This window comes from Atractosteus spatula, chromosome 5 (assembly GCF_055471065.1).
Source record: "Atractosteus spatula isolate fAtrSpa1 chromosome 5, fAtrSpa1.hap1, whole genome shotgun sequence".
Classification (NCBI taxonomy): Eukaryota; Metazoa; Chordata; class Actinopteri; order Semionotiformes; family Lepisosteidae; genus Atractosteus; species Atractosteus spatula.
In genome coordinates this window covers 62,058,363-62,272,825 of record NC_142710.1, presented here as the reverse complement: position 1 = coordinate 62,272,825, position 214,463 = coordinate 62,058,363, and the positions used below count along the sequence as shown (strand labels likewise).

General features: G+C 37.1%; 8 protein-coding genes across 16 annotated transcripts; 3 read left to right on the top strand and 5 right to left on the bottom strand.

Moving 5' to 3' along the window:
* Window positions 1–4,179: 4,179 nt before the first annotated feature.
* cnbpb (CCHC-type zinc finger, nucleic acid binding protein b) lies at window positions 4,180–10,460 on the bottom strand. Of its 2 annotated transcripts, none has more exons than XM_088916566.1 (5): window positions 10,157–10,460; window positions 7,271–7,414; window positions 6,741–6,803; window positions 6,154–6,394; window positions 4,180–5,187 (listed from the first exon to the last, which is right to left on the bottom strand). In XM_088916566.1, the coding sequence occupies exons 2-5, from the start codon at window positions 7,392–7,394 to the stop codon at window positions 5,070–5,072; spliced, it is 546 nt and encodes a 181-aa protein (XP_088772692.1). In that variant the 5' UTR covers window positions 7,395–7,414; window positions 10,157–10,460; the 3' UTR covers window positions 4,180–5,069. The 2 variants fall into 2 exon arrangements, with proteins under 2 accessions (XP_088772692.1, XP_088772693.1); XM_088916567.1 differs by having other exon boundaries at window positions 6,154–6,352; window positions 10,157–10,320.
* Window positions 10,461–22,147: 11,687 nt separating this feature from the next.
* raf1b (Raf-1 proto-oncogene, serine/threonine kinase b) lies at window positions 22,148–50,369 on the top strand. Of its 6 annotated transcripts, none has more exons than XM_088917618.1 (18): window positions 22,148–22,676; window positions 36,461–36,690; window positions 37,136–37,248; window positions 37,400–37,502; window positions 37,957–38,114; window positions 39,222–39,314; window positions 40,123–40,276; window positions 40,972–41,031; window positions 41,941–41,965; window positions 42,072–42,178; window positions 42,483–42,600; window positions 43,006–43,090; window positions 43,612–43,788; window positions 44,504–44,550; window positions 45,291–45,409; window positions 47,280–47,411; window positions 48,774–48,908; window positions 49,317–50,369. In XM_088917618.1, exons 2-18 carry the CDS (start codon window positions 36,487–36,489, stop codon window positions 49,455–49,457), a joined length of 1,971 nt encoding a protein of 656 aa, XP_088773744.1. In that variant the 5' UTR covers window positions 22,148–22,676; window positions 36,461–36,486; the 3' UTR covers window positions 49,458–50,369. The 6 variants fall into 6 exon arrangements, with proteins under 6 accessions (XP_088773744.1, XP_088773746.1, XP_088773747.1 ...); XM_088917619.1 differs by having other exon boundaries at window positions 22,152–22,676; window positions 37,403–37,502; XM_088917620.1 differs by lacking the exon at window positions 40,972–41,031.
* Window positions 50,370–52,231: 1,862 nt separating this feature from the next.
* Window positions 52,232–64,260, bottom strand: mkrn2 (makorin, ring finger protein, 2). The gene is made up of 8 exons (XM_088917670.1): window positions 63,840–64,260; window positions 62,546–62,674; window positions 60,886–61,040; window positions 59,449–59,768; window positions 57,969–58,183; window positions 56,667–56,777; window positions 53,787–53,931; window positions 52,232–52,874 (listed from the first exon to the last, which is right to left on the bottom strand). Exons 1-8 carry the CDS (start codon window positions 63,863–63,865, stop codon window positions 52,722–52,724), a joined length of 1,254 nt encoding a protein of 417 aa, XP_088773796.1. The 5' UTR covers window positions 63,866–64,260; the 3' UTR covers window positions 52,232–52,721.
* Window positions 64,261–64,374: 114 nt separating this feature from the next.
* Window positions 64,375–69,475, top strand: LOC148835414 (MKRN2 opposite strand protein-like). The gene is made up of 4 exons (XM_088917669.1): window positions 64,375–64,640; window positions 65,600–65,649; window positions 66,417–66,579; window positions 67,059–69,475. Exons 1-4 carry the CDS (start codon window positions 64,438–64,440, stop codon window positions 67,288–67,290), a joined length of 648 nt encoding a protein of 215 aa, XP_088773795.1. The 5' UTR covers window positions 64,375–64,437; the 3' UTR covers window positions 67,291–69,475.
* A 678-nt stretch (window positions 69,476–70,153) lies between these two features.
* Window positions 70,154–77,171, bottom strand: tsen2 (TSEN2 tRNA splicing endonuclease subunit). The gene is made up of 12 exons (XM_088916585.1): window positions 77,096–77,171; window positions 76,357–76,595; window positions 76,212–76,278; window positions 75,816–75,855; window positions 74,297–74,855; window positions 73,870–73,947; window positions 73,453–73,503; window positions 72,955–73,093; window positions 72,028–72,064; window positions 71,599–71,710; window positions 70,589–70,678; window positions 70,154–70,369 (listed from the first exon to the last, which is right to left on the bottom strand). The coding sequence occupies exons 2-12, from the start codon at window positions 76,543–76,545 to the stop codon at window positions 70,310–70,312; spliced, it is 1,422 nt and encodes a 473-aa protein (XP_088772711.1). The 5' UTR covers window positions 76,546–76,595; window positions 77,096–77,171; the 3' UTR covers window positions 70,154–70,309.
* A 7,753-nt stretch (window positions 77,172–84,924) lies between these two features.
* On the bottom strand, window positions 84,925–111,292 carry pparg (peroxisome proliferator-activated receptor gamma). 3 transcript variants are annotated; one of them, XM_088916302.1, is made up of 7 exons: window positions 111,045–111,292; window positions 95,514–95,735; window positions 94,912–95,081; window positions 93,300–93,438; window positions 91,192–91,391; window positions 88,377–88,854; window positions 84,925–86,535 (listed from the first exon to the last, which is right to left on the bottom strand). In XM_088916302.1, the coding sequence occupies exons 2-7, from the start codon at window positions 95,731–95,733 to the stop codon at window positions 86,288–86,290; spliced, it is 1,455 nt and encodes a 484-aa protein (XP_088772428.1). In that variant the 5' UTR covers window positions 95,734–95,735; window positions 111,045–111,292; the 3' UTR covers window positions 84,925–86,287. The 3 variants fall into 3 exon arrangements, with proteins under 3 accessions (XP_088772428.1, XP_088772426.1, XP_088772427.1); XM_088916300.1 differs by lacking the exon at window positions 111,045–111,292 and adding an exon at window positions 110,814–110,878; XM_088916301.1 differs by lacking the exon at window positions 111,045–111,292 and adding an exon at window positions 100,606–100,688.
* A 7,761-nt stretch (window positions 111,293–119,053) lies between these two features.
* On the bottom strand, window positions 119,054–208,425 carry syn2b (synapsin IIb). Its single transcript, XM_088917617.1, has 13 exons — window positions 207,580–208,425; window positions 167,760–167,817; window positions 161,446–161,537; window positions 158,260–158,416; window positions 155,989–156,078; window positions 140,997–141,059; window positions 140,593–140,735; window positions 137,581–137,655; window positions 135,776–135,878; window positions 128,874–129,023; window positions 127,338–127,404; window positions 121,193–121,505; window positions 119,054–119,986 (listed from the first exon to the last, which is right to left on the bottom strand). Exons 1-13 carry the CDS (start codon window positions 207,879–207,881, stop codon window positions 119,854–119,856), a joined length of 1,746 nt encoding a protein of 581 aa, XP_088773743.1. The 5' UTR covers window positions 207,882–208,425; the 3' UTR covers window positions 119,054–119,853.
* Window positions 144,335–155,305, top strand: LOC148835411 (metalloproteinase inhibitor 2-like). Its single transcript, XM_088916282.1, has 5 exons — window positions 144,335–144,682; window positions 150,209–150,300; window positions 151,058–151,172; window positions 152,523–152,647; window positions 153,107–155,305. Exons 1-5 carry the CDS (start codon window positions 144,553–144,555, stop codon window positions 153,302–153,304), a joined length of 660 nt encoding a protein of 219 aa, XP_088772408.1. The 5' UTR covers window positions 144,335–144,552; the 3' UTR covers window positions 153,305–155,305.
* Window positions 208,426–214,463: the final 6,038 nt, after the last annotated feature.

Genomic DNA, 214,463 nt, shown 5'->3' with positions numbered 1-214,463 from the left:
CTTTGAATTACACCCTAGTTTGAGTTGAAGTCTCAAGTAATTGCCTTTTCAGGAGGGACATTGAATTTTACTAAATAGGGTTGAAAGCTTCTGTATGTAGTCTGTCAACATTGTAAACAGGTGGGGAGAGACATTTGAAATGGAAGATCTAAGGTAATTTAGAAGTAGTGCAACAGCTTTTGTATAAATCTTACTTTGGTAATTCAAAGTCTTTAGAAGTCTAAGGGACTTGAAAACATAAACAGGCATGATTTGTTTTTAATTTACAACTGTTCAGGATTTATTGCTGATGGTTGTTTCTGCAAATTGTTTAACTTTTGGTCTAGCTGTTAGGCCGCATACATTTTTATGAAAGGCAAAGAAAATGAACTAAATGAGAATGTGGGTGCCCAGATTTTAGCCATCTTTAGGGCATTATCTGTTTTCTATGATCCTAATAAAAAGTGATTAATAAGGCATTGGAACTAATTCTAGCAATGTTTTTAATAGTCATGCAAAATAGTGCATGATGTCATTCATGCTATAGAAAAGCATCCTCAAGCACATTTAACTTACCTGGATCATCAGTTCACGTGATGAATATCTGAGCTCCTCCAATTGCTCCACTTTGGTCTTGCATTCGGTCAGAACCCCAATTAGGGAGCTGTTGGACATTTCCATTTCCAGTTCTCTGATCCTGTGTGCATGGCACTCAGATTTCCTCTTCTCTGTGCACAGCTCGTTCTCCAGTTCTCTTATTCTCATTTTGGAATCCTTCACGTTATTGCACAGTCTGTTAATTTCACTCTGGTAAGATTCATGCTTTAATTCAAGGTCCTGCAGCTCCTGAATAGAAGGCTCTGAAGGACTAAGTCGATCTCCTTTACATTCCATGACACCCTCTCTGTCATCTTTGCCACATTGCTCTGTTGACTGGTGGTGCTCTTTCAGTTCCTGTTGAATTTCTCTTTCGTCAGATGCACGTGAAGACACTCGCTCCCACCTGTCGTCTGCCAGCACAAGAGCCTTGTGTGATTCCTTCTGGTGATGCTCGCCATTAGGAGTGACCTGCAACAAATCTTTACCTGCCGGGTCCAGAGGCTCATTTTCGTCACGCATGATTGTAGACTCCAAGGTCTCCTCAAAGACTGATTGCCCTATGAGGACAGCTCCAGGATTTGATCCAGCTTGTACCTCACACCTTTCCTTCTCAGACTGTAGTGGGAAGCCATCATCAGTGTCCTGCTGTTTGATTTTAACAGCCCCGTCTCCAGGACTCCTCTCTAGTTCAGACACTTGTTCTTCCCTTCCATCCATCTCATCCAATTCTTTTATAGACTCCAGTGGAGACGCATGGTAAATCAGGTTATTAAGGCTGTCCTGTGGATGAGATGCTGCCAGCAGACTTGCATGAGATTGGTCTTCATTTTCAAAAGGGACCTCTTGTCCCACTTTGTCTGTTCTCACCCAAGGCTTCTCTATGTCCCTGGTTAGAGATGTATCTACAGAGCCAGTGCTGTGGCTCTCCCCAGTCTCATCTTTACCATTCTCATTTTTACTTTCTTCGTTCCTGACCTGCGTGCAGTGCTCCTCTTGATGCAACTCATCGTGGACTGTTAGTGCCTTGATTGTTATCATCTTGGCAGTCTAGAACCGTTTAAGAAAAAAATATTGAGGATGCAGTCTTCTTCTGAGATTATTTTTTATAGATTCATATGCTAAACTTAATATTCTAATATAGTTTGAGCATTTTATCATAGCAATGCATTGTGTGCATACTTGAAAATTCAAACATGAAGGTCTTAGACCTAAACATAAGTTGTTTTTTTCATTCTACAATAAAATGTGACCCTTGCATATTGCAGTAGTGTGAAGACTACTGTGTAGCATGCACATGCATACAGCAATACCAGCTAATTTCTACAAAAGCTTGAGTCCAAAACTAAAACAGTAATGGTCAAGATTTGGCGTAGACAATTGTTTTGTCTTGTTGTTCATCCACATGCATCAGCAGATTTAGTCAATTTTATTGTGAAATGAAGATAAGGTCACAGAACGTTCTTACCTCCAGTTAGCAGGGCACTCCCAGGTTCTGACAGCTCTCACAAGTCCCTCAGACCCTGTAAGTCTCTTTCCTGCGACTCCTTTATCAGCTGCTCAGGTCTCTTGTATCTTCAGTGACGAAAGCATTGCCTTTGTTGATGGAGACCAGGTGATCAGGGATCCAGTTACATTGTCTGAGCTCAGCAGCAGTGAGCGTTTCACTGCAAGCACCAAACCCATTTCATACTTCAGCTTTTCTCCAACCGTGACAAAAATCACCATGACTGGCAGCTACATCTTCTAAAAACATCATATTTATCTGCATAAAAAGATTCAGGTTTCTGATGTAGCCTACATATATTCTAGCTACTAATAAGAAAACACCGTTTTAAAAACCCAGTTCACTTATGAACTCGCAATGTAATCAAGTATTTCTACAATCTATATAAATCTATAACAACAGTAAACAGTGTACTCAGATTTCTGATGACTGAAGACTTAGTAATTAACTATCAAAACTACTAGTCTTTAAAGAGGACAAAGCATGAAGAGGTGAGAGAAACCAGAGCCACGAATTGACTAATACTTTGTGAATCCTGTTTCTCAACTTCTTTATCTGTGGAATTTATGTAGAATACTGATCGGAATCTTTTACCGTTATCAAAAGATACAAACTTTAAAACTGGCAAACACCAAACTGTAGCAAGATTATGAAATGGAACCTAACAAAAGATATTATAATGCTTTCTCAATGTAAAGAATACTGCATAAGTACCAATACCTTTACTCAGATCATCAAGATGTATTCATTCGAATTGATGTATTTCCAGGTTATGGTATGTTAATAGTGTTAAAAAAGTTAATGAATTGCTACATATAGGTTAGTGCCAATTTTATTTAACAATGAAAAGAACAGTACAATCGCTGAGCACCAGTGAGACCTCTATATTGGTTATACTTCAAGGACCTGTAGAGTATTCATTTCATGACATTAAAGCGATAGCAGTTACACAGCTTTGCCTCCCAGATCTAAATTGTCACTGAAGAAAGAATTAGCTATTTTTTATGGAAAAACTGTGTCTCGGTCCAAAAAAAGGGACCAAGTGGCGGATCAAAATACTCAGGAAAACATATGAATTCTCAGGAAACATTTCAGATGCCTTAAATATTGGCTATAGCAGAGCACATTCTTTTTTTAGGTTAGCTATATTTACACTATGGGTCACCAGAAAGAACTGCAGCACTGAAACTGATCTGAACAACTGAACGAGATGGAAACCTTGGGCTCCTGCAAATTTAGCACAACCACTAACTCTCTAGTGAAAGCGGATTTACCGATTTGTTTCCACCATTCATTTTAAACATCTTTTTCTGTGCACCTGGGGAATTCCTTTTAATCAAAAATTAATCAACCGCTCTAGTCAGCAATACCAGTTAGTTTTCAAGCAACTTTCATGTAATTAAAATACAGAAAATGCCCTTACTGCACAATAAATGAAAAATAGCAGTTTAGGTAGAATTACAAATATGTTGCATATTAGTATTCCAGGAAGCATGTATAGTAATTTAATGTATTCAGGCAATAAAAAGCACCCAAGAAGCCTAAAAGGTGAATCAATATTAAGCTTTAGAGGAAAAAAAACAACTCAGATGTTTATATCCTTATTTAGCACTAAGGTTTACCAATTTCAGGGTTTAAGGACAAGGGCCTTAAAACAGTTCTTTCAGCTGGTTTCTCCTCGGCTTGTTGTTCAGAACCTCAGCATACAAACTCCAGATGTAAATTTGGAGCTAATCCATGTCTTTCAGCCTACTCAGTGAAACTGTTCTAAAACGCAGATGATGTGAATCTGTTAGATCAATATTGTTAAGAAGTGGCAATCTGAAAAACAAACACGTAGGTGTATTCATTGAAGATTTGTGGTTGCATGTTACCCAAATGTCAGGTTTCAAAACATGTTCGTTTTTTAAAAGCAGCCTTTCTTCTTTTGAAAAAAATCATAAGAATACAATAAAAAGGTAAGCTTACAGTTCAGATCATATTCATTTAGAAGAATGTCATAAATAACTTGGTGCTTGTGTGGTCTTACCAGCTTAGGAGAAATATCAACAGCAGAAGAAAAGTTAATAAAGTCATCAAGAAATAAAACTTCAGTCTTTCTCCCCTTCCTCCTCCAGCTTTATTGATAGTTTAAAATTACATTTCTATGTTCTAGGACTTCAGTTGCATTTACCTTCCGACTTAAAAACCGAGTACAAGCAAATGATTTTTACAGTAGTCTAAGTGATATATTGTACAAAAATAACATTTTGATTTCTGTGAAAACATTCTTCTTACTCGAGTTACTTCAAATTCTGCTTTCAACTGTTCTTGAAGTTTTTTTTTTCTCCACTGTGGGTTAAATGACTACTTTGAAAATCTGAGACTAACTTTGACCTAATGTGTCTCCGACGCCGATGCTGTAGCTGCACGCGGCTTGTTCGTACAAAACAATTAGAACTGATTTTTTTTTAATAATTTGCAGAAATTAAACAGGTTTCTTAACATATTTCTTTTCAGTTATCTCCCACTTAGCTGTACTGCTGGTAGGGCCCCGAGACAGATGTATCATGTTGTGAACTGCTTCCGAGGTCAAACACCTTTAGGCCAACATTTTTCCACCAAAAAAATTAAATCATACATGGAAGTACTCAGGCTTCCACGATTTCATTTTCCCCCCTCACTCAGGATCGCTTCGAAGAACCCGGAGAGGGCTTTCCTGACTCGTCTCTTCCCACTCATTAATCCCTATTCACCAGTGGCATGGAAAGGGGGTTCTTTAACAAAGCATTATACATAACACCTCTACCAAACTAAACATAAACATTTTTTTTGTATTAAATGCAGAAAGTCGATTTTGTTCCACCCCTTTCCTCCTTTTACATGTCAAGTAAAGCTCACTGGCCTGGGACTAGCCTCTATCTGCCAACCTTGGGCCAGTGAAGAGGATTCAGAGAAAATAATACAACCATCAATCAGAAAAAGGAGGGGCGACAAAGGAAAAGGATTAAGCTGTGGCCTCGATGGTGCATTCTCTTGCCAGGTGCCCAGACTCGCCGCAGCGGTAGCAGTTGACTTCGCTCGTCTTGCTGCAGTTAATGGCAACATGACCGGTTTCACCACACCTTCAAGAAGAAGAAATCACAATTAATTCCAATGCCTCCCTTTCAAGAGCAAACACATTCAGCCAATCCTGGGGTCATTTAAGCAAAAATCAACATCTTAATTTTGTACCTAGGACTGCAAGAGTACCAAGAATGTCAGTAAAGCTTGAGATGACAGCACTGACAAATGACCAGCTAATTTATATACAGCTAGTGATATGTATTTTATGTAAGATGTATCCTGTGTACGATATACCAGGTACTACCACAAGAATAATGAAAAGATCTAATGAGATTTAAGTTGATATCAGGTACCCATGTGAATAGATGTACAGAAATACAAAACAGAGAAGAAAAGATAATGCTGTACGCTAGATTTGAATGCAAAACTTTGTTTTAGGAAGTTTCAGAACCAAAGCCCCTATTCACTCGATTACAAAAGAAATCTCTTCCTTTTTCATTTTCAGTTCTTTGTGTGCTGCAGGTCAACCTCCTCTTAAAAATGACACACACAGCAGTTTTGTACATGTTTTCACAGATTTACTTTTATTGCAAGCTCCTCCTGTGGCATGGGTGGTCTAATGAAAATGCCAAAAGTGCTAATATTTTAACACTTTTTTTTTTACACTGTAACCCATATTTCAGCCCACTCCCTAGAAATTACAAAAACAAATTGTCAACAATCCTTACAAACCATTTAAAAGAGATTACTTTGACTCCTCGACCTTCTGTACTTTTTAAATTCAATACCCACAGTTAAGGTTTGCTACTATGCACAAAATCATAAAGCTCAAAAGAAGAGACTGGGAAATAATGTTGGGAATATCTATTTTATTACACAAACACTCAAGAAGGCTAAAAACATTTTGTCTGAATATCGATTGTACTTTTCACCACTTCAAAGCCCCTCCTCACATTCCACGATTACAATGTCAACATGCAGGCAGCACTGGCACAGAAGTCCTTGCAAATGGTGGCCCCATTTACCTGTAGCACTTCACTTTGGTGCAGTCTTTCTGAATGTGACCAAACTCCCCACAAGAGTAGCACTTCTGCTCATCTGCGTGATCACAGTCACGGGCCAGATGGCCTGGTTTTCCACAGTTGTAGCAGTGCTGCTCTCTCTCCTTTTTCGGCTCCTTGCAGTCCTTTGCAATATGACCGCCTTTGCCACAGTTGTAGCATGCTGGAAAAGAAGTATGCTCTGATGTGTAATGCCAAAAACCGTCTGAAAACAAAAACATGCTAGATTGATTAAAGATTAAATTGGTGAAAAATGCTTTATTCAATGCATTTTTTATTCACACATCAGATCAGTTACCAAACATTAATTCTCAAAGATGAAAAACTGTAATAAATGCAAATTCCCCAAAGATTTAGCCATTAAACCCCCCCCCCCCTTCAAAATGACTACCCCTTAATTCCCTTGATACTTAAAAAGACTAAACATCATCCAGTTCATCTAATATACAATTACACATGTGCATACAATATACCAATTCAAAATGTCTGAATGCCGTTTTACTCATGTAAAAAGTACGCTGCAAAAGGATTCTACAGAAAAACATTCTTACCATCCTCCTGACGTTCACAGTCCTTGGCAACATGGCCTGGCTCTCCACAGCGATAACAGATGTCTGAAAGAGAAACAAGTTTTGCATCTAAACCATTCTGCACATTTCTGACATGATTAGTTCTCCCCCAACTTATCAAAAAGCGACAAGATGAACTCTAGAAAAAGCACAAAAAACATCACCCATTACTTTTCTTGGTGTGATAAAGAATGATTTAATTCAAAACATTATTTATCCACGGGGGGGGGGGGGGGGGGGGGATTTATTATTCTCATGAAGAATTAATCCTTACTCTTAATTACATCTTAAGAATTATACATAGGAATTAGATTTTTTTATTGAATTATATTCCTAATTCATTAAATACCGTTTTACAGCAGGCTGAGAAATCCAATACAGCAACAGGACATTTCATCTAAGCTCGATGGAGAAGAGCAGAGATTTCCCATTTTCCGACTTCTTAACCACTGCTCCTTGACCAGAGCCCACCCCGAGACGCCGCCGGCTCCGCCCACGCGGCGCGGCCTCACCTCTCGCCGACGTGAACCCTCCTCGGCCACGGCTCCTGCCAACACGCCCGCGTCCGCCACCGGAGGGGCAGTCACGGGCCCAGTGGCCATTGCGGCCACACTTGAAGCACTCGCTGCTGCTCATTTCCACTGTCTGTGAGCACACTGCCGAGAAACGACATGGACCGAGAGAGGCCCTCTCAGAAGTGCCTGCTGAATCGTTCAGACCACCCCCCAAGAAACTGGGTTCACATCACCCAGGTGCCGAGCACGGCAGGTGACGTGAACCAGGCCTGTAACCCAGCAGGAAGCGGGCTCACGAAAAGACCTTTGGACCACAACTTGTTCACTTGGTCACTTTCCAAAAACGAGCCACCAGCCACTTCACACATCAGGCAAATGCCACCCAACCAGGCTGAACTGTCACAAACCGAAAGGGACTGGGTTTCCTAATTTGGCAGGCGATAATGAACTGAGCGCTTCATAAGTGAATGAGGCCAGACCTCTGAAGAAATTTACTACATGTAGACAGTGCCAATGATAGCAAAGTGTTTGTGCATGAAGGAACTGTAGGTATCTTTTCCACACTGAATTCTTTAATTGAATGAGAAACATCAAGGGGGTTGCTCCCAAGATGTTAACGTTTTTAATTCTACTTGGGATCGAACCCGACAGTTACCCGTGTTCGCAAAAAGATAACAAAATACCTAAACTCATGCAAACTGGTACCCCATCACACTAAATGCTTTACACAAATTTTCACGAGACCGAGCTTCTATACTAATTCAACTAGGTTCTTTAAATGGAGGTTTTGGAATTCTGCGATTAGTCATTTTTCCACTAAAAGTTATATTAACTACCCCCGCTAATACCTTTTTTTAAAGTTTCATTCCTGTCAGTTGAGTGTGATCAGTTCCAAGTCGAAACCTGTGGTAGAAGTGGCACTTTCACAAAATTACAGCACTGTGGAATTTGTGACAATACAGAACGACCCAAATGCCAAGTTACAGAAAAAAAAGTGTGATATGAATAGGTAGTAATCTTTTCTTGAAACCAGAAGCCATTTCTAACTACAATAACGAATTCAAATGCCATGATTTACCATTTAGAGCCACGAAGATGATAAATTCTATGGCCATTATAATACTTCGTTTAAGTCCGTTTACTTTAGGAAATTTCTACTTTTTTCCGAACAAATATAACGTCGAGGAAGGGATACTAGCATGCTTTAAGATTCTCGGATACTAGAACGGTATGTCGGATAAGGTTACGAAATCCTTTAAAGATAGAAAATTTCAATATTTTCCGTTAACCCCTGCTAACTTTACCTCCTTTACCAATGGTCGACGAGTGATTAAAGGGAAGTTAAATAAAAGCAATAGCCGTGTCAGTTAACACCGAAGCACGCTGAACGTCCCTAAGAAAACGAGGCTCGGAGGCCAAATTCTGACTCACGGTTCAGAAATCCAATCGATTGGCCGACCTCGTTACAAAAAAATACCGGCGATATAAGAAGCCCCTTTCAGCTAGTCGTTTTATCTTAATCCTTTCGCGGTGGGCCTTTTTTAAACGCTTCTGAAACAAATCCAAAAGCAACTTTAATCTATTTTACGTGACCTGCAACATTCCAAGGATTAAGGAAAAGCGGTCACTCGTCCTCGTTTTCCAGGTTAGAAATAATAATCGGGTATACGCATTTAATACATAAAACCATCCCGTCCGTATCTTACATGAAAAAGCAGGAATCCTAAAAAAAAAAAACAACAACAAATGAAAATCTCTTCACTCCTTATATGTAACAAGTTAAAACTAAAACGAAAGAACAGGCCGAAGCGCTGGGCCTACAATTAACAGGAGTGTATGTGAACCGGGAGGGTAAAAAAAAAAAAAAGCGCTAACGATTTCTTGGACGTTTGAGATGCGATTTACACCGCCGACTACAAAACATTATACTGGGAGCACGTTTGCACTTTTGGAGAGGTTAAAACTCAGAAAAATCAACCGGGCCGTCGAGGCAGCACGCTTCCCGGGAGCGCTGACCAGATCGTTTTCTGTCCCACGTTACCCAACTTTTTTACGTGCTCAGCTCAACCGCATGATCGAGGGGTATTTCCCCCCCCCCCCAAACCCCAGCTCCTGCTCCACCACAGATGGGGTGGGCAAATACTATGTTTTAAGGGGGCGCACGCTTCCCAATACCGTTAATAGAGCAACCCCGGAGTGCCCGCAACAAGAAAACGAGACACATGGTGCCCCCCGTTTCGAGATGATGCACCTCGGCCCCGTCTTATTCACTCACCGCTACCGTCTCGGCACTTACCGAAAAAACAACTCCGGAGGGGAGGAGGGGTGTGTGTGTGTGGTGGGGGGGGTCGTCTAAACCGGGGTTTTTATTTTTAAATCCTCCCTGGCGAGAATCGGCTCGCCGGCTCAAGCAGCACCACACCGGCGGGGACTGCGGCTCCAACTCTGCGCGCCGCCCACCCACGCCTGCGGCCCTCTCAGCATCAGCGCGGCTCAACCTTACGAAGAGGCCCGGGAGGACGCGAAATAACCCCCCCACCCCGGAAAACCACGCTTGCACGCCGCCAGTTTCTCTACCCCGAGCCGCCTGCTGACAGATCGGCCTTTTACTTGCGAAAACACCGTAATCGGTTAAAATCCAGGCAGTTTCCCGCGCCGAGCCTGACGCAGTAGGCCAAAGTGCGCCGTCAGAAATACTTGTTTACCTTTTCCCCCCCCAAAAAAAGAAAAATCGCTCCTCGAAACGCTCGGGTATCGGGGCGCCTGCGACCGCTGCTCCCTTCGGATTCCCGGTCGGGGGACCTCGGAGGACCGCGGGATGGTGGCACGGACGCCAATAATTCTGTTATTTCGGAATTATTTCGTCCTTTTTAGTGCACTCACCTTCGCTACGTGACTCGCCGCTGTTTATTTTCGGTTCCTCCTCTTCTCCGCTGCGCCACACGCGGTTTGCACACGGCTCTCCGGTCCGGGGCCTCCTCTGCACACGGCGCCCGTCTCCCCGCCCCTCGTCAGCCAATGATGTGAGGGCGCCCAGGGACCCCACCTTCGGAAAGCGCCGAATCACCGACAGGCCTCTTTCCTTTGAAATGCCCTCCTCTTTCCGCTGTCAGGGGAAAAAAAAAAAAACGAACAGAAAGAATGAATGACCCTTCCCCCCTTCGCACACACACCCTGTCCCTGGCCTGGGGAATGGTGGCTTGCTTTCTCTTCAGTGTAATAATATAAAGAAAGGAAAAAAAAAATAAAAATAATAATGTGATGGCAGATGGTTAAAGAAATATCTAGCACGTTGGGCACATGTTGAACGGTCCACAAATGATCATTGAAGGGTGTGTTAAGAGATGCAGTAGTAAAAGTTAACACACCCTTTCTCCTGAACCATCCCAAAGGGTTTTTTAACGACCGTGCTGTTGGGACCCCAGTTTAGTCCCTCATCCACTTCCGGTACCTTACTGCATACAGCAGGGTGTCCCCTACTGTCACCATAATGGGGAAGGGGTTAGCATCTTATCCTGGCAAAACACCGCCACCTACTGGTCCACCACCATCACTAACCACAGTACGGTTTCCCTAAGGTTCCCCATCCCAGAACTGACCAGGTCTAGAATTGTGTAGCTTTTGACACAAAGTGGTAACACCTTACTTATAATGATTTATAACCAGTGTCTTATAATTCAGGCAGTTTCAAAACCACCAGAGACCACATTGTTAGGACACAGGTTTATAAGATATGCAATTATTAAAAATAGGATTAAAATGCAGGGAGGCAAGGTGGTGCAGTGGTTAGCATTAACACAGCCTCCCACCACTGGGGTCCTGGGTTCAGTTCCTGGGGTGCTATCTGCATGGAGTTTGTATGTTCTCCCTGTGTTCACAGGGGTTTCCTCCTGGTGCTCCAGTTTCCTGCCACAGTCCAAAGACATACTGGAAAACATACTTTAAAATTGGCCCCGTTGTGCGTGTTTGTGCTTGTCTGTGACCTGTGATGCACTGGCGTCGTTGTCCAGCCCGTATCCTGACTTGCTTCCATTGTTTGCCAGGACAGGCTCCAGCCCCCTGTGACCCTTATTGGATAAGAAGGATAGAAAGTGGATGGATTGATGTAGATGCCAGTTCCAGCTAATCGATAGAAAGCCATTAACTTATTATTGCAACAGCTCTTATCCTGGGGATAGAAAGGTACAAAGGAGAGTTAATCAAGAAGAGTACTTAAGACAATTAGAGGGACAAGCAGTTGGCTTGTTTAGAATGATATTTCTGCAATTACACTTTTATTTACTCATGCATGGAATGCTTAACACTGTGTAGGTGATTGCGTGTGCTTTGTAGTTAGCAAGGGGTTTTAAGCAGCCCCCATCTGGCTATGTACAGTAAATCATCGGACCGAGTTACATAAACTAAATATCAAAGAGGAAATAAAAAATTAACAAAATATGGCCAAACTTGACATATCTAAGTGTGAAATTTTAAGGGCCATCCTTCCATCCGTTCTTTTGCAGTCTGTTTTCCCGCGTGATTGTCTCATATCAACCATTCTCCTACACACGCAAGATCACAGACCAGCTACCAATTGTAACAAACTACATTTCCCACTATCCCTAGCAGCAGCGGGTCAAACGTAATTTCCGCGATGGAAGCGAGAAACGAAAAAAATGTGTTATTGTGAAAAAATGGTCCCAGCGCCATTTCATCTCTAAAACTAGAAATACAGAAACAGTATCAGAAAGCATTGCAATCTGAGTGTTGAACTTAATGTACATAGCTTATTCAGGCGATTATTATTATTATTCAGGTCCCGGCATAGGAGTCTAATCGCCTAAGATTTGTATTTAAAAACAAATAGAAAAAAATACTGTTTATTTAGTTTCCGGCTGCATTTCAGCGAAGTTCATTTGTTACCGTTATTTATAATATGTCGCTCTGTATATTTCGCCTTTTTCAGTGCTCGGTATCCTTCCAGCCAGAAGAGACAAAAACAGGATATGTGCACACTGATTGGTTATAGTGTTGTTGCCGGGGTAACCCTGAATAATAAAGGCGTAATGACTCCCCGATAACCATAAAATTACCTTGGAGCTTTCCTATTTAATGAGCTCTCGCTTTCTATTTTGCGCCCCACTCATGGGGAAGCTCCTCATTAGACTACAGCTAGCCTAATGTTAAAGAAACAATAGATAACAAATTTAGATAAAAGCAAAACCAAAGAAAGATCAATTCCTTTAACCGTACATTGGCTTAAAATATTTTTATTTATAAAAGCAAAAATAATTCATTTTTAATAACAATAGTATCAAAAATCTTCCAAAGGAAATCGAGTTATGTTGAAATTGTCAAATGCGTTTGTAAGACCTCACGGAGAACACGGTAACAGCATTGGTCACCACAAAAATATATTGTATGTCTGTCTGAAATTAGGTCAAAGAATAACAATCTGGTATGCTATATTTCCAAGTTGAATTAAATGTCTTACACTCACAGATAAAAAGTAATCTCTTGATTGCTGAACAGGGAGGAAGTCAGGTGGACTTGATTCAAGTTTTCAAAATCCTCAAAGGTGCTTTCAGATCCCATCCAATAGATGTCTGTGCAATTAACAGTGGAACAGGAAGACACAAGTGGAAACCAACTGCATTTTAAAACCCCAAACTGGAGGCCCTTCTTCATACAAAGACTCACAAATACCTTGAACAAATCATGTTGCTGAAACTGAATGACTGGATCCTCCAATAGGCTGCTAAATCTACTGTCTTCTAGCAACTGAATTAACTAGATCAGTTTATTCCGAAATGAGGACTTCCTTTATTTATAACCAATTGTGTGTTCTAACGATATTTTCATATCCCGTACATGTAAAAAACAATCACTGAGCCTTTGGCTTGACATCTATGGCATGAGACATACAGGACAATATTAAGGTCTGGAGTTAACAAAATAATTCTGACAGGGCTATATAACATCATTTCAACATATTTTTCTTTCCTCTTTTTTACTGCTCATTGGTGACTAATGGCTTGGCAGGAAAACAACAATCTAGCCTTCACAGAATTTGCCGCAATGACAAGTATATTATAATCTAAGAAAATCAAAAGAAAAGCATTTAAAAAATATATTATCATCCCTTTTTCAGATGTGATTGGCCAGAATGTAGAAAAAGCAGTGCGTTTGAAAAGCACTTTGTCAGATTCTACAAGTTTCCATAAACCATGAAAACACAGAAGAGACTCTGTTCACAGATAGTTTGTGGAGAGTTGCTGGGGTTTCTCTAGTCTGCTTGTCTCTATACACATGATCTGTGAGATATTTAAGAGTATATTCAGGGATATTGGTGCAGTAAATTGTCATAAATCATAGTCCTGGTTCTAAAGTAGTCCAGAGGTCAGAAGGGATCCTAACTTTCCAGATGCATGCAATTGACCCTCCTGGCAGCTGCTAAACTTTCAGGCATCTGCTGTTATCAATCTGAGATCCTGCAACTAGCAGACACTAACTCTGATTCAATCTGTGAACTTTAGTTCAGTTCTTTGCACATCTATTTCCCTGCATTCTATTAGCGGTCTAATAACTAGATAAAGCAGAGGTACAGGTATAAAAGTACCAGGTTTTCATGAATAGAAAATGCTGCTTTGGTGGAAATAACGGATGAGAAGAAAGTCTTGTAATATACTGGCAACACTGTAGCCACAGTGAGTTTCTCTTTTGTGAGGATCTCTAACACAGGACCTGGAGAGCTCCAATCTAGAATGGTTTATAGGTTCCATTAATTTTTTTCTTCATATTTGATAAATTGAATTGCCATTTACTCAAGCCATTCATTTAACAATCATGTAGGAGCTGATCCCTAGTACCCTTCAGTCCCTAAGTACAAGAGTTCTTTTAATTGAGCAAATTCTTTTGACATTATGATTAATAACTTCCAAGTGTTTCCAAATTTTAGAGACAGGTGGCCTGTAAGATCAACTGGACTGGGGCTCTCCAGGATGAGGTTTGGAGATTCTCACTTAGCTCATTAGCTCATTATGATAGATATATATATATATATGTTATTTTAGTGGCAATTAAAAGAAGTAATCTTGAGAAAATTCACTGGAATATATTAAGATATTTAGATACAGTGATTTAAACAAATATTCCATAAAATTTGCAATGATCTTACTTCAAAAATCTTGAGTTGATCCAATTGTCAGCGTCAGAATTCAAATCCATCCCTAGTTTATGCATATAAGTCTTCATGATTAGAAATGGATAAGGGTTTACTCTAAGGGTAGATGCCTTTCCTAGAAAGTGTCCTTTCGCTCTCATCTTTTGACCATTTTTTATGTTATTTCCCCTCATGGCCACCTGAGGGAGACAAATAGTAAACACGGTATAACTTTCATTTTAATTTCTTTTTCAATATAAAATAAATGGTCACAACCAGGCGGGATTAACATACATTGATAGTATTAATTTGAAAAAAAAAAACTTTTTCATAAGGAAAAACACTTGGAAGTCAAGTTGATATAGTAGTATGTGTGTGTGTTTAGTCGTTTTAGTCGAGTCCGACTCTTCGTGACCTCATGGACTTTAGCATGCCAGACCCGTCTGTCAGCAGCTGCTTCTCTGAGCTCTTGCAAATTCATATTCATTACTTTAGTAATACTATCTATCCATCTTAACCTCTGCCACCCCCTTCTTCTTATCCCTTTAATCTTTCCCAACATCAGAGTCTTCTCCAGTGAATCCTGTCTTCGCATTATATGGCCAAAGTATTTGAGTAGTATGTAGTATCATTTAAAACAACAATAAGTACACATTTGTGAGTGAAAAACACAGGGTTTATATAAAGTTATTAATCATGTCCAAAGTAAGAAACACAAACACTGTTTTTCAGATCTGGGAAAATGGTTCATATACAGTAATACCTATTGTATGAAGCAGAGGTTCATTTCAAATGTAGGACTAAAGTATATGCAGGACTCTGTCTTGAACACTTGTAGCTTGTTAGTTTCCAGGTTTATGAGGAATAAAAAGATACTCAGAAGTTACTTCAGTTTTCACGAACATAGTCACAGAAAGAGGAAACCCAAAGGATGTCAATACCTTTACATATTTACACTAAAGACATTCAAATACAGCTTGTTGGAGTACTTATGGAGCTTGTTTTATTGAGTGAGCTCAGAATTATTTTTAACAAATGTTGAAACAAACATGTTAACCGTCTCTTGATCTGGTAACACAGAAATTGTTTGTTGTTGAATTTAACTGAGTCACCTCTTCCTTAGGAAGCTAAAATGAATCTGACGTTTATATGGACGGGTTATCGGCCATGCAAGAGTTAACGGTCTCAGAGCCAGGCTGTGCCTCTTGAGAGCTCTGTTAGCGAGGATGCCTTGTTTATGTATGAGTCATTGCACTTACAGTGCTTCAGTCACCCCCCCCCCACCACAGCCCTTTCTGCATTCAAGCTTACCTTCCTAAGTGTCTGCTTTGAGACCAGATCAATATGTTTGAAACATGCAACTGTTCGTAGTTATTAAGGTGGTTTGCATTCTCGTATGAAATGAAACTCAACATTCAAGCCTGGAGGAAAATCTTCCAAGCAACCTGAAAAAAAAATCACAAAACTCTTGGAAATGAGATGTATTATCAGATGGCAGGAGAAGCAATAAACTATTTATTTTTCTTGCCATTATGCACGACTGTGTGCCCCCTGATTTTCCTGTTTAGCTTTGTTTTGTTTTAGGAGGCTTATTCACTTTTATGTTGGATTATGCTTAATTCTTCTATTCATTGATAATACATTTTATAATTAACATCAAGTGTGAGTACCGGGAGCAATCGTGCACACACTAAAGGTAATAACAAATTAAATTGACAAAGATGGCAATGTGGCCGGAATAGCACACATTGGAAGACTAATAAAAGATTCTGCATTGGAAATTCAACTGTTTTACGGATCCCAAACAATAAGACCAAGGGTTCTTTCATCTCTTTATAATTTAACAATAACGTCCAAATCATGAATTTCTCATTCTCATTCCTCATGAACAATTTAATCAGTTTATAAATCAATTATTAGATTAGGTGATGATACACTGTTGAATTAGACATCGTGTTTTTAATCCATTTTCTGAGGGTGAGAGAATTGCTACTACTTCCTTAAGCAGTTGTGGTTATAAAATGATGCAAGCTTAGGGGAATACCTTAAATATGATCTCCTAGGCTCTTTAACAGACATCCTCTCCTCATCTTCCAGCGAGGACCATGTGAGCTGTTCTCATTGTTTGCCTCCTAAGAATTCAGAGGATGACGTGCAATTTGCTGCCCTTCCTAAAGCCTATGTTTGGTTTAAAAACATCATTCTAAAAATCCAAAAAGGACGACAACAGAACGAAACTGAGCAGTAGGAATCTCACACCTTCATGCCACTGCGCAGTCTTGAGCAAGGTAACCTTTTGAGAAGCGGGCTGCTTGCCCCTCAGACTGTGCTTTGTAATGGAAGCAGTGCAAGTAGTTTGGGGGTGGGAATCAGTGCGCCTTCCGCAGGTTAACAATGTTAGGTTCTCCTGCACTCGGTAGCCTGCGATGGGAAAAGCGCTTGTTCAACAATGACATCTGTCCCAGCAACTCCAGGTAAGTTCTTCCTCCAGTACTGGAGCAGCTTTAGTTATTAAGATGCATGCTTTAACATCAGAGGATTTTAATAGTGGCGTACAAACAGACCACAATTATGCAATTAAGATGACGATTTATTACCTTAGAATGAAACTGCAATGAAGTTGCATGTCTCTGCAGAAGATACTTTTATGTTGTACTTCTGCAAGGTTTTTGATGACATGCATTTCCAATTCATTTTGTCTCTTTTCTAAAAATAGCTAGTTTTGTTAAAGTCAAGAAAAAGCTTTAATTGTAGTCTCAATGTTCAGAAAGCAGCACCTGTGTCAACTGAATTATTACCATATGTACACTGATTTGAAAACAAAACAGAAAAAAATAGCAAAAGATGGTATATTGATTATATTTAGAAAGGAATGTTGCTGTATGATTATATAACAAGATCACACTAACTTCTTAAGAAAAAGTCATTTCTAAGTAATTTGAACAAGTTATAATTAGCACTTTGTGCAACAATAATTATTTTGTTTAAATTTTGAAAGATAATTTTCAAAATTTAAAAATTTTCCAGGAATGTGTAATTTGATAATAAATATGAATATATAGAAATTGTGTTTTGGGTAAAATAGAAAGGTCACTTCTGTTTTTAATGAGAAAATACTGTATTTCACAATGGATATACTGTTTTAATATACTGCACAACAAATGACTACAAAACCATTTGGAGACTAAGAATAATTAGATTAAGAGAGAGAAAGAGTGGGAGAGAATCAGCACTCTTTTATATATGAATTATCTTTCAAAATATAGACCTGCAGTACATCCCATTTGGAGTCAGAGATACAGTATGAAAGTGTAGAATTTGCATCTAATATCATTATATATTAATTAGATTAGATTATGCTATTTAGTCTGCTTAAAAATAGTCTTTTCCAAACTCCCTAATAACATTTAACTATGACGCCAAATCACAGCTCGTGTTGGCAAAATTCTACCTTTGATTAAATTGTTGTATTAAGAATAAAGACCGAAGACTGAAGAATAATATAATAAATGTTAACTTATATTCTATATTCATATTCCTGTGGATATAATCACCAGTGAAATAACAGAGAGTTTGGAAAGGAATAAAGTAAGTGACACATTTTTTAGCTTTAATTTAAAACCTTTTGTTACGTGTAATCTTAATTTGTTTTACTGCACATACCTTAATGAGTCAACTAATCAACAATATCTTATGTACTACGTACAGGTAAGATTACACACCAGAGAAAAAAGGCAAGATGTGTAAATACAAGAATTAAAAAATAAACACTTGTACAATAGTCTTTTTCACAGCTCACATTTGTAACTTGGACAATATTTATAGTTTGCCTTTTTACTCATATTTCTTACAATATTGCTTTACCTTAACATATTTCATATACATTTTTGTTCATTTAAAGGTAATTTTTAAACCACGTACAGTGATGTAAGGAACATACTCTAGGTCACCATATTCAAAACACTTACCCAACCCCCATAGCTTTATAAACCCTTAAGTGTCCTTTAGTTCTTAGTTATATAAGGCATGAAATGTCTTGGTGTACAGGTGAGATGAACCTAGAATGCATTTCTAGGCCTATCAGCAGGCATCAGCACTAAATGTAGTTACCATCTGCAGGGAAGTCTTTTTAAATTTTGAACTTGCACTTTATTATTCCAGCCAGAGAGTGGCACTCTTTACTTTCTATGGGTTTATTCCTCTACTCTTTTAAAATATTGAGTTTTCAATACAGCTGTTCTGGTCTTGTTTTATTTCCTCATATTAGACCAAAGACAAATGTTAGATTCTTTAGTCCATTGATCAATAGCTGACAGGTCACACAAAACTGCAGGGCTGAGTTAATTCGTTTTACTAAAAACAATCCATAATTTATTGCTTTTTACAAATAAAGAAGGTTTGTTTCATGTAATTGCACTACATGCCTTAAAAATAGACTACATTTACAAAGCACCTAAATTCAAAATGTATGACCTCCATTCAAAATCGATGCCATGCAATTGCTTTCTGTTCATCTCATTGTGGTGCTTAGAGTTGAGTCATTTAAAAAATGACCAAGAAACAATCCATTCACATTGTACAAGTTCACTGAGAATCATATGGGATAGACAGTTCAGAAATAAGTTACAGCCTACTTGGATTACCGGGATCAAAATGGCTTAATGTTGCTTTTGACAGGTGCTTTTGGTTCAGATCAGATAAATCTGAAATGTAGTGAAACTTGCAAAGCTTTGCAATGGCTAAAAAACACAAGAAGGAAATTCAGAGGGTTAGCCTAAGGTGCGGTTCATAGCTCTGAAATAAGAGAGGAAACAGCCTCCTAACGTCTGCACGTGCCCTCGTCAGCAAAAACTAAATATAGATGATTAGAGGGAACACAGAATTTTTAATATACATTTGTTAAGGGTTTGGTCAATGAATTTAAAAATAAAGGTTAACCAAAGCAAACGTTTTCTGTCAGCAAACATCCTTGAAACCTCTAAGGCATGCGTCGCACATACAGTAACAGCCTATTGCATATCTGATAACGTTGCTACTGCATTTTACCCTTTAACGAATGGGAAGGCAGCCATGAGGAGATAAAGTCTGGAATTCTCTCATGAATTTTCCCAACTGCAAAAACCAATTTTTATCAAACCCATTAAACTCAAAAGTAACTTGAAAACAAAGCCAGAGAAACTTACTGATTTTCTTATGATGGAAAATAAATACAGCTCAGTGTCCCCACAAACTACAAAGCAGAGGAATACTTTTTATCCCACTTTTGAGTCCAGTTTTGCTATTGGAGTATGAATTGTGACGCAAAGGCATTTAGGCTTCAAGTTGTGAGGTTTCTTCTATTCTCTTTACTGTGTTGTGGTTGCAGGCCTGTTTATAGCAGAAACTTCAGTTTTCATCTCTTTATTGTGGTTTGCTGATGACATTATATGACCCAGTTTCTGTCTTCTAGCAAAACAAGACGGGGTAGGGTTAATCCCCCTTTCGCAAAGCATGTCAGGAAATATGATTGGCAATTACCGTCTGTAAAAGAAAGGGTTTTCTTATAGCCTTTTTAATTAGATGGAATGTAAAAATATTGAAAATAGTCTTAGAAATGGATCAGAGTTGAATTGTAAGGAAATTATTTGTGTGCTGTGTCGAGGTTGATCTTTCTAAGCATTTACAGATTTGGGGATTTGTACGAAAGTAGCTCAACTGTTAGTTGCAAAGACATAACATATGAGCAGCATGCCAGCTTTAGCATTTTGGTCAAACTTCAGTGATTTTTTTTTTCGGCTCATGTCACAATTGTCGCTCTGGACAATGTACAGTACATACAGCACTTCAGGGAAGATTCAGCTACGATTACTCAATCTTACACACCTTATAAAGAGGTATAGAATTTTGAAGATGAAGTTTACGTGCAGTTTACCAGTTCCACTTAGTTCATACACAAGCTAAGATAACCTGTGCATGTTACGTTAATAAGATTACTGGATTTTACCTAGCTGCATTCTTTTATTTTTAAGGTCAGTTATTACCACATATCAGAATCTGCACTAGGCAAAGCAGAAATGTGCACTTTGTTACGTAGGCTGAGATTACAAAGAGAATAATTGTTTGGCCAAGACAGAAAGCTGACAAGAACTTTTCCAATTAAAAACTTCCAGTATATGCTATTTGTCCAGCATATCACATCAGAATTACAGACGCACTTTTACAGACACACATTTGGTTGAATTTTAGTTCTGTGGAATGACAAAGAAGCTAAGATGACATGCCCATATCATGTAAATAAGTGCTGGGTAAAAGCAGGTAAACTACACAAGTGTTGTTTTCCAAACTCCAGTTCCAAAACTCCGTTAGATCTCCACCTTGTCAAGAGTGAGTCTCGTATCAAACATACAGTATCTGCAGCCAACAGGAACTGGAATGGTTGGCCTTTCAGAATTTCTTGAGATTTTATTTTTTCCAAAACATTCTCTCACAAACGCTCTTGGAGGTACAAATGTATCTGCACTCTTTATTCAATATTTCCTAGTGAATCCGCTCACATACAGCAGTAACATTAGCTAGTTGAAAAATATCCAAAAACCTCATTGTTAATAATAACGTCACTGGTGCTGTTGGGAAAATGAATACTTGAAAAATGCAATTTCAAAATTCTGTTTTCATTGTTCAAACATCCGTGGATTGACAGTTGCTTTAAAAACAAAGCTGTAATTACATCACCTTATCACAGAGTTTCACTGTATGTAAAGCCAAGAAGCTAGTAGATAAAAGACAACCATTGTTTATTTCTGGGCAAATCAATGATAAATGTTCACGTGATGTGAGCTGGTAAGAAAGAAAACCTGAAATAAAAAATAAAGTTTTGTTTGGATACTTTTCCCATCTCTTTTGATTTAATGAGCAACTTCAACAGAGAAAGTATTCTTTGTTAATTTACAGCATAGGGGAGGTGCCCAATACTTTAAACCTGCTGTAGCTTACTGTTTCATTGATTTGTACATGAAAACTGTTAACTGTGATTTCAGTTAATAGAAAAATGTAAACCTGCTTTTTAGCTTTAATAGAGTAAGTGCCATACCAAATCAAAATATTTTCCATTCTACTTATATAATCATACTGCTTGCAAAAAATCCCATAATAACTGGTTATGTGGAAGAGATGATAGTTTCATGCACAACAGATAGTTCTGAAAGAAGTGAAGACTGATGGCATACACAAAAACTAGTTTTCTTGCTTTCATTGCAAATAAAAAAAATAGCAATAATAACTCATTAAGAACTGTAGCAGAATACTTGTGCAGGTATTTAAATTTGAAATTTTGAATACTATTGGAAAGAACTTTCTAAACAAAAACAAGGGTACTCTGATGTATGATCAGCACATCAGAATCCATAATTAGACATGAAAATGAAGTCAAATAATATACCCGGCGATGTTTTTGCTTCTTCAGACAAAAGGTTAGCAGTTAGAGAACTCACTCAATGTGTAACTGTAGTTATTCTGGGGAATCTGCTGCAGCTCTATGTGAGTATTTTCAGTATTGCAAAACCTTTTCAGCTAGCTGTATTTTACCCCAGCGGTTAGTACCGCAAACTGAGCTCTAATGTAAGATTAATAGGACGCTCAAAGCGTACAGTGCCAAACCTTGTAACGTGAGGTACATGGCTGTAATTCTTGCTAGTCAAGACCCAGGGATCCGATTTCAGTTACTGGCGTCAAGCAGGCGCACTGGACTAACACAAAAACCTTAACCTTCTCAAAAGCGTCACGAAATGTGCAAATAGCGGCGTCTCTACTCAAAAATACAGATCGATGCACACAGCCTCCTGAAATGTATCTGGGAAAGGCACTTGGGTAGTGCCCATTGTGATTATCTGGTGATCAGAAAGTCCCATAGCAGTTAAATTGTTTTGGCTTTTTTTAGCTCACGTTCCCATGTGACACCCAGAAGGTGTGTATGTGGTTGCATTTATTTAAATCTATAAAGAAAGCAGTGTAATGGATCAAAGGCGAGGTTACGAAGAAAGCCGAGCGAAACGTATTATAATCGTAAAATTCAACTAAAAGACGAAGAAAAAAAGGGGGAAAAAAAACACCGTGGCACTTTTTTTTTCCAGTGACCTCCCACACGATCAGTTTAATCTGGAGGACTGATCAAAACAGTTGGCTACACTAGCTCTTTTCTGCTGTGAATGTGCAGCTATGATGATGATGTCACCGAGTCTCCACTTTTTCTTCTAGTTATGGCGGAGCCGAAGTTTTCAAACTTGGGTAAGTTTTACAGTGGCTGTATTACAACGTCTAGTTTCGTTTGACTTGGTGCTTTGCCTTTGTGAAGGCTGCGATCTAAATAGTTCGCACTGTTAGCCTGCGAAATGTAAGCCGAATAGGTTTCAGTATTAATGCAAAACGTCGGTGTTTTGTTACGCACTGCGAGTCTGGTTTTGCTGCGAGTTTGGATCGGTCAGAGATGGGCCGTTGGTTCGGTGGGGGGTAAAGAAATTAGTTACGTTGTTTTCATGTTTATAATACCCTACGGCAGAACAAAGCCCACAAAAGCTGAGGCGTCGTGAAACACAGGCAGATACATTGTAGTCCAGAATCTTAATGTGTTCACTAAAATGAAAAAATCTTCAGTTCCCAATTTAATGAAGGGAGTTCTGAAAGAAACGCTTGTTTTTATCCCATTGTTTTGTTAAAGTATTTTACTTTTGTGTTGCCTGGTAGTTCGGAAAATGAATTATCGAAGCCCTGAACGTGACCGTCAGACTTGTAATGTGCTATCAGTGGGAAACTGAAAAATTCGCATTGCTTTGCTATTGGAGAGTTTGTGAAAAAAACATTTTAACAGGTTATTTTCGTTGTTGTGCATTATATAGGCTAAAATATTTTAGAAACATAATTATGTGGAACGCCAACAGCAGTCACTTCAACAAATGTAACTTTCATGAAGTTTACGGAAAACACAAACTAGAATAAATTCCCTTTTTCGAAATGTGCTTTTTTGTGATTTTGTATTAACTTCTTGTTTTGAGAACAAATCGTATTTTTTTAGGCTACATTAGAGTGCCACACACGATCTTTATATTTTTTTCTGTTAAAGTAAAGTGCAAATGAATATTATATTTGTGCTTGGATTCACAGTCATGATGCTGTTAACCTTGCGAAGTTGAAGATACAGTGAAATCTAGTAATTAGTGGAGAATTTAAAGAGACAGTGTCGCTTGATTCATGCGAGAGATTCATAAACACATCATTTACGATTATGTTTAATAATAAGGTGATGTCTGGGTAACTGACCACTTCAAAGAATAAGTATGTTGTTTTGAGTTTTTAGGCAAGTACAAAACGTTGATGATACATTTGGTATTTCATCGGAGAACATCAGTGATTTAGGAGGTTGTTCACAGTAAACGTTGATCGCAATGTGTAAAAAAAATTAAAAATAGAATAATACAATTTTGAAAGGTCATTTCCCTGCTTTTCCAGACGTTCTTAGCAGAGTGCAAGAGAAGATAATATTATTTTCATACTTTATCTGGAATAGTTGTCTCTGTAATTTTAGACTACAATACCACAGAAAATTGAATTTGTCTGAAGTGGCTTATTGCTGTTCAGAAACTATTTGGTCACATTGTGGGTTATGTGCTGGCTGGTGATTTGATCTGGTTTCTCAAACGTAGGGGGTTGTTATAAACGTATTGAGGTTTTATCTTCGATGTTATGATCGTTTGAAATGCTTTTTTAGGTTTGGTCTGTTGTGTATTGTTGTACAGATATTGTTGTATTGACTTGTTTCACGTAGAATGTAAAAGTGCAAATAGCTTTGCCTTCCCTTTGCAAAATACTCTGCTACTGCAACAAATCATGCCGTGTGAACTCTATTTCAGTGGCTGGATGCCTCTGTTCTTTAGCTTCAAGTTCATGGCTGGGCTTTGTCTTCTTTAGTTGTGAAAGGCTGTGCAGTGTTATCAACACTACCCATAACTGTAGATGCACAGGTGGCTCCATGCTTTGTCTCTTTCTGTGCTACTCATCTCAACATTGTTAGCCTCAGTGAACAATTTCGCCAAGAAGTTGTACTCTTGTGTGTGTCTGTTCTGCCTCAGAGGTCAGGTGTAGGTGAAAAGAAACCACAGTCAATCCATATAAGATGATTGTGATCTGAAGGGGTGTTATATAGCCCAAATGTGAGTACTGTGTTTGAATTCTCCGAGTACGTTAATCTCACCTAAGAATATGTGAATGTTACATATGTTGTCAAAAAGTTGTGGCCTACTGTTTGGTGGTTTTAAATGTTTCAATGGCCTGTAAAAGCTCTTAAAAAGCTATCAGTTAATAAAAGGTGCTTGCAATTGGAAATTCGTTTGTTATCATTGAAAATGCACCAGCCTCAGAGAGTTTAAATGCTTGGTTTTAAGACATTCACACACAGCTGAATTTGTGTGAGCCCGTGTTTAAGTATCTGGAGGGGATGGAGAGTTAATGCATTTTCTCTAATAATTTTATTTGAAAAGGTGTGTGAAAAGTCAACTGTGAAATGCTGAGCAGTAGGCCTAATAATCTCTTGTCACTATGCTGGCATCCGTTGTAGTGGAAAAAGACCCTTTAGGCTTCATAAAGCATTGATAACCGTATTATTTTAGGTTCTGTCTTACTTTCACTGGCTTCATTTTTTCTTTGGTTCAAGTCGTGGAAACAGTGGACAACAATCAGAAAAAAATCCTGGTCAATTTTCAGAAGCATAGCATGACACAAGAATAAAATGAGCTCCTATTCAGACACATGTAGCCAAATGTTTTCTTAGATGTTTCTGTTGTGAAGAGCAGAGGAAAATAAATGTGATTATCGTTACCTGTACTGAATTTCGTTTTAGGAAATGCAATTCTTTTAAAAATAATTGCTCTGCAGCTGCAGCACAAGGTGTTAAGGACAAGTCCATGCATGTCATGCATGTGTGGTAAAATGTGGCGTTAAAATGGCTCTATTGATAAGGACGGCTCTAGATAACCTAATTGTTTCGTAGCCTAGTAAGTTTCAGAAACATCAATGTATATACTTGAGGTACTGAGCAAACTTACCAACCCTTCCCCACTCCCAATCCCAGCCCTGAAATGATTAAGGCTAGTTGCATAGAGCACCTTAAGTTAAATGCTTGCTTAACTTTCTCCTCAAGTGCTCTGTGAATTTAAAGGTGTTGTACAAAGCAGCTGAACACACTGATGTCACTTCCCTAGTTAACAAGAAACAATCCATGTTTAAGACTTAAGATATTGGGTTTTTTATTGTGTTTTACACAACCTGGTTCTGGTTCTGTTATGGTACCTTGTATCTGCTTTTGAATTAGCTTTTTTAAATGTAGAATAATTTATGGTATCTTCTACAGAAGTGAAATTTAATCCTAAAATAACTTCTCTCTTCTTGAAATTAGCTGTTTAACTCTGGAGTTATGTCTTAACTGTTTGGTAATAAGTAGGTGTCTCATTCCAAGGTTCTCTGGGGCTGGTCTCCGTTTTCCCATTTGTATCTACTGTACATATGTGTAGTGCGTGGTCAGGGAGGTTTATTAAATAGTTGCATCTATTATCTTTCTGGATCTCATCAAAAGCCGGATTCTGATGATGGAGAATTTGTAATTTAGTATAAGAGCTGATCTGAATGAAAGACAGTGCTGCCCAAGGTGTCACTGGTGTTAAGTATTGTACGTATGTACTGTACCTACTTCCCCATGTCTTGAAGGATATAAGTAGTTCCAATTAGGCTGAAAATGTTGTGATGTTGAGGTTTGCCCTCAGATCTGTGAACACTGGCTTGATCACCGCAGGTTCCATTAATTCCTTTCTTGAAAAAATCACTGCCATGCTTTAGGATGTTTATACACAGCCCGCTTAATCACAACACAAAAGCATGAATTAGATACACGTGAGCAGTAGGCTGTCAGTTACTTTGAGACACTTCTATTTTTTTGTTTGGTTGGTGTTGTCAATAATATACCAACTGTTTACTTCCAGAATTATAAAATGTAGCCCTAATAGCTCGGTTTACTATATGCTAATAGTTTTAGATCTACAATCTTACATCATGTCCACACAGGAGACAGTTAGATTTAAAATGCATATGCATACCGTTTGTGCCTTGCTGATAAGGCTCAACACGAGCCAGTGTGCTTGAGAGTTTTGTCTGCCTGTCTGGCTATGGGGTTTGGCACATACTGTACTGTTAAAGGACATGTTTGTGTGTGTGGTTTATGCTTTCAGACTGTTCGTGCTGTCTTTCTATTTGAAAATAAAGACATAGAGGCCGTGCATGATTTTCATTCTACACGGCGCATGACTACTGAAAGGTCATTTTTTTTGTGTGTTGCCTTGCTGTTGGAGTGTATAAGCATACACTGTGCATATGATATTTGCTGTACATTACTTGATTCTTCTTGCATACAGTTGGGATGGTTTTATTTCTGCAGCAAGTTCTTCTTTTCACTTCTTCTTTGAAATAAACATTTGAGTCTGTTAAAAATGTCAATTGTTCAAAAGACAAAGCGCTTTGGGGGTTTCCATTGCACCTACAGACTGTGTGAAATAAACTGTTCCAGCTGAGCCTTAGAACCTAAGCAAATGCCAACTGGGTTCACATTTGTCCTACTTTTCATAGACAACGAAAGCTAAGATTCATAAACGGTGTCCTACAATGAATTGTGTAATGTGTGACACCACTTTGCATTCCCTAAGAGAAGTTGTATTGGAAGCTGAAAATGTGTGAAGTTTCTGGGCAATGTGTACCAGAAACCTGTCAAAGCCACCATTAGATACTGTAAGTTGTGAAATTTCTTCGGGACTTCTGCTGCTCTCTACTTTTCCTGTTTGTTCAAGCAGACCGTTAGGGTACCTTTTTTGAAAAGAGGGACCATTTTGCCCATGCATGCTCAAACAAGGGAGGCCTTCACTTCCAAAGGGGGGGAGATTTGCTGTCTGGGGAACAAAAAACTCTTCAGTAAGTTTGCCTTCACTTGGCGTTTTCTAGCTGAAGTTATAACTGTTACCAGATGTTTTGCCGATTCAAAGCTAACACAAAAATAACAAATTTTTGACATTTTTAAAAGCTAGAAATGTATTTTTAATGGACTTCACCCTGATTAAAAAAAGCGAGTACATATCCTGCTTAATACTTTCATTAAAGTGTTTAATGATCAAAGTTTTCATGCATTTGGGTACCTTGTGTTTCTAATTCTAGTCTGATTAATGTGTGACAGATAGTTACAGGACTTGATTCCTCCCCTGATAGAAATATACATGAGGGGCTTTGTGTTACTTAACGGATAGGAAATTATTCATGTACAACAATGAAATGTGACAAAATAGAGTTGGCATATAAACAAATAGGTAATATTGCAGAGGGATTTTAAACCTGCCAAAATGAGCACTAATAACTGGTGGAGTGAAGTCGTCTTGTTTTCCTTTGGTAATCCAAACCTTCGAAGATTCACATTAATGGTCATAGATTATGAAATGGCGGTTGTTAACATTGCATATATACACAGAGTGCAATATTTAGAGAGCTACACAACACTCTAGGACAACGAGAGGGATTTTTTCCCTTGCAAATGAAACTAACCGTACATAAAGTTTTATGACATCAAGGTCCACATTGCTTGTAATTCAAAAGATGCCTCATTTTAGTTGACCAAAGCCAGTCCTGTAAACAGCAGGGTTTTTAGATGCCATTTTAGCCAGCAGTCCTCATAAATATTTACTTTGCAAGTTAAACGGAGAAGAAAAAAAAAAGAACACTGCGATGTCTGTTTAGACTGCTGGAGCCGTTAACCAAGTACATGATGAATGTCTTTCACCCTGTCCTCAAGTTGTGCTCATGGCTCTTTTTCATTTTGTACCCAAGTAGCTGCCATGACAGCTGGATGATTTAGTCTATTTTAAAGACTAGTGTGTAATGATTTTGTTTCCTGCAGTGTTTCAGTCTATTTTATGTCCAGGTGGTATTTGCAGTGTGCAGTAAATATTAGATCTGAATATTGTGTTTCAAGTCCTCCAGCTGGGTTCAGATCCCTTTGAAAGAATCAGGACGTGCACAAACTCAGTTTCGTGCTTATTGAGGGAAGAAATATGGATGTCAAGACTCCAACCAGCTCCTGGGGAAATAGCTCAGCACTCATTTAACTAAGGTCAAAAATGAAAATTAAAGTTCACATCCAGAAAAGTGAAGTAAATTTAATTCTCGCATATGCTGCCAATGTAGCCACTAAAATGAGTAATTATGCGGGATTTTTATGAAGACGATAAGGCACAAAGAAACTTAAACTGAAGTGTCATCGTGACGGTTATTCCTGTGCATAAACATTGTCGCAGGACTCAAAAATAAACTGCTGAGCATCTTTAAAGGTACGGCCAGATGACATCATGTTGTGTAAGATTAACAGGTAATGTTCTATTTTTAGGAGAAAAATGCATTTGACCCTTTTAGAGGTCAAGCACAGTGTGAATTTAATACCAGATTTGCCTAAAGTGACCCCTCGGAGAACATTCCTCATTTACGTGCTGTGAATTGCAGTCACAATCCTAAGGAATGTTGTGGCGGGTAGCTTGGACTCTTTTAGCCCTGTGTGCTGCGAGTTTGATCTCTGCCCACAGCTGACCCAGTCTTGAGGCAAGTCTGAAAGTCTAAAATGAGCTCTGTGCATTGGCTTGAGGTCATTGTCTGAGAAGTGAGCACATCTCCTGTGGTTTCAGAAATGACTGTGTGACACCCTCCCTCCAGAGTGGTAGCCAGGCTCAGCTTTTGATGACAGTGCAGTACTGGTCTACCCACTAATCTCATCGTGTGATTGGCTGTGCTTTTTGATATTTAATATAATGGAAAAGCACAGTTCTACAGCATCACGGTGCCAGGAGGCTGCAGCCAGCGGCCGAGATGAAACACTTTTGCAGAGACAAGAAAACTGCTCAAGTAAAGCTTTTGTTTGATTCTCCACTGCTACAAATAAAGAAAGTTACACTAGTGGAGTTGAAACCTTCTGAAGTAGAGTTCAGGAAAAAGCAGAGTGTGAATGAATCCCTGGGCCTAAAGAAGAGTCTGAATAAATGTGAGTGTTTAAATGTGAACCGAATGGTTCAGTGAAGACATTTACACAGACTGAGTTCTAGGTATTGCTTACTCAAGCCTGGGCCACGTCATTGAATGACTGTATCCAGGCAGTGGCTTCTGACTTCCACAGCCTGTCCCGAAGTAGGGGCTGGGATTAATCAGCAACAGTCGTCTCGGCTCCTGGTAAAAGTTATCCCCCAGTAATGTCCTGTGCACCTGCAGAATTGCCGCGGTGTCTGGGGCTGTGGAGCTTGACAGGTGGGTGGGTCTGCTCCTTTGTATTCTGCCCATCTGGGTCCAGGTGTCATTGGTGCGGGTCAAAATCTTAAAACATTACTGGGGATTCCAAATCGGGTGTGCATATAATAATAATAATAGTGATTCAATCATTAAAAAAATCTGGAAATGTGTCAGATACTTTTCCAGTCTTGGGTACTCGGAATGTTGACAGTTGCTTGGAGGGTGACAATTTTGTTTCAAGGAGATCTTCCATTGTAAAAGTAGTGTGCTTCAGAATCATCGTTCACCTAATTGAACTGATTTAACACTCATCACGGATGTAAAGCAGATAATGATTTAAACAGATCTATAAACCATGCTGGAATATGGCCCACAAGGACTCAATATCTGAAGAACATTGATTGAAATTCCAGAATTTTTTAAAGTCAGGTTTGTGGTTTATGAGAGATTGACATGTTGGCCATTAACATGGGTTTCGGATTTGTGTCACTTGCATTTGACACACTGACAGGCTACAGTACCTAGGTTCAATTCAGCAGAAGCTTTTGTTACTTCATATATACCATGCATTTACACTATAGCCTCTCACTTAATGCATCAGTCCCATGCACTTAATGCATTTTGGGATGATACTTCATTATAGCTTCTAAAATATTTTGTACTTTGTAATCTCAGTGTTTTTATGTGGTTGGTAAACTTGACTGCCAAGGTGAAATACATTTCATAAGAAAACAGACCAGCTGGGCTGGTTCTTTCCCATTATACAAAGTAGGGAATTTCTCATACCCTCTAGTGCTCTGCAATGTTTAATGTGGGCTGGCAGGGAAATCAAATCATTTATAAGAAAAAAAGTATTTGTATGTATACTGAGCATACAAAAAGAAGCTTATTACTTATAAATATAACAAATTTACAAAGCTATCCTTGAGTAAATTCCAATGTTTTTGACTATTTTATTGAACAGATGCCATACGGGTACATTCATTATGCTGGTGAAAATTTATCATTAACAGCTTTCGTTAATGTGGGTGTACTGTGAGACTTGCAGGCCAGGTGTGTGTGATGCTAGTGTGGGAAGCAGCAGAAGCTGTGCCTCTGTGATGCATGCTTTGTAACGGGTGGGAAATGCTGACCTTTAGGATTGTAATCCATTCCCGTCTTGGAAGTGAATTGTCTCGTCGTAATATTGTCATGCCAGGATGGTTCTGCAGGAAGGACAGCAAGTGAGGTCCCAAAACTTGATCCATGAAGCAGTACGAAGTCAGGCTGCCATCGGTTACCACAAGCGTTCGGGGGAGAATAGACACTGCTGTCCAGACCTTGACTCTTGGATCTTCCCATTGATCAGTCTGTTGCACACAACAGTTAGCATGCCATTCTGGTCACCTACATCAAGCTGGTGTGCACAAGACTTTGTTTCATTACAAAAGAGGCCTTGGCGATGTTCTCTTCTTAAGCAGGGTGTATCGTGAAACCTTTCTATATTTTTATTTCCTGACTTTCATCCACTTTGACATTTAAAAGACTAAACTGTCTCATGCTGTTTGATTTAACGCTTATCTAACATAGTAAATCGACTGTATCACAGTCACTGAATGATCAATGGCAAAAAATTGGGATCATGCCAAAAGCATGTATTTAATTTTTTGCATCCATATAAGCTCATATAATTTTTCTGGAAACATCCATAAAGTGGTTTCTTTTTATACTTAGTTAATCATTTTTTCATTTGTTAAATCTCCACAACATTTGTTTTTGTCAAGGACTATTTAATTTTATGATAAGTATTCTACTAAATGTGATTTTGCTTTGTCAGATCTTTAGCCAGCAACAAAAGCTTGCATGCAGTAGCTTTTGGTTTCATATACTGTAGCTAACATTGCCTAATCTATAGCACTAAGAGACACTGATCAAAAGCTTATACTTATTCTTTAAGATGCATAGTGACATTCTGTTTCTTCATACTTTTCATCATCTTATGTAAATAAAATATAGATTCAAAACACTCACTGTAGTGGGTTTTTTGGGAACAAAATCTAATGTTTATGGCATTTCTCTCATATTTGTCTCTTTTTGAAAATTAGGAGACAGTTTTATTTAAAAATGGCCTTATAACAGCATGCAAATAGCAGTTATACATCCTGGCAACTACAATTGTGATTTTTATACCAATGTCATACTGCTGTGGTTGGTATGAAGCTCAAGATATGATAAATCAGATATTATCTGCAGCCTCAAAGTCATATTGTGGAGACGGAAGGAAAACCAGTTTTAGAAGAATATGAATCAGTCAAGTAAAAAAATTGAAGTCCTGTAAAGATGAGAATTTAAGTCCTGTCATGCACTTTCAAGGCAGTGAATATCATTTAGAATTGCAAGGCCAGGGTGGCAGAGCCACTATTCTTTTGGTTATATCTGTTAGTGTTAAAAACAATTTAATTCAAGATTTTAATTTGAATGCGCTTTCTCAAAACGAATTTGTCCAGAGTTTTATGAGTTGGTGTTCACGACAAATTAAGAAAATCCGCTATCAGGAGCCATCTGGTTGGTGAAATATGCTCCTTGGCATTATCCTGAAACTTGGCCTGTTTCATGGCATGTTTCAAACCTGCTTCAGACTTGCATGTCACAGGTTGCAGTGATACGTTTTACATGTACCTCAGCTCACCAACTCTGCTTGGCATAATGCATCCTATAGCTCTAACTGCTCTTCAGACATCGCTTGGCCAGTTAACTCCAAAGTGGGTACATACCATTCTAGTGACGGTGCCGTTGCCGGACAGTGAAACAGGGTTCCTGCATGAAGCAGAAGGGCTATCTTATTTTTTTGTTGATACACATCCTGTGCCACAAACTGCTCCTGAGGAAAAGCTACATGGCCAGTGGATTCCAGACTTGGTAGGAGTTATTCAAGGCACAATCCAATTAACATATGTCAAAATGTGGCTCCTTCTTTGAGCACAAGGACTGCCTGACAGCCGTTGTGTGCGCAAAAGTCCAATTACTGCTGTCTTAGGAGCCACTGCACTGATTTAATTGAACTTGTAGGTGTATCACATAACAGAACCTCCTCCAGTCTTTCACCTCACGTGTGGATCTGACACCTTTTAGAACCACATTAGGTCATCACTCGCTATGTGAAACACGACCCATACCACAGACTGCTCCTCTTCAGTATCTGTGCTGCCACTAAATGCCAAACCATGCAACTTACAAAATGCTTGTAGGTAGCATTTTTATAACACAATTGAAAAATTGCAATATATGGGTTCCTGCATGACCCAAAATTGCTACTTGACCCCTGTTTTTTTAATTCACACTGCCTCAGTCTTGGAAAAAGCAGTTGCAGCGATGTCATTATGGAACTTAGAAGGCTTAGACTTGGAAGCTTTCAAAACCACTTGTAGTTTACTAGTTAAATATGAGTAGTTCAGTACCTAATAAAGTCACTAATAAAGGCTGTTGTTTGTATACTAGTATGCAGTGTCTCCTGACTGTTAGACATTTTTGTGGAATTCCAATCATCCACACATTGACAAAGTAGTTGCTGATTCATAAAGGAAACGACTTGGCTTAAGGAGAGCCTATCAGTTAGACCCTGACTGATCGTTTTAAAGTATTTTGGTTTTTATTACAGGGAATTTGGCAATGATGCTGTATTGGCATTTAATGTTAGCACAGAAATTTGAAGTATGCAAAGGTTAATAACAGGCGATGTGTTTTTTTGCTTTCTTCCCAGAACCAACTATTATGATTCATTTCAAGTAATACTCATAGGAGCATCTATATTTAATGTTGCTGAGTGCTTTCTTCTTTGTGAATATTTAAACTGGTATAATAACCTTCCAAGAATGCTGAGGACATTTTCATTGAGATATAACTGTGCAGACCTTTTTCAGCCCTTAACTCTTTAAATCTTTGAGTACTGTTTTTATTTCAGTCTTTTATCTCCCAGCTTCCACAGTCCTGCTGTCAGTCACAGCTCTGTTAATGCTGAAAGTGACTGCTTTCATGGCATAATTATTCTTCAGGGCTTCCCTGATGGTCTTATTTTGCCTGATGTGTTTTAGGATTCTCCCAAAGCAAATGATAGTTGTGAAAGGAAGGCAGCAAATGTCCCATGTTTGTGTTTGCTGGAAGGGTTTGTCTGTATCCTCATGAAAGCAGTGGCAGGCAGTTAATGGGGGTCTCTAGCCAGCAGTTTGTAGATATATGTGCCTTGGAGAAGAGTTGCCTTACCTTGGGGTTCACAGAAGGTTCAACTCCCAGTTAATAAACCACAGGATTTTTCAAGGAGGGGCTGGGGATTTTGGCTTCTTGCCAGAGACCACACTCCATGGTGCTGGGCTCTACATACAAAGCATCAACTGTTGTATTATCCACTCCGCCAGTCTGGGTCACTGAAAATAGGGGTTTCTATAGGCTATAACATTGGGCAGAAAACATTTCTGGCTTTTGGGAGATGAAGATGTCCTTTATGTGATGTGTTTTTTTTTCTTTGCCTGTGCTGGGAAAGAATTTCCCGAAATTGAAATGTTGGAGAAATGAAGACTTAACATAGCAGGACTCCTCCGTCGACCTACTGCTGGGGTCCAGTGTCATTGGTTATAGCAGGTCTGGACACCTTGAAACGTCTTCTTTTTTCATTCTCATATCACTAAGAACCAAAGAAAGTGATCTGCCTTTGGAACAGAAAATGGGGAGAAAGTCTGCAACTTTGAAGTGTGTGAGATGACCAAATCAAGTATTGTTGCAGTGTCGTGAGATGTTATCCTTTGTTCCGTTGTGAAGCCCGGCTCTAATGGACCTTTGTAAAACCATCATCCTGGATGTGTTGGAGCCTATATGATGTTCTTCTTGTTGCTGGCCTGGTGAAACTGGTCATCCCTGAAAGGAGTAGCAGTGCATGTTTTTTTAATTGATCAATGCTTGAGGATAGTGCTTCTTCATAAAATAGAGAACTGGCAGCCTTCACATTTACTGAAAAGTCCTTTTGGCATTTAACCAAAGTAAGTGTGATGGTAGGACTATGGCTACCAACCAGGGCAAGATTAAAACCATGAAACACTGTGTGCACTACAGGTCACCCCTGGTGTGTTTACTCTGTTTTTAAGCATATACATACAGTAGATCATGTCAAAAAATTATTTTCACAATTATTTACACAAGACGGCATACATGATGCTCTCCTGATGTGGCCCTTAGCTGGCTTGGTGCCAGTTGTGCTGTTATGCTAAAATGAAGAACTAATGCGAATGTTTGCCTGACATTTGCTGAAGCTGCTTATGAGTGCATCAGGATTCAGGCTTTACTTCAGTTTCACTGTTGTAGTTTAATTGGCTCAGAATGCTTCTGTGCTCATCTACTTGCACTTAGTATGTTACAAGGCAGAAAAAGAAACTGCCCAGATATGTATACAGCATTTGAAATGTATTTTTAGAAAACAGTCTGGAACCTAATCCTAAAAGACATGATTCTGTTGGAATAACACGATGAATGTTATTTTAAGTCTGCTCTTCTGCCAAGAAGAGGTACGTCTGGCACCATGGAAGATTATGAAGTAGTTTAACGTCCCAACAACTAACTAACTTGAATGGTATGATCAGTGGCTGAGACATCTTTTTGGTGCTTTTTCAGTATTGGCTCTGCTGAGTAAGCAGCCTTCCTGCTAAGTCTTTTCTCATACTGAAAGTGCGTCATTAAGAGGTTTAAGTCTGGTCACATGCTGTTATGTTTTGAGCAATGTCAGCTCATAAAGAAAATACTACGGTGATAGTTTCTTTTTAAATTAGCTGCTTTCCTTTTCCTTTCTTTCCAAAATAAAGCCTCCCTAAAAACACATGACCTTAATGCTGACAATTAAAATTGCCCCACAGTTCATTTTCAAAAGGAAGAAACTGGTTTCAAAGGTTAAAAAGATATCAGAAATTCTGTTTCTTGAAGCTAGCATGGTTATGCTTGTGCAAGAGTAAATGGATGTTTCTAAAATTAGTTTTTGTACATAAGAACTGATGTAGTGATGATATAGTGCAATATTGAGCAATCATAAAGCACACTTCAAAGAGAAAATATGCACCAATCATTCTGTTCAAGTGATATGCAAACACTACTGTATTTGTATTTTCTTGCTTTTTGTTATAGCTCTAAATTTAAAGTCGTCTTTATTTTTAAAGTTATTTTATATTATTCATACTAAGTGGAAACCTATTGATTTTCCAACAAAATCTAATCTCTTAGTATACCATGAAAAAGTAAAGTAGTAAAGATATTAGGATTTGACGGATGACCAATGAATTAAACAAGAACTCTTGTAGTTGTGATTATTTACTCTGCCTTGCAATAACAATAAAGTCCTTACAGTCAACACACAACAGCTCTCCAGAGCTGTTGAGAAAGTGCATATTTAAAAAAAAAACTTTGTATGATATTTATAAATAACTTGTAGTGAATAGTTAGATTCTTTGTAAACAGCAACACAAAAATGGTGACATACATTCAGAGTGTCAAACTTTTCTAGAGTACTTACTGTAAAAATACAATATGTATATAATCCTTCTGTTAATTATGTGGTGTGTCATTGCTTACATTCTGATCTGAGCTAATACAGCACGTGGCAGCTGTGAAGTTCAAATGTAGTTCTGCCTACTGAGCATTAATTTCTTCTGCTGGAACCTTCTCGACCAGTAAGCCTTATCCCTCCCTCCCTTTTATCAATTTAGATTTTTAAAGGTAGCGTCTTTTGCCAATGGAGCACATTCAAGGAGCCTGGAAGACCATTAGCAATGGGTTTGGCCTGAAGGAGTCGGTGTTCGACGGTCAGTGCATGTCGCCCACCATTGTCCAGGGCTTTCCTTACCAGCGGCGCTCATCGGATGATGGCAAAATCCCCGACCCCAGCAAGGCCAGCAGCACTATCCGGGTCTACCTGCCCAACAAACAGCGCACTGTGGTGGGTATTGGGTTGACATCCTCGGGGTCTTTGCCTTGCAAGGTGACGTGCTGCCAATTCAGCCAAAAGGAACGGAAATAGAATAGTTTGACAAAAAAAGTTACAACTTCCCCTTATAATTGCTTTTTGATATTTGGATTGTTTTGGGCTGTGTAGGTATGATTTTTGAGGTATGGCATGTCCGTGCGAATGTGTATGGCATCTTTTAAATATTTCAGTCAAATTAATAAATGATCAACGCACATCGCCGTTCTTGTATCCAAAAACTCTTACTCCGTTCACGGAGCACTTGATACAAGGATGATTTAATCCGAAACACGCGGGAGTGACGTGTCCTTACAATTTCAGAAAGAAAAGATTTGAGCTTTCGGTGAAACCAAACAGTGAGGCACACCTAAGAGCTTCACTTTTTTTGCACAGCTTCATGTAGATTGTTCTACTCTAGGTGAACGTGCGTCCTGGTGTGACCCTACACAACTGCCTCATTAAGGCCCTGAAAGTGAGGGGTCTCCAGCCAGAATGTTGTGCTGTCTTCAGGCTGCACCCAGGACAGAGAAGGTAATCATGAAGTGAGCGTGCATTATGCACGGATTTGTTTTCAAGCTGCCGGGTTGCTTTGACTGGGCAGTTCTGTGACCCTTTCAGACCTGGAAAGAGCTTCCCATTGGATCTGTGTTTACTGTGTGGCTTGCTTGCTCTCTCGATACAGCAGAAAATCCCGCATGGATTGGAATACGGATTCTACCTCATTGATTGGGGAGGAATTGCTAGTGGAGGTTTTAGACCATGTACCATTAACAACGCACAATTTTGTGAGTATCTTCAATCTGTAACTGGAAACCGTGAATTTGGGTTTTTTTTACATGTGGCTTAGTGGGCATACTAAAATGATGAGCAGTTCTACCATTCATAAGATGGTGAGCAGAGCTGTTATTTTTCTCTGAATGCAAAAACTGTTTTTGGCACCACAGTATTTTTATTTTGGAGTGATTGGAGTTTTTGAAAACATTTTTTATGAGAAAAATTGCATTTGAATTTTCTGATGATTTAATTTTGCATTTTACCTGGTGTTAGACCAGCACAGCGGAGGACATACAGTAAAACAGTTTAAACGAACAAGACATTATCTGTTGATCTCTGATAGGGAGAAGGATGTGGATGTACAGACTTGTTCTCTTATCATTTGCCTAAGTAGAAGTCTCTTTTTCAAGTGGTGGGTTTTAACCTTCTTATGTGTAAAAAGAAATTTGTTTCTATTCTCTGCAGGTCCGGAAAACTTTTTTGAAGCTGGCTTTTTGTGACATATGTCAGAAGTTTCTTTTAAACGGTTTTCGTTGCCAGACTTGTGGCTATAAATTCCATGAGCACTGCAGCACCAAGGTCCCTACCATGTGTGTGGACTGGAGCAACATCAGACAGCTTCTGTAAGTATCGCCTTATAATTAACATGGAAAACTAGCAAAACGTTAGAGGAACTGTTGCAAATTTTGTGGTTGTTGTAAACCCTTTTCCTTCTTCTGGTTTCCCTTTTAGCTTATTATAATGTTATATATGTGACTATTCAAAGAAAGCAGACTTCAGATATGAATGGTGAAGTTAAAGATATATTTTTACTAGTCTTGTAGTGCTATAGGCATCTTCTGGGTGTCAAGAGGGTGATTGTCATTAAAAACGTCACAGGCTACTCTTGGCTTTACTTACACCACAGTTACTCTGCAGTATTCATCAGTGGCTGTTTGCTGCATAGTTACAGGAAACTGAGAAGGAAAACACAAAATATGCTGCATGATTTTTTTTCTTAAAAACATGTTGACTAAAGCCAAGATTAAATCATAACTTCAAACCAGCAGCCAATAACAAATTGCAGACCTATGTGTGATGGTAGGTTTCCATTACGTTGGAGTAAGAAGACTAGTTTTAAAAAAAATGTGCTATCTGGCACTAGGCTTTTGAATTGCGATACCAGAGATGTTTAGCTTCAAATTTTTGTTTCATCCTAGCCAGATTAAAAAAAAAAATGTTTTCTCTTCCCACGGTCCCACTAATAGAGGCAATATATCTTGCTTCTGAGTTGTGTGCATGCCTGTATTGTATTGTAAATCAAAATGGATTTTGCATATCTCTATAAACATCTATTTTTAGTTCACTGTGCTTTATAGATTGATATCAATGTAAATGAGGAGGCTTTAGCATAAAGGTAATTCTCTGTGGGTGCTTTATTTACGAACAGTGCATCTTTGTATAATATGGGGAAGTCAGCAAATTGTGATTTCCTTAAAATGTTAACATTATTGTCTTGGGCTTGTCTTTATGCAGAGCAGGCTTGCTATTTGTCTAAAGGTATTTTTGCTATAATAGACATACAGTAGACTAATGAATGCAGATGGTAGATTTTGCTTCACTTGCAGGCTAGCGTTAAGGTTAGAGGCTGATGTTGGAATACATTAATAAATAAGAGTGCAGTGTTTCTCTGTGGAGAAGTTCATACAGAGTGGGATTCTCTTTCACTAAACTGACATGCTCTGTCTCAGATTGTTTCCAACTCCAGGAGAGAGTGGGGCCCCCTCTCTGCCTCCTTTAACTTCACGGCGAATGCGGGACTCCCTCTCACGATTCCCCCCCAGGTCAGCAGTGTTTTTTGCGATTTCAGCTTTTGCCATAGAAGCAATGTGGAAGAGCAGGGTTCGAGCTTTACAGTGTCAGGCTTAAGAAACTGATTTGCTGGGAATAATCACCGTCTTTTGACAAAACAAAAGATCACATACTTCACAATGGCGTGGAGAGTGCCTGGAAGCCATGTCCAGAACGTAATAATTTCCACAGTGTAATTCTAGAATACTCAGCACTTCCTCCTTTTTTTATTTACACTAATGAAAGCGGGCCAGCAGACGCAGATTGTGCCCTGTCATTGCTGCAGTGTGTTCCATTGCTGCTTCCACGGTGATAAAACACAAAGCGCTTGCTAGTCAAGGGTGTGTCCAGCTAGCGCAGCAGAAAAAGACAGCCCTGAAATGTAGAGGGTTTTTGTCCGAGAGGTCCTGGTCAGAGCTTCTGTAAAATACACTTGTCTTAGCAGAGGCTCTATTAAGGACATCGGTTTTGATTTCCTTTTCTGTGCTAGTTGCAAATGCAAGATGTTTCTCTGCCCTTGCCCAAACTGCCCATTTAGATGACCTAATCTAATTTATATTTGAAGATAGACAGCTTTTTTAAGGAGCACAATGAACTGGTTGATATGGTTTCTATTACTCTTGTTTACCACTAAAATCATAAACTAAAATCTTTTAGAATCTCGGGGAAAATTAAAGAAAAGGTGCAATTGTTTTCTAAGCTTTTTCTGACTTTAACAAATGCGATGACTGGTAGGAGGGCTGTAGAGGAAAAAACCTAATAGTTTGAATTCTGAACATCCTTTCTCTGTTTTTCTTACAGCTCCCAGCACAGACATTCTACACCCCATGCCTTTAATTACATAACACCCTACCCACCCACAGGGGGAGCTCTTTCTCAGAGACAGAGGTCTACGTCCACCCCTAATGTCCACATGGTCAGCACTACCATGCCAGTTGACAGTAGCATCATAGAGGTAAAAGACCAGATGAGAGATGATTTACTTAGTTTCGCTTGTGGTAGGTTTTTGGAACATTAATAAGGACTCATAAAATAATGAATATAACCACCAATATTACTATTTTAAAAGTGATGGAATCTTTAGGATTTATGTAGCCCTGTATAGAAATCCCATGTAATTCAGAGCATGATGTTGGCCCTGCAGTATTTTTGCGAGACATCCATGCACAAAATGACCAAAATGTTTTTAAAAATGTACCAAGGGAATAGTAGATGTTGCTTCACTTCACAGTGGCAGGAGCAGGAATGTGTTGAGAAGTAAATTCTATTTATTTCAGTGGATCTACTATTTCATGGCCATGACTTCCTGAAATTGCTTTACCCTACTGCCAGCTCTTGTGATTGGTTTGGGTTTTATTTTTAAGTTATCCTCCCCCCCCCCCCCGTTCTGAAACACATTTTGCTTTTGCACTTCTCCTGCCTCTTTCTTTCCCACCTGTTTTAGATGGTTTAGTGTTGGAGGGGGCTGGAATGCCTGCTGGGTGCCCTGTTTTCCACAAAAAGAAGAAACAAAAACCGAGGCTTCGAAACAGGGCCCCACGGGTGCCACCCTGTTCAGCAGTCCTTTTCCTTCTTTTTATCGCTTTCGTTTTCTTTCATTCTCTCCTCTGTTCTTCGCTCTCCTTCCCCTTGTGCCGTGGCGTGGAGTAGCTAGATTGCCTGAATGCTTCTCCTAGTTCCTGGTGTCGGCGATTTTGCCTGAGAGGAAGAGTAGGTATTATTTGCTTCTCCACTGCTTTTGCTGCAGCTATAGTACCTGAAAATAAGGGTAGTAAAGATTACAAATAAGCACTTTTTGCTCCTAGGCCGCAGTTATGAGACAGAGACATGGTTCAGTCTTTCAGCATTTCCACACAGGGAAGCTGTCCATAATGTGGAAACATTTTCAGTACTCATAATTAACAGCTAATTAGAGTTAAGGAGTGTTCTTCTATGTAGTGTTTTAGCCTCCAAGGCATCGCTTTAGAAACTGAAGGGGAAAACTAAATTTAGCAAGGGTGTGCCACTTGAGAACGTTAAGTTCATTTTATTTTGAATATTTAGGTTATATAGTATTTCTTTAAAAACAGCCTTCAGAGAAACACAGAATGGTAAAAGCTTCTGATATTGAATAGATGTGGTTAATGTGTAAGTGAACCCTTTACTTTTTCTTGACTTTGGAGGTAGATTGTAGTTGAATATTCCACGTCACAAACAGGAACCCCTTTGCCTTGTTACTGTAATTTGTCTATCGTGAACAGTTACATCTCGGTGTTCTTGTTAAAAAGGCCAGTGTTTTGGAGTGTCTCCAGTAAGTCTTAGGTGTGGCCCCCACAATGTTCTGCACATTTCGGAATGAGGAAGCTTTTAGCACCACATTAGTTCTTTCACTGCCTGAGCAGAATATTGCCCACATATCTCAATCGACTTGTACAAAATGTTCCCTGTAGATAAAACGCAGCTGAAGGTGATGCCCTGATCGGTGTTTTAACTGAGGTGCGTCTCAGTGCAACAGATTTTATTTGAGCTTTCATTTCAATCTAAAAGAAATGTCATCGTCCACTTAATTACATTTTAAAAATCACTGGATTTTTAGGGAATGCTGTTTGTTTTCTGATATTTTTTCTCCTCTTTTTCTAGGATGCAATCAGAAGTCACGAATCAGGTAATAGTATAATAGTTCATATTTCTCTGGTTATCTGATTTGACCGTTTGCTTCTACTTTAATACCTGGATGCGTTTCTCCTAGTCACATTGCACATCTCTTACAGGGAGCCCCACCAGTCAGAGTCCGACTGGCTGGTCTCAGTCAAAAACCCCTGTGCCTGCTCACAGAGAGAGAGCCCCTGCTTCCAACACGCAAGAAAAAAACAAAATTGTAGGTCCTGTTGAAATTTGCATGATTCAGCTTGGTAGAAACAGACCATCTATCTATCATTTCTTCTTTTAATCTGATACTTTACTTGATATTATGAATGTGTGTCATTTACAAGATGTTCTTTAGAGGTTAAACTTGAAGATCCCTGTTTGCATGTGTACAGCATTTGACCCTAAAGTGGGGCATAACATTGTCCTAAAAAGCTTCATTACACTTAAATATTGTTGGATTTTGCCATCACTGCTTGAAAGTGTGGTGAAGCAAATGTGGAGAATAATAGCTAATTCTGTTTGCCCTCTTTCAGCGACCAAGGGACAAAAGAGATTCCAGCTACTACTGGGAAATTGAAGCCAATGAGGTCATGCTGCTATCTAGGATAGGCTCTGGCTCCTTTGGGACAGTGTACAAGGGGAAATGGCATGGTAAATGTTTTACATAAAAATGAAAACCATGTTGCATCGCATGCCCTGCCACTGTGCAGTGCCATTGTTCAGAATGAGCTTCACTACGACAGCAGATCATCTAAATATGGATTATTCTTTAAACAGAACACCCAAGCAGTTCTGGTAACAGAAAATGTGATTATAGTAAACCTATTTAGGAGGGCAGATGTCAAATCCTGTGGAAATAAGCTACAGTATCATTTGGAGGAATTAGAAATGAGACTTTTACAGATCCTACAGCTGTCATATTTAGGAAGAATGTTATGTTACATTCAGTTCAAAAACCTATAGAATAATCTTAAATTTTGTTCTTGATGGGGGCGAGACACAGCATTTCTCTGTGGTGTGTGTAACTCTAGTAAACAGAGGAACTTTTTCGCGTAGGTGATGTCGCTGTGAAAATTCTCAAGGTCACTGATCCAACGCCAGAACAGTTTCAGGCCTTCAGAAATGAAGTGGCAGTCCTGAGGTAAGAAATGAGGGGAACAGACCTAATATTATACTAGGGCATTTAAAATCATACAGGAGTTAGTTCTGGAATGAAGGAATGAAACATCTTTGTTTAAAAGGTGACAAAGGAGGCATTTTTAGAACAGAATCAAGGAGTGAAGAAGGATTTTTGTGGGAAGAACTGTGTGGCTGTTGGCACCAGTAATCCAGGACTTAAGAATGGGATCCCATCTTACTTTAAAGAAATGCCTGTATTTCCCTAATATTTTTCATCTTTAATTAAAGGAAAGTGCATTGAGCCAAATGATGAGTAAGGTCAGGTAAATCCCCACCTCAAGGGTACAATAAACTAAACTGTGCTAAAGAGAGTGATTGAAACTTGTGTACACCATATAGACAATAGACAAATGAGGCAAAGAGCTTTTACATCTTTATCTTACCATGATAAGAAGGAAGGTCTTCAGAGGTAATAAAGGAGGAATTTATTCATCTGTCATCCGTCGATAACAGGTTCCTGTTCCTTTCACCTTTTCCATACAGAAAAACAAGACATGTCAACATTTTATTGTTTATGGGCTACATGACGAAGGACAACTTGGCCATAGTGACACAGTGGTGTGAGGGCAGTAGTCTTTACAAACACCTGCATGTCCAGGAAACAAATTTCCAGATGTTCCGGCTCATAGACATCGCCAGGCAGACTGCGCAGGGCATGGAGTAAGTGCAGTGCGTGTGCGTCCATGGCATTCACTTACATCACAGAGCGCTTGTTAAAAGGTGTGACGTCTGAATTATGTTTAGCAAATATGCCTTCTACACACACAGTTTGTAGTGGATTGGCCAGGGTCGATCTCTTTAAGCTCTCATTAGATTTTACAATTGAATTTGTTTATGGTCTGTTTCTGAGACCTCTCACACAAAGCCACACTCAGATACACTGTTTAAAAAACGAATGCAATTTTATGATGCTATTATTAGATCCTTCATACTGATGAGAATCGGCTTGTTTTTTACAGCTTTTTTTTTTGTTAATATATCACCCTTGCTGTGCCAACAGCATTTGTGGTTCAGAGTGTTCTCTCTGTGTGGCACACAGCTCTTCCTGTTGTGGTTTATCAACATCGCTGTAGAACAACACGATAGTGGTGTTGTATGTTTTTTTTTTTCATTTTTATTTTCTAACCCAAACAAATTTCCCATCAGTAATTGCAGACCACATATAAGCAAAGAGAAGCAATGGCGTGCAACTTTAAGTCTGCTTCTTTAGTAATTTTTCTGTGCTGTTATGTAGTAAAATGTGTGCGTATAAAATGAAGCGATCATAAGTGAATGAAAGAAAATTGCGTTAAGTAGATTCCTCTACTGTGCTTTTTGTACAAAACATTTTGCGATACTTTGTGTTTTTATTTTAACAGTTTTTTCCCCCCTCTAGCTATTTGCACGCTAAGCATATTATCCATCGGGACATGAAATCAAACAGTATCCTTTTCTTGATCATTGCATGACACTGTCATGTCTTTCTGGAGGGAGGAGGTGGTTAGGAGGAGTGGACTACTAGTCATAAATGTGAAAACTGCTACACACTCATAACTGCTTAGGTGCAGAAAAGCATGTATCTTCACTAAAAACTGACACAATTGACATGGTTCTGGGCTAGTCAGATGCTGCTGTCATTATTAACCTTGTCTTACGCCAAACTTGTATCATAAAGCCTTTACATTGGCAAGCAAAAGGGTGCTGATCTTCATTTTTTATTTATCGTGTCAGATTGATAATCATCTTCGGTTTGAGGTCTAATGAGGATCGCGAGTAAGGGTTTGACGCATTAAAAGTTCAATCCAGGAGCTGGAGTCGCTGCTCAAAATGCAGCGTGTAAAGTTAGAGCACACAATCCCAGAACTGGGAGGCCAAAAGGAATCCTGGAGCCCTGGAGCTCAGAAGCAACAGCAGTACCTGTCATTTAAAGTTAAGATTTGCAGATCCTCCTAGGAATTGTACTTACCTGTACAGAACACAGAAGAGAATTTCTGACAGAACCCATCCTTATTCTATTCTAGGAAACCATACAAAATGCCCAACGTGACATTTGAAAACTCAAACATAAAGTATGGATTTGTAATTGAATGATGCATAATGATCTTGGTTCCCTCAGTCAGGAAAGGCTGTGATTATTGCAAGACTATTAGGTGTACAGTATATTGTCCTGAGCATGTGTGTAGATATCTTCCTGCATGAAGGGTTGACAGTGAAGATTGGGGACTTTGGACTAGCAACGGTAAAAGCGAGGTGGAGTGGTTCTCATCAAGTTGAACAGCCTTCAGGGTCTATACTGTGGATGGTGAGTAAATGAGCATGCTTGCAGTGTGTTCTGTCTTTACTGAATCTACACACTGTATATTTAAGTACACAGGCATAAACCTTCGAAAATGTCATCTAACGGGGTTATTAGTTTTGAAAGCTAAGTTTAAAACAGCAAATCTCTGAAATGACCATAAATCAAAGATTTTTCTTCTAAGAATCTGATCTCTTCTGAATTTCTTTAGTTTGGTCCATCAGTTTGGAGGTAGTGTTTTAGTTTGTGTTCAGCTGTGATGTTAGAAACAAGTGTAAGGTAAACAAGATGGTTCTCAATTTGAAATTTATAGATTAAGAAGAAGGTTAAGGAAGAACTTAAAAGATATTGACATGCAAATACAACCACAGAAGCGCAACAATTCCACGTGTATAAGCACAAAAATGATACAAATGATGAATTAAATAGAAAAAGAAATCTAATTTTGACTTTCTCAGTAAACAATTCAGGTTAAGGATTATGTCATTTCTGAATTGTCTTAACAAGTAATATAAATGTAGAATAGGTTTAAAGCTAATAACACTAGTTTGTATGGATTTGGCAGAGGAGAGTCATAAACTAGATGATATCCTTTGCATTATCACCACTATAATATTAGCAGTACATAAGAAATACTGCATTGTATTTTTCCATTTGTAGTACCAACCATTTAAAAGGACAGCTTTAGCTACAAAGAGAGGGGGTTATATAAATGAACCCAGTGTTACGTTTGTTCACATTCCAGCTCTATTTTCCATGTAATTTTCTAAAATAAACATGACAGAGAAGTGGCTTTTATTTTGGAAAAGACGTAGCAGGAAAGAGATGTTGTGATCTTATCGTTTATAGGTTTCTCAAGCCATGCAGAAAAGGGAAGAATGAGTTCAGCAGTACTTCAAATCAGATTTGCTTCATTCCTTAGCACTATTTTAAGCAACAGAGGTGAAACTCCCACAGAAAACATTTGTACTGTATGGGAGTTTTTCCCCATACAGTATTTTATTTTTTCTCACCTTTTTATTTTATAATTCCATTCTCTAGCTTGAGATTGAAACATACTGGCTGATATCAGTTGAGATTTCATAGAAGGCAGGTTTTTGTACTTCATCACAACCAATGTCAACTAAGCCTCCTAGAGAAAGACTTAATGGCTAAAGAACTTAATTCTGAGGAAGATAACAAAGATGGTTACCTGATGTGCAGATAAAGGGGGATAAGTTTTTTTTGTACCAAAAATAATGGTACGAAACACCTCCATGTTAGAAAAACCGGAGAAAAAAATCTTTGTTCTTACAAAAGGGTTTTCTCAGCTCACCTAGTCAACACTAGTGTCTTCTGTTTGTTGCAGGTGAGTCTCTTGATTCAGTTTTTCAGATTGAGTGAGAGAGCCCTATTCAAAAATGTTTGAAATTATTTGATCATAAAAGCTGAATAGCTCCCCAAATAAAGGTTAATTTAACCTTTAACCTTTAACCTCCCCAAATAAAGGTAGATTTAAATAGTGATTTAGTATAGGTATTATTCACAAGGCTAAGTGGATTTTAGTGACGTAATAGCAAAAGCATTATTTTTCCATCCTTAAAATATATTACCCCATATTTAAAAAGCTTGAGAAATGATAAAAAATTATCTTTTCTGAGAACAGACTATATACAAATCTAAAAATGGAATGCCAGTTTAACCATACCTTAATCTCAGATGAGTAAAAGATTTCTTAATATAATTAAATGTTTTAAACTTAAATTAAATAGGAGTGTCAAATGAACAACCAGTGTTAACTTTACTGTATGCTACAGCTGTTTTGTACAACAGCTCATTGCCCTACAAACTGTGGTTTATGCTTTCTTAAGCATTCTGTTTGCCGTTTTATTACCAGGCTCCTGAAGTCATTCGGATGCAGGACAACAACCCTTACAGTTTCCAATCTGATGTGTACTCCTATGGGATTGTTCTCTTCGAGTTAATGACAGGAGAACTGCCTTACTCGCATATAGCAAGTCGAGATCAGGTAAATCATCTACTGAGAAATGTAAAACAAGTTGCTCATGGGTTGCATCCAAAGTTTTGTTTGTAACGTTTAACAAGGGCACTTTTAATCTTGCTGGGGTAATGTCTTGTTTATAGCTTTTTATGGAAATGCGATCCTTAGGAAATACAAAGGGATTTGCATTCAAATTCAAATATTAAGCCTTCTCAGTAGAATGGAAGGTGAAACTGCTACGAGGCTGTAGAGCTACAAAAGGAGTATGTGGATATAAGAATCTCCTAGATTAACTGATGGATATATTTTAAGGGCTAAATTGGTAATGTTTCCATGAACCAGGACAGCGAACGTGAACAGGTGGATTAGTCTGTGTGTACTCTGTGTGCCCCTGAACACACCATATAGTTCACCAGCACGAATGTAACTCTCACATGCCAAAGCCTTGTGGAATGTAACACCTATCTGTGTTCGCACTGGATCATTTTGGTACGTTTTCTCTTTCAAGCTCGAGGTTACTTAAGCTGTAAAGCAAATATCACAAGTCTGAAAAACTTAAGCATCACAGCTTTTTTAATTAAAACAAATACTTCTCAGTTGGATATCCATTTAACTTTTTAAACTAAGAACAGCAGCATCTTGGGTTATTAAGATTTAAACCAATGGCATGTTATATGTAAAAACAGTTTTTGTCCTGAAGAGTAAAAAAGAAATGTATGAAATTATCCGAACCCAACACGCTCCTCATACTGGGGGACATGTTTTTGGCTCCTTGCCGAGTAACCTGCTTGGCTTCCAGAAAGAACCAGACTTTTTAAATGTCAAATATTTTTTGGAGAGAGAGATTGCAAAATTTTTAAGTTGCCTTGTCGTTTGACGCGTATGAACACCCACAATCATCAAAGTGCAGCTGTTGGGCTGTCTGCAACATTGTTTACAAGAGCATCTCCAGTAAGAAGAAGAATCCTCTCGCTGGCTGTTGGCCCACAACATGACTAAAGTGGTCACCCTGGAGCCACAGAACTAAATTTAGGCTAGGGAAATAAAAACACTGTCTCTTGTGACCACAGGATGAAGCTCATTGGGGCCTCAATCTTTTGTTTGTTGTGCTGGCATTCCTATGGTCTCTTTACACATTATTTTTATAAATATCTGGCTCAAGGCCCATTCCTTTCTGCTGTCGTCATCTTGAATGATGGAATGGTGCCAGGGCATTGCTGTCTTCAAATTCAGGTTCATGTTTCTTCTGATCTCAAGAGGTCCTTTTTTTCCTAAAAAGGCTACTGCCATATATTTACTTTATTGACACGTACACAGTAAGCCAAGTAGACTTTTTCTACTTGCTTTTCAAAACTCTTGACTCTTCTATCCTTTTTTGTTTGCTCCTAGATCATTTACATGGTTGGGAGAGGGTATTTATCTCCAGATCTCAGCAAGCTGTACAAAAGCTGTCCTAAAGCCATGAAGAGGCTTGTAGCAGACTGCATCAAAAAGTCAAAAGATGAAAGGCCTCTCTTCCCTCAGGTAGGGTGATTTAAGGGAGAGACAAAAAAAACCTACCGTCAGTGCAGGATTGTAGTTTAAAACGTTATCGAGAAATATCACCTGCTAAAGTTCCGTTAGTAATTTTAACATAGCAGAGCAACATTTTGTACAGCTGTACTTCATTTTAAACAAATATTACATGTCTTTAACAGGCAATGGATCCAATATAGTTCTTTAAGCAAAAATTCTAAATGTTTAGCATTTACCTGCTGTTCAAGCTAGTATGTGGACATAACATTTGTGACAAATCTGTTACTGTCTAGCCCAATGAACTTTTTTTAATTTTAGATATTTTAGCTGAGGAAGGTGCTGACCTTATTCGCTATGATCCCATGTCGACTGAAACCAAGAGACCTAAGACAGGGCATCCCGTGTTCTGTATTTCAGATTTTGTCATCTATAGAGCTGCTGCAGCACTCGCTCCCCAAAATCAACCGCAGTGCCTCCGAACCATCCCTTCATCGAGCTTCGCACACAGAGGACATTAACTCATGCACTTTGACCTCCATGAAGCTGCCGGTTTTCTAGCACAACCTTCTTCTCCAGCCCAAGCCAAATACATTAAGCTGAAAAAAAAACCCAGTGCAATTTATAGTGTGTGTTTACAAACACATACGTATATATTCATCGTACCCATGGACAGCAATTCAGAGCCAATGATGAGAACTGTAGGAAAGAAGGGGCTGTGGAGTACTATGAAGGAAATACAGCTTTTTGTTCTCCCCAAGTTTACATCACTTACATATGGATAGCCAGACTACAAGGTGAAGATGGCTAGCGAAGAGTTTCAAGCAGTGGAAAGAAGAAAAACTCAAAACTCTCTGTTTCATAATTGTGCTGAAGGATTTAGAATTGACCCTCCCACCCCCTTCAGTTGGATTTTAATAAGCTTTTTTGTTGACATAGATGTTCCAGGGATCATTAACTTATTTTAGTGCTTTTTCCCACTTGAATTAGATTGTGCATAGACTTGATGAAACAGTACATAAAATCCCTTCAATGGATGAGTTATATTTTTAGCACTCTCTTATATGAAAACTAGCATAACATGCTGCATTTCCCAATTTACTAAAATACTTTCTGACCTGTTTTATGGTATGATCTTTACTACATAGGTAAAATTAGGGAAACGGTTACTGTATTTTCCTGGCCCCTCGTTATAAACAAAATGAATATTTTATGGCGTTGGCTCAAAATGGTATTTTTAATGATTTTGCTTCTAGAGCTGTTTAAAGTCATAATCAGTGCTGTCTGTCTAGGGGTACACTGTCATGGGAAAAGTGTGAGAGGATATGATATGACTGTTTTTAGTGTATTCAAATGATTTGGGATTTTAATTTGTTTTCGGTCTTCTATTGCTTCTTAAAGAGGATAAACTTTTTATTGTAAACAAGAATATTGTTTATCCACTGTATTTTAATAAAATTAAGTTAAATAGTTTTTGGGTGTGTTACTGTGATGACAAAATGTCTTATACCTCAACCAGTATACAGTAGGTGCTCACCTAAGAGCAAGTTGAGTTCAGTGATTGCAGGTTCGCATTGGGATGATGTCACTAGCCAACTGTGAGTGGGACTGTGAAACCCTAAGGAGTGCAGCCAAGGGCAGTGGGTGATTAATCAGCCAGAGCTCGGTCTCTGTGCTCACCGCTGGAGTCTTCTGAACACACAGCTCTCCCCGATTCCACAGAAATGACATCTTTTCATAGGTGGTTACTCATACATTCTTTACCTGTCCCTTGCACTCAGACATCATTGTCATTTATAAAACTGAGGTGACCAATAAGGCAATTATGGGGTCTTCAGTTTCAATACAGTTGAACATTTGCTGTCCTGGGAGGACAATGGGTCTCGTAGTGCCTAACCTGGTCACGGTGAGCCATCTTCAACGCCCCCTTTTGCTACATTGTTCTAACACTGGTGGAAAAGGGGCAGGCTCCTTTCCAGACGTTCTTCTTTCATCTGGTTGGGGAAAAAGCCATAATTTCCAATTCGCTGAGATCGTAGTTGCATTTCTTCATCTTTTACTATGGCTTCGAAATGCTTCTTTTGGTAGCTGAGAACAGGTAACTGTCTTTGAGAGCCAGGAATCTGACACCAGGATGAAATGTATAACCCGATGAAACTCAGGGAGGACAATTATAGCTTCTATGCTCATCAGAAATCTGAAGCAATGGCATGGATTTTTAGCTTGCTGTTGGAGAATTTTGTTATCCTCAATATTAAAACCAAGTACCATTTGCTGGGATGCCTCATTAAATATGTTCATTCTCTTTCCATTTTCTGTCAAGGCACTACTGCAGCTTCAATGCACATTATTCCATGATTGAAGTCAGGATGGTTTTTATTTAGGAATATTGACTATACAGTTGTTAGCAGTGGATTCATCATTGAATAGAAAAAGCCCCTTCCAATCAAGCTGACAGCCTCCTTCTTTCAGTCTTTCTTTTTCCTTATGTTTCTAGGGGACCAGTCCCAGGGTACTTAAGCCAAGAAATATTTCTGCAAGATGTTAAATTCCCACCACCTTTTGTAATGTCACTAGTTCTCCTTTGAACCTCCGTCTTGTTAGTTGGCGGGCCAGCATCTTCTGCTTGGAGGTTGGGTTGTTCTGCTGGGGATGAAAGATGACTGTGCAACTTCTTTGATAATGCAGAAACCATTTCACATGCGCAATAACCCACATCCTGATATAACGAGACCCTGCTCCAATGACAGACAACTGGAATTTTCATTCTGCTGAGATATTACAGGTGGTATTCATCTGTTCTGCTATTGAGGACATGGTTTCCAGACTGCAGGCCCAGAAGCATGCAGGAATCCTAATAACTAAAACAGATCCAGGACTGAAGGTGTGTTTCAGTACTTCTTCACCCCGTCAAGCTGAAACTACCTTATTTAATAATTGCCTGTGTTTGATGGTGAAGTCAAATGAGTAAACTTTGCAACACTGGCATTTCTATAGTAGGCTCTAAATAAACTTTAAAAGCCAAATGATAGTATGCCTAACATACAAATTCACATACTATATTTGCTCTAACCAAAGAGAGACTCATGTTGCTATAATACAAAGATTTTTTTTAAAAATTGTTCCCCTGTGCTTATATAACAACCTAGACTGATTGATGTGGGAGAAAAATTCTTACTCCTACAGGACTGTTTCTACATTAAAGACAATTCTTACCTGTTTTATACTGAACTCAGTCAATTTACAGTTCACATGGAGGACAATCTGGAAGCAGTAATCAACACTTAATTATTGTGATCAATGCATACAAGTTGGCCGCTACTTAAAAAAAGTGATTTCTGTGCAGTAAATTTTATTTCTACAAGCCATCCATTTACATTTTTAAATTGCTACTGTACATACGAAACAGACAAAAATTACCCCATTGTGCTGCTTCCACTGCTCCAACACAGAACACAGAGGTTTTGTTAGGTTTGTTATAAATTATTTAAATCTGGCAAATAGTATTAAGCATATCAAGAAAATATAGCAGATTTTTACTTGCAAAGTTTCTGAAAATGTTACCGGTTTCCTTTCACCATGAAGCACCAGACTTAAAAAAATACCATTCACGATAACTCCCAGCCACCTGCTGGCTCCCAGGAGAATACATTTTATTGCCCACAAGTTGAGGCTGAATTTTGATATGTTGTTGTGGCCTGAAGTAAACCACCACAGCTAGGGAAAAAAACATGAAGACAGGTCTGACAGCTGTTAGCCGGGAGCTCCCTCCTCCAGTCCACTGCGCAGAGCACCGGGGCTGTTGGAGTGGAGCTGGCCCGGCCCTCACTGCGAGGCCGGGGCGCTGCTCTCCCCGTCGGCCCCAGACAGCTGGAGGAAGAGCTCCCCCAGCTCCGCCACCGCGTCGTCGTCGGGCTGCCTCGCGCCCCGCTGCTCCCGCTCCTCGATGAAATCCCACAGCCGCACGGCGTTGAGAAACTGCGAGGCAGCAGAGGAAAAGGGGTCTGACACAACCGGACACGAACGGGTCTTGAGCATTTCGTAAAGACTGTGAAACTGAAATGAGTGCACACACCCGCCCTAACAAACTGCTTTCAAGCTAACTTCACATGCCCAGATGTGACCTACACAGTGGCATCCTTCTATCCATATTAAAGGATTCATTAGCTAATATGAAAGTATAAAGAATTGTTTTTAGATTCTGTGTTTGTGTTGGAGATGGAAGTGAGACCTTAGTTATCCCTAATTTTGCAAATTAACTTCAGATAAAAAAACACAGGATCACCTATATGTAAATCATACACTTGAAAAAATAGCCAGCATGGATTTAGATAAGGTAGATCTTGACTAAGCAACTTGTTAAGAGTGCTTTGAAGAAGCAGCATTAAATGGATACACACAGACAATATGATACAGTGTACTTAGATTTTGGTGATGTTCCTTATACAGGCAGTAAGCATTCAAAGGTGTTTGGATAAGGGGGGAATTCTCAACCTGGTGTGATGTAATTAGTGGAGTACCACAAGGGTCTGTACTAGGACCAGTGCTGCTCTTAGAACAATTACTTATGGAAAAAGACTTGGGAGTTTATGCTGACATGAAGTACACCTTCTAGATAATGTAGGGAATCAATTAAAATTAAAAGCAGAATTAAAATCAATGTTAAAATTGTACAACACAATAGTAAGGCCTCTTTTAGAATATTGTACACAATTGTGGTCATCTCATTATAGAAAAGATATTGCTGCTCTCGACCCTTCTCTGGTTTCAGAGACAAGCACTCCAGGGTTTAAGGGAATGTCCTACTGTACATCGACAAGCTCAAGAAACTGATCTGCGAAACGAGGAACGTGGCGCGTACAGAAGTGGGGGAGACAAGGGCGATCTTACCCGAACGTTGCCCTCGGAGCTCAGCTGCTTGCGTGGCTTGTCAGGCTCAGCACGTGTGCCATCCGGGTATGCGTGCATGTAAAGGCACTTCCCACCAAATGGACAAGTCCCTCTTCCCTGCTCAAAGTATTTACAAGGCTTTTTGCTGAAAGAGATGGAGGGCAAAGTGATGTTAAAATGGAAGACATTGGCGACGAAGCATTGCCTGCTAACTGATAGGACTTCCAACTTTCGGAAGCACGGCTCCTCATTATTTTGGTTTCCGTCTGCATCTAAGACAAGTTCGAGGTGATGTCTGGAAAGGCTCATGCATTCATTGCACTCATTTCCAAGAGTAAAGAAAAAAGTGCATGAGAAAATAAAGGAAGCTGAGATGCAGGTCCTCATATACAACATTGTACACATTTTACACCTGACAAAACATGTTCAGAATCAAGGAGTTAATATCACTAAAATGAAAAATGACCAATCTTTCTCGTTGAGTGTTCTGTTCACTTTATTCCCTGTCCCAAAACTATACATTCAGTTCTGGCTTCCATTAGATTGATGTGATTGAGGAACTAGAGTCAGTAATACGCAGACAAATGTTTAAGCTAAACAGCTTTAATACACCACAAATTGAACGTAACATGCCATGACTCATTTTTATAATTCTTTACTACTTCCTTAGACATTTTGATTTCCAACACAATTCACGCTAAATCTCAAGTTATGCGAGAGAGAAGTCTCCAAAAACAAACAAATGGGCCTTTAACACACTCATTGGAAGCTTCTAAACCGTTTTGAAAATGATTTAATGCTGCAATTAATACTACTCTTGTTTGACCCGTAACACAGGGACAATACCTTTGTTTTCTCAGACAAAGATCCTGATATGCAGGAGTGCACAATGAAAATAAAAAAAACTTTGGCTATGAAACAAAAACAAATGAGGTCAGTGTGACAGATGAAGGAGACAGCGCTGCAGGGTTTAACAAGCTGAAAAGTTTTGTTGCAAACAATTCATCTTAACCCTTACAACACCTCACAGGCTTGTAGAACTGTCATACCATTCCTGTAAAATAACTTTTCAAATTACAATTAACGTAACAAAGCACACATTCTTATAAAATTTGGCTATATTACAATTACTGTAGATTCGTAAAATCAAAAGCTTCCCTTTGTGAATCAGCTGTACTTAAACTGAAACAAAGTTACATTTGATCAACTTTTCTCAGTCGGAATCATTCATATGGAAATGCTTTAAACCCGTCAAAGCTCTCAAAGATTTAGCTTTTAGAAATGAACAAACTGAATTAATGCATTTGTTAAATCTATTCTACAGTATAACTTCCATTTTGAATTTCAAATGTTTCTTTAGTAACGGTAAATTCAAGGATGTTATGGGCAGTCAGATTACTGAATTACTGAATACAATATGAACAAATCACAGAGCCATATTGTCTACATTCAAATCTGTTTTAGCAGCTATATTGATAAGATGTTAAATGGGGACTACAGCTTATAATACTGCTAGGTTTTCAAGAGCACCTTGACTACATGCAGTACAGATCTGACTGTGAATGGTTATAACTCTAGAAATAAAACTGGCTTCACTTCATCTTTGATACAAGCCATAAACTAGATTTGCTTCAGCACTATAAATAGAACTTGCTTGCTATTAAAAACCTATCTATTTTTCATATAATACCAGCAGGATACTTATGTCATTAAACAAAAAGCTTTACGTGTATGTGAGGGACAAAACAAGGTATTTCCAGTTAAACACAAGCTTTTAGCAACAACTTTTATGAAAGGTTTGCTCCCTTGCTACACCTCACACAGCTGAAAACACACATCAGACAGAATGGAAAACAAACAACCATGGAAATCTATTCTTATATCACACTCTGGCACATGCAAAAATTCATTCCATAGATGCAAATTCCTTTCAGATGTCATTCCTTGTACTAAGGAAACAATCTTAAATATCAAAACATTTTTTTTTAGTGTACAGCTCAGATTGAGCCGGCACACTTCATTTTAAGATAAAAAAGGGATTTTCCCCTCTGTGTCAACAAAACCAAGTATCTTCCAAGTAGGAGCTACAAAAAAAAAAAGTGTGGCTGACATCTAAACTGGAGAAGCCCTGCCAAGATCTCCACACTGACCTTTGTATTTCTATTTCTGTTCAGGCAAGGTTAATGGAAAAGTTAACCTTCAGCACACCTTAGAATACCGCGCAATATTTCCATGAGCAATACATGCCTTTAAACACGCCATCCTCAAAACCTGAATTTCCACGGTTTTTCACGGATTATAATAATGGAGGAGAATTACACATTGCACACAGAAAAAAAAGAGTGCTGAAACAACAAATAACTCTCCTTCCAACACAATTTTCCAACACACAGAAGTTATTTGTTCTTAATTGACAGACATCTAAAACTTTCTTTGCAGTCATGGCTTTTGAAACTAACTAAACCATCTGGTGGAGAGCACGCATGCTGAATGTAACACTATTATCTGCAAGAGAGATCAAAATGTTTAAATTGTTGGAAATCCAAAACTTTGTAAGTAGGTCAGTGCCGATGTGGCCATTCTCCCACTAGATGGTGCTCTTTTCTTTAGCCAGCACCTCGCTGAAAATTCAAGTGGCACCTGTGATGGATTATGGAGTGCTCAAAACAAAAGCATATAATGGGATAGTGGAAGGCTAAAATCAATTATAACTGCAACAGATCTGTTTGCAAAGCCCACACGGTGTTCACTGGACACTACAGAAAGAATACAAATGACTTCGACGCACAGGACAGTCAAATGTTTCATAATGCAACATGATGAAGTTATGTAACCAAACTGAAATTTTGTCTTTCAAGTAATGTAAGATACTTCTCTGACCTCACTCCAGCTTTGAACTCTTCAATAAGCCTGTTCTTCTCATCCTGGTCTTCCACCCAGTACGAGCTAGGAATAACAAACTCCGACACCACACGGCATTCTGGGCATGACCTGCCACAAAACCAGGAAGAAAAATGCCTTTCACTGAACAGGATACAAAAAACTGTATCCTTCAGAGTCAAATCCACTGTCCTTGACAGAACCGTTTCCATGAGATATGAACTGATGAAGAGAAGGCTCACGAAACTAGCTCTCGAAGCCTCTCTGTTCTAGTTGCATTTCCCAACTATTATATAATCTTTTCTTCTCTTTTCAGCATGGATTAAGCCTTGACTTGTTCTTTGGCAGCCTACGCATGCTGACGCAGCTACCTACTTGAACTACTTCATTATATATACACTGTATATATATTATTTCCTTCTCCATCTTATGATCTTACGGGAAATCTCTGTCCTCTCCAATTGTATTTTTTCAGGGTTAATTCAAAATGGCAAGGGCGTGCATGAATTGCAAGGGGGAAGCAATGTCTGTTTCACAAAACCTGTGATGCGACATCCGCTTTTTAATCATTTCCGAGACTGATGTAAAACTGACGTATATCACTTTGTTTGAGCAATCCTGTGTTCACCAAAAAGGTTTTCTACTCATCACGTTGTTGTATCAGTTGTGTCCATTTCTGAACAAACCTATATAGCAAACATGCAAAATGCCATTTGTACTATGCTTTTTTGTTATCTATGTTTAAAACTGGGGTGGCACAGTGGTGCAGTAGTTAGCATTGCTGCCTCACAGTGTTAAGGGGGATGGGTACAATTTCAGACCTGGGGTGCCATCTGAGTGGTGTTTGTACGTACTGCACCTTCTCGTGTACATCTCCTCTGTGTGCTTCGGTTTCCTCCCACACTCCAAAGATAACTAAAAAATAAAGTTAACTAGCTTCTGGAAAAACTGGCCCTGGTGTGTGTCTGTTTGTGCCCCGTGATGGACTGGCGTCCCACCCAGGGTGTACCCTGCCTTGCACCTGTTATTTGCTGGGATAGGCTCCGGTTCCCCAGCTACCCTGTGTTGGGAATTAGAAAATGGAGGATTGGCTGGATGTTTAATTCGGAGTCTACAATTCAATTTTTAGAGTTTGTCTTAGAGGGAGAGACTATCGAGCAATGTTATTTAACTCGACTAACTAATCCACCCCCCATCTTCTATCAATCTGTGCTCACATTGAAGAGCACTGCAGAGTGCAGGATTCTCAGGCCTGACCCGCGTTACACGATAGGTTGCTCTCGGCGGTGGCACTGGGCTCACTTGATGATCTTGTTCTCGAACTGCTTGGCACAGCGCCACTGCCTGATGCAGCTCAGACAGTAGGTGTGATTGCAGCTGGAAAGGATCCCGAAGCGTCTCTCAGAGGGCACCGCCTTCTCGTACACCACCTCCATACAGATACTGCACACCTTGTCCTGGCTGAACTGAGCCGCAAAAGCCCGCTCCATATCCACCTCAAACGCCATCATGCACAGCTGGGGGAAAAAAACAACAGTGAAAAACCTCTTAACGTAGGCGTTTTTACCTAGTGTGCTTTTTTCAAGTCATAGCAAGAAGTAGGCGTTTTTTAAGTCCCGATTAGGTCCAATGTGCACTTTGTCTAGGCCCTAATCGTGTGCATCTGCACATCACTCTCCTTCAGGTTTCTCTCCCATTAGTCTGGAACAGCAGCAGGCAAACTGGACATAGTTAAACTGGACAACGGGTAAAGGTTTATTCCTGGTTAATTAATATATGACCTAAATATACAAATAAGAAGAACTCCATTTTTAACTTTGAAGTAATTTTTAATTTGTTTTCAGTAGAGTTCAATGGTTTGAATTACTTGCGTTCGAAACGTTGCGTCTCTTTCTTCAGCATGGAATAAACCTTTACAAACTGTACATATACAGACAGCCCTCAGAGACACAAACAGCAGCCCAAGGGGCCACTAACACAACCTGCTTATTTTTGCCAATGTTAGGGAGAGGTTTTAACAGCAGACAATCAATAAATGTTAATGTTTCATTTGAATAGCAGCTTCTATGGTTTTGCAATTTTCTGTTTAAATTCTATTTCTGTGGGCTTCTGCTGGGGTCCTTTCGTTTCGTGAGTGGCCACAAACATGGTACTTCCACAGCTTGTGGAGAGAGAACACACATCTCGAGGAGCAGAGACTGGTGCCTTTTATGTTCCAGGCTTTTAGTAAAGCAAACTCACCCTCAAGAGGAACTGACCAAGAAACCAAAGTAAATTAATTTGCAATACTGCTCAGATATGAATAAAAAATGTAGCAACAATAAATTTCTTGTTTTGAATTGCATTTGACAGTTGTTTCCTTTAGAACTGACAGCAACAACTGATATATTATACACAGAGTATGTATTGGGGAAGAATATATTGTATAATTAAAGGGGCATCAATTATTAATACATGTAAATATTAATCTAAAATTACTTCACAAAAAGGGGTGGTTTTCAGATTAATAACCATTTTCTTTTTTGTTACAATGGAATCAAAATATTTATGAAATGATCACATGCATTTAACAGACAGACACTAGGCAGCATTAAAGTAATGCTATTCACAAATTGCCAGATTTAATCTGTGGTTGTGCATTTGGAAATGGCAAACCTAAACAATACCCAATTAAGACAATCACTGAAGGCTGGCTGTTTTAATACTGGATGAAAACTACAAAAGTGGAGCCATCTGAGATTGCCAGGGACTCTCTTGGTTGTGTGTCTCTGGGTATCCTTACCTTCTCATGTGCTTTCCTCTGTTCAGAGTCCATGGGATGCAGCACCTGAAGCCCGCATATGTCACAAACATCACCATGGAGATACGTGCAACTGTTGCCATAGTGACACTGACCAGCAGCTGCATAAGGGCACAGCTGTTGTGAATCAGTAACCGAGCTCCCAGATGCTGAACTCTCCAGCCCACTTTGGATAGCCTCTAGATATGAATGAGGTTTGGGGTTGACGGCTTCATCGCTGTGACCCCAGCAGTCAGACTTGGAGCTGCCTGAGGCGTCAGATCTGTGCTGTGGCATCCTTATCTCTGAAGTGCTGCAAAGAGCTGAAGGAAACAAGACCTCATAAAAACCCGCTATTTGGGTGTGTGAGTGAACATAGACTGGGATAAACTTGAGTGTCAAGTAATATCAAAGCTTACACAAAATTCCATATACTCAGAAGTCATTTAGTTTACCTTGACATTTACACACGTGTGACATAAATATCACTGCTAAACACCTAACAATGAGAAAAACACTAACATAAGAAATGAATTTAAGAAATACATTCTTCTAATGAAACCCGAGGTCATAAAACGACGTGGGGATCGTCGCACATGTTGTATATCAACCCATACTGTAGCAATAAAAGAAACAATACCTAAAAATATTTCTTAATTCATACAGGAACCCTTATCTTCAAACAGAACACTTAAAACAGCTGAAAACTACTCAGACACAGTGCTTCAGATTCAAATGACGTTATGATGCCTAGTGTCAGATATTAAACCATTACAGGAATTAGAAAAAAACTCAAACACTTACAACTGATAAAATTGCAGATTTCAACAAATGCAGAAAATGCCTTAAACTTGATAAAATATACATTTACCATATATAAGACAGGGTAGCTTATGCTCCTAAGTGTACAAAAAGCAGTATTGAGTAGTAATAATAATTCAGTCTTGGTCAGGGGTGAACTAGGATTATTTTTTGATTTGTCAGTTTGCAGTGCATAACAGAGAATACCACTGCTTACCAGAAAAGGGTCAATTACAACAAACTACTGAGGAGGTTAAGGGACCAAAATAGCTTAACGATTTTTTCTCCTTTATAGCCACCTTAAATTCCAGAGTGAAACCACTTTGAGAATAGAAACATAAACACACCAGCTGCAATACATTACTCACATATACCAAAACCAGAACAATTAGTTACAACTAGCTGACGGGCTCACCGTTTAGGGAAGAAGTGTGACACTAGACTTGTGTGATAAAATTGCTGGCCCTCTGTATATTTAACACCTCTTCCAAAATTCAAAGATTACTCTGTAAAACAAGACGGGCTGGCCGTCGGATTACGAAAAAAAGGACAACTTCAAACAAATGTGCATGCACGCACGCACACTCAGATCAGTAAAGGCTGCTCTGAAGCCAAAAGTTCCTGAAAGAGATGTGTTACCTCTGTCTCTCAAGACTAAGGATCTTTTCCCATGTCTCCTAGAGCCTGCTGGGGGGCCACCTCCTGCAACTGCAGCCAGACCACTGCAGCTCTTCTCGGTGAGATCTCCGGAGGCACCTGCCCCTCTTCCAGCAGCTGTTTTAATATGATCATACCTACAAAACACACAACATGCAATAAGAAGGATGTGTTGCTTTGGAAAGATTTTAAAGTACTGTTAAAGTATCTTAGGGAGCATTCGAGATGAACATCAGGAGTCATCCTGACACAGAATACTGCAATAACTTGGAACCCGATCCTTAGCTACATTACTGTATTAAGGTAGACACCACAGGATCATTAAAGAGACGGATCGATGAAATTCTCAATTACTAGCAACCAAGCAAACAGGGTGAGTTAAAGGTAGCCTATTCTATTTCTTTGTTCATATTTTCTTGGATTTTGTGACAATATACTGAACACAGTAAACAATAATAAAACGAAGATTGTCACGATTTCTTTTCTGTTTGTCAGACGATGTTCTAAAACAGACATAAATAAGGATGGAATGAGTGTTCAAAACGGAAAATGTGAATAATATCACATCGGTGTAAGCTAGCATTACAGGAAAGGCACACACTATTAATCTTACTGATGGTTGGTAATAGCAGTATCACTGCCTTTTAAGGATTCTTAATCTAGATCAAAGAAATATATATTTTAGTTGTGGGGCTAAAAACAACTCATCTTCTAATTTTATGGCTCATTAAATGAGAAGGGATCATTTGAAAAAAAGATGAAAATCATACTGGCATTAAAATAAACTCTGAAGCCTTGCTTAGGAAAATTCTTTAGCTATTTTTTGGAAATCCATAAAGGGGTCAATATGATGAGAGGCAAATATTTATTAAATTGAATTGTCTTTCAAAAGAAATTGATTGGCATCACCATTTAAAACTCTGCTGAAAAAATCAGGATGAACTACCAACAGCTTTTTTTTTAAATTAAAAGTCATAAATTAAAAAAAAAACAAATTATCCTTTGAAAGACAACATTTTAATAGCAAATACAATATTTATCTGCAGATTGCAAATAAAAAACACATGACTCAAGGTTGTGATAGAAACGCAGAAAAATAATCGTCATCAACTTAAATCTACATTTACATTAGCGGATGATTAAAAGGTTAATCGATTCAAACAAGCAGAATGGAGCTGCTTACCACTTGTTATAGGAAGCTTTTCTCTCTAGAAAAACAAGTTTTCCCCTTGACAAGACAAGTATGATATCTTGAATACTGCACTACATGCACCGCAAAGCTAAGACATTTGGCACACGATGGTGGGACCTCACAGAATAATCCTGTGAGCACCAATAGTAAAACATCACCATTGTCGACCTACAGTAAGCGTACGCGATAAATTCATGGCCTGTAAGTTACAGTGTAACGCCTGGAGGATTTCAGTGATGCTAGCGCCCTCTGGTGTGAAGAGTCATTTTAGCACACGTTCTCTTTCGTCAGATTTGTCATCTCGCTGAATATTATTGCTCATAGGGGCATAGTTATAATGACAGTTATTTGAAGTCAATGGAGTCTGTAGGCCTCTTGTGTTTCAAAATTACTTCAAAAGGGATCGAATGTTAAAAAAAAACAGCAGGGTTACTGACAAGAACTTTCTACCTGCAGCGATCTCCGTATGCACACTGCCCTTTTTGGTAAAACTTGCAGATCGTAGACGGTTTGCTTGTAGTCAAATCATGCGAAAACATACATCTGCTCCCCTCGCGGCAAACGCCATGCAAGAAATACCTACAACGGAGACAAACAGCAGTCATTAGGAGCTGTACGAGGAGCGGAAAGTTAGATTTTTGAACGCTTTAATAAAAACATATGCATTCCACATAATGCATCCCACAGGAACACAAATTGCACATTTCTGGGGAACAAATGCCATTTAAAATATCTCCCTCCGCACGACCATTAATTATTTACATCCATTTTTTTTGAGAAAGCATCGATTTACAGATCACGGGAAGTGTTATATTCTCAATCAGGATTACTTTCTTAGTGGGATTATATCCTAATCCAAAATGCACCACCGTTAATGGGGTGATCTCTGATGACCAGGAAGAACCCTCAATGTATTGTTGTCGTTATCGGGTTACTTCTACTGCTATTGTACGTCTTGGCAGAGTACCGGAAGAAAAGATCATTAAAAAAACATTTTGCCCACAATAAGAAAAACCCACTTTTTACAAAAAACGAACAGTTGATTAAACTGGTCAGAGAAAGTATGAACTTTGATGTTAATGCTTTACAGAATTAGAACTTCGATTATGACTGATTTCCTAGGTTAAACGATTTGAAGAGGTGTATTTCTATTTCAATTCTTCATTTAACCAGATAAAACAGCTGAGAATAAATTCTCGTTTGCAAACGACGTCACGGAGAGCACTGACATACACAGCAGTGTCTGAAAACAATTTCAATGAACCTTTAGTGTACAACAACAGCAGCTCCTCGCTTCTGATCCTCGAGCTTAAAGCTTAAGGATTTCACAGATCTAAAAGTAAATTTTGACAATGTTAAGATAACATTTCTGGAACAACACTTAACAGGTAATAAACAAAACAGCCCAAAAAGCCATTGCAACTCTCCCATAGTGTCTACTCATTGTACTTGTTTCAGAAGGTCTCCTTACTCATTTTAGATTGCCTGATCAAATTGGATAAAAAAATCATAATGAAGACACTGTCAACCACTGTCAACGATAGTGATTTGATTCTCCTTTTCCATTAGAAAATGTATAACGTTACAGTGCTTAAATTATTTATTGTCAAGTAAACTACACGCCATAACGTCACTTTGAACTTTGCTCTCAAACATGTCATTTTCAGAACATGAGAGCTAAACTCTTTTTAAATATGGACTTGTAAAATGTAAATCTAAAACAAAGAAAAACTGCAATTTTTACCTGCAGGTGACTTGCTTAGTAGTCATGTTCTGTCTTCCATAGGGGTTACAGAATTGCACCTCCTCCAGATACTTTGGGTGCAAGCTTTAATTACATCCCCCAGAACAAGGAACTGCAACGAAGGGTTCCGATCTTAAAAAAAAACAGCCTGTTTGACTTTTTAGTGGGTAATAATAGTCATGGAAAAATAAATGTTTAATCTACAGCAACTGTCGTTTATGAAAGTGGCCTAACAGTGGAATTATGTACCCGTCACAGGACTTTGCCAACGCGATTTAACGCACACTGCAGCATTACATTACAGTCACCCCAACTGCACTCGTATCTACAGACGCTTCGTTAGAATAAGCCATAATTAAAACGGTCCGGTAAAACACTGTTTTGTGTCGAACACACTCCATGCAATTTCACCGTCTCTTATAACCACAGGAGAAGAAAAAAAAACACCCTTTATGTAATTAAAGGTTTGCGTGCAGCCAGTTCTCGCGTCAATCAGGTGACATCACAAAGCCGTAGGAAGGACCTGCTCTCTGATCTCGAAGGTGCGATCTGTTACTTTGTCACTGCGTGACACTCGGTTGTGCTTCAGTGTGTCCAAATGGAGAAGGCAGTAATCAAATTCCACCACTGTGACAAGGACATTTACTGTTTTTTCGTCCCAGAGAACTGCCCTGTGTGCAGCGAAAGTCTGAGCTGCAGGCGGTTTGAAGAGGCACCGGTTAGCATCCCTAGTCCCTTCGCGGGCGGACAGAGAGTTAAGTGCTCGTTCCTCGTCAGGCCCACGAAAGGGGAATTTCTCAGGTGAGATCGTTATAGCTCCAGCTTTTTTTGCTTTCTGTCGACCGTAATTCACTCACAGGCGTGTGTCAGTGAAGAGGGAAAATGAGCACAAACACATGTTTCAGGAATTGAATGTTCTGTTCAAAGGCACTGTATGCCGCAATTAACTCCTTAGTAAACAACAACAAAAAAAGCTCTTTAAACTACTGCCTCACGCTAAAACACATCAGGTCTTCGTTCAAGAAATATATATGACGAACTCACATTATTTATAGCAGTTTATATTAAATGAACAATACTGTGTTAACTGCTTCGTTGGACATACTGTAGGCAAGAACAGTCCTATCGCCTTCGAGTTGAAGACATCAGTTGTGATTTCTCAGAGAGAGCCAGTACGTTTCAGATTTTTCTATTTAAGATTTTTTTTCCCAACATTTTGTAGAACCCTGTTCGAAAGGTGTTCTGCAGCAGATTCAGACGTCTACTGTGCCGTATGCCAGGGTCACGTCGTCTGAAATGAATCAAAATAACCTGTAGTTTTTGTAAAATGGGACGGTAATGTGTTGTAAAAGTCCACCAGTTTAATTCTGGTACATCTGCATTTTCTATTTACAATAAAATATCCTAAATGGATGAACGTGTAGAGGGAAGAAAAAAAAACACTAGTCAAGGGACAATAGAGTAATTTGGATTTGACTGGCAACTTTGATGGATTTGCTATTAGTACTGTAACAGTTCATATTGTGTGGTCACGTATAGTACACTTTGAGCTGTTCTGATCACGTTTTTGAAGATTCCAATCAATTAAAAAAAACCAACGTGAAAAAAATCAGTTGTTCCTCTCAAACTGAGATGTACGAGGAACGGTGAAAAGTTGTAGCAGAAAGCCACACAGCTGCCTTTGAGTAAGTTGTCAATTTTCACAACGTGTACTGTAGTTATTTCTACGATGTTTTGTTCAAAGTTTCTTACTTCCACAGAGAGTATGATGGAAGATCAGATCTTCACGTTGGAATCACCAACACTAAAGGTACTGTACAGTGTATTTTGAATACACCACAATTATTGAACCCTGAATTTATTCCACAGTGATGGAATATCACAGGAAACAATTTCAGACTTACAGAACTTTAGTAGGTTAGTAAGTTCTGTAGTTTACGCAGCGCAGTACAAATGCAGTAGTGGGAAAGGAGTATTATGAAAGGGACACTGGCAGTGTGAAAATAATTTACGTGCAAGCAACAGCAGATAAAAAGATGTGCAAGTGCTTTCCAAAGGGGATGAGGTCACATTTGGTTATGAAATTATTAGGGGGATAATTATGCCTAGGTTCCCATTTTTTGATAAAAAATGGAAAACAAAATGTTGCTAGTCAGTTTGTATGACTACCTAAATAATGCTTACATAATCTCACAGAAACCTAACTTTTGATTTGCATCCAAAACATAAGGACCTCTTCATCTATTATATAATATGTACAAAAAATGCAAATCATCCGTGGGTCATTATATCTAATGGAGTCCTTAACAGTTTGCGAAGTTATGAAAAGTAGATGGTGTCCTTATCACTAGAAATGTTTTAATTCTTATTTTATTTCATGCAGATATTGCAATTGGAATACATTTATCAATTAGAGGATTTATCTTTTAAAATTCAGTACATTAACATTTTTATATTTATACTTTCAGCAACCTGTACTGTTCTCAGTTTATGAACACATGCGTATTACTAACATTTAAAACATGTTTAACACTCAACAGCTCGGAGTCTGCATGAAGATCTGTGTGTTCCTTGCAGGGGTAGTTTATAACTACAATGAGACTGGCATCTGCAGAGATGAGCTGGGGTGGGATCAGTCTGTCAGTGTTCCCCTGGTCCAGCCTGACATGTACAGTTTGATAAATCAGTGGGATTGCTACCTGGAGCAGTTCTCTTCCGCAGAGATGTGGCATTCACAAAGGTATTTCTTTTAAAAAAAAACAGTTTTTTAAAAAAAAAAAGGACAAAAAAACAGATTTTTTTAATGAAAGATCCACACTACTTCAAAATACTGACATGAAAAAAAGTGGATTAGAATATGGGAGTTTATGCAGAAAGACTGATTCACTGCAGTTTAATTTAGACATAGAAACATTTAGCACAACACATGGAATATCAGAATGTTTGCCATTTCAACAAAGACTAACTTTTACATGTTTTCATAAGTTTCAATGTTTGTTTTCCTCTTCACTTCTGTTAATGTGTTTTTTGGCAAAATATTTTTCATAGGGTTTGCAAAATTTAGAAACTGAGATTATAGTGAGGAGTTAAGTTTAAGCTTTACGTTTTGTATGAGACACTTCAAAAATATTTTTATAGAATGTACATAAAAAGATACAAAATAACAAAATAAAGTAACACGTTTCTTTTACTTTGATAACTTTTCCTTATCTTTTACAGATACAATGAAACAGAGCACAACTGCTATACATATGCTCTCACTTTTATCAACTGTGTGCTGGCCACACAGGGAAAGAGCAGCCTGACCAAGACTGAATTCACAGAAAAGTTTGTTCTTCCAAGAACCAAGAGAGCATCCAGGTACATCACCCTCTACCAGGAAATTTCTGAAAACTATTTTTATATCGTGGATGGTTCTCAGAAAGAAGGAGATGACACCAGCTACGTCTGAACCTGCTTGCTTCAGAGTGGTTCACTGAAAACATAAATGGCCTGATTTGAAAAAACATTTGGCTAATTGAAAGGTGAGGGAAATTTTGGAAACTTTCCTTCAGTTTTGACACCAGGCCACCAGCTGCTCCATCACATGTGCTTAAAGTGTTTTTTTTCCCCAAATCAGGAATTTTAAGTTACTGTTTTTACGGTTTGTAAAATGGTACATGTATATGGAATTAATTAGTTTTTGATGCCTTTTCTCTCTCTGAAGGCCATTGCAATATTAGGAATTTTACTGTATATAAATTACAGGGCAAGAGGTGTGTGACTTGGTTGAGGTTTGAGTGAATGTGATGGAAATTCTTCACAATACTGTTAGAAGTATGCAGAATTCAGTTTATTTTTGAATGGTTCTGTGACACCATTTGTTAACTGTGGTTTTCTGCTGAGCTGCAGAAACATGTAGAAGTAAAAAGCTGGCTACTGCAGCTTCCATTGTCAAGCAGAAAGAGCAGCTTAAATGAAGACACAATGCCGTTGTGCTAGAATGCACAGAGAGCTCTAAGCCAGGTCACTTTTTAATTTGCCATTTGAAAAATGTTCAAACTGTTCATAATAAAATCATACATGTACCTGGATGGGAGATCTCCTGGGAAGCTAAGGTTGCTGCTGGAAGTGGTGTTAGTGGGACCAGCGGGGGTGCCCACCCTGCAGTCTGTGTGGGTCCTATTGCCCCGGTATAGTGGCGGGGACACTATACTGTAGTGGGTGCCGTCTTTCGGATGAGACGTTAAACAGAGGTCCTGACTCTTGGTGGTCATTGAAGATCCCTGGGCTTTTCAGGATGGAGTAGGGAGTTATCCTGGTGTCCAGGCCAAATTTACCGTGGCCTCCAAATTGCCCCCATGTCTGACTGGCTTGCACTTGCCCAGTGATGGATTGGTGTACCCTGTCTTGCACTCATTGCTTGCCGGGTAGGCAAATGACATGACGTGTATCTGGAATTATTTTAGGATTGTTTTTGAAACAGGATGCAATTAATTTTCTGTAGCAATGCCTTTGTCCTGTGCTAGTAAAAAAGGTGGCAAACATACACAAGAAAAGAAAAATACAACTGAGCGTCACCACAAGGAAGCGCTGAGCCGCTGAACTGTCATGCATCAAAGAGCGTTGCTGGAAGGAGAGTGAGGTATGGTGAAAGAAGCAATTAGCAATCATACAAACACCACAGTCTGGTCATCTGAGCAAGCCGTTTCATCAAAAAGACAAACAGTTATATCTGCTCACTTCTATAGTATTCTGAGGTGCTCCATTATATTGAAATATAATTTAATGTATTATATTCTAAGCACAGTGTTATATCGGGGATAGCTAATTTTCTCTGTACAGCATGCTATCTGCTATGAGGGGGAGGAAAATAGGAAAATAAAATGTCCACAATTTTATTGATTTGCAAATAGCAAAGATCTAATTCTTCTTTTTCCAAAGACCACAGACTGAAGAAGCAGGCTTATTGGAAATAAGCCACTTTCTAGTTAAAAATAAGTTAAATAACTGAACTGAAAAAAAAAAGATTTCAGTTAAAAATAACATTTGAGAAGGGAAAATGTTTTTTACCATTTTAAATAAAAGCTGGTCCATTTCTAAAAAAAGCTGCACATGATGGAGCTAGTTTCGATTATGATCAGTAATTCACCTCTATCTTCGGATCACTTCACACATGAAGGACACAAAGCTCTAAAATTACAGTAAGGGTTCCTTTGTTGTCTACAATGACACCTGAGTTCTATATACTGGGCATGTGTGTTTTGACAATGAATAACCTTATGGCACAAGCAGCTCTCCTAATCTTCCAAATGCATATCAGTTTTCGCAAGTTTCCGTTGAGTAAGTTCAAACCAATTAAGTGTGATTTCACTCAAATGGTCAATTAGGCTTAACAGATTACTATTAAATATAGATGGAGAGATAAAGTGTCCAGGATATGCTGAAACCGAGATACCTTCCTGTTAGCAGAAGTGTAGGTAAACTATATTTTGTTCATAACCTTGTTTTGTCTTTTCCTCACAAATGTTCACCTGTTTTACTGAATTGCACAAAAAAATGCATTTTAATTTAATTGTAAGTTTGATTTTCTAATTGTTTTTTCTATACTTAATGTGTTCAAATGTATAAGAATAAAATTAACAATTTACAAGGAATATCTTTCTTTTTTAAGGGCAAGCAGTTACTATTAATTATGTAAAGCACTATGAAAGAAATTCAATTGTACACTCATTGCATTGATTTCCATTGGTCTTCCCTAAACTGAGCCCTAATAAGGATTACACAGCAGCCCATGGCTGCTACCTTTGATTTTATATATACAAAAGAAGAATTTGACCTCTGTTAGGATGATTCTGCTTTCTGGCATTCTTAATGTTATTTGAATCAAGTGTTCACTTCCTCAATCTAGTTTACCCTTGTTTCCAGGTCTTTACTAATTGGTGATTATAAGTTACTAAGAAAACCTGAGACTAATACATAGAAAGAAGCATTACAAAATGCAACAAATGCTATTGGTTCCAGTATCTGTTGCATTTTTAAGTATTTTTCTAACATTAACACAGGTAACAAGACAGTTTGTTTTACTTAAGTTTACTTCAAGCACAAAAATAATACTGTAGGTTCTCCTAAGATCCTGAACAGTTATTTTTCAAGCTTGAAAATGGAAAACAAACACAGAAATCTCAACTTGACTTTAGAAAAAAAGACCATTTTGTCACAAATTTAATGGATTTGGCCTGCAAAGAAGTGAAGCAAGTTGACATATAAACAATCCTCATACAATGTCACAATTTTTAACAGACTCAGACTAAGAACCGATCATCAGGGTTTATGCTGGTAGGGAATCACATTTATTTATGTAGTAGGCTTTCATTGCAGGATTTAGTTTTAAATAAACATTAAGGAATGTGAAAAACAACAGACAAAAGATGCTTTTGTGTGTGCTCGCCGTCAGGAAAAGTTGTATCTCACATGAGCTTCAGAGTTGACTATATCTCCTCTTGTTCTGTATGGTCTCGAGAAGATATCCACCTGCTCACAATAATCTCCTGAAATATCAAAATACATTAATAAGAAAAAAATCTCTTCATAAGAAACACTGCAAGATTTACACAGAGATACCCTTTTCCCTGTTCTCTGTAACTCTCATTATTCTGCATTTCCTTTAATCAGAGAGATACTCTTCAACCAGTAATTCTGTTTTTAGACTAAAAGGACCTATTTTGATCCTGAAATGATTATTTAAATTGGAATAGAAATCTTCCCACCTGAACCTTGATCCTTTTCATGCAATCAGGGGTGGACATGTCTTCTTCTGTCATATCCAAAGGCCTGATGACATAGCATAGCAGCAGTTCCTGAGAATGATCGAAGCAAGTTGTATCAGAAAATGCCTTATCTGCTGGCAAGTTTAAATGAATACATAAAGTCAAATGATAATTTAATATGTAACAAAAAAGCTTATCAATGTTACTAAAAGCAAAGTTAAACTTTATTTGTTCCCATTTCCTAAATTAAATAGATGACATCTAAATTACTATTGCACATTAAGCAGATACATTTGTTTGCATACTTTTCATTTACATACCTGGATACATTCATAATATTGCTCTTACATAGGACAAAACAGTTACTTACTGTTGTTTAAAACCAAAGCCATGTCTTTAGGCAACTGCTTAAAGATAAAAATATTTTTAAAAAATGTTTTGTAATTTTCCAATATATTTGTAATCTAAATATTGGTGTTTAATTGAGACATGCAAAAATATTTACTTCTTTCGTTTTCCAGCCTTTTGATTTATTTGTATAGTTTATTATACAGTAGGTAACCTAAGACAACTAATAGATTGCACATCTTTGCTCACTCATTCTATAAAAGTGAAGTTTTCAGTCATGACCAGATGGTCTGCAACTTAAGGTACCTTATATCCAAAAGGAAAAAGTATGGATACCTTAGGGCAGTCATATTCACTCCTGGTCCAGGAGGCCTGAATCACATGGTATTACAGACAACTGAAAATCCTCAATGAGTAAAGACCTGGACACTATGGTAATATAGAACATACTTGATTATTCAATAAGTCGCCAAGTGTCCAGAGTGGAACAGAAACCTGAAGACACAGTAGCCCTCTGGGACTAGGAGCGAACATCTGTGTATCATCTCGGCTAGATACTTCCAGGAACTAATGAAGTCTTCACGAAAGGCCCTAAATACGTCTTGCAAACGAACTTGCACATTTTATTTAAATGAGCATTTTTGCCACGCTTCCAAAGTCACCTTCGAAACATTGCCTGTGATTCTGTTAAGAGCAGCCAGGGATCGCCAGGTGAAAGGCCGCAGAGCCGACCCTTGAAATGTCTCATCCACTTTCTCCACCACAACAGAGTAGCTGGAAAGACACACCGCATATTTTGTAAGCACCCTCATTACTGCAATTTGCATTTTTTAAGAACCAGAAAGCATACTGTTTAATTAATTTGCATTTCTTTTATATTTATAACAATCTCTGCTTATGGGTATAATACTCTAATACACTGACATATTAGATGTAAAAACATGTTTACTGTTACATTGCTACATATAAATGTATGATTTACATCCATGCATTTTCTGTTTTCAGTATTAAATCTGCCTTCTCTGGTGAGGGCTGTGTCATGGACTACATGCACCATCTAAATATACAGAGAATTCTGAAGTGAAACTAACCTTGCATGGTAAAATGGAGGTCCTTTCCGATATAGCACTTTGAAGGAGGAATCAATATGTTCCAGGAAAGAATAAAAAAAAAGTCCAGAATGAGGTATAGTTATTCTCTCAAAGAACATGGAATGTGAATTTGCTTGAGATTAAATTTATAATTGTCTTAGGTGCACAAAACTAACACTGCATATGTACACCACATATATATATATAATATAAGCTTAGCTCATAGGATATTAAATGAGGATAAAAAAGCCAGGAAAAACTGAAAAAGAAACACTTTAGGAGACTGGTCACTATGACATTGCACTTCAGCAGAGGTGACTACCCTGAGACCTGCTCTACTTGGCTGTACGAGGAAACTAATGACCCTCTTTGTAGGTCACTGGGAATCAGTTACATTTCTGAAAGGCGGGAGACAAATTATAAGGAACAATGAGGAAAGCATTGCTTAGGAGGGATAAATTATTCAACACGCAACTCAAGGTGTTACTTAAACCTCTTGGAAAATATCTGAGAATGATTAAGTCTCAACAAAATTCAGTGGGAAGTAATGTAGTACACAAAATGATTCCCTGGACAGCCTGTAATAGAGACTCTCTCTGGAGCTTTACAATATAGAGAATTATCATTAAATATTTTCCATATATTTCTAAGTGCTATGGAGAGTTTGTATAGCTACGTAACTGATATGCTGTAAATCTCCTTACACCTGCCCACTGTGAGAATGTCTCACTATTGTGAGAACCCAGCTACTGAGCAGATATGGAGACTCTGTTAGAGAAAAACAATGGGTACTTTGGTCAGTTATTAAAACTGTCAGTACACCCCAAACACAACACTCCTCCAGTTCTATAAAGAATTAAAAATGAAAGAAAAAACATAATTAATGTCTACTGTGAAGGAACATTAGTGAAGGTATAACATACTTACAGAAATCTGTTCCATACTTCATTCCAACCTTTGGCACCCATCCTTTGCTTCTAAAGTAGTGGTAGGCCACGTAACTCGTTTGAAAGCTAGGCTGGATTGAACTAAATATTTCCCAGAGATTGAGAATTGTTAAGGGATCCTAAACAAGAAACCAAAGAGCACTAAATGGAAAAAAGTCCTCTCATCAGTTACAAATACATAACTAAAAACATGTGATTCAATACAGTCCCTTTTAAATGTCAAATATTATTATGGTCTTATTTGTTTAATATTTTTATCCAAGGCAAACAATTTACAAACAATTAATGTAAAGTATTAAGTGCAATAGATTCAAAGTTCTATCACACACTTTAATATGATGGCAAAAACAAGAAACAAACAGTTTTAAAATACTAGACAAAAAAAAATCTTTCCTTATATAACTTCTCTCACATTATAAGATGCACAGGAAGTAATACTGAAACAGGGCAGAGGAAGTGCTTCACTTAAGTATCTTACCCCATTGTGATAAATGGATAAACACCCCAAAGCATACACCAAGAAGAAGGCCTACACAGAAACAGAAATGTTAAACAGACCATAGAAATTCCAAGGCTGATAAACTCTAAAAATCCTTAAAGCAGTGTTTCAGGCATCACCAGGATTTGTGTGGAGAGCACAGTTGTGAATAATTGTAGTGACTATCCCCAGACAAACACTGCTAGAAATATACGCAATTCATTATACTGTATATTACATACTGGGTGTACTATACTGAAAACTGTATTAGAGAAAAAAAGCAATCTGTATACAAGAGGGTTATATGTGTTTTTCTAAACGTTTTCTCCTTCTTAATATTAATGATCCTCCCAGCTATGACAAACAATCTCTTACTTTAAATGAAAGTTTTAAAATAGAAGATAAATTTAAGCTTACCTCTTCTAAACTCAGCTGCAGATACTCAATAATCCTAAAAGGGTTGATTCGCCAAACAAACCGTTCAGTTGTTTGAGACTGTAAAAAAAAAAATAATCAGATGAATGCCAGAGTATGACTTAACATTTAGGATTTTAACCACGACCTTCAAGGTTGAAGGCCTGTGCTCCTTTTAAGAAGCCAGATAGCAGCACACACTTATTTGACATGGACATCATATCCTTTTGCTCAGAATGAATTAAAATTAGAGCGACAACCCAAAAAGTGTAAAGAATGTTTTTATAAAACTTGCATACCCAAATTGATCAACAAGATTTACACAAATGTCTATTTAAACTGTAGGGCTTTCAGCTCAACATCAGACAATATTTACATTTTTCTTGAAGCCCAGAAAAATATCCGAAATAAGTGAAATGTTGATATTTACACTGGAAAGGGAGTTCTCGTTTTCCCCCGCGCACTGAATTTCCTCTTCCTCCTCCTCCCTCACCAGTACATATTCGTACCCAGGGGAGAAGGAGGGGCTACGCGTGTCTGGCCTGGTCTCCATCGCCCTGTCCTTCAGCCTGCACCCACAGTGCACAAGCCAGTCATCGTGCTTATCACATTTCACAGGGCGCAGGCCCTCCCTGTCTCCCTCTACAGGCTCATCCGAGTAGTTGTCCGCCAGCGGGTCATAGAGAGGATCCCCTTGTCTCCTGGGTTTCTTTTTCTCCGGACTCCAAGACGCCGCCTCACGCTCGGGCCGATCCGGCTGCCTGCTGTCTGAACTGTGGCCAGCTGGCGAGGCTGGGGCTCCCAGCGCTCCGTTATTTCCCCGAGAGGTGCTGCCCGTTGTCTGTTCGAGGCCATTCCCCAGTGCAGCCCTGTTAGCCTCAGCCAGGTCCACTGGGTGTGTGTACTTTCCAAGGGCTTGATGAATGGATTCTTCATCCAGGCCCTGCTCCCGCAAAATATCCTGGGCCCAATTTAAATGAAGCTGGTACCTGGAAAAACAATACAAACAGGAAAAAAAAAATGTCTTCCTCACATTTAAAAAAAGCAGTGAAACTCCTATACTTTATTTTAATTTCCATATGAATTGCAATAACAATATTAAAACAGAGCAGTTCTGAATAATAATACCTTATTTTTTTTTACAAACTCAAAATATACAGAATTAGAATCTTCTCTACCAGGTTACATTTAAGGCATCTAACAGTTTAAACTCCCACTCAAGAGAAAATAGTGCACAGAAAGGCCTTGTGGAAGTCCACCCACTTTCTAACCTCTTGTTCCAATTCAGGCAATGGGCAGAAGGCAGGGGACACCCTGTAGGGGGCGCCAGTCCATCACGAGGCAGACACAGACATGCACACAGTCATAGTTAGGGCACATTTCCCAGAATCCAGTATGACTGGAGGATACCGGAGCACCCAGGGGAACTCTACGCAGATAACACCCCTAGTCAAGAAGCAAACCCAGTGCTCCAGCTCTGCGAGACAGCAAAGCTAACTACTGTGCCACCATGCCTCCCAATTCTGAAAGTCTAAAGTCTAAATTATGTTTTATCTTTTGTTACTTCACACATACTGTATATAATACATATACAGTACTGTATTATATTTTATTTACAGTATGGACTGTCAGCTACAGTCCTTCAGGGCAGGAATTCTATTGGCTATACATTTACATTTCAATTACAGACCAATGTCTACAAAAAAAGAGTATTTGAATTTATATGAAAAAGGTTTAATTAAGATTAGAGGTGAAATGAGAACTATATACTAGATACTCAGGCCCCGGTGCCCAGGACTTGTCTCCAGGGCTTGTATACAGGTGGGTGGGATATACTAGAAATGGAGGAAAGGGGGAATTCATCATAATTTTATTATCATCATTTTTAGAATTCTTCTCAGCTTTACAAGATTGTTGACACAAATGAAAGGAAAGCAATTTAAACTTACTTGGAGGAAGAAATTACAGGTAGACTTCTAGAGCCAAGATCTGTGAAGAACATACAACATAAAAACAATTAACAGTAAGTTGGATTGCCTTCATTAGTTTAGACAGGGAAAATATCCTGTCAAAGTGCATTTAGGTGCCTGAAGAAGACCAAACATTGCATAAAAAACAATAACCAGATTTAATGCATGGTAAAAAGGTAACGAACTGTATTTTCAAAAGCACTGGGAACACCTCCAACTGTAGCGATGAACAATTTTATTTTTCCGCAAAGGCATATAAAGGGTTCTACCCTCACTTCATCTTGAGAAAATCTGAATGCCTGTATGTAACTCTGAAATCTTTCACTAAAGTCACACAGGAAAGAATCAACCTCCCATCCCCAAAACAAAACTTACTCTGCCACTTGTCTGAAATGTTGTACTCAGGTCTGCTCCTTGATAAGATACCTTTCCCAAAATAACCCTACAAAACAAGCAGGAAACCATTTTTAGAAACCAATCTGATGAAAAAGTAATCAGAGAATATAAACATCGTACACACCTTTCCATATAAGGCTTGTATATCCTCGGGATCTCTCACAAGGACATGCTGGTTTACAATCTCAGCTCTGTAGATCTTGTATTCCTTATTTTGTCCTTTGTCTGCAGAAACTGGCACAGGGAATGGACCCGCATAGGACTCGTAAACCCTGGCTCGTCGTTTAGGCGCCTGAAAGACGGCTTCTGTCATCTCACAGTTAGTGCTTCTTGACTAGAGACCTAGTTCAATTCCCTCGCAGACTGATGTGGGATAACAGGATATTAAAACAGCAAACATTAAAGTGTTGCACAGGTTATTATTTACTTGGTGCTTTCCTGATATGGAGAGCTCTAGAACACGTTTTCTTACGATACACATCAAAGGTACTTCCTTCTTATTTGAAAAGAGTTGTGAGCTATTGTGTATACCTCATCAGTACGCAAGAATATCATTTATTAATGAACAGTTTTCACCAAGTTGAAATGATCTCATCAGAAGCAAAGCACAGACATTTCAATGGTTTTAAATGCATTTCTGCGAGTATTCTACTTAAAATATTTTTCAATTTTAAATTTACGATCAAGCTGTTCCGCTTACAGCCAGTCATTGTATCCTTGTATCAGATGCAATGAATGAATCTGACAGACATCCATAATTAATGAGCAAAAAATAACAGACTTTGTTTCTTGTACTAACACAAAAACACAGAAAACCCAATGCAGCACATTCTTACAGCTTCGTAAAGCTACAGTTTACTTACACGTTTTGTAAGCGGGTCCTCAGAAAAAAATACATACACAGTACCAAACGTAACTTACTCTGCAACACACGTGAGAAATATGTGCTACACAACACTATATCCGATCGGAAACGTGTATTTCAGTAACTTGGTTCCTTTTTATAAAGCAATTTTCTAACAAAAGTTTAAACAAGGCCAACAATTTTAGCCTTTGGTAAGACAAACAACAATAAATTGGAGATGGGGGCCGTTTTTGGTGGTACCTCTAGTCTAGAACATGTATGATATTCTGATTTCCATTGTTTAAGGGATGCCTAAGTAATTGAAATACGCTACATACGAAGACACTTAAAATTTAGTTGTTAAAATTCACTCAGTATATATACGCCATATACGTATAAACGAGTAAACTTATTTTATCACAGCTAATGTAAAAAGTAGTTTAAAGCACTTTGATTATTCCGTCAAAATACAGTTGTTACGTGATATATTCCGAAACACTGCGCCGCCTTGTGTTCGAATAAAGATTTATTCCAGAATTGCACAGAAGTATTTTTTAAAATCAGACTGTTAAAAAAACATCAAATGCGCACGATAAAATAGAGGTTCTGTACAATAATGTACGGCTGTACTATGGTCTGCCTGACGTTTTAAAAAAAAGTCTGCAGTTTTAAACAAATCGAAAAAACGACGTTTATGTAGATCATATCTTCACATTACATTTCTTAAGGAGTCTCATCTCAGTTTACTTAAGACATGAAGACATAAATTAGACTTAAATAATAAAAAAACATAATCACTAACACTAGGTTAGGGCGCCTTTATGGTTACATTTATTTTTAAATTATATTTCGAATTTAGCTAATGAGTGACCTGTGTAGTTTAACTGTTGTTGCAGGCTTTCGTGAGTCACCAAGGTGGGTACTGCAGTAGCTCAGTATGGATGAAGTGAGTCCCCCTCCTTTATTTAAAATACCTTGTGATCATTGGGGAAGAAAAGCGCTGTGCAAAATAGGAGGAAATATTTTGTATATGGTTTTAGCACTTGAGCGAGGACCATATGGGTAATACACGTTTCCTTTACATGACTTAATTCATAGCGCCTATTGCCTCAGCTTTCAAGAGACCTCCTGTTGATCTTGTGACCTTGGAAGTCGGAAATTGTACCAGACACTTCGCTGAACGCGTGGTTAACTTTTCTGTCGGCAGCCTGTCTCACCTAGTCCTCTGCAGTGAAGTGTTGGCGGTTTGTCAGCAGTGGGCAGATGTGATGGTGACTGGCATCTCTGCTGGTTTGAAAAAAAAAAATGCGTTAATGAGCAAGTACAAAGTGTCACTTTCTTTGATAAATACAGCAAAAGAGAAGGGAAGTTTTGTTTTCCAATAATAGCACCAATGTCTCTCACGTAATAAAAACCAGACAGTCAAGATGTATATATATATTTAAAAGCAAAGGATGTAGATATTCAAATGTAAATGCACTTTAGAAAATCTATTGTTCTTGTTACCTCCCGCTCTATTATCGACAATACGCTGTTTTATTTAGTTAGCTGAGGACTCCATTTCCATTTCCATTCTTTTAGAAAGTCCCAATATTTTTTAAAATGTTTAAAACCTACCTTAAACTTGACCTCAACCAACTTCAACATTCTCAATTTAAACTCATTGCTAAAGCAATCATTTAGGAGGAACAAGGTCTAAACTATTTACGAATGTTCACCCACCGGCTCATAGCGAATTTCTTGTCTGGTCCTGCCCCGCTTGAAACTCCCCGTCAAGTACTAGGTCTGCAGTTTGGATTGATCAATTAACTGTCGATGGGTCTCCAATTTCAGGCAACATCAGACCCTGCAGTCTTGCACAGCTGAGTGGTTATAGCTCCGCTTCAAAAGCCGGGCAAGACTCGGCCAAGCAGCTAAATCGCCTGCACCGCTCTCGCCTCGCTCTTCGCCTATCCAGGGTCTGCTCTCGGTGTATTTGTCTCACATTTTCCAGCGGTACCATCTATAGCTGCTACATGGTCTCATCTAAAGCACATGTACTATAGACAGGAACTCAATACTGTTTGCTGGAACACAACGTGTAGTCAAACTACGAGGCAGTAATTCACATTGTGGCGGTAAAAAGTATGTATCATTGCATGCTCATCAGGTCCCGCTCGTACCTTTGAACATGTTCGATGTCAGGTCAATTAACAGAAATGCTAATGTGCAAAAAACACATTTATATTTATTTTTTCAGTACACATTTTTAGGTAGATGTATGCATAGTATTGTGTATATATCCACAGTTTGTATGTCCTATACCACTTCTTCCTCTTACTTGTGTCATTCTATGTCTGTATGAATATCTTTAAGTGAAAAGACAAGAATTGAATTGTGCAGTGACCGCAAGTTGTGTTGATCGGTTTGTTTGTCATCACTAAGTCCTGTCTCTGCCCAGCTAGTGTACGAAAGAGCCAAAGAATTTGATTACTCAGCCTCGAAATAAATTGTTGTCTGACCTCCCATTTCACAAGAACAAGTTTATGATTTAAGAAATAGGAACCCCAACTAGAATCCTGCTGGGATATCAGGCCTTCATAACAGCCGCAGGAAAAAACAAACAAATCATGGAGCTACCACCAGGCAGTAAACTGTACTAAAAAACAGGTTCCAACATTTCATCTCAGCTCCTCATACGCTCTCGAAGATGAGGAATGCTTTCAAAGAAGGAGTTATCATTTTGTAATGACACCCTGCAGTGAATTGTGTACATCTTTTAATAGCAGTGATGTAAATCCAATGATTATATGAACATATTTTGTCGTTGTTTCTAATAGTTACAATAGGATTTTTGGCAATGAAGATTTCGCTCTCGAAAATGCGATTTGAATTTCTTATATTAGGATTGTTAGACTACCAAAATGATTATACCTGTTTCTGTTTGTTTTTAATCAATCTAATGCTTTGTAATCCCCTGCTCTTGAATTGTTTTTTTTGTATATTCATGTGGTGTCTGTGGACACAGTTTTACATCTGTCTGATATGCGTGTAATGTTTCACGTTATAAACATGGGAATTTTATGCAAACCCATTTGGGTGCTTGAGATGAAAGGAAGCCCGTTTCTTAGTCATGTTTCTCTAAAAGCAGAAACTATGTGTACCTCAGCTTTCCTTTCCTCTGTTTTTCCAGACAGTGTGGGAGGCTGGGAGGCTGAACTGGGTTATTGTATTGAAGAGAGGTTCCTATGGTGCTTTTGTGGCCATGGTGATACTTTCTTCAACTCTTTCACAAAGAAGCACCTAAAGCATACCTCAGGGGCTGTTCTACTGCCACAGACGGTAGCCACTTCAGAACAAATATTTAATGGATGTTGTGGAGGGTTTATACCACATGACAAACCAATACTAAACGTTTTAGCCCTGTTTGCTCTTTAAGAACAAGTCATAGGTTTATTCCATGCTGAAAAGAGAAGAAAGAAAACAAAACGTTTCGGCCGTGGAGCCTTCTTCAGGCTCCACGGCCAAAACATTGTGTTTTCTGTCTTCTCTTTTCAGCATGGAATAAACCTATGACTTGTTCCTTTGCAGCCTACGCATGCTGACGCAGCTCCCCACCTGAAGTGTTCTTAGTTATTTTATTAACCACTTCCCCATCTACTGTAAACTATTCTTTTAACTGATTGGAAAGAATTTCATGTACCTCATGTACAAAAATACAGAAAATACAGAAAAAAGAGAAATAAGCATCTGTCATGTAGATGTGTAACAACCTTTTATTAAGGTGATGTAAGGAGGCTAGTTTTTCATGCACAGCTTGGAATGCAGGAGATATGAGTAAGCACCGGAGAGAAGAATATAACTTAGTACTGCAGTTCATTAAACTGTAATTTATTACAATTATAAGGAGAAAGAAAAGGCATCTCAATTCCATGGTGACATGAAACTGAATCTTCTCAGCAGGCCTTAGTTTAATATCCCAAGTTATTTATTGTTTTGTTTATTTTGAACATTTTTGGTTTGGATTTTTCATTTTACTCATACCCAAACTGGAGTGTGCATTTCTTTCCCTCCCTCCAGGCTTACAGCAATGGCTTCTATAATGTAAAGGCACAATAAGGCTCCTCCAAGCTGTGCACTCAGCAGAAAAATTCACCGTTCACAAGCTATTCACAAGCTCCCCTGTGCCCAATGGGAGAGCTGGCAGTGATGGCACTGTAAGCTTGTTGATACCCCAAAAATTGCAGATGTGGCTGTTTCACCATGAGATCCCCAGACAAATAGAGGTGTTAGTGGGGCCAGCAGGGGGCGCTCACCCTGCGGTCCATGTGGGTCCTAATGCCCCAGTATAGTGACGGGGACACTATACTGTAAACAGGCGCCGTCCTCCGGATGAGACGTAAAACCGAGGTCCTGACTCTCTGTGGTCATTAAAAATCCCAGGGCGTTTCTCGAAAAAGAGTAGGGGTGTAACCCCGGCGTCCTGGCCAAATTTCCCATTGGTCCTTACCAATCATGGCCTCCTAATAATCCCCATCTATGAATTGGCTTCATTGCTCTCCTCCCCACTGATAGCTGATGTGTGGGGAGCGTTCTGGTGCACTATGGCTGCTGTTGCATGCTGCTGCACATTGGTGGTGGTGGAGGGGAGCCCCCATTACCTGTAAAGCGCTTTGAGTGGAGTGTCCAGAAAAGCGCTATATAAGTGTAAGCAATTATTATAATTATTATAATAATTATTATTATAAATAATCTCAACTATGACCCCGGCAGTGCTATGTCAATAGTGTGTTGCCACTTGACTCGGGGAAACTCTCCTACAGACGTTTCTCAGACAAAAAAAGTTTTTTTGCTTTGGTTATAAACCCATCAGAAGTGCAGGAGGTTTGGGGGATCATTCTTGAATGGATAAAATGGATGGCTATATCAATATTGTAGAACTGTTTAATTAAAAAAAAGTGAGCAGAAATGTCCTTTTATCTTAAGACTTTATTGAAATGTAGAAATTCTTGTATGAAACTATGTCACATGTTGTACTTTTACCTACATTCCTACAGTACAGCTCAGTGGTACATTTTTAGCTTCAGGCTGGGAGATATGCATTGTTCATGAACTGTTGCCTCACACACTGCAGACACACCTCTATTTCTGATTTCATCATCAGTCATTTTAAAACATACAAAAGTAAAAAGCACAAGAAGATGACAGTACAATGCTTAAAAAGGCAGACAAATGTTTTTATAAGCAATGTCAGTATGCTTTATAGCTAAATTTTACAAATCATCAGTTGCAATAAACCATTTTTAAATAATCTTTAACAACTGCTGCTTTCAAGCTTTTGTCCAAATAATTTTGTACTCCAGATGTTTAAAAGTAAATGTAAATGAATCCTAATATAACTCTGCTAAGTTTTAACCACTTGAAGCAACATGTTTTCATATCAAGTTCATACTATCCCCTCAGAAGACCATATTCACATTTTATATAGCATCATTTAAACAACATTTTGTTTAACATTACTGAATATTCTACAAGGAATGGATTACTCTATATAACTAATTCTTTCTTCCTTTGAAGTTACATCAATGCTCCTGAAACAAAATAACAATGTAAGGCAAAGATCTAGGAAAATGTTGTATCTATTATTTAGGCCCTAAAAAGAGAAAAGCACATTTCAATAGTAGATAAAACATTAAATTAATATTAACAGTTCATGTAATGTTAAGCATTATTCTACATTTTGAGCAGGCACATTATATCAGCTAAAATATGGATAGAATCCCCCTGAGAAATCGCTAGAGATCAGTTGCAAAGTTATAGAATTGTAGAAAATGAAGCTGTTTTATATTGCAAACGCACACAGCAAATCTTTTTTTTTTTGTTTTTCAACGATTTCCAATGTGAAGTGTTGTTTAAGGTTACTCCTTTAAGTTTCTTTCATATACACAAAAAACTTCTGTGTTTTTTTTTATTGTTTGGCAGACTCTTCTTAAAATCCTGGCAGGATAAGGTCATCTGAGAATTTGCGCTAACAAAGTAAGGATATGCTGACACAACATAAATAACCCATTTAATCATCATCAACACATAAGTAACAGGCTCCGGTCCAGATTGCCCACCTGCCAACTTGCAACATTCTTTGTAAGAACCAATTAGCTCTTGCCTTTCTCTTTCCCACCCCTGCCATTGGAGAATAGCCTGGGCTCGTTTTCAGTGCTTGAAGTTTTCAAGATCCTGAAAGCCCTGAACCGATTCTAAATTAAAAGGCCGGTCTCATCCAAAATAAATCCAAAATCTTATATCAGTTCTGATGCAACTAACCTTGGAATCCCATTGGTTTTCCATGACTGATTGGGTGTAACACAGTTCAGTGTCACATTCAGCAAATTAGACTCCAAGATAGAAAAATAAGATTTTTTTTGTGGTTTTCAACTTCTGAAAAACCAAACAGAATATACAACATATCCATATTAGACTTTCCATGAAAGTATAAGACAAATGGCTGAGAAAAAATCTAATTCCATCCTTCAGTTCCTGATTTTTAAGTTATTTGCTTTGTTTGGCACTTAACTTTGTACACATGATCTTCCATTCTTTTCAGAATATTTCAATTACAATTTGTAATTATGTTAAACACCTCATAGACTTTTACTAAGGCCCTTTAGAAGCTTGTTGCATTAATCAGTACAAGCAACGCAGACTTGTCTGTTTTCTTTCCCACCTTTCAGAGAGTCAGATGATTCTCTTAAAAATGCTCATTTAAATCTGACAAAGCACCATATTTGTTCCATTCCAAGATGGAATCTGTTTAAAACCCCAAAAAATGTTATGTTGGTTTTTTATTGATCGATTTTGAGTGGAAGTCTGCAAAAGGATCTGATGACAATACAATAGAGACCAGAGCTGTGTGGAAACTTAACACAGTCCAGTAATACTCGCACTGTAGAATACAGCAGAACGCAAAAGACCCCACAACAGGACAAGGTTGAATTAAATAAAGTTATCTTCCCGTAAGCCTCTCAAAATTCTTCCATTTTGGACATTAGCCTACTATAAATATGATGAGAGAGAAAAGAGAAAGACTGATTTAGCATCAGATGGATCAGATGTGTCATACTGGTGATGCGATGTGCTAACCAGTTCAACAGAGTTCAACTTTTTCAAGTCTAAAGGGATGTTTGGTATAATGTACAACTAGAGGATGGTGCAACCATGATAAAGCCTTTCAGCAGTGCTATGTCTGCTGGAGTGTGAAGAAAGCCTCACTTTGATGTAGTTCAATCTGCAGTGACATGGCAAAGACAATGACATGTGCTCAAGCTCTGCTACTGAATTCGCTAAAGCAATTATCTGAATTGTTAATGTTGACAAAGTCCCTTTTAATATTAAGTAATAAGTTTAGATTTTCAGATGGTGACCCAGTTCGAATCTGCACTCTGGGTGAAATTTAACTTTCTAGGGCTGCAACTGCCTTGTGAAAGATAAGGAATGAAAGATTTAACCAAATTTAAGAAAAACACTGCCTTCTTACTCTTGTAGTTACTGATTAATAAGATGAGTAAATGTCATAGCTAGCGGACCTATCTGTTCCTTCAGAGGACACTGCGAGGGCACAGTAATCTGATTTCAGCTGAGCATATCAATATACAGTACTCGGTATTTTATATTCCTTGGTATTATTTTTTAAATCACTCCAAATTCAATTTTCTAAATAGTACTCTTTCTTCTGTGCCCAAAACAATTGTTCACTTGACACACTAAACTGGGGACTAGAAGAAATGTCAATACTGCTGTACCTCAACTGGGGCATTTTATCTTAGTGCTCTGAAGTAATGGAAGCATATCAGAATTATTAAGAACTCCTCACAACATTTAAAGGCAATTTATTCACATAAGTCCTCTTTCAAATTGAAAAGAAAGTAGCCACAAATTAGGCTGAAGCTGCATTAAGGTTTCCCACTTGGCTTCAAATGACACAACATCTTTGTAAATTGAAAAGACAAACTGTACCTTGAGACTAAAAAGTGTACTAAATTCATACATCATTTCCTTGTAATGATACCTTACATGCTTTGATCCATTTAATAAATTGTGAACAATAAAAAGAGCTCATCGTAAGACAGAAAATTAGAAAGAGACCATTTGCAAGAAATTCTATGAAAACAGCTATACAGGTTATCGTCTATGAAAGCATGAAATTGAAGGATTTTCTACACCATGAGAGATTTGTAACGTACAAATATAAAAAAAGAAGAACATTGTCAAAAAGAGTAACGTACAAAACCGTTGGTAACATATTTTGCCATGCAGCCAAAGTTCTTTTTAATTTTCATTAAGCAATGAAATATTTCCTTTCAACGATTAAAGATAAAAATAATATTCAGCATAAAATGTTTTTGTTCCTAGTTAATTAACTTTCTTTGGTCATTTTTCTGCTTTTATTTTACTTTTTGTTGTATAATCACATTTTCCATATTTATTTTATTCCAGTGATATGTTAAACATCACAGTATGTTTCCATGGGCTAAAGCTCTTTATATAAACATTTACATTTGTAATTGTTACTTCATATATGTTTAACCGTTCGCATTTTAAATTTTCTTTCACAAAGACCTTTTAAAAAAGCATGTATAAAGGTTTATGACTATAGAATTGTAAAAATGCTAAATTATACATGTAGTATATTTATCCAAGGTATAATCCAAAAAAGACATTCTCATATATTCACAGTAAATTTTAAGATGTTTTTAAGTTTCCCTCACAGTGACATAGTGCAGCTTCTTTTTTTATAAAAGGAAGCATTTAAAAAGAAACACTTCTTCATTGAGAGTTTCCAATTACTTTCAACATAATCTGTACTCAGAAATAACGTTTCTGATTCAGACAGTATCCCTAATTCATTTGCAATCCACACAGAATCCGAGAGAACAGAATGCTTCCGGTTGTTCTGATTACTGTCTCTATTTGTCCAGAAAACATACAAAAAGGTGGATAAAACATTAGCTCAGTTTATAGTGGTGAGATGAAAAAAAATCAATCAAAAAAAATTTACCATTTGTGCCTAAGGGAACATCAAGGCCAATGCTGTGAACCCTTTAGATAGTAACCTGAGAGAAACCTGCACCACTCTGCCTGGAAAAAGTGACCTTATTGTATCATTCACTCTATATACCCTGCAGAGTCTTGCTCTACCTAGGTGTGCCACTGAAGATAAAGCTGTGAATTCTGCTTTCTAATACAAGTCCTTTATTATTTCTTGCATAAGCGGGTGCAGGCACATGTCCACTTCGGTTTTCTTGAGGAGCTGCATCAAACGCACGTGATCTGTCACAATCTGACGGAGATCCGTCATTTTCTGCAGCAGCTTGGCGAACAGCTGGAGGGATTCGGGATGGTTGAGTTTGAGCTGCAGTTCCAGTGCTTGCAGGACAGTGTCCTGTAGGTCTTCAATGGGCTTCACATTCACCAAACCCGGACGATCTGCAAGACAATAACACATGGCTTTTAAAACATTATCACTAATAATTGTATTTGATGATAAGATTTGATAAGTGACTTAATTGTTGTATAGCATACAAGTATAGGACTTTGCTGTAGGGTATAACAGCAGTGTCCCATTTTTAATGTGAAACTACAACCTTCCAGTTACACGTCCTCACCCCTACCCCTCACTGGTGCCTCATTAAAAATATGTCCTTTATTTTTTCTCGACAAAGAAAACACTACTGCTTCACCTAGAAACCTAGAAGAGCACACCAGCACTTTGAGAGTCACTGTAAGAGTAAACCTTTTCTGAGAGCAAGACAATCATTCAATTAGTTCAACAAACAGAGGTTATTTCCGTGCTGAAAATTAGAAACAAAACAGAAAAAACCCCAATGGCTGTGGAGTTTCTTTAGGTGTGAGGAGAAGGGTCAACAGCTGAAATGCGTTTTTTATATATTTCTACTTTCCCATGTTGAATTAACCTCTCCTTGTTCATTGCAGATGCAGCTTGTAGTTTAATTTAATTTAATTTTTGATTAATCACTAGACCTGAATTCGATAACCCCTTCAGATAAAAATATACACTCTTCTGTCGTATTTTCTTTAAGTAAAGCCTTGATTTCAAGTTAATATTTTACAGACCTTTGTGTAGCTGGTATTTTAAATAATCTAGTGAACTAAGTTCAAGGACACAATTATATTTCCCAACACAAAAAACATTTAAGTTATCAATACATCCTCGGTGATAAAGCCTCTGTGGATATATTCAAAGATTATTTTTTTCTCGGAGCGTTGTCAAAGCCAAAACATTAGTTCCAAGAAACAGGAGAAGAGCATACGATGTAGTCCCCATAAAATAATGTTAAATAAAAACTGATACATTTTTAAAATGTTTGCATTATAATATAGACTACAAATTCAATCAAGTTTGTAGCCTTGTAAATGTCTTCACTTGGTCTAAGACATTTTGAGCAATATGTTAGAGCAATATGACCACATGTCAAACTACAGTCAAGGCAGATATTGAGTCACATGCTGGCAGTGAAGCCAATAACAGCTAAAAGTTGAACACAAGCTGCAGTTGGATATTATCAGAAAGAGAATGCCCTGGGGCAGTTACTGGTTGGGCAATACACAGCGATCTGATTAGAATGTATGCAAGCAGCAGATGACTTGTTTCATTTCTGCAATGAAAAGAATAACTCAACAAATAGCAGTACTTCAAATCTGACTCCAAGGAGATCCCTGGGTCCCAACAAGGCTGCAGATACAAAGGGTGATCAGGACTGTATCTAGATTAGAAATCTTGACCGACTACTACTATTTCTGCTGCTACAGTGAAATTTAAAACTAGCATTAACATAACGCAAGATTATTCACAGACCTTAAATACAAATGACACCTCTAAAGTTAGCGGGCTGAGGCTGTGAAAACTGATTTGATTTTCCACTCTTCCAGCACAATTTCATGCTCTTCATTTCCATTAGGCAAAGTCAGTCTGTACAGGCAGATTTGCCTAGGGTATATTATGAAATAAGTAAATCCTTCAAAAGTTCTGCATTTTTTGCTAAAGCAATGTCATTTGAAATCCTGATTCACTGGTTTTAAAGCAGATGTAATCTTTAACTATGGCTGAGCTTTTCTCACTGAGCATAAGAACCCAGAGTTACCATTTTGATTCCAGTTTTGCAATAACAGTGAATCTATATTCTCTGGCAAGAAAATTAACTTCTGTCACATGTTGTCTGATCTTTGTATGACAAAGCTGTGATCTTTAATGGAAATATAACCTTCAAAATTAGCACCCGCCTTCTGCTGTACACAAAATAACTCACCTCCACTCAGGATGATCACAGCAAGAAAGAGTGCCATATCACTGTCATCCAGCTCAAGGGCATTGAACTTCACGGAGAAGTCAAACTTGGGCTCCATCATTTCGCAGAAGGGTTTCCGGAGGCTCTTGAGAAACTCCCGGGTCATGAAGATCTGTCCATAGGAGATCAGGGTTCCATCCTTGTTCATGAGAGAGGCCCACATGCTAATTAGAACTTCATGGACACCATACTTTAGGAGAGTCACCTGGTCATTCAGGTCGAGGTTGACAAAACCCGGGATGCTCTTTGCAAACTCTGTGACTTCCCGGACAGCTTCCACCGAGCGGACCTGACAACGCTGGAAGAACCTCAGCTCTGCCTCGTCATTGGGCTCGTGGCTGAACCCCTGTTCCTGTCTATGCTCTAGGAGTGGGACCTGCTTGCAGTGTATCAGCTGTTCTCCAGCGGTGAGAGATTTCATATCGTGGATTACAAAAGGCTGTTGGAAAGACAAAGACAAACAGTTGCCGTTAGTTCTATCTTCCATCTATTCTAATTCGTTCAAGGCGTCGGAAGCTCACTTGTTGAAAATGTTACTTAACAGATTGTAAATGACATGTTAAGGTAGTTGAAGAGGTATATTTGAACAAACATATTTGAACAGGACATTAAAAAGTAACCAGAGATGCAATTTGCATTTCAGACCTACAGTATATATAGCCATCGTTTGGTAATGAGATGGTTATTCTGGTAAGAGTTGTGACAAGTGAGAGCCTGTCTCTGAGGCACAGGACTGACAGCTCCCAACTGCTCTTCCCCTACATGACAATTTAAAATATACAGCCAATCAAATCTAGCCAGCATGTCTTTTGAAGGTCAGAATAAACTAGCACCTGGAAGCATGGCAGTTAGTGTAACACCTGAAGCACTAACTGTCTTGTCACCCTGTCAGTTCTAGTCACTTGTTATGAAAACAGGAAAAGAAAACAATTCTGTTCTGTCCTGAAGTACAGGTTCCCGTTCTTTTGTAAAGCTATTCCTTTTAGGCCCCTAAAAAATTCCTCCACGTAGTCAAGTTTAACTCTTACATCCCTCTGTGTAATATTAATAAACATACTAGGGAGGTACTTAATCCACCCTTACATGAAGTGTGATTTTTTGTCTGTCTGTTTCTGTCTGAATATAAATTAAATTCTGTTGTATCCATTTCAAATCCAAAAATACCATCCTAGAAAAAATATGTCTAAACTTAGTTTAATGTGCCAAATCACATAAAATATTTAGAAATATATTGGCAAAAACTAGTTATTATATAAAATATCATGAAATATAATTTTTATGAAAATAATTCTGACAGGTTGTTAACACAATCCTGCTGCCCATTTTGTCTTTGTCTTTAAAACAAACAGCTGTATGGTCTCATCTGCCCTATAACTTCAGGCTAGCTAGTCAAAACAAGCTTAAATAAAGGATATTTAACAGCCTTGGAGATATCACTTCCCAGAAATACACTTTATGATTATCATTGAATGCCTCGGTGTTTTAAAAACACAAAGCATCCTTTAAATAGTGAATACCCGTCTGCAACAACAAATACGTGTCTTCTCGTTGAGGGAGCAGTGCAGGACAAGGCTATGCTCGAACTGTCTTATGCTCAATAAAGTAACCAAGTGATGATCAAGTGATAATGTGGAATATCTTTACATCCACCGAAAGTCACTATAGGAATGCACTACATGGTCATGCAGTTACAAAACTGGAGAGCTCAGAAGCAATTAAAGCCACATTACAAGTTACTTATTAACCCCTAAGAAGAACTGTATCTCTAAATAGCATGATCAACCAGCACATGAGACAACTTCAACTGGAACTGCTCCCCATCTGAATTCCAAACCGTCCCCATAACAGGAAAGGAAAAGTCCAGTTCTCAAGCTCTATTTCCTTTAGATTTCACAGGTGTATTTCAATTAGTAGTACTAAATAAAACCAGGAAATAAAAATAGGTTATTTGACCTTTTCTAAGTTCATTTCAGCTGAGTAAGAAGAGGCTGAAAACCAGAATTCCCCCAGGGCTTTGAGGACTGCCTTTTCCAGTCTCTGACTGTAAATACTGTATATTTAGGGAGTGTCAATATCATTAATCAAAGGCTCAATTCTAACATTCCGGAATATTTTCAGATCTATGGTTTACAAGCATAGCAGGTGGCACTGTATGTTTTTTTCTGAATTACTTAGATCTTTAGTTACAGTGGAGTTACTCGACTGCTGAGAAAGTAATGATAAACAGCAATTATTTTGAATGTATTAATTCACTGCAATTCTTGTGTCTGAATACATAGTTTTGCAGGAGGGAGGAGAATGAAAATAACTGCATAAAAATTGATTTTCATTTTCCAAATTAATTATTCAACTATCTTCCTTGGAAAAATGCTCTTCTCCAAAATATATATATATATTTAAGGCTTTAAAAAACATTAAAGATAAAATATACACATAAAATTGCGTTAGGCAAAGAGGGAAATTTTTTAATTATAAACCAAACTAACTCAGTGGTTTAAAAGAAATACAAATGGTATTATTTATGAACTTTTGAACAGATATAATAATGAGCTTTCCTGTATTCACATGCTATATGGATCCACAGTAGTTCAAGTAGGTAGCTGCGTCAGCATGCGTAGGCTGTCACACTCCCAAAGAAGGCTCCACAGCCAAAACAGTTTTTTTCTTCTCTATTTAAAGAATAAACCTTTACTTGTTCCTGTATGGATCCATGTTCACTTTCTAACCAAACAAGTGTAGAAGTGCATTTCTGAAGCAGAAGTGATGAGCCACTCACCGCGATGTCGCCTGTCTTCCCAGACAAGATGGCCCTTGCCTTGGCTTTGGTCAAAGGGAAGGACTTCAGATATGAGTCATACAAGTGTTTGGCAAGAGCTCTCAGGTCAGCAGACTCTGGGTTCATGTGGTCAGTATCCGAAGAGAATTCAGCCAAAAGCTTCTCTTTCTCTGCTTGGGGCATGCGACCAAAACGAATGGCTGAGGAACAAGAAAAAAAAAACATTGCAAAATTCCAAATGTCATTCATGACATCTCTTTATAACAAATTCAACTGCCCTGCTCTCTTAGCTAGAATAAAAGCTTGTTGCACAAAATTAAAACAGTGTTTTCTCAGCTTGGTTACTAAGTATCTAAAAGTAGAGTAATGTTTATAGGATGTTAAAAAATAATAATAATATTTTACTATTCAGTTGAAAGACAGCAACAGAGATGTTTCTTAGAAAGAGGGAGACACAATGGATTAAACCTCAGTAAAGAGTTTTATTTCTCCTCAATTGGAACAATATAAAGTTAAATAAAACATCCTCCAACTGTCACCCGCATAAGAGCTAGTCCTTGTTTTGTTTTGAAACAGACCTCTTCTCTTGAAATACATTTCAAGTCTGAGTCCTACACTAGAAAGGAAATGAGATTCTTGAAATAGACTATACCAGAGTTACGTTTTTAGCTTTTCAGAAGATAATACATGCCCTGAGACTGAAGCATGTACTACAAGACTAGATGCCTGCATCTATTTAAATGTGCTTAATGTTTTATGAACTCCACACATAAAACCTTTTGCAAAACGTGTATTGCAAAAAATGTTTGCATTTCTTGACATGGGTGGTGATAGCTGAAACATTCTGTTATCAGAATGTAAATTGCATGTCTAATCCAGTGAACTATAGGTTAAAAAAAGATCTATATCTATATCAATCTTTTTTTCAGAGCGTAGTTAGCCATGTTATTCATTTAAATTACTGACTGATTACTGTTCAGGTGCAGAATGCCATGACCACCACCATTCTCAGATTCGTCACCACTTAACTGCCTCACACCTTTAATAAACTCTTTCTGTTTGTTACACTTCCTACTTCTGGGCCCCTGGCCAACAGCCCTGACACAGCATTTCAGTGTCAATGAAATCTCAGCAGCCCAGGGGCTGAGCACCTTATCAATGATTCATGAAAACACATCTAAAGTAAACCATCAGAAAACCCCAAACCACCACAGAATCTGTGAATTGTGAACTACTTTAGTTATCATAAAATTTGAGAAATAACGCTCACTAGCCTGATAAGATTCAGTTTTTCATGTCAAGAAATAATTCAGATAATTGTTATGGCTAGTTAAACCATATAACTCCTACTAATAAAGTAATACCTTTATCATCTTCAGATAGGGAATATTAGGTGACATTACAGCATGCGAAATAGGTCTTACTATGTTTTGGACTTTCAAATGATTGGGTAATGTTGTAAAATAGGTGTCTGCAAATCCAAAGCAAGATTTCAATGAACATTAGAAACATGAAAAGGCCCATCTAGCTTGTTTTCGCACTTGATAGATTCAAGGATCTCATCCAGTGATTTCTTGAAAGAAGCCAGGGTATAGGCTTCAACACAATGGCTGGATAGTAAGTTCCACGCACCCACAACCCTGCTCGTAAAGAAATGCCTCCTGAAAAATCAATCTATGTAATTTTCAATTATCCATATAATTCTGTGAAATGCCAACAATGTGTTGTGGTCTTTCGTCTTGTCTGTGCATATATATGTTTTCATTGCGTCACAATCATGTATTGAAAGGAAGCCATTCGAAACGAGTGACCCAAGACCCCTTTTTGAGAGCAGGAACTATACAGTTATGCATTAAACCACACATAGGAAGCTTTGTTTTGTTAAAAAAAAAACACACCCAGGATGGGTTCTTTTTTTTTCTTTTACATGTAAAGTCACTACATTATATTTCCGAGTCTCGAAAGGTGTGAACGGAAACCGGGCAGCTGGCACACCAATTCAAAACAATGGCAGAGCTGCATTTCTGCAGAGCGCCACCTCGCCTACACGAGCTCTTATCTCTCTGCGAGACAACAGGCATGAAGCGGACAATGGAGGCACTGCTTACCATTATGGGACATGCCGACCATAAGGCACTTCTGAAACCGACAATACTGACATTTGTTTCGGCTCTTTTTGTGAATACGGCAGTTTAGATCGCATCGGTCGTAAACCAGCTTCAACCGTATCGTTCTACGGAAGAAGCCCTAGAAAAAGTTTAAAAAAACATATATATTAAAACAAGACAATGGGACGTGCATCTATATCCTGTGATCTTCAGACCTGTGTCTTCATATTGAAAGGGAACGTTTTCATTTCTTTTTCTCTATTACATCTCACTAGGTTGCAGCCAAGACCTCTAGACGACAAGTGACTGAGCAAACTGAGATTAGTCTGAAATATACCAATAGCATGAAGACACAATATTGTTTTATATACTAGTTCCATTCTGTATATTTCTTTGATTTCCACCAGGCTTGATCATCACCTGAGCCCAATTAATTCTCTCACTAATGAGGAGATTTAGTGCTCATGCAATGATTCAAATTTACATGTGTCACAGTAAGTCAAGGGTGATTAATTATTCAGAGACACACAACAAAACATATAATCAATAGCTAAAATGGACATATTTTATTTTTCTTAAAACACACATACATAAATAAATAAAGTGTTACATTTCTTTTTATACATTGTATACTTTTGGAATGGGGAAAGTAAAAGACATGGCTCTCCATCAAAAGCCTGCATGATTTCTGACATTTCTGGAAAAGATGGCTAAATATAAGCCCACTTAAAAGAAGTTACTTCAACATTGTGACAAAAATTTTACACTTTAAAGGACTTGCTTTTCACAGTATTCAGCTTATACGTGAAAGCTTACTGGACACATTTTAGGTTCTCTAACAGCATAAGAAATATTTAGCCAGAACCTTTTGTGATAAAAATATATTTCAAAACTGCTACGAGTAATGGAAATGTGGGCTGGGTCAGGGTGAGGAGACTGAATGCCCTCCCTTTTTCCTTTCATATAATGTTGTCATCTCAGTTTTGAAATTCAACTAATAATACAAATTTTCTGTGAGGTAATTTGGAAACTCAGTATCTACTTGTGGTTAATGTGACAGACAGTACACAGATAGGAAGACACTTCAAGCTTGGCGAGTCTTCATTTCAAATAAAGACTTTCATGTACTCTTACAGCACATCATTGAAGCAAAGAACAGCACACTGTTAATTTCCTAACTGTGAGCAGACTTCATGAGATTCTAAATGAGTATAAAGAATTTTCCTATGTCATGTATTATTTTTAAATTTTGATATTATCCAGATTGGAAAAAAACCCTCAAACCTAATACATCAAATAAAGTGATATATTGTAGACATATATAAACAGCAAGAAAAGTGAGTACTAAAAACTGCTTATCCATACCGCATAAGCAACAGAGAATACCATAACGGTAAAGAAACACTAATATCGTGCCATCATGGTACCAAATGTTTTTGATTTATTACTGTTAAGTAAAAGATAAAGGACATACAATTCCAGAAACCTAGTTAATAATTAAGCTACACTGGGAACTTCAAAGAAATAAAACGCTGAACTGGATGACACTGCAAAGAGAAGAGAAGGTCCCACATTTTAATAGCTGTAGCTTGTTGGGAGGACTAATCCATACCTTGCATCCTTCACAAGCATGAACTCCATAGTGGAACCCAGATGCTTTGTCGCCACAGACTCTGCACTCAATGTTGAGCATCGAGTTGGCGTTGTCTTCAAGAAGCTTCGAGTATGGCTGGCCTTTCTCAGAGTACTGAGGAGGAGAATGTGGTTCCATCTTTATTGTATCTGAAAAAAGAAAACACAATATAAGGAATTATCATTTGTAAAAAGGGTTTGAACTTGACACTAACCTGTCTTTTAAAGGAATCAGAACACTATTTTCCCATGGCGCTCACTGCTTCAGATCCACAAGTAATGTTGAAGCGGCTGAGTGTATAACAAACCCAGCTTTTGGGATTCATCTAAATAATATGTCATGGTAGCCCTATGGTCCACTGTAGTAAAGCACAGTAAAGAAGTCAAAACCACTGTAAATCATAGCGAAAATAAGGTAAAACCGCAGTAAAACTGTGAAAATAATATTATAAATTACACAAGGTACAACTTTATAAAAGTATTCTTGGGTAACAACAATCTTGTGGACTTTACAACCTAAATCAAAATCAACCTAATCAAAATGGCTGAAGTTAAAGTGATAATAATAAAATCCGTGCATACTTGGGTTTTCATTCATTTTGAAATCATACATGTAGTCGAATTGCGCCAGGTCTTCACTTGGGAGAGGGCTGGTTTCATAAGCAAGGCTGGAGATGCTGGAATAGTCCACTGTTGTGAAGGGTTTCATGTCAAAAGACTGAGAGCTGTCATCCAGGTCTGCCAGATCCACTGCATTCAGTCCAAAATTCATGGGCCAAACTGGCATCTGTGTGTCAACCATAGCTGGAAATCAGAAACAAAACAATAAAACATCACTATGCGCCTGAGGACACAGTGCAGTTCGTTTGTCTCCACAGCTGGCTGTATTGATCAAGTAAGATGTACCAAGACGTCCTAAACTGTGGTACAGTTTGAACACAGAACAATTTTGTATTTTCAAGGGGATCATTTTAAGGAATGTTAATGACATGGACCATATCTGATTCCTATGGTATATGATTCAGAATGTTTTGTAGTATTATTACTAATCTGAAAAGGTTGTGTTGAAATCTGTTTTTATGGACTCCATTAGGAGTACTTAAAGTTTTTTTTTTTACTTATTAAAATTGATTTATATAAATATATCAGTGGGTTACAGTGTCCATTGACAAGGCACGCATTAAAGCAATTGGTAAATTAACCTTAAAAATAAATTTAAACTGACAAACTAAACTTAAAAAAGTCTAAAACATGGAAACAAGGTGTTAATTGTAAAACAATGTTTATGGAAATTCCCCTTCATTTCAGAGCATGAGGCGATTTATATGATGAAATACGGGTATAGACCTTTTCCACAAATTTGATATAGGCAAAGTTGTCATGAAGACTGCTCGTTATTTGCATGATACAGTATGTGAATAAAAGATTTTTTAATTAGGAGCAACACTGCCCATTGGTTTAATTTGGTAGCTGACACTTGATGCCGAATTGTGCTAAACTGTTAACTTTATAACTCCACTGAAAACACCATGCAGAGTAAAAATGATGCAAAAGCAAATTAATCTGAACAATAGGAAATAACTGTCATGCTGCAGAAATACTGTGACCAGCTCACTGGGGGGTTACTGAGCAATGTCTTAAGGCCTTATCACTGGGGAAAGGAAGAATTTATAGAAGAATCTTGTGACGAACAGAAGAAAAATAAAGTTTCTAATCTTAATGAGAAGATACAATCTCTAAAAGTGGAAGCCCAATAACCACTATTAGAATAACTGCCAGGTATTTAATAGACGTGAAGTTTCAAAAAATGTATTTTAATAACACACAATTAAGAAAGTTTTCACCTCAAAAGCAAAGAAGTAAGAATTTTAGAAAGCTGTTAATAAGAATCAGAAACATAATCCTTACGTTCAAAGAATGCACTCTGAAATCCAGCACAGAGTGTGCTCTGAACTAAAACAAAGATATTAGATAACAAAGTGAACTCTAACTTGGTTGAACTTTTATATGAACTAACAATCAGAATGTGCAATAACCCAGTTTAAAGGAACTCAGATGACCTTCAGGTAAATTTATATAATCAAGGCCATCAGTTATTTTAGTTATGTCCACATAATGATCTTAATAAGAGATTTACCTGGTATCTCTCCACATTACACATGTTTAAAAGCACATTCGTAGATTCTCAAAGTGGAGAACACTTGGTCACTGGAACATTAAAGCTTTGTAAATGATATAAGCTGAAAGATGGCCTAGGCTATTCATATTTCTCAAAGTTCCATGTACCTTTATAGTGAAAATGAAAAAAGGTATTTAATTTATAGTCATGTATTTAACAGTGGTTAAGCAATAGAACTGTTTTGTTATACATATGTGAAAAAGAAAAAGTAAATATATTTCACCTTTCATACATATATTTTATACTTTTGTTGTGTGATCTTATTAATGCAAAAGTACCTTTTTATGATACAGTATATAAAGCATTTTTTAAGAGACTTCATAACTAATAATAACAACGTATTAAAAGCTGCTTGGAGCCATTAGCCCACAGTATCTAATTTCCTCGTTGTGACAGAAAAATGAATTGTGCTTCTTATAACGTTAATTTGGATATAATCTATTTTCATTTACAAAAAAATATTTTCTGGAAGTGCTTATTTAAATCACTTATATTTCCTTTGCCGGTATTTTATACAAACTCCTCAATCAGCGAGTTTCCTCTGAAATTGACTTGCTATAATACAGCCCCCGCCTCTGGCCATAAGAAAAGACACATTTTCCAAAGAACATTCTATGAGGAAAGTAGTGGGCAGTGGACTAAAAATAGCAGAGGTTAAGACTTTGTTTCCATACAATCGATGTCCATTTTGAAATTAGGAAAACAAGCTCCTTGCAGGGGGACCTTTGCTCTGGTTGGCGAGGTCCAGAAATATTGGAGCCAAACTCCCCCCCAGTCACACCAGTGGCTGAATCACACATTAATGACTTGTTTTTCAGATATGGACTCACTGATCTGATGATGAAACATTTAAGCAACACTTATTCTTAGCAGCTTTTATATTTCAGCCAAAATTCTCAAATCCATGTCACATCTGCCCACAGTGCGAATGAAGAGAATTTCTGTTTTTGGTTTCAATTACAGTGAACAAATTAAAACCTGAAATGAATCATAGAGGATACAGTGTGTTGGAATGATGTAATATTATTACGTGATAAATGTATAAGTTGACAGAAAGCATATTAACAAAAGGCTCTGAAAGCAAAGTGGATTTATCTTATAAATAAGATAAAATAAATTCTCTGTCCTTCAATCAAGTCTAATCTTGCATGAAACACCATTAAGTGATTGATATACCAATTTTGCTATACCAGCTTTCATACAAGTACAGAACTAATATTCTCATTTTTCCTTTAGTAAGAGCTATAGCATATAAGGTATATTTTTAAGGTGATGACTAACCTACTTTTTTATTGGCTAAATCCTCTTTCTGGATTCTGTTTTACAAAAGCCAGCTGTAGTTTTATGAAGAGCAATTTATGGCGAGTGAAATACTGTATGCAATTATCTCCGTTGGGAGGTTTCTTGCAAAACACAATGCAATGTTATTCATTCATATTTCTTAACAACACTTCACATCCTGTCAGAAAACCTTGGAGACTTATTTGTGAACAGCAAAAGGCAGCTTTCCTAAATGTTCACCGGATTATCTTTATGTCTTTACATTATACAACACATACTTGAAAACCCAAAGGAGCAGACAGATGATGTCTTAAGAAAATGTATACATTCTGTTAAGCCCTGGCGTCACAAACACATGTTGAAATACATATGTTTAAAAGGGAATTAGTCCAAAAATGTAGTGAATTGACCCAGATTAAATAACTCAGCATAAACTTGTCATGTGGAATACTAAATAAATGCATTAACTTGTTTTAGACACAATCAAATACTTTTTCTTTTCATAGTCCAAAATAAAGAAGACCTTATTTTTGTCAACTAAATACAAACACCCAATATTGTCCTCTCTCCAGTAACAAAATAACTTTATGACTATGACACAATCAACCAGATTAACATTCATTAAATATATCTTAAATGTTGAACTCACTTATACAAGAAAATAAGCTTACACATTAAACATTGTACAAGTTACCAATCATTTAAAACACACAAAAAACAAATTTCTGACACACTGTATATATCCATTCATCCATCCATTTTCTAACTGCTTTATCCAATACTGGGTCACAGGGGAACCACAGCCTATCCCAGCAAGCAGTGGACACAAGCAGGCTATTTCTTACATGTACTGTATATATGTAGTTAAAAACACAAGAGAAAATGACAAAATTGTAAAAAAATAACCCAAACGTTTTAAGCCTTTTATTAGGAAATAGAATGTAAGCCAAAATTGAGGACATACTTTGCATTCTGCATTTCTTTCTAGAGGAGTGAAATACCAAAACAAGCATACCACAAGTTTGCTTCCTAATTCTATGACAAAAATCAGATGCCATTTCATTCATTATGTTCTCTATCTCACCTGTGAATTGAACATTGTTTTAACAATACTGTTTGTAAGATTTACTAAGTAAGTGTAAGTACAATCACATACTAAATATAATAATGTAAAGACTAGTAATGTTGAATGGTGAACCCTTTCTAAAGCACTTTAGAAACACTTTCTAAAGTAAAAGTAATAGAGGAATGTATTTCTTAGCATCTAATCACCAGAAAGGATACACCCACAATAAGATGACGGAACTAAACCCATGCAGGGTTTCTAAGCACACTGGATAAAAAATGTATAATTCTGCAACTCTGGAGAAATGTTGGAGAACAGGTAACACTAAAATGAAATTTGGTATGTTTTGCCAGGGTAAGTGCACTTACAGCAAATTCAGAAAAAGCTTGAGTTTTATAACTACGTCATTGGAAAGGAACAATAAATCTGTCAACGCCTACATAGCTATGGAGAAAAAAACTTACTAAACTTCTTTGTTAAAAGGAACCAGACAATTAAGCCACCACTGTAGAATTAATGGATCCAATATCATGTACTATTCACAAAAAAAAACAAACTAAGTGTTACGACCATAATTCACACAAACTCCCATACTGTAAAATGACTTTGAAATGTGTAGAAATTTGAAATAACTTTGAAATAAGAAATATGAAATGTGCAGAAATCAGTGTCTAGCCCCATGCTCCTAAAACTTTCCATTTACAATAGAAAGCTCCACACATAATGGCTGTCCATAGTCACTGAGAAATACTGGATAATTAAATCATGATTTAGTTGTCAATAGGCAGTTTTAGTTTTCTTCTAGTTCACAACAAAATACATCTTTCACTTTATAAAACACACCATACTAAATTGCAGGTGTGAATAAGTTCACTAATAAATCATTTTGATGTAACACTGTATTTAGATACAGTATATCACCTGCTACTGTATTTAGCAGATCATGCTCAGATCAAATCTCTCCTTTATTCAAAAGCAGACTGGCCACACTTGAGAGGGGTAGGTCAATCACAGAATCACAGTTCAGATGAATTGCTCAATACTCCTGTTATTCCACTGTAAAAATACTTGTATAGTATTTGTACAGGTGCTTGGAAACGCACTTACTGTACATGGCACGTTAGGAAAAATGATCGAAGAAAACTTACCCTGCTTCAGTGTCTTCTTACATTATGCCTTCAGTAAAAAAGCAAGAGCTACCATCTTTGTACAGAACAGGGCTAACACTGGTACAACCTGTTTGACCACATTCAGCAATATCTTGAAAAAGATAAGTCATCCTAGAAATATGACTAAACAAGCAGCTAGCCCAATCTTCACAACAACCTTTATTTATGGTTGCTTGGATCTCTTAACTCTATAACTCTCTTCTTGGAACAAGAAAACTTTACATTTTTGCTTAATTCCCTAAATCCCAAAGTATTATATGTTCTTGTCAGTTGTATTGTAATCATTATAGCTTCTATAACAAAAAGAAGCTACATCAGAAAATACCTGAATAATTTCTGAGTTTCACTGACTTGTCTGCTTTGATTTAATCAATTTAATCCTTGACTAATGCATAGATATTTAAGATTTGAGTGAAAACTACATTATCTTCAGAGATAGTATTATATTTACATTTCTGATGCTATGTCACAGAAATCCTGGTCTGAAAATCGCTAACCCTCTTTGAGGAATTTCAAATTTCTCAAGCTCCTTTACCATTTACCGACGTTAATATGGTTCAAGAATTTTTAGAATAAATTATTGGTAAATTACAGTAAATGTATGAAATAGGAAAAGTACAGTAGATGAATACAGGGCCATAAAAGGCACCTAGGAAATATATTATGGCTCTACAGAATGGCCTGTCCAAATTATGTTGTATAAGGGATTACTTTAATATACTTTTCATTTAGATTTGATTAAGTATCTTCATTTCGTTATTGACTGACTTCATAACTCAGAAGGTAAAACACATCATAATTTGGCTCTGGCTTGAGTACAAGACTCATTAATGCCATTTTAACTGAATTGCTAAGGTAATAGTTTTTGACACTTTGCACATGACTGGTGTTCATTTGCTTTGCTCCAGTATATATTAATGAAATGAAAGAATTAACGTCATGGCCAGGAGACAAGGCTGACAGAAATGTTTGGGAATGGATACTGTAAGAAGCATATTTTACATTTGTGCATACTTTATGACTGTTAGAACTTTAAATGTTGATGTTCCATACAGAGATAGGCCTATTTTCCCCAAAGAAATGTCTTATGTAAAGCTGTGTGACACTCCTGAATGCCTGTCTAATGGAAATCCTGGAACAGTTAGTTCAAAAACAGATTGTTTGCAGGGAAACTAGGACAAGTGCCACTGAAAAGGCTATTACGTATCCGTCCTGGAGAGGCCTTTATTGTGTGACAATGTTTTTTCACTCAAACATGCCTGGAGAACATGAATGTAATCATCAAAGTGTACAACGCAATGGACTCATTTACACTTTACAAAGGGAAGATAAGATTTTTAAAGAAGAATGTAGGAAGGGTTACAAACGAGAGGTCACCATTTACTCCAGATACTTCTGCTAATAGCAGATCCAAACCTCCAAATCCCCAAATGGGTTGTGGGAGTCTGGAACCAGATCCCGAGCCATGCTCTTGATGCCAAGACCCAGACTTCTTTCCAAAAATTACCGATTGAGATCCTCAGTTTAATTAGCTACTAGCAACTAAACGGGCAGAAAGGACCAACTACAACCTTTCTTATATCCTTATCACATCCACCTGTTTCTAAGACATGAAGAACCGGAATTATGTTTGAAATGCCATGGAAAGAGGAATATCAAGATAAAAGGGTAGGGATCTTTTTTAGTTTCTGGTTGATTTATCACATTTACATTTTCAACACTGGCACCATGGTAGCATGACGGTTAGCACAACTGTTAAATTTTAGTGGCAATTGTAAATGATCCCTTTCTGGGGGGAATGTTTAGGGCGATTTCATACTTGGGGGTTTGTTCCCAGTATTAGTAGTGAGACTGTAAAGAAAACTGAACCGAATGATCGTCATCACCGGAATGGCCTCTTATCATTGGTGACTGTCCTGAAAAAAAAACAATGTATAGCTTTTCCACATGGATACGTGAAAGTCAGATGTATACAATAAAATAACTGGCTACAAATGGCATACATATTATCACCTCTTTTAATCCAAGAAGAAACAATGAATATTTAAAGGTAACTAGATAACAATGTCAGTAATAAAATAATATTTAAGAAACACCTACAAAATTCTCAAGATTCTTCCAAAATATGAGCAGGGCTTACTATGAAGAACACCCTGTATTGCACTGTACGCTATTGTGCAATCAGAACTAGAATACTTCTTGCAAGCTGTCTAGACACATAACATTGTCAAATGCGTAAAGAAAAAAAAGATATGATAAACGGAGTCAACTTTGAGAATATCTTTACAGTTTGACATCTTTACAAAAAAATAACTTTCAGTGAGAAAAATAGTTTATTTGTACTGTACTTCACAAATGAACACAAATCATTAGTTTCAAAATCATATGGTGCCGAATAACTTTTATATGTAAAAATTGTCCAGCTTCCTGACATACACCTCTGCTTTTTCAATCATTTCATCTTCAGTGGAAAGCCCAGAGAACACACTGAGGCGCTGAGTAAGAAACCTCAAAACCAATAGCAGGGTTTTGCCTCTTGAACAGAAGAGGCTGTGAACTCCTGACCCTGGCAGCAGCTTGTTTCTTTGCCCAGGTTAGTTCATCGCACAACCTTTCTAAATTTCTACATTTTGAAAAATGATACATTTCTGTATACCAGGCTAGTTCAGATTTAGGTCATCGCTGAAACACGACGGTAGGCTTTTGAAAGAACCTCCTTCTTCGATCAGCAGGGTGGTACAAAATGTGAAGCTGAGGGAAAACCCCCCGAGTTTATTGCATTTTCCAAATTAATATCTTATCTAATTCAAATCATTTATCAAATCTGACATTTCTTCCCTTAAATGGTTAGTATTCCATGCAGGAGCTGAAATAATATTTTAATAGCAACAGACATAAACTACTTGAGAGTTTTGTTTGCTTGTTTAAGAATAAACATATTTCACATTTCAATACATAGACACTTTCCATTAACAGATATTTCCTATTGATCCTGAGATGAGATCTGATCTAAGGGAGAGCTGTGACACACCCGCCCTGCTGGACCAGAATTGGACACCTCTGATTGTAGGTGAGAGTTAGCAAATTTATACAATTTCTAAAACTTCACAAATATATTTTACATGGCTAATTCAAGAGCCGTTACAGTAGTGTGAAAAGTTTCTTTTTTGCTTTTGTTATACTAGTTTATAATAGTTTCTTTTTCCCTCCACATTTTGTATGTTTTGAAATGCCGACTGGCAGAACTTATGCTGATGCTGATGCTAGGGAACCAATTCACTTACATTTCATGAAAAATAAAAAAAGACAAGGGTCAGCACTCACCATACACTGTTTTATAAAGCTGTGACATCTGGCATCCAAAATTTACGATTTTTCCATTGAGGTGGCAGCGATGAACTTTTGACTTTTAGCAAGTGGGTAATGCCCTTGGTGGATTTGCCCAATTAGTAGGAACTAAAACACACATTTTCCACTTTTGACACAACATAACCTTAGCAAAAGTGCAGACAGCTAACAATCATGTGGCCTCAGTGTGGAGTATTAGTAAACGCAGATGACTTCCTGTTGCTTCATTCCTACTTACAGACACTCAGTTGCACTTCTCTTGATGGGGGACAGATAATGTTTTTTGTTGTGAGTTTTTTTGTCTTGCCAATATCCTGCAGTTGTTTTACGTAGAACTGGGTGGTTTCATATGAAAGCAAACTTTGGTACTATTACTATGTTAAAATAAAAAAAAAACAGTCTGAATGTTAACTAAGCACTATTTGAACAAAATTTACAATTTTGTGTCCCTGAAAATAATATATTCTGAAATGTTTAATGATTAGCTGAAACAGTAGAGAAAACTAAACTTATGTGAATGTGTTTCGATCAATTACATCCAACCACTATCTGAAAACTGCTTATTCCCAGTAAGAGTCATGGGAATCTATCACAGAAGCATGTGGTTCCAGTTGGAAGTTAACAAATACTGTAATTTTAAGACCAAAAAACAATACAATTACTTTTTTATTACAAGGAAAAATTGTTTTACAGTGATGAAAAACACATAAAGTAAGATATTTCATGACATTATTTAGCAGTGGATCAAAGTTTGTACTGAAATTAGCTCATGACATAGAGTCATAAGCAATTTTGAACGAACATCTCTAAAAAACAGAAAAAAAGGTTAGAAAATGAATTTTCTTTGAATCCATTAATTCTACCACATGAATCAGACCACCTGGTTAGATTGCAGGTTAGCACAAAATGTATTTTTTATTTTTTCTGATGCTAATCCAGAGCTTTACAAGATGTGGGTCAAGATGTGGCATAAAAAATATTATGGGTACACGTGCAACAAAATTGCATCATATTCAAAAGATGAAATCTTAGTCATAGTAAAGCAGTGATTTAAACATACTGTAGCACACGTTTGGCTTAAATGAAGAATATAAACACGAAGTGGGCAAATAAACTCAAATAAGTTACTATGGCACTTCAATATTTGAAATGATTATATGATAGGGCACGCAAGACAACTTGTAGAAGTCTGTTATACCACAAAGGAAGTCAGAATAGGTGCCGTGTAGAACCTTAATGACAAGAGGTGAACTCAACACTACAGAAAGACATTTAAACTAATTATATTCTGAGAATAACCATGAATGTACTGTACATACACCAGTATTTATTTGAACACATATGGTTAGAATAAATTGAGCTGCAGATACATAAGATACATTTTAAGGTATAAATTCAAAACCTACGTTTTCTCTCTGAGAAGATATCATTCTTTACCAGATAGCACTCTTGGGATTCCAAAAGTCTTACTGGAATTTATTCAATAACACACTTCTGGTAAGTGCTGCACATCCCAAAATCTTTATTGTCCAGCTCCCTGGGAATTTGATTTTGCACAATATATAATGACATAACCTTTTGCCTAATTTCTTTTAATAGGAACGAGTTAACGGCCGATTACTCCTTTGGGAGCAGCTGAGTTTCCTTCGCGGATAAGGAACAGAACCACAACAGTCAAGGACTTTACTCATCTCGGATGCTGCAAGCCTGCAGAAGGAATCTACACCATTCCTCAATGTATATTAGGAAAGGCAGGAGCTGAGTGGTTAAAAAATGATGTATGGAAATGCCATTAACAACAAACTGCCACCCTCATTAAAGGAACATTTGAGGTACTTAGGTTTTTGACTTGAGCTGTTAAGTGTTTGTTGGTTTTTTAGGTAAAATTTTAGTTCTGAAGACCACTCCCAAAAGTGTGCAAAAGGGCTTACCCCCTATCCAGACTGGAAGTTGTTAACCTGGAAAGCTCACCTCCCCTCACTCTTGAAGAGCCAGCTCTGAATGGGATCAGTTTACGTTTTTTTTTCTATGGCTTTTTTCTGCTTTGTTCCCTATTGTTTTCATTTTAAACAGGAAGGCCATGTTTACTCGCCTTACAAGCACACACCTCCTGAGGTGAAGAACAAGGCTGTAATCAAGAGAAAATAAAACTAATAGCTCATTATGATGTAATGCTATGGTGAGCCCTTGAATTTTAGACTACCCGATCACTTCTAAAGCACTGACGTGGAAATGCCTTCGAAAGATTAACATGAGGATTTTCAATGTTTTTCAGTGCCAAATATGCTCCCCATTTTCTGAAAGCATAAAATTAAAGTACAAACCTAGTGACAGGAAATATAGATATGGATATTAGAATTGAAATGAGATTATATGAACACCCACAGAATGTGCAAACAGCAGATGACAAATCCAGACTGATTCCTAAGAATGCTGTGCTCAGTCATGTAATGGGATTATAATATGTGAACACTAGGTACCTTAAAAATATGATGGAATCTGGTTCACAGTTTCACAAAATGAGCTGGACTTTATTATATGAGGAGTACGGTTTACACTACAGCTAAAGTTTCTAATATGTTTTCTAATATGTGTTTTAACTCAGCTATAAGCCTATACAGTATATCCAAATTTTACAATCTGAAAAAATCACATTAATTAAAAGTGCTATTGCCTTCACTGCACCTTTTGGTTTAGGCAGTAAAACACCATTTGAAGTCTTTTGTTTGAATTTTAGAATCACCTATTTTTACTTTACATGATTCAGCTAATGGCTATGAACCCCGCCACCTCACATGGAAGAATGAGGAAGTGTATGAAGACTCCTCTTACCTTTCTGCCTTCAAGGCCTCCCACTCGTCACTGGCTACGGCAACCCCAATGACATGACAGCACCACCCCAAGAGCACCCAGGAAATCTCAGGGGTTGCTGGGACCAGAGAGAACCCCAGTTTACTAATCCCACCCCTTTTTTTCTGTGGTGCTCAGCCAGATCTGGGGCAAACACTAAGGGGAAATCTCAGTCACCATCAGTTAGTGACGCGACCCAGGACCGAACTCCTGAAGCTTACATCACAGAGGTCAACCTGCTCTCAGGTGACAACATCTTTGCAGGTTGAAGCCCACAATTCTGAATATCTCATGAGGTCAGTACAAGTCGGACAATTATTCATATGCTAAAAAAGCACAGAAAAAACCCACATGCACTGTGCAAGGTTACTTCACCATTTTGGGGTATTTTAAGATAAGATAAGATCACTTTATTGGCCATATACAATTTCTTGTATTAAGAATTTGTCTTTTCGCATACCCCAACTTTCTCTCCATGAGACACACAGACAGGGAGAGAAGCTTGGGGTCAGAGCGCAGGGTGAGCCATTTATACGGCGCCCCTGGGGCAGCTGGGGTTAAGGGCCTTGCTCAGGGGCCCAACCGAGTAGGATTCCTCTGCCGGCTGTGGGATACGAACCGGCAACCTTCCAGCCACAGGCACAGATCCTGAGCCACAGAGCCACCACACTGTAACATTTTTTACATAAATCTAAATTGTACAGAGGACATGGAGTGCAGCTTCATAACATGAGGTGCAAACTGATGACATATTTTACGAAAAGCAGGAAGAAGCAATTGCACTTTCTTCTATACACCACTCATTATGCCTGTTCTGGTCACAGGCTATTCTACCTGCAGGGAGGCTGTTTATTCATGGAGGCTCAGAAAGTTGCGTGTGAGCAGGAACATGATGTGACAAAGACCCAGAGGCCCCATTAGGCACTTTCTAATCAGTGATTTGCTGCTACTGACACACCTTCCATTTATTGGTGAAGTTCAAAGTCCTTCAAACAGATGCACATCTCTTAAGTCTACCACTACTGGGTCTCCTGTACATTTGTATGCTTACATAACAAATACAGACTGTGATATAAGGTATTTAATATACTGTACAATGGATCTAATACAATCCAATGTTTGAGAGAATGTTTACCTGCCCTTTCCAGTTTTATGTTTTATGTTCCATTTTCATGGATTAAGGTTGTGCCACCTTAAGCAGAGAACTCGTTTGTAACAAGTTTCCAATTCAATACTATTACATACATAAGATACACAGACACTAGTCCAACATGTATAAATGAACATAACCCTGTTGTGTCACAAAATATACTGTTTTCCTCAATCCAGGACATCTGTTTAAAGTCCTTGTGATGCACCTACAGTAGTTCTGTATGTAACAAGTAGTGGCTGTTCATAGGTAATATGGGAAGTCAAATGAATATGAAGTAACTAGATTAGTTCATACACAATTACAATAAAATATTTTTATATGTACTTAGAATATAGATGAATTTAACTATGATGTAATGATGCCATATGTCATCCAAAAATTTCTAAAAATGTATAATGTTTCCAAAGTTAAAGGGAAAATTGAACAGAAACAGTGAACGTATGGGTATGTTTATGAAATATATGTATTACTTGAGTATGACCAGATACCTTATAACACAATATGTCTATAATGAATAATATCTCTTAATTTAGAGAGTAACTGTTTAAAATGAAGGGCAACAATACAAGTCTACATGTCCTTACATCCTACAGCTACTGTATGTACAGTAACTAAATACATCTCACAGGATTGTGATTTTGTTTTTTGCAAATGAGAACACCAAACATGAAAAATCTCATCCATTACAATAAAAAACAAATAGTAACATGAAATAATTGACCTACTAGACATTGCTATGTAGTTTTGCATAAAATACTTTTTGGACTTACAATAAACTGGCTTTAGCCAACTTTATAATGTATATCTGAATGGATGTTGATATGGTTTGGTGAACAGGTATTCAGTACTGATGAAAACATGACCAGCAGCAGTGTAAAAATACACATGCACCAACAAGTCTATTAATTTATATAGAAAACGATTAAATGGCACAGATAATCTTGGCAGAATGTAACATATCAAAGAGGTCATGTTAAGAATGAAAATCACAAATAAAAAAAATGGTTCTCCTCTGAAAGTTCTTTAAATAGATTTAGTAAAATAAGCTCCACATAAATAGGAAGTCTGAATTCTGAGAAGTGTGTAGTTCTTCGTAGTATAGATTTCTCAATTAAACTAAATTCCTAAACTAGTTTTCACTGAGTATTTCAACATAAATACCATAAATCTAATTGATTCTAAAAGCTATAGTTTGGAGTGCAGGAATAATAACATTAAAATCTCTTACTTGCTGCCCATCATGGCTCTGAAAATGGCTCAATATATACAATTATGAGGGCAACCAACTACCCCTCTATGTGAGGAAGCAGGTTTAAACCTATACCACTATCTGATTTCGCTCCCCAAAGTTCAAGAAAGGAAAATACCTCCAGAGTGATAAATAACTGCTGACAATAATATACCACTTTAATATTATTAGTAGTACAGTATTTAACATTAGGACCCTCTTTGATTGGCCAAAACCACATTGTATTAACACCAAGAAAAGATCTCAAACAATACCCTTAAAATTAGTCATTCCCCCCCATAGAATTCACATTTGGTTCTTATCATAGTAAAGTCCAAAAAACAGGAGTCACAAGTTGTCTCTTAAACCAACTGCAATAATCTGTAAGTAATAAAATTATGCATTGACTGCCCCCTCAGGTCTCTTTTTCTACCCCTTTCCTTTAATAGAGTCACGGTAACTTCAGCGATAATCTTGGGAAAGCTTAGGAAAAAGGAAGGAGAAGGAAAAGTAACATCAAACAGGTTTATAGAATCACATTTACTGTTGCTACCCATGCTGGTGTATTATGATCCTTTGTCTTTTTATCAATAGTGTAAAGATAAGAAAAAAAAGTGTTATGGCTTTGATATGGGATTTTCCTAAACAATGTGTACATTCAATAGATTTATTTGAATATTAAAGTTAATACAAACAAAACATATTTGGGAATGTACTGTAACTGTTTCATGTTAAACTTAAAGCACCAATAACCAACAGTATAGGCATGCAGGCTTTAGAGTATTCATCTAAATGGCATACAGAATACTTGAAAGACTGAATGCCTGCATCCCTTAAAATGATTTTAATTATTTTAAAATGTAATTGTAAAGATTTCAGAAAGAACTCAAATTACACAGTTTTAAATATTGACCATTCAGAGTACATATGGAGTACGCATATTGATAGCTTCGGCCTTAGACGAAAGTAAATCGATCATTCTGTGTTTGATATATTCTCTATTACAGAATCCCAGAAAATTTTTTTCAGAAGAGTATACTGTATACTGTATTTTATATATGCAGGATATCCATAGTCCTAGAGCTATTTGAGTATGTACTTTGTCAAAAAGAATGGAAAAGCGCTCAGGAAAAGAAACATTTGCAAACATAAAGATTACAGATAATGACATCTCCAATTTAACAATACCTACTTGAAAATTATTTCTAAGATGTATAAAATATCATGTTAAGTTACACAGTAACATTATGCATTTAAACTGTGCTGAGTCAAGTTAGTCACTGGGCACTGGTAATTGGTAAAGACACTCAGACAAACTGTCCTTATGGATACCGTCGAGCTCCTGACATACACTGCACGACGGTAATCTTTGTTTGTCCATCACAATATTGACTTTTCAAAGGTTGGTAAGTCTAAGAAATTTAAACACCCCTAAAATTTCTCCAAAGCAAATATCACGCTATATTACGCGTGTCAGGAAGCAGCCGATCACGTTCCTCCTACAGAATATTATAAACAGCACGAAATAACACAACTTCAAAAAGTTAAGCAAAAAGTGCCTAACAGGGAAAAAAAAGCTCTGCTAATAATAAAATAAAGCACACTTGCCTGATGTGGACAGCCTGTGATTGCTTACAGTGGGAATATGCTGCATGTGCCCAGTGTACTCAGTATAAGAGGTCTCCACAGAAATACAGTAACACAGTTGTAACAGTGCCTGTGTGCACCGTACAGGTACATGAGGCGATATCCCGATGACGCAAAAACCGCACTACCTATCTCTCCAGCTCCTGGGTTTCTACACAGCACATACTGTAGCTCAGAACAAGAAGTACTGACCTGGTGTTGTCTTGTAAATTTGTTGTTTAGAGCTCTGTCACTTCCTTTTCGAAAACGTGCAAAATTCTTTGCATTCTAAGTTGAGACCCACGCGTGTCCGGACTTCTTAAATTTCAAGTGCCACTCAGTGGATTATGCAGGATGACGTCGATATCTTTATGTTAATGTACTGCAGAGTTATATAGTAGGTGGCTGAACTGGATTTGCAATTAGCATGAGGACACACTGACAGAATGCATGGACGACTCAAAACTTTTTCTCGCATTCCCCTCCCAAGAGGAGTGTTATCTGGATCACATGCAACTCGGAATCACATGGACACAAGAAACTACGGAAACATTAGTTCTCAAGCTGAATGAGGAGCCCGTTATTTTCATGTCCTGTTCCTTCGCTCAAAAAATGGAACAAGAAAACCCGAATAAGTGTATTTGTCTTTTATTATTTTTTCATGGCATTTTATAATGTAGATAGCAGAAGAATTTGCGATACCCGATAGGTAACATACAGTATACAGGAACTTTGACTCCTCCTCATCGTCATTAGTAGTACAGTTGTTAGTAGTAGTCGTTTTAAAAGTAACCGCATATATATAAAAAGTAACTAAGATAAAATATGGAATAAGGAAAAGTTCTTATTAATTGACATTGACTGTCACCGTTGTAGTGCCTGTTTGTTTAATTGGTAAAACAGTATGTGCTTTCAGATTAACGTCTGTGTACAGTATCAGTGATGTTACTGCATAACCCTGGGTTAAAATTCCAAGACTCATATTTGACTTTTATTATATTATGAAATATCTACTATAAGGCAGACTTCATTTAGGCATTTTACAAAAAGCTTGAAACTTAAGCCGTTTTGATAAAAAACGTCCAATGCGAACCAAGATCGTTTTGTGGGTAGCAAGTCAGTAACTGCGGAGGGATAACAGTATACTAACATTTTGATTTGTTTTCTTATATCACTTTCAATTTTTAGACCTTTTTTTGATATGAAGTCGCACGTCCTGTAGCCTGTTATTGAAGTATCCTGAAAAATGTAATTCTGTCGTCTGTTAGTAATCTTCTGAAACATTTCGCACTTGTATACGTGTCAGTTATGGCACGTTGTGTGTCACAGATGACGCTATCAATGGGCATTACGGCAAAATGATTCTATGAAAAACGAGCAGCCCTCGATAGACACCTTTTCTTAATTAAACTCTGTAGGATTTAAAGATGGAGCTGTTGCAAGAGCGTCTAGCTTCCTGATTGAAAGGTCTCGGGTTCAATCCCAGGTAGGAGCAAGCGATGTACAGTAGCTTGTTCTAATTCCTTCCAGGTCCACTCAGCCTGCTTTCCAAATGAGTACCAGGGGGGTTAATCCTTCTGGGGGTAATAGGCCAGCCGGAGCGATGATGCTGACCACCTCACCTCCACCTCCAGTGTTAGATGGTCAAGAAAAACCTAACCTAGGATTTAAAGATACACCCAATAACACTGTTTCTGATCATCTGTGTTCAATTACAGATGATAATACTCGGACACTGTAGAAGATCATATGGTTGTGCAAACATTTTGTGTCTCTTGGATGAAGACGAATTAAGGAAGTTCTAATTTACGTTCTATTTTTAACATTTACCACTGTCTTCTCATCTTCCCCTAAACATAAACTGATCAGCAAGGAGTCCCATGTTCGCAGTGGCTTCTTAAAGAGAATATATCCTTTCTTGTTGTTTAAAGGTAAACATAATATATTTTGAAGGATTGTTGTTTTTTGAATTCCTTTTTACGAACTAAATTAGATTATTTTAAAGTATACGTATAGATTAATGACAACTCTTGATTTAATATAGACACATTGTTTATAAGCCTTTATTCTACAGAAATGTATAAATTGTATTTCGTTGATACTTTTCAACATACCTGATAATAAATATGATGCTATTCAGACTGTTGTTTCTTACTGTAGTAAGGACATTCCCTTGCAGAAGTATTCAGACCCTTGACCAATTCTCTCATTTTACTGATTTACAAATCCTACATTGAAAGATTCTCTGTGATATTTTTATTTCAAAGCACTGAAACTCAAACTTAATTATTTTAATGTAACATTGTTTTATGTTAGAAAATATGCTGTTTGTATAAGTATTCAATCCTCGCATTTTAATATTTTGTAGAGCCACCGTTTGCAGTAGGACCAGCTTTAAGTCTTTTGGGGTAAGTATGTACCAGCTTGGGACACTGATTGTCTCCAGGTTGTTCAGGTTAGTCTGATGACACTTGTGCACCGCAAGTTTCAAATAGTGTCACGGATTCTCAGTTGAATTAAGATCAGAGCTTTGACTGGGCCATTGTAGGACATTCACCTTTCTGTTCTTGAGCCACTCCAGTGTTACTTTGGCCTTGTGTCTGGGATCATTGTCCTGCTGAAAGATGAACTTTCTCCCCAGTTTTTTAGCAGACTGAAACAGGTTCTCTTGCAGTATGTCCCTGTATTTTGCACCTTCCAGTCTTGCTTCTATTTTAACAAGATGCCCAGTCCCTGCTGATGAAAAGCAGCCCCACAGCATGATGCTACCACAAGCATATTTCACTGTAGGTATGGTTTTTTTGAGGTGTGGGCAATGTTAGATTTGTGCCACACATATCGCTTTGAATTTTGGGTTAAAAAGCTCTATCTTGGTCTCATCTGACCACAAAATCTTTTCCCACATCGCATCTGGGTCACTATCATGCTTCTTGGCAAACTCCACACATGCTTTCACATGGTTCTTTTTGAGTAATGGCTTCTTCTGTGCCACCTCCCACACAGGCCGGTGTTATGCAGAGCTCTTGATATGGTTGCCTGGTGCACCTTTACTCCGCTCTCAGGTACTGAACTCAGTAGCTCCTTTAAAGCATTCGTTGGCTTCTCTGTGGCTTCTTCTTGTTTGCGCAGAGAATTTTTAAGGGGTGACCTTTTCTAGGCTGTGTGGCTGGTTTGATGTAGCTTCCACTTCCTGATAACTGAACCAGCAGTGCCCACTGGGACATCCAAACACTTGGATATTGTTTTGTACCCTTTTCCCCAACTTATGCATTTGTTTGACTTTATCTCTAACTTCTTTGAAATGCTCTTTAGTCTTCATTTTCACAGCTATCCTTCAGATTCACAACCTGATCCCTTAACTGTGGGGTTTTTATCCAGAAAATGTTTTAATGATTCACAGGCAGAGGCCAATTGTAAGACAATTGTGTCCTTGTTAGGGCAATTGTTTTTCACCTGTGTAAACTAAGAACTTCCGCAACACAGGGATTGAATACTTATGCAAACAACATTTTTCAGTTTTATTATTTTTCTTAAGAATATTTTCTAACATAAAACAATTTCACATTAAAATAATTAATTTTGAGTTTCAGTGCTTAGAAATAAAAATATCACAGAGAACTATAGTTCAATGAAGGATTTGTAATTCGGTAAAATGAGAGGGTCTGAATACTTTTGCAAAGGCAATGTATTAATCACCGTTCTTTCATATGCACATCAATACTATTTACTCTCAGAATAACTGTAAAATAAAACAATTTGTGTTTAAGCAAAGACAACACAAAAATTGTGATTAAGAAAACATTAAGGCCAAAAAAAGGTTTGCTAGACAAAGGGATTCTACTGGATTCAGTCCCCCCTGCAAAGTTGCAAAGGTGGCAAAGTTGCTATCCCCTCCCAATTTTTTTTTCAGCAGATGTTTTTGGAATTCAGTCTTTCAGTGTTTACAATATCATATAAATAGACCACTAGCTCAAGTAACAATCTCAGTTATTCTGAGTTATGAAACCCACATCTTAACTTTTAAAAAACAAAACAAAACAAATATAAGTTTCAACTTTAAATATTGCTAAATTATCTAATATACAGTAGTTATACACCAGTTGTACAGCCAGGGCTGGATCTTGGTGTTCGTCGGCTCTAGGCACTTTCACTCCGAAAACGCCAGTTGAATTACATTGATTGACATGAGGCACTTTAAACTGTTCTAATGTTAACCACGTAATTGATGGAACAAGTCGAACAACCATCACTTCGATACTTCTAGTTTCTAGAACAGCCGCTAGATAGCGTATGATTATTGATTTGGAGCACCTAGAGTGGAGCGCAAGCATGTTATTTCAGCTTGTTTTGTGTTAGTCACTAGAGTTTCCCTCCTTCGTAGGCCCTAAAAATTACATAGGCCCTAGGCACTGTAGGCACAGTGCCTAATGAGAAATCCGGCACTTTGTACAGCAACGTTTGAGATAATGGAGATGATTAAACATTTCTTAAATTGTCTTTGCACTTCTTTTTGTACAGTAGGTTAACTTCATTTGTTGATTGCTCTTTTGCAGAAGTAGTGAGTAAAGTAGGATTTCAGATTAAGCAACGCAAGACAGAATCCTTCTTCTAAGACTTTGATTTACTTCACTCGTTTCTCAAGTAAAGAATCTAAGGAAGGGTCCAACCAAAAGGAGGTCGTAGGCCCATCCAGCCGATTTCGTAGTTAGTAGCTAATTGATCTGAAGATCTCGTCTTGTTTTTTCAGGAAGCCAGGGTATCAGTGTCAACGACATGGCTGAACTGTAAACATTTGCAGAAAAATAATATAATTATCTGAAATGCATCTACTGTATAGATTGTGGCCTTTCATCTTTCACAGACTTGAGAAGAAATGCAAGGGGCACTGTCAGTGCTCCAGCATTCATGCTTATACTTATCTTTAAAGACTCACATGTACAGCTTTAGCTGTATTTCAGTTCCTGTCAGTTATTTGGTGATAGACAGGCATATTTCCTGTGTCACTCACACTGCATATTTGAAAAAAAAGCTGCTTCCTACTGCCAAATCAATATTTTCAGATTTACTAATCCTAACAAAAAAAACACGAGCTCAGGCTGCATTGAATACTAATAGGTGGCAAAGTAGTAAATGAATAGCAGAAGGCAGCAATCATGCAAATGCAGTATGAATCTTTTGGGATGTTTCATTTAGAATTTACTGCTCTGTTCTTCATCGCAGACTAATGAGAATGATTTCCGTAAATGACACTCTATATCCATCCATCATCTTACCCGAACATGACCACTGCATTAGCTGTACCGTTTTTTGTGCTATGTTTAATTTTATTGCAGAATTGTTTCCTGCACTGTGGAAACTACTATGCAGTACTACACTGTAAGCTGAAAAAAATTGTAACACTTTACATTATTATTTATATATAAATTAGAATGGCTTTGCATTTAATGCAGTGTACTTTCTTACTGTAATCCCCTCCAAGTTGTGTTTAATAAAGATCACTTGAGCAATATGATTATATTCCAAAACAGATTGTGCTTGTGTTTGTTTCCATGCATCAGAAGTTGTGGTTTTCTAAAATAACTTTCCTTTGTTTTTTTTTTCATTTTTAACTGCATTTTCTGGTTTCTCTTTATTGACAGTGTAAGGGTCAGCATAGCTCATCTGCCTGCACAAATATTGGTAATGGAGCACAACTAGGGTAGTGTGAGACTAGCGAAAGTATTGGTGATCGCCATCTGCTGGTATTCTGTAAGCACTGCAGCTCATAGAAAAGTGTGATGCAGCCCTACCACATGAACACACTTTCCACAAGATAAAGCACTTGCCTTTAGAGCTCATGATAAAAGTTCAGTTTCCTGGCTCAGACTGCCTACTGCTCCAGCATTACTTTGGTGTGGATAATGGAATGGCTGCTTTCAGGTACTCAGTCTGTTTGGGTGCGCGTTGTGGTCTGTGGCATGGAGAGTGAGAAAGCAGGGCCTGAGTATTACTGGGTGATGAACACCTGCAGGAAGCCTGCATAGTCAGTGGCTGTGAATGGGACTGTGTTGCCAGTTTGTCAGGCAGTCCAGGCTTTTTAACGATGAGGTAGCTGTCTTGGCTTTGGAGCTGGTGACCAGGTTTTTAATCCCTGGCTCAGACTGCCTACCCCTCCAGCACAACAGATTTGTTTCTGGCAAACCCGATAAACGAAGACGCTTTATTGAATGTAGTAAGATACTCCTGACAAATACTCTGTACAACTGTAGGGACCCCTCTGCTGTTAGAAAAAGATTCCAGCAGAAGGCTGTCAATGAATTTGTGTAGCATCAGACAATTTCTAAATGTTTTTTGGGAAGAATTTTTATAAAAATGATATTTTGGTTTGAAAAGACCTAATACATTTGCAGATTTAATTATACTTTATTGTTACCATAGTTCTGTGAGTCTTATCTATGTTTCGCTGAAGTCTCCAGTTATTATCTAAGACCTAACTGCAGCTTCATCCCTTCCATGTGATGACTTGAATCTAGGCTGAACAAAGCTGGCTCTAGGACACTGCTGCCATTCTTCATTTCCTATTAACAGTCCCGTATTTCTCTTTTTCATTTGACTCAACCATAAAGACTACTTTTTAAGCTTGGAAATATGTGTGCATGCAAAAAAGATACTCAAGAGTATTATTTTTATGGGGAAAAAATGTGGAACATTCCACGGTTAGGAAGCTCACCAAAATAAACATAACCAACTGTTTATTTTTTCACAAACTGTTGTGTGGGCCTGGCTACACTCACTCGGGCTGATTAGGTTCCCACAATCTCTTTTTCCCCTTCTTCTGAACCGATGCAGCATTTTTTCCAACCCTGCTCCAACAAGAAAGTTACAAATGATTCCTGCACAAGAATTAAAAAATCCAATTCAGCATAAAACAGTTATGCAAACCCTTCCGCTAAAGTCAGGCTGGAAATGTATTTATACATTGGCTAATGTAAGGAAAAGGTTATTACAGTATATTGTCAGATTATTTATTTCAGATGTTTAAACTAAGTAGTCTTTTACTATTAAGAAATGGAAATGCTTAAGAATCTGTCTATGAGCTCAAAGTACTGTAGTTCACAAGATTAAAGTCTCATGGAATTTATTGTAGTCGTGCAATCTATTGTTATCCAATTTGTTAGCAAATTTGGATGCTTTCTTATTGGCACATGGTCATCCCAGAACACTGAAAGCTCCTTTTTGCTTGGAAAAGTCAAAATATAAATAGAACCAGCCTATTACTCCCCCTTATGCTGTTAAATTAATAATAATTGAAAACAATCTTCCTATGAAAAGGTTTTAGGATGTCTTGCAGTGCCATATGCTGCAAAGTAATAGAAAAAAATTATGCTGTGAAGTTTATGATAATTATGATGTGAAATTTCTTTAAAGTTGTCATAAATTGACATAAATTAGAAAAAATAAACGATTGTTCATTCTTTGACTTTACAAATTCTGCATATCAATGTTGCTACAGTATATGTATAGTTGATTTATTCTTAATATTTGCATCTCAAAGATAAAACATTTTATCTGGTGATCATATTTGGGTAATAGAGTCTGAAGTTCTGCAATTTTGAAAACAAATTATAGTTATGTACACTACATGATCTTCACCTATCCACCAATTTTAATTTAAAAATCAGCCTTTTATTTTTACACTGCAAGAATTTACTTAACCACACAATCTTTTATAATCTAGTTTAAGTAGGGAATTTAGTTTGCTTTCTTTGCTGATCCACCCAAAGTAAAACATTTTTGCATACAGTAGGTTATTAATTATTAAATAAAGTTGGACTTAAAAATAGAGATAAAAATAGAGGTGAAGTGTGCAAGATTTATTTGAAAGGTTTTGTGATAATGCTAAAACAATAGGGTAGAATGGATTATCCAGATTCTATTGCTGTCCAGAGAGTAATTTTAAAAGTGCTTTTTATTTTAACGGTATAGGAAACTATAGTATTTTTAAAGAGAACTGCCTACACCTGAGGAAAGAGTAGTGGGCACATTCACACAAAACCTGCTTGCAGCGGTGAGAAGCAGAAAGACCAAGAACATTTTAGAGAAGAACACTCAACAGTGAGCTGGACTTTCCAAAAATAACTTGCAGGATGATAACATGGTGTTTTTTAATGAGCACACCAAAACATTATTTTATTTGACTCACACCTTGATTAAGTGAATGCACAGATCACTGGTCAATTAGCTATGTTATGGGCCACATATTTATTAATAGACGTAGAGAAAACAAAGAAGTAGTCAGTTATCATGGGATCATGCAGGGCAATATTCAATACAAATAAACAACAGCATGAACTGAACACAAAAGAAACTCCAGAAATGGTTCACATCTTACACGGCATGTCAGAAGTCTACATTTAACAGAGCAATGAGGTTTTCTTTTTCATGTGCAAGTCAGCGTGTTTGAAGACTGAATGGTAGACACGAAGCTTTTGCCAGAGAACATACAGCAATGGTCTGGAATACAGAGCAGTCTACATGAAATTAGCATTTTTTGCATTCAGCTTGGACTAAGAGAACATGTTTGTCTTGATGCTTCTAATTTGTTATGATATGGTGGTACAAAAACATCTGACCTCTTATGAAAATACCATACTTGAATTGATCTACAGCTATATTATGGGAACAGGCATGATATAATAAAATATATCAATTTACTTGGTGCACTGTCACAAGAAGGCCACAACATCAAATTGGAGGACTATGCTGACACTTAATGCTATCCCCTATTTAACCACAGTGACACACTTCTGACCCTTATAACACCACACAACTCTCTGGCACATGAGAGATATTAATGTTTTATATGTCATCCACTGAACTGTTACATTATACTGCATATTTCTTCATCAACAGTCAGGATACTATCATAATAGGAAGAAAGAGGGAGGAAACACTGAAGATTTGGTTGGACTAGGGCACGCTAAGGATTATTTTAAATAAGTATCATAAATAACATTCCTGTTTATCTTCTGCTGTCTGCCATCTAGTCAGAAAACAGACTGGCAAAGGATTTCCTCAAGTTTCGTATGGTCTCTGCCTTGGCTTCGTCTTCGGTGGCTGAGCGAAAGAAGGATGACTCGGTGAAGTTGAAGGCATTAGTCAAGGACTGCGATTTACTGGAAGAAACAAGGAAACACCAGATAAGAGGAGCATCTTCTCCCACTATACAATTGACACATATTTAATTAAAGTCATAGTTGTATTTCAATCAACAGGTCCTGCCGTATTAAAACAAATATAAAAAAACACATAAAAACAAAAGTACCCAGTCTGTTTTTTGCACTTTGTATAGCCTTGCTTATTGACGTCTGCCTGGACAATGACGCATTTTAAAAATGTTGATGCCACAGATTAAATTAGAATAGCCCAAACGGTCCATGAAAGCTCGGAATCGGGCTGGAAAGGAATTGTCATCTATTTTGTTTCACAAGATGGCAGTATTGTACAATAGAAACAGCTGTGTCATGCTAGGGAATTTTTCTTGGCAATTAAATGTAGTTTATTGGAGTGGTTCTGCAGCTATTTGAAGCAGAAGTCTCAAGAGAAGAGTCAAATTACTTAGGTACAGAATAATTTATCAGACTGAATACTAACCACGCACAAAAAGTTCATTTATATAAATTGTGTTAAATGTATTCCCATTACACACTTGTGCTATGAGGGATTGTAAATGTGATCATGTAAAAAGTGGCATTTCTGTAAACTGTTAATCCTTTCTTAAAATATTGACATCTGACTGAATGCATTGTCAAAGTGAAATAATCCAATCAGAGTATAACCTTATGAGTATGAGTATGAGCAAAAAGAAAAACAGAGTTTAATTTCCAGATTTATATTCTCAACAGTGCTCACAACTGCTGACACCTACTGTATTCACACCAAGTCTTGAGACCAAGAAGATTATTTATGACTTGAGTATTCACATGGGAAACTGACCAGTGTGTGGGGGTTTGCCATTGTACAGTATATCTGGCCATGAGAGGAAAAAGGCCCAATCTAGTTTGTCATCAGAATTTTCAATAAGTTATTTATTGTTCTTTCGGTAAATGTGTATCTCAGACATTTAACATATTATTTTTAAAACGAGGGTAAAAGGCAGTTGGTATCACGTTAAGCCAATGCCTACTAATGAGAGAGCCTCTTAACAAAGGGCATTACATATTTTTATCTGACAACTACAATTTTAAAATTTTTTCAATTACTAAGCAGCAGCAATCCAGGACGATTCCACTCAATGTGAAGTCGCTGTCACTATCCAGTGGGGTGTCTTGTCCCACACAAACATGCCCTTCCCCCCAGTATTCCACAAAAAAGCCTCTTACTTCAGCTGTGGGTGCGACTGAGGTTTCTGCTGGGTGACAGGCTGAGGCTGAGGCTGAGGCTGAGGCTGGAGTTTCGGAGGCAGGGGTTTCGGAGGCTGGGGTTTTGGAGGCTGGGGTTTCAGAGGCTGGAGTTTCGGAGGCTCCTCTTCTGGCATCCCTACAGAGGCAGCCCCTTGTCCCTGCGGCCGGGGCTGCTGTGTAGTGGCGCCCTGTTGTGGCTGGAGACTGGGCTCCTGTGCAGATGCACTCTGAGCTTGTTCTGATGGAGGCTCCTGATTCTGGGATTGGGATCCTTGGGGTTGCACTGGGCCCCCTAGGTTCAGTACAAGAAACACTTCATCATGTTACAACTTTTTTTTTTCTCACACAGAGCAAATAGATTTTAAATCCAGCACCTGTTACATCATTTCTCTTATGTATTTGTCTGAATCCATCACACATTAAGGAGGTCTCTGGTCTTATAAAAAGGTTTATAAGACTCCAGGTTTTCAACGACTGCCAAAACAAGACACACAAGTAATCTATCTAGAGAAGGGGGGAAGGAAGCAAGCAGTTTTGCTTCTTAGAATGTCAGAGACGGAGGGAGCACAATGAAATAGGTTTGAAGAATGCAAAGGAAACCACAAGGGAAACAGAAGTAGCAGGACTGGAGCCAGTCTCTTGCAATACAATATACTTCATGCACCAGAAGCAAGGCATAGAGGAGAAAACATGCGTAACAGAATGATATTCCAACAGTTATGTGCACTGTGTCTTTCGGGCAGTTTTTCTCAAAGCATATTTTTTAAGAACAAAATGCTTCCAATTTTCAAAAGAATGCCCTGTTTCAGTTTTCGCTGCATACCCACCCCAATTTGGAATCGCCAATTGTTGCTCCACTCTTTGGCTCACCGGAGCGACTGGGGAGGATGACAATGGGCTGACATAACCCTCCAGCCCGCACACCCACCCATCAGAGCCATTTTTATCTTTTGACATGCTGGACGTTCCACCCTCTGCTGCATTGGGACTGTAAGTCTGGCTTGGTCTCATAAAAGAAGGAAGATTCATATTTGACAAAATTTTATTGGATCAAATAGCTTCAGTATTATTATTGTTTGGGATAGAAATGAATCAGTGAACCTTTCCAGTAATAGTGTTAAAGTCTATCAATCTTCAATTTTGTGGTACAATTATTATACAGGTCGACACTGTGTGGAAGTGGAAGGAATATAATACACCCTGATTTGCAGTAGCACTTTTGCAGAATAGAATGCCTATTTGCTTTTTTAAACAATTCAGAAAAACGTGCTGGAAGCAGAACATTCCTTTCTTCATTTATTGAGCTGTAATTCAACTGAAAAACTACTCTTTATCCTGGTTGAAAAACAGTAGATTAGTAAAGCATGGGAATGAAACATCTATTCCTACAGTACAAATACTGATATTTCCAAGTCAGGCATTTGTGTGGATATAATATACACATATTTTGCATTATTAATTGCACTCCACATGGGATGATTGACTTTACAAACAGTAATCATTTTGTATCACATGTTAATTCAAATATCATTTTATGCTTTGAGTTTGCACCTCAACAGATGGGCAAGCACAATAAGAGCCTTGCAGACAAATTTGACCCAGAGTTTAGTGTAAACCTGAGAAAACGGTAATATCCTTCTGTCAAGGTTACTTCAGTATGAATGAGTGTTAGTTTAAAAGGTTGAGAAATAAAATTTTCAGTTTCATGACAAATATTGTAACACAGAACATACAGATCTTGCAAAGGAAGCTTTATTGCCAGGAAAGGATAAAGGGGGCAAAAATATCACGTAAGAAGCAGGGCAATTCATCCACAATCATCCACAATCATTTCAACCATAGTACTGGATTTAAAAAAAAGACAAACAGTTCTCTTTCTTGAAAATTTAGAACAATTGGTATAAATACATATCAGTGGATTAAAACTATATAGAATGGAAGCTGAAAAACATTCAAAACCAGCCAAATCACTTAAAAACCGCACTGGAGAAATGTTTTCCTTAGGTAAATCAAGTTAACAGTCATGGGTGTGAATACAGACCTGGATAAGATTGACAAATGTTCTGATATTTAAATCATTTAAAAACCATTTTACTTCTGGAAATGCAACAGTTCTGTAAAGTTTTGCATTTTTTCTATAGGAATGTCTTTATGTTTAACATGTAACTGGTTCAGAAAAGGCTTTCACAGAAACAACAGAAATCTAATTTTGGATGTATTGTTCTAAGATTTGTGGTATTTAAAATTGATTAAAAGGACAAAAAAAATCCTGTTTAACAATGTTATTTTTCCTTTTTCTGTAATGGTTCAAAGGTATACCATTCTCCAGTGCCTACTTAAATAATTTGAATGATGAAGGAAGCTCTATTAAATATATATGAATGGCTTCTCAAAGATGTTTTCTTTTTTGCAAGATAAGTTTTAAGATTTTGGAAATGCCATAGGAGAATAATATAACCTATTACAATTCTAAAACAGTGCACAACCAGCCTAGCTATTTGGATGTTTACAGTCTTTAGCCTTGAAAAGAAAACGTTTGCAAAAATTAAAAAGGTTATGGAGTGCAATATAGATTTATTGTAACTTTAGTAACTAATAACTCTATTTTTTACTCAAATACAGCCTGCACTAATATTTGTTACAATAATACTACATAAAACTTTGGTCAATCATCTTACGTATGTAAATGCAATTACTTGGTGTGTAAATGGAAAAGCTTCAATACAGTATGTTTTTTTATTTGTCTTTACATTCAATATAACTAAAAATAAAATCTCTGCAATTAAAAAAAATAGTTAATTCATACTGTGACTGTCAATATTTGTTCACATTTGTGCATTTTTATCTGTTTCTGAATAAAGTACCAATCATCCACCTTTCTAACTATACAGTCAGTGGCACCATATTTGAAGGTAAATGGCTATAAATGGTATTTAATGGAGAGTTATCAGACTATGTTGACTATATTTAAATACCCCAAGAAATACACAATAAATATTAATATATTCCAGCTATTGACCAAAGTCTGACCACTAAGAAATATTCGGTCAATATAAACAAAACAACAGGAGTCATTGTCTATAAATGCCATGGGTGGAAAAAAGATTTCAAAACATCCTGATGAACTGTCCATTCCTGTTAGGTTGATTTCGGTAGCTTCATAAGAATCTACCAGTCTCTTTTACAAGTTGCAATTACAACATTAAATTATTTTATTTTTAATCATTTCTAAAAAGTGTATATAATACAACACTCAAAGCCAAGAATGCTCATTCTGTGTTTCATGAAGCACAGCCAAAGCATGTGAAAGTTAGTAATCACAACTATGGATAACTGATCACTGTAATGCATACTCATCTCAGAGCATTATCATTAACAAAAACATAGTAGAATGAACATACAAACTATAACTAGACAATATTTTTTTTACAATTTTTGGTCTCCAATACACATTATGTTTACTTTGTTAAAGTGCCTAAAGCCACTTTTCCTCAATCTTTTATGTTTAAAGGCAGAATAATAAGAATATAAACCAATACCTTTTGACTTGTAACAAATTAAAATGAATGCTATTGCATTACGGAAGAAATAACCAATGTTAGATATCATTGATCTTAAAAGGCATAAAAGATTTTTTTCAAATCATAGTACACAACAGTGACATTATCCAAATGTACTTAAAATATAATTTTGTGAATTTCCAAACTCTAAAAGGTGGTGAATATTATAGACTGTAAAGCATTAGGTTACTACTCTTAAATGACAGTGGCAGCAATATTTAGCATTGTGTTTTTGCACAATAAGCTACACGTTACACATGACAGCTCCCTTTGTCAGAATGCTCAGTGTAACATTATGAAGTGAAGAAAACATAGTACTTTTAACAATAAAAGAGACTTTTACCGCTGGATAAACTGTGTGTACATGTACTCTGTCGCAAAGCCCCTTTGTATCCTAAGGAACAAGCTTAGGCACTGAGAAGATTTGTGGAACAATCTGCCTTGTTAGGTAAGCCATTATAATCAAACTAAACCTACAGTACATCCATTACATGCCTTGTTGATGAAGCAAGGACAGGGTATAGCCTACAGTTACAGTATGGAGAGGCTGGCAGGTTTATGATTAAGATCATACTTTTATCAGACTTTTCATATTACTCACAAATCCTTTACTAATGCTACTTATTTTATTATAATGATAGAAAGTTAATCAATCGGCTTGCCATGTTAGTTTTTAAAAGTTAGAGTTAAGGCAATGAAAGGAATAATTCAATTTGTTATTTCAGCAAATATCACCTCTACGTTATCAATTTGATCTTGTCCTTGGAATTTCAACTAATTTGTTGTTCCTTGCTCAGTAATCATCCACAACATTCAGAAACATATTGCATAAACATAATCATTTGATACTTTGTGTACATTATTAATGTCATCCAGATTAAAGGTACTGTTGTATATAAGATAAATTCTTGTTGAGAAGAAACAAGAACACTTAGCGCACAAAAAGTTAAATTGGAGTGGAGCATGGCTTTATATATAAGGGCCTTAGTATTCTGCTAATTCACTTTTTAGTTAGAAGGATTTTCAATATCTGGTCACTAAACAAATGTAGCATTAAGGGATTTAGAACTCATATCAGTATGTAATGAAATTCTTTCTTGGTAATGGTTACGTAAGATGTGTTGTTGCTTCTGATGACACATTATAAAATATCCTCATTGGTATAGTTACTGCATAGAAACAACAGACATTCAATTTCCAGTGTCTACAAAACAACAATCTAAACCACTGGTGCTCACCAACTTATACAGAAAGTCTGCTAGATTTAGAGCTTAATCAATTTAGCAGAGAACACGTACTGGAGTTTTTACACAGCATTTGACTTATAATGTCAGAAGGAAAGTTTGAAAAAGGTCCCATATATAATATAAAAACAACATTATAAATTCCCTAAGAAAAGAATTTTTAAAATCAAATAAGAACACGTATGAAAAAAAGTCACTCTCATGTTGTTATGAAGCTGAACTAATCAATTTCTGACAACTATTATTCTGACTATTATTGCTAAAACTGCCTGTATCACTCTGTTTTGAAAGAGTAGAGGTGTTAATCTCTGTGTCCTGAAGTCCAGTATAGGCTTATATAATCTAGCCTTCCTAATATTCCACCTTACTTCGGCTGATGAAGTCATTCTCACTTCTCTGCCTGATGTGTTGTGTATTGGGGCTGCTGAGACACAATGGCTCTCAGGCATCACCCAGGTGGGTGCCATACTTCAGAACTAGATGGAGTAGGTATTCTCCTGTGTGTAAAATGTTTTGGGATCCTTAGGAATGAAAAGCACTATATCAATTTAAGGAATGATTAAAACTTCACTGAAAACAGCTTGCTCTTTTGCAGGTCAACCACATCCATTTTTATGTAGCCTAGGACAACACTTATTTCTTATATAAACCATTTCCATGCTCAAAATACAGATATAACATCTTTTACAGATATAATAAAGTGAGATTTTTAGAAGAAACATCTTGTGTTCATCCCACACATAAACGCCATCTCCAATACACTTGTCTTTATCTGTCTTTACATCATTCATGCAAAAAATATATTTATATATATACGGATATATCAGGTGAAGGAAAAGGAAACACCACAACTATCACACACACAGATAAGCAAAGGGTTTTAGTCTCAAACTGCATTTCACCCCACAATATGAAGAAACGGTGTAAGTAAAAAAAAAAAGTCAAAATATTAAATACTTAATAAGACAAAGCAGCACTGGACTTGATTTAGGCACACTTTCGTTTTGTACACCATGAACAACAGCCCTGAAAAACCACAAGATTTACAGAGAAACAAAGGCAGCCATTACAAGCACAGACATGAACGGGTAAACAAGTTGGACAGTACATTTTGACACTGCATAGAAAAAACACAGTCCAGGTCAGCACTGAAACACTGCAGAATTGCACAGAAAACATTTCTCTTTTATTTTTATGTTCTTTCGCTCTGGTGTTTTATTTGGCTAAGACGCTTCACTGTACCGCTCTAAGGTTAGTTTGCCTGGACTTGTTTCGGTCCTACTGCAACGCCATTACAGTCGAGAATGTACTGTAAACAACCTTGGGGAGGGGGCCGCTGAGGTGGAACTTTGCTGCTGTCTGTCAGACCTTCCTTTACAGGGCCGCTCTGAAAGAAACAAACACATTGATATGCCAGCCATAAGGACTCCAAAAATTGCCTTTTGCCATCAGTCATCCTCAGAACCACAGACAAAGAGTACACTGCTGGTCTGCCTTAAAATGTTATTTTATACTAGCTTGTTACCTAAGTAACATTAAAGTAAAGTGTATCATAAACACTGACCTGGTGAACTATTATCTACTAACATCTAGTAGTTTTACAGACTACGGGCAGGGCTTCCTAATTATATTTCAGTAAACAAATCTTGTACTGTACGTCTTAGACTGTGAAACCAGCTTTATGTTATACTGTAACATGCACACAACATCATTTCACACATGGATTTCAATCTTAAACTTAAAAGGGAAAAAGGACAGAAACGTTTTATTTTCAGAAACGGTAGATTCACAGATGGAGATCAATCCAGTCTTGACTGACTGCTGTAGACAGTGCAAAGGGGAAGGGGAATAGTTCTTTGCAGTGTGGTTAAAAGCTATAAAAAAATCAATGGATTTCTTACTCTTGTGATAAAAAAGATGGAATGTATGATTGTGAGGGTTAAAATATGGTGACCGATAAAAAGAGTAATGCATGCAGTGAGTAAAACAGAAAATGTATTTTAGCTTCACCTTCAAACCTGATACTTTGATTTGATGGCTGTAATAAATGGTAGTTCTTTTCATTCCCCAGAAGATGGGGCACTAAACACAGACGTACAATGTTTGTACCAATGCACCACAGAATGTCCTTTTTTAATGGTGGTGACATATTTAATTATTATATTCAAACTGAGCTTTGCTTGCTGTTAGATGTTGCTGCAAGATGTTGTGTAACAAAATCACTTGATACCTGCATTTATATTGTACATATACATTTCTATCTTCACTTGTTGTTGGGCTTTTAGTTGAAGATTTTTATCTTTACATGCACCAAAAAGATTTGTTTTGATTTGAAAAATATTGGCATTGCCAGTAAAGACTTGGCTCTCCATTAACAGCTCCTTTTTGATCTTGGGACAGGATGAGACACATGGACATTTTCGGTATATGGCACATTGCAAGCTCTACATAACCTGACCTAGAATTGGCATTGAGTGGAGGAGTGGCGATTTCTCTAAGTGACTTCACTGCAAGCCCAGTCAGATGAGTTGCTGCTTGCCAGAAAGCCAAGACAGCCCCAGATGACGAATAACATTACTCTTACTGCTGCTACAACTCTACTCCTCAGTGCACAATTGGGGATCCATTAACGTCAATCATACTTGGTTTATAGTTAAGTAGGTAGATGTGTCAGCATGCGTAGGCTGTAAAGGAACAAGTGTTTGTGACAAGGGTTTGTGACATGACCAGTGCTCAAACTAACAAGGACTGGATCATGGAACTCAGTCTATGATCTGATTGAGCAGGGTTCCTGTACGTGCCAGTGGGAACCCCCTGTTTTGAATCTCTGTTCAATAAAAAAAGAGATTTCTTTACCTGCGGTGGCTGGATGGTGGTGGGTCTCTGAGATGAAGGAGTAGGTGTCCTCGGTACCACCTGATTCATTTTGGTCATGACCATGTCAGCAATGAGCTGCCTGTCTTCAGCTTGATGCTCCCCAATCAGTGGCATTGAAGAACCCACTACCTACATTATGCAAACAAGAAAACAAGAGCTTCACAGGGGACAGAATCCCAGGCTGAGCTGTGCAATTGATCTGGAAGACTTAGCACATCTCTCAGTTGGCAGACTAACATATCCAAGCATCAGACACACATCAAAGTATACTGCATGTACAGTAAATCAAGTTCAATTTGCTTTCAGAAACTGAGAAGCAAATTGGCCTTTTTCGGTCCTGCAGCTCACAGAACACTAAATTCTGCTGCTCTCTCTAAATATATTTTTATGGTACAGTAAGAGCTTTAAAAATAGTAGGCCGAAGAAAGAATTATATTATATAACCTATGTTTATGCATTCAGTCAAACCACTGCTGTATACTAATTAAACCGCACACTGTAAATATTGTCCAACCTGTATATTTATGGTTATTTTTTTCCAATAAATCATAAAAATATTTAATAATAAAATAAAAACACTGGAATACAAAAAAATTGATTCGCTAAGTTTTGGCTAAGGAGTCCTGATCTTTTCAACAGCTTGTCACCAGCTTGGCCAGACATTCCCAGTCTGCCCACTGCACTAAAGCAGGATGGGAGAAGCTGAATCCTTGGGAAAATATCCCAGACAGCACTGCATTGAGCAAAGCATGAAGCAACATGAGGAAAAGAATCTTGAATCTTCACAGCTTGAGAGAGACAATTACCCTGTCTGTCAAAATTCATTAATCCAGCACTACAAATTCAAGTCTTGATTTTGTGTTAAAATGAAACTTAGAATGATTTTTGGAGAAAGTAAAGGCAATTTTAATACATTTCCATGTGTAAGTGACTGTTTTGTTTCCTATTTTTTGGTTGCCATGCACGTAACTAGCTTTTCCAACTTCTTAGCATACAAAATAAACAGACAAATAAAATAATTGTGCTTTTAGAACTTATGTTCAGATCATTTTAGGTATAAATCATATACTGTTGCTCTACTGTAAAATAAATAAAAAATGTTTAAAGAAACTAGAAAACGCTTTGACAATCTCTTACTAGAGTGAAATTAAGTCAAACTTTTTTGTCAAGCATTTGTTTAAAAGAGTATACTTAATCAAATTATGAATCCCTTATTATTGTAGAACATACTAAACAGACTCTACAATGACGAACATGGAAAACCTCTTGTATTACAAATAGTGGTTTAATGATCAATTCATCATAAACTGTTTTTAAAAAGACACATTTTGTTATGTTTTATGTTTTCAAAATGCCCTACATCAAATAGAACTAATTTTGTCAGTTGTACGCCCGCTATAACATCTCACATGTAATTAAATTATCTCAATCTATCTTTTTTATGTCTACAAAAATGCATTCAACACCACATTAGTATGTTCATTATCTTATGGAGTATAAAATAGCATAATAACTCTTTAATTTGTGCACTGGGTTTTGCAAAAGTACACAGAAATTCTTAAACTCTCCACAAAAGTGAAAACAGACCAGCACTGTGGTGAATACTTCCGCTTAACTCTTCTCTTTTAGTCAGTCTTAAGTAAAAAGCAACACTTAAGAGACTTTGGCTCTTCTAGATATTCCTGCACTCATGGTCATGCCTTTCTCGCATTGAACAAGGCTGTAACTGCTTTATATATCAGAAGCCTACATTTTCTGCTTTGTTCTCTCACTTTTACCTAAGAAATCAACATTTTCAAGGTGTCTCCGGGACATACCTCACATACTTGACACATACCTGGTATGTGTCAAAAAACAGAGCAGGCCAGCCATCACAAATGTCATGTACACAAACATACACTGACCTATTCCTCCTTTTGACATTTTTTATATACAACCCTTTGCTGAATGTCTTAAATTATGACTTGGAGCCATTATGATCTGTCCATTCGTGTATTTTTCCAATGATATTTTCATCTTCTTTGTGAGATAACTGCAAGTCGCCTTGCATAGATTCTAGGGTAACATTAAGTAATTTCCAGGCAATGATGCTGGAATGAAATTAATTGAATGGAATTGCCTATAGCCAGTGGGAGAATTACTGATGACCAACATCCACATCCCCATATTTTCCAGCAGCAGGGAGGGCAGAGATGTTACAGACAGGCCTGTCTCTGCTTTCCCTCTCCCTCTGTGGTAATATTTTACTACAGTACAGAAATGTGCGAAGCCTTTTATTTTCTTTTAACTAAGTTTATAAAAGATTAGACTACAATTAAGTCTTTTATGTTATTTTCAAACTGCCAAATGTAAAAGTACTTTTACAGTATAAGCTGTCCATGAGGTCTTTATATAAGCTACATGTAAATTTTTTTTTCTGCTGTCTATATAAGCAAGCTCTCCCACTGTATCTTGGAGTTAGATGTTTGCCTCTTCTGTATGTTTTAGTTCTCTTGTCAAAGAGAATGTTCTCTTGTCGTACAAAGAAATGTTACTGGTTTTGTCTATTGCAACTGTAAAGACTTTTGGGGGGTATAGTACAAGTGTTGTTAACATACAGCTAGTACATACTTGATTAATCATAAACACAAATATAGTATTGGTATGAGACAAAGCTTAAAATCAACAATTTCTGTATCTCCTCGCATGGGCGGCTGTATCTCATTATGATTGAGATAAATGAGATAATTGAGATAAATGGTAAGTCCTGTACACCCTAATTGAATACAATTTCAAACATGATTGGGAATAAACACCAACCAGACATGACAGCTGCTAGGGTCTCAGTTGATTTGAGTGCAGGTGGCTGGAACTAACTCTAAATTGTTCACTTATTAAAAATCAGGCAGCAAAGTTCCTATTCAATCATTCAACAGAAGTACTCTGTTTCGTATAGGTGACATTGTTTTTTTTAATCCAAGAACTGACACATTTTTTGTCTTGAGAAAACATTTTTCACCTGAAACATTTACAGTATACCAAGTAAATAGTGTAGTACCATATCATTTAACAGTGCTAAAACCAAAAAAGGTTATGATGTGCCAAAGTAATATATTTCTTAGTGGCAAACTGCCTGTGTGTAGTGTAAACATTCCCATTTGGTTTTGAAAAAACAGTTTCCATGGCAACCTGAGGTAGCCACTCAATCTCAATGCTCTATCTGGAGAGGATACAGCAAAAAGTTAACTATTTCCATAGCAACAGACAGTACTGTTATAAGTAATACCCAAAAAATCTAATCATTAAACACTGAATATCTCACTACAATGCTGGAAAATCATTACAGCAACGTGTAAAATGCAAAATGTTTAACTATGGGGATGTGCTGTATAACTATCTACAAATTCATTATTAGATAAGCTCATAATTAACATGTTATGTCATTTATTTTTTGACATTCTAATCCATTTTTATTAATGCATTCATTGTATTCACCTTTTTATACCAGAAATATCTGTATTGTTGGACAGTCAATGGTGATTTTCAGTTTAAATATTTGCTTCTAATTAACATTGGTTAATATTTTGCTTTGAACAGAGTCAAAAAATAGTTTTAAAACAATTGTTTTCGGTATCAGAGATGTACAGTATGGCTGGAAGACATTTTCTGTTAAAAATGATTAACATTGACATTAATTAATGAGTACCATTCAAAGCATGCATTTGTTTTTTCTGTGTGCATGAATGTTGAAGAGTCACAACAGAACACTTGAAAAAGTATATTGCCTACTGGCTACAAATATCAATGCAAATATTAATTATTTTATTACATAACAGGGGGCCACCTGCTATTAATGTTTTTTTTCCCTCTGCAGTCTTTCTCTGCAGTATCCTAGAATATATCTGAGAAGAGCACAATCTTTCACCTTTTACAGTCAGTCTCTTTTCAACAGGACTGATCTGATGGCATGTGGATTGTTTTCTCAGATGAAGCACAAAATGAGTCTATTTGCAAGGAAAAAGAAGAAAACCGTTCCTCAGAAACAGTAAGGCACAAATTCATGGAATAGCTCTTAAGTCATTGATAGAGTTCTGTTGACATAAGTATGTACATGTGCATAAAAATAATAACTTCAAACACAAAGCAATACTCAAAGTAATATCCAGGCTTCAGCTCCTGTTTGTTCAGATCTCCATGCTGATTTTTAGTTTGCATTGTATCAGCTGTTGTGAACCTTTAAACTATACAAGGAAGCCTCCAACATTAATTTGATCTCTCTGTAAATAATGTTATGCAGTCATTTCAGATTATGGGTGTTAATGTTTAATATAACCTCTTTGCTTTTTTCTAATCTCTTTTATTCGAGTACTTATCTGTGTTCAAGTGCCACAGTAAAATACAGGTCTTTTAATGTTTTGATTTTGACCTGGAGGTTATTTGTTGCAATGGCTTGTAACTTTCTGATGGGAAAATTACAGATAAAAATGCTGACGCATAAATGCCAATAGAACCAATTTGTATTAAAATCTAAGAGTTTTAGTGAAAGACACAGAGCCTGGTGAGTAAGGTGTTATTAATTCTATTTTCCTTTGCAGCTCTGAGGAAAAGAAAGTATAGAAGGAAAGTTAAAGGCTTCATCAGAGTTATGTATAACCATTCATTAATATAAATGTTGCAATTTTAGATCTTAGGGGCCCATTACATTCTTATTCTGCCTTTATTATTTGGTGTAAATGGAGATTAACAAAATGATTTAATAACCCATTAGCTTTTTTCCACTACAATGCTCAATAGTTAGAAATGAAGCCCACTGACATCTATTCTCACAATGCAATATTAAGGAGAAAAATGTCTTCACAGAATGCATTATCAGGCCCCATTATGGTAATAAAGGTCAGTTAGATGTTCATCTGTTTCTTTGTTCTAAGCTTATCTTCGGTTCAGTTCTTTCTTTGTGGAATGTAACTTAATCATCCCATGAATTTTTATTGTCTTATTTATACGAACTTAGCCATTGCAAGAATTTGGATGGAATGGAAGCAATGACAAAGTGTACACCGAAGAACACAAAATATTAACCAGGCCCACAATCTCAATCTCAACATCAATCTCATTTCACACCACACAGTGTTGTAGATCTGCATTCCCTATTCGTTACCTGTCTGTGTTTTTCTGCTGCCTCGACCTGCTAATAAGTAAGGAAAAATGTTTCTAGACGGGTGTATGTAGATAGCAATTTTACTGTCTGACTTTAAAATACAATTGAGAACATACTTTCCCAAATAAAAACCAAGTTTTAGTTATTTTTTGCTGAATTAAATATTTAAATTTAAATTCGTCCACGAAAGATGGTGGTCATTCCCAAAACACTAGAGTTTTCTCCTCCAGATATTCTAGGTTATAATGTGTGCTGGAAATGCTCTTGGCTAAAGCGTTCTTTATTGTGTGCTAAAAAAGAAAAACAAATATCAGCAAAGGGTCCCTGTGCATGTCCAATAAGTTGCCATGAAAATTAGTTTTGATTACACACATGCTGGGCTTTCTGAGAGCTGGCCTTCCATTGTGGAGAAATGCTAGACTATCACAGATTGTCCTAGGGGATTAAAGTACGTTACTAAAACAGTCTCAAGGCTTAACATGTTTTTTTTTCAATAACAGCCATACATGGAACTTGAGTTCTTCTACAGTGAATGACTCTTTAAGTTCACATCACAGCCATAACAGTATAGTGTAACGAATAGGCCCCTGCACATAGCAGGGCTGTTGGCTGCCCGGGCTGAGGAAGGTCTTCTTTAGCTCAGCCGGCAAGACTCCTGGTGAGAGACAACAGAGACCAGGGTTCGAGGCCATAGGGTGAGGGACGAACTGGTGCGGCGAGGGCACAAGCCCCGAGAACCCGAATTTGTTACAATAAATTGCTTTTAAGTTTCATTAATATTTGAACTGAAAGATTCCAATATTGAGTTTTCCCACTGAGCTTTCAGCCTTTTTCACTGATGAATTTGGATGCTCTTATTCCATATAGCCCAGGCAGGCATCTTAGTTGGACTAGTTTTGCATGTGGAAAAGAAACAAATGTGATAAACAAAGCTAAACAAAAACAAAAAAAAAACCCCAAAAAATCAGTTAAACTGTCAAATACACTTGTACACTATGTATATGATTTTCCTTGGAGTTGCTTGTATGATACAGTTGAAATTTGTTTCTTTTTAAAAGCTTCTCAAATTCAAGCTCTGAGCTTGAAATCCAAATTTGAACCACTGTAAATTGCATAATCCAAACCAACATCCAGCACAAGACACCAAAAGACCAGTCCCTTAATGTAGGGGATTGAAGCATTTTAGAGAGATAGCTAGGGAAATGACATCATTGTAGCAGGCCCCTTATAAAATTTCAAGCCCTGTTACACAAGTAACTCATTGTTAGTCTGCAAGCCTCTGTTTGAAAATTCTCTCTCCCAGACAGCTTTATATGCATTACAATCTTGGATCTTAAAGCCTTAAATGATCAGTTTTAACAAAAAATAAAAAAAAATAGGCTGCAAATAAAGCTGTTTTGTCAAGTGAAAATTGTTTCTACCTCTATGAAGAAGAAGCAGAGAAATGTCATCTTGCAGTCATTTTATAAATACAAAAATGCAATATATGGAACTGTTTCTGCAAGTGACTTCTTTAGAGGAAATTATTTTCCTACAGGTATTATTGTCACAAAGTGTGATGTACAAGTAGAACTATTTGTTGTAAACGATGATGTGCATTTCTTGTCTATATAAACTGGAACCTTTATTTAGAGTTTCTAAGTTTCAGGATCTATTGTATTTACATATAACTACACTCATGTGGTTTTTATTACTACTACAACAATACATTTTTGTGAACATGCTATTAATTTTTCCCCCATACCTCAATGATGTAATCCTTTCCATCCTTGCCATGAAGAGCTTTAACTGCACAGATATCCAGGCCACCAAAAATCTCAGAGCAAGTATCCACCCACAGCCTATACCTGTTGAATGAAAGAAAACAAAATTTACGCCTGAAAACAATTATACAGTAAGTATAAAACTAACACATATTGTTTCAATGCTTTACTTATTGGAGGTCAAGAAGGCTTTCACACAAGTCAACCCAATGGTTCGCATCAACTTCACAGGTGTGCACAGAAGGAAAGTCATGCACATTATTGTGCTTGTGATATGGTACATGGTCTTGTGCTATTCTGAGAATAACTGTATGTACCACCATAGCACTAGATGTGTTTGAATAGAATCAGGCATTCAGATAAGCCTTGGGATATTGTTTCATGACAAAATGTATTCTGAATCTTGATTATTTAATCATTAAATTATACATTTGTTTGGCTTTGGTTTTGACTTGAATATAGCAGAGGAAGCTTGAATTTAATTTAGAAAGTAAAAGGACTTATTGCTCCCATATTTCTGTTCCTGATTTCGTTTTTGATTTGATCTTTTTTTGAAAAGATTCTAAAACCACACCTTGAACCAAGTCTTTAAAATAAAGCAGTTTAAAATCCTTCTCGGCTACATAATATAGAAGTTCTCAAATTAGTATTAAACTTTTATTATACTTTAATTATGGTAGCTGGCTCAAATTAGCAAAGTAATGTCCTAATGTCAGTTCTAATTTGCACCACAATAACCCAACTGGGAGGTAATGATAAAGCACATCTACTTGTCTAAATAGCTGCAGTTTTATAAAAACCCATTTACAGTAACTCAGTGTGTTTCTGTTAAGTTCAAGGCAGTTTGGAGACTTTTGCTGAAGAAAAAAACAGACTCTTATTAGTTTAACTTACATTGCTTCATCTTGCTCACAATTTTTGTCCTATTCTTTCAGAAACATACAGGTTAATAACTTCAAGAACAGGCACAACTGGTGTACCATCTGGATGGAAAATGGAAATGTACTAGATCTCAGTCCTGGGTTTCGGTCTGCTGACTATCAAAAGGTTCTTTTCATTTTACCAGGTGCTGACAACATCTCACAAAAAAATATTGCATATTTTCTTCTCCATTTAAAGACCTCAGGGTGAAGCCAGGATGTTTTCTTAATATGCATTTCAATTCACATTATCAACCAGTCTTTTCGTACAAAGGTGATTCAATACATAAAGTGACAAAAGGTCCCGTTATTCATTAGCACACAGTTCTTGGTATAACCAATACAAAGGCCATGGTCATTCTTCCACATTGAGACCAATGTCCTGGTTAGGGATATTTCCTTCCATGTCACCAAAACATCAAATCTATTTGAAATTCCTGTCAAGCTTATGTAACCCGGAGGCCACTGCACCATCTGCCAGCCAGTTCAGACCAGGTCTAGAACCTCACTACTGTAACACCACGAGAGATCATAGGCGCAGTTGCCAGTATGCAGCTGGGCTTCCTCACACAGCATGATGACACCCTGTTGCTGCAGGATGGTTGTGACAAACGGCCTCCCAAGACGGGTTTAGCAAGAGAAACCAGCTTTCAGGGTGCACAAGGCCCACCATCTTTATGTTGATAATGCATGTAACCATGGGCCAGGATAGCACGAGAGGTCTTGCAGATACCATATTCATTGAAATTCCATCGCGACTGAATTAACTTAGATTAGAATTAAGCAGTAGAGTTTATGCTAATAAACTCATTATACAGTATACTGTATGTATTCAGTTAGTTTACCTCCAGCACTGTAGTACTCACTTGTCAGTCATGGCAACTTGCTCCAGCATGGCTGAGCCGGTGTTTGTCTTCCAGTTGCCGGAGATAGAAGTCCTCCTGTTGAAGGATCATACAAGTACTAATGTAAACAAATGCAAAGTCAGCAGACAGCACGAATGCACTATATTTTCATATGGAGCGTGTAGGCAACTGGCACCGTCTACAGCAAAGCATCTTAAATTGTCCCCCGGGGGTGAATACGGATATTCTGAATTTAATTTAGCTACAGTACTTCCAGCAAATCACGGTTGTGTTGATGCTGAACACTGACAGAAGAAGTGGTTAGCGCCTCGTCGTCATTTTAATATTGAAAAAAAGTGAAGAAATTGAGGTGGATCACACAAATTATGGACCCCTAATATAAAGACCTATTGATTTATAGTGACATCTGAAGCTAACTCAACTGCACCAGAAAAATATGAACTCCCCAATGGTATGTCTTCTCACTGTGTCAATCAAACCATAACAGTCACACATGGGAGAACAGCATTGCAGTTATGGCAGCTGTAATTCTTGTGCGAAAACATGCACAATTAAATGAAAGGAGAAAGAGTATTTCATTACTGCTTCACTTTATTTCAATTAAGGATATAAAAGAGGCCATGAAATACACATGTATGCTTAGTGGATTACTTAACATGAATATTGACTTAACAATAGGCTGTTCAACAATCTATAGTATGTCTTTGGAAACGAAGGTCATTTTTTGGGATTGTACAGTGACAATTGTAATTTAATGTTTAAATGTTATTTGATTTTATTTTGATAGAAACATAAACTAATATTGACTCTAAAGATTATTCTTAATATGCATGAAACCAGATTTTAGACTTATGGCTTAAATCTAAACACTAACTGACCTACTGTACCTATTATATTGAAATATTCTGTGTCCTACAGGTCTGCTTTAAAGTGGTTTCAAAACCTGCCGCAGTGACATTTTATATTTAGTCATAGAAAAATGTTCACGTCATAATAGAATTAACTGTTGTAATTTCCTAAATGTCCCTTGGGAGAATTACGACTACATTTTTTTAGATTCAATTCTAAACCTCTCCCCTCCTTTGGCTGGGATTCATTTCAATGGAATGTTTAATGTTCAGGAGGGGTGACTACAGCTAGGGTCTCCCTGATTTCTGGTACTCTAACTCGTAATTCTCCATGACATAACTTCCTGAAAAACTATAAACACCATAGTAGGCTTATGTAAGTCTCCTCCACCCTATCTCCACCCCTGACTTTCTCGTCCCACAGCCAGATGGTTGGCCCTCAGCCAAGGGGGTTAAGCAAAAGCTCCGTATTCCAAAAGTAATGTACTGTAGGTGAAGATATGGAGCAGAAAACCATTTTTACAGTTACTGTTTTAGCTACAAGCCATTGTGACTCATGGTGGAAAAAAACAGGCTTCTCTATCTTTTTTTTAGAAGGCTGTCAGTGTGTATTCAGACTTTTCCTGCCCATTAAACTTTTATGATTCTCCAAACATATTTGTCATTGTCATTGGAAAAGCTGCATTCCAAAGCTATGTTGTATCAGGTCTTCACCAAAGTAATTGTGCATGCGACATGTTTATTAGCAGACCATTTGCATTACAGCTGTTCACTGCATGAGTCAGAATTGCAAGCAAATTACGGGTACCCTCTTTAAGTCCTTCCAGAATGTATTTCCAATGTAAAAAAGAAAATGTCCATACTATGAAAAGGCACTCGACAATCTTTCAATCACAGAATATTTTTACTTTTATACTATTTTTTAAACTTGACTAGCCAAGTTGCTGTGCTGCAAGTATAGGGCAACATTTTTTCATGTTGTGGTTTTGTGAGCTACAATAATAATAAACTTTATTTTATACAGCACCTGTAAAAGTGGCTTCTGAATGTGCTTTACAGTAAGAAAAGAAAGTACATAAGGAGAGCAAATAAAAGAATCAACACAATTACAATAAGGGTTTGGAATGCAGTAGGAATGTAAAGCAGAACCTATTAAATAAAAGCCCTTCTAAAGAAGGTTTTGAGTCTTGATGTGAATGTGCTCAGCGAAGGTTACTCTCTGATAGCATTAGGGATAGAATTCCTAAACTTTGGGGCATGGCATGAGAAGGCCACAAAGCTCATAACAAATTATAACAATCAAAGGTCATAACAATCATCACACCAATCTGAAAATTAAAAGAAATTCATCTATCCACTTTCAGTCCACTATACTACTTGAGGTAGTATAATAATGCAAAAGTATATGCATTTTATATACCGCCACATGAACATTTATAAACATTTATTTAATGCCACAAGTTAAAATACAGGGTCCCCAAGGGGCTCCTTCATCATGTGAAGGTCAAGTCCGGACTCTGCCCCAGGTGGCAACACACGATTAGCTAAAAATCCCAAGGTGTTTTTTCGAAAAGAGTAGGAGGTTACCCCGGTGTCCTGGCAAATTTCCCATTGGCTTTTACCGATCATGTCCTCCAAATAATGCCCATCTCAGAACTGGCTTCATCACTCTGTTCTCCTCCCCACCGAGAGCTGGTGTGTGGGGAGCGGACTGACACACTATGGCTGCTGCTGCATCATCCAGGTGGGGCTGCACACTGGTGGTGGTGGAGGGGAGTCCCCATTATCCATAAAGCGCTTTGAGTGGAGTGTCCAGAAAAGTGCTATATAAGTGTAAAGTATTATTATTAGGAGTAGGGTTTAGTAGGGCTATCTCGGCTGTTAGTGGCACAGTGCCCCCTGTGGTCTGCTGGATGCTTGTAGGCATGCTGTGCTGCTGAAAAAGGATCATGCCTCTTCTCCAAATGGCAATGCACCTGTGACATGGGACTGGGACAAGCTGAAAGACAAGTGGCTTAAAGTGGGGCTGGGGTCTGTCTACAGTCTGTAGCTTCGGGCCAATTCATGAAAAACACACCACTGTCCACTATCCACATCGGGAGGATACAACAAAAATAACTGGCAAGTCTACATTTAAAAAAAGTTAAAATATGGAAATACTTACATGTAAGCTTTGTAATTATTGCCTATCTTTTGAATCCTGATGTCATACTTGGAGTCAATGTAGGGCTCTGTGGTAGCGTAGGTCTGTGTGAGTGCGACCACACTGGCAATGTCTTGGAAGTCATAGTGATTGTCTACCTTCACCTTTAGATGATCGGGAATGAAAAAGACACAGAAGAAGGAGTCAATGTTATAAGCCAGCTTAGTTTGTATCCTCTCTACTCTCCAGTAGAGCTCGGTGTGCAAGAAGTAACTAGATAGACACATGATATGCTAATCACACTCTGAAAATGACTAGCAAAAGCTTAAGGATGGCAGAGATAAATGTTCCAAATTCTTTGTTGTGCCTGTTTTACTGTTGGTAATTGACAGGAGAAAGGGGACAAAGGAGAGAGCAGGCCTTACCTTGCCCATGCCTGAATGAGCGTGCCCAATCTTCACAACAACAGGGAATGTAGGCATGGCAATCTGAAAGATAAAGATGTCAAAACACTTGAAAACAGCTGACCTCAAAATGCCTGAAAGAAAAAAAACTGGACACTGACATTTTATTTATGTACTTCTGCGACCAGCATAATCCTGTACAAAGAGATTTTCCAAAGAAATGGGTTTATATCAGACAACACCCAAAATGAAGAGGGAAGTGTCATTTTTATGATATTTTATCAAGATTGATATATATTGAGGACTTATAATAACTATCACACCTTTACTTTTGGTAGATTCTAGAATGGGTAGTATTATTCTGAGGAAATTACTTTTATTATAACTACTGTTATGAGTGTATGAGTGGCTGAGACTAATGCTAACACCTGCTGTTATAGAGGTGAGCCTATATGAAATTCCTTTTCACAGCTGTGTGGACCCTTACATCAGAAGGCAGGGGAAACTATAACTTGGTCTTTGGTTGAACAAGTGTTAATTTGCCTTAAAAGTGAAAATAAGATGATGAGGAGATTTCATTACATTCAGGTTGCCAATTTGTTTAGCTTGTAGGCATGGGAGTTAGTGCACCTGAATGCTCTGATGGACTATCATCTAGTCCAATGCGTACTCGCTCCTTAAAACCTGTGCTTCCAGGTTTCTCTAATCTCTGCTGAAAATAACCAGCATTCTGATAATAGATGGTTGCATGTTTTATTTTTGAAATTTCCTCTCACATCTGCAGTTCTTTTACTTCATTTTCACCTATTTTCAGCAATGCTATTTCAAAGCATTTTTAAAATGACATTACAAAGACATTTGGAACTTACTTCCATGTAAGTTCCCCGTAATAACCACTAGGGGGAATAAACTATTTTCAGTGACATGTCTTGGTATTTGTAGTGGTATAATAAACTAATCTGCACTATTATGTCAAAGCCATTTTCTTCCAGCCCTAATGATATTATTTCATTCAGCCCCCAAGGGTAATGGTGGAATTATGGTGTGAGTAATTTCTGTTCTAACAGGTTTATTAACCCTCTTTCAAATGTATTTACAAATTTTAAGGATCACCTCAAAAAGAGCAAGATGCAAGCAGAATAAAATTCTACAGAATTTCATAAATAAAACAAATTAAATGATCAGTCTAACCGTGTCTCATCTACATATCCTTCCTGTTTCCGAGAACATCTATTTCTTTGACTCTTGAAGTTTTTCGACACCATTCAAGTAGATGCCCTGGGGTTTTGATTACTTTTATAAATGCTCTTATGTACATTCGGATAAAATGTATGCATTATAATTTATACATTTATGTAAAAGTGTGCATTAGGGCCTTTGAGAATGCACTGCAAAAATGTAGAAAGTATTTTATATTTTATACTTATACTACTTATGGTAGTGTAACCATACAGATTTTCTTTCATTGTTTTAATAGTTTGATAGCATTAACACACTGATAGAGCTTGGGTTTAGCTATCCTCTGAGATTAATCAGCACATGCCTGTTAATTGAAATGAAAGTAAACAACTGGTGCAAATGACAGGGATACATTAAGTGTTTCATTTTGCAGGGCATTTATGAGATTACCATCTATGGAAGCATTCATGCACCTTGGTGCCTCTCGTCTTGGTAATTTAAACATAATGAAAGTCAGAGAACAGATTACACTCCTAATCTTTTGCCTATCCTTCTTGAGGTGCTGTTAAAATGAGACCCTAGTTTATCAGTTTTCTATTGTGTTTCGAGCTTAAAAAGACAGGAGTTTTTATTTTTCTCCCAGTTTTGTCGGTACATTTGGAAACCTTGGAGATTATGTTACTTTGTTTTAGAGAAGACATTGCTATTTCATACAGTAACCATTTCCTGAAAATTGTGTCATTGTTTCATGATAGAATGACATAAATATATCTTACAACACCATACTTTTTGGATTCATGCCTCATGCAGCAGACTTGCAATCTTGAAACAGTGTTTCTGGATCAACACATAAGAAGTGACCTTATGAGTTTTTATATAAAAGCAACCTGTTATTAAGCACAGAAATACTAACATACTAGGAGTCTCTCACTTACAAAATTGCTAAGTATAATCACCACAAATTGTGTTTGTGGAGAAGCTTTAATTCTTCTGTAGGGACATTTTTTTTACACAAGAACATATTGATTACTCTAATGCATACTCTAACTGATGTAAATCAATATTATTGTGCACAAGATTTTATTCTGAATTTTGATACTTTGACTGAACTAATTTACAGACCTTTTTGAGATAATCTCGAAATTCTTATTATGTATAGTAGGACCTGAAGGTGATTGCAGTGCTTTGACTAACCAAAAAAGGCTGTGATGTCCATAAAGACAAGGATTGGCATACATACAGACACGATCAGCTGAAGAAGATCTTAAGCATCCTACGAAAAATGCAGTGCACAGACCAGGTCCACATAGGAGGGATTAATAATCTACAGTAATTACAGCAAAAGTGTAAAAAAACATTGGATTGCAAGAATGTTTTAGTAGGCAATGAAATGTTTAATAAAATGAAAAATGTAACTTTAATAATGCATGTGTTGGAAAGCCATATTACTGTATTACCTGTATATTGCTTTCTTGTTTAATGTAGTTGTGTTTTTTAAATGGTCTAGGTATGACTGGTACAGTAACTGATGAATGATTACAGTTACTCTTTGAAATAACCAGGTGTGACCCCTGCAGCATTCATGTCTTCTTAGTTAGTGGGATACACCCCCAAGGGACTGACAGTTATTCACCACTAATTATAATGATTCAGGTCCTGCAGAGCAATCAAGACCGGAATGACAGACCAACCTAAAATAGGAAGCAAGCTTATTATATTTCTTCTTCTTTTATGTCAAATTTATGGCTGATTACTTGGTTTAAAAATGACAAATAAAAAGCATGTTTAAGCTTGGGTTTCTCTTTTTCATAAAAAAAATGATTTAGTCATCTGGCAGCCTTCATCTGTTATGATTTTAAAGAGAGCCTAAAGAATCCCGATAAAAAGCACTTGCTTTAGGCTACAAATCACAAGATGGATGAAACAAAACCTGATTTCAATTTTTGTAATAGTTCTTTAATATAATAAAGGCATTTAGAATTTAAATGTAGCAACAGCTGGCACTGCAGGAGTTAGGTCCTCTTTTAGTTAAATATTAATCTGCTTTGTTTGCCGGTGTGAAAGGTTTCACTACTGCATGTAATGATTCGGTGTCTGGGTATGCTTGAGAAGTATGACGGAACTATTTTGTACAAAGTTGGGCGTGCTTTCTCACAGAGGGGTGGGACCTTCAAAGTCAGAGATGTACATAAGGGGTTCCGTCAGCCACACACTGTGGAGTCAGAGAGCACCAGTTGAAGCCAGTCGGAAGAGAAGAGCTTTTATTTGTTGTAGATCAGTGTCTCAGCATTCAACAGCAGATTCATCCCAGGAGGAGGAAACTGAGTTTCTAGGAAGTTAATCCTGAGATAAAGGCAGCGCACTCAAAGGGAAAGAATACTTCTGTTCAAAGATCACCATGAGAGTTCCTGTACCTGGCTGGCTTGTCCTAATGCTCGTTCTCTTGACCGTGCAGCTGGAAGATGTGGTAGAGGCATGCAGCTGTGCTCCAGCGCACCCACAGCAAGCATTCTGCTACTCTGATATAGGTACGTCTGTCACAGTTCCTATGGCAGGCTGTGGTCACTGAGTCTGCACTTGGTCAGGGGCTGTTTCTCCTTGCTGTCTCTCATCTCTCTCCCTCCCTTCCTTCACACACTCTCTCTGTCACTGTTTAAGCTAATTTTTAGTGCTTTTTGTCATGCACACATTTTGTTTAACAATAGTTACTGTAGGTGTGCAACACTTCAGAAAAGTATGCAATGTATTCATAAAAAAGACCAATTAAATGATGAAAAGGTTAAATTTTGTGTGGTCAGTGCAATGCAAAATTATTGACACACTTTTTTTACTGAATAAATGGTATTAAGATAGAATCTTTTATAGCATCACTTTGACAAGTACATATACAGAAAAAACGTTAATATTTTAAAATAATATTAATAAAAATTTTTAACAACATAAAAACCAGCATGAACCACCATCCATGGCATTTGAATAGGGTTCTGTAGTGACACTGAGTTTCAAAATATTATGTTATTAACTCATGGTTGGAGCGCTGCAAAATACAATATAAAGTATCCTTAAAATATATTGAATTTCAAAATTCTTGCTATACTTATTAATTTCTCTCAGGAAGTAGATGTCATTGATCATGGATACTCTGCTGAATGTAACTTAGAGATTCCTCTTTAGAAAAATACATTGATTTGTTTTAGATCATATTTATAAAACATATAAAAAATCATGTGAACATTAATTTGAGAATGCTTTGTTTAAGGATTTATGTGAATTATTTCACATTGTTTACTTCCATATTTGGATTAAGGCTTTTGTTTGTTTTCTGTACTATTTATGTCTTGGACCAGTTTGGTTGCAGTTGGAACACACCTGTGATGATACATATAAATAAAATACAATGAAAAAGGTCTAGTAAAATTGTCTGGTTGCTTTCCTGTGATAAAGTACAAATTAACAAAACAAAGCATTTAAGGGAATTACCAAAATATCTAAATTACCTAAATAAAATATCTAAAGGGGCTTACAGTACCTCATAAGACCTGATTGGCTAAGTGAATTAAAAAACTCCCAAGCTAGTCTATTTACCATCAATTTCTACTGTGTGCAAAAAAAAGTTATATTAAAAATCCATATTTAAAACATCATATTCTGAAAGTGATGTACTTTCTGAAATTCTATAATTCCATTAACAAAATTTTATAATACTTTGAGGATATTTTAAAACATTGTCCTGCTGCTAGTTTGAAGCTGAACCAATCATTCTGTAAGTTTTAAATTGTGATGATAAATGCAATTCAATGCAGTTCAATTAATCCAAACTCGAGTTTTTTTTGACAGAGGGCTGTTATTTTTAATGAAATTAGAAAACCAACAGACTATGGAAAACATTTTATGGGTGTCTCGTACCAAATCTAAGTCTTCAAAACACAAAGGAAATGTGACATTTAGCAGGCTGTAAGGTTCAGAGGGCCCAGGCAGTGCTGGAACGCTTCCAAACCTCACTAACAGTAAATGTACAACATGAGTTTCAAAAATGTCACCAAATTAGCATCTCTATAGGAGAGAGGAAACTGTTTGCATACTGATTAATGGCTTTAAAGGCTCTGACAGGAAATCTTTGTGAACATGACAAGGCCTGGGATTCATTTGAGAATATTGATTTTTCTAAAGTTGTTTTTTAGTGATGTTTTTTTTAAAACATACTGTATGTGACAATTATGGTTTATATACTCTTATATACAGTACCTTAGGATTATTAGTTATTGATAGGGGCATAGGATCCCTATGAAAAGGGGTTAAATACATGTATATATATAGTTCCTAGATTCATGTTAGGTTCAGCACATATTTGGAGGGCTTTGCTTTTTAAGTTTGTGTGCTACTCTTTGGATTGAAAGTAGAGGTGATCGCAGTACAAGGAAAAGAAGGAATTTTGGAACACTGCAGAGCACTGACCGGAGACATCTGTGAATACAACTTAGCCCCATACAGGACAGAGCATGGTTTGTGTCTGCATGTCCTTACTGACCAGTTAAATGTGTGAGGCCAGACTTAAAGTGCGGTATTTAGTTTCGCCTCCCAGCAAAAACAAGCACAGAAATTAATTAGGTCTGGGCTAAACGGTTTTTACTGGGCCTTTTTTGTCTAAATGATTAGTAGTGTGGCTCTCTGTCATTGCTTGACAGCATCCCTTTTGTCAACAAAGCCCATCTTTTCACAGCACCCTGGTAACCATACATTTGGTACAACTGGCAGGAACCACATGCCCTCTGACAGCTCTAGCAGGCAAGGAAGAACCTTTAGCTTTTGGCCCAGTGGATGCTTTCAGAAGCAATCCCTGTGTGCTGGACACACGAGCTCTGAGTGTGGGTGCAAACTGGAGACGAGTTTGTCTGAGGAACAAAAATGGGAGCAGATTTGGAAAAGGGGATGATTCAATTAGTTGTCTTACGTGGCATAAAAAATGCCTGCTGATTGTTAGATAAATTCATTTAAGAGATTGCATTTTTGAATTAAGGACTGTTTGTTGATTGCTGATTGTTAGATAAATTCATACTCACGATACTTATGAGAATTGTCTTTTGATCGCAATAAACAGGGAAACTCACTCTGAGAACTGTAGTCTCTCCTATTTTAGAATGATTAGAATATTCTCCCTTATATGCCTTCAGTCAAACAACAGCAAGACTTCTCCTGGCTTGTGAAATAGTTAATATTTTTCCTTAAAGATTCCTGGGGTAGAGAGAATGGAAAAAAATAACCTACATGAAGCCGACTTCCTTGCAGAAATCTGTGGCATGGAAATATGAAAGGATTGGTTTCTATATTTTGGGAAGTCTTATTTCACATGACTTCTGGTTTTAATCAGTTCAACAGAAGCATACGGAAACTGTGCAGTGGTTAGGCATCGATTTACAATGTTGTGTAATGTGGCTTATATTTTTCTCCTGTACATTGCACAAAGATGATATCATCCCAGAGTACCCAGATTCATTTTAGGCAAAAAAGTGAAAGAGAGCTACATGATTCACAATATATGGGTTATTTTAAAATGGAGAATTTCAAATGGAAATGACTCACAAATGTAGAGTATGGAGAAGCTCAAAAGCCTGAGCTGTAAAATATATGATTCAGTTTTGTAAGCTGGACTGTATGATGGAATCCTCAGTGCAACAATTTCCTTCGCACATCTTTTACTTGCTTTGTAAAAATATAGCACAGTAGAAATCACAATCTTCCATCCATACAACTGTCCATGCTCTAAACCTCTTCAACCAATTCAGGATCACGTGTGAGCCGGAACCTATCCTGGCAAGCAATGGGCGTAAGGGGGAATACAACCTGGACGGGATTTTTCAGTTTTCCCAGAAGCCAGTAGTTTGTGGACTGTGGGAGGCAACCGGAACACCCAGGGATAACTCGAAAAATCCGAAGGAGAACACATGGAGAACGTGCAAACTCCACACAGATAGAACCCAGGGACCAAGCTCTGCTAGGCACCGATGCTAACCTCTGCGCCATCATGCCGCCTTTAAATCACATCTTTTAAAATATAAATTATTCGATTGACTTTCTTTCAGTAATATTTCTTTCAGTCTTCAGGGTCATGAGAGGTTGTTTGAGAGATACAGTATACTTTATAAATTAAAAGGCCTTATTCATACATTGTTTCATTTAATGCTTCTACAAAACAATCTAAAAATAATTTACAATTATTCATTTTTCATTCCATAAAAGCGCAGCTTTCATATTCTCAGCAATACATTAAACATTATGGACAGCTACTCAAACTTTGAAACACATACCTTTCTACAAAATCAGAGATTTACGCTCACTCATTGAACCGTTGGACTTAAAGCTGACATAATGTTGTGAGAAACTTGCATGTTATGCGAGTTACTCACAATATTATGTAATTACACCAGTTCCTGGAAGAAAGCACAGATGTCTTATAACGTCTGAGTTTTGAAAATGGCAAAGTTGAATAGAGTCTGATAGATTTACTACAGCACTGACATAACTCTCAGGTCCCAGGGCACTGGCAAAAGTGGTGATAGGGACACTTGCTTAGCATTCCAGAGGCTTTAGTAGGGAATTCCAAAGAACAACATCAGCATTCCATCCCACTAGCCAGATTGGTTAATGAAAAAAAAACAGGGAGAAGGGAAGTTGTGCAGAATTTTAACCTCTGGTGGTCTGGGTCCACATTAACACCTGAAATGAGCTTGGTGATCTCAGCTTACTCTCAAAGGCCTATAGTGAGTTCTGTGTATAATGAAGAACCACCAAACAGTTTGGCTTAGCTTACTAGGTTTGCTTGTCTGAGATTTACTGTAGATTTGAATGGTGAGAAACTTGCAAAATTGCTTTGGAAGAACAAACTTTCAAGTGCGTGATACCATTCCAGGCAATCGAGCACAAAGTCTTATGCCTTTTTATGAAAATGATATAAAAAAGAGAGGTTGTCTGTACTTACATATTAATATTTCTGTATAAACAGTCAGAAATGAAGCAACCCTCCCAGTAAAATGAAATATCTCTGGAATTGTGTGGCTTGGTGGATGTCACTGTACATAATGGATGAAACAATCTGGCTATCTGAGCATTACAGTACGTTCAACATTGTAGAGCAATGGGGAAAAAACAGGAGACATTTATTTTTAGTCATAAGCACATTTAAACAAAAGGATCTTTTCCTGATATACTGGATCTGTTTTTCAAGGTCCAGACAACTGCTGAACCATAGCAAAGCCTTTTTCTGTACTTTTGGTGTTCTAAGTTTAAATATTGATCTTGGTTGATTGCCACGGTTTTGTCACACTAAGTGATATTTGTACAGAAACTATTCACAGTATATACTGTATATGTCTAAAAACATGCTGTAGTCGAATATTTGGATTTCTACAGAAAATGTACAGTAACTGGCTCTCAGTGAAATTAGATTTGTTTTCATTTATCTTTCTAGTTTAAATCTGTTTTCGGTCAAAGTTTGCTTGTGTTCTGTATTTGAGACAGAAGTGAGGAAACTGGTCTGTTCCTGCTGGTTGTCTGCAAATGGTTCTTCTCATGAGGAACCATTGCAAAAATGGATCAGACATAGTTTCTATGACCAGCAACAGCACATTTCCTAGATCTAGTGTGTGATATGTGATGTGCTTATATGGAATGGGGTGACTGTGGATGTGAGCAGATACCGAGCACCTCTGATGTTTTTGCGCGTGCAAAAACTTTACGTTTGTATGGGAAAAATGACACAAAATGGTTACATATCAATGTAATGCCTGCAAAATTGAAATCTGTGGGTTTAGCACCACAGAAAGACATGAAGAAGCTCATATTATATTGATTTCATGTAAAATATTCTTAACTAAACTGAAAAAAAGATCAATTAGAGGACGATACGTTAAGAAAGATGGGAGTGGGTAGTGCAATTTCCTTTTATAGACTTTCATAAGGAACACAGATTTAGAAATCATTCTGCAATTTTTTTTTCTTTTTTACTCTTAGAGCATTTCTGTACTTAATTTCATGTATCTGGAATGTTTTTTTTACAGTGATTCGGGCAAAGGTCTCAGGTGAAAAGATTGTATCTCCGGACTCTCATCCTCACTTAAAGATGATTCAATATGAAGTGAAACTGATAAAGGTAAGATGTACTAAAATCAGTGTGATGATTACAATAAAACGAAACCTTTATATTTTATTCTGATAAGTGTATTTGCCAAGATTTCTGTTGCTTTCAAAGCTCGTCATGTGTTATCCCCGAATCTCACTTTTGTTCTGTACACCTCTTACAATCAAAGTCTATTCAACTGTTAAAGCTTTGTGGCAGAAAATGGAAGGAAAAATGACTATAGCAATTATTACATAACCATGGACATTTATATTGTGAAAGACAAAAATGCTGATAAGACCTGCACCACGCTGACTATAGTTGCACTGATAAAAATAGAGGTATCTTTTTTCTTGGATACAGTCTACAGTTAGAACTCAAGGTATAAATACAGATTTAAAAATGTTCCTGAATATTCTCTAATATTCTCTGTCAGCAGCCAAGGATGAATTTCTGTGTATTACCTACACCCTGGCCCAAAAACACTGTTATTCAAATTTCTCTTCATACTTCACTTGACTTCTTCAAAATAAGGAATGCCATTTCAGAGCAGGGGAGTCTAGAGTTCTTTTTTTCATATTTGTAGCTGTCAGGCTTGTTTACTTACATGCTACTGATAAAATCCATCCTAAGTTTCAGTTTACCTTAAGAGAAGGTTGCAATGCTGTTTTCCAAATATAAAAGTACCTTTCATCGACACAACATCAAAACAAATGCAAGCATTTCAAAATTGTTGTGAATTGAATTGACACACATATACTGTATATTAACACACATCCCGTCTTTTAAGATGTTCAAAGGCTTCGAAAAAGTGAAGGACATCCAGTATGTATACACTCCTGTTTTCTCTTCCCTCTGTGGCGTGAAGCTGGATGCCAGCAACAAAGTTCAATACCTTCTGTCAGGTAAGACAAAGCCATACTTTCACAATATAACATCACCAACTGCTTGGAGCAATAGCTACATACAGTATGAATGGTTTTATAAAAGACAGGGAATAAGGTCATTTTCTAGAAGATGTAATTGAAGGATTTTAATAAATAATTATTTTTTCTTCCAAAATCAACTTAAGTAATTAAGTGAAAGCTGGAGTTGCTCAAGCCATTTGTATTTGCGCCAAAATAAAATGAAATCTTACCTGTCTCTAACGTTTGTCTACAATAACAAATACTGCCATCTGCTGAAAGTCCGGTGAAGGACTGTGGTGAAAGTTAATATGTACAAGAGCCTGTGAACTAGAACCCTGAATTAGCATCGAGAGCATGTTTTGTTCCTATTATTATTTATAATTAATAATCCAAGGTGACAATTCAAAACAGTTACAATTATAGATAAATACAGTGTAAACATTACTCAGTCTGGAGCAGTACAACAAAAACGGCGCAAAATTCCATAAATTCAAGATTAATGTCTTGTCTTTATCTTATAAACCAAAATATAAACCTTATGTAAACCTTACAGAGAAGTGAAAGAATGACAATACCAGCTAGGCAAAATTAATTTTCCCATACAGCATGTATAGGATCCTCAAAAACGGGTGTCCCTTCTAGTTTTGTCTGAACCTCAGGAGCATACTAAATGATTTACATCATATTTTCTTAATTAGACATCCATATGTTTTTCTACACTTGTATGTATGTGAATTAATTCACTTAACGTAAATACATGTAAGGTACAGTTAACTACAGTATAAACCACCAAGGGCCTGCTACTTCCAGTGACATACCTTTCCCATTTTCTCAGTCATTTTTTTAGCCAGTGTACTGTAAATTAGCTCATTATACACATTGAATAAAGCTATCTCAGAGTGTTGTACTCTGTACTGTGGTTTTTACTAGAAGATGTGTATTAATAGGTAAATAAACAGTCCTTAATATACAGTACATATATATATATATGAAATTGTTCTTAGCTTTTAGGAAACTGAATTTTAACCCATGAATTACTTAGGAGGATCATTGTACAGTATAGAAGGTTTACTTCTCTACTGCTTCGGACTTTGTGTTGCAATATGATCCATCGACTATAAAAGAGATGCAAGACTGAAACTTCCCTGAGTGATTCCACTTCACCTCATGCGAGAGGGTAATATGCTTGATACAGCCAATTCACACAGCATTCTGTACGGTTCATTAGAACTCCAGCAGGCTGTGTCTTATTAAGTTCCCAGGTTAACACACATGGTGGAAAGGCAGTGCTGTGCCTTTAATAAATGACCTGCCAAAGACTTAACATTTTTGTCTTCTGTTTCCCAGGCAGAATGGGGAGTGATGGAAAAGTTTCTATTGGTCTTTGTGATTTCATTGAGCCCTGGGATAACCTTTCAATGTCCCAAAAGAAAAACCTCAATCAAAGATACGAAATGGGCTGTGACTGCAGAGTGAGTTCTTTAGGTTCTTAAACCACATTCATTTTCTGCCTGCATGCAAACACAACAACTGTTGCTTCTCCCCTCACATCAACTAGTGATAGTTGAAGAGAAAAAAAAAGTACCTATTAAATTGCAAATCTAAAAGTGCAACAAGAACGCCTCAGTAATTTTTGCATTTTTCAGGATTCCTAATTTTTTACCTGTGCTTGTTTTTAGAATAGCTTAGTTTGTAGCCAAAAGCAATGAACTTCACTTCTGATTAAATTCTAACCATACATAAAATTTAACAGATGTATACCATTACCTTCCCTTAGAAAAACGATGGCTTATACAGTAGATTTGCTTTTTTATTCATTTAAGTTGATGATGTGATGGAGAGGGAAACTGGTCAATTGTTGAAATATGTCATACTGTAACAGCGGACTTTCACTTATCACTCCCAGCTGAAATTGTAATCTCTTCTCTCAGATTTCTAGTTGCTATAGCCTACCATGCTCCACAAATGCAGAAAATGAGTGTCTCTGGACAGACTGGCTGACAGATAAAAGTCTGAATGGAGAACAGGCCAAAGAGTATGCCTGCATCAAGCGAAGCGATGGCTCCTGTAGCTGGTACAGAGGGGGGCCTCCCCCAGAAAAAGAATTCATGGACATTTCAGACCCCTAAGAAGGACTCACTGTAAAGGGGAAAGGTACAGAGGCAATGCTCTTAGACAAGCTGCATAATTGCTCCATCTCTAGGTCCTTCAACCTGGAATGCCTGCAGCTCAGTGTACTCTTCTGATTCTGTCTGAAGCTCAGTTGCCTATGTTTCAACATGTGTGAATGTATAAGATTGCTGACAAGAAGCTATTTCCAGACTTTTTAATGCAGTATTTGCTCAAACGCATCTGTTTAAGGACTTGATTACGTCAGGATACTTTATTTTTCTTTAAAGCAAACATATATGCCCACATTACCACAGGGCACACATTTTCATCCTCTCTTTCATGACCATGCTATCTAAATCGCACAGTCCCAACTAGTGCATGGCAAGTGTGTTCCTATTCATATGTTAGAAAAACCCATATAGAGTGGAATGTATTAACTTGGATGTGAGAAATGACTTCTTGTTTTAGATTTCAGGTTAGCATTTTTTGTTCGCTAGTAAGTAATTTTGATCACTGTTAATTTCCTAATGTACTTCCTAATAATTTGTTTCTAGCTGTCAAAAAGGATCTGCTTAGGTCTATAGCAGAGACATAAACCAGTATAAAAAAGCAATAATAATAATTGTTATTCTAGAATAGATGCTGTCTGATTCTGGATCTTGCAATCCATTGCAGTACAGTACTTTAGGGCAATCAGCTGCTTAATTATGTAACTGAAAAAATAGTCATGTAATTAAGCAATTAACAAGCTGGATGCACTAAAATTCTGCAAATGAATGGATTAGGAGGACAAGGTTATGACAAGTTGCACACCACTTCTGGTGCTTTGATATTTACATGATTTTCAGAACAAGTAGATTTAAGAAAACCAACAATCAAGATGTTTATATCTCTTTTTATATCCTGTCTTATGCATGTATTGATGCTTAATTCACATTATTGGAATGTCTAGTTTTTATGTGATGTTGTCAAACTCAATTTCTGAAGGACGTAGTGTCAATTCCTAGTGTCTTCCTGATATCATTCCACCCAACTCCCAGTTACGTGATATCGTTGGTCATGTTATTTAATTAAATGCGGAAGTGTAATACTTCTAAGAAGATTCTGAGGTTTTATAGGTAGCTGTACCTTTAATAAAGTGAATATTTTGCTTAATCAAGTGTAGAAAGCCTTAAGAAAAAACCTATTCTGTATGTGTCTTAGAAAATAATTTGATTAATTGTTTAATTGACTACTCAGGATGAAAAAAAAAAACAACAAGATGATGTCAGGCCCTTCAAGAAGTGGGCTTAAAAACCCCTGCTTTTCATAAAAAGATTGTTATCTTACACACGATTTCTCCTTGATTTTATTTAACGTTATGTATTTGTTTTAACACATTTCTTCATGATCTTGGGTGTGTGCTGTAAGGAAACTGAGTATTTTACTACCAAGTCACAAGATTAACAAAAGAATGGATCAGAAATTTAGCATACATATGCTTTTTGGCTCATATGCTATACAATGGTTTAATGTGCTCTTTTTGCCCAGATTGCTCTGTATACATTATGAGAATGTATATATTTGTGTTATTAACAATATAAACACTCACAGCTTAAAATATAAAAGTTGGCAGATGGAAATTGTATAGTTTAAACACATGATTTATTTTTCAATTTTATTCTGTCTTTTAACAGATGTTCCATAAATACTTTGTAACACTGAAATGAAAACAAATTTCATTTTCCAAAAATCTAATACATCCCTTTGTAATGTAATTATTACCTAATGGTGTCAGAAATAACCATAGTTAATGTATCTGTGGCACATTGTTTTAAACAAATGAATGTTTGTATGCGTATTTATGTTTTTTCACCTTTCAATATGTTAGTGGACTGTTCTACCATATCATACCAAAAAGATTGTTTATAAAAGTCTTGCAATAGAGTACCTCATGAATTAATTCATCCATCTTATTTGTCTTACAAATATAACCAGCAAGGTTATTCGTTGTCAGTATAAATTTTTCAGTCGCTTGACTTTATTGTGGTGTGTTTTGTCTCTGAACAAAAAAAGTATTGGCAAGATGTACTGTTGTATTCACCTTATGAAAACCTGTGATATATTATTAATTAATTAGAAACTACACGTACTATGGGCAAAGCAGTAAACCTCTACTAGTCACTAACAGAGCAGATAAAACAATTCTGGGGAAAGTTAAATATTCCGTGTCTGCTCATCAGTTTAATTTATGGAATTAGAGCAGTCAGCACATTTTGTCAATCATCGCAATCATCGCATTCAAATGATTACTTTTATTTTCAGTCTTCGTTTCGTTTTTTCAAATTGCAGGGAATTTATATTAGATACATTTGATTCAACTGAACAAATAAAAAATGCACTCATTTAAAAAATCTAAATAGATTGCAAAGGAGATTTGTGCATTAACTTAAGATACTACATCACAATCTGAACTGAATTGCATAATCAACTTTTCATACTTATCGGTTATACAGATCTAGCCATATACAGTATATATATGAGAACAAACAAGACCATTAACAGAGCAGGGGCACCAATAGAACAGGTGTGTGTACTTTTCAGCTCCACAGAAGTACAGCTTATCTCCTCTTTTTTATTATGATAAAGTAGAGAATTATCATTCATTCAGGTGTACTTAAAATGGGATAAAAAATAAAGCAAACAGTTGTGCAAGCCTTACCATTTCCTTATAGTTTGGGTAGAACGTCTGCTCTATGAGGGGAAATTTCTCAGGACCAAGACTCTTGCTGGCACTTATCAACTGGGAAAACTGAGAGGAAGAAAAGAAAAAAACAACTGTTTTCAAATCAGTTTACATCACACATAAGTTTGAACTTGTACTCTGCTTGTGTAAATATCACATAATGTGTACGGATACAATTACACGTCAATTACGCATTAAGTATTTAGAAAGGCACTCAGTAACTGGAGAGCACAAGTAGGGAAACTGCTGACAAAATGATACTGCTGCAGATTCAATTATTGCAAAGTTCTTACAAAGTAGTTTAATCATTTGATTTAAAATTTTATTTAGAAAAACAGACAATACCTATATTATATGTTTTTAGAAATTTGAAATATATGGTATGATATTTCAGGAGGCTAAAAAAAGCTCATTGTTACACATTCGTACTGAAGCAATTACCGCTAAGTCATAGAACACTGGGACCCAGCACTCAGCACAAAATTGCCAGTGCAATAGATAGATACCTTTTTGATCCCGTGAGGGAAATTGCAGTGCAACAGCAGCTTAGCACAGTCAACACAGCACAGTGTAACGAAATGATACAATTAGACAACAATACAACACAGTCAGTAGAGTCAGTGAGAAGTGCAGTAAAAGTAAAAAATGGATTATACAGAGTTGAAATATCTATTATGACCAATGGGGGGTGGGACGAGTGCCGTCGAGTTGGTGTCGACTCATGGCTACCCTGTGGACAGCTCCCCCGTCACTATCCATAGAGTTTTCATCGCACCATGCGGAAGTAGATCGCCAGGCCTTTTTTCTGCACAGATACTGCGAGTGTTGTTGCCGTTGTCACGGAAACGTGATCCTCCGCCACCAACACCGCCCCATACTGCTGCTGCCCAGTACGGGTTCTTAGAGAACCTTGTGCCCGACGTGGGACACAAACCCACTACCCTGAGATTAGGAGTCTCATGCTCTAACAACTGAGCTAGTCGGGGGTAATTATGAACACTACAGTTGACTAAATGTTGTTATAATAAGCTTCGAGACTTTGGATTCAAAATCTTTTGATCTTACAATGTAACTTTGTTGTATCTTACTTATCTGTATGTATTGTATTAAGAAATGGGGCACTGAATTCTCAGACTGAATATTTCTTTTATTCCATATAATAAGGACTGTATTGTTGGATTTATTTTAGAAAATGTCTCAGGATATGCCACTGGAGCAACTGCTATTGCCCTCAGAAAGGCTGCTAAAATGTGAGATTGGACCATGCACTGTATAATGAAAATTTATACCCAAGCCATTTGATTGTGTAGAAGTGGTTAGAAAAGAATGAGCTAATCCTTCCCCTTAGCTAACGTGATGTTTTGTGGTGCGTCTAAAACTTTTTCAGCCTTTAATTAAGTTTTGAAGATGTCCACTTTCCTTTACATTTCTGCTTTTTAAATCTTTTTAAAGTGGACTAGATTACTGCTCTAAGTCATTTTTTTTCTGGCCAGTATATCTTGCTGTGTGCTTGATAAAAACATACACAACAGTACCCCACTGAAGCAGCAGGGATAACGAACTGTTCTGGTTCCAAAAAAGACTTCATTAATATGTTATAGGACTAGTCAAGAAACTGTGAATGAAAAAACTTTAAAGATTTTGTCATTAAAGACAGTGTCACTAAAATGAGTTGATAAAAATATTTTAAAAGATGTAACTCCTTTTATGATCAAAAAGCTTGTTTATTTCATATTTGTTTTCCCAGCTGACTTCTTGGTCAATTGCTTTTACTGTGAATTCTGCAGAGATGTTGTATGCTGCACTATTTGAATAAAATGCACCACAGGCATTTTAGGAAGGAACTTAGAAGCATATTTAACAACACCATATCATAGTAACCCTTTGAAAATGAATGTGATGGACATGATAAATGCAGTAATAAATAGGCAATTTAGGAAACATTTTATCCCTTTAATAGTATTATGCTTTAATATAATAACGTGTCATGTGTTCAACAATAACATTGTTGTGTTATGCACTTAACATTCTTTAGGATATAGTAGATAAACATTTCTTGGATACTTCTTTTGTGGTGACAAGATACCACAAGTTTAATTGAGGAACTCAGAACTAACAATGATGCTACAGTGCCGATAATGTTTTGTTATTCTAGAAATATTATTTGTTATTGAGTAAAAATAATCTGATTTACTTTTTGGTGAGAGATCATACAATACCATTCCGAAATCCAAGAGCAAAACTTACTGTCCAGGGTTTGTCACAGAGGTTGTAAATAGATTCCATGGAGTTTATGCTGAGAACTCCTCCATAATGCAGACCGATAATCATGTTGCGAAAATCTTCGTTCTCTGCCATACTGAAGGCGTGTTGTCGGATCAAAACAAAGTCAGGCTTGAATGACCTGTAATGCAATGACAGTGATAAGTAACAGATCTTACTACTGTTCAGAAGACTGTGTTGTCTTAGTTTAATGCCTATGCACAGAAAAAAATAAGAAACTGATATTTTGTAACTTAGGCATGAATTATATTTCACTCTTATGAAAATAATAAATCCCAGAAGAGAGTTTAGACTTCTTAATACTTACTTAAGTATTAAGTACCATCTTAATACTTAGAGAGGAAGCCAATAGGTCCATCTACCTTGTTTGGTTGCTACTAGCAAATTGATCTAAGAATGAAAGAAGCCATAACCCTTTATGCTAATAAATGTAGTTTTCACTTTTGTTCTCTGGTTCCTTTAAAGGTTTAGGTGTAAGAAAATTAATTTCATAGCATCACCCAAGCATTTTCTTTGGAAGTTGCATTGCATTTACAAAACACATAAAAAGTTTTTCATTCCAGCTCAAAATCCGCTCCATCATTTTTGCCCAAACTTTATTTTTCATACAAATTGTGCCAATGGTAGAATACTGGCACTTTAGTTTCAATAATATTATTATTTTTGTAATATATATTGAAAAGTTCAAATCAGAAGAAAGTCTGTCTTTTCGCCAAGTCACCCATTTGTACTGTATGTGCACCACATTTCATTTCCCTACTGTGCACAGTCTGCATGATAAAATAGTTTGAATAGGCCAACTAACTTTGTAAGCGTCTTGTACTTTACCGAAATGTGGTTAATGATATTCTGAACCAGGGGTCGGCAAACTACGGCCCGCGGAACTTTTCTGGGTGGCCAGCAGCTCACTACTGTTTGAATCTCGAGGGTTACTTTTGGCATCACATTTTGAAAATCTTCCGCCGGTGGCCTCTACTTGTTAGCTCTGCTGCGCTCTCTCAGCACTAACGATCAATTGCAGAACAACACCTATTGCACGATGCATTTTACTTTTAGCCTATCAGACTAACTTTATCCTAGGTTACATACGGCTGTGCTACAACTGATTCTTACCGTAAATACATTTGGATTTTTGTTGCCTACTGTGATTGGCTCAGTCACGCAAATAACGTCTAGCGTATGCTATCTTTTTTGAAAGCAGGTAATGATTTCAAACGGTTCTGAAAGTTACAACTGACAGGTTATTCCTGCAATGTCGAAAAAAAAAGAAAGATCGATGCAGAGAGTCGAAAATCCAAAGACAAACGGTCAGAAGAGTACGTTTGTGTCCCTTGGAAAGAAAAGGTAATGTGTCTTATCTGTCGGGAAACAACAGAAAATTGCATTACGAGACAAAACATCAGGCTAGGTCCATGAGATGGACGGAGGGAAAAATTAGAACAATTGAAGAAAATGTTGCGGCTACCTGGGCTAGTTATCGAGTATCACAGCTTCTAACAGCAGCTGGCAAACCCTTCATGGACGATGAGTTTATTAAGCAGTGTACGCAAGAGGTCACGGAGGAGATGTGCCCGGAGAAACGCGACCTATTCCAGGATTTCACTCAGAAGGCCAGTACATTTTTTTAGAGGCCCTTGCTCTAAAAAGTTTGTCGACCCCTGTTCTAAAAGAAAAATAATTAAATAAATAATTAAGAAGCCTGTTTTGACTGTAAATAGATATGAATCCTTAATAAACTCACTAAAAGCTGTGAATTCCCCACAGAAACCATGACATCCGCCAGAGCTTTTATGTTTAATTAGACGTAACCCTGGGAGATTAGAGAGAATCACACTTCTTTCCCCAGCAATATTCAATCTATTGCCTTTGTACCAAGGGAGGAAAAGCTGTAGCTGGCCAGAAACTCCAGTGCAGTGTAGTGTGAAAGTATAGGATTGGGAATTAACTCCAGATCTAACTTGAAACAGCTGTCATGCGTGTGCAGTAACTACATTCTAACATATTTTAGTTCAGTTATGCTCTGTGACAGACTACCGAAGACTACTTCTGTTTTCCTCATTCATGGATATTCTTTCACCAAGTCTCAAACATCCTGAGTATTTTGTAAGGTTTAATTTAACTTTGCTATTGACTGGCTGTGATCTTGTATTATCTCCATATTTTGCTGCACTGAAATGTTTCAGAATGTACTGCAGCAGTATCATAGGAAGGAGGTCTGTGCCACTGTGGGTAAAAAGTAAACTGAAACAAAACAAAGTACTTTCTGATAAATGACATAATACTCCATCTATAGCACATAACATCTGTCATAATCAGTTAAGAAAGAGTAGATTGGGTCTCACATCCCACTTTCTGAGCAGGTTATCTCTCTTTATGGGGTAATTAGTGACCTACCGCAGGGATATGTACTAGGATCACTGCTGTTATACATTATTTACTCTACAGAATATCAATGATCTAGATAATGGCATAGTTAGTAAACTGGTCAAGCTTTCTGATTATACCATATTAAGAGGATTACCTAATACTTTAGAAGCAGCAAATTCAATTCAATTCAATTTTTTTATATAGCACTTTTCACAACAAGGTTGCCCCAAGGCGCTTAACAATGCAAGTAACCATACATTTTGTGAATAAAGAACAGGAGATTGAACATTGAAAAAGATTTAAATACAATTCTAGACTGGGGAAACACACATGGCAGTTGACTTCTAATGTAGACCAGTGCAGGGTTTTGCATGCAGGTAGCAATAGCAAACTAGAAATACAAAAATTGGAGATGAAACCAATGACCAATTACTTACCAGTGGAGACAAAGCCAATTACTTATAAAGTAATTGACATTTTATATATTCTAGACAATGTGGGAAAGCGATTAAAAATGCAAACAGAATGTTAGGATATTGTTAAAAGTGTTGAATTTAAGTCAAGTGAGGTTTGGTCACTTATCTTATAATACAAATTGTAATACTGTATAATGAATGCATAAATTAAGGCACTAACATTATATACAAGTACATTTGTTTTTCCGCGAAACAAATGAAAGGAAACAGAATTTAATTGCTTTGGTTTTATCACTTATTCAGGCTGATTTCAAGGCTGGAAAATCTCTCAAACTACCAAGTCCTGAATGGTGCTCTTCAGACCTACCTGACCACCTTTGTACCACTTCGAAAGACTTGCATGTCTACATTGCAGGTACCATCAGCATGAGACACAAGGTTGATCTCGGAGAACTCCGCCTAAAAGTGAAATTCACAGAAGAAGAAAAAGGTAATTTAGTTCCCAAATTCACAGTTTCAAAACAAACGTGAGGACTGTGGGCGTTTTATAGTATGAAAGCCTGCATAAATCCTTTTATATTCCTTGTTTTGCATCCTGTTAGGTGAGTCATCTGCTTTTAGTTCCACACCAACCTGTTTCCTAAGGGAGGGGAGAAACAAACCACAATATATACTGATTGAAAAAAGAAACACAACATTTTCTGGAATGAGAGTACTATAGTTATAGCTTATGTACTTTCACAAAAAGTTGTCAATTTGTTTTAAGCCCTCTGACCAGCAATACAGCTTGTGCAGTGAGGCATCGCAACTTGCCAATCACATGAAAGCTCCTTAGGTGCACTTTTACCCAACGAGGTCCAGGTAGAACAATGCCTGATCAGGTCACCTTTAAAAAGGCCTTAATTCAAAGCCTACTGTAGGTCACTGCAAGAAAGAGGCCTCAAGCAAAGGAGAGGGCCATTGGCGTGCTGCAGGCAGGCATGTCATGTGCCAGCGGTGCCAGACACTATGGAGTAAGCTGCTCCACTTTGTCCGGACTGCAGAGAAGGCTTCAGCAGACCGGCAGGACAGATGACCGTCCAAGATCCAGTCGTTCTCGAGTGACCACACCAGGGTAGGACCGACACATCAGACTGGTTTTCAGATCTGCCACCCGTACTGCTGCTGAAACTGCCGGCAGACACAATGCCCTCATCAGTGATGGGACAGTGAGGCTCCATGCTGTTGGCCTTAGAGCAAGGCGACCTGTCAGAGGCCCTCTGCTCACACCTCCTAGACATCACACCCGACTGGCTTGGGCCAGAAAGAGGTTGTGATGGACTCGTCAGCAGTGGCATTAGGTCCTCTTCACAGATGAGTCACTCTGTAGCCTGTTCCACGCAGGCGGGAGGGCCAGAGTACGAAGGAGGAGGTGTTGCGTTTCTTTTTTCCATCAGTATAGAAGACTGCAAAGATGAATACAGTACATGTGCAGTTGTGGAAACTGCTTTTTCTACTCGTGTAGTCACCTCAGAGTGAATAAGGTCTGTCCATTCAGGAATTCTAATAAGATTAAGTTTTCTTTATACATATTGTTCCATTACTTTTCATGTAACATGGTAGATTCAAACTGACTCATTTTTTTCCACAGTAATGAATATGGAAAGCAAATTGTATGCACTGCTTGATCAGCAGGGATTAAATTTCTTTTTGAAAGAAAACAAAAAAAAATTCTGGGCAGGAAATCAAACAATTAAAGATCGTGTTCAAAAAACTGGCCACATTCTCTCTAAAAACACTACCAATGGCAACAAACACAAAAGAATCTTAAAAATCAAAACAACCGGAAAAGACAAAAATTTAATTAGTTATGTAATATAATACCTTTAACTGAATACAGGATATTAATGACACAAGTGTTTCATTTAGTGTTCTGAATGCCAAAAACGTGCATTTTAAATTGGATTTTTTTTTTAAAATGTAGAAAAAAATGCTTATATTTTTAAACTAAAAAAATTAATTGCTTTCCTTTTAAGTCTTGAACTCTAGTACAACTATTTGCACTGACATATGCACAAAATTTGCACATTTGCATATTTTATTATATTCAGGTGATAAAACACAGAAGCTACAGTAACAGAAATGTTGAATCAATAAGGGTACTGAAATAATGTGGGACATACATGGTAATACAAACCCACAGCTCCCTATTTAAAAAAAAAAGGATATGCCGTTGTGTTTAGGCAACATATTATAACTTCTTATTTAAAGAAGCAGGCTTCAGTAGTGATGGTGTTATCAATTTACTTCTTTACTTTTTACTCTCTTCCTGCTGTCCTAAAAAAAAAATTTAAATAAAACAAAGTAGCCGATGAAGGGTTAAAAGCAGAACTGTATTACAAAACACTTGTGAAATTAAAATAAAATAATTCCACTTTAACAGCGTCTTGTGTGATTTAAATGACTGCAATGTTGTCATAAGGAAGTCTGAGGAGACTTTTGATGGAGGAACCATTCATAAAATAGGAAACATCTGGCTCCTTCCCCGTGTTTTCTCTGAAGTACACCGTAGCCATGACACATATGTTAGCTGAACGTCTGTGCGCACAAGAGCACATTCCTAATTTCAGTAGATTTTGCCACTGGGGGTGTCATTTTTTATTATGTAAAAGAAAGTCAGTTATTTCTCTGGAGGCAGACGTGGCTCTGAATGGAGGAAAAATACCAGCACTAATACTGTGCAGAGGCATCCTCAAGTGGCAAAATCAGTCAATAGTTGTGTGTGTTCGTGTAGGCCCTGGCTTCTTATTATTGTCGTTAATGAAACCAGATCCAGAGTAGGAGCAGACACACCGTTCTGGGAGCACTTGACATGTGCCGTAATTAAACACAGAAGCACCCTGCCGTGTGAAGAGTTAGAAGCAGTTACGTGGAGGCTGAAAGCTATTGCAAATTAAGGCTGGATCTTTTGAGAGGCCACGTTGTTCCAAGCATGTGGAAGCATGTGATGTGATGCTGTGTAAGCAAATTAGAAATCTGAAAATCTGGTTCCACTTTGAGGAACATTACAGAGTGATGTCTAATAGATCCCTAACCACTGGTCTGTATTAGCAGGCACCAGGAGGATATTTACTACTGTGTTTAAATACCATCTACATTTGAAGGGAATGAGAGGAAAATAAAAACAAGGCTTAGATGTACAGTAGTGTCCTTTGTCTTTTGCCTTTTTTCACTGTTCCAGTTATTTCCCGTAACAGTGAGACTTCAATGACTTCATATTATACTTTCACTGGTTTTATGTCAAGGGTACCTTATTGATAAATGATCATTTCATTGAAAAGGTAAAAGGAATTTGCCTTTAAATTGGGAATCCTTTCCACTGAGTTTGAGAGAGCCGCCACTATACGGTATATGTACAAAAGCAAAATTAGAACCAGGAAGACGATGCTAATTTCTCCGGATGGTAATGTAATGAGAATTACAGTTTGTTTAAAATGTAAAAATAAAAATTAAAATAAAAAAAAATCCTTTTTACTTAATCTGTTAGGCGCTCACCAGTTTGGACCTATAGTACGGATGTTGCTGGTTTGAATTTGGGATCACAATCAGGTATCTTTGACTGGAACAGCACATGTGGTACAACGTGATGGCTTGGGTGCTGCCAGAGCTGGCATATACAGTAGATGAATTCAGGTAGGTCAGGGTATCCTCATAGGGTTTGCCTTAAAGTTACAGACTTTTTGGCCTTCTGGGCAGCAGTGAGCATGAAGTGCCATTCGTGAGGCCATCATCTGTCCTTGTTTTAAATCCCTTAGCTGTATCCTTGCTGCTGTGAACCCCATGTTGTGGATAAGAAGCTGATTATCTTGCAGAGGTGTTTTAAATCCCTTAGCTGTATCCTTGCTGCTGTGAACCCCACGTTGTGGATAAGAAGCTGATTATCTTGCAGAGGTGCATTTGGGAGAGAGTGTGAACATTATCTTCATCTGTCCTCTGCTCATATGGGGGATGTAGGAGCAACTTGATTTGATTAAGAACAGCTGTTTGCAAATATGGGGATTCGCAAAGAAAAAGAAAAGCATTGAAAGTTATAGTTAAATAGGAAAAAAACAATTTTAATGATAGAAGAGAACCCTGTAACCTCCTGAATGTCACAACCTATGGTGAAACCAGTGGTTAGCTGGTCTAGACTGGACTGTTCATAATGCGAGCAGTTGTATTTTTTTCCATTACTGTGTAAATACCAAGTTCTACATTTGGAAATGCCATGCAAACAAACCCGTGAATACCACTAGCATTAATATTGTATGGTGTTATTGTGTCAAGATGAGTTGTTCAATTTAACAATAAGGCATTTCTGTGAGGATGTTTTCCCACAGGATGAGAAATCAAATTAAAAAAAAAAGTACTGTAATAGCCTGTAACTGGAAGTTGTATTTGCGGCTTCTCTGTCATCTACAGTATTTGTTTCAAAATGTTTTAACCCCCCTAATGGCCTGTAACTAAAAGTTGATTTAGAAAAATAAATGAAACAGATATACATCAATATTTTAGCACTGATTAATTAAATTATGATAGAAATGAATGACAAGAAGTACTGAATATATAAATAATGCAGCTGTAAAAAATACTTTACTATACTTTTGAAAGTACAATGTTAAAACATCACCAGTGGTCTGATGAAATGCAAATTGCTCTCACCAGGTGAGGCTCATGTTGAAAAAGAACATCATCTTTTTTAGGAAGAATAGAGATGGACCTGTTCTGCTTAAGGGTTTTTCTGTATTTTCTGGTCCTGATGTCCTAGTTAGAGTTGAAGACTGATGGATTCCAAAGTTTACCCAGATTTTAGCCACACTGTGGTCGTGGCTTCTTTCAAGGAGGTCAGGCTTGGACATCAGCAAGACAGTCGCCCAAATCACACTGCTTCTACTGTTAAATGTCTAAGGGAGCATCCAATCAAGGTTCTTGACTGGCCATTGTAATCTCCCAGTGTCAGTCCTTTGCGAACCTTTGCGATATGAACTAAAGAAATCATTTCACAAACACAAGCCTTATAATCTGAAGGATGTGAAGAAGTACTACATGGAGGAACTTCCCTACTGAGAAGTTTTAAACACCTTTTTAGGTTGCAGGGATGTAAATAATTTTCAACATTGCATATTAAGCAAAATAGGCAATATTTTCGTCAGATTTTTGTTGTAATATCCCATTTCATTCCTTAATGTTCTTCATGTTGCTTTTTCATACAATAGATACTGAATGTCTATTGGCATTTTTTTCAAACGAACTTTCAATTACATTGTATCACGGGCATGATTAAAATTGTATTAGCTGTGTACTGCAGGCAAACAATTGTGATGCACAACTGTTTGCAGAACATAGTTGTAAATAGTTTTTTACTCATTTGTGTTAAGCATAGAAATGTTGTGTATGAAGTTTGGCACCTAAAATGAAATTATATTCATCACACCTGTAGGTTTTCAACACAAAAAAATCTTTTCTCCCATGACTAACCAGGTAATTGCATTAGTAAAAACAAACTGATAGCCTCATTGTGAAAATATATGTTGTTGGCAGCTGTCATGGAAAACAGAACAATTTTGCAAAAGGCAAGGAGGAACTAATTAAATAGCTAACAGGCTGATACACTGTGTTCACTCAAAATAAGATCAAAGAATGGTGTCTTTACTGGCAAACAACTTTGTCTTACCTCTAGGTAAAAAAAGCCATAAACAGGAAACAACCACTAAACAGACTTAGTAACCAACTTTCTTTTAACACATGATCTATGTCCATCTGAACACTTTGCTTTATTACTAACATAATGTCAGGCATACATTTAACTGTTCGGAAATGTAGAAAAATGTATGTTTAACATTTTGTTAGAAAAATATAACAAAAATGCCAATTACTCTTAAATACAATGAAAGCAAGATAAAATGGTTGTCAGAAACCTTTTTTTTTCTCAACAAGCACATCGCATGTACTTTAGCATATTTACATAAGATAATAAGGATGTTTTACATCTGTTAAATGCCAAACAGCTTTTAATGCTATACTGAGAAATAAGAAAAGCCTCCATTACTCCGTGCTCTAATGTTTAGGACTTCAGAATTAAACCATTCTAAAGCCATTGTTCCTCTGCTGTGTTAGGAATCAAGTTCATAGTAGAGCCTAGTGGTTGTAGATTGTCCTGGTTTCTATTCCATGTTTCACAGACTCAGGGTAGGTGACTTTACCATGCTTGTCCATTTTTGATTACACTCAGCATTGCTGGTGCTCTTTATACACCTTGTTAAACTGGAGCAAACAGGGTCTAGAACCTTGCTCTAGGGTACAACAATAGTGTCAGCAGGGGATATTTGAAGCTACAATGACCCTGGCTGACTAATTCTTATGTTTGCCCTATGCACTATGCTCTTCCCTTCTACCCAGCCTGCAGCTCCTCTCCTCTGTGTGCACACATCACTCTGCAGTTTTCTTAGCCCGCGAGTTGCTTGCTGTTTCCCAGATTCTCTTGGTTGTATTGCCCAGCGCATGGGTTCATATTATATTTCGGAGCTATTGCTTCAGTCCACCGTAAGCAGTGTCCATGACAGCAATAGGTTAAACTTGGATACTTAGATGGCGATTTATATGCATATGGATAATTAATATTATAAATTAATATTGTAGGATTGACTAATTTGAAGAACTTACCTGTTCCACTTTGATGTCATACTCCCCTTGGACTTTCTTTCCACGGAAATGTTTGGCCCTAGTGGACAAGAAAGGGTCAAAATGTTAATGATCTGTACTCAAAAGAAATAAATCAGTTTATGCATTAAAAAATGCATTAAAAATAGGTTTCTCATGCAAAGTCATCTATCCACCCATGTCTTAACCACTTTATCTGAAAATCCATCTGGAAAAATGACCAAAACATGCTTCCTAAAACTAAAATGATCTGACCCATGGTTTTGTTTTTCTATACTGCTAGATGCAGTTATGTTAATATTTGTAAATTGTCAGCACTATGTCCGGAATTACATTTTGTAATGTAAGTGTATACAGTACATTGTGTATATAAGGGTCAATAATAAAGTGAAAAATGTCCACTTTGCAAATAGACCCCAGCCATTACACATGGGTATATCAGAAACCGATGACAAGTTACAATTATGGTAAAACAGCTAGGCCAGTTTTCTTTTTTGTAACTGAACATCTACTTTTCCTCTCAATTCCAACCCTTAAACTGGTTGTAACTTTATCTCTTAGCCTGAACCCAACCCTAATTGTAATTTTCTACTTACTTGTACCGAGGTACATAATACAGATTCCTATGCTTGCAATGTCACTTCATGTTTGCATAAAATGCTGTTTATGTCATAAGAAATAAAACATTTAGAATGTGTTTTTAGGATAAAGTGATTTAAATTTACTTATGTTTACCTTTTTAAGTAGGCCCTTCCAGTTAATGACTCCACAACATAAGCAATAAGCCTTAGTCAGATTGCCTGGCTATTATAAATGATGATTTTGTGTTTCTTAAAATAAACACTCCATTAATTTGTCTGTATAGCTTGGGGTTGCTCAAGACAACATTAATGGAAAAAAACACATTAACAACATTTCATGTATTTTCTTTTTGCTACGAGGAATTGCTGAAACATGCTGCTAAATCACACAAAGTTGGCAGATCTGGTTTTTCCTCAATTATAAAACAAATGACTTCATCTTTGAAAATAAACATTGGTTGAAAAAGAGTGATGTCAGCTGGTGGCTGACAAAAGTCATTAGCTTTGAAGAGCTTGAACTCTAAACAAGTCCTGAATGCTGTGGGGTTAGAAGAAAATTCCTATACTTCATCTCACAAAAGCTTCTCTTAATCTCCTTTCCCTAGCAAGGCTAAGAAAGGTGAGAAAATATCAAATGTAATAAACACGTGCAAATTTGAATAGTCCGATTTTTTGTATTCTGCGTAATTTTACTTTATTTCAGTATGGTGAGAGGAAGTGACAGGTGGTCTGAGCTTTACCTGCATGCTACTGAATGTGAAGTGACAATATAATCTACTGTAAACTATGATTAAAAAAGTTACGGTAGTTGAAAATGGTTCAGATACAGTAAGTTAAAAAGTTAAGAGAAATTGGAGATTAGGCAGAAGCAGTGCTCAGGTAAGGCAGAGAGATCCAGTTTCCACAGTTGAATTGAATTCTAAGGTTTGTCTCATTGGTCTGGATGTGGTGAACCAGATAGTATTAAGTTGCCTTCTCTAGAATGCAAAATGCATTTCTGGAGGAGGTGAAATTGTAATCTCCCACTTTCTCTCTCCTAAATAAATTCTCATTGGCATATAAAAAGACGTACAAATTACCCACATCTCTTTGCATCTTTTTTAGTACCCCTCCTGCACCCTTGAAGCTGCCTCCCTGGTTCTTTCCTTATAAATGAGGGGGGGGGGGTTGACAGTGCTGACCTTCAGCACTGAACTAAAGCATTCCTTAACCGGACTCCACAAGCAATTAGAAAACTGTAAAGTGAATTGTGAATAGCAATGAGTTAATAGTATCAATTAATGTATTGTACTGTAACTTTGGAGTGTTGGTAGAGTGGAGAAGGGAGCAGCTAAAGAAAGTTACAATGCTATCCCTATTTAATCTTTAACAGGTGTGTGGTAGTCACCAGAGAAGAGTAAGTTATGCGATACAGTATAGCATTTGCTAACACCCCAATGAGGCTGAAGAATTCAAGATGGCCACCCCCCCTTTCCTGGTGGGGAGTTAAGGGGAAAGGTCAGAACTTCCAACTCTAGGGAGGACAAACACTTATACAGTAGCTTTTCAGGAAATGGGACCCATATACAAGTACAGTAAATAAATGGTTGAAAACATGTAATGAATTGGTACTGTATGAGCTTCTGGAATTCAATCTTTTAAATGTGAAAGGCATTTAAATCTTTTCTACACATATTATTTCTTCACCTCAGAAATAAGAAAGTCTGAAGATTCCAAATTATTCCTGGTTTATTTGTGTAGGGCACATACTGTATCTCAGTATTGAGAAGACCAGGTCCTGTGATCAGAACAGGCCAATGCATGAGAAGAAAATCTTTTATAACACAGTGATTTCTAGCCAGAAAGTGACTTCATTCCAAAGAATGTTTTAGATGGCAGCAGATGAGAGTGAAATGAAAAGTGCTCTTGTTTTTATTCTAAACGAGAAAATTTGCTGATTGGGGTTGAGCACTTCAAGTCATCCAAGCCAAAGTCTTACACGTCTCTTCTGCAAGTAACCAGAGGCGCTCGGAGGACTTTGGCAGAAGGATGAAAATTTGAGAAGACTTGGCCAGAGCTTAAAAACACAGCAAGCAGAAAACTCTTTTGTGGAGCAGTGTCTCTGACACTCTAACCTAAGATCGCACAGATTGAAGTGACTTCTGCAGTGTGAGGCCTGGTGTTTTGTCAAAGAATAGCTATCTTCTTAAGAGCAGAATTATGTGGGAGCAAAGCAAACAATACACTGAAGCACTTAGAGTGCAGCTTACTCTTGTTATTGGTGTTAAAATCATTTTAAATTTTCTGAACATTAGCTGCATTTCAGAAGCTACTATAACGGGGGTTCTCTCTGTACTTGCTGTCACGATTATAGTCCCCCCTCCTTAAGGGTGCTCCAGCCCTTTCACTAAGACTTTATTCTCTGCACCTGTTCCCTATTCCCAGCCCACCTTAAAAGCCAGGCGCTGACGCTCATCCGGGCTCTGCATCTGATTTCCATATCGTGCGAGTCCGGGACCTGGAAGCGCCTGGTCCCGTTAAGGTTTTAACCTCTGTTCCCGTTCCTGTTCCCCGTCCGCCGGTTCCGACCCGGCCTTCGTGGTTTTAATTCTTTCTTCTGATGGATCTTCTGGTTTTGGACTTACCCTTGTGTTTTGGATATTCCCTAAGGACTACTCTCTCGGATTGTTCGCCTCGGCCACACCTCCCCCGTGCACCAGCGCACCTTGGACACGCCCCCCTGTCTTCAGCCCCGTATTCCTGCATGACGTTTCCCCAGTGTTTCCCCACTCCGTCGGACTGTGTCGTCCGCATAGGGTCCGGAAAGAACTGTTCGTTACACTTGCTGTCTACACTGAATCCTGCAGCTGTCACCATTCAAAAAGTCCTATATTTCTTTGAAATATGCAAATGGTGTTTTTAATTTGACTTGGCTTATGACAACATTTAAAACCAAAGTCATCACCTCAGCCTTTGAAGTGCTAGGAAATTTAATAAATTAATATTTTCAATAATCAAAATGGCTTTCACTAGTACATTTAAGTGCTCAGCAACGCTAGGTCTTGCGTTGTTCATTTTCAGACAGTTTTCCCTCCTCACAACTTTCTTTGGCACCCAGGACCCATCCTTGAGGAAGCTTCCTTCTTCTATCACAATCTTCAAAACTGTAGATAAGATCTGTTTTCAGCTGACAGGAGTCTAGACCGAGCTGCGAACCTTGATCTCTTCAGCATATTTTGTCTAAGATTTGCTCCACCATTACCAGCTGAATTGCATCTCAGATACATAAATGTATTAAATGTAAAGTTGAAAAAAACAGCTTTCCTTGGGGTCTGCTGCCATCTTCTGTTTGATGCTCAGAAAACATATTTAACATTAGCTGACACAAAAACTGCCCCGATCAGAGTTTCGTTAATTTATAATAACGTAGCTTTGGTTATGCATCTTACCTCCTGTAAGATGGAAATTTCTCGTTTCTCAAGATTTGTCATTCATGTCCTAAAATCAACTTAACCACTCATCTTGAAACTGGACTGTTACATTTGGACTGACTTACACTGACGAATTTACAAAGTGTTATTTCTCAAATAGTGACACACTGTTAGGTTTGATGCTCGTATAATTTACTGTTTCACTTTGTTTGGAGTGATAATTAATATAAATTGAATTTTCCTGTTGACTGACCAACAAAGCGATTTTGCTACTGGCTATGAAAGTAATATTTTTAAAGCTCAAAATGTTATCTTTAAAATAGCAAATTTGGGTTGTTGCAGTCAAAAAGAAAGTTAACATGAAGAACACATGTTGTGCAGGAAATTAATTTGTGGTTGTTTATAGGCTCAAGAGCTATGGAAAAATAAATCTATTTGTAGTGTTTGAGCTCCAATACAAAATGGTACCCTACTAAACAACACTTTTAACTAATTGATTTGCTTGCCAAACACTCACGAACTATGACACTAATTAAAATCTCTTCTGACTAGCCTTGCATGGATTGTTTAAGAATCAGTTTACACTTCCCCGTTAGAAATCAGAGTAATGTGTTTCTGCATACTATAGGCTAATTCAGACACCTGCCTGTCTCCTTATTTTAAACCATGGTGAAACCACTCAAAGTCTGAGGATTCCTTTTCTGAGTCTCTGGGCAGATAAATGGACAACAATATGTCTGCCAAGTAATGCTTTATTACTTTTTCACAGATTGTGTTAAGAGAACATTAGACCAGCTTCATAGCCTTTTAAGAAATAATGTTTAGAATTTGGTTTCCAAGTAATTAAATATTAATATCTCTTTTTTTGCCTGTAGTTTCTTATATTTATCCCTTGTGTCTAGGCTGATCCAAAGTATATAGACCTTTTTTAGAAATGTACCTTATATCTTACTGTAATCCAAGAGTATAACAGTACCACCGGTAAAATATATAGCAGTAATATACTGTAACAATATGTCTAAATTGATTAATATACTTTTTATCTGGATTTTGCTCTAAGTTCCTTTTTACTTTTTAGGTATTTCATAGCCATGTAGACTATAACATGCTGAATTATTTCTTAAACAAAGTGAATTTGGCTATAATGCTTAATTTGATTTACCCCTCCACTGTTAAAATGTTCAGCTGTCAATGGCTAACTGCTATTTAAATATGAGCAGTAATTAACTGGCGCTTCAAGGAGATTGCCATTGATCTGGTTAATGTGGAAGTGTACAATGAGATGTTTTAAGGCGGTACATACTAAGCAGTATTTGTAGCCTTTTGGAAAATGAAAAATGATACAAGAGCTATGCTTAACAGCAGCATGACACACAGATCATTGCATAAGTAAAGAAAAAAAATAAAGCATGTCATGAAATTGATGCTTTCACAGCCATGGGTTAAATTTGGTGATAAAGATCGTGACTAGTTGTGAAATCAAAAAAATCCACCCAGTGCTTAAATTGCAAGAAAGAAAGCTACCGTAGCATTTTTTTATTTTTTCATAGTGATGATTCACAAAAGCATATATATTTTCCAAAAAATCACCCATCTAGGAGCCCTCGGTGCTTTAAAGAAGACACGGAAAATGCTGTGACTCAGTGAGAGACTGAAAAGCACAGGAAAAATGCAGAAAGAAGATGGAAATCGATGCCTTAGCATAAGTCTCTAACTCATGCATGGAATTTTCTCTCTTTTGCATTAAAGATGCTTTAAGTAACTAGTAAAACAGAAACACACAGAGCAGAAAGGTGACAGCAGATTTTTTTACAACAAACTTTTTATTCTTTCATATTGGAAGCATCTGTAATTCCTTCTGAGAAGCCTGTGTTCCAGCTATTCAATTAAGAACGTCCTTTCCAATGATTTACTGTGGTCTTCTTTCTGTCACCTGGAAAAAAGTCACCATTCTTCAGCGCTATAATTAATACTGTGAGTTATGTGCGACTGCCACTAAGTGATTGAATATTTTGAAAATGTCTCTTGAATTTTAAACAACATTCTGTATAATTTCTGGTATTTACTGGATAACATTTACTGTAAATTAGCCAAAGTTTGCATTTATATAAATTGCTCTAAAGATCTATGGATCCCTCACAAAAATAGTTTTTAGGACTTGGAGGTCGTCCATTGGATGTAATTTGCACTAATTGATATCTATCAAGAGCCATGCTGTAAATACTTGCATTCATCTGAATGTCATCTTATGGCTCATGTAGATAGATAGATACAGTAGATAGATAGATAAGACTTTATTGATCCAGAAGGGAAATTGATGATGTATCAAACCATCAAAATGTTTTGTTTATTTTAGGTCATTATATTTTTAGCTTTTTATAGATGTATGTTAAGGAGGATCTACTGTATAGAATCAGGCTCGGCATCACATGAATAAAGCAAAAGGGAATTTAGTTTAAGAAATCGTTCAGTTCTCTTGAATTGCATTAATTAGCATGGAACCCATCTGTTAGCATCTGTTTAACAAAGAACAGCTGGATGACAAGGACATAACCAGAAAAGTAAGAACAGCAGAGGCAAATACAAATTTAAAAATAGAATGTAGGAACTAACCAGGTTCACAGTACTTATCGAATGCTTTGGTAAAAGCTTTACAGGAATAAATTAAATTAAATAAGGAATGAAACCTCTTCTTTATCACCGTATTCTTATTACAATGTGATTTTTCTTCTGGGCAGTTGCCAATTGAAATTGCTAAATGGGGTTATGTTTTTATTCTGTTTAATTTCACCAAATTGTGGTGTAAATGTGAAGTTTATGAAGAGGCACACATATAGTCCTCAACAAGATCTACTTTTTTAATTAATTGCAATATTTAATAAAGTGACACTATGCTTTTCATCTGCTCGCTTTTGTGCAATTTTCCATCTCAGCAGCCTATGGGTAGAAGCAGGAGCATCTCTTGGTCAGTATTGTACTGTAAGTCCTACATTAAAGCAATCTAGACAGAGTTTTTCAGCTACCAGAAAGCGGTACAGTACAAAGAATATTGAGGAAGCATCAGAGACGAGACCCTTTTGCTTCTGGAGACATTAACATGACCATCTACAGTACCTTTGCAAACACAATAAGATCCAATTTCTCTGCAGTATGAGCAAACCTGAAAGAAATCAGGAGTGTTTTTCAGTTAATTAATTTGGAGGCTGATGTTTCCCACTCATGGAATTAATCATGTGGCTTCAGGGTTGTCATGAGCAAAGGGTAAGGCTTGGTGCTTTAGGAATACAGATGCACAATAATTTTTAATTATTTAAACTACACAGTACATCACTTCGATCTCCAAGCTTCGAGAAGACAAGTGGATGCTCTTTAATATTAAATACCAGAATCTGCATTGTCCTTTATGTCATTTTTGTCATTGAAGCTTATGACTTACAGACATAATGAATGTCGTACATACCATTATCTTTCTCATGGAGTCACACAACAAAACTGTGCAAAGAAGTGTGCATGCCAACTCCTGTATTGAATATAAAATAAAAAAAGACTCAGCATCCTACATTTTCTTCTGTTCCACTTTATCCTACATTATGCCCGGATCTTATACAAGTAGGTTTTTCAAAGAAATACTGTATGCATCCAAAGTACAGTACTGTACATAATGTGTAGTCCTGCAATACATCTGAAAGTTTGTTTTCAGAGAAAGAAAATATCTCAGATCTTCTCTGTCCTCAGTTGTCAAGAGTTGGTTGTGTATCATTGGAAATAAAAGGGAAAATGTGATCAGTTCCACAAAGCGCTCCCCATGTTTAAAAGATCTAATAGTACAGAATAAAACCGTTCCAGTAATGTCACACCCAATTCTCACAAAAGCACTCAGACTGCAGGTGCCAGGAGAGACGTTTTACACTGTGAGTTTGGCACCTGCTTACTGTGTGGGATTGAGCACTCAGACTGTCTATGATAATCTACCCACATGAGGTTTCAACTAGATAGACTGAATTTTCCTAGCTTACCTGCAGTGTCTGTGTTTGCTGGTTGAAAGGCATGCACAAACCTAGAAATGGAAAAGGACACTTTTCCTTCTGGCATCTCTGTTAGAGAGATTAAGGTAAAGGTGGAGTATTTTTGGCATATCTCTCCATGATTTGTATATATCACTTTATAAGTGAATATTGTTGCTTTTCAATGCAGAATGTTTTTTTACCAGAAATGTGGGAAATATGACATTACTTGTCAGATTCAGGACTGTACATACAGCATTCCATCCTTTATTGTATTAAGACACAAAGACCTAATGCACAACTATAAACCAGGAAATAAGATACATATCCTTGATCACACATCAAGTCTGCTGCACCCAGCATTGTCTATTGGAAACCATGGGAGCACTACCTTTCTTGATCTCTGCATGGACAGGTTTATGACTTGCTCTATGACATTAATGAACAGCCTTGAGCACAAGAAAGATTTGGAGCTTCTACAGCAAAATGAGGAAAAATACGTTGTTACGTCCACGTGCGTGTCCGTGTTTTTGTTTTTTTTTCCTCTCTTCCTGTATTCCAGCATGTGGCCATGCTGCCAGCAGCCATATCACCCTGCAACTCACAACTGGCAGCCCACTGGAGCTCAGTAGGTGTGAGCCTGGTCAGTACCTGGACGGGAGACCTGAGAAAAATTACGATTGTTGCTGGATGAGGTGTTAGTGGGGCCAGCAGGGGGCGCTCACCCTGCAGTCCATGTGGGTCCTAATGCCCCAGTATAGTGATGGGGACTCTATACTGTAAACAGGCGCTGTCCTTCGGATGAGACGTAAAACTGAGGTCCTGACTCTCTGTGGTCATTAAACATCCCAGGACTTTTCTCGAAAAGAATAGGGGTGTAACCGCGGCGTCCTGGCCAAATTTCCCATTGGTCCTTACCAATCATGGCCTCCTAATAACCCCCCTCTATGAATTGGCTTCATTACACTGCTCTCCTCCACACTGATAGCTGATTTGTGGTGAGTATTCTGGTGCGCTATGGCTGCTGTCGCATCATCCAGGTGGGGCTGCACACTGGTGGTGGTAGTGGGATTCCCCATTACCTATAAAGCGATTTGAGTGGAGTGTCCAGAAAAGCGCTATATAAGTGTAAGCAATTATTCTTCTTCTTCTTATTATTATTATTATTCAGGCTCCTCCCTCCCCATTGCTCTATCACTACACCATCATTGCAGTTGAGACATCATCATCAAACAACTCCTGGCCATTCTGCAACCAGACCTCAAAGTTCAAATACTTGAAGAAGGTCCATTAGCTTTTCATCTCAACTTTGTGTTCGTTGTTAGCTTCGGCTTCGTTTGTTTGTTTTACGTGTGTTTTGTATTACCTTGCCCGCACTATGTTATTATCTCAGCATCTGAGGGAAAAATGAGGGTGAAACTACTCATCCAGATAAAGAATCTGGAGGTACTGTATGTCAGAGAACTCCTTGAGGTGAAACCCCAGCCAAAACACTGAAACTCACTTTTTAAGCATTTGGTTTTCCAACAACAGATTTTAAGAAAGTTAAAATCAACTGTGAGCACACTCACTCTGCTTAAAATGTATACTGTATATTAATAATTCTAATTAAATTTAAATGTACAATTATAATAAATTTGATGTATTAAAAATATAATTCAACTACATTAATAAATAAATCATTTATTTAAAGCATATCGTATTCATTGTGCACTGTTGATTCTACTATTACATTGATTTTTACTGGACAGAGGCTATAATCTTTGAGTATGCATTCACTTTCTCCTTATTTTCTTTAAGGAAACTGAAATAAAGCACAAACAAATACAGTAATTGTCCTGATGTAGTTTGGTCTCTCGAAGAATCAACAAACTAAACATTTTCATAATAGTGGGCTGCTAATATGAAATGATAGCCAGATGTCATGGAAACTCATAGTAATTAGGTAAAATATTGGAACAATTGCTTTCATACTTCATTAGTAAACACTCCATTCTTGTATGACTAATACGTTCCAGAAATTGTTTTAGTGCAAGGGAAAATGTGTCAATTTAAGCATTTACCAGTCTCATTAGAAAGTGATTCAATCCCCTACAGGTGAAAGGGCAAAGCTGTCAAGAGGAGGTTATGTAATATTATTCTAACCAAATTGCGTGTTTCTTGTTCAGTTTCACCTAATTGGTATTCATTAGCTTTTGACTACAAAGGAATGTGTGACTTGAATTCTGATGTGACTGTTCACCTCCTCAAGTGTGTGCTGAAGCAACTTACTGAAAAACAACCGAATGTAAATCTATCACATGATCAAATTCCATGTAATTGTCTTTCTGTCAGAAAATGTAAGGTTCTGCACAGAAGACCAGCTCTTCTGCATTATGATTGTTTAAAGAAAACTGTAGTCATTCTTCTGTTTGCTTTAGTGCGTGTATATTTTCCTATTTTGCTCTGTTTGATCATTATAAATGTTAATGTTTTTGCCATTTACCTCCCCCTCACTTTCCATTTTTTTTTGTGTGAGATTAATATTTAATTCCTCTTCACACTCCCGAGTACAGAAATCTGACTTTTTAAAAAATCAAGACAAATAAACAACAGCCATGTGTGTGTGCGCACCATAAGGCTTCTTTCTTCGCAGATGACAGCTCTGTCTGCTGTAGTTTCTTCAAACCTTTTGTGCTGGGTTTCTGTTCTTCAGTTTCTCCTCAGTGTGGGGATGAAGGACAGGTTTTAGGATTTTCTAAGGGGCAGGTACAGTCCACATGCGAGCCCTGTTCTACCGCTTTCATTTTTTTGAAAGCCGTTTTTGAAACGGTTAACTCATATAGCTGGACATTTAGTACACCTGCTGGGAACTGAAAGGAGCCACATTAAATGACTGGAGCTCCTTGACTCTTCCTGTAGAGGTTTCACCAGTCCATCAGAAGTAAGGACTGCAGAGTGACTATGAAAGCTTATGTTCTGTAGCTCTTTGTGTGAAAAGACTGGTGTCATTGTTGTACAGCACATTGGCACTGCCCATTTTATTGATAGCTCATTCAACATAATGAAGTCATTTACTCTATTCAAAGCCAAAATATAATTGGAGACAGATTTTCTCTAAATGGAGAGCTAACTAAAATGCAGAGTGGCTCCAGTGGCTCTGGTGCGGCTATATACAATACAAAAACGCATTCACTACACAACATCCACTGAAAAGGCCGAAAGTGAGAAAAAAGAGATAAAAGACTGCAGGTTTTAGGTTTATTTTTGCTAGCATTACAATAATTTTGCATAAATTATTCTGTAAGTTTTAATGTATGCTGGTTAATGTATACTTTTCCCTTCATGTTATCAAGATGTTATCGGCTCACCTCACCTGTGGCTGTGTGATGTGTTAGGTGTCTGATCTGTTAGCTTGCAACCAGGGCATAGGAGTTTTAAGAAAAAATATAAAGGAACTTTTGCACTTCCAAAATAGGAAGAAAATAATACAGTTTTAATAAAATATTTTAAATATTAATAAAAATAGATAGCTTTCTCTCACAATTCCTCCGCTACAGTATAGGAGACCTTTAGTGCTTGGTTATATCATTGTAACAAATGGTTGATTATACAAGTACAAGCAAGGCGTTTCTCTGCATAGTCCTTATAAACTACCAATTTCAAAAACACCAGATGTTCGGCCATATGGACTTTATGAAGATAATGGCAAATTGCAATTTTTCCATTTCAAAACTTGGAACAAGAGACAGGAGATATAAAAATAACTTAATACCCCATGAGTTCATTTTGATAGCTTCCTTCTTTTATACTCTGATGAAGTTGTCACTTTGTTTGTGCACTGCCCTAGAGTTAGTGGGAAAAATTAATGGACTATTAAAAGCAATAAACACTTCAAGGAGAGGCAACTGAGTATAAAGCAAAATACAGAGACACCCATTGAACAATATTATGCAAAAGATTTATGTTTTTCAAATAGATTTATTATGCATTCATGTCCTATATCATATGTGTCACGATTATAGTCCCTCCTCCTTAAGGGCGCTCCGGCTCTTTCACTTTGTATTTAATTCTGTGCACCTGACCCCTGTTCCCAGCCCACCTTAAAAGCCAGGCGCTGACGTTCATCCTGGCTCTGTATCTGGTTTCCGCACCGTGCGAGTCCGGGACCTGGAAGCGCCTGGTCCCGTTAAGGTTTTAATCTTTGTTCCCGTTCCCGTTCCCGTTCCCTGTCCACCGGTTCCGACCCGGTTCGTGTTTTAACTCCTTGTTGGATGGATCACCTTGGCTATGGACTTATTCTTGCGTTTTTGGATTCCCTCTATGGATTACTTTTGGATTGTTTGCCTCGGCCACACCTCCCCCGTGCACCAGTGCACTTTGGACACGCCCCCCTGTTTTCATCCCCGTATTCCTGCATGACTTTTCCCTAGTGTTTCCCCACTTCTTCGGATTGTGTCGTCCGCATAGGGTCCGGAAAGAACTGTTCGTTACAATATGGAGGATAATAAAGGATTTCTCCATTTGTTTCCCATTTATTGAACAAAACTGTTTTGCTGTGTAGCATATAGAAATGTCTATGTTGGATCTTTTGTGTGATTGTGATTATTTTTTTGAATAAGGTATATGGAGTAAATCATTTAGCAGTGGCATTTGAAGTCCACAATAATAAAAAACAACAGTAAACATATAATAATTACTTGGAAAACAGAAGGGAATAAAAGTGTGAAAACAACTGGCATTTTTTGGTTTATTTGCCAAAATTAAATGGCATCGAATTTTGACAATTCTTAAGTTCTAAGTATCGAACATTTCCCCAAATGAGCGTTCAAAAAAAAAAAAACCATTAACACTTGCCAATGGTGTCAACCCTCAGATGTGTAAAACCCAGGCTGCAGTTGTTGTTGTTCACCCTTCAGGATTCTGAAAAGACTCTCCTGACATTCATGACGTTTTGAAAAACGCAACGCTGAGCTAAGCACAGCAGATGGCCATCCTCTGCTTGAGGCTGTTGTCTGACTTTCATAAAGGCAGTATTAAAACGAGTGCCCAAAACTCAAGGAGCTTACATTCAGTATACAAGACTATTTAAAGAGCTTTATATACTGTTTGTTATGAATTGTACAGTATATAGGTTTTTATACACAAGCACTGTACTGTATACTGTATATAATAAAAAATTCTTAGATACCTTAGACATAATCAGGAGTTACAATATGGATGCTATGAGCTTGAACAATTTACTAAAAGCTTCCACTATATTTTAATGTTATAACAAATTTGACTCTTATAAATACAGTTTGTTCTGAGTAAGAAATAATCTTTGTGTTATTTAGCGATTTTTAGTGCCCAGTATCAGAATATTCAAGAACTTGGTCATAATAATTCAAGGTGGACTATCAATGAGCTGTCATTATGAAGTGTTGCAGAAGGCAATCCATTACACTTTCCGATCAAATCAATTTTACACATTGTCAGGTGATCCTTGCCATTATCGTGGAATGGATGAGCTTTGTACCCATCCATAAAGCTGAGATGGCACTTTTTTGTACTACAAAATACAAATCAATCATGATTAATCATTAACTTCAAAATCTCTACATTTCAGTAGAATTTTACTATGAAATCGTGCTTCTGCTTAAGGAAGACCAGTATTGACTGAGAAGAGTAAAACACTGCAAAATGTCAAACACATTTCTAATACAAATCTAAGATTTTCACCACAGTGCATATACACTACACATATAACTCTTCAAAATATTTTTCATGTTTCCCCAAATTACATGTGGTTGAAATGCGAATGAAAATATCTGAAGTCTTTAACATCATAGTTAGGATATGCAAGGTATCCCCTCTGTATCCAAACCAGACCATTGCTTCATGTGTTGGGGATGTACAGAGTTAATGCTCTGCATTTCAACATCAAATGCAGCTGTTAATCAGTTTTACCTGTAAGGGAAAAAGAGAGATATTGCTTTGTCTTGCTCCTACTCTGTTCTACTCTTCGAAGCTAAACACATTATATACTTTGCAGCCCTTTATGGCTGCCTGAGAAAGTGATATTGATCGACCCATGAGAAGCAATCAGCAATCCTCTGTTACACATGCGTTTTAATCTTAGTATTGTATAGTATATATTTGTTTAAGTCAAATTAAATCTCAAATACCATTGTTTAAGATGATGCAACATTTAAATTTTTTAATATTTAAATTATATAATTGTGGGTACTTTTGAAAATATCCATAACGCAAGTGTGTAGTATATATTTTTATAAGCTTTTTAAACCAAAACGAATCACAGCTCTGGCTGGTGACCGGTCTTTTTTGTCATCTCTTAAACAAAGACTGATTCCTCCACTAATGAGGGGAAAAGAGAGCTACCAGGATAAGTTTCAAAGGTTTTTTTCTTCCCTGGAAGTTTGCTGCTTATTTTCTAAAATAAATGTTCATTATGAATCACCCTGGCAGGACTATTTTTAGTTCTTTAATTTTTTTGTCCATCACTGGTTTGTTCTTTTAGGAGCATGAGAGGAGAAATATGGCAAATGACAGCATAAAAAACAGCAGAAAAAATGTTCACTATAAGAACTTAGAAAATGGAGGTGCTAAATGTGTGCCATTAGATACATGTCTTTAATTAGAATAAACAAAGCAGGAGAGAACACATTCACTGCCTAGCTGTGACACATTGTGCAAAAAGTAAAGAACATAAGAATGTTTGCAAGTGAGAGGAGACCAACCTAGCTCATTTGGTTTTAGAATAATTCAAGGATCTCATCTAGAAAGAAGTGACGCTATCAGCTTTGACAACGTACAGTAATTGGGTATGTTGTTTCAGAATCACACAACCCTTTGAAGATCGATGTCTTCAAGGGGCACGTGGAGATTATCTAGGGGAAAAAAATATTTAACAATCCTAAAATCTATTTCTCGTCGGGGAATATACAAAGCAACTTGAGCCTTGAGCAGCTTTATATTACAATCTATTTAAATTATTTTATTATTTAGATTTGAGTTTCAATGAAACTATATTCTGTAATCAGGTCAAGTCATGAAAAAAGAATGTTACATGGAAAATCTTGCTTGTAGAATCTCTCCCAAATGGTGTGAGATCTATTTTGCTGAAATATACTGTATCATCATACACCAGATTTCAAGCTGCTATGATTACATTTACTGCTATAGATTTTTCTTTCAGTGACCACAATTCCATAAACTCTTTATTTTTAATAAGCTTGCATTGATTCTATCTACATACTTGATCCATTTTGCAAAGTGGTTTCTTCTTAAGCACAAGTTTTGAAATAGCTCCCTTCCAAATGCAAACCCAAGTCATTATTATCTTTAAATGATGCAGCCTCCCTCATAATGTTCTACTTGAAGATTGATCTACGAAGTCTGGTTATGAAGAAACCAAATTAGTGCCTATAAAAGGCCACGTTTTCAAAGTACATACTCTCTAAGTAAACATTTGATACTTTTTACTTTTGTACTGTAAAAATACCTTCCTTTTGGCTCAATAAATAATGCAGCACAATGTTAAACTTTAGAAACCTGTATGTATTTTAAGGCCTACTTCAGGGTAAAGCACTTTAATTGAAGAAGTCTGACATTTTTAAAACCAATTATTAAGTTATGAATTCTCAGAAGCTATTAAGCTTAGTCATTTATCTCAAGATAAAAGATGTAAAATATACAATTCTTGTTTATAAATGAAATATTTTAGATTTAACTAAAAAGAATACATTATATTTTTGTATTTTAAATAGAATGATAATTATTTAAGGAGACATTACATATTTCCAATCTATGCTGGAAAGTAACTATCTGGTACGTTAGTGTCATAATATCTTAATAAAAAATATTTTTCTAGTTTTACTGTGTAGATTATTCTCAGTCTCAACTCAACCTTTTCAGAGAATGAAAATGGTCTAAAAGTAGTTTCTCTTTTGATAGTTTTTTAAGATACTTTTTCCCAAGTGTGTTTTTGTAGTCAGTAATGTTTCAGAAGTAATTAAAATAAATGGGCATTCAAGCACTTTTCAAGAATTGCCAATGCTCAATAAGTTCCTTATTGTACTAGTACAATAGACCTGAGTCTTATTGGCATATTTTTCATCAAACGACTGAGACAACAAAAGATATGAGGCATGGAATATTAGAAAACAGGATAATCAACTTATTTGTACAACACTAATTGAAATTCCAAAGAACTACCATCAACGATCCAACGATCCTAGAAGGTGGCAGAAAATAGACAGTACCTAGTTGTTATCATACAATGTTATCATATAATACAGAGGGTTGCGGCAAAACTATATCATAAACACATTCAATGACATATAATTTACCCCAAAGTACAAATCCATGCTGAAATTGAAACTGTAGCCCTTCTCCAGTTGATGAAATAAGGAAAACTTTTTCAGTTCTAAACTTGTTTCAGGTGGGTAGACTGTGGTTCATTGAAGGTGAAAATACATTCTTCTTACGAAAACTGCAAGGTTTTGTAACCAGGGAAAATAGTTTCATTATAAATTTAGAATCACTCACTGAGTCAGTCCTTACGATTCCTACTGTTTGTGACAGTGAAGCCCCACTGTGGAATCATAACTTATTTTATAAGAACAGTGGTAGAAGAGAGGTTTTCAGGAGCCCATGGTTTAGTCACTACCAGCTATCTATGTCTTCAAAGGGGCCTACACAACCTTTTTCCAACTGAATTCTCTTTTAACATTCTGTAGTCCTTCCTCAAAATAAAGATTCATTTTCTATTAAAACAAGTAAATTTCATGGAAAAAAATGCTTTTAATTAAGCAATATGTGTTTATAAAATAAATGCATTATATAACATTAAAAACGGCATTAATTTACAGTACGCCTTCCAAGTGTAATGCTTTACAAAGATATCCCTGTGCTTAGAGATCCTAATGCAGCAAGCAGAGAATTTAACAAGCAACTCTTTGATCCTCCATACCTCCTCTGGGTTTTATCTTTAAGAAATTGTAATCAAATTTTCTAAGCATAAATTGGTATAAACTGTCTAAGTTTGCCCATTAAAAGCATTTGAAATGGGCTTTGTGCAGTAGATGAATTTGATTTACTTTTTACACATTGAATGTGTTGTTTATTTTTATTTTAATCATAGTGTCGGTCAAAGCCATTTGCAGAAATAATGTTTAAGGTCTTTGATCCATTATTCAGGATAGGCTTTGATGTAGTGCTGAAGGTCTTACCGCTTTGCAGTTCAGAAATAGGACAGAAGTAACATGTGCCATTTATAATACTCCACTGAGTCAAAAATCTCACTGCAGGATTGGAGCTTTGCAGTTACCTTGTTAACTGGACTTGTCAAACCATAATCCGTGACAAAGGGAGTGATCAAGGATTGCACAGGAAAGAAATACAGATTCTTAAAGGATGACAGTGGTTCCCTATTCTCCATTAGGGATATTGTCTGAGTTTATGGCACTCATTTTCAGTGTGTTTGTGATTTAAGATACATGCAAAAAAAAACCCCAACATAAGTCTTAAAAAATTTGTCACACTCTGATTTGGCTACATTGGCATACTGTAAGGTTCTCAAAGGTCTTACAGAAAGCTATTAAGAAAGTTAGTAAAATATTAATTATGTAACACTGTAACATTTATCTGACTTTAAAAATAATTCATCAGACTTTATGGGAAATCATGTCCATGATGTGTTGTAACAAATGTCATACTGCAAATATATTGCAGTTCATAGATATTTAAATAAATTTAAACACTATTACTGTAGTGTAATGTACTGTACTAGTGTACTGTACTAGTACTGTAATGCACAGTCATGCGCAAGTAAAAAATATTAAACATGAATTTATACCCATTGGGTTAGAAGGTTAGAAGAAGCATATAGAGTGATTAAAATACGGCACAGAGTTAATTAATCTTTTACAGGTTAGAGCTTTGATTGACCAACAGCAAAAAGAAGCGATGAGAATTCTACATTTATATTTACCAGAGCCTCTCCTGGACTGCAAGCAGGCAAATATTTCAAGTGTTCATTATTTTCACAGAAATAACCTGCTTACTAAATCATATCTTGAACCCTGAAAACATAACTAAAATAAAAAACATGCGGTGCTTTGAAATACTGTATGTGTCATCAGTCATTGACAGCACATTTCTCTTTTGCAGCCAAATGTATTAATTTTGGTAGCAATATTATAAGAAGTGGTAAGAGCCATGTCAGAGAACCAATTTTATTACCTTTCACTCTGTTTCTTTTTAAAATATGATATTCACTATGTGAGCAGACTTTCTCAGCAATATGAAAGTCATTTATTGCATCATTGGGGCATTTCATGAATCATTTGCATCTTGACAACAATATTGATTGTTAAAGTCACATTTTATGGGTTCTTGGTGGCACACTTCATTGAGACTAAGGAGCAAATGTAAAACCATGGATAATAATCAAAGACATCAGTGTGTTACTTTTTAAATTTAATCTAAATATGATGAAAAGCTCTTTAGGAAAGCCACAGGCTGACAGCTTTATGCACCTGTTACAGGTCTCTTAGTGTAGTGTTCAAATTTATACAGTCAAATACCTCCCCAGACTCTTAGGGATGTTTAACTGAGAGACAGGAGTTGAAATACCGAGCCTGAACAGAAATACCCAAAGTGCTGATTCAGTCTGTGCTACCTACTGTATATGAAACATATCATCTTCCTCTTTTTGGCTCTTTTCGCCTCTGAATGATTTTTATTCAACAGTCGATTGAAATGAACATTTCCAAATGTTAACACAACAAATGGAAGTATTGCATTATATCCTTTCAGGACCTTGTAATGAGTGTGAATAGGCCTTAAAATGATAGAATCACAAGATGAGAGATTTTGTTTTCATTTATGTCCTAATCAATTATTTCATTTATTTCATTATTTCCAATTCAATGTTCATTTTGTGTTTTATTTTCAGTCATCCAAACCCATACTGTAGATAAAAGGCATTTTGGTCTCCCCAGCTATAGATCCTTCAAATATCTATAATTACTACTGCTGGGAAAAACAGCCTCACCCAGGCATGCAGCCAGCTTTATGGAAAAAGCAAAAAAAAGCACATAAAGCAAAAAAAAAACCCAAAACAATCACACAAAGTGTGTGTTTGGTTTTAAAGATAAAAAATGAGCAGTGCCTCTCTTTGTTTGTGATTTCTAGTGAGCAAATACACTTTTATTTTGAAAACAACAGTGTCAAATCCCTGATGGATAGACTACTACCGTGGTCCCAACAAGAGACTGCTGTGTTACTCCTCCAGAAAAAGACAAAAAGTACCATGCCATTCACAAAATTCTCAATTCCCCTGGATTGGACAATTAAGAAGTAGACCCTACTTCCCATAATGCCCCATCAAAAGACATATTATCCCCTGTATCAACATAGCCTAGTGCTAGCCCTGCCTGGTGAAGTAGTTTCTTTATTTGATGCATTTTCTGCTGTCACCATCTACATCCTTAATTGGTTTCCGAGATCTTTTTGGAGAATTGGGATTTGGGTCTTTCTTTGTTATTCAAAACTAGCATTGATCTGGTCAAAATTATTATTAAATGTGGCAGTCCCACATGCATAATCACATCTACTAAAAACAAAACATCCCTAGTCTTTAAACAAGACTCAGTGCAAACAAGATATTAAGTGCTAACAATTATAACCCTCTTATAACATTAAGTGATAACAATTTCATTATTCGCACTAAAGCTTATAAAGGGTGTGAGGTTTGAAATATGTGCCTAGTGATGGTTATTTTAATAAGAGCTCCAATGCATTTGCTAAGACCACTTCTCAGACACTGATTTTTCAAAAGATAATGTCAGCTTTTCTGTGCTATCTTTCCAGTCTGACTACCCCTCTTCCAAAAGCCATTAGCTACTTCTCATTTACCAGCCAAATGCATGGAGCTCACATGCACTTCATTTGCAATTTAAATGTAAAAAACTGTTACAGTTAGAACACAACAATGATTACAAATGAGAGGAGAACACTTTGCCCACATAGTCCATTTGGTTGCTAGTAGCTACTAAGCAGCAAGGATCTCATCCAGCTGTTTCTTGACAGAAGCCAGGGTATCAGCTTCAAAAACTTAACTGGGTTGCTTTCTCCAGACTCACAACCATCTATGTAACACAGATTCTCCTGTTCTCAGCTGTAAATGCACTTCCCTGTAGTGTCCAATTGTTTTGTTCATCTGCTGATTCTGATGAAATCCATGTGCTTTATCATTGGCTTTTGAGTGCAAGTAAAATAGGTCCTCCAAACTTATGCTTTGTATCTCAGAAAGGAATGTTTGTATTAAATCTGAATGGCTTTAAAATATATTTAAAGATGCAGATATTGTCATGAATCTTGAGATAATATACGATTGGAGTCATTTCCTGTTTTGCTGTGCTTAAAGTTTAAAATGCTACAGGGTGGACTTATTTGCAAACAGACCTAACCTGTTACTCAACAATAAATGAGTTATTTAAGATGTAATTTCATTATAAGGGAAGCTAAAGAAATCTACAGCTATTAAAGGCAGACTGTGCCATACAGTAAGAACGCATCATAAGACATCTTAACTCCAGGTACCTAAAAAAAGGTATTACAGTCATATAATATGCACTGCTAATCTCAGTGGAGACATTATCCAGGGATACATGTGATTCAATTTCAGAATTCAACAAATCAGATCAGACCTATTCAGAGATTTCCATACCACAAACAGACCATCCAAAAGTAATGACGAGTTGCATAAAGGTATTCAGAGAAAAGAGATTTGAAAGAATTGATTAAGTTAGTTTCTGGACAAAATTGAATTTGTCTGCTAGTCTGTAGAATGAAAAAAGAGCAAAAAATTATACATAATTTAAAAGAGCTGGAGTCAGTCTAAATTTAAATTAGTTAGACAATATTGTCTAATAATGCATTTATACAGGGAGTGTTTATTTTCCTGAAATCCTTAAGTAAACAGCCCTGTGAAAAAGTCATGTGCACGACTAAACCTACAGTACAATGTCTTGACTGTGACTGAGCTTGATGTTAGGGATAGAATTAGGTATTAGATACTCTTTGTCATTTCACACTCATCACAAGATGCATTCATATCGCACACTTCACAAGAAAATTCACAGCAACATGTTTTCAAATTTACTGGGTTTTTTGACACTTGAGCTAAAAAGAGAAAAGTGTTAATTAAGTGAGAGTTTACTTTACAGACTTCCTCCTGCAATGTCAAGCAGTGCCATTTTCCTAAATTTCACCATTACAATATAGAGATGTTTAGATTTTTGGGCAGTTTCAATGTGTGACTGTCTGCTCATGTGATTTACTCTACATTTAGAGGTATACTATTAATATATTTAGGTGTAGGGAATTTTAGTGTTAATCTTTCATACAGGACTAATTTTAAAATACTTAGAAAACATTGTTGAAAATATCACTGAGTTTCTACTGGTTTCTCTAAAAACAAAATATTGGATTATTCTGAGATTATTCTGTGCTGAAATTAAGTTTTCAACACGGTGGACAGAAGTGCTAGGTGAGAATATAAATCTCACCTAGAATTTCTTTTGCTTTTCTCAAACTGATAACTATGGTTACATACAGTGCTTTGTAAATGTACTCAGACCCTTGCAGTTTCCACATCTTGTTGCTTTAAAGCTTGCAGTCATGGTCCTTAGAAGTAGCAATTCATTTTTTTTACATACACAAATTAATACACACATTCAAAGCAAAACCCCAAAACAAATGAATAGATCATTCATATGATAGAAAAATGAAGTCAAGATTGCATAAGTATTCAATCCCTTTGTTTTGTCAAACCTAGATTTATTGAAGCGGACCAAATTACCTTAATGAGCAACAGAATTAGCTGAGTAGCTAGTGTCTGTGAGCAATAATAGGGGTCACATGATTTGCAAATAAATACACCTATCTCTGTTAGTTCCCTCTGTCACATAGGGAATTTCAAGCAATTTCCACTACATATTGTATTTAAGTGCAATTCCAGTTTATGGGTGTCTCTGTGGGTAAGGATGCAATTCAGCTGCCAGAGGTTCTGATAAAAGTAAGAAGCTGCAGGAATGATGTGACAAGGTTCTTGTGTCTCATTTCAAGCGAATCCATAATGTGTAGTGTGTAATTAGTTTGTGGGTCTGTGGAAAAGTCTATGATGTTAACCTGAATAAGAGTAAATAATACACACCTCCAGCCCCTGATATATGTCAGTTAAAATACAGATTTAATGGCATTAAATGATACAAGGATCCTCACATCTGACACTAAAATCACAGTGAGGAAGAACCTTATTCTGTAAGTAAACCCCATTTATTTTTTAAATAAAACTTGGGGGGTGTGCATCTTGAATCACACTGCTTTGTTCCTTTAAAGACGGCCTGCTAGTCATTAAGGCACCCAGTAATTTTACAGCAAGATGCCTTTTTAAAAAAGCCAGAAATGATTACTAGGGAGCAGGATCTCTTGCCAGTCAAACACAGATCTAATTACTACAGAGAGCCTTCAGAATGGAGGAAGAGTGGCAGTGGTAGCTTATTAAAAAAAGAAGCTAACAGCTAACATTCATCCTTCAGACTTTGTCATGAAATTACCAAAGAATTCTAATCATATTTTAAGTGTTCAGTACTGGCAATCAGGTCAAACAGAGATGTCAAACCCCATAACAACCCCAGCCCTTTATTTGCACTTTTATTCATTGTGAAGGATAGCTCTGCCTCTTAAAATAAAGTTTTAGTTCAATAGAATTGTCTTTCCTGGGGAAAAAAAGAAAATCTCGAGAGTCTTTTGACTTATTTTTTCTGATTTTAATATGTTTTAAATTACATTCCTTCTTTATTGCATTGTACATACCTCATTTAATGATAGAAACAAGTACTCTGAATTTGTTAACATAATTTCCAATATTAGTTCAGAATTGTATATATTCTTTCTAATGACCAAAAGAAGGTTTGGTACTGAAAGATTTGCTTTACATTTCGCCACTCTTGCAGCTTCCTGATTTGAATTTGTTGTAGTGTAATGTACTGTAAGGTTATAAAGTAGCTAATTACATAAGAAAGCAATTTGCATGAGATAATACTATGCATATAGACAGCTCAGTGATTGTTAACATTGTGAGTTAACAATCACTGAGTTCCAGCACCTCCAAGAAAAGATGTTCACTTCAGTAATTGATCAGTTTGCTTTATTTTCCAAATGGAGAAAATGAATAAAAAAAAAATTATCATAGCTTCTGATAAAAAGTTATTTTTTTAATATTACTCCTATTTTCACTGGGTTTTGCATAATACTAAAGTGTGTTAGGTCAGCTGCTTAATTTTTCAAACAGCATTTTTAACCGACTAGAAGAAATAATACACCAATGCCATTTCTTGACAGGTAAAGAAAGTGTTTACAGAAAAAGAAACACACAGCACCGTAGGTTCAAGGATATTCGGGAAAGGTTAGCTCCTTGAGCGGTTTTTACCTCTTTACCAATGTTTCAAAATTATTCTGATCTTCTGTGTGCTTGGGGTGTTCAAATGCTATGAATGTGTATCTTTGTCGTATTGTCATAAAATTGATGTTATAAAGGGGTCAAATCACAATCGTACAAAGTTTATAGAAGTCTTTAGTATAAGAATATTTAAAAGGAAAAATAGAGATTTACTTCTAAAATATCCAATTTATTCAAATGTCGTTTGAATCCAGGGAAAATATACAGTATGCTTTAAATCATTTTGTGAAAAAAATGTTGCACACTGTAACTCTGCAACTGTGGTAAGGGTTCTAATGATTTGTTAATAAATGCAGTTTGTTCAAAAAAACATATCAAGATCAAGAGTTTGCAATCTCACAGCATGATGAAGCAGTAGCTACAGAATACCTCTTTAAATTGAGGCTATATTGTCTGGAGCACTTAAGAAATCCCAGTGTTCAATACACTTAACCGATATAACAAGTTGCAGACTTACATAATACTGTAGGTAATACCAAAACTCCAAGTCTGCTGTTGGGAATGAGAAGGATGAATAACATACTGTATACATTACATCACACTACAATGTTGAACTTTTTTCTGTAAATAAAGGTATCTAGTAGCAATGATTTCCTCTATTTGGATATTAAGTTTAAAGCAGCATTATATAATTGCATTGCCACAAATACATGTACCTCGTAGCCAGCTTCTCAAATCTCTGCAAATGATGGGCTCTTGAAAAAATGAATCAAAATGCAAAGAAGCACCCTGGCTCTTTAAACATCTCTGGCAATCTGCCTGGAGAGAGGATTACATTTTCCTGAGAGTGAAAAGATTGTTGGCAGGGCGATGGTACTGAGGTTGCTTTAGGTTTAGGGTGTATCTAACCTTTTTAACATACACAGTCTCACGGAGATTTCATGGAGATGGAGAGGGCAGATGACTAACAGTTAAGCTTCACTCCTCCAAAACTGCATAAGTACAAGTCAGAAAACCTATCCCTGTTACCATTAAAAAATGAATGTTGCAGATTCAAATCCTTTCAAAGCACTGCCTGCAAACAATAATTTGTTCTTTTCACAATGTCCAAATGCTAATAGTGCAGTTAGGGGATAGAATAACTGGAGGTCATTAAGAAGTTTCACAGCCTGTAGGAGTAGGGGCCTCTGGCTTTTTCACTTGTTGAGAAGTGATCAAATTGATAATTCCAGGATAAAAATGTAAGATGTCTGTTTATAGGCTAGCCTGCAATATCAATAAGTTTTGTCCTTATGATTAAATCCACAAGACTGAAGTTAAAAGATATTATATTGTGGCTAATTAGTCCAAATTGGAATGAAAACATTGGGTTTCATTTTTAATAATTTTAGTTTTGCTTATACCATATTCATTTTAAATAATATTGCTTCCAAGGTTTCTTTTATACTTCTTTTTAATATATTTTGCCTGAATACACTTTAATCTTTTGATCTGATATGAACAAAAACTTTGGTTCTGTTCTCATTAGCAAGACATTGAAGAGCTACTCACTGAAGAAAATGTGCACTGTGAGCTGTTGTGCCACTGTCTTGATTCAGAATGGTAAATTACTTTCAGTCCATTCCATTCCTGTTTAATTATCTTTCTGAACTGTATTGTTTAAGGTGGATGTATAGAACACATCCATAGATTGCCTGGAATCTGGAAGTATATATTGTGACTGAATACAGAACTGTGTTTTTCCTGATTAAAAGGCATAACAGTTTCCATGTATGAATATACAGTATTTGTGCTGCTCGCTCTTCAGATTTCACTTAAATCTTTTCAAACGAGTGCAAGGTTTTTCTTTTAGAAATGCATTGCACATACTGTGTTTTGAAAGCCTGGTACTGGCAGGTACAGTAGGTAATTTATTGCTCAGATTTGCAATAAAATCTTTAGTGAAAGAGACTATTTCCATCTTCATCTCTCAAGTTTCTGTTACCTTGCCAACATTGTTAACACAAATAAATGAGCTTGCTTACAATTTATCATTCATTGATTGTATTCAATTGCAAAAATTTGGTTCTTTAAAAAAAAAAGTGCTATGGGTTAATGCGGTCATTGACAGTGATTAAGGGAGTTTTTTGGAGGGGGAGATAACAAAAATTAAATAAAAAGTATAATTATTAAGCAATAATTTTCAGTGGTGTTAATTTTAGTGATATCATTTATCAAGGCAGGTGGATTTTCAAAAGTGTATACTGCATATATAGGGATTGCAGTTGCACTAGCACATGTATAGTTGTTCTATTAACTCTTGTGGTGGTTGTATATAAGATCCTCTATTATGTAAATACCATTTTTTAATTTGGTATATTTCTCCAGGATAAGAGTAGTCAGCCCAGAGCTTATTACATTATACAATCCAAAGAACCCACAGTTAGTGCTCGCAAATAACTTGTAAGCTGTAGTTCTCAGCATTAACATCCAATACACTCTGCAAATACAGAATGATGGGTCATTTATATTTCTTTTTTGAAGTTTGATTTTTCAAAATCACATTTTCTGTTGTTACTGCTACGAGTCACTCCAATATTGAAAACATTGAAATGTATGCAATGTACATACTGTAAGTTCTTATTCATAAATTAAACTCTGATTTTGCATAAATATAGTGAATCTGGTTTATATACTTAACTAAATACGGATACAGAGCAGAGCTTGGATTTGTCTTCTCACAGTTCCCATTTAGTCATTACATAATTAGTTTCATAGTTAAATTTCATTCACGCAAATCAGGTGTGTACACGGGACGTGGAAATGTATGTGTATCCAACTGGATAAAGATTCTGCGTACTTTTTAGTAAACCATGATCAGAAAGTGTCCATCAAACACGTTTCCAAGAAAAGAATCGCTTGTGATGTAAGTGTTAAAAATTGCAAGACACTCTGAAACTCCATATTTAAACAAAGGAAGGAAAATGTTTCATATTGGCCATGTAGTAGAACATTGCAGATGTTTTAACTTGTATTTCTTTAACAGAGTTTGAAATCAAGCTGTTTCAATGCTATAAGTAGGTCGTATTCAACTCTCAACAGGTTATTGGGCCACAGCATTTCCTCGTTTCCATGGTGTTCATATTAAAACAGGGAGCACTAGACTTCCCTGTACAGGACAGCACTCCATCTCAGAAGCTGCCATCAGGAAAGGCTGTTCTCTTTCATACTGCTCTGTTGACTGGAGTAAAAACAATAGAGAAACATTGCTGTATTTGATCAAGAAAAATGGAATTTGATTCATATCCTCTTCTCTCGAGCCTTTCTGAAGACAATATTGATTGAATTTCCATTGACAGGGCCCTTCTTATATTTCTATTTTTCTTTCATCACTGAAGCTCGGGAGCCACTTTCATCCTTACTCTTCTAAATCATAGTCATTTCCAAAATCATTTCTTACGATATATATCATACACAAACCCCTTTTATTGCATTTTGTAGTGTAAATCCCTCCTCAAGCCCACCTACACTTTAGATAACTTGTCTTAGATGGGTGTCCTAGTCTCCTCATCCTATGGGCATCTCACTATACCAAAGTACTCAAAAAACATCCTCAAATTCTTGGGTGTTGTTATTTATTTTGAAAACATATATTCAGCACATTACAACTGATAAAAGGAAATAAGTTTTAAACATGAAATGAGGCATTTACTTCAACATACTGTACAGTATAAATTTTGAGATGCAATACTCAAATGCAAAGAAATGCCATGTTTCGTGTTTTAATACTGTGATGGCTGTATAAATATCTAACTGTATATAATTTACAGTATGAAAGCAGGAAAATTGTTTGTTTTTTTAAGTGAAAATAAATGATCTTATCAATCATCTTTACCCCTTTTGGCCTCTACTAAATCTTAACATATAGCAACACACACACACAAAAAACCCTTGCAGTAATTTTCTTGAATCTAACATGTAAGGTGAAATCAGTCTGTGCAATTCACAGACTCCTGCAGCTGTTTTAATACAATTACGTGTCAAATCATTGTGGGATCAGAATTCTAATTGAGAAGACGAACTGTCCGGTTGCAGGACTCGCTGTCGCAGGATGTTGATAATGCCCGTCAGAATCCACTAATCTACTTGCCTCGAAGATGTTGCATCTGCAGAGAGTGTGTGGGTGGAGGGAATGTAATGGACAGCTTCCACAAGACAGACACTTTACCACATGGTGTACATACACCCCCACATGGACTTATCAGAAATGAACACTTGCTGAGCGATTGCCATGCTTTAGATTTTTGAAATTGTATATGTCTGATATTTTTAAATATGCACATCTTTCTTACAACCTTGTATCTACAGTATTTATCAGAAGGGATATCCAAGGATTTGATTTAAAATGACTTTCTACAGGGACTGTCTTATAAAAAAGGAGGGTTCAGTAGGGTTGTTTATTGGATGATGTATTCTCATTAATGCCCTTGAGGAGCTCAAGCATCACTAGGGTAAATTCACTAAAGTATTAGGTAAGCATTTCAATCACGGCTTTCAGCGAAAAACAGGTTTTTAAAACAGACTTTGCTGGAATCAATTTGTGCATGCCAGCAAGTAGATTCAACAAGAGGAAGCAAAAATCAAATTTTAATTCAGTTAATTTCCTAATGGAAGAGATTGGCTGACCTCTGTTTAACTGAACTAAAGTAACACTAAGCATTAAATCCTTTTTTTCCCCAAAAATGTTATTTAGGTGAATACCAAGTCATGTTCTTCTGATATCTGACAGTTAAGAAACCAAATGAAGCCTTTACCAATAGGTTATCTATGCCATTATAAGACTTTACATGTTAATGCTGAGTTGATGGGGAAGGTCACTCACACCTCAGACTTGTTAGATGATGTCTTGATGGCTGCCATGATTTTTGCCTGCACCAAAAAATGTTTTGTGTATATAATATTTATTTAGTAATGTTTTCATGCTCCACTAATCTGAATTATTCCTGTTGTCATTCATGGTCAGACTAACCTAAATCTTACAGCCTGATCTATCACTTGCCATTAATCTGCAGATTCTTATTCTCCAGCACACATACTCATCTAAGCCATTTTTTAACCTCAATAAATTGAGAAGCAGAATTCATTAAACAGCCTTCAGCTTTCCGATTCGTGCAAAGTAGAAGACTGAAGAAGAATTTTGTTTTTCCTTATCAACTTTTCTGTTTGTAAGCATACTTTTTTTTTTTACAATTGTTTAATCTTGTAATGCCCTGAAATTGTCAGATTGAATTCAGAAGAACTTGCTGGTTGAAAGACCATTCTAAGTATTAATTGGTCAGCTTACGTAATTGTTACGTAAGTGGGAAGTCTTTTGAAATGAACCCTTTGGTACTTATGTGATTAAATTACAGTATAAACAGTGCACTGAGCATGAATTATATCAGGATCACCTTATTTTATGGCAAAATAATACAAAATCTTCTATGAAAAAAAAATACATATACCGTAAATATTCTGAAATAATTATACAAGAATGGGGGATGCAAAGGTAAATTAATCAAATGTGTTCAATTGCACGTGAATGTAATGTATTCAGTGTGTTCTATGGTCTATTAAGACCATTGAGGACAATATGAAATTTTTACTTCACAATCTACGGCAATGTGCTGGTTCATTCCTCACTCATCATTGCAACTATAAATGTAACTCACACACATACCACCATGGAGTCAGAATTCTGAAGATTTTCTGAAGATTACAAGAGCAATAGCTCAAGTAATACTTAGCTGGGGATTAATTAAGAAAAAACGCGTCTTAGTATGAGACAATAAGATGTGTGGAAATGCCAGGTTGAAAAATAATTAGTTTTTCATTGTTAATTATGGGAAGACATTTCTTCAGCTTAAAGCTACCACATCAGTTTTGAAATGAGATGGTGTTATAACTAGAGCAACCCCAGTATCCAGCAAGATTAAAGCCAATATCAAAGTGATCCATTTTAGCTATGTCCGTGATATCAGGATGTCAGGATTTATCTTTTCAAAACAGTCAATTGGTTTTCAAATTAGAAGCACTTATGCTAATTATTGGCATTGAATTGAACTACCCTTAGTACCTCTAAGGCTGCATAAGCAACCAATCAATTCATGGCATTGATGCCATGATAATTTACAAATATCTGAGATCCTTTAGGAGTTGAATACACCACAATTTAAGTAGTTACTTCAGTGAGCCATAAATGACCACTGAAGCAGTGTCTACAGAAGGTTAGCCCCTTTAAAATTGGAGCCTGTGGCTTTTCTTAGTAACGCAGTTTGCCTCACATCCTGTGCAGCTGGTCTATAATTTCTGTCTAACCCATTTGTGTTTTCTCATCTTCAAACGACAGCTCTGTTCTTACCAGCTCAGTTTCTGGAGCTCTCAGGAAGTGGCTTTTTTGTCCAGTGACTAGACTGGTGCAGCACATTTTATTTTCAAAGGACTGGGGCAGCTGTAAATTGTAATGCATGTTATTAATTAGAAAAGAATATAGTCAATAAGCCTTAAAAAATTAAGAGTAAGATACATAGAAAAAAAAACATTACAATGCTATAACGCTCTCACAATGACACTATTGATTTTGCTTTTATTTTGTGTGAACTGATTAAAGAAATGTATGGAGAAATATTATTAACTGCAGAGGTTTCTGAACAAGGTAGCACTTCACTTCATTTTGAGCATAAATAGTAAACTGAATATGTTGTAATCATTTTCTTTAAAAAGTACCCTATATGGAGCAGGCACAATGTTCAAACTAACATTAAATATTTGTCTCTTGACAATGTTGACTAACTAACATTTGTCTCTTTGATATCTCCAATTGTTCAGAAAAAGTACACCACTTTCTAATTTCATCTTGAGCTCCTGAAAAAAGGAAATTGAGACTATTTGCCATTTGTTTTAGTTCAGCTCCATTTCTGAAGAGAAGATCTCAGCTCTCTGCAGCAAATCAAAGGAGGTTTATATCTGCCTTTTACCCCAAAAGACATAAAATCAATCCGGATGAATTCGTGCTTCTATAGCCTTGAGGCACTTAAGCAACATTCCTTGCAAAGAATCTATAATAAAACAATGAAGCTGAGCCCAGAAAACAAGGTGACTTTTTGAAACCAGATGCTTGGACAAGCTGATCAGTGAAGTGTAACCACCCACATATTTTTTTATTCTAGAAATGAACAGCTGATGAGTTTTATAGTAATCCAGGTTTGTCCTGTGTGATTTAGGTATGGAAACAAACAGATGTAAATGTTTTTTAAATTTAGAACATGTTTCATGTCTAAAATTTCAACTGTAATTTGCTAAATATTTTTCTTTTAGTGTTTACATTATATAGAGTTCCTTCTTTCACAACTTTATTGCACTGTAGCATACTGTATCTGACACATTTGGTCTTTATTAATTAGCAGTGACAGGAGGACATAATCATCCTTTAATGTCACAATGATGTGAATGATGTTGAATGAATGTTGTGCAATACAAAGGGAAGAGTACTGCCTAATACATGGCACAGGCAAACATTCGGAAAGTGAAACTGAAGTCAATGGATGAAGTCTAAATATGTCAACTACATAACAGAATGCATAACATTTTTCTTCATGCAGAAGAAGTTTCTTTGATTCAGCAATATGTTATTTAACAGACTGTCATAGCCATACACAATTGACTAATTTTCCATAACATAATTTAACCTTGTTTACTTTTGCTTGGGCTGATAAATGAATGCTCAAACATTAAACAGTGCACACAGTGCAAACTTAATATTCAAAACACAATTGTAATGGTCCCAGTGACAATCATAAAAGGATAAAGAAGACAGAAGACCATGAATGCATCCTAAGTTGGAAGGGATATACTGTATCTTTAAATCTTTTTTCAATTTTAAAATATTCTAAGTAGGTTTTGAAACCTTGAAAATGCTCAAAGAGAATGAAACAAAACCACCACAACCCCCAACCCCCCCCCGGCAATTAACATACTTGAGTTTATCTCCTAGCTTTGGACTCATTAATGCAGTATAGTTTTCCTCTTTTAAGTGAGCCTAAACTGGTTATTGCTGAAAGGATAAAATACTCAAGACACAAAGGCTGGTAATGAATCTGAAGATCAGCCTTAATGGTTGTCCTTTTCTTGTTGTCCCAAAATAAAGGGAAAAAAATCTAATCTCTGTATAGAAATAATGCTACTTAAATTTTGCACATTTCTTGGACCCCAAAACTTAGAAGAACCCCAAAGCCCACTGCTTAAATGGAAAGAATTTATTTGGGGGACAAAAAAGTGTTAGTGGGGTGATTGCAGTCCCCCCCCCACACACACACACAAAGACAGCTCTTGCTGGCTGACTCATTCAGTTGCGTCTTTGAAACAGGTTTAGTATGATGCGTTGGCTTTGTCACTTATCAGATTAGGTACATATTTTGAAATGTGCAGTTGCTTGGTAGGGCTGTTCACCGTAAAGCCTGACTACACCGGAAATAGCTTCTTAAATGGAACATCAGAGCTTAGGGAAGCAAATCCACTAGAATGAGAGACTGAGCAGCAACTGTTGTAAATGCAAAAGGCCACCTTAAAATGGAGGCAAGCACTGCCTGCTTTGTAGCCCATATACACTGTGAATCCTGTTAGAGCACTAGATATTCCTCAGAGCAGAACGCGTCCTAGTGGGGATTGCAACTGCACATGACTGAAAAAATACTGAATTATAGAAGGGAGGCATGATTAATTCAGTGCTTCTTATGTGAGACAGATATCTGTATAAATCTACATTGAGACCCAATAGAAAAGTTCACTTCTGCCAGGTTTATAGCTCTGTGCATTGACAATGTATGTCAAGCAGGTACATGCTGAGTCTAAATTCACAAGAATCGTCATCCATAATCCATTAAGCCTAAGATAAAGAAGACAAATATGCCCTTTTTAGAAAAATACATGTATGAAAATTTGCCCTGAAGGGGGTAAGTTTACCTTGTGGTAAAGAAAAAGAGGAGCATGCATTGGGACTGCATCAGTTACACGACATCTCACATTAGCCAGTGAATGAAGGGGGAGTGAAGCCGAATGATGAGGATGAAAATGTGATGCAGTGTTTATAGGAGGGGCTTTTCAGCATGGCTGCCATGACAACACTGCCAGGAATTAAGCATCACATGAAATATTTCTGCACACAGAGTCCCACTGAAAGACAGGATGGTCAAGCAGTTAAAAAGCAGAATCAAGAGCACTTTGAGATGTATGTGCTTCTACTGTATGAAGCTAAATAGGTAAAATGTTTTCTCATTCACTGTTTGTGGGCAATGAATTACTGATCCACTTAGATATAGCTTAGATACTATCGACATATCTGCTTTTCTCTGCAATAAAATACCAAAAAAATAATATATATTACAGTATATTGCCAACAACAAAATATATTGTATTTCAGCTAACAAAGTGTACAATTAAAAAAAACGTTTTATGGTGAATTTTAAAATGGTCAAAATAAAGAAATAAAGCTACAAATACAGAGTTGAAATGTATGCTTAACTGCAAAAAGAAATAGCACATTTAAATGTAACTCTAAATGAGATACAAAGCTTTGGCTTGAATTCTTGGATTCTTTGGCTTGGATTCTTGAATTCTTCCTGTAATAATGAAAATAGCATTCCAACATTACTAAGGCAGCAAACACTGACCATGAGATGAATGAGATGTGCATTTTAACTGCAAGTCATTCCCCTTTGGAAATCAGAGGAATAAGAGTGAACATTATTTTGACAACATAAGCATTAGATTTAAATATCTTCTGTATTTTGTTTTGCTATTTCCACTTCTTACTATAGTAAATATAGCTAATCTGTATAAAAATCCTACTTGATACTCTTAATTGTACAATGTTTAGCATTTAGAGTCAACAAGGCTGAAATTGGTCAGTTTTTTCCTTTTGCTCGCCTACTGCTCTCTTTCACAAATAAAGTCATCGATTTAACTTAAGAGCTTTTTTATAGCTGTTGTTCCTCAGCTGTGAAAGTGTGTGTAACACTGGACAGTGACACAATCCCTTGCCACTGGACGGAGACATGTCTGGGAGGAAAAACAGATTAATAATTGAATTATATGTGTTAGGCATGACAAGAGAGTATTGAAATCTTACAAGGATAAATAAAAGCATATTTCCAAGCACTTTATGAGAACTTGTTGATACGACAACATATAGATATAAAATTAGGTAACCCAATCAAAAAGCCCTTTTTGCTTGGTCTAATGCTTACAAACCATGAAGTACTAATATCTTAAGCCTTGTGATTTACACATAATTATTTTTGGTGTGTTGTGGGGGTAATCTGGTAATGGAAATTCCTTTAATAAAATAAACATCCAAGTTTATTGGTCATTATGAGAAGCATAAATTATTTATGGAACTAATGCATTTCACAACAAAGTATTGCAAATATCAGCCAGAACCCATCAATCCATTTTGCTGTGTTTATACAGAAGGTTCTGTTTTACTACAGAATATTAAGATGAGAACAGAAATGTGAAAATTGCAAGAGTAAATTTTCATCAAGCTGTTATTTTTTATTATATATAAATGTGTTCGAATTTAATCATATTATAGCCCTTTTTTATATCGCCAATTAAAAATATGATACTGCTACCTAACATTCTGTGATGACTAACAAACCTTATATTATAAGTGCCGTAATAACAAAACCAAGTCATGCTTTAGGTCCTGCAGTAAATTAGATTGACTTTATCTGCTTCTGTTCCCTTTGGCTAATTAGCTTCCTCCTACATTAACAACAAGCAATGAAGAGCATGTCTCCAAATTCATTTAATGCCCAGGACTCCAAACCACCTCGAATGAACAGTACAAATATTCGTTCTGAAAAATGTAATTGCCATAACATCAGACCAACTATAAAAAATTTAATGTCTTACGTGCTGTAGTATATTTTCCGAAAGCTAGCATATTCTAGTTGAGCCTAACCTGTACAAATTGATTGATTTCTTCATGATTCATATTAAAAGGTAACTTGTCTGGCTTCTGTCACAAATTGATCCATCCAGCCATTTTCTGTCTGCTTCATCCAATACAGGGTTACAGGGGAGCTAAAGCCCATTCCAGCAAGCAATAGGTGCAGGCCAGGATTATACCCCAGATGGGATGCCAGTCCACCACAGGGCAGAAACACATAAAAATGCACGTTCTCACACCAGGGCCAATTTTCCTAGAAACAAATTAACCTACCAGCATGTCTTTGGACTGTGAGAGGAAGCAAGACTAGAGGAAGCCCAAACACAAACTCCAGCCACATAGCACCCCGGGTCTGGAATTGAACCCAGGGCCCCAGCAGCACTGCCAACTCCTGCACCACCATGCCACCCACCACAAATTCACTTCCTCTGGACGGTTTGTGACACAAAATCTTATTAGAGTCCATTATGAAAAACTGGGAGAAGGGCAAGTCTTAATTCTCACAAAAAAAATACCCCCAAACCACTTTTCCCCAGGACTCAACATATTAATGCAATAGCTTTGAATGTATCATTTTATTTTATGTTTGGTTTAATGTGGTTATTTTAGTTTGTAAACTGTCTCTCAGTTATAAATACAGTATGAAATTAGTATGCTTACTCCCCACCCCCTTCCCCAACTCTACCCCAGTGCAGAAATCATATTCAGGCAGTTGTGCTTCAAACAAAATTACTTAAAGCCACAATATCAATGAAGACTTGTTCCCGCAATCACATTCTGGGGGTTGGATTGTATCTCCTAAATACATGTTATTAATGAACTGGAAAAGGAACTGCAAGATGACTGCTGGGCTGAAATGAAGCTCCAAAGCTTGTAATATAATAGGAATGTAGATATAGGGTTTTTATTAAAAAAGCTTACGAATCAATTATTTGGAGATATGCAGGTGGACAGTTTCCTAAATCTTAAAAAGGTTTAAACTCACTCCTACAGATATTTGTTGGCATCTCAGTAAAGTTGTGGCACAAAATACACAAAGTATTCCCAGAGCCCCCTTGATGACCACCATTGACTAATATTGTTACAGGTGTTATCATAATTTGATGAAGAACGCGAGCCCCAGTTCTACACCAGCTCCTCTTCAGACTTCATTAGCCAACGAGCTAAACTAAAATGCGCACATATACTCTTATAAAACAGGGCAAATTCAGCCAGTGTAGGCATTACACTTGTGAACAGAGAAAAGACATACACAGTCACATGAGATTTAAGTCCCACTGATAACTGTGGCCACATGGAGTTTGTTTGCTTTCTAAACATTTGAAAGGTGTGTAAATTTGAACACCATGCAGGTGCTTAATAAATGTGCAACATACAGAATAGAATAGAATATGCATTAGTAAGAATAATATTAAGAATAAATAACCTGAATAAATAACAATAAATAACTAAATCATATGGTTATAGACAGAATATTGAAAGTTTAGACAAAGGTTTGAAAACTTAGGGGATAGGTAAATAACTGAATTCACACAATTTCTTGTAGTAGATATGTAGGACATCTACTTATTACTATTGTATATGTACATAAAAAGAGAAATAAGGAGAACATTTTAACATTACGAAATGTTATTGGTTCAGTGCTGAAATAAGGTTTCCTGTCGAGATAAAGACAGGTCCCAATTCATATCCCCAAATCCTTGTTTTATATGTTCAGCTAAAGTTTCAAATATTATTATTTTCAGAAATTATTCATTTCTTTCTGGCTCAACTCATTCTTCCACTTTTACAATGTTTAAAACATCAATCATAGAAACTTAATAAATACTAAACAAATTGGCTCTAGGGCATCCACTCCTGCTGAGATTCCAAGTTGAACAGAGTGACTGAAATCAATTTTGAGTGTTTTAGATGACCTAGTGTAATACATTTTTGCTTTATGTCACAAAGTTCTGTCTAAAGCAGATTCTGTTTATTTATTTCTATGTTTGAATATCATCTACACATCCACAAGTTATTTTTTTGCCAAGAGTTGATGACTCTGTTCCTGTAATTAACTGACTGACACAGTTTTCAGAATTTCCAAATCTGTTTGTGGTTTGCTTTAGTGTTCTTACCCCTCCTAGTATATAGTACAGCATATCACTCCTGGTTCAGTTGGTGAATGAGCAATTAGTCTCACCAACCTAAGCAGAACAGAAACCAAGCAAGAAACAGAGAAAGAAAGCAGAGGTACTGTAGCTTCATGACTGAAGAAAATAACTTTATTTAAAGCTCATATTCCCATTGAAATGGGTTTTGACATTAAAAGTGTGATAAATCCTGTTGCAATCTAATGATTTTCTCATTACTTCAGATGTTCAGATGTGCTCCAGTTGCAGGTTTCTTACACAGTTATCTTGTGTTCAATGTCCTCTTTTTGCTCAAGAAAAGGTTTACTTATCACAGGCCCAGATACAGGAATGTGTATCACTCATCAATCTAAGGCAACAACATTAATAGAGAAGTAAAAATCTATTGTAGTCAGAAACTATTATAGATTTTCTAGTTTTATACCAGCAATCTAACAAAATAAAAACAATCAAATGCCACATAATATTAAAATATTTAATTTTCAAATGATTGTGGAATAGTAAGCCATACAAGCAAAATATACTTTATAATTGCTTACACTTATATAGCACTTTTCTGGACACTCCACTCAAAGTGCTTTACGGGTAATGGGGACTGGGGACTCCCCTCCACCACCACCAATGTGCAGCATCCACCTGGATGATGCAACGGCAGCCATAGTGCACCAGAACGCTCACCACACATCAGCTGTCAGTGGGGAGGAGAGCAATGAAGCCAATTCATAGAGGGGGATTATTAGGAGGCCATGATTGGTAAGGGCCCTGCTGGTCCCACTAACACCTCTTCCAGTAGCAACCTTAGTTTTTCCCAGGAGGTCTCCCATCCAGGTACTGACCAGGCTCACACCTGTTTAGCTTCAGTAGGCTGCCTGTTGTCAGTTGCAGGGTGATATGGCTGCTGGGTTTAACTAGACCTAATATTTTTTACCCCTCAGTACATCTCAATGTGCCTATTAACATCCAGAGCAAACATGTTTTGCTCAGCGTGTAAGTAGGGGTCTCTCCATTTTGAATGCTGGTATGTTACATTTTTTTTAGTAAAGCGTTTTAGCAAATACAGAGTTTGGTCTGTAGTTGATTTAAAAAAAAACTTTAGACTTGAGAATATGTTCAGATATAAATTATATTATATAAAGATATATAATATAAGTTCAGATATAAATTCATTAAAATGAAAACATCTTCGAGACCATCTTCCATTGCAAAACATATACCCCATTTCTCTTCAACATTATAATAAAATATTTATTTGTTATCTGTATCTGCTTTACAGTGCATTATGGTTCATGGCTGGCAAGCCTTTTCTGCAAACTACTGAGGGCTCCACTGGGGGAAGTGCATTTTTTAATCTAAATCACAAGTAGATGATTTTCTGGATTGTTAAAATAAAAGCCCTAAGGGAAGTAGAAATACGTTTAAACATGAAGGGTTGCAGAACAAACTCCCCATCTTATTTGTTGAACACCATACCATTGCATCTTTCAAGAAGAAGCTGGGTGAGATCTTACTTATGTTTTTATACAATTTCTACAGTCATCATTAGGTTTCACTATGGGTAAACGAAAAAACATTCTTTATTCAACAAAGAAATTAATTCAGCTATTACCTGTACACAAATACAGTACAAGCCCATAGGAGCTTCACTTTTTAACATTTAGTGGAAGTAAAGGCAATATGATAAAGATATTGTACTGTTTATTTAAGATACAGTATATACAATATACATCATGTGATATTGGAAGATATTGGAATGGAATTTTAGAATTTCTCTCTTTCATAACATTATGTGGGTAAGTGTAAATCATCTTTGTAACACTAATTTGTAAGTGGCAATGGTCTAATAGATGCCTTGTGGACATAAATAATGAATAATTTCAAAAAAGCTATACTGTAAAATTATGCTTACAAAACGACAAACATTGCTTGCAAAAGAATCTCATCCCCATCAGAAACTGATATGACATACTGTTTTGTAATTTGCAAAGATGTGCCAGGTAAACTATTACGTACTACACCAGAAATGACTATAAATGCAGCTTCATATTTCATATATAGTGAAATATTTGAAAGTACCATTGATTTACACAATAAACAGAACAGTTGGTAGTAAAGGATGATAATATAGAAGCAGTAAGGGGTTTTCTACGGGAATCACTTCTCACAATTCTTATATTAAATTTAGTGGCACAAATTTAGTGTTTATCACAACATAACCCAATAGCACCTCCTATGTGACAGATCATCACCCAGCACGAATTCTAATGGCTGCAAATTCACCTTGTCAACACCTCATTCTCCCAAATAAACTTAGATGCATACATTAATTACATACTTATAAATGTGCGTACTGTAGGTACATACAGAATGTGGAGAAGATCATACATCAATAAAATCCTAAGCTAAGCAGTAAAAGGTTTAGTTGAGACACCTGTCTTTTGTCATAGCAGTGCCAGCTTCACACAGACATACAGTAGCTACATAATCCCAAGGAAAAAAGACAAATGTTTTCATTTTACATCTAATGCCTTCCTCATTATTTTGAAATACAGTAAATCTAATCGTTACAGGAATCACCACAACAACGTATATAATGTATATGTGTGTTATGCATTGCTTAATGTAGATAATTTAAATATGGAGGAATTTGGATAAAAAATCAGAAATACTTGCAGTACTTTGAAACAAGAGAGATAAGCAGGAGAAACAATTTCCAAAGGTGGAACAGTGGCAATCCATGAATATACAAACTGAAAATTTCCTTTTCTACGACTGATAGGTGATTGTTTTCCTAAATTTAAAAGGTTTAAATTAAAAATGTCTTCTTTTCTGAAAGTATGCTTACACAGCCCTAATATAACCACATTACCGGGATTTTAGAAGACATGTGTAGGCTAGTTAAAATATTATAAGTAAGCTAGAAAATACAAAACAAATCATTACATATTTTCAACTCTTTGTGGTGATGCAAAGATTCCAAGTACTGACTGCAAAAAGACAGACATGTCTTTGCAAGAGAAAATGAAGTTGCATAAGTTACTCTCCAAGGTGCTGATAATCTAGTTGTGTCCTTCTCTACAGCAGGGTTTGCTGGACTGTCTTGCCTGTTGTTTCTTTTCTCTACAGTCTACTACTGTTTTATGCCTTACTAAATTACTTCAGAGTTCCTAAATCATAACAAATGTGGAGTTTAAAATTAAATCAGATGATAAATAAGCAGACCTCTTGAACTGCATAACTCATCCACACTCAATGGCTTCGGGTATGGCTTTGACCTACCAGTCATTGTGCGCCTCATCAATGACCAGAAGAACCTTGAACTTCTTGGTCACCGTGGTGGGGGTCTGCTCCACTAATCCTGCCGAGGCGGCCGTTTGCTTCACAACATTGGAGATGGAGCTGAAGAAGCCTCCTCCCGTTGACTGGACGGTCTGCCGTCTCTCTGGGGCAGGAGAAGTAGTGGGAGCCGGGGCCGGGGGTGGCGGCTGCTGAGGTTCTGGCCTCTGGAGGTCGGTCATGTACCCATTGGGCAGGTTGGCAATGAAACTGCTGTCTGACAGCCTGCGCCGCAGGAAGTTCATGGCGTAGCCGGAGTAAGTGTTCCGATGTCAATCCTGATAAGGATCTCTGTGAAGGTTGTTCAAGCCTGATGCACAGCTTAAGGTCTGGTTCTGTCAGTGGGATGCTCCTAGTGTACAGGCAGAGAGAGACTCTTCAGTTATCCATGCAATCTGGAAATGGACACGTTTCTAGTGATTCACTTGCTGCTTCCTCCTTCTTCTTTCTTTTTCCCCCTCTCTTTCTCGTGGTAGGTCTCTTCCCAAATAGCGGATCTACAGCCAGACACCATCCAGCACAGCTCTGACAAGCTGAATGCCTGCAAAAGATCTCTCTCCCCTCTCTCTCTCGCTGTCTCGGTGTCTCGGTTGCTTGCTTGTTCACTCTCCCCCCCTTTCTCTCTCTCTCTCTCTGCTACATCACAGGGCAACGTGCTTCCCTCAGCCAGCAAGGGATTTCCAATGAATCTGCAAAAGGAAATGATGGTGAATGCTCTCTATGCTGGCGCTCTGGCATTTAACCTCTGCCCCCCGCCACTACTGACCTTCACGTCCTGCCTTCCGCAGTGCGAGAGGATAATAAAGAAAAACAGAAAATGGCTCAGAGAATTAATTAATGGATGAGCAGAGTGGGAGGCAGACATCAGCTACAGTCTCAGAGGAATCTATTCAAGGTTGTTAACCCTTTCCTCACAAGACCTGTTGGCTCTGTTTTAAGCACCACAGAGTCAATTAGATCTGTTTGACATTCAAAATCATGTTTGCAATGCAGTTACGATTTATTTAGATTTAGGGATAGGTGCTCAAACTGTATATCTACACACCGTTTTAAAGGGGGCTTTATATATATCATTCATAAATTCACCAGCTATTGTCTCTAATTCCCACAGCACACCACTAGTAAAAAATATTCTTCATTTAAAAGTAAAGAAACAGTAGATTTGATACAGGAAAAAAGGAATTCTGAAAGGAATAAAATGTACATATTTTAACTGCATTAAGTTGAGAATTTCAGGTTTTTTCAAACCACAGAGTGATAGAATACTGATTGAGCAGAATATTTATTTCAAGAACAACAACACAAATTTAGGGTAGATCTGAAAAAGCAATGAAAAATACTGTTTTTAAGTTGACATATGTTTGCTTTGTCCACATTCTTGAGCACGTTGAAGCTCAAAAAAGCAAGCAACGTGCTCTTTTGCCAATATGTATATTTCCTTAAAGAATCTCCATTAATGAATGCCTTAATTCAACACAGTACTTCAGCTCTGAATGTAAATAGCAAATATTATAGAAAGTACTGGATAATGAATAATATCTTAATTATAAACCTTGAGAACTCTGGACCATAGTGTTCTAACCCCGTGTGGTAGCTGGAGACCGTGTGCTCTCATTAAGATGAGATTTTATTAACTTTAAAGATTCCATGGCACAGTTCACAAGAATAAAGATGTTAACCCAGATGTTTCGGTTAATTTCCACTTTGGGTATTCACATACTAGCCTAACTGAGGTCAGTTTAATTCACCTGATGAAGCAAGTTCTCACTTTTGTACCCGATTGGCTATGTACTGTAGTGGGTCTGCAGGATCAGCTGCTGTCTACTGCACGTCACCCAAGTAGAGGAGTCCCTCCTGTTTATAAAGCTCTTCGAGACCCATCTGGATGAAAAGTAAAACTGTGTTCTTGTTCTTGTTTTATGTTCTCATTCTCGTTCTTGTTCGTGCTCTTGGTGCTGTTGCCAATATAATTAAGAAGAAGAATGCACGCCTAATGTTCAAAAACTCTTACAAAACATATATGTTAAATGCCTCAAATGTATTTGTACCAAAGTGTTTTAGCACACATTTTATATCAGATTATTGACATTAATAATACATTATTCTTAAAAGCAGACTTTCAAGTTAGGGTTGTTTTTCATTCATCAATCAATGGTTCTCAATCTGTCAATTGTATCTGTAAGTTGTTGTTTCTGCTTGTTTAGAAGTATACTGGGCTAAATACAGAACATCTACAAAATAGAATAAAACAAAAATAATAGAATACAATTGCTGTGTGCTTAATATTTTATATGTAAATATACAGTAAATGCCATCCTGAAGTGTTTATTGTGAAAAACAAGAGTACTAGCTAATATATCGGTGTTAATTGGCTTTAAGAGAAGCAAAAGAAGAAATAGCAACATGGAAAACTCGTAACTGTGCACCTCAGTCTCCCGTGCTACAGAATATTTCTACCTGAGCTACCACATTTTACAACAATTCACCACATAATGGCATCTTGATGATTCTCCACAACACATGGCAAATGTAAAATTTCTTCTCCTATAGACCTTAAAATGTTTCCTGTGATCTCAGTGCTGTCTCTTGTTCTGTAATATTCCAGATCAGTACTACCACTTTTCTTTGTAGACACCATTACAATGGAGGTCAAATCTCACTTCTTTATAAAAGAAAAAAATTAGTAGATCTTCAACACTTTGTCTTTAGATTTAAACGTTCAAGGTGACTTTCCTTGTCAAACATTTTCAGGCAAGTTTATGGTTTCTGTGTAGACTACAGAGAGGTGCTATTCTCGGCAAATGTACAGATTGTCCTTATTTGCTCAATCAGGGAAACACAAGGCACTGAGCTATTCTATTAACATAAGGATAAAAAAATCAGTCGAACAAATTCTGTGTGTTATCTTTGTGTTTGCTGTGAATAATTTCTTCTCTAGTCTATATTGTAGAAGTGTCTAATGGAATATAAATGGCATTGAACAATGGCTCATATCCTACCTAGATAATTCTATTCACATTCAAAATGAAATGTGAAAAAACCCACCCTGATCTTTTTCTTTTTCGAAAATGAATATATTTTGAACACTTTATGGAAGGCCTTCTGAAAGGTCAAAAGAAATGTCATCCACCTTGTTAAAAAAATGTAGTTTCAGAATGTCCTGCTTTCCTTACAATATTTAAGGTAATCTGGATATATTAGATTGAAGCTTTATTCTTGCTTCAGGCTAATGCAGAACCAATTTGAATGTGATGTCTTTGATATTTAATTCCTGCACATACCTGCCAGGAGGATTGTGTAACAGGTTTGAGCATACAGTAGGAATGGTTTCCTGCACAAGCTGAGAGATGACCATTTAGCCCATCTCACCCAACTAGATTGCTATCGTTTACCGATAGAGAGGAATATTCAAAACAGCCTAGGAAATCACAATAAAATATTTCTTTGCACTTAAATACATGCAGCCAATGAGAATGATTACCAGTTATATACAAGTTAAAATCTCTAATTATATTATTTTTCTGCCATTAGTATACATGATTTTTAAGATGTTAAAGCAAAACACCGCTTGACAGGAAAGAACATGCATTTATGCAACAATGAGACATGGGTCTTTAAATGCAATATAATGAATATTTACATTTAAATGAATAACATTTCTTTACTTTTTTGCTTAGCCTGATGTGTGTTCTGAGTATCCCTCCATGACAGGCTAATGACTTTGAAAATAAAATCTTCCTGGGCATTTTTACCAGTCTCAGAAGGGTCTATTCTTTCATTCTTCTGTGACAAACCTTGCCTTGTGTGCTGAGAATTCCCTCTCTGTGGTTGCTGACTGCTTATCAATATTCCATTAGTTTTAGCTTTCAGGAACAACATAAAAGCAAAGGGAACTCCTTAATGGAAGCTACTCAACTGCCACTGCTGAAACCATGGTGCTTAGATTGCTGCCTGTATTTCTGCCAATGTTAAACCGTAGAAAATCTAAGCCGTATAAAAATCAAAAATGTCTCAAAGGAGGATGGCCCATTTGTCCTTAATGTGATTTTAAGTCGCTGGAATATTTTTCTGAAAGCTGAAAAAATCCGGAAAGAAACCCACAATAAAACTCATTTTTATTGTTCTGATTAAACCAAGACCATAGGTCCTGAAATATTGGTGTATGGAGCCCAAATAAAATGCCTTTCCCTTTTCTAAGCTCTCGTCTTCGTAAATCCTTTTCTGAATGAACCAAGAACACAATGCACAAGAAATTAAAATTATTTGAATTTTCACCCTTCATTAAACCAAAGCAAATAAGAACTCCTGCATACATGACATGTTAATGAATTAAAGCATCCTAGAACAATTTGTTCATTTGAATGGAGACAAAACACTTTTTCTGTTTCTTCCCTGAATGCAATAAAAAGAGTGTTCTATATCCTTGAAGTCCATAAGAAGAATGTTATTCCATTTCTCTGAATGCTTACTGTTCATTAGTGCAAAGGGAAAACTCACACAAAATAAAACACCAGACATGTACTGTACTTAAACACTACTTGTATAAACGTATATACAGTAGGTACTTAGTGCTTCAGGAGAGTCTCAAATTAAAGATGGCATGCTTTCTGTGAACATTTGATTGACATACGCCATTTCCCTAGGGGACAGAATATCACTGACTAAGAATTACAATTTGAAAGATTGAAGTTGTATAAGCTCTGACATTCAGATATACCCAAAAGCAATTCTCCATGTTCTCTCAGCCCACCTATTATATATATATTGGTTTTTTTTTATAAATATGCCTGCAGATAATCCAGGCAAGAAAACTATCGCATGAATCACTGGAAAGAAAAATAACATTTTGCCAAATTATGACCCGTAAAAAAGTTAATTCGATTTACTGAAATATGTTGATATATAGATGTAGATTGCATATTCGTATATTGCAATTAGTTGTGAGTCTTTTACTAAAAAACAACTATGTCTTCCTTTTCATCAATCAATAGGGAACAATTGACTACAGCTTCAAAAATAACTAAATAAAACTCCTTTTGTTACATTGCCATCTCGGATTCATTACAAGGTTAATTGAAGCTATGAAACAATACCAGCGTTAACCTCTCACAGCTGTGATTTATAGTTTTCAGAAAGGGGAGGTGAAATGAAGCAGAACTGAAAAATGGTATCAAATGTGGACACACATGGCTAGACAGAAACTAAGAAATAACGAAACATCTATAGCACAGAGATTTGCTTTGTGAAATGCACGGATAATTACTAGCTAGCACCGCATACTCTGTTTCACAATCTGTTCTATAACAATGCAGTTGACAGTTTACTTCCAGCCATCTGACTCACTGCACATCATCTACAAGCACTGTTTTAACTTCTTCTGAGTATTAATTCAAAAAGCCAAAGATAAAATTCTGGTTCGATTCTTTTTTTTTTTCTGATGGCACAAAAATAAAAAATGCCAGCGTAACAGGTCTCGTTCCGTGTGATCCCGTAATGGCAATAAAATCACAAACCCCCGGAGCTTAAAAAGCATTGCCAACCAGCTGGGTCATATGACCTTTCTTTTTTAGGTCCTTTCCTTTGTTGCCTTGCCTCACACAAAAGAGTCTCTGCCTGTGCACAGTGCGGCTTTGTGGGCAGAGAGATGCCTGAGAGAAGGCTAGCTGTAACCTGATCGCGAACGACCAGTCATGTGACACTGGCACCGCGACTCTTTAGTTCCTCCAGGTTGGAGCAGAAAGCGGAGGAGGAATTAACAGGATAAGAACGTGAGGGACCTCACTGAGCAGGACCCTGTTTAAGATAACATAACCCTCCGCGGGGCTTAGAAAGTGTCGCAAACCTACTGGGTCACGTTAGAACGTAAGAAAGGTTACAAACAAGAGGTCATTCAGCCCATCCAACTCGTTTTGGGAGGAGCTTATTGATCACGGATCTCATCCTGCTGTTTTTCCGAATTAAGCTAATATACTGTAGGAATTTCAGCAGCACGCCTGGGTAGCTGTTCTCTGTTTTAAATGCGCTTCCGTATTGTTTACAAGTTCCCGGTTTACAGCTGCTCTGGTTCCTGTTTCATCGTCCGTTCTGAAGATGGCCATGCCGCTTTTTTTCAGCGGATTTTGAATATTTCTATCAGGAACCTTCATTCTCTTCTCTGTCCCTTCAGCCTGTCAGTGTAGGACACGACTGGACTGAATCCACAACAGTGATTAGTTTCTGTAACATTCTGACCAGAATTAAACACAATATTCTAAAAAGGCCATACTAGTGTGTTATACTGTATACCGTATTTTTTCTCTGTAACATCCCTTGATTTGAATTGTAGACTCTTAAGTATCTTAACATTTTGTTTGCCATTTTGGGTAGATGGGCCCATAGCCTTTCTTATGTTCTTATGCGAGAAATAATTAGTTGTACATAAATATTAAGTTGATATCCGTTTTACATTTATTTTTAAATTCATGAATTGCTGCATTCTGGTTATGTGTTGTTTCAGTTCTTTACAGGGGACTATTGTCCTGGAACTCTGTGCAATGCAAGCTGTTAAGAGGGGCTATTTATATCTCACTACTGTGAAAAAACAAATACAGAATATTTTTTTACAGCAAACCAGTGTCTTGTCTCTCATGGTGGATCACTGCTGTAATGTTGATAATTCAGGCACTACACAGTTTTGAAGGTTCTATGTGGGCCAGCAGTTCAACAGCAACTTTGGAATAATTCAAACTGGAAAGAACAAGCATCAGGGAGATAGGAAGTGATATAAAAGTATGGTGAAGTACAGACAAAATCTGCTCTAACTGAAGCAACAAACACCAGAACAGCAC

Coding starts and splice junctions, on each gene's coding strand:
- mkrn2 (XM_088917670.1), bottom strand. CDS start 63,865: ATGACTACTAAGCAAGTCACCTGCAG. Junction 58,184..59,448: donor AGAGGAAAGCACATGAGAAG/GTAAGGATACCC, acceptor TTTTTCCCCCAG/CTGTGCATGATGGCGTTTGA. Junction 52,875..53,786: donor GCTCCGAGGGCAACGTTCGG/GTAAGATCGCCC, acceptor GCTGCCTCGCAG/TTTCTCAACGCCGTGCGGCT.
- raf1b (XM_088917618.1), top strand. CDS start 36,487: ATGGAGCACATTCAAGGAGCCTGGAAGACCATTAGCAATGGGTTTGGC. Junction 39,315..40,122: donor CTCTCACGATTCCCCCCCAG/GTCAGCAGTGTT, acceptor TTTTTCTTACAG/CTCCCAGCACAGACATTCTA. Junction 47,412..48,773: donor ATATAGCAAGTCGAGATCAG/GTAAATCATCTA, acceptor GTTTGCTCCTAG/ATCATTTACATGGTTGGGAG.
- syn2b (XM_088917617.1), bottom strand. CDS start 207,881: ATGAACTTCCTGCGGCGCAGGCTGTCAGACAGCAGTTTCATTGCCAAC. Junction 137,656..140,592: donor AATAATTACAAAGCTTACAT/GTAAGTATTTCC, acceptor ATCCTTCAACAG/GAGGACTTCTATCTCCGGCA. Junction 135,879..137,580: donor CAAGTTGCCATGACTGACAA/GTGAGTACTACA, acceptor TTCATTCAACAG/GTATAGGCTGTGGGTGGATA.
- LOC148835411 (XM_088916282.1), top strand. CDS start 144,553: ATGAGAGTTCCTGTACCTGGCTGGCTTGTCCTAATGCTCGTTCTCTTG. Junction 144,683..150,208: donor ATTCTGCTACTCTGATATAG/GTACGTCTGTCA, acceptor TTTTTTTTACAG/TGATTCGGGCAAAGGTCTCA. Junction 152,648..153,106: donor AAATGGGCTGTGACTGCAGA/GTGAGTTCTTTA, acceptor CTCTTCTCTCAG/ATTTCTAGTTGCTATAGCCT.
- LOC148835414 (XM_088917669.1), top strand. CDS start 64,438: ATGGAGAAGGCAGTAATCAAATTCCACCACTGTGACAAGGACATTTAC. Junction 65,650..66,416: donor TGGAATCACCAACACTAAAG/GTACTGTACAGT, acceptor TGTTCCTTGCAG/GGGTAGTTTATAACTACAAT. Junction 66,580..67,058: donor GAGATGTGGCATTCACAAAG/GTATTTCTTTTA, acceptor TATCTTTTACAG/ATACAATGAAACAGAGCACA.
- tsen2 (XM_088916585.1), bottom strand. CDS start 76,545: ATGACAGAAGCCGTCTTTCAGGCGCCTAAACGACGAGCCAGGGTTTAC. Junction 73,094..73,452: donor TATCCATTTATCACAATGGG/GTAAGATACTTA, acceptor TTTCTTGTTTAG/GATCCCTTAACAATTCTCAA. Junction 71,711..72,027: donor CCTCCATTTTACCATGCAAG/GTTAGTTTCACT, acceptor GTGTCTTTCCAG/CTACTCTGTTGTGGTGGAGA.
- cnbpb (XM_088916566.1), bottom strand. CDS start 7,394: ATGAGCAGCAGCGAGTGCTTCAAGTGTGGCCGCAATGGCCACTGGGCC. Junction 6,804..7,270: donor AGGGTTCACGTCGGCGAGAG/GTGAGGCCGCGC, acceptor TTTCTCTTTCAG/ACATCTGTTATCGCTGTGGA. Junction 6,395..6,740: donor CTGTGAACGTCAGGAGGATG/GTAAGAATGTTT, acceptor TTTTGTTTTCAG/ACGGTTTTTGGCATTACACA.
- pparg (XM_088916300.1), bottom strand. CDS start 110,859: ATGCAGCATATTCCCACTGTAAGCAATCACAGGCTGTCCACATCAG. Junction 91,392..93,299: donor GGTCGGCATGTCCCATAATG/GTAAGCAGTGCC, acceptor CTTGTTCCTCAG/CCATTCGTTTTGGTCGCATG. Junction 88,855..91,191: donor GGAAGACAGGCGACATCGCG/GTGAGTGGCTCA, acceptor TCTTTCCAACAG/CCTTTTGTAATCCACGATAT.